The sequence below is a fragment of the Betta splendens genome, chromosome 24 (genome assembly GCF_900634795.4).
Source record: "Betta splendens chromosome 24, fBetSpl5.4, whole genome shotgun sequence".
In the NCBI taxonomy this organism is placed as follows: Eukaryota; Metazoa; Chordata; class Actinopteri; order Anabantiformes; family Osphronemidae; genus Betta; species Betta splendens.
The window spans coordinates 2,923,054-3,148,920 of record NC_040901.2 but is presented as its reverse complement, the minus strand read 5'-3'; the positions used below and the strand labels follow the sequence as shown (position 1 = coordinate 3,148,920).

The following is a 225,867-nucleotide window of genomic DNA, read 5'->3' as shown; positions in this document are numbered from 1 at the left end:
CGGGTCCTCTACCAGAGGCCAGGGAGCTTGAGGGTTCTGCGCAGTATCCTTGCTGTTCCTAGGACTGCACTTTTCTGGACTGAGATTTCGGATGTTTTTCCAGGGATCTGTCGTAGCCACTCCTCCAGTTTGGGGGTCACAGCCCCTAGTGCTCCGATCACCACAGGCACCACTGTGGCCTTCACCTTCCAAGCCTTCTCCAGTTCTTCTCTGAGCCCTTGGTATTTCTCTAGTTTCTCATGTTCCTTTTTCCTGATGTTGCCATCGCTTGGTATTGCCACATCCACCACTACGGCTTTCCTCTGCTCTTTATCCACCACCACGATGTCTGGTTGGTTCGCCATTACCATTCTGTCAGTCTGGATCTGGAAGTCCCACAGGATCTTGGCTCGCTCGTTCTCTACCACCTTGGGAGGTGTTTCCCACTTTGACCTTGGGGTTTCCAGTCCATACTCCGCGCAGATGTTCCTGTATACTATGCCAGCCACTTGGTTATGGCGTTCCATGTATGCTTTGCCTGCCAGCATCTTACACCCTGCAGTTATGTGCTGGACCGTCTCTGGGGCCTCTTTGCACAGTCTACACCTTGGGTCTTGTCTGGTGTGGTAGATCTGGGCCTCTATGGCTCTGGTGCTCAGGGCCTGCTCCTGTGCGGCCAGGATGAGTGCCTCTGTGCTGTCCTTCAGCCCAGCCCTTTCAAGCCATTGGTAGGATTTGTTGAGATCAGCCACTTCAGTTATGTTCCGGTGGTACATCTCGTGCAAGGGCTTGTCCTCCCATGATGGTCCCTCTTCCAGCATCTCATCCTCTGTTCTCCACTGCCTGAGACATTCACTCAGCACGTCATCTGTCGGGGCCTTATCCTTGATGTACTTATGGATCTTGGATGTTTCATCCTGGATAGTGGCTCTCACGCTCACTAGTCCTCGGCCTCCTTCCTTGCGGCTAGCGTACAGTCTCAGGGTGCTGGATTTGGGGTGGAACCCTCCATGCATGGTGAGGAGCTTTCGTGTCTTAACATCTGTGGTCTGTATCTCTTCCTTTGGCCACCTTATTATTCCTGCAGGGTATCTGATCAATATATATATATATATATACACACACACACACACACACACACACACACACACACTCTATTCTCACCCTCCGCGGGTGGTCTCATCCACTTTCCAAGCTCGGGTCCTCTACCAGAGGCCAGGAAGCTTGAGGGTTCTGCGCAGTATCCTTGCTGTTCCTAGGACTGCACTTTTCTGGACTGAGATATATAAAAATGATCTTCAAGGAAATAAATGAGACAGCTGGAGAAAGCTGGACGGAAGTAGAGCGTAAGGTGAAGGAAATAAAGGATCAAATTCAACATGATACTGAAATGGAGCGGGCTCATAGAGTCAGGAAATCTAATAATCGCAGACCGAGGGCGGTGGTGGTAAAGCTGATGAAGGAGAAAGATAAGGCACACATACTGCAACAAGCAAAGAAACCTAAAGGATCTAACGCCAACATAATGAAGATTACATGGATGCTGTGAGAAGAAGAGAAGGGGGCTAATGCCGAAGCTAAGGGAGGTTGGGGAGATTGGTGACCTGACATCGGAACCTGGACACACGACCCAAGGCCAGCACACCAAGGCAAGGAGAGGCTGGACGCTCTGTGGTATGAATAAGTACACAGATATACTATATATACTGTATATATATATATATACTATATATACTATATATATATATATATATATATATATATATATATATATATATATATATATATATATATATATATATATATATATATATGTATAGGAGGTTCTTACTTATGTTTGTGGTCACTAAAAGGCGGACCAAAGCTGTCCCATACGGACCAAGAGCCACCTTAGGCACCTTAATTTAAACCGGCGCGGCTTTTTACGGTAATTATTTTGTGGATGCAAGAATGCATTGGCCATTCATTGAGATATAACAGATATAAATTGAAATCACCACATATAAACATTAATTTATGACTTGTCGAGTAATTTTCTTCCATCCAGTTATTAAAGTTTTTAATGTTGGCTCCAGGTGCTCTATAAATGCAACTTATTAAAACATTTTTCTTCTTTTCCACAAGTATTTCTACTGTCACACATTCCAGCAGATTATCCGCCACCCTTGACATTTTCTCCACTCTTTTGTAATGCAGGTTTTTATCTACAGTACTGTATGTACAAGGCCATACCCCCTCCCATTTTTGTTTCTTTGTTTATACATTCCAAATCATAATAATCACAGTCAAAATCCATTCCCCTTACATTATTAATCCCAGTTTCAGAAGTAGCAATTATGTTAAAATAGTGTGTAAAACTACAAAGATAATGTTTAATACTCTGAATGATCATTTGTTTTCAGCCTTGACATTGCTATTAAACTGCTCATTCGCGTAATACTTACCGTTATTATCAGAATTGTTAAAAGTTTTTTTCAACAACTTTAGCCGCTTCATGATAGTGATCTTCAGTGTAGTGATATTCAGTATCTCCAAATGTGTTCAGTTCCATTTCCAGTCCATCATAATCTATGATCCTCTGTAGTAAATAACTTGTGTTATCCTGTGCGTGTGTCATGCTTGATTTTGTTTGTTCCGACACACATCTGACATCACAGATGGCAGTATATCTGTGTACTTATTCATACTACAGAGCGTCCAGCCTCTCCTTGCCTTGGTGTGCTGGCCTTGGGTCGTGTGTCCAGGTTCCGATGTCAGGTCACCAATCTCCCCAACCTCCCTTAGCTTCGGCATTAGCCCCCTTCTCTTCTTCTCACAGCATCCATGTAATCTTCATTATGTTGGCGTTAGATCCTTTAGGTTTCTTTGCTTGTTGCAGTATGTGTGCCTTATCTTTCTCCTTCATCAGCTTTACCACCACCGCCCTCGGTCTGCGATTATTAGATTTCCTGACTCTATGAGCCCGCTCCATTTCAGTATCATGTTGAATTTGATCCTTTATTTCCTTCAACTTACGCTCTACTTCCGTCCAGCTTTCTCCAGCTGTCTCATTTATTTCCTCGAAGATCATTTTTTTTGTGCTTGGACTGTGCTTTCTAATACTCTATTTTATCTGTTATGGTTAACAGACTCTTACAAATATTGTAAACATTAGCCCTCATTTCCTTACTTTGTTCTTTCTGCTCTCCTATGGCTGCTTTGATCCATTTCATCCACATCTCGCTGGGTAAACTGCAGACTAATTTTCAATTCCGACACTTCCCCGGTCAGGTCGTCCAGTCTTTTATTATTGGACTCCATGAGCAGTTGCACGAAGCCTTTGAAGTTTTCCTGTTGTTGGTTCAACAGCGCGGTGTACACCCGCTTCTGTTGTTCCAACATCAATCTCACTCGTTCCTCAGGAACATACTCCTCTCCCACCTCTTCCCCTTCAGCTATCTCTTCTGTTTTCTCGGGTGGAAGCACAGCGTGTACTCTTTTCCATCCTGGTGTCGTTTTAGTTGGCATTTTAGTTGGTGAAAAAGACAGATACAACGCAAGCAAAATACGCAAAATATCAGGCAGGAACAGAGACAAAACACGTCTGCAATCCTCAAAGTTGTCCTGACAGCCTGATAAATAACGCTGTCCCTGAGACTGCTTGTCCTGGCCTGAGAACTGTGGAGTCTCCTTCCTTATGGCAGCAGACTGAAGAAGCTGTATAACGGTTGGTTGGGCATAGGCAACTAGGCAGTCGCCTAAGGGTTAATCCTAATCGCAATCACAAGCCAGGGGGCAATGAGTAGAGGGCACAAAACTGTGATCTTGCCTAGGGCGGCGACTTGACCAGGGCATTAAGGGAGAGACGGGTACTGAAGATGCCCTTGGCAGTCAGACAGGCAACAGAGTAATCGGGTAGAGCTGCGGTACAGACAGCGATGATCCAAAAAGACTTTGGTAACAAAACCACAAGGCACCACAAGGGTGTGAGCACCAACAATCCTCTCAGCTGCTCTCACGATGCAGTGGAGAGTTTTTCAGCAGTCTGTTTTGTGATGTGCTAACCCAGAAACTTGGTGCTTCTCACTCTTTCCACCATCGCGTTGTTGATGGTCAGAGGAGCATGCTGAGTGTTTGCCCTCCTGGAATCAACAACAATCTCCTTCGTCTTCTCCACATTCAGGAGGAGACTGTTGCCTTTGCACCATCCGGCCAGGTGGCTCACCTCACTCCTGTAGTTAGTCTCATCCCTATTGTTAATAATACAAAAGTACAAAAAGCTAAAATATTTCATTTATTTCTATTACTAATATTAATAAGTAATTTAACACAAATCCTAGAATTTTGCATTGTTAGTATATTTGGCTCTAATGATGATGACATCTCTTTTCTTTCTCTCATTATTGTCTAAAATAGCACCTAGCTAAATAGCGCAGCATACGCAACAATAAATACATTTCCTTAAGTGTTTACAGCACAGATGGCGACAGATCAGCAAGGACTAAATAAGATGGGATATGTTAGGATGACCGTTGGTGTCAAGGTTTCTGAGATGGCGGACCCGCATGCACAGCACAGGAAACAATCAGGTAAGGGTTGAATCACAATCTCCAGGTCAGGATACAGGCGAGGTTCAGTACGTGGACTGATCAGTGGCGGCACAAAAGGAGCAGGCAGGAGAGTAGGCACGAAGCAGGCAGACAGGCAACAGAGTAATCAGGGAGGGCTACGGTACAGACAGGGATGATCCAGAAAGGCTTTGGTAACAAAACCACAAGGCAAGACTAGGAACGAGGTACTGGATACATGAGGAACACATACAACCATTTGGCAACTAGACATGGTGAGTACTGGAGAGTAAATACTATGACTGATTACTAATTGACATCGGCTGGAGGATCACGTGACAGGAAAGTGAAGCTAAACTAAACATGACAAGACAAGAACGGAAATGCATCAAAATGAAACCGGAAGTGGCAAACTAAAAGTCTAGGCTATGACAGTTAGTGGCTGGAAACACAGGAGGCTTGAGGCAGAGATGAAGCGGTGCTTAAATTTTGTGGTGCCACTCTCTGTCTAAACCTGCAGTAGCACGAGGTACAGTAAGTCAATTTGCTGCACTTAAGCCTGTAAAATAAAATTACTGAATTTGTGGCTGTGGGTTCTTTAATATTTTGGTATTTTAAACAATTAATGAGCTGGTGCACTGTTAAGGTTATAAGTAATGGAGACGACCTTCAGTAAAGGGTATTTAAGCAGAGCGGAAGGCACAGATGACTGGAATTCATTGGTGATTGCAGTGGGTGTGGTCATGCATGGGGGCGTAGCCAGTGAGTGAAAAAAGTGAGTGACAGGCTCTGATATCCACCTTAACCGTAGAAACCTTTCTAAAGAAATATTATTTGCCAGGGTTAAATTAGTCAGAGGTCCAGCTTGTACCAGTAATCAGATTAATTCTAAACTGTAAAACCACTTGGAAAAGGACAAAACAGACATAAATGCTGCTTTCTCTGCGCTCGAATTTACCAGTCTAAAAAACATCAAGTACATCCAGTCGCTGCATACAGACATTGTACACTCCTTTCAACATATATCAATTCAAAATACATATATCTGCATATCTGTAATATGTACTTCTTAGGAATCCCGTAACTGACACCACCAGAAGGGTTTTGCTGCATAGCACATGAACTGTTGCATACATACAGTAATGCACTCTATCTTCATAAATATATAGCAGGTAAATGTTTCTAATGTGCGCACGGTGTAATCCGGAGATACATGTTCAGGTGCATAATAAAAAAGCAAGTTGAGACCCCTTCCTCTGTAAGTTACTTAATATTTTCCCTGATGTCTAAATACAGTAGCATTCTATGGTCATAGTTACACTATTATTTTTTTGAACTAGAACTAGAGAAATATTAGTACATGAAACAAAGCTTTAAATAAAAGAATAGACCTGAGATGATGGTTTTAGGTTGCTATACAGGAAGAGAGGATGCTTATCTCAAAACCTATTAGACCTTGAATAAGTGATGCCATCCCTAGCTAGCTAGTTGAACTACAAACAACTTTTGTAATTTTATCACAACTATAATAAAAATACATCCCGTGTAAAAGAAAACATGGAACAAACAGGAATGAATAAAATGACAGAGTTGCAAGTTGTTTCATCAGCCGCAACACACACTAGAACAAGCAGTGTCTTGCAGTAAGGGGTGGTTGTGCTGCAAAACTGTTGGATATCTCTGCTCATGTACCACGTTTCTATATCCCTCCACAAAGTCATTTATCTCTGAAACATAGTTTACCGATCCTGTACTAAAGACTTCATCGTCTTCAGCATGCTGTGGTGTTATCTTAAACCACCATCTATATCTGTCACGTGGGTGTCTCCACACATGAAAGAGGACATTCTTGGACAAACCACCAGCACATGTACAGTAGGGTTTTAACATGACATATCCAGTGTTACTGGATTAACCAGCTGCATGCATGTGTGCATTGCATAATGTGTTGAACAGCTGCTCAGGGCTATTAGCTGTTTTATGCAAGGAGGCATAAGGAATAATTAATGACAAAGAGCACTACATCAGTTCGTAAGGTGTTGTACAATAAACAATACCATAAACTCCACATCACACAAAACTAGTGAGTTTCATCTTTGCTCACACAGCAGTTCCTAACATTAACAGTGCAGCATTAAAGCCACTGAATGCTGACAGCGGGTTGTGGAGACTGTGGGGAAGATTTATAAGAGGCAATAAACAAGACAATACAACAGGAAGCTGTAGATGTCCTCAATTCAATTTGTGGATCTCATTGGAGGTTATATGGGCACAAGCCGTGATATGATCTCACCATGGCCCTTGCAGGTGTACTGTGGACAGAGAGCTTGAAAATGCATTGTTTCAATGCATCAGTTCTACATTCGATTTTACTTTATTTACTAGATTTTTTTAAATTTACTAGAACTTTTTGATCTAGTTAAATTTTACACTGCACAAATTGTGTGTATCGCCAATAACCCAAATTGCCTCTTAAACTGCAAAGGCTATTTAGAAAAACTGATAGAGATTATAACCTGAGGGGATGTGGCAACTGTATAGTTTATAGTAGTATAGCTAAAAGGTTTGTGTCTGTCGATACTGTATGGGGTGTTTTGGAATGGTTTCGGGTTAAAAAACATGTAGTCATCAGAGAGTTACAATTTTAAGTTAACGTACTAACAAATACTTATGGCAAAGTACAAGGCTGAGGGGTAAAGGAAACTGTCTAGATGATGATGATGATGATGATAATAGGGTAAAAGATAAAATGGGCTATGATAAGAAAAAAGTCAATGCTTTATTGTTAATACATGTGCAACACATACTGTGTATTAAAATTACATTACTCGCAAACTCATAAATAGTAATAGTAATGTAAAACAATAGAAGATATAAAAGGCAATTTAACATGAAACATAGACAATGACTTCAAAGTGTCTTTACAGCTTATGAGCTGATGTAGAGTCTGTGGTGAGGCAGTGGTCGAGGGGGTGGTGGTGGTGGTGGACACAGGGGGAGATGGCAGTAAATTCAGCCTCCTCACAGCATGAAGGATAAAGCTATCCCTCAGAGCACTGGTCCTGGCTTTGAGGCTTTGTAGCTTCCTCCCCAACAGCAGAAGGCTGAAGAAGCTGTGTGAGGGATGGTAGGGGTCCTGTAAAATGTGGAGGGCTCTGCAAATCAGGCGTGAGTCATAGTTTGTGGAGAGAGGGGAGGGGAACACCTGTGATCTTCTCAGCTGCTCTTACTGTGCTTTGCAGTGTCTTCCAGCAGAAGGCGTGACAGGCTCTGTACCACACAGTGATGCTCCTGACGACACCTAGAGGGTGCACATGATGGAGGGGGGCCCTGGATCATCTGAACTTGCAGATGAGAGCAGAGCCCTGTGTTCATTGTCATGGTTTTGGATGCGTTTTTACCGACTCTGACGGACTGAGGTCTCGCAGTGAGGAAGTCCAGAAGCCAGTTGCACGTCAACATGACCAGATGGTCCAGTTTGGTAATGAGCTGCTAGCTAATGATGGTGTTGAATGCTGAGCTGAGGTCTATGAACAGCATTCGAACATATGTGTCTTTTTTTGTCAGGTGTGTAAAGCTCATCATCGGTGAAAAGTAGTGAATTTAAACTATTTGACTTTGTGTCATGTGGCAACATGTTATTATCTTATTAGTCATTTGTCCTTGTTGCTCTGGTCACACAGAGTCTCTGCTTTCTGAAATGGTGTAAATTAATATTTAATTTAGAAAATGTTCTCACAAAACTGGGGCTTTGAGGGGAAACTAGAAAGAAATTATAATGAGGCAGGGAGGATTTTGGTCCCACAGCTAACTATTAATTGTAACTCTATCTGTGTCAGCAGTTTTCTTTGACTAGTTTATAGCAACACATAATTGCTAAACAGAGGATGATGGCTATGTACAGCAGCAGAAAGCTGTAAGGTTGCTGTTGTTAAGTCATCCCTTTCACTGAACTGCAATGTCTACAAAATGATCAGCTGGCATTGATCACCTAAGAGTCATGTAATCATTAGGCTCATGCTGGCTACTGTAGGAATTGAGTTTTATATTATGTTTTTTGCTCACCTGCCTTCAGATAGATTTTCCTACTCTGCTTGGTTGGTCAGATTGTTCACAGAGAAACACAACTGTCAGCATTTTGGATAATGTTATCCTGGTAGGAATGAAGGTATGTAAGAAAATGCATAGATGGAAGACGAAGCTGGGTGTTTTTATAGTATTGTGTGAGAGCGATATGGTAAAAGATAGTGGGCCAGCAGCGCACAGAAATATCCAGACAGATGAAAGGATGGGTATAGAAGCAGGGAGACAGTGAAGGACTCAGAGCCAATAAAGCCAATAAACAGAGATAGAAAGTGGTGAAGTGTAGGTTTGCCGCTACCTCATGTAAAACCACCGGATCAAGGTGATTATGGGGTTGAAAACAAAACCCAGGTGATAACCACAAAGCCGTCAAATGCTTTCACAACATAACTTAAAAGCATAAAAGGAGCAGTTTACTTCCTGTCTCTTCTATTCTAAACATGTGTATCTCAAAGAATATTTACTGTATGTAGTAAGTAGTGTTTTTTTTTGTGCAAATTAAGTACAAAACTTTTAATGATGTTCAAAATGTCTTCAGTAAAATCATACAGACATTCACAGCGTAAAACACAATCTGTTTGTTTAATTTTAAAAACAATCAGATTATCAGATGAAGATTATTACACTTTTTATTTGTCGCTTTGACCTGTTTTGCATAACTAAGTTCCACTTCTTTCACCATCACAATTACAGCAGTGCATCAGACACATGCAGCAAATGGGTAAACCCTCATTGGATTCCAAATTCCATTGTTTTAGCTTTGGTGATCCAAGAGAAACCAACCGTTCCTAACTATTAGAAACCAGCAAGACCAGTATGAACTCACCATAGCACCTGTTTGACATTCTTTCTTCAATTTGGTATCAGTCTTTAAGCCTTAAAAATGGTGCCAGGTCTGTGTTGTTCTTTACAGCATGGATGAAGGAGGTCTAAAGCAGAGACTGGGAATCAGTAGTGGCTGTGTCTCAACAGCAACAGGCTCCAATAATGATCAATAATGCACTGATTCACACTGAGATCAATGCTTTGTATTTTGCTGACCACTGTGTTATTACTGATTGGACATGTTCATGTACTTGGTTGCAAGTTGTATTGGTCGAATGCAAAATCCGTTTTTGCTGCGTATTTCACATGTTTTGACACAGTTAGAGCCTTTTGCAAACAAAGTATGTCATTTTGGCTTTGGAGCCGCTGTTTAGACCTGTGTGTGAACTGGTAAGAGAATGTGTTGTTTCACTGGACAGCTGCACCTAAACTAGTACTAGTACTATTATAAACTATTATATTTTATTCACTAACTGTCATGATCCACTGTCCTGTTTTTGCTCCTAATCTTGATTTCAGCACCAGTTTCAGTCCACATGTTTCCTCTATGGCTTTAATATCATAAAAACAAATATATGGATTCATTACACACCAAATAAAATATTTTAACCATTTATTTATTCATTTTATTTTATTTAGATGAATATAGTTTATAGCATGGGCACCACGGTGGTGCTGTGGGTAGCACAGTCGCCTCACAGCGAGAAGATCCTGGGTTCGTGTGGGTTCTCTCCGGGTTCTCCAGATCATGCATTAGGTTGCTTTGTCACTCTAATTTGCCCGTAGGTGTGAGTGTGTGTGTGTGAATGGTTGTTTGTCTCTGTGTTGCCCTGCGATGGACTGGTGACCTGTCCAGGGTGTACAGTACCCTGCCTCTCGCCCATAGCCAGCTGGGATAGGCTCCAGGACCCCCGCTCCCCCAGTACGGGATTAAGCAGTAGAAGATAAATGGATGGATGGATGTATTTTCTGTAATATTTACAGTATTTCAGTTTTCAGCCACAGTTGCACTTCACGTTGAGTTCAGTGTTTTGTATTTTGTTGTCCTTTGTGTAATGAATGATTGAAAGTGCTCATGTACTTGTTTGCAAGTTGTGTTGTTTGAAAGCAAAATTATCTTTTGTTGCATATTTCAAGTGTTTTGGCCTGTTTGTTAGAGCCTTGTGGAAATAAAATGTGTCATTTTGACCCAAGTGCTGCATTTAGGCCTGTGTGTTACATGTTTTAAGTTTTAGTTGACGGCTGCATCAGCGCAATCAAGAAAAGCTGTAAAAGCAGCTGTGCTTCTCCATTGTTGCTTGCTCAAGTGGGATACTTTGAGTTTACTTTTTTTAACTTACTTTTTACATTGAATATTCAGACCATAGGCTGATATGTTATAATTTATGTTTCACAGTTTATCACCAATATAATTGTACAATGCCTCACCAACACGTCACTGCTTTATCTGAGTCACTTACCCTCATATGAGTCATGCTTGGAGCATATTCTAAGTGTCATTTAGGAGAGATAAGAAAGATTCTTGATTAAAATAAGGAGATTCTAACAAATTCATTGAAAATCTAATGAGAAATAGAAGCTAAAGTGACTGAAAAGGGTAAACAAATTGTGTTTGTTTCAGTCTTTATTCAGGATTTTATATAAATGCTTTGTGCCTTTCCTTGAGGACAGTTTCTGTCTGAGTAATTACCTTATGCTGACCCACAACTACTGCTGACACTGAGCCGATGTGGTGTTGCCTCTATTCAACGCTGCTTTCCTCCAGAAACATCAATGTCAGTAATCAGTGTGTATTTTACAGGTTATATTTAAAGTCTCATGCTCATTAAACTGCTGTGTGGTTAGTTTAATATTTGATTAATTGAATATATACTGAATATGTTACAGTACTCTTCAGAAGCGAGGCATGGTTTGCTACAGGAGAAATTGTGCCTGTGCAAGCTGGGGAACTTTGACATTACCCCTCAAAAGAACATTAGCTGAAATCTCATGTCTTACAGTTTTAGAATTAATATTACATGTGATGCTTGTATGTGATGGACTGGAAACCTGTCCGGGGTGAACTCGCCTGAATGACAGCTGGGATAGGCTCCAGCTTTGCCCCAAACACTTAGGAGAAAAGGTAGAAAGTGAGTGAGTGTTATGCTTGTGAGTATAGAGATGCAGCCGATTACTGTGGTGAATACCTAGCACTTGCAGGTTTCCCTTGGCACGGTCAAGGCACATGAGGCACTACTGGCTCACAAGACTAGACAACCCAAACAGAACTAAAATAGCACCGGATCAACAAGGAAACAAAGAATACCTGGGACACGAGAGGAGAACTTGATCCACAGGAGGAACATGGCCTGGCAACATTGCATCTAGCAGGGGACACGTGAGTGAGGTAGCAGAGTAATTAGGCAGAGCGGAGGGAAGGGCACAGGTGAGTGGAATGAGTCAATCAATCCAGGTTGCAGGCGGCAGAAGGGAAATTTGGGGAGGAGGTGTGGCCAGAGTCAAGGGCAGGAACACAGGGAAACAAAAGAGGGATGGGCTGAGGACTGTAACAGAACCCCCCCCCCCACAAGGGCCGGATACCAGACGGCCCAAAATGAAGCCCAACCAGGGCGAGCGGAGGGAGGTGTAACAGGCAACCTAAGAGCTCAATGAGGATACCAAGTCTAAACCCGAAATAGTCCATCAATATACTTGTTTATGGACGTTTTTACTGACTATGTAACTCAGCAAGCTTCAGCCTAGTAAGTTAGAATATGTACCTGTGAGAAATGAATAACAAATTTACAGATATTTTAATAAATGTGAACTGTTATAAACATTATAAAATGAATTACTTACTACTACTTACTAGAAACAAGGCAATGGAATGTAGCTTCAATGACATTAAACCATCGTAAACTACATGTAAAATATTTAAAATTTTAATACATTAGCATTCTGACAGGAGGATGCTATTTAACCCTAAGGGCTCTTATGAAGTAGGCTTTCTCTATACTAAGGCTCTGAAGCAGCATAATCAGCAGAGCAGTGTATGCTTTTATATTACATTATGACTGGATTATAATAATATCTGAGGACTTTCAGTGCAGTGTACCATTGACTAAAGAATAGTGCTGCAGGACAGGACGAAATTATCCTTTTTCATTTATTCTAAAAACAAGAACAACCACAGACTTGTAATCAGTATTTTCCCTGTTATACTAGAGGCATCAGATTCACTGGGCTCATTTACTTTGTTAATGATATCTCTGACTTCATGAAAAATAATTTGTTTATAAGTGACTTATGTGAAGGTGAGGAAACCCTTGTATGTTGTTTATGTGACGAGTTAATGAGATTGTTATAATTAAGCTATGTACAGTATTTAAGATAGACAGATAAAAAAAAAAAAAAAGATAAAAAAATTTTTTTTTCTGTAATAGTTTAATTGTCATTTTTAGATCACTTATCTATGCAGTTGCCATAATTTCTAGATCTGAGATTGACTTCTTTGGTCTCCTCCTACATACCTGGGGAAAATCATGCCACCTCTGTCATTATGACGAAGCTATTGATGAGAAAGCATTACAGTTGACATCGTCATGATTTCTCCCCACTTAGGGGCATAACATAGTGGCATTTCCTAACTTTTTGCTACATAAATACAGAAATGTCAGATTGTAAAAATCTAATTGCATGTATCCAATGGGGTATTTTTCTACACCTATTGGACTGTTGTTGACACTAAGAGGAGAAACTGGGAAACTTAATCATGTGAAAAATATTTATTTGCCACACCAGAAAAAGTGCAAAACATGTCTTCTATAATAATGGCTATAGCCCTGTTACAGGATGTTGCGAATGGAGTGCAAAGAGAGCATGTCTGCAGAGTTCGGCAGGACCTTCTGTTGTGACTCGGCTACCACGCCACCAGGGGCAGCCTGGTTTCACCCTTTTGGTTTTGTGTCCTTGTTTCCTGTCTTGTGTTTCCTGTATTAGTTTGATTGGGTTCACTTGTATTTAAGGGATGTTTTTTGTTTGACACATTGCTGGTCTGTACGCTTGGTGTAGCTGGATGCTACCCCATTGTTACGTTGAGGAGAGTTTGTGATGCAAGGAGTTTTGTTTTGCTTATGTCCTGTCTCATCACGTAAGTTTTGTGAGTGTCTTATGTTTCATGTTTAGGTCTTGTGTTTCAGGTTTAGGATTTTTTGCCCGTAGTGTACGGAGCGTTTTCGTTTAGATAGGTTGTTAATCGTTTTCCTGCATTGCAGTGATTTTTAGTTCTTCCTTTTGTGTTGAACTGAGTCCTGCGGTGCAGTGAGTTTTTGTTATATTTAAATAAACCGTTAATGTCAATTGTACCCTCTGTGTTGGGTCGTGCATTTGGGGTCTCCACCCTCTCTTGTGTTCCCTGCGACCTGGTCTGCCGGTTGCGGCCAGGTGTCTGTGTGAGGGATTACACAGAGGAGCTGTGTGCTGGAAGCACGTCGGCCGTGGCGCCTGAAGCCTCCGCTCAGTGTGAGCGCGTTCTCCTCCCGGCTCCGTGAGAGCCGTAGTTCTCCTCGCTCAAGGAGCGCGTTTTAGAATCTCGTTCAGTCTAGTTTGACCCTCGTTTTAACTATAGTAACCGTTCGGTCTAGTTTGCCCCTCGTTCGTAACACCTTCTTGTGAATGCTGACGAGTGGTCATCCGCCGTTCAGATTTCCATGAGGAATCCTTGAACTATGTGACGATGTGCGCTCGTTCTCGGAGTGTCACACAGTAAAACACCACACTGTGGCATTCCACATCCAGCTGCTGACCACACTAGGGTTCCAGCCACAGGAAGGGAGCTGCAGACCATTTAGTCAACCCTGAGTCGAGCCTTGTCAGCTGTGTGGGACGCAATCATCCGCGTGTATCCGTATGTCAGTACAATACATCAAGTTCCCATGCAACGGTTGAGCCGGTAAACAAACAAGTCACTCCTTATTATTCTCTTTACATAATACACTTGATCTTATTGTGTTGTGATTGGAATGTGAGGAGGTTATGACCCATATAATTGACATACAAATTAATATTTACCTTGCAAGACATCCCCCATGTGTGGTGCCACCACCCCTCAAAGCAGTGTCACCCACAATCCTGGCGACTCTTTTATCAAAGGGGGTGAGTTCACCTTCCCTTTGAACCCCGCATGTTCTGTAGTCTAGACAGTGGTCTAACAGGAAGACTCTGATCATTTTATTTGAAAACTCTGAATACAGGACAGTAATCTGGTATACAATAACACATGTGAATAGTATAAAATAACATCTAAGTTAGAAATTAAATATGGGTATGTGAAGTTTATAGCGAAGTTATTTGAATGCAGCTGAGCCAATTATTTGTTGGTGACAAGAACACAGTGGTCAGAGCACAGCAAATGCACAAATCTAATTGGGCCTTTTTTGTGGTGATTTCACTCATCCTGTCACAGGGGCAGTGTTTTAGGCTTCATGTTGCTCTTCTCTACCCACTGACTTCCTGGGTGGGCGTGCTTGATGTTCTACAATTATTGCATATGTATTTATACTCCTCTGTGTCAATGACTGGGTGCTGATATGTCTCCCTGGCTTTGCTGTTACTCTTCCCCAGAGTATTTTACCAACTGGTCACGATGTGATGCACAAAATGCTGCAAACCTTGAATACAAGTTATGGTCACAGGTGTAAGTGATGATGATGATTACCAGAACATTAAACAAACCAGAAGTGACATCACAAACAAAGAAGACTGGGCCGAATCATAACACAATGCTGAGTTTGCAGATGTTTGTGACCTAAGTTTGAATCAATTACAAAATGAGCATAATTATCATGCTAAAAAGAAATAAAGGCTTAGCTAAAGCATAAGAATACCTGCAGCTGGCTCAACTCAACACATTATTCCAGTGGTCCATTGGCAATCTGTGACATTCAGAGAATGAATGAAAGGTCAGTGTGACTTTTTTGAAGAGAAGATCAATGAACTGTGGGTGCACTGCTCCATAAAATATACATCATTCCAAAATATACATCATAGACCCCCCCTTCCCCCATCTTCTCCACATATGAGTTTTATTATCTATTCCAAAGAGTTTATTCAGACACTCAATTTACCCAACAACAGGTCCAACATACTCAGTAGTTTACTGAACTTGATTTTAATCCCTTCCTGTTGTTGCTCACTCACTCACTCACTCACTCACTCACTCACTCACTCAATCAGCTTTCACCCACACAATTTTAACAACTTTCTCAGACATTCTTTGCTCATTTTCACCCTATTCTCACCCTATGAAGCCTATTCTATTTATATTTGACCTGTGTATAAATAAATGTGGTGTGTATTTATGTATGCTGTATGTCCTAAATGTTCAGTATTTAAACAAACCTAAATCTATATTTACCACTCTCTGTTGACATGACTAGCGAGCTCCTCCTCTTAATAAACAGCTTGAGCAGTGATTTGGACCCTTATAAGGCCTTGACATATTGAAACACCCATTGACGTTGTTACGAACTCGCCCCGTCGGTTCCAAACCGGCGGGGTTTGACAGGGAACCTACTAACTCCTCCCGTCGGTTCCGAACCGACGGGGCTTTGACGGAACCCTGGGGCAACACAACCCCTCCTCAAACAAAAACAGGAGCCCATTTCAAAGTCCATCGTAGGGTAACTCCCAGCGGCAGAAAACAGTTCCTCCCCAGCGTCCTGCTGGGGCCAGTCGGCACCTCCGTGCTCTGAAAGTCCTTCAAATGTCAAAAGTCCACTGCCTTTCAAGGCGGGCGACGAACCTCCTCCAGCCACCGCTGCAGAGGAGTAGGCAGTTTGACTGTCCCCAGACTGACAGTGCGACCTCTGGGCGGCCGCCGACGAAACATGAGCCCTCCAGGGGCTTGACGCGGCCGAAACCGTCTGTCCATCAGACGTTGAGATCCCCGTGGCGGCCGACGGCGTAGGAGGCAGCGCCACCGTAGCAGCTGTCTACGCCGAAGGCGAGGCCACCAGTCCACGAGACAACTACGCAGCTCCAGACCACCGCCAGAGTGCAGGGAAACCAGCGGCGTCCTCCTTGGACCACCGCGACGAGAGACAGGAACCAGCGGCGTCCTCCCTGGACCACCGCGACGAGAGACCGGAACCAGCGGCGTCCTCCCTGGACCACCGCGACGAGAGACCGGAACCAGCGGCGTCCTCCCCGGACCACCGCGACGAGAGACAGGAACCGGCGGCGTCCTCCCCGGACCACCGCGACTAGAGACAGGAACCGGCGGCGTCCTCCCCGGACCACCGCGACTAGAGACAGGAACCGGCGGCGTCCTCCCCGGACCACCGCGACTAGAGACAGGAACCGGCGGCGTCCTCCCCGGACCACCGCGACTAGAGACAGGAACCGGCGGCGTCCTCCCCGGACCACCGCGACTAGAGACAGGAACCGTCGGCGTCCTCCCCGGACCACCGCGACTAGAGACAGGAACCGTCGGCGTCCTCCCTGGACCACCACCGGGAACGGACGTGGCCTCCTCCGGACCACCACCGGGAACGGACGTGGCCTCCTCCGGACCACCACCGGGAACAGACGTGGCCTCCTCCGGACCACCACCGGGAACAGACGTGGTCTTCTCCTCCGGACCACCATCGGGAACAGACGTGGTCTCCTCCAGACCACCATCGGGAACAGACGTGGTCTTCTCCTCCAGACCACCAGGAACAGACGTGGTCTTCTCCTCCAGACCACCAGGAACGGACGTGGTCTCCACCAGACCACCAGGAACGGACGTGGTCTCCACCAGACCACCAGGAACGGACGTGGTCGAACGTAGCTTGGCGACAGGAACATGACGCGGTGATGCCATTGGAACCCCACGAAGCAAACCCACCCTCACACTACCCTTGTAGGCCAGACGAGGTGCTGGCACAGGTGAGCCGACTCGTGATGCAGCAGGCCAACAGGAAGTTGCTGCAAAGTTCTCTGTCCTGTCAGCAGCCACAATAAAATCCACCTCCGATGAGATACGTTCCTTAGTCCGTTTAAAATCCACCGTTCCACACTGTCCCTTCAGCTCCCTCCATATACTCCGAGCCTCGGAGGGAGAGAGACAAACAGCTCCGGGCACGGTCTCCATTTGAGTGACGGGAGCCGTGGGCGGAGCTACGGCAGACACCACTGCCGGGTGAGAGTCTGTTGGCGCCCCTAAATTAAAATAGTCCACCGCTGTTCTGGCCGCTGCCAAAAATCCAGACCGCAGATCTGGAACCCGCTGTGATGGCGGGCGTCCGGCCAGCTGGGCCGCCAACTCCTCCCGTAATGCGGGGAACCACGTGGCTAATTCCGGAACTCCCGGAATTGCGTGGAACTGCGGCACGACACCAATTAGATCGTCCAATCGGTTAACACCGTACAGCCGGTCCCATGGAGCCGGCGAGGTGCACGCAGCCCCGATATGATCAAAAAACAGCCCCCAGAAGCGAGGGCTGATCTGCTCTGACGCAGCCGGAGCCATGGGGACACTCCGGTGCAAAACGAAACAAAACACAGAGCAGAAAAACAAAAGCACGAATACAAGACACAGACAAGCTAACACAGACTAACCCTTAGCTGGCTAGCTAACCTAAACAAACACGAACTAAACACAAACTATGGGTCGGCTAGGATCTGGTTTGGCTGGTGTGTTCTGTTACGAACTCGCCCCGTCGGTTCCAAACCGGCGGGGTTTGACAGGGAACCTACTAACTCCTCCCGTCGGTTCCGAACCGACGGGGCTTTGACGGAACCCTGGGGCAGGAGAGGGAAGACCCCAAATGCACGACCCAAACACAGTGTCTTACCAGTTAACATAAAGTGGTTTATTTAAACACAACAAAAACTCACTGCACCGCAGGACTCAGTTCAACACAAAGGAAGAACTAAAAATCACTGCATTGCAGGAAAACGATAAACAACCTAAACTCTATCTAAACTAAACGCTCCGTACACTGCGGGCAAAAATCCTAAACATGAACACAAGACATAACGCAAGACAACTAACACCTGAACAACAGCACTGTCAAACAGGCTAAACCAAACACGCTCCGTAACACGGTTTCACTAAACATAGAACATAAGACACTCACAAACCTTGCGTGGTGACAGGACATAAAAAGAAACCAGGGAACATCACTCCATGAACTCTCTTCTCTTGAAACGCAACTTGGTGTAACATCCAGCTACAACCTCGAGTACACACCAGCAATGTGTCGAACAAAAAACATCCCTTAAATACAAATCAAACAGGTGGGTCAACTAATCACCCAGGAAATTACATTATTTGACCAGTGCTCAGACACTGCTACACTTCCCACATATTGATGCTGTGTCGAGCAGGGGAGCTCAAGCTGGACATTACTAGTCTTTTAGTTGACCTGCGTTCTTACAAGATTAGGTTGACTTCTTTCTTGTTTTTGTAGCTACATGGGGATGAGGCAAAAGATGGTGGAACCATCTCCGTAAATCTACTGTAGCAACAGTTCTTTCCAACTGCTGTAAGATTTGTTAATGGTAAATAAATTAGTAAGAACAGAATTCTGGGAGGAAATTATTAAATGATCTCAGCCCCATTCGTCATATGTGTGATAAAAATGATCTTGTCATGTATAGGTCTGTCTTGGTCTGTGCATTTGGGTCCTACCTCATGGTTGTTTGTCTCCCTAGCCACTAAGTGCCTAGATAGTAAGCTTGGTTCATAGCAGTTTGCTGCAAAAGTAAAGTAGATCATGAGTTAGTGACTTTATAACAAGGTTCACAGTTGTGTTTTCTTTCTTTTTTCATCACTACTGCCTCTTTTTGTTTCGTAACATTATTGGTACAAAAACTGAGCTTTGTTTGTACATGGCTGCACTTTTATGTGTGCAATATAGTGATTATTTTAGATTAAGAGATGGTTTCACACAAAAATATGTAACAGAAAACTCTATAAAAATTTTACTCATTGATACTATATACTATAAATGAAAAATGCTGTATATCATTAGATATGTTTTAGGTGTTATGCCATCTCTGCCTCTCCCTATATTTTAACCAGTAGTAACAATTGAAATAAACATCATTAGAATTAGCATAGAATAAACAAGCTCCCTGTGACTGTCAGGCACTTGCAGCATCCGTTGACCCCCCCCCCATGCACTGTACTTCACAGGAAATGAGTGACAGAATGAGTGAACGACTGTGTGATACTGAAGGACAGTTAAAGGGCAATGACCTCCTACAGTGTTCTCCTGGTGTGAAATGTCTTCATTGTCAGAAAGTGTAAGCCTGAGCAACAAACTGAATCGAATGAGAAAAGGGAGGATTTGGAAATAAGAGGAAATGTGCCAATGTTTAGATTTAATTGAAAAACATATAGGCAGAAAGATACATAGATTCCAAGACTACACAAAAACAATCACCTACTTTATAGTGAAGTCAAATTACCCCACTACCTCTGTTTCAGCGATTCAGATAGATGAGGTCTCGCGAGGGGAAAAGATGGAGAGGACAAACAAAGACTGATATTGGGAAGGACAGCATGAGAGCAAGCAGCAGAACGAGACAGACACAGGAGCATGAGAGAGGGAAGCAGAGGAAGACTGAAAACAGCCAAGAGGCATGACAAGAGAGGAAGCGCTCAGCCAGAGCATATGCTGGGACCATCAGAATACACTCAGTACAATGCTGTGCATTACATTGTGACCCTAACCTTAATAAGAACAGGATGTTTCCAAAAACAAGAACACATTGTTCACTCACTGAATTACAAGTTCTGTATTTAAAGCAAGCAATGCAAGCAAGAGGTGGGAGGGATTACGGAAACATATGAACTTCCACAGCGAAGCTGCAGGATAATTAATTGATCCCAGCAGTTAGTCTAAGTCCTGCAGCAGTGTTTTCAGTTGGTGAACATTTTTTCCTCCCAAGCAGTGGTTTTAATTTACGTAGTATGTTCTACCTTTTTGCCTTGTTCATTAAATTATTTATAGTCTATGACCTGTGTGGGTCTTTGCATTTGGGTTCTTCGTTTGTGCAGTCCAGTCTGGCCATGTCTAAGATGAGTGGCCTAGTAATCAGTGTCCACTGAGTTTAGCCTTCCCCAGGGAGGCGTTAAGCCCAGTGAGGCCATTAGCTCTAAGTTGAACCAGGCCCAGTGTCTTCTGCGTTCAGTCCTCCCCAATGGGGGATTAGGAGTAGTTAGGCCGCTGGCTCTAAATTGAGCCGGGCCCGGAGTCTAGTGTTTTGAGGTTTCCCCAGTGAGGGATTTAGTTCTGCCCGGCCCGTTCTGACTTGGAGCAGGTCCGGTAAGGTTACATGGTCCTAGGGGCCTTGATGAGCTATACCACACAGTTGACGCCGGTGCCAGCACCTTTGCGCTCAGAGGCAGAAGCGCTGTCAGATGAGGGTCGGCAGCTCACCAACGCTGCACCCAAACCTCCGCCGCGACATCTGCTGTCGAAGATGTCGGGCGTGGAGGGGCAGCAGCTGTTCACTGCTGCGACGTCGCCCCATTTCGCTCACCGAGCTGCTGCGGAGCGCACCTACTCGGCCGGCACCATCCACCCTAACCCAACTGCCCTTTTGGATACAGCCACTTTCATTTTGTGGAGTTGTTTGAGAACTTATTGAATGTTACTTCTGGTTCTGTCTCTGGCTCCGGTTCTGGTGCCATTTCCTGTGTTTCGCGGTGGTCCAGGGAGAACCCCTTTTGTTCATGGTCGTTGTGATGGTTCATCGAAGACCATAAGGCTCATTGGGGCCATGCCACCAGACTTGTGGTTGCCTCCATGTCCTCCAGCTATTACGCTGGCTCTGCCCCTACCGGCGGCACCTGCCAGGGAGCTTGGCCCTTGTTCGTGGGTACATGAAGTATTGTTTGATTCCAAGTGGCTCCTGGGATGGACAAACTGGACATTGTTTGGACTACTTGTTTACCCTCTGCATTGGAGGCATTGTTTTTTGCCCACTGGCTGATGGATGGAACTTATTTACTGGCACCTACCATAAAGGTGGAGAGCTAAACCGTGGTGATTAACTTCATTGACACCCTTAGTTTGTTTGGTTTTTGTTTGGATTGTTTGTGTTCTAACTATGGAATGTATGGAAAAGAATAAAGACATATGCATCAGAGAGGTTGGGTGGTGGTCAGTCAGTGGTGCTCCTCGTGCACCCATGATTTTGGCGACCCCCCGAGATCGTGACTTTGTGCCCAGAATGTTGGCAGTCTGGAAGCCGGCCTTGAGGGGAGGGCTCTGTTATGACTCCGCTTCCATGCCAGCAGGGGGCAGCCTGGCTTCCCCTTTGGTTTTGTGTTCTTGGTCTGTCTTGTGATTTCCTGTAATTAATTTGATTTGGTTCACCTGTCTGTCTTGTATGTAAGCTCTCGGTTTTTGCACAGTCTTGATTGGTTTATTGTTTACTGTTACTTGGTTGTTACCCTGCCCATCGTGTTCTTGTGTCCAATGTTAAGGTTTGTCTCGTTCTGTTTGTGACTGTATGTTTCATTGGTAGCTTGTTTAGTGATCTGATTGTGGTTGATTTTTTTTCCTGCTCTGCAGTGTTTCTGGTTAACACGTTATCTATGTGTGTTAGTTCGGTGTTACTACCTTGCATGTTCAGCACCCTTAGTTTGTGTTTCCCTTTGTGTTCATTTAATCAATTATTAAACCGTTTTGTCAGTCCTGTCTGAAAATAACTGAAAGCAGCCTTTCAAAATAAAGGTATCCAGTGGAAGTAGAACTGCTGGCACTAAACTAGTTTACTGGTACGCAACTTCTGGTAAGTGTCTTGCTCATGGACACACCTGGTGCCAGAGGTGGGGGATGAAACCAGGGATGTTCTGCCTAGACTGTTATACCTGTTACCTGTTATAACAAAGCAATATATCTGGACTAATATGTATCACTGATGGTGTTGTAACAACTGGTAATTCAAATTATTCCACTGCCAGATGTGGCAAAGCACTTGAACAGGGAGAAACGAAGATTCCTTATAAGACTGGGGAACAGAATTGTCAACCATCACACTCTGTTGTATAATGAGAAGGCTGACATCTAGAAGCATAAGGAGAGTGAAAACTAGAGCGACAGAAACAGAGGGAGGAGGAGGATAAACTGGGTGAAAATGAAGAAATTATATGAAAAGTAAGATTTAAGAGAGGAGGGAATGAGTACAGGACAGCAGCTACAAAAACCAGGCAGTAGATCGACAGCTGTGCTGACTGGACTGATTGTTCTGTGAAATTAGCCAGTCTTCACAGAACCACTGTATGGAGGAGCACAGATAAGAAGAATGGTTGGTCTGGGATGGAAGAGAGGGCAGCATTGGGGGTGGTGTGAATTAGTGATTAGACTGAAACCATCAGTGTTACAAAAATGAATTAAAACAAAAAAGTAATCAAAAAAAAGACAGAGATGGAGAGAGGGGTGAAAAGAAAGTGGCCGCTAAATACAAAGAGACAGACTGACTCATTAACAAGACTTAGCCACTAGAGGCTGACAAACTGACCAGGCTCCTTTAAACATTATTCCAGCTCAACATGAAGACAGAGTCCGAGCAGACAGGACTAGGTGAGGACCCAAACGCACATCCCACAAGAATTACAAAATGAATGATTTAATAGAACAAGGAATCCAAACATGATGAGAGAGCCACGTCTGCCAGAACTTTCAATAAGCAAGGAGAGTATACTTTATTTTATACATCACCAAGAGGTGGATGGAGCCAATAAGAAGAAGCCATTCATTCATCATAACGCTTCCCTCACCCCTCTCTCAAGCCATTTGTCCTCTCAGTCCTGAATGTGAACTTCGTTATCAAACGAGTGGCCCTTTTCATTCAGGTGGAGGCACACCGCTGAAACTGGGCCTGATGTATTGTTCTGTTGGTGCTGAGCCATCCTTCTCTGTAGTGGCTGTTTGGTTTCTCCGATGTACAGCTCTGAGCACTCTTCACTGCATTGGACTGCAAAATCTATGTTGCTCTCCTTATGTTTTGGTGTCTCATACTTTGGGTGCACAAGTTTCTGTCTGAGTATATTATTGGGTTTCAAGTAAAGTTTCAGACAATCCTTTTCAGCTTTTCTGAAACACTGCTCATGTAAGGAATGACCAGGATCCTGGGTCTTAGGCGGTTCTGTCGCCCTTCTTCTGGACTATGTTGCTGATTTGTTGAAGGCCCATTCAGGGTAGCTGCAGGTCTTAAGGGCGATCTTTAGATGCCTGTCTTCTTTTTTCTTGGCCTCCAATGACATGTAGATGGTCAGGGTGAGGTAATTTCCTTTGGTTGATTGGTTGATTGACTTGATCTAATACTAAAATTACAAAATGCAAATACAGTTTTAACATAACATTCCAAGTTTACTTAAATAACAAATCCTACATATATTGTAGTACAACCATGTCACGATTATATATATGGCACAACAATGTTAGGATCGGCTGTCTATCTCTAAGATGCATCTGCAGACACAATATCAACAACTGCTACTGTATTCTTTATAAGAAGGTCAATATGTGCTAATGAGGACTATCACAAGATGGAGCTGTTCTCCATCAAATAAAAGGACTCCTGCAATATTAAAAAAGATTCAAGATTCAAAAAACTTTATTATACTCTCAGCTACAGCATGTAGGAGGTCCAGCTCCACCCCCAGAACAGAACCAGCCCTCCTGATCAGTTTGTTACTGTCCACTACATTCATGCTGCTGCCCCACAGACCACAGCCTAAAACACTGGACCCACAGACTCATAGAACATCCTCAGCATGGAGCTGCAGACATTGAAGGACCTGAGCCTCCGCAGGAAGTACATCCTGCTCTGAGCCTTCCTGTACATACGTATATACTGGGTATTACAAAAAAGGCATCAACGTCATAGTGTCAAAATACTTCTACTAGCTGTAGGATAAATTACTTTGCTTCAGTGAATATAAGTTTATTCAACTAATATTACCAAGAATAAGAATACTTTCATTAGTTCCACAGTGGGGAAACTGCATCTTACAACAAGGAGAGAGTTATTTTAGGTAGGTTAAGTATTGGGTACATTCATCTAATTAGGACATTACATTTGATGGGGAATTCTGTTGTGAGGTGGAGAGAGTGTGTTTGAAGCTGGAGGATCAGGGAGAGGTTTGAATGTACCGTATTATTACATGACACTGGTAAGGTAAGAGGTAATGGGGCGTAGAATACGATAGGTGGCGGTAGTGCACCACTAATGATGCAAACCACCGTGAAACTAAAGAAGAAGAAGAACCAACGAAGAAGGACGCCAACAAGCTAATGTGAAGGCGACGCTGACCATGGCTGAAGAGGAGTGAGTGTGAAAATAATTCTATCAAAGTACATCCGTTGATTATTTGTCCGTCTTTATTGTTGAACGCCTATTTTCAAAACTAGTGGTTTTATCAGTTCATTTAAGGCCACAATTTGTTTGCTTGAATGTACAGAAGTCGATTTATAGGAGGTTCTAATTTCACGAGGTTAATACTTCTGTTAACTGTGTTTTAGCCAAAGTCACAGTTAAACCGCGTCAGATGTAAACGGTAACGTGTGACTGTGGCATATTTGTAGCAGGCGGTTGTGTTTTACTGCATTCTGCTCAAACTATTTTCACGAAGTGACCATATGTTGCTGTTAGCTTAGCTCGAACAGTGTATGTTGCAGTTAAGTATATGACTTTATTAAGTAACTTAAACGAAGCCGGATTAAATTAAGATGACTAAAGTTACTGTGGCGATTAATTAACTGAGGCTAACATGGTCCAGAGCATGGTAATTTGAGATAAACATCGCTGCGCCCAAGGCATTTATAGACTTCATAATCAGATGCTAATTAAGTTGACAATTATGCAGCATGAGTCATATCCATTTTCATTCCACAGTTCTGTGATTTGTATGTGTGGTTTCTTAAAACCGTGGACTTGTGCATGTTGTCGTTATCAGATCTAAAAAGGTGATCAAACTAGTGCCAGAGTATCTGCTGAAGAAGAGGAAAGCCTACCAGGCAATCAAAGCTACACAAGCTAAACTAGCACTACTCGAGAAGAGAAAGGTAAGCGATGGTGATTATTAATCAATAAATGAATAATAAATACAACTCTAAATTTAATTGTATTTACAGTACCTATAAACAGATATCTCAGTGTAGAGAGAGTGAGAGAGCTTGGTTCCTGTGACTACCAATCATTGCCAGTGATCTGAACCATCCCAACTAGTAAGAACGTTTTTAGCCTGATTATTAAAAGTAGTGAGGGTGTCAGTTTCTCAAACCTGAACTGGAAGCTGGTTCCACAGGAGATGATCTTTGTAGCTTAAGGCTTTCTCTCCTATTCTGCATTTAAAGGGAATAGCTATATGTTAAAACCAAACGTTTCAATACAGGTGACACATGAAACATGATCAAATTGCACATTGATTTGTCACTGCTTGTGGTAAATTGAACCACTGATGCTATGATTGTAATTATGGAATAATCTAAAGGGACAAGTTAATGTCTAAAGCTAGGCTTAACCCCATGCTCTCACAATAATGCGTACTGTCTTGTGCATTTTTACATTTCAGGGATCCAAAGGACAACCGTTAAAGTTCAAACGTTTGGAAAGCTTCTTGAAACACAGCCACAGGAAGCATCGTGATGAAACTCGTATTAAGAGATCAGAGAAGAGACCTCCTCCACCTTTGCCCCCTGCTAAGAATAAGCTAGCCTTTGCTGTCCGCATCAGAGAGTAAGTGATGTTTTTAGATGGAGGCTGTAATGAATGATACTCTTTATCATTTCGATAAACATTCTAATCTTCTAATCTTAATTCTAATCTTTCCATGTTAGAATTAAAGGTGTCAGCCCCAAGGTGATGAAAATTATCCAGATGTTGAGGTTAAGGAAGATCTTTAGTGGGACTTTTGTGAAAATCAACAAGACCTCTGTGGCCATGATGAAAATAGTGGAACCTTACGTGGCCTGGGGGTGAGAAGCTTTGACTGTTATGCTTTAGTAATTTAACTTGTGTTGAGGTATTTAATAAAGTGCTTAATTTATCCAAAAGATTTCCGAACCTGAAGTCTGTTCGTGAGCTCATCCTGAAGCGAGGACAAACCAGAGTAGGCAGGAAAACGATTCCCCTCACAGACAATGCCTTCATTGAGGAGCACATGGGTGAGTATCTTCTGGTGTGCAGAAGCAAGATGTAGCAACAGCACAAGTGTCGGCCTTAATTTAGTTATGAAATTAGCTACTAATATATTAACAGGTATTTGGACCAACCACAGCCAAGGTGAGGAACAGAAGTATTTGCAAACACCTTGAAATTTTGCACAATCTCCCACTTAGAAAACATGGAGGGGTCTGGAATTCACATTGTAGGTGCATTCCCACTCTGAAAAACAGAATAAAAAAGTTTCAGGAAATCAAATTGTATGATTTTTAGTGCACTGCGGAACATAAGTATTTCAACACCTAAGAAACGGCAAGAATTCTGGCTCTCAAAGACCTATTACAGTGCCTTAAAGTCCACCGCTATTCCACTCATTAATCAAAATTATTAGCATCTGTCTGAGCTCTTTAAAGACTCCCGAGCACCCCACAGTCAGTCACCAACTACTACCATGGGCAAGACCAAAGAGCTGTCAAAAGACACCGCGACAAAATTGTGGACCTTCATAAACTGGAAAATCTCCATTGGACTGGGGCAAAATGTAAGATTTAACCTTGTGGGGTATCACTGATATTAAGAAAGGTGAAGAAACAGCCTAGAACCACAAGGGAGGAGCTGGTGAATGATATTAAGAGAGCTGGGACGCCAATTTCAAAGGTTACCGTCAGTAGAACACTACGCCCTCAGGGTTTCATAACATCCATGGCATGGAAGGTTCCCCTGCTCAAGTTATCATATGTCCAGGCCCATCTGAAGTTTGCCAAAGACCATCTAGATCAGGGATGTCAAATTGATACCGAAGAGGGCCACTGCCCTGCTGGTTTTCCAACTCTCCCTGTTGATTATCTAAATCAGGTGTGTCAGAGTTGAATACCAGCAGGACAGTAGCTCTCGAGGACCAGGTTTGGCCTAGCCAGTCTACAGACCACAATCCAATCGAACAACTCCGCGTTGCTCAGCAACAGCCCCGAAACCTGACTGATCCAAAGGATCAGGATCTGTTTGGAGGAGTGGGTCAAAATCCCTCTTTCAGTGTGGCCAAGAACAACAGGAAACATTTGACCTCTGTAATTGCAAACAAAGGTTTCTGTACCAAATATTAAAACTGATTTTCTCGGGTGTTTAAATGCTTGTGTTCAAAAAAGACAAAGAAATTCTTGAAAAATCATACAATCTGATTTCCTGAAATTTTCTTTTATCTTATCTCAGTGGGAATGCACCTACAAAGTGAATTTCAGACCCCTCCATAATTGTGAGAACTTGCAAAATCGCAGGGTGTTCGAATACTTCTGTTCCTCAATGTAGATGGCCGTTTGTGATCACCTCTTCTTATTGCCTGTTTTCTAAAATATGGTGTAATAAAACAATCTCTGACTTAGTTTGTGTCTCAAACACTTGAAGTTAAAGCAGTGACCAACATGTAGTGTATTCTGTAGTGACAGGTAATCAGAAAAGCTTTATTGCCAGGTTCTGTAGAGCGCACTTTACAGAGAGGAATTTGACTTGGTGTTGGCAGGTCGTGCATCTCAGCATAAGAAAAAGTACAAACAGTATAACATACAACATGACATGGTGACAGTACAGCATACAACGGGACATGGTGGTATTTGTGTCGACCTGCTTGCTTTTTTTCTCAAATTTATTGATTCAATCATTGTACATTATCTCCAGATACAATAAATTTTTTTGTTGTCAAGCTTTATACTTGGATTCCTGGAACATTTTCATAGGGAGGTGTATGAGATCATGTTCTATTTTTTTATTTTTTTTCTGTTCCTCAGGTAAACATGGTATCATCTGTTTAGAAGACTTGATCCACGAGGTCTACTCTGTTGGTAAAGCTTTCAGGGCTGCCAACAACTTCCTGTTGCCTTTCAAGCTGTCTGTGGCTCGTCATGCTGTCAGGGACAAGTTGGGGCTCCTGAAGGACCTAGGAAGCCCTGGATTTCGTGACACAGACATTAACTCTATCATCAGACAACTGAACTGAGGAGAACAGACATTTGGCAGCAAGTTCAGTGATTTACCCCTGGGAGCAAATAACAGCGACAAAGGAAAAATGCATTTTTTTTTCATAGACTCATGGTTCTATGCTTTTTTTTTATCCATAAATGTATTCATCAAAATGACACCTGCCTTTTACTATGGACTAATGTGATGCAGTCAGTTGTAAATAGGATTCCTGTTAGAGAAATGGCTCTGTACTTATTTGATGACAGTAGTTGTGGATGATATATATGCAGGAGTTAAAGTTGTGCTGTCTAACGATGGCTGTTAAACTTTTTTATTACTATAAAAAGATCTCATTACATTATAGTAACTGCAGTGTTGAGAGATTGTAGGAATGTAAGGACACCCAATGCTGGTTTTCAACAAAATTAAATGGTTCTTTGATCTTGTCAAGGACACTGTTGCACATCAATAAGGACAGTGGGTTAAATCGGTCTGCGCAGCCTCATCATCCCCCCTGTGGTTTGAGAATAGTGCCACCTTTAACATGAGTCACCAGATGGAGGAGGGGGGAGCGCAACTGTGTCGACCACTGGTGCTGGCTGTCACGAATCCGCAAGAGAATAGTGTCGGGAATGCTGGATGTTGTATATCACGTCCCTGAGCTCCACGGGGATGTGTTACTGGTCACATGAAGCGGAGAGATTGTCCCATTTGTAACGATGTTCTCGACGAACAAATTGGCAGGTAAGAAAAAGGGAGTCGTTGTACACGGCTAATAAAACATTAGCCGTAAAACATACGACGTAAAAATCATTTGGATACTATTGCCATGGTAACAGCTATGTCTGCGTCACGATAAACCCTTGAACCAGCAACAAAATATAGCGTACTGGCGATCCGGAGCTACACGACCCTCCAATTTAAATTGAATTTCTTGATTTAACGTTTTAATTTCTGCGTTCGATAAGCTATTCGCTAATTAAATAAATTTCGGAAAAATTTCAGAACTTTAAATAAAAAGGTCGTAATTCCGGTAAGACGAATGAATGAGGACCGGCAGAGCAACATTTGAAAGGCGTGTTCCAGCGTTTGTGTCTTATGCTTAGAGACATGTATTTATGGCGTAACTACTCACTTTCTCCAAGGTTGATATTCTATAATGAGATAAACAAACCCACGACTTAATCGTCGTACGATATGTCAACAGTGTGCTTTCAATCTGAACACTAATGCAAATCTGTAAAACTCAAATTGTTTAAGCGGTGACTGCACATTGTAGATTTCGTGGAGGACGTGAATGCAGCGTGACCACACGGCGTGTAGCCAAATTACCAAATCCGACTCTGTTATAACAGCATTGAAGTCGCGGGTTGAAATTTGGGCTTGTTACCCAGACGTGTCGTTGCTTGTTTGGGATTTCTGACGATCTGTTTCTTCATATAATTACACGAATTTTATCTGCTTTGCATCCAACCATACCTGACTTTCTCCTCATCGTTTGACATTTATATAACAAACCAATAAACCAATTGATGATCCAACGACAGTCGAGTTTCTTTAGCTGGATTTTTTTGGAACCTCTCTTTAGACCTTTAATTTTATAGGTGAGTTACTGAAACAAATATAACCAGTGAAAGGCTGGTTTGACCTCAAATAACTGGGCACGACATACATACTGCAGAATGGCGTGTAATACGAACATAGACCGAAAGACTCACTATACTAAACAATAAGATGATATTAGAGCTAATGTAGTTTGGAAATATACTGCAACATTTATGATATGGTCGAATTTACTGTGCATGTCTGGAAATATTCCCTGATGACATGTATTACAAGAACGCAAGAAAATGGTGTCTAATCCAAAACGTGGCTTTCAGTAAAACCGGTTCCTCAAATGAGTAGATCACCGTCCCATAGAATATTGCCCCAGTTAATATCATCTAATTTTTCTGTATAGTTTTGGAGTACTTTATTCTTAGTTAACACCACGTGCTGTTACTGTAAACATCGTATGAATTGCGCACATGTGATTTGACCAAGGAAAGGCGAACCGAAGCTCACTTGACCGCAGTAACAAGGTAAGCGCGTCTGAGTACACTCAAATGGTATTTTATGTAGTGGGCGAAGTTCTTTGTGTGTCTTTCATTGCGAAGTTCTATTGGGTTGATTGCCCAGTAACAACTACCACGTTAGTTTAATCTTGGTGACCACGCTTTGCAACATGTTTCGAATAGTGGACACATCTGCCTTCCATACTGGCACGTGCCCGTGTCTATAACAGAAATCTGTGATATGACAAAATTATTGCATCAAGCCATAACTTCAGCACTACTTGCTTGTAGTTTCACGCTATCGAGGTAGCGTCATTGGCCGCGGTCAAATGAGCCGCTGTTCGCTTTTCCGTGCTCAAATCAGCCGTCACTATTGTTGAAGTGCGTGATTAATGCGATATTTACGGCAACAGTGTTGCGAGAGAGAGACTCACTCTATCGAACAATGGAAATTATTATTAGGGCTAATAGCTTAGGAAACAAAATTTAAGAAATCGTGGAATTTACTGTGTATTTTTGGAAAACGTTCAGTGATTGAATGTGTAAAAACGTAATTCACCTAAATTCTAAAACTTGGCTTTAAATAAAATTAGTTCCTCAAATTAGTACTTCTCACCGTTCCTTCACAGTGCTACTTAGTACTTCATATACTACTGCCACAGCAAATATAAACTCGTTTTAATGTATAGGTTTAGAAGTTGAATTTACAAGTTGAATTGATATCAGTGACCGAACCTTTCTTAGTACCTTGTGGTGGGAATGTGTTCTGAAGAGTGAGATGATTTTGCAAAGCCGGTTTTCAATAACTGTATAACTGTCAGATCTCCTGAGGTAGCAGACCCACATGCATGGCTCAGACAGTCGTAAGGGATGGTAAAAAGGATTTATTAGACAAAAACAGGGTCAGGTTTAGGCGAGGTCATACACAGGTAAGCGCTGGGTCAAAGTACATGGGGTCAGGCAGTCTCAGGCCTGAGGACAGCCAGGGTTCGATAACATGCAAGCTCTGATCACAGTACAGTTCAGGATAAGGCGGTCTTGTGGTCAAGAAACAGGCAGAGTAATTACCAGACAGGTTCGTTCGACAAGGCAGGCAGAGATCAGGCAGGAATCGTAAAGGTAGTCAAAAACAAGGTCAGGATCATGAATCAGAACAAGAACGCTGGAAAGTGGTGAGTACACGCAACAATCTGGCAGTTGAGTGGTGTGAGAGCTGGTGCTTAAATACTGGGTTGATTACTGATAACTGTCAGGTGTGCATGATGGAACCCAGTGATTGCGGGGAAACAGCTGCGGTGTAAGTGAAAACAGGAAGTCCTTTCAAAGTAAAACCGGAACAAAAAACCCAAACTATGACAATAACCAAGGCATTCTGCAGTCTAGTATATTATTATATTATAGCCTACTGTAAAGGGTCATTCAGTAGTTTCTAGGAAAAGACTGAATAAGCTGGTAAGTCCACTGGAATGCACTGGACTCTGGAGGAGGTGGGCCAAGCTGACGTCCATCATGGACAACTCCTCTGACCCACTGCACTAAACTGTGGGAACTCTGAGCAGCTCCTTCAGTGGCAGACTGATCCACCCACAGTGTAGGAAGGAGCACTACCGCAGGTCCTTCATCCCCAGCGCTGTTAGACTGTACAATGCAGAGGTCTGAAAGGCTCAAACCTGCACTGTTGTTTGGTCGCTTTATCTTGGACACTATTTCTGAGTTGTTCATATGTACATATGTTGTTTTTTATTACTATTACTAGTATTTATTTTTATGCTCCTTTTTCTTGCAATCCTGCCCAGTTCTTTGCTGTCTTCTGTGGCTGTTCCAGTGATTGAATTTCCCCACTGTGGGATCAATAAAGTTCATCTATCTACTGTACAACACAGTAGCTGAGGAGAAGTTAGTACTAAGATTAGCATTCATGGTCTATGTAGTTTACTGGATAGATCGAATATGTTAGTACTCTTGGTAGCCATGTCGTCTAAAATCAGTATCAACAATAATATATTCTTGTGTGTAATTGTTTCCAACATATACAATGTTGGAAACAATTACACACAAGTAACAAAATGTTGTGCCAAGGATATGTTAATAGTAGAGACAATGACATCAACTGAGATTTGGTCAAATAAATGCAATAACTCAAAACATACTACAGTTAAACACAGGGGTTAAACACATTAAATAACTTTTTAGTTTAGTAATTTTAGTCCCAATGGTTAGATTTAACTCTCTTTAGTTGCAACTATTCAGTAAATATGATGCGTTCTCTGGACCACTGCTGATGGTCCTTTCCGGGGTGCTCATAGATTTAGCCACTATTCTAGAATAGAATAAGGTATAGTGGATCAAAATGTATTGGGTAACTGCAGTTATCTCTTAGATTTGGCCATAATAATAACCTGCTGCACTGTGGGTGAAAAGCTGCATAAACCACGCCAATTCAATTCTGTGATCAATACGTGTGGCCTTTTAAATGATACAGTTATCCCAAGTATGTACAAAAGGCTAGTTTATAGCAGGCTAGCTGTTCTGTCCTGGTAAACATGTAAGAGAATAAGCAAGGATGGTTTCAGTGGTATAGGTCAAGCCAGGATATTTCACTTTATATAATAATAATAATATTTTAATTGAGCTATAGTGCATCACCTCTCTGGTTTGACGAGGATACACATTGTAGTGTTGAATCACCTGTTCCTAGTTGGTCTGGCAATGAGAGAAGCAAGAGGACAACACAGCTTTTATAGTGTCCTTAACAAAGTAACAGAGATTCAACAAAGGTGTACATAAGTTGCGAACAGTGTTAAGAGTGTATTCATGTCAATTTGTCTGCACAACAATAAAACCATTGTTTTTCTATTTAATCTACAGGTCTGCAGAAACATGGAGGCGATCAGCCTGTGGCACTGCTGAGGTGTTATGAGAGCCCTTCAATAGTGGGCTTCGCTGCATTCTTGGATCTGGCGTCTGTCATCTTCCTTTTTACCCCATAGGTTCTATGGGGTTTCGGTCAGGTGAGTTTGCTGACCTATCAAGACATGATTACCCGAACCATCGCAGACTGTGGACTCTTTTAAAGTCTGTTTAAATTTTAATTATTCTTTAAACCAAAGTTTTCTGTCATTGTTGAATAGCCTAAATGTTAACAGTGTTGGCCACCATGACTGTTTGGAGATTTGCCTATAGTTAGCTCCTAATCCAGGGTTCCGTAAAGGTTTGACTACAGCAATATTAAAAGCCAATTGATTTATTTGATCATATTAGATTAATATCGCAGACCTAATCTCTGATTTTCTGTCTTTGGGTCATTACATATAAAATCAATGAAAGGTATCCAGGTCACCTTAGAAAAATCTAAAAAGAATGATGCTATTAGCAAAGTTATGTACAAATTATATATAAATATATCTGTTCCAATTTGAACAGGTAGATTATCCTGTTGATGTTACTGCTACCTTGCTGTTGGTCACTGTTGCCGACAGAGGTGGCCAGAGGTAGAATAATAATACTAATAAAGAGGAAGATAACCATAGAGAGCAAATCACGAGGACAAATAATTTACCAATAACTTTATATGATGCATTTTACTTTGTCAAGAGAATTGTACTGTATATTAAAAGCAGAAGGCATCTATGGGACATCATTAAACCATTTATTAAAGATGATTAGGGGGAGAGAGAGAGTTCCTACACAGTTCCCCCTCCCCACAGATAACCTTGAAGTGTGACCTCCAGGTTTTAGACTCTGAGGAAGTTATCTTCTGCAGGGTAATGATTACGCACACGCTTCTGACTAACACCATGCTTCTTCAGTGTTATCTTCACTTTATCTGTCACGTTACCAATTGTCATGTTGGTGCATTTCTGGTCTAACAATTGTCTCATTCAGAACTGATAACCGTGACAATCAGTAATGATGATGTCGCCTATCAGCAGGCCTTTATCTGTGGTACTGCGAAACAAAATGAGACATATCAAATTGTTCACACAGTGTGAACAGTGTGTCACAGTCTGTGTCGTTAGCTGTCATTTCACAGAACAGACCAGGGTTCAGCCGAAAGGTTTAATGATTACTCAAATTATTGGCCTTTGGGTCAATGAAGAAGAGCCAGAGTCAATGGATCTGCAATTTCCAAAGCTGATGACCACAACAGCAATGCCTGTGTGGAAGTATGCAGTGTAAATACAGTCTCTTGTGAACAGAGAAAACAAAACAGAAGTCAGCTGACCTTACCTGTAGAAAGGTGCTCCCACTCGACTCTTAATAGATTGGAGCTGCTCTGCCCAGGGGGATTCTTACTTAGAGGCATTAGAGCATGTCTAAGTGTACTGAACAGGATTAGTCTTACAGCAACACATCAGGAGCAGACTGACCTGTCTCTCAGTGGCTTCAATGTTGTAAGGACACAACATTTCTAGACTAATGGACCTCTTTAACATACTCAGCGTGGCCTGTCTGATCTGAGGTGGGATTTTTGTGTATGTGTATGTTTCGTTCTTTATATCTTTCTCTGAGCATTGGCAAGGTCTGACTTGGGCTGAGTGTGCTGAGCGCTAGGGAGATTGCTATGAAAACAGCTGTCCTGTAGGCTTTCAGACGGAGAAGTCTGGACTTCAAATTGTTTGTAAATCAATGTATAACAACAGTTCTTTTTTTCTAAGGCCATTCTTTTTTGCTTTGAGTTCACGCACATCAATATTGTCCAAACCAACAACCAACTAACACTGCTTCATAGAGGTCTGTACACCTCGTAAAGATGAATTAAATAGAGGCTGATATTTTTGTTGCCTACAGGCATTTGTTAATTCATACAAGCCCTGTATGAATTTTTGTGAGTAGTATGTTTTTTTTAATTAATTGTATATTTTTTTCTAAAATCTGACTGACTGACATTAGAAGAAGTTTAGATTTTGTCATGAGACAGTTTTTCGGTCTTAATTGATTGAAGGGTTGATTTTGTTTAGATTAGTTTCAGTAGTATATCTGTTTTAGACTATATGTCTTTACAGAGATATAACATGTTTTTTGTCCTTGGATTACTGTCTCATAGGGTGTTATTATAGTGTATTATGAAGTTTCCCAATTCTTGATTTTACAACTCAGTTTGGCATTTTTAGTAGCTATAGTTTTGTATATTTCTATGTAAAAAAACGAAGCGCAGCAACTCTCTAGTCTTTTCCAGCACTAGCATCTGATCTTCAAAAGGACCCAGATGCTTTTTGCTTTGTTCTCAACCAGTCATACTCGGGTCAGAGATTAACTGCAATAATACGAGTCAGATTTAGTATGGTCATGTGTCTGTGCCAGTGTTTGATCAACCCCGCAGCAAGTATCACACAGACAGCCTCTCAGAACAGAGCTCTGTTTTAATGCATAAATGTGTTCGAACAGAGTGGCAGTCCCACGCATGTTGTACATAAGTAGACTTGTTTTTTGGTCAGTCCAGAAAGAGTTACTAGGTCGTCAGCCTACATTCACTCTCTCAAATGGATTCACAATGACCAGACCAGAGCAGTAATGGGCCAAAGTACTCTGACATACCCTCAAGCATCCTTCTAGTGACATGAAAATATCCAAACATTTGTAAAAGATGAACAATGCACATTCACACATTCAATATTACAAAAATGTTTATCTCTATACACTGAAAGTACAAAACACAATACAGTATTTGCTTATAACTGCTATAATCAAATTCAAACGTATTCACAAGTGGCACTTTCTCCTAATATAATATAAAGCTGCTCTACCATAGAAACGACTTTGTACAGTATAGGTTTGTTTAAAAAGACCGTGTTTGCTGTGTTTTAAACTGGTACTGATTACCAGATCATTAGCAACGCTTTGTGTGAGTGTGAGAATAGCTGTCAGCATTGTGATTACAGGTCAAAGTCTTCAGCGTACCATACTATGTGAAAGCAGATTGTGAATGATGGCCATGTTGAAGAGTTGTTCTCACAGCATGGAGTGGAAAAAACGTTAAAAACCTGTGACTACAAAAATATATTCCCTGTGAAGCTGCTAAAAGAACTGTGTAGATTATATCTCCTGTGAAAACATAACACAGATTGGGTTTTGTTTGTTTTAAAGGATTTGTACCAAGAAGAGCGAACCATTGGCAGGTAGTTTAATCACTTGAATTTCTCTCTTGTCTGCGTGATTGTGGGCGTTTTAACCAAAATACTCCCCTCCAGTGAGAACTGTGACCGTGTGTCAGCTAGAAGCAGCAGCTTGATCTGAGTAGGGAAAGTAAGTCCATCTTCTTTGTTGCTTTTATCATTGTTTTTATCTTTGCAAACGCCGTTTTAAAATACCATGAATATTACATTATCATACAGTGTAATTATTACAATTTATCAACAAGAGTAGGTTACCTGTGCCACTGCTGTGTCTCTAACTTATTCACTACTGTGTGTCCTCTGTCTGATCAGGGTTGGTTCATATCACTGTCATTTCACTTACAATTTGTAATAATCATGTTTCACTGTAAAGCCCTGTGGTCGATGGAAGGTGAATTATTGATAGCAGATGAAATATATTTAAACCAGTTCATTGACACAATGGTTTGCAGCATTAACAAGGGTCTGGCTTTTTATAAAAAGACGATGGGAAAAATACCTGCTACTGTATGTCTTTATGTTTTTGGTGTTGAATAAATCTAATATTCCAACATGTCATGCCCAAGATATGTGGTACTACTAATCACTACTAAAACATGTAATAATTATTAATAACTAAATGAACTACACAGCTACTTTATTGACATTTGCTACTGTAACTTTGTGGAGAAGGGTTTTAGAATTCGTCCCCCCAACTCTACTGGCAGCAATGGAGAGGAACTTGTAGATCCTGTGAGGAACCTTTTGACCATTTTGTTGAACAATTTCTATTTTGATGTTTTATTAAGTTTTGGTACTTCTTATTTAGATAATTTTCCATGATTATCAAATACATAAAGGGGTCTAGTAGATATTGTGTCATTGTTTTTGTCTCCCTCTACTGTAGAAGAGGAACTTTCTTTGACATTGTGATCAGCCTTCAAGTGAAGTCCCCCCCCCCCCCCCCCATATCCAGCAACATTATGGGTGAAGTAGTTCAGATGCATTTCACCACAGTGGACTACGTCATCTTTGCCCTGCTGCTGGTGGCCTCGGCCGGCATCGGCCTCTTTTACGCCTTTTCCGGCGGACGCCAACGTACAACACAGGTGGTGCTAGGTGTTAAACACTGAACCAATGTCAAGCATCCATTGTTGTATATGTTTGTGACCTGAGCGTTGTTTTAACTCCAGGAGTTCCTGATGGCCGACCGCTCCATGAGCTGCCTACCCGTGTCACTGTCCCTGCTGGCCACCTTCCAGTCAGCCGTGGCCATCCTGGGTGCTCCGTCTGAGGTGTACACTTTTGGGACTCAGTACTGGTTCCTGGGCTGTTCCTACTTTTTGGGCCTACTCATCCCAGCTCATGTTTTCATACCGGTCTTCTATAGGCTGCGGCTGTCCAGTGCCTATGAGGTACACACACAATACCAAACAAGAGTGTTTGACATTACCGTCAGTCAGCACTGTCTAATAAGGCAATGGAAGGTATGGGGTGGTAGGTGTTGACGGCAATGGCAGTGAAACAAGGGCAAACATCAAGTTGGATGCTTTACATTTTTGTCTCTATTGTTTGAATGCAATAGAAACAAATGTCCTTGTCTTGGGACTGAATGTTTTTGAAGCTGGTTTCCATAGACTGACCTGGCTGACTTTTGTTTTCTGTAGGCTTGCTTGAGTGTAGATAATAAGAATTTACTTACTGGTCTCATCCCCTTAGATTAGATGTTCTCAGCATTAGTGTCATGACATACCGCATGTAATGTATAAACAGCCTTTTGAATTTGTTTGTTCCTTTTATTGTCTCAACAGTATCTGGAGCTCCGATTTAACAGGGTGGTTCGTATATGTGGGACTGTGACCTTCATCTTTCAGATGGTACTTCAATTTGCTCCATACCTATTTATGAATTAGTTTGTTGAATAATTTGTATTTTTTAGCAAAAGTTCCTATAGTACTATAATCACAGTTAATCTGTTTTTGTCAGTCTTTCTGATTTGCAACACGTTTTCCCTTCTGCAGGTCATTTATATGGGGGTTGTCCTGTATGCTCCAGCCTTAGCCCTAAATGCAGGTGAGAGTGCCATATTTTTATGATTATGTTTGATCACGCTTTAATAGCTGAACATCACATGTTACAAACACAGCATTTCACCTGATAATTGTGTAACCTGTGCAATGTGTGGCAGTAATGTTGTGCTCGTTCGCTTGCAGTGACAGGGTTTGACCTGTGGGGGGCTGTACTGGCCATGGGACTGGTGTGCACTCTATACACTGTTTTGGTGGGTTAGTAGTTTAACCAAACTGGAAGGTTTAGAACCGCATGAAATGTTGAACAGTGAACAAATACAAAGCAAAGTAAAATGTTTTTACATTTTTAGTAAATAATGAGTTACGTAATTGTACCTTTTAATAATTGGTATCACATGACTCTTCTATTCAATGCTGCATGTGCACAGAAAGTTTGTAACACTGATTGTTCTGCATCTTAACATGAAGCCACCACTGTGAAGATACACTGTGCACTTTACACTTTGTCTGCTTCTGACGTGCAGGGGGGCCTCAAGGCAGTGATCTGGACGGACGTCTTCCAGACAGTGGTGATGTTTGCTGGCCAACTGGCAGTCATTGTGGTGGGGACCAGTCAGACAGGAGGCATAGGAGAGGTCTGGAGGAAAGCTGTGAATGGGAGTCGCATTTCAGGGCTAGAGTGAGCAGTCAGCATTTTTCTGTTGAATAAGAAAAACCTGTTTCTCCCTGTTGTACCGAATGCTAAGAGACTAGTAGCAGTTTATTCAAAATATTACCAAAGACTCCTGCATTTACTATGTTTCTATAGGTATTAAACAACTGAATGTTCACATTGTGTTGTACTATATACATACATATTGTATATGTTGGTTATGTAGCCTCAACCCTGATCCTTTGGAGCGTCACACCTTCTGGACTCTGGGTGTGGGAGGAATCTTTCTGATGCTGGCTCTGTACGGGGTCAACCAGGCCCAGGTCCAGAGATACCTCAGTTCCCGCACAGAGAAGGAGGCTGTCATGTCAGTATCATCAGTTTATACTGTATATGCTGTTACAATACAACACAGTGTTTTATTAATTAAATCTATAAAGCAGTATTTTTGAAATTTCTTTGTGTTGGTGTGAGTCATTCAGTCATAGTTCATGTACCTCTTGCATTCTTTCAGGTCCTGCTACGTTGTTTTCCCATGCCAGCAGGTGGTTCTGTGTTTAGGTTGCCTAATGGGACTGGTGATGTTTGCTCGCTATGGAGAGGACAGCCCTCTGGACAGGGGCTATGTCAAAACTAATGACCAGGTGAGTGAACTGTGGTTAATGTAGGTTTGTTTGAGTCTGTCGAGAATAAGCTGAACCTGATCACAGGCTACCAGTCGGTCGCTGGGCTTTTTAGTATTACAGGTTTGTCCTATTTCTTTTTGCAGATGGTGCTTTACTTTGTGATGGATGTATTCAGGGACCTGCCTGGGCTTCCAGGGCTGTTCGTGGCCTGTCTCTTCAGTGGAGCCCTCAGGTAAATGTCTCAACAAAGCATACTTTGACTGGAAATAAAGAATCACATACTCATTGATGCTCTCTATCATCAGGTGATTGGCTACAACAGCAAGTTGAACTTCTGCCTGGTTTCCTCACCTTGTTGTTTAGTTTAATGTTTAAGCTTTTTGGCTTCAACTCAGCCCATGTCAGTAATAAATCCTGACAACAATAAACCCTGACAACAGTGCACATCACTGGTTTAACATAAAAGCATAATGAATGAAGTTCCTGTTTATGTAGTGTTCAGAGGTGCAGTACTTATGCTTGTGTTTAAAAACATTTTCCTCCAGCACCATCTCATCAGCCTTCAACTCTCTAGCAACAGTAACCATAGAAGACCTGATTAAACCTCATTTTCCAAACATGACAGAAGCTAAAGCCACACTTCTGTCCAAGGCATTTGGTAAGACTTGGTTTGTTAATATTCAAGATGGAAAAAAATCAAAAATCATAGATGGTTTTGTTCATGTAATCAGGAAATGTGGCTTTGATTGACTGATCTATTGATAATATGACAAGGTACAGTTTACATCTGGTATGTTTTTATAGAAACCAGTTAAGCCGTGACAGTTTGAGAATCTTGGATTTAATTTTCAGTTTAAGTAAACGGAGAAGTGACTTTTTGAGAGTAGTGTTTTTATTGAAGGTAGTAAAAGAATTTCAAAGAATTTCAAAGGCTAGTTCTGAACCGATGCTTCAAAAAAAAAAGCAAAAATGAGTTTGCTTTACTGGAGGATGAAAAGCCTCCAGCCACTGAGCCACACCATTACATCACCAGATATCAGAATACGACTGTGCTTACATAGCAAGGCTGATGCCAAGCACAACAAGCACTACAGCACTTTACATGTTGTGGTGTTGATTTGCAAGACAAACATAGTGGCCCAACACATATATTTTTAGGTGCATACAGTTATACAAAGGCAGCTGAGGGATTAAATCTGTTGCACTGACACACACAGACAAAAGTATTTGACCACTAAAGGCCAACAAAAGACCCCAAATCACTTTACTAGGGAATATTCACATTAAATAGGATTGCTCAACAGGAGCAAATCCTTTAATCAAAACTTAAGACAGGAGTGCAGACAAGCAGTGTGAACAATGGAAATATAGGGAAACACAAACTAGGCAACTGAAATTCACTGCACATATAAAACAAAATGCGGAATACAAGAACGCACACATACAAACTGGAATAACCCAATCTCAAAGCTGGGCAAATCTAACTCTCAAAGTAGACAATAGTCACTGAACTAGAGCAACAGACAAGCACGACGAACCGATAGAAACAGAACCAGTGTGCTAACGGCTGGAGGGCTGGGTTGTCACCAAATCCCCTTGATTTTTAACTCACTTTCTATTTCATTTGACATAATTACATTAATATTAACAGTAAAATAATACACAAACTAAAAAAATTAACTTCCTCTGTTATAAGGATATTAATTACCTTTATTAAGATGCTGCAGTTATTAAAATGCTGAGGTCACAATCAAGCTTGCTTCAGCTTTTAAGGAAACTAACTATGTTTCCCACGTGCTCCACAGCTTTGGCTTATGGACTGGTGTGTCTGGCTATGGCCTATCTCGCTTCCACAATGGGATCTGTGCTGCAGGTAACAGCTATACATATGGTGCCATAGTAACATGAATACATCACAAATATTTGTCGCTTTCATCCAAAACCATTCTTGACCTGGTTTCTTCTTCACCCTCAGGCAGCCTTCAGTATCTTTGGGATGGTGGGAGGTCCTCTGCTGGGCCTCTTCTGTCTAGGAATGTTTTTTCCCTGGGCAAACTCAATTGTAAGTCCTCTTTTAGCTTAGCAGTGCTTTTACTCCTCTTTTTTAGTCATCATCTAAATGAGGTATGAGATAATGATAAACCTACTCTCTTACTAACGGAAGTTGACACAGATGGACATCTGTCCTGAGACTGGTTCTGCCTGATGTTTTCCACTTCAGTTGGGTTTTTGTATATTTGTAATTGTTATGTTGCACCCTGTAGGCCTTAAAAGCTTAAAAGTGCCTTGAGATAATCTTGTATTTAAATTGTGAGTTTTATAAATGAACTGAGTATTCTCTTTCTCTTAATTCCTCTCCCAGGGTGCAGTGGTTGGATTAGTAGCGGGTCTTGCTATGGCTTTTTGGGTCGGCATTGGCAATTTCGTGATGCGCATGTCTGCTAATACCCCTGTGCCTCTGCTCAACACCACGTTTGACAACATGACCACCACTGTCATGACTACACTGGTCAGTGCCACCACGGCCAAGCCGAGGTAATCAATGCATTTCATCACCAACAAAATAATTATGTGCCGCTTACATCACAGTGACTTGACACTGCAAAGAAAGAAGTTTCACATTATAAACTGAAAATTAATATTTGAACAATATATTTCTCATTTGCTTTTTTTATTCAGAACAACTGGTGTGGAGGCACTTTACTCTTTGTCGTACATGTGGTACAGTGCTCACAACTCCACTACTGTGGTAGTGGTGGGACTGATAGTCAGCCTGCTGACAGGTACACTTTTGGACTTTTTGCCTCAAATGCTCAAATCATTGTGTTTCGTAATAGTTTCTGTTTCTCCAGTGTGACGTCAAGCATTAACATAGAACAGTTGTAGGATTCACTTTTGTTGCTTTTGGTTTGCCATTATGTTTGTTCTTTAACAAGACACATGCTAGCTTCCCTATGGGGGAATCAGTTGAATGCAGAGGGCACATTTCATTGTTCTTCCTAAAAGCTTTATTTAGAGCTTTAGTATTAGAGCTATGGTCTAGATCACATGTGTTGAGCTCCGGTCCTCGAGGTCTGTGTCCCTGCTGGTTTTCCAGCTCTCTCTGCTCAAGGTAATCAATAGGAGCTGGAGCAGAGAGAGATGGAAAACCAGCAGGGCAGCAGCCCTCGATGGCATCAGTTTGACACCCCTGGTCTAGGCAGATCTCAGATCAGGTTCTTCACACAAAACAGGAAAAAAGATGAACTTTTAAAAATTCTGCCGCACGTTCCCAACCATAGTTGTAGTCTGTACAGAGAATCTAAATGATGAGCTGTTTATAGTGTGGAATTATTTATTTATTTATTATTTATAATATTATGTGTTATGTTTTTAATTGAAACTAACATACATACATGCATTCTATAATACTTAGAAAATGTTTATTTCTGCTCTGAAATCTCCAAAATTGCTTTATGCCACCTTAGGACCTATGAAGGAGAAGGAGCTAACACCTGGGACAGTATTTCCAGTTCTGGGCACACTCCTCTTCTTTCTGCCTGAGCGGTACAGAGAGAAGCTATGTTGCGTCACACCACTGGCTCAGAAGGTAACCTCACATGTTCAGTCCTGTGTGGTCGTCCTGCTTTTCAACGGAACCTGACATTTCGCCTCTGTCGACCAGCCCAGAGACATCAGTCAGACGTCCGAGAAAGAAAGAATGGATGGAGCAACTTACAGCAAAGATGACACAGTGACGGAGGATAAAGAGGCAAAGAGCGACAGAGTGCACACAGAGGAGGAAGACCTGCAAACCAGGGTCATGCTCCCCTCTTGCCAGCTGACATCTCACACTGTTCAGGAGACTGCCTTGTGATTGCACACTTGCATAACACGAACACAAAGAAATACATACACGCACATACAATCAGCCTTTGTATTGTCCAGTTTCTTGGTCAAAAATGCAGCAGTCCTAGATCATTAATCTAAGGTACAGCACTAAGTATCTTTCCTGTCTGTGTTGTTCATGCTGGTTCTGTTTGACAGCAATTACAGGTCAGTTGTTGTGATTATTTGAATTGTGTATTTTGGGAGAAACTAGTTGATTTCTTGCTTGACTGTATTTTGAGTCAATGCAAAAAATGTGTAGCCCAGAGCAGGCGGCCAACATGAAGAACAGTTATGAAGACTTGGACCAACATTCTTTAATGACCTTTCTGAATATAATTGTCTCCGTTGCCTTACACTTCTCCTTTAAGAATGAGTTGCAAATATGTCTCACACAGTTTGAGAATGATTGTGGATTCTAGAGAGCACTAGTTCAATTAAGCATTAAGCCCTTTTACAACCACGTTGAGAAAAAGTTCTTTATGTTTGTGTCATCATCCTGAAGCTTCAATACCTCAATTCATTCAAAGCATATAGAATACAAAGTTCCATATTTTTTTAAACTGTGTTTTGTAGTATATTAAATCATATTGTATATTTTTGTAACCTCACCTAAAGCCTGTGAACATTTCAGGATCTGAAATGTGAAAATTCTATATGCAAGAACTCCAACTTTTGTTTTTTGATGAATGGCAGTTCGGATTCTGAGCAATCCATCGCTCTACGGGTGCAGTCACACAAACTCACCTAATCAAATTTAAATGTATTCACACTATCTGTTTAGGTGAGGACAGGATGCAGTGTGGGCAGGCTCATGTTTTTGCCATGCTGTTGTCCAGTAACCAGCTCTCTTTATGCTTGAAGCACAAATATGTATATAATAATGTAATATTTATAAATAATATTAGACAGAAGCGTGAGTTTCTAATAATAACAATCATAATAGTTCCACTGGAGTAGCCTGGTGGCTCAGTGGGTTGGTTTGGGATACAGGAGACCTGGGTTAAATGGGTTAGCATGAGATGTCAAAGAACAGCTGAATCTGCAAGACCGCGGCGAACAAGGGTTTGCATTGTGCAATAAACGAGTCAGTTTCACCAAACGGGTTTTATCGTGACTGCACCATTAGAGCTGAATCGTCTGAGCATTTTGTCATGATTGCCCTCACAGTTCAGTTGCAATCATGTTACTTTTCAGATTCCTGCTGCCAAGTCCACACCATTAAAAAGAACCATTTCATGTTTTTAATGAATTCAGATGCCATAACATGCAGTTATTTATGGTGTCCTCCTTCATACCTGAAATTACTTGAAGTGTGTGCCTTTAATGTTAAAGACACCCTCCTTATTGTAATGGAGCATGTGTCAAGTGCTGATGTAGATATAAATGTATAAGAAAGTCAACCTGGCTTTGGAGCACTGTGATATTAATAAAGCACAATGAGATCAATGCTCAATATGAGCAGTACCCAGCTGTGACAAAGGATCTGCCTGAAGCATCTGTTCAGATAGTGTTTGTGAGTTCAGAATGTTAATTTCAGATTCTATTTATTTTATTTATCTGTGGCCTTTTATAGTGACTCAGTGTGAGAGGCACCGCAATGAAACTAAAGCACAGCACTTGGTAATTTCCAGCAACAATAAATATTGTTTTGAACAATATTTATTATACTTGTTCCCCCATCCTCAAGAATTCCTTCTGTTGTGCATGCCAAAAAGCAGCCATAGAAGCTGAAATGTCAAGGCGACTTATCTGCTTTGGCTGTACCTTCATTCTGTGATGTTTTTAACTCCTCTGTGTCCTGACAGACTGAACCATCCACTGACACGCCCGCTGACATAAGAACCTTTTATTCTCTTCGTCCTTGTTCCAGATGTGCAGGGACAGTCCTGTTGAGACTGTGTGAAACAGGAGGCTGGATGCACCTTTGTTTCAGTGCAGTAGATGAAGACATGTTTTATATTTTATTTTACTTCAATTAGCGTTTATCACATGAAACCATGTAGACTGAAATCACGTAGGCTTGGGCTGAAATGTAAAACAGCAGAATCTGTTCATCCAGGAGAGACTAGAAATGGATCATTACAACTTACAGTAGTGAATTTCTACTGCATAGCATTTACTGATATACATTATATACAGTATATTGTGTATTATAAACTAAAAAAACCAATGCTGTCCCCTTTAAATTGTTGCAAAAGTTTTTTTTGGTTTGTTTTCTTTGACTCTAAAACAGGACTTCAAATATTGTACACTTGTAATAGTAGTAGAATTGATTTAATTAAACAAATGATTCCTCAGCCTTATGGTCTTCTTCCCATAACCTTTCTCTCACAAATCTTCCACTGTCTACGTACTCTGCTGTTATCCCCTCCTAACTCTTACTCTATCATTTTCCACTCATTCTCCTCCTCCTCACGTAAAATGATCTTCCTCTATTTGTATTCCAGCAGAAGCTCAGCCAAAGTGAAGGGAGTGTGGCCTCGAGGCTCCGTAAATCCAGCCTGTAATAAGTGTGTGATGGCCATAATGAGCAGGAGATAGTAAAACTATGTTCTCTGGTGAGATGTGGGAATGAGGGGGCAGACACGTGGGATACACACTTTCTTTAAGTTATTACAGTGGCAAAAATAGCTGGGAGACATGGACACATGAACAAAAATAAACAAATAAGAATACAAATGTCAAGGCAGCAAAAGAGCCTGCAGATTTAAAAGCTCCATCAGCTTTAACTGTGACTCTGTGTTACAACATGATGATTTCTCCCAGAGCAGCTTGGTTTTGTCCCACTTGCGTTTTTCCTTCTTCCCCGTCACTCCAACCATCTGAGGCCGCACAGCCTGGTTCTGCAATAAAAGTTTTTCCTCAAGTCAAAATAATTTTTCTTTAATATGTAATTGCGTTTTCCTGTTCTGTGTGGTCTTAAGAACCATACTGTGTGAAGTGCATTGAGATGACTTTGGTTATAAATAAACTGAATTGAATGAATACAGTAGAAAGTGTGATGATTAACTTACACTTACAATTGCATGTCTTTTTTTGTCTATATGTAGAGAAGTGTCCCTTTTGATTGGTCAATTGCTTAAACTTATCAGACATGTTAAACCACATGAAAGGAACCATTTTTATTTTGTGTCTCTAGTGTAAATCTATCATCCTTTGGTTTGTGACCTAACCAGGTATCTTTTAAAACAAATTGTTGACCCCTGGATTCTGCTGACCATATTGCTAATATAAATTTTTTTCTGTGGTTCCTCTGTCTTACCCTGAACCAAAAAGGTCCTGAGAGAGAACGTACAGTCTAGGTGCCTTTTCGTGTCCTCGTGTCTGCATAGCTTTTCATCCCACAGTACAAACCATGCAGGTGTAACTGATTTCTGTCCATGTATGTGGCCCTGTGATGGACAGGACTTGATTGACAGCTAGCTTGCCATCCCAACTGAGCAGTAGAAGAAGAGTGAATTACACACCCACGCGCCTGTTCTTTGATGCCGTGCTGGTGATTTATGTGCTAAAGGACAACCCAATGACATTTTAGGTCTAAGTTTGGCGCTTGAGAGTAGGAAAAGTGAAAATACTAAAAATCAGTTACTATTCAAATAAGTACTTAAAAGTGGGCAAAATGAATCAGAAAAAAACAAATGTCTCTGTATAAACTCAAAAGCTCAAACAAGTGTGAGCAGCTGGACCATGAGGGAGTGGACCTGAGTTCAGATGTCAGACTTTAAACCATTCTGAGGGAAACCAGCATCAAAGTATGACACTGTTCTGTTTGGATTGTACATAATATATGTTCATCAGGGAGGCATCTAATTGAGCCTAAATCTAATTTGTGGCATGACATGCACAAATGTCCAGCCAGAGTCATGAAGGACTGTACTTTACCCTAGAGAGTAAATCTCAACATTATCAAGTCAGTGTAACTGAGGCTGTGATTAAATGAAGACAACCTAAATCACGGCGCAGTCAAGATGCTTAGAACAACTCTCCTGCCGACTGTGGAAGCTGCTCAGTGGTCACAGCGAATAAGGAACTGATTTAAAGGTAGCTCTGTCACCAGTAAGTTTGTTTTAACTATTTACTGCATTTAAAAAATACACGTGCATTGTACTGTACTTTAATCAATAAATATTATTTCTGAAAAAGTTGAAAAATGATGATTTGAGGTAAATCAAAATCATCAAAAACTGATTTATTTACAATCATAATAGCAAAAATAAAATTAAAGGTCTTTAACTACAAACTACTGTGCTTTTACTGTGGTTCTGGATCTGCTTGACTTTCTATCCTGACTACAGCAGCAACAAATTTTTAATACCCAGTGTTCTCTCCCACCCACCACTGCTCCTCTGAACAGATTCATGGAGTTGGCCTTGGACGCTGGGCTGCTGTCAAGTTAGATCATTGATCATCACCTGAGCACTTGCCGGTTGTTTTGAGCTTTGACAGTTAAATGCTCTTTAAATGCTCCTCTTTAATTATTCCAGCTGCACTTTACGTTTTACCTGCTTCTAACAAAACATAACAAACTGTGTTTTGTGTGTCAGAATTTATGCATTTAGGGTTGAAAACATGAATATATTAATAAAAAACCATTTACATTAATGTACTGTATAAACGTGTTATGTGTAAAACACAAGCTGTTGTTGTAGACAGCGTTTTACTGAGTAAAGAACTACATTCTGCAGCAGTGTTGTAATGAGAACTAAGTGCACTTCACTAATGAAATATAAAGAAGTTGACGACTGGTTTACTGACAACAATCCCTCCCTCAGTGCTTATCTGTCTGTCCTTTCACTCAAATGCACACAAGTGACTCAACTCCTCCCTGCAGATGTAAGTAACATCTGAAGAAATACAACTACAATGTTTAAATCATGTTAATAGGTTACATCGTTGCGATTTGTCACACAATTAGTCATGTGGAGCAGCTTTATCATTTCCTTGCATTAAATCTGTTCCAGATAACTTGCTGTTTAATGATCAGATAATGATGAAATAGTTTTTACAAAGTGAATTAAAGTGTCTCTGTGCTGCTATCATGTGTCTTTCGCATTAATCTGGTACAAAGAAAAAAAAACACTTATTTAGTTCTTTGCCAACATTTAACATTTTAACAGAAGCTTTGTGGATAATTAAGATCAAAGAAATGAAAGTGGATGAAAGTTATGCCACATGTCCAATCACTCTTTGCTTTGATTTGCTTCTAAAGTGGAGGTCAGGGGGTATGAGGCTCCATCCCATCCCACTGCAGGCATCTGATTGGCTGAGACTCCTGATAGCAGCTCTCCTATACTGCCACAGTAGAGCAGGGAACGCATGGGCCACTTCTGTGGAGAGAAAAAACACTGGACTGTTAAACTAGTCCTAATGATCATGTTTTCAGTAGTAGTAGTAGTATTGTAGTATAATAACTAATAGCCGTACAGTACTTTCGGGGATATGTGTGAAGTAACTTGTAGTAATTAAATAATGCAGTTACTATGGTTATCAATGAATTAATAAAATAAAATAAATAATAAATATTAAAAATCCATCCATCCATTCATTTTCTACCACTTATTCCCATACGGGGTTGTGGGTGGGCCCATCCAACACCACCAACCTGTAATCTACTAGTGCATTCTTTTTTTAATTCAACCCTATTTCAGTGGAAGTTGGTTTCATACCTTGACAGGGTGCAGGTATCCATCTGGCATGGAGCTTATGGTGTGTTCAGCTGCTGTACCTCCCTGGTCCAAGATCTCTGTTAGATACGCTATGTAGTTGGTAGCCAGAACCAGAACATCCAGCTTAGATAACTTAGTGTCAGGTGGAACTGAGGGCAGAGCAGACTGAAGGAAGTGTCGGTGAGCGAAAAGTCAACTTTCTGCACAAAGATGCAACACAGTAACAGTTTTAAAATCAAATGGGCTTAACACAAATATGCTTATTTCCTGTGCAATCATAACTAGATTGGGTTGCTAAATTAAAACATGTCTGGTTGTAGAAAGTAAAAAAAATACTTGGATAGTTTTATTTATTTACTTCACTTTATTGAAGAACCTCAATTCAGCATCTACGCCGAAAACAGATGGAGAACCAAACGAATGGTTTCAAAGTGAACACATGAACAGCTTCTTAATGAAATCTAGTAATAATAGTAATTGTTGGAATCTGAATGTGTGCTTTACCTGCAGACTGTGGAAGGCTTGTCGCAGGTTGCGTACTCGGCTTCTCTCGCGCGCTGCATTTTCTGGTGAGTGTTGAGTCTTTAATGTTCTGGACTCACAAGCACAAGCTGAGTTCGGCCCGGACCCACACACATGCTGAACATAAATGAACATAAATGTTTAGAGATTGAGCATTTTAAATAGGAAACAACACCATCCAATGACTGCATCGTGTCACCAATATATTCAACAAACATAAAGTACTTTAATATTTCAATTGTTAAATTATTTGTGATTATTAGTGAACCTAAATTTTTTTTCAGTGGCGTAAAAAAATATTGTTGATTCTTTATGAGACTATGTTCAGTCTTTTCACATCACACATATTCATTAAGTCTTAAGGGACATGTGACTGACAGAAGCGTATTCAGTTTTGCCCATGAACATTAACAAATACATGCATTCTACACAATCTACATATTTTACACAAATAGTATGAATTTATGAGAAATAAGTTCATGTCTCCGTTGACACTATTGTATTGAAAACATGAGACACTGCATTTTACTCAGGCAGTTCTTTATCTTAGATTAACTGCAGCACGTCGTTGGTTGGGAACTGAACACAGACTCACCCACTTCCTCGACTCTTGGCTTCTGCGCGTGATCTGCATGCGTCCATGAACAGATTCTGACTCGCCAGCTGCACGCGGCAGCTGGCTCTTGAGTTCCGCTGTGGAGCTGGAGATCAACTGATGGCCCACTGCCACCGACGTGAGACCGTCTAGAGGATTGACAGCCATGGATGCGGCCTCTGGCACAGCAGACGCCCTTCAACACCTGAACAACACCTTTTGTTCAGTCTATTTTCATCGGCTGGTTGCTTTTTGAACTTAACTAAGTACTTCGGTGAATAGGCGAATCTAACGGATATAAAAGTAACCCTTCACTCTCTTTTTCTCGTATGGGCTGATCTATTCAAGCGCTCAAAGTTGTTCAGGTCTTGGTGGCACTCCAGTCACACCCAGAGCCCAAAACAACTGGTAAAAAGCCCACAGTTCCTGGCTGCTTCCCTGCACATTACTGTCGATCCAGAGAGCTTCTCCCCAGTCTGACCCTCTCTCTCTCTGCCTCTCTGTGTTCTCTGTTTATTTCCTTATCGAGTGAGGTAATGTGGGGAACTTCATGTGGTCCTTATCTCAGCTACCCGGTCGTCCTCATCCTCCCTTGGCTGTTCTATAGCCAAGAAGAACAGGCAGGCAGGCAGTCAAGGCTGGAGGAGTCCGACACCGAGAGAGGCACCGAGCCAGGGCACCGGGGGTCTTGGGAAACTTTAAGTTCTACTAACAGCTGGCCAGGGCTGGAGCTGCTTGGGGCAGTGCGACATTGACAACAAGAAGTAGAAGCGCATTTGGATTTGACTGAAACATTTCACACTGTTGGACTTGATCTGTTTTTCTCCATATAAAACTGCATGGTGTCGCTGACTTTACAGACTGAGAGGAAATATAGTCGCACACTGTTCTAGACCTCCACGCGAACTGTAGTGGAGGTGTAGTAAATTCACAGTAATCAGCTTCAAACCAGTAGGATCAAAATAAATACATTTTCTTCAAAGTTATGCCCCATTCATTTACTACTATAAGTCATCTTAAAATCATTCCTGTCAGTCTCAGCACAGTCACTGTCAATTTTAGCATCCATCCATCTCAGCTTTCAACACGTCTGTTATATAAACTTCACCAGATAATCATTTACATCATTTTAATTGCTACTGTTTTGGTGCTTGTTGCAGACAAACTACAAAAAAAATCAAATTATGATTGACAGAAAAAATACAGCTAAGCAAGACACCATTTGATGTTTAGTGGAATTCTATAGTAGCATGTAGTATTGTGTGGTATCAGGGATGATTTGAGTTAAGAGGCTTCATGTTATCAGTTAGAGGAATGCCTGGCACCTTGTCCATGCTTTCAACACTATAACAAGAAGTGGCCCCTGACATCTGCAGCTGCATGAAGAGTTCTGTGAACTACAAGGATCCTTTTGAGAAAACACTCGAAAGATCAGGAGGGATGATAAATGGAACATATGTAAGAACATTAAACAGGAAATTCCACTGAATTGCTTTTATGGATTTTAATTTAATTTCAGATCACTAAGTTTCTTTCTCTGATCTTTCTCTTTTATTTCCTCACCTACTGATTTTATAAGCTGAAAGGGGTTAGCTTTACTTTTTTATTTCAAATGTTTGTTACTAAATCTGCTATGTTTACAAGCATTACAACTTCAGTATGGTAAACATTAGTTGACTAGAGCCAGGGGAGGGACTAGGTGTAGGTAGTCCTGAATAGGTTAGGCCTGTATTTCATAAAACGGAGAAAACTAAAAGAAATAAATACAAAAATGTTGTGGTTAAATTCAATGCAGAACCAGAACATGAACATTGCCCACCCTTTCGGGTGCCATAGATTTAGATGCCTGCTTCATACAATAGTTAAGATTTACATAAATAAAAACAACTAAGAAAACTGTTGGATTAATTAACTGGGCCTAGCTCATATCAAACTTTTATCTTTCACACCAACCTGTTATACCCATTCATTTGCTGGTTGCTTAACAGAAGGAAACACACTTTACTGAAGAGAAACCAGCTGTGCTTCGGTACATAAATTTATTTTAAATGCAAGGCAAATATTAACCGTGCATTTTGAAGTGTGGGGGTGTCTTCACACTAGTGGCATTTAGTAAGATTCTGCTTCATTTAGGTAAAACAGGCCCACAAAAAAAATATACCAATACCTGTAATCAAATTGACATAAACAGAGACATCTAATGACTTTAATGCCCATCTTTAAGCCCTCTAAAATTAACAACAATGGCAAAGCCCTTAAAACACGCAGGGGTTTGCACATTTTTCCAATTTTGTATAAAATGTCCCACCAGTTCACTTTACTTTAGATTAATATGATGAGCAGATTTGAACAAAATGCTTAACCCTAAAAAACAGGATAAGATTATTTACCAAACGTATATGAAAAAAACTCACGTGTACAGATGTGTACATACACATGTGACATGATATGTATATGCATCACATCTCTGACTGTATTAAATCAGTACAGGTGGGCAGATTAACTCACTTCATCTTAACACATTGCCATTTTACCAACGCTCAACGACTCCATAAAGTACTTCAACAGCACTCCACTCAACAACCACTACTGAACAGTCCAAGTACTCCAGCATGCCAGTGGTTATAGAGCATCTTAGTCAGTCTCCATTGCACCACTGTGTGTCTCCTTGGACACCATGAGTCTCATCAGTTTTCCGTGGAGTTTCTCGATCTTCTTCACATCCTGAGCCTGGTCCGTCTTGTACTGTAAACACTGTGGGAAGAGACAAAACACTAAGTGGGAGCCAGACAAGCGTAGGCCTCAACCCAATAGAGATGCTGTGAATTGGACCTCAATTAAACGGTTTACACCAGATGCCATAGAAATAGCTATCTGATTAAGTTCTGAGAATGCTCAACCTCATGAAGGTCTAATCCGCATGTACGAGAAGCACTTGCTTTGACGAGTTATTAGAGAACTGTGACAATTACTTTTATTACAATTACTGTGTTGGATGTGTTCGCCGACAGCACTTACCACCGCATTGTCGGTCACTTTCATACAGAGATGACCGTCGCAGTGTCTGTACTTGAGAACCACTCTGACCTGCAAAGACGACAGCAATTGGTAAATCTGACAGTGTTACCACACACACACACACACAAACACACACATGTGTGCACGCTATTCGGCTAACACGCTAACGAACTTGTAAAATATCGTGTTTTCACCTTCATTGGATCTGTCAAATATAGCTTTTCTGCGGCACGAGCGAACTCCTCCCAAGTCTGATAATACGGCATATTTTCAGCAGCGCACCGTTCCTATGCGACAAGGGGGACGAATTATTCAGCTTATAAAGTTGTCCACCTTCGGAAGAACACATCAGCAGCAAAACCAGAATCAATCACAACTAAAATACAGGATCTAAAAAAACTACATCCGGGTTATCGTTTCAAGCAAATGAACACCGAAAACAAAACCTGTGCTATAAAGCAATGCTTATTAGCGTGAAAACACGCAAATCGGCTATTTTCTGAAATGTAATTAATGTAGTGATGTTCCATTTGATGGACCATGAAAACGTCTTTCCAACAGAAGATATAGGGTGCGTGTCCAAATTCCCTTATTTTGATGGAGCTTTGCCCCTCGAGTTCCTCTCGATCCGGAAGTCTTTGTGATCCTCCATCTTAAAAAGACAGACCCACTGCAACTCAATATGTGGAGCAGCAGCACCCTAAGGTTGACTGGGGTAGTAGCGGTGAGCTAACCGAGGAGTTTACAGGAAGTAGATAATAATAATAACAATAATAACAATAACAATAATAATAATAATAATAATGTGCTGTTACATTCAATTTCCCCATTGTGGAACTAATATATGTTTTCTTATTCAAAGCAAACTAAAGGTGGTGGACAGTGGTTCTGCCCTGCCAGAGGAGACCATCCAGCACCAGCAGCCTCAATACCACTAACTTAAAAAACTAAAATGAAGACGGAAAGAACAATTAAACATAGAAATCACTGTACAGACCAAGCTGCAGATAAAAAGCAATGCACTGTCATCCATGCAAAATAGAAATGCATTTTACATTAAATCTAATATGTTTCACTTAAATAAATTACAATAAATCAAAAAAGGGTTTAAAGTACACGACAAGTAAGCCACATTTAAGTGAGCTGTGTGGCAGCACATGTGGCCATAACACTGTAGGTAATTTTATTTAGCTTGATTTAAACAATACCATTTCAAGACTTCAATCACAGTATGCACAAAAAGGCCAGTTCAAATTTGTCCAAACTAAAGCAAATTGGGGTACAGTGTCACCCAGGCTGCTAAAATTGAGCTTTATCAATAGATAGGTAAAATAAGGGGGGAAATAAATAATTGTACTGTTGTACAATGTTATGTAAAATGTATCTATAGAGGTAAAGGGCTTCTAAAAACCAAAGACAATTGTTTTTAGAATAAAAAGTGACTATGGCAAGACCAACACTAGATACTGCATTTACACAAAAGGGAGAAAGCGCTCCAAAAGTACATTTAGGTCAGGAAACAACATATACTGCAACTAGTTTTCCCTGTAGTTATGACAAACATCCCTGTCTCAGTTCACCTTGGAGACATTTGACAGTCGCACATATACATATTTGATACATTTATCAAAAACAAATAATTTTACATTCGTTAAGTTACAAAAAAAACATAGAGAAGTACTATAAATCTTTATTTTATGCAGTGATATTTGTCCTATTTATCCTCAAAAGCAATCTGATCAATACATTTTAACTTTAATAAGTCACATATAAAAACGCATTCTACTCAGCTCAACTTCCACTTTGCCAGCTTTTTAGTGAAAAAAAACAAGCTCACCAAAACTCATGTCTTCCAGGGTAAATATCAAATAATTGTCTTTCTGATTTGGATGTGATCTGCCCAGAAAACTGGGCAAACTGCCTAGAAAGTACAGTAGGTCTCAGTGTAACCATAACTACAACCATTAAAATTAACATATAACTTAGAAAATACAAACATAAGCCAAAGAAAAAGCAATGTTAAATATCCCATTTATTGAAAACATTCTTTTCCCAAATAACATGATGGAATATTTATATTTACATGGTTACAGCACATCAGAAAAATGCTATTCAGACCACTTACTGTATTGCTACTTAGGTACTCATCTTCAGCTGCAAAGACATAAAAATACTTTTTGGGTTTGCAAATGCACAGGATAAAAACACAATCTACAGCTGATGTCACAGTCTTCATTAAAACTGGAATTGTTATTGGAGAGTTAAAGCTTATTTAGGCAACATCTAAATACATGATTATTTGTGGGAAATGAAGTTCATAATATGCCCAAGAGACAAAAATACATACTATTATTCAAGAGAAAGATGGGATTTCCATTCTAAAAGAGCAAATAATTGGTGATGGAGAGAAATGTTGCTTATTTCTTAACGGATGTGAACAATAAAAACAAGCAGTGACATGTCCCCCACAATTTGAAGAAGACAAATGCATGATCCTGAGGTAGCAAAGCCTAATCAAATACACTTCAAATTGATCTAACTGAAATTCTTTTATGCTAAACAACTAGCTTAAAAAAAACAAAAAACAAAACTTATATACAGAAAATTATACACAACAAAATGATTCAACAATACTTTAAATTGCTTCCAATTTAACCCTCTGACAAGATTCTGAGTCCTGAGAAAGATCAGTGCACGCAAACTGCATAATAGGCATACAAAAAAAGGCATACTTCAAAATTAATATATTGTAATAATGTGATACTGATAACGTTCTAAACGTTCTAAAATGAGAGCAAAGACATGAATGCAGGGCTGGTATGTTTGTTTTTTTAAGTATAAAAGCAAATCCATATATACAAAAATATACATCCTAACAAGACATTACTGGCAACAGTGCTTATTCACAACCTCCCCTTTATCTAAAGGTGGGGAAAAAGGCAAATATTCAAATTGTCCATTATACATAGGATTATGTACTACAGGTCCTTCAGTCCAGATTAAAAATTTCATTTGGGATTTTGCTAAATTGTACTTCCTCAGTACACATGGGGAATGATCCGGTAGCGGACAGTTCGGCAGTACTCATCCCAAGCCAAACCATACTTCCTCCTGCACTCAACCATGTCACGTGAATCTCTGTGCACGAGCAGGATGATGAAGTAGATCATGTAGTACCACGGCAAGAGGTGGCTGAACCCTGGACACAAATGGGATAAATATAAAATTTGCATTGCTTTGTTTGCAGTAACTTTACTCTGCTAAAAATGTTTTCTCACAGAACTCTAAAGGAAAAAAATCCAAATCAACTTTCCTTCATGTTCACTAGTCAGTGTAGTGTATGCTTCCGTGAACTTAAACTTATGTGAAGTGATCCTACAACATTAGGAACTAAAGTATTAATACAGTATATAACTGTGCTGAGTGATCACTGAACTTGCTATGTTCATGTGTGTCAACAAGTAGATAGAAAACAAACTTGGTGTAAGAACACCAATGCTTATAAAAGACCCTTGTAGATATTAGCTGAATGGTGATGTATTAATAAGCTGCATGCGTTAGGATAAGTTTGGCATAAATTTAGCGGGAACTTATTTTTCTACTGTCCTCACTAGAGGCTTTGCCTTATCAAGCACTGAGAAGGTTTAAACAAGCTGGGACAGAACAAAAAACTCAAATGGCGTGTATGTCCTCAGAGAAAGCACATTGCAGATAAACACAATATTAATCCTGCATCTCAATTATTTGCCACACATGTTTGGTTATATCTGATACAACTGAACTAAATTAGCTTACCACAGGGTAGGGACCAGGCCAGAGCCATGAGGAGGTCTCCAAGGTAATTAGGGTGGCGGACCATGCCCCACCAGCCGGACACTAGAAGACTCTTCCCTGTAGCTGTGGGGATTGTCTTCAAGTCTGAAGACAAGGGGTTAGCAAAGTAGCTTTTCTTAGCTCGTAGTTCTATTTATTGGCAAATAGTTCACTTGAAGTTGTTTAGCATTTAGAAGAAATGTTTAATAATGAGACTATGTCATTGTTTCATGTAATGTCTGCTACAACTTTCAGCAACACTTACAAGACAGTTTGGGGTCTGATGGATTTCTCCTGAAGGCATTTTTCTCAGAGTTGGATTTTCTGAAGATGTAGAAGCCAACAACTAAAAAAAGAATCAGGACTATATGTCAGCCTCACAAGGACATAAGCAGAATGGTTCTGTAAATGTCCAATTTGAAACAAGGTCAATACAAAGCACAAAAATTCATTTTGGTGCTCTGCTCCACTCACGTTTAAGGATGACGATAGCTGTAAGAGCAGGGACGCTCAATGGGCTAGGGTGACTGACCAGGTAATACGCCTGCATGGTGTAAGTAAATGGAACCCACACAAGATCACCAAAAGCCAACATGAAGCCAAAGCCATCGTGCATCAAGTCCATGGTGGTCAGGATAGCCTCCTGGGGGGTAGGACAGTAGCTTAAAGTATGGTATTTATTTTGCAAGACCTTTAATGTAATGTTTTGCTATTTTATTTTTTTTTATTTTATTTGTCTCGTCCTGCAGTGTTACCTCATTCCAGAGACCATCCACCACATAGAGCAACTGGAAGAGGTTAACAAGGATCATGGAATTGGATGGAGCATCCAGACCCTGCTTCTTCATCTCAGCCAAGGCCATCGCAAAGTTGATCAAACACTAGATAAATCAAGAAAGAGAGAAGCCAGTATGAATGTTTCCTAAAAGCCAGGAGACGAACAAACATTTTGACATTTCTATGACAACGGCATTGTTTGACATATTCTTTGACGTTACATTAAGAAATTATGATATATAATGTAAAGCAAATTTAATTGCAAAACATAGTAAGATCATTCCACCATCCAGTTATTTGCACATCAGAGACAAAGATATCCTAAACATTATTATTATTATTATGTATTCTTGCAAAACTGGATATTTAACACCATGCTCTATGTTGAATTTATGTAGAATTATTATTATCATAAAATATTGATATCATACCAAAAACAAAAGGTCACAACCTGTATTGGATAACCTGAAGAACTTAGATTTGATCATGGCCCAGTTAGATTGGTAAAATCACTGATTGTGTTCTCTTAGCTTTAACAGTCTACATCCTATACTCTACCTGTCTGATCATAATGCTGCATTCAACGCTATAGATCACAGCATCTTATTACAGAGAATGGAACATGGCAACAGGATCAAATAGGAGGGTTCATTGTTCATGCTAACAATAGATCTTACATGCCAACAAAAACTTACTTTAGAGTTTGACAGGGTTCTGTCTATAGTGCAGTACTTTTCACTCTATACATGTCTCTCTAGATAATATTATTAGGAAAAGCACTACGTTATACTAAGTTATGGAAGCAGATATTTGCTCTGGCTGACTTAATGCTGGCTTCAGGTTGTGAAAACAAGTGTTTCTACTGCACTATCCTTGTGGTACCCTAATGTGAATCGTGCCGTTTTATTTCTACCACCAGGCAAAGACAAGATTCTTTTTTTTTTTTATGACAATATAATACAAATTCAACATTTTGTAGCGCTGCCTATAATACAGGGACAACAGATCTATTTCAACAGTGAACACCAGTAACTGATCAACCTGTCTGGTAGGTAGATGTAACAGAATAAGCTGCTATTCTTGAGAACAGCGATTAGAATCTGTCCTATTTAAATTCATAATTCCCAGTGCCAGTCGCTGCCCTGTGAAATTAAATTATTTAGGTAGTCAATCACTATAGATTTAATTCTTGTAAATTTTGTAGTGAAAGGTTTGCCCGAAAACTCACCCAACCAATCAGTCCAGGGCGCATCTCGCAGAAGAATTTCAGATCAAAGTTTTTGATACGAGGATTGAGCTCATGTCCTTTAAAAAAGTCATAAACCACATTCCCTGCAAAAACAGCAGCACAAACTAGTTTTAATAATGTGTGTTAGTTTATTTTGAATGTAGTTCAAGTAAACAAGTAACAAGTCAGAATTAGATCACTCTCCTTACCAGAGTTACCTCCCAGTGCTAGTTGCTCTGGAGCAGCATATCGAGAGTAGACATACAGGAAGATGCTGAGCACAAAGGAGATGAGGAAGGAGCCCGTGGCCAGTTGTAGGAAATGGCTGTAGATATATGTGAGGTCAACACCGTAATGAACTGCTGCTGCAACTGCTACAGCACTCACCACAATGGCAAAAAAACCTGGAAAGACACATTGAGAAAACATGTATAAGTACTTGTCAGCAAGTATCTATGCAGAGAAAAGAATTTTAACCGTACTATGAACAGGTGGATTGTCTTGTTGATAATAATGTAGCCTCACAGTGTATGATGTTAGATGCAATTGCCTATCTGAAGAAGAAGAGTGCATCAGAAGAGGTGACCTCAATGGCACAAGAAGAGGAGAAGAAGAAGTCTAAAGCTTAAAGCAGATGACCCAAAAGCTAGAATGTAAGGGGTAGAACATTCTTGACTAGCCCTGCTAGAGTTTAAAACTAGATACTAAAAAGCATTTTGGTTTACAGGAACCACGATACTTATAATAAATAGAAGAATATTGCTGAAAAGAAACCTAGTGGTGTTTTTATTGTCCTCTTCGCTTATTTTGTGTTTGCTTATGTGGGATTTGTTGGATTTACTATATAGCTGAATTTGTGAATTTTTTAGGACCATGACCTTACTTTACATGACTAGTTTATCAGTGGGAATGGACATGTGCTTTACATGGACTCACCATTGGTTCTGTACTTCAGCCTCTCCCCAGACCTCAGTGGCATTCCCTCACTCAACTAGAGGGAGAAAAAAAATAAATTAATAAAAGGATTTAGAACTAATCAATAAGAACAAGAGGCAACTATATGCACTCTGCCAAAATCCTGATTCCCCTCTCTACAGCAGCCAACTGCAAACAGCAAAAATATCACATTTGAAAAAAATAAATTGCAATAAAATATTCATTACACAATTCTAATGAATCCTAAAATGTACACTAAAAGTGCATCATCCTTGATAAGGTGAGAGCTTTACTGTGCATGTACAATATTTCTTCTGCAATCCATAATTGGAACAGATCAGACTTTTATAGAAAGTAGTGAGCTTCACTGTGCAGAATACTGGCAGTATTGTTCTGTGCAGAAAGTACCACTGTACATCATTTACAAAATGCAAAAAAAAAATAATAAAATAAAATAAAAATAAAAAAATCATAATTGAAAAATCTCTATTTTTTCCCCTCACCTTTCCAACAGGTGTAACATAGAGCAGAGCCTGGAATAGGATCCACAGGATGATGAAGCTTAGGGCCTGGGCATCCCAGAAAACATCAAGTGGGGGCAGAGGAGGGGGGAAAGTGGCCAGGCTGGGGTCCTCCTGGTTGACGTGGAGAACTAGGAAGAGGACCCAGGCCGGCAGAAAAAGCAGCCAGAAGTAGGCTCCTGAAAAGGCAAATAAATAAATAAAATACACAAGCATTTTTGTATCATGTTTATGGATTCTCGTGTTATGTTTTGCATATTTTCAGGGCAGAACAGCTTTTGGGATGAAATTGCTGTCTACTCATTCTCTAGGCGGGAAGCTGTTCCACACACCTGTTTATAATTATACTATTTCAGCATTTTACGTCCACACTGCAACCTACCTATCTTCCCGCCAAAGTCAAGAGGGGTGGCGAAGGTGGCACCTGCAGCTTTCTTTGCTTCCTTCTCTTCGGGATGCTCTACTTTGGCTTCATCTGATTTAGCATCTCCATCATCCTTCCTACGTCGCAGATTGTAACGACCTTGGATCTTCTCAGGTTCAGCCTCTACCTTTTTCTCACTCTTTAGAAGAAATAATAAGGCTTGTTTAAAGTCTTTATTAAAGATTTTGTAAAATGTGCATAAAGATAATAATCATAACATAACACACATTTTTGCACACTTTCAAACCTTAATTACTAGGGTTACCTGACAAATTTACTTCAACTACAAAGAAATCAAAAGGATTTCACACGGTTCATCACTAGTGCTCACTTGGACGGTAATTCAATGTCTTAGATAAATGTGGCATAGAAAACATATTCAGTGTTGACATTTAACAATTTCTATCACGTGTACCATACTGGCGCAGTACATTTATAGTGTGGCTGGATTAAAGATGGGTGAACAAAGTTACTGCAGTGAATTAATTGCTAAAGGCTCACGCACTGCTTTTGTTCTCAGGCAATTTTACGTAGTACATAATTACCTCTAATTAACAGATTGCAATAGGACACGTTATGGTGTAACAATGTATACCCTGCTCTATGAACCACCACCTGATCGTGGTAGAGGAGTTTGTGTGTTCAAATGACCCTAGAAGCTATGTTATTAAGCTATATGTCGAGGATCCACTGGAGCCAGGCCTGGGGTTGAACTCCTCCACTTGGGGCCAGAGGACAAGTATCTTGGGGTCTTATACTCAAGTGAGGGGAAAAAAGGAGTGCGAGATTCAGATCAGTGCGGCGGCTGCAATAATGCTGTTGCGAAGAGGGAGCTGAGCTGAAAGGCGAAGTTCTCAATTTACCACTCAATCTACGTTCCTACCCTCACGTATAGCCATGAGCTTTGGATCATGACCGAAAAGATCTCAGATACAAGGGGCCGAAATAAGTTCCCTCTGCAGGGTATCTGGATGCACTCTTAGAGACAGGATGAGGAGCTCTGTCACCCGGAGAAGAACTCTGGGTAAAGTCGCTGCTCCTTCATGGCAAGAGGAGCCAGCTGAGGTGGATCGGGCATCTGTTTCAGATGCCTCTTGAACACCTCCCTGGGGAGGTGTTCCAGGCATGTCCCACCAGTAGGATGCCCCGAGGAAGACCCAGGACACGCTGAAGGGACTATGTCTCTCAGCTTGCCTGGGAATGCCTTGAGGTCCCGCCGGATAAGCTGGAGGAAGTGCCAGGGGGAGGGAAGCCTGGAGCTCCCTGCTTGGACTGCTGGCCCTGGATGAGCCAATGGAGGGATGAATGAATTGATTTATACTGGTATTATCACGGGTGGTAAGATATCGCACACCCCTAAGGACCAAAGTATTTTATTATGGAAAAGTTTATAATAAATTGTTAAACCCACATCAGTTTTATAAGCATTGCAACCCTGCTTAGCTCCCTTAAAATGGCACATACCTCTGCAATCCTTTTAAAAGGCTTTGAAGGCAGACAGAGTAAAGAGGCACATGCTGATCTGCCATGTGACTGGCCAAATAAAGCATAATCTTGTGAGGGGAGCCCCTCTCTCTCTCACAACATGCATACATCATGACATTCCATTAGCTCAAATGTACCTAAAAGCCTTTTCACAATTAGAAAGGAACTACTGCCTGGAACAACAATGGCTTCCAACAGTCCAACTTGCATTTTCATCCAAAACATTGAACACATCTGTACTAACAATGTTTCAATCACCAATTCTTGATAAGTCATATTTTTTGATAGAGTATTGTTTTTCAACTTGTGAAAACTACAATGCTCTAAGAAGTCCCTCCTTGCCACAAGCCACAATTTTATTTTAAATTACAAAGCAAAATTTACCTCATTTATTTTGTTAGCCGTGTTATTTTCCACTTTTAGTTTGTCCTCATTCTTCTCGTGCCTGTTGTTGCCGTTGTTCTCAGGGGTCTTTGTCGGCTGCTGCCATACAAATAGAGCCATAGAGAAAGAAAGAATGAATGAATGAATAAATCAATGGATGGATTAAAGAATAAATAAATAAATAAATGAATACACACACACACACACACACACACACACACACACACACACACACACACACACACACACACACACACACACACACACACACACACACACAATGAAAGCATTAAACAAAAAAAAAAAAAATTAGCAGCATCACATATTGTCACTTATGTGTTTCACCAAAAACAGGCAAGAATAGTTTTGCCATTATGCTGTGTCTTACAAATGTTTTTGTTAATATATTATATGGTCATTAAATTATATAGACCAAGTGAATATGAGAGAGTAGCTTAACATCAACATACAAATATATATACACGCTTCTCCATCATCGCCAGAACTACAAGAGAAAACAAAAAGCTTACCAGGGGGCTGAGAGTGACCTCAACATCTCTCAGCCTTGTTTCTCTGCGAGAAGATGCTGCATTGTCTGTTATTGCTGCAGCAGCAACAGCTGCTGCAGTGCGAGAAGATGAGCGCCTTGTCGTCCTCCCTGGGGAGCGTGAACGGCTACGGCGACGACCAGGTGATCGAGAACGAGAGCGGGAACGGGCTTGGAAACCAGAAGTACTCTGAAAGAACGAAGAAAGCATTAGTATAAAAGAGCCGAGTTACTGTTTGATATGATGGCTTGTTACATGTACAAGTAGACAAAAAAATGCAGAATACCACTAACTGACGAGAAACAATAGTCTACTCTCAATTGAGTGGGTGGAGATTTCACATACAGAGCTGCCACAAATTAAACTGAAAAAATGAGTTACCTTGAGGTCTTGCTCCCTGAGCTCCAACTCCGTACCATCTTTGTAGATTACAGTGTAGAGCTGACTTTTTAAATCAAATCCTAGCACTTTGACCTCGTAATACAGGCTGCTGCCAGGCCAGCGGCCCATCACTGTTTCCCCTTTCTGGTACTTTAAAGAAGGCATCATCACTGTCCTGAGAAAGGTTAAGGACAAAAGAATGTGTAGTTATAAAAGAGAAAAAAAATTTAAAGTAAAAACATGACAAAAATTGTTTTTAATTGTAAACAACATAAATTACTGACATTCATTTGCCACAAATACGGAAAATTAAGCATTGTTGCACTAAGCAGCTCCTCTAATTATTCTATCGAAACATAGCGTGAGATCAAACTTTAGTTTCTTTAAATGAGAAAAATGTCAGAATCTCAAGAAGCTTATCACCCACACTGCTTTGACATACAGATTTTTCTGTCCACTAAACTGAAGAAAAAAATCTGAATAAAGTTAAATTTGTTTAAAAAAAAAGGAAATCTAATCAAGACTTTTGGTTATAAATTTTAAACCATCCACACATCTTGGAAGAAGGACTGTTTAACATTTTAGAATAGTAAGATTCTATAGCAGTGTGCAGCTCTGGACACAATGAGATGGGCTGAGCAAGGTCAGCATTATAGTAAATTACTGGCTAGGACAGTTGAGCGGGTGGAACACTAGCATTTTTGGTACACACACGGTTTTGTTTAAACCTAGCATGAATCTAACATCCAACTCAAAGCCAAGCAGACGGAAAAATTTAAATTTTTTGGCAAACAACAGCAAAAATCAACAAATCTAACATTTGACGCACCACAAGTAAGTCCCCGCCCTACGCTTCTGGCTCATCTGCCGAGTTTTATGTGGGACGCTAAAACGCCATCTCCGCTACATCTGAGGCAAAGCTGATGAAAGGATGCGAACGTAACGTGGGCGGAGACTCGACAATAACTAACTCAAAAACACCCCTCAAAGCTCAAACATGCGGTAAAGCTCCGCGTGCCTTTAAAATGTGACGTATACATAAATGTGACGTGTGTAATATATAGAAAATACTGTATATACACACCAAATAGCATACGTCAGCGTCTAATTACTTAGCAAGCATAGTGGTAGAACAATAGGCAGGTCGATGCAATACAACTCAAACAAACTCAACTACACTTTGAAAGTTAGAAAAGTTATCCTAAAGTCGCAATATAAAACTTTCTCCCACTTAAAGTACTTAACGACACCGGCAGACAGTCCCACGGGCATCTGCTGGTTGGTACGAATTGTAGTTTTAGCGCCACTGTCCACCAGGGGCGACAAACAGCAGATTCAAATTTATTTTTAAAAGCGGAGGCGATACAATGACTAAAATATGATTAGGCATCAATTAACAGCGTCACAAGAAAAACATTAGTAAAGTAGTTAGGTTTTGCAAATCGTCTAACCAAGTTCCATACACCTATTTGTGAAAACCAATATTTAAACGTAAGGCTATACAGCACGCTATACTGAAACTTTCCAATAAAATTAAGCATTTTAATCCTCAATAGATGAAACTAATGTGTCTTCAAGGACAAATATTTTCACGCTAGAACTCGACTACATATGTAGGGATTTACTAAAATGCGCTGTAAACTTGAGATGCAGCGTAACGTTAGCCGTAAAGCATCTACAACCGAAAAGGGAGGGAGGGAAAACGTCACGTATTCAAATTTCCAAGTGTAGTAGAAAAAACCCAGATCATCCACCTAACAACGATCACAAACATGAACCAAAGTATAACAAAAGAAATCCCTTAACATTTCGAAACATATAATGAGCAGACAATTGAGAAGATGATTGGGATCTAAAAAAAGACAGTATGTAACTAAGCGCGGTACTGTCTAATTTCCGAACATAGAAGGGCTAAGTATTAATATTATACATATTAGAGAATACCACGCCCTAAGTAATTTAATTAACGTCGCAGTGGTACATACAAACACACTATATAAGTTATTTTTAATCTAAACCGATGAAACAATTTTAAGACTCCAAGAAGTAGTCGGAGCCGACATAGCGGTAGCTTGTGTTAGCCGCAGCTAACATTAAGCTCATATTTCCAAACAAAGAGAAACGATAAGCGATTTGCTATTTTACACCATAAGTGCATACACTGTGCAGTTGTCCTTACCTTATTATTATGTGGATAACGTCAGGGTGAACAAACGATGAGGCAATCCTTCACAAGATAAAGAATTATTACTTTTATCCTAATATATTAAAAACTGACTTCACTAACGTTTGACGTAGAGCTCCTCCCTCCCTCTCTCTGAGCAAAACCTACCAGTAACCAGGAAGGCGCGAAGCCAGCTGATTGGCTAATTCAGCTTCAATTTCAAACTGTTCTCTCGTCTAATTGGCTATTGTTGGCTTTTAACCGAATTTTCATTGGCTCCGACAGACTCACTACTTTTCGTTTACGCCTACCCAAATGCAGCCAATATGGAAGGGCACGAACTTTGGCGTTATAATTGAAAAAACATTTTGTTCAATAATTCTTTTTATATAAAAACTGTAACAGTTTGGAAGGTGTTAAAATCACTGTTCAAACTATATAGTAGGATTAGGTTTACATTTTATGCCTATGGTTGGCATGGAATAATGTAAAAAGTATTTTAATTGTTTAAATTCTACAGTAGGTTATTTCATGTATTCACTCACTTTCTACCAATAACTGCATGAGTTAGTTATTTTGTAAATAAATATGTAGACCAAACTCCCCATCAAAGAAAAGTAAAAGTCTAGTATTTGATGAATTACTGTAGTTAATTACACCTCCAGTGATTGCATTCAAGTAACTTCCGTATTTATTATTCTCAGCTGTTTAACAGAGTTCATAAACATAATGAGTGAAAGAAAATCGATTTAGAAAATTTCACTAATCTCTGTCTTTTAGCAGCTTCCTGTCTTTCTCTATGCAGCTCAGGGTGCTTTCCTGTCAGAGTGCAGCACAGCTGTAAAGCCTCTACTCAGGCTGCAAACCAAACAAAACCTCATCTGAACTGCAAATGCATTGCAAGTCCTCTGTGCTCGCTTTCAACATGTACCTTCAGTGTGATCTAAAGTCAGGCCAAACACAAACCTTCCTCTGAATAAAGTGCAGGAAGTTTTCAAGAACTGTAATAAAAATTGAATTGTCTCTATTTACCATAAATCTACATATTCAAATCAGAACAATGTTGATAAAGCATTCTACATTCTGTTTCTCCACAGTCTGCTAATTCTCTGTTTGCATTAATGCAAACTAAAAAAGGAAAGCTGTTTGTTATACATAACAGATTAAATGACAAAAACGAAACATACCTTTTAAAAATCCTGTGCAGTGGTGAGAAAACTAATTTGCACAATTAAAAAGGGATCTGAAATGAATGTGTTTAATTATAAAGAGCCATAATTGAATCTTCTTAAAATATCAGATTACAACTGGAAGTACAAACCACATGTTGCTGCAGTATATACTGTATAAGGATGAGTTGTCACATTGACCTCTGTTTGTTCTTTCCCTCTTCAGTATGGGACCAGCAATCCGGCTTGGCTCTTTGGCAGAAGAAAGGCGTGCACATTATGACATGCTGAAAAAAGTTGAATACTCAGAGTACTCAGTTAACCTTTCTCGTCATGTTTCCCTTCTGCCAAGTGTAAAAGAAGCACACTGTTGTTGGCGCAGTTGAGAAGCTGTGAAAAAAGTTAGATAATGAACTGTTCTTTATGTTGCGGTCAGGAAAGCACTTCCACTTCTTAAGGCCAACACAGAGGGACTGTGGAAAAGCTTGTTCCCATAGGCTATAGGGACTCTCAATCACCACACCACACTTGGCACACAGTTTTGCTCATGACTGGTCATTTCCTTCTATTTCAATTCTCTTTTATCACAATTTTATTAATATATTATTTTAATTTGATGTTTTCCTCAATATTATCTCTTTATATATCTTTGATTTTGAATTATTCTTTTTAGTATTATGTTCATTTATGTTCCAAATATAATCAGAATAAGTCTGAATTTAACAATGGTATAGGCTTGCTGAAAGTGTGATTTTAGAAGTTAAACTAACACAAAAAAGCTGAATAAAGTAGTAAAGTTAGTGTTTAGCCCCTTCGAGGGGTTGGCTCTTACAACCCTATGTGGTCTGGTATGACCAGCAGCTAACTGTAACTATAGTTATAGTAGCAAGTAGCCCAGTAATGTAATGTAACATTAAATTAGTCAATTTTATAGCATTGGATAATCATAGAGCCTCATTTGCAAATATTCAGACAGACAATAGCTAATACACTATTTTACCTGTACAAGTCCACTGCTGAAAATCACAACTAAATTAGAAGTACAATACCAAAAGCAACAAAGTGGAAGCACTTTATTACAAGTAAAAGTCCTACAATCAAAATCCTGTTAATTTCATACAAGCATTACAAAATATATTAAATAAGAAGCTTCAAAACTAGTTCATAAAGCAGAAAGTCTCTAATTGTATCTTTTTGCTTAAGTTCTCTTCATCAAGTTTAATGTTTTGTGTAAAAATCTGATAAAATCTATGGTAATTTATACAAGCATCAGTGTAAAGTAAATCTAAGGGGCTGTAAAGAGATTAAAAATACTTTTTCCTAAGCATTTCACAAAATATGGAATACATGTACATTGTACATGGTATTTAAATAATATTTATATTCTGGTTAAACTGCTAACAAACCAAAAACATCTAAAACCTGTAACAAGTATCTTCAGTTATCCAGCATTGTAAATATTTGAATAATATCTTTAAGGCAACTGAAATAAACAGGTTCAAAATCATTGTTTACATCAGAAACAGCTTTTCGTACATTGCATGTTTATTTAATGTGCTCAAATAAAACAATATGTTAGCATGTAAGGAAACCTAATAATTATGAGAACAGTATGGTACAAACGAGACAACACTTTGTCCAGAAACCCACTGAGAAATATGCTTCAGTTGAATTCACCTCTGCAATTCTCTCTATAATTTCACATGTTCACAATTCTTTCTGTTTCCTCAGCAGAGATTTGGACACTAAGAACACAGATAAATGTCCGCAACACAGGGCAGACATCAAAGCAGAAGATGTTACATCTTAGCCTTTTGGGCCCCACCATTTGGGGTGTAGTTGTATCCTATTCAATTCTAATGTGTAGTCAATTGTGTCGAGCCATTCACACCTGAACGACCAGTGCCAAGGTTGGTACTCCAGAGCCCGAAAGGTTTTAAAGACTATCCCACGTGAAGAAAGCATTGCTGCAGTTTCCTTTAAAATGTCACATTTAAAATGACGTGAGGCGAGACAGAACAGACCGATGTCTGAACTTCGTAATAGGGCTGAAATTTCATCTCAAAAATCATTTTAATTCTTGCTGGCCTCATACTTTTGATTGCACTGCTAAGATATAAGAAAAGTGACCTCTTAGCTATACATATGGAAAGAAACCCCATTTGCTGAGAAAACAACAAGACATCTTCCACTTGAGAAACAGTACTAAGGTCCGGAACCTCTTCCATCAAATCAACATGACTGTAATGTAAAAGATTTAGAGGCCCCTAGATAATATGACTACTCATCTTTAGATCTTTGAAATGTTAAATGCAACTTCAGAACAAGGCACAAACCACATAGCTTTACAAAAAACCTTTCTTGATTAGACCATTACACCTCGTCTCATTCAGGAGAGCATACAGAAACAGGCATCCTTCTGTTTTTAGATATTGACAAAATTATACAAAAATATAAGATTATGTTTAGCACAAAACTGCCAGGTTGAATCCTTTGGTGAGAGGTTTTTAGCAAGTGAAGGTATGTTGATTTGCTCTGTGAGAGGTTTTTTTGTGTTAAAGTGCAATTATTTCTGTGTAAACACGAGACTCCAGGCTTTAAAAGGGTGAATGAAATAGTGAGATTAGGAATCTAAAATCTGAGACAGATGGCAACAACATCCTCCAAACTTAATGGTTATGGCATCTGTTTTTAAAAAAGGGTCTTTAAGCACTTTAATTAAGCCATTTAAACAGATTTGACCCCAGCCAAAGAAAGAAAAACAGAGCTTGTTCTAGAACACCCAACAGGATCTAATTAAACTAAAAGTTTACAGACATTTTAATTTGTTTAACTAATTGCCTTAATAAAAATTTAAAGGGCCACTTAAGATAACATGTATTCTGTGTATATAATATTCTACTGCAGGTTTTTCCAACTTTATGCAAGTGTGATATTAAATTCACTGGACTTGTCTTTTAATTTATAAATAACATTGTGCAATGGCACATCAAGGCAATGGTCAGCTGTTAAAGTTGAGCCTTCAGTACAACTCTATTATTATTAGTATAGTCTTTGCACTGTATTCAGCCCAGCTATTAATGAAGTATATGTTCAAATACTGTCAAGTGGTGCTTCTGTACAATTCATATTGTATGTCTTCAACTCAAGTCTACTTAACTTGTTTCCATCAGGCAATTTTGTGGATAGCACCTGGTACTTTTTGGTATCATCACCAAAGGGGATCAAAAATCCTTGGATGATACCAAAATGTGACACGAAAACACTGCAAACAACCGATTGGTCAGAGAGAAGCATTAGTACTACACCCACAGTCATTCCGACACAGGATTTCCCATACTCTCTTCTGTCTTTTTGCTGTGGCAAACATATATAGAAAACACACAAACGCAGTATTCCTTCAATACCCAACAATATTATTTGCAGCAGTTTCACGGGAGTTCACAGCAGTTTCATTCCAGCATCACTATGCCGACCAGCTACAATGCAGTGGAAGACAAAGTACCTGCAGCCAGAGGGGAGCAGAGTAGAGCTGAGTTCAACTGGTACCATGCCATGTAAAACACTTTCTGATGACAGCTTGGTGTGGCACAGCCCTTACAAAGATGACAGCATGGTGACACAAAGGTATTGCCTTGTAGGTTTTTACTTGGGTTCCACAGAACTGATGCTGTATTGCTGTGGGTCTTTGTATTTGTGTTTCATCTTATTCACCTTCCTCTCACCTGGAAGGTCAAAAGATTGTCCTAAACAGTCTGATGTACAGTGACAGTTGTAGTGTTGGTTTGTATTAGTTATAGTGTCCAGTCCAGTTTTAGGTACAAAGTACAGAATTGTAACATGGACCTTTATCCGTTACCTTAACACACTTGTACAGTACTCTGCATGTACAGTTTTTGAGATTTAAAGTCTCAGCTCCCAAAACATTCCTGTCAGATTGATTCTGCTCATACTCAACAATGTACTGATAGCAGAGTTCAAACTAATTTGTTTAAAGAATAAAATTGTCTTAAACTTTCTCAAGGAAAATTACAGTCCTTCATTTTAACAATGTTACGGCAGCAGGAAAGAATTAAAAGATTAAACTAATAAGGAAAAGGTGATAAAAAGGTATTATCAGCAAGCACTGGTCAAAGAGTAAATGGCACATTCTTGTTCTCATTTGACACCATCCCATCTCGTCCATTTTTCAAAAGTAATAAAAGTAAAACAACCAGAAGATCTGATCTGCTCCAATGTTACTGAAGTTACAGTATCCATTGACTTTATAGGGAATAAATGCAAAGTCACCTCCTCTCTCAAAGAAATTCAGTGTGGTTTTTAAGAAGCCAAATAATGTGTGACAGCAAACCAGAAGGGTCGAAACTAAACAAAAAAAAAACGTGGCAATATGTTTGGTGGAATCTAGGCAGGTGAGCTATAGAATAAATGCTACACTTATTGCTTGTAAGAAACCTTGTGACAATTAATGCTGTTTTGTGGCAGACCTGTGAAAGAAAACAACCATATATGCATCAATCAGACAAATACCTGAAAGAAAGGAGAAAAAGAAAGAGAAGGACAGAGCAAGAGTGAGAGTGAGAGAGAGAGAGAGAGAGAGAGAGAGAGAGAGAGAGAGAGAGAGACAGAGACAGAGAGACAAAGTCCCCAAATGGAACCATTCAAGGAACAAAGTATTTAAACATCTGGTAAAAACTAACATTACAGGTATTTTTTAATCAGCACTTTTTGTTTATAGATTAAAGTTTGGTAGAGAGCTACAAATGGCTGCTGCCTGACAGGCAGGTACCCTGTGTGTCTCCTCCAAGTGCCCCACAACAGGGCGAACAAAGAAAGGACAGTGAAACTTCTCCACAGGTTCCAACCTCTGGCAAGAAATGAAACTGAATATGAATGCATCCTGTGATTGGATTATTGAGCTACGTGATATGGCCATAGAGCTACAATGAAACAGACATGGTTTGATAGATACATGTGTTTTTTCTCCTCATTTGTACATATTCTGGTTAAAATATTTTTTTTCAGGAAGACAAGCTTTACAGTGTCCTGCAGTTGTGCACTTCATCAGACACTGCTGAAGAAGCAAGCAGTGCACGCACACTCACGCGCACACACACAAAGTTTCTGTCGTCACGCTCCCTGAATAAAACACACCCTTTTGATAGTAAATCACAAGATCACCGTATCACTGCTGCTGTTCACTATTTACACACCAATGTTTAATAGTGTTGTGAGTGTTAAATTATGTTACTATACGTGAAAGAGAGAAGTCATCTTTGCATAAAGACTTTTGTTTCTCTTTCAAGCTGTGCACTGTTCTGCAGGATGCAATGCCCTCAGCTGGGAATGGGCGGGTGGGCACATGAGACCGTGCAGATCGATTCCATCAGCCATTGCTACTGTGAAGCTCCAACCACCACCATCCTGTCTGCTCTCGTTACGTCAACAAACAAATGTCTTTTCCTTGTAGTAATATGGTTAACATCATAATTTCCATCCTGTTGTTGTAGTTTTGATGACTTAGAGTAACACAATGTTGGGTCACGTCAATTGAGTTCTGAGCAGGCAGTCTGGATCCTTTATGCCGTGCTAGACTTTCCCAGCTCTGCTCGGATTGCTGAAGACGCAGAGAAAAAGAGAAACGTGCACGTTAGACTTCCACAATGTTGTTGTTGCATGTAGAAGTAAGGTAGAGCGTATTTTATTTTTATTTTAAGTTACTGTGTTAAAAACAGGTTAAAATATGACAATCAAAATCAGTCCACACAAATCCATATTCATAAGTGTGTATATTCAGTCTTTGCAGTGTTGACAATGATGGAGTTTAGTAATGCAGTTAATGTAATATTATATTTAGGCTTTAACTGTAGGAACACTGTATTTTCAAATAATGTTTGGTCATCTTACTCTTCTTCATCTCATCATATATAGGACTACTGACCTTATTGACCTTTTTGTGATTCTGGTATATGTGATTACTGTATATGGCTGAACTAAGTCAAACTGTACAGTTTCAATTTTAAGGTAAGGTAAATCAAATGAATTCCAACTGATAGTAAAGTCAGTGGTAATTAGTAATTGTTTTTCCTTACACAATATTTTTGGACATGAAATGTCACGGTTAATTTTTAAAAAAGTTTTAATTTTGAGCACAACTGTAGTTGGAGACATGACAGAAAATTGTACCTCAATTCTGTGGTTAAAATACCATGTTACATGCGAGAAAAACACTATAAAACTTCAGAAAATAAATATTATTACCATCAATGAGCTCTTCTTTCAGCTTGGACAACTCCTTCCTCATCTCATCCATAATGTCCTAAGGACAAAACAATATGTTATATTTTCATAGCAAAAAAAATTTGCTTTAGAATTAGGCGTGTGGAGGTTGTTTCTCTATTAAAGGAATCGTCTTCATGAGATTAAGCCCAAAGACTTAATAATAAAAAGATGTAAACAAAGAGAATATAGTTGAATTAACCACACAGGAAACTTGATATTTAGGTTTAATACAAAAAGTACGGGGAAATGATAACTGTCTTTGTAACAGTGTGTCATTAGCACTTACAGTCCTCTTGCTGTGACCAATTGTAATGCTAGATAGGCGGAACTCTAGCAGACTGTGTACTTATCTAACAGGCTCACTCACAGAAGTTAACAGGGAGGAGCTGCCATATAACAGGACAGCTCACTGCACACACCCACATGCTTTTACAAGTAATATGGCAGCAAAATCAGTAAAAAAAATAAGTTATTGATTAGAATTAGAATGGATTAGAAATGTAATTTTGCCACGGCCTTTTCTGTGCCTGGCCTGGTGCTACAGTATCTAATTGCTTTAATTAGTGTCTTGGGATCTATCTAGAACTTAGAGTCCACTTTTTAGCCTGAACTGACTAGACATGGTTCAGAAATTCACAGACCTGCAAGTCTGAAATAAGTGCAGGCGAGAGGAACATTTACACAGTATTGAAGTATGGGAATGAATACTTGATTGATAAATTTAGTTTTTCAAAACTTTGCAAACTATTTGTCAACATAGATTTTAAGGTGTGGAGGTTTACAGATATCCTGTCATTTAACATGTACATACAACAAAACGGGAAGCAGAGCCTTTATTATAGCTACAAAGCTGCTCCCCTTCTGTGGAATCATCTTCCAGTTTAAGTTCTAGAAGCAGTCATCCTCTCAACTTTAAGACCAGGCTTAAAACCTTCCTTTTGATAACGCTTAGAGTTAGAGAGTAGGCTCATCAAAATAAAAAAAATGTAATTACATACATATATTTGAATATTTAACTTATATATACACCTGAATAGTGGTGCTATATAAATATAACTTCAATTAACACACCTCATAAAGCCATCGCTATAACACCACAGCTCAAGAATGCATATAGAACCACACATTACATAACCTACATAAGCATATACTGTAGAGTTTTTTACTATTAAGTGAGGCAAAAAAGCCAAAAACAATCAATAATCTTTAAATGTGTGATGGTCCCAAGTGTTTTAATACCTGTCTCAATCTGTCGTAGTCAACACTTTCTGTTGGCACACCATTGGCACTTAAGGACGCAGTAGGTGTAGGTGTTGATTTAGGTCTGCAAAAAATACATATACAATTAAAGTAATATTGACACAGAGCCAGGAACAAGCGGAATAAAACAGGGGAAACGGAGAACAACATCAGTTCTTCTATGGGGTCGGCATGTTAAACACACCAATGCTCAGCTATCTGTCTATTTCAATGTCTTTCCAGTTTAGCCACTGTTCTGTTTACACATCTTCAACAAACCCAGTGATTGCGGGTCCTTTATGTAAAGGGAATGCATAAAAGCAGTTAGAAAGCAAAATCAGTTTAAAGCATGCGCACACTCCCCTAGACATGCATGTAAATAAACACAGTAGAAAACACACACACACGGTTTACAGAAGTCCAAAAAAAGGAGTTAAAAACCAGTCAGTTCATTGGTTGATCTTTTGGTTATTCTACACATTCTTCTATTGTATCATGTCACTAAATTATGTGTGAAATAATCCAAATATTTATCAAGCAACTGTGTAATTCTATTCCAACAAACTAAATATTTTGAATCTACTATCAGAACTCTGAACTTAAACCATCAGGAAAACCATCATTCAGTGTGAAAGTAGCTGTAGTAGCTGTGACCTTTGGTGGTTTTAGGGTTTCTGATTTAAAGATTCAGATAGATGCATAATTTACACATTTTGTACAACTAATAACTTTTAGAATCTTCAAAGTAATGCATTGCTGCAAAACCATTTAGCAGATGTTTGGTGTATTTGCATGCTAAAACACTGGCAACAATGTTTTGAATAAAAAACCTAAACACTTCAGTTAGACCTAATACTCTAACGGAGTCATAAATTTAAGTAATTTCAAAAACCTGGAATCGGAAGCGTTCTAGTCTCTAGTCTTGTGCATGTGTGCGTACATTAGTGGAGCCTTATCTGCGAGAGGCTGCTGGACCTGGTTTGGCTGTGCAATGATAATACTGTCCCAAACGCACTCTGCACAGGGTGGACACATTTTTGTTTGACCATATGTGCGCGGGACTTTCCAGTATATGCTGAACACATACGGAATTCCCTGAGTGCATGTATGCAGTATGTGGAAAATAGCGGACTGACAGTTTTCCCCAAATGGGACAGTTGACCTATTCCCTGGTAAATTTGGAAAAGAACACAAAGACAACATAGGTTTCATTCCAAGCACAAATGAATTCCTTTCCAATATGTAAAAAATGTATAGAAATGAGAAAAGGGAAAAAAAAAGTAATCACAGCAAACTTCAATTAAAAAGTAGCCTGTTTTTAAGAACTGATGTCTCATACTCTCCTGCCTTTTCTCTCTACCTGTTGGAAGAATCTGCTCCCATTGGAATTCTCCACGGAGTCTCTCGTCTGTGTGAGCAGCAGAGAAACTGACTTAACAAATTACAGCTTAGTATGAGTGCACCTCTCTACCGGATCAGCTTTAGATGTGGTTGATGAATCCAATACACTCCAAAACGTCCACCAAGTTGGATGTAAAAGAATCTAACTGAACTATAAATACAGTTCAGTTTTAGTTCAGTTTATTTACTCTAGAAATGCAGAAACAAACCATCTTTTAAAATAAGGCAATCAAGTGGCACACTGTGATCTCAATAACAAATAGGATTATGGTGTTTTCTTTACCTTAAAAACAGAAACTATAACTTCTAAATTAATTAACATTTCCTAAAACATAATATTATTTAGCTGAATTTCTATATTGGTTTGATTTAGCCCATAGAGCTGTATCTAATCAAGTGGCCAGTGGAATATGAGGAGTCATAAGTAATCATACACTTCATGCTTGATCAACTATATATTTTACTGGCTCATTTAGGTCCAAAAACGCAAATAGCACCTGTTTGTTAATATCAAAACTTTCACACTTTCAAATAGAATGTGATTCTTTTATCCAACTAACAAAGTAGTGGATAATTCTCCACCCCAGATAAAATATGTAGGGAGGTGTAACACTCCCTGCTCTTCTCATGACCTGCTCATTCACACACACACAGCAGCAGTACACTAGATGTTTCATGTGCATCCAACAAGCATAAGAGGCCTCTAAAGCTTTAGTGGTGTTAGCCAGCACTGTACGCGCAGCAGTGCACCATGCTAAGTGTCTAACTAAGAAAATTACAACTTTTTTGTAACATAGATTTTTCCATGAGCTAAACTCAAGGACCTTTTCTATCTACAGAAAAGGTCTATTCCTCTCCAATATTGATCACAAATCTGTCTAAATCTGTGTTAATGAGCACTTCTGTCAAAATAATTCATCCATCACACAGGTGCCATATTAAGATGCTGTTTCAACAGAATGATTATTGCACAGGTGTGCCTTCATATGAGGCCACTCTAAAATGTGCAGTTCTACTGTATTGTATTTATTTGTCACATACATGACTGTGCAACTACAACAGTAGTGAAATGCAATTAGGCTAATACTCCAGACAGGGCAAAATTGAAAAAAGAACTATAATAAAAATAAAAATTATTATGTAAAACAAGATATTTTAATGCTTAATTCCTCATATAACTCGATGAAAAAGCTACTGTTCAGTTCTCTTCATTTCTTTCAGTTTGTGACCTGAGTTACCAGATTCTCTTGCCTGATGCCAAACTCTGAAACTAAATTAAAGTGGCAAATGTCTTTCATAATAAAAGACATTTTAGAAAATGCTCTCCTGAGCTGGAGTACTTACATCAAGTTATATGTCTGACCAGAGAGGGGAACACACTGGATCACTGCTAAACCACAATAAGGGTTTATCAGACCAGTCATGATCTATCTGATTCCTGCATACAGACAGAGGCTGAAGCTCTCCAAACCTGTGGTGAGGACATTAAAAGGTGAAGCAGCCACTATGTGGACCAATATACAGATACTGCATATTTGTCATACAGTATATCTAGTTCTGTGAGGACAGCATTATACCAACACAAACCAAGGGTGAGTAATAACAATAAACCTTGTTGTCAGGAAAGGAAAGGAATTTTATTATTAGTCCCAGAGTGGGGACATTTTTTCATTTCTCTTGTAAATTACTAACTATAAACCATAAACTATAAACCAACCCCTCCACGGACAACCTGCGACTAACCAACAACCTGAATGAGTCCCACTGTTGTTTCGACAAAATATTAGGCAGCTCTGACACCCACCACTCACACAGATCCCCTGCACTTCCACAGAGCCGATAGGTCTGTGGATGATGCAGTCAATCTGGCTCTCCACTTCATCCTGCTGCACCTGGACTCCCATTGGTGCTGTTGATCTCGATAAGTGCCTGCCCATATGATAACCCAACCGTCACCACACAACACTCCTTTTACAACGTTGACATCAGCACACCGCTCATCCACACGGAGTCATACACACGGTCTGCCATCTGTCCTGAGCAGTGAAAACCTGGGATTTAACTGTGAAAAGAACACACCCCCAAAGTGCCATCTAATGGGAATTTGCCCTCTCAATCCAGTCACAACGACAAACAGCAATCGGGTCTAGACTCCAATCAGGTCGAGAAACATGAAGGTGAGCTTTCCTGAGTTTGGTTATTCAAACTGATTATTACCAGCTGTCCGGCAAGGAACTGCTTCCTAATTTAACAATATCTGAGAGAAATAGGCCGGTTGCGTACATACTGTAGAAAAAGTCTTTTTGAGTTCAGCTCATGAAAAATGGGGAGAAAAAAAAGTGTTGCGATTATCTTTTGCTGGGTCTAATTAAACTTGAACTATTAGAGACATATATAATATATCAGAGAAGAAAATGTTGTACCTTCCAATAACTGGAGATTTGCTACCGTTCATGGTATTTGTTCTTTCCCATGGCTTCCGGGGCATGTCTAGTGGAAGGACAACACAGAAGACACATAAATAAACAAAGCAAAACTGTTTCTAACGTGATTCAGCAGAACACATCGTTGTTCTCCAAGTCTTACATATAGAAAAAAGGGTAACATTACCTTTGTGATTTGGGAGATACATATTACGTTTTTTCTCAACTGTTTAAACACGTTTCTTTGAACTTTGCCTCGTATTCTCACAAAATAAACCCAAATCCATAAAAGCTCACAATTATCCAAACAGCGAATTTTCAGGTCAAAATGAAACTTTGGAAGGGATTCCACCCCAGAATGCTGTCTTTGGTCTGGGTCAGGCCAGAGACTCTCGTCCACATCACAGACTGTATTAGCCCTAGCCAGGCAGCAGTGGCCTCATCCAGTCCTGGCATGCATCTACAGATATGTCTAGGCAGTTTCTTCCATGGCTTAAAGTAGGTGAGCAAGATGTTAGAAAACCTAAGGTTATTTGTAAACCAGTCACAATGGAAGAAATGCAGGAATTTATGTGTGGAGTTTTGCAGAAATAATTCACTAGATTTGAGTCAAAGCAGGAAATAGTGCTGTGCTGCTTTGAAAATGGTGTGATAAATTTGAAATCTTACTTTAAAAGCCTAGATATAGTGTTTTTGCAATCAAGAAAAACTGTATCTTTGGGACTGATTGATTTTTAGCTATCAAACTTACTGCCAGTTACTGCTGCAACTTACCTGGTGTGCTACAGCCTGACATTTTAGGAGTTGTGTTTATCTCACCATCTTCCTATTCGATACAAACATACAAAAAAAAGGTAACACGTGAGGCACAGTAGCATATTATCCACCATTTTGATTTATTAGCAAAACCAAAGCAAACATAAAGGCTAATATAATACCTGTAGGCAAGTGGTTCTGTGTTGTTTGAATGTTAAATTATTTATATGCCTTTGAGCCGTTAAACCCACCTTAGTATAAGATTGCACTATATTAAGCCATGGTTTCTTGGCAGTTTAGCATCAGATCAGAAAATAAATAAGATGAAAAATTGTTTAAAAAAATCCTAGATGAGACTCTCATGTAAGATTCATGTCTAATTTTTGCCGACAGCATGTGTTAAGTAATATTGTAATAATGACTTAATAATGTCCAAAAATGTAGTTGGAAGTCAGCTTACACTCGTTGCACTCGGTCCATTCTCATATTGTTCTACTATGACATACTAAAAGTCATGTCAGGATTAAGGGCACAGTAAACTGATTATTAGTGTGTTAGGATTTGGGATAAATGTTACAAATTTCAATCATATCTTAATTAAACGATCCAAACATGTCTCATAAAAACACATTCACACAAAGTGCAGCACATATCTGTTATCATAACATCTATTTATACTACAAACATCTCTGTTGGTATTGGCTGTGATGAGAAACCTGCAATCCGAAATTTAGACTGTATATGAAACACATCTGATTGTTGGATATGATCATGTAACTTAGTTTGTGAATAAATAAAGCTCCAGAGAAGCTCCAAAGCTCTAGAGAAGAAAAAAACACTATTAGAGAATGCGTCTTTATGAACCCGTCTCCATAAAGAATACTAACTTGTTGATATTTAGATACCTAGTGTGTGACAGAGGAGCTTAAAAAGTTAAAAGTAAAATACTATTTTACAGACTAACTTCATAATGTATTTTATTAACAAATGGTCCATGTTTGGCTGAACTAAATGCACAAATGTTAAGAGAGAAAAGAATGAAACTTTGTACTGAGCAGCGCTGCTTATAGAAACTGTGGCTTCTGTGTAATTTTCACATAACACCCCACATAGAAGACTACGGCATACTTAAGTTGATATGAGGGTTAGAGATCATTATCACCTTGGCCAGTGGACCGAAGGGTGGGGACTGTTGAAAACCAAACCATCACCGGACGCCTCACTTATTCACATTTTTAAACTGCAGCAGCTACTTTATTAATTATTCAAGATCATTCTTGTACATATATTGGTCTCTGTAATGATAAAGTCGTTGTGTCGATAAAACATTAATAATACAATTTGATAATGTAACTGTGAATGCAAGTAATAAGGATAATTAGAGTGAATGAATGATGTCTTTTCTGCACGCTGAATGGAAGCAGTTGAACGGGGCTGAAGCGAGCATTTAATTCAAGCATCTGATTTAGCACTGATGGAAACCTGGTTAGGGCCGTGCTGCTGAGTTACATGTCTGCTGTATATACAGTAAGAAAGCGATCTCATTGAAACGTTTATGTTACCGTCAGCATAAGCAATTATTTTGTTTGGCTCATTATTTGGTTTTACAGACATATCTGTATAGGCACAAGGAGACAATCTGATTAAATGACCTAGTAGAAGACATGGCCAACACGTTTTCTGCACTCTTGAAGATTGAAAGTCTGGTGGGCAATTTGTTAGTTTATTTTTCTTTGCTCATTCTTGGCCAATGGAATTGGTGTTTATACAGTGGAGTGTCAATAGTTATATTATGTGTAGATATGTACAGTAGCTGTAGGTGTAATGGTACTTACTGATCTCTGGTCAGGTTCAGGTGATGAGCCCTTTTCTGCAATTCTTCTTCTGTAAGATTCAGAGCCAGAGTTAAAAAAAAAAAACAAAAACAAAAAAACTATAAAACCTTGTTTTTTTTTAAGGTAAATGGCACAAATACCTAAACAGGATTTACAAAACATATTAGGTTTCAGATACAGACGCGATACAGTTCGCATAACATTTATAACATCTTCTTATAACATTTTATTTAGACAAGGCCTGTCCCAAAGCCGAATAAATAGAGGTTGCGTCAGGAAGGGTATTCGCCATAAAACTTGCCAAAAAAAAATATCACAAGCACACATTAATACAAATTCCCAGGGTCGAGCCCCGGGTTAACAACAACCACCACTAATGCTGTTGATCTAAGGAGTGCCGGTGGAAATTGGACTAACTAAGAATAGGCAGAGTAGTGGTGAGGAAAACATAGTTGATGAGGAGCTTATGGGCAGGTTTGGTGTCAAGGAAAGGAACCTAGAAGAACCCAGATTGTGGTGAACTTTGCTAAGAGGATGGAAATAGCTGTAGGCAACACTTTTTTCCAAAAGAGGGGGCAACATACAGTGACATACAAGAGTGGATGTAGGAGCACGCAGGTGGACTACATCCTATGTAGACAAGGTCATTTGAGACGTAGAGTGTAGCCAGACAGTACCGCATGGTTGTGTGTAAGATGAGTCTGATGGTCAGGAGGAAGAAAGGTAAGAAGACCAAGTGGTAGAAGCTGAAAAATGAAGAACGTTGTAAAGAATTTAGGCAGAAGCTCTGGGTGGTCAGGAAGAGCGTCCAGGTGACTGGGAAACTACAGCATACGTGCTCAGGGAAAAAGGTAAAAGTAAAAGGAAACCTGCATAGAATGAGGAAGTACAGGACTGCATGTAGAGGAAGAGAGTGGCTGAATGGAAGTGGGAGGTAGAAAGGACTGAGGAAAGTAGACAGGAGAACAAGGAAGCGCAGCGCAGAGTGAAGGTGGCAAAGGCCAAACAGAAAGCTTATAAAAGATGCCAGGTTAGACATGAGCAGTGTTGCCAAAACTATTATACGAACTAATAACTATTTTAAAAACTACAACGCATTTAAAAACAAAACTATTCTATGTGCACATAACATAAGGAATGTAATGGAAAAATTCTTTCTTCCTTATTCTATGCAGTTATTATATAATTATGACATATGTTCTGCAATGAATATGTTATGTTTTGTCCTACATCTGTTTTATGTATTTGACATTTCACCTAGACTGCTCAATGGTTGTCTCTGCCTGATAGACTCTGGACTCTAGCTCCCAAACCCAAGGCGGACACTTTACATTCGGTGTTTTTCTCTTTGACGTGCGTTTTTAACACTAATACACACACACACACACACACACACACACACACACACACACACACACACACACACACACACACACACACACACACACACATCCTTGAAGTGATATAAAAGTAGGGCATTTCCAGCGTTGAGGTGTTTCTTTAATCTTAACCTAATAATTTCTTGAAAACCAACTAATAAACATCTAATTTTTTCTTGCTCTTGGGTCTAACTAACTTGAAACTAGGAGGGCATGAAAGTGTAAGCAGCAAGAAAATACAAACATTAAGATAATACTCATGTTGATAACGTGTTCTTTTGTTCTTCCCCCAACCATTGCGTTTAAAAAATGATGATGCAGTGGACTTATCAAAATTCAGTAATCCATAATAGTACGTAATAACAGTAACATGTGATATGATGCCACTGTACCTCCTTGCCAACAGCGCACTCATTTCTTCCATGAGCCCTCCTCCTCCAGGCAGAGGGGCATTGCCTCTGGTGTCAGTTTTGGCTCCTGCAGCTGCTACAGCTCCCGAAAGGGCTGCTGCTAGAGCTGCCCCTGTATCATCACTCTAAAAAAAACATATAATATAATGTTTTACAAGAATTAGAAAAATGTAATCTCTTACTGGGCTTTAAATCATAAGCAATATAAAAATTGTTTGTGTATGCAGATGACCTCCGTAATTATGCTGGTTTTCTTACAGTACTATGCAGGTTATCTACAGTCATACAGCATGTGAGTGCAATCTCACTCACTCTTGGCACTTTGCGCAGTTTGGCTCCAGCAAGGGCGGCAGCCAGGCCTGAGAGAGGACGGTCCTCTGCAGGAGAGAAAAGTCCAGGAGGGAGAGGGGGAGCCGGAGGAGGGGGCGGGGCTCCAGGTGGAGGAGGAGGACCTGGTGGAGGAGGGGGGGTTCCACCTGGAGTCAGCACAGGGGGGAGTGGAGGAGGTGGGGGTGGAGGAGGATGACCAGCTGGGGGAGCGGCCGTAGTGGGCACTAAAGTCACAGTAGAGCCGGGTGGCAGGGGTGGAGGTAGGGGAGGCGTGGAGGTGGATAACCCTGGGGTCTGCATCACATCTGTTAGAGGAAAGGGATGTAGGGTGGAGATGGGTGAAGACAAAGGAGAGGCCATTTTTAGTGTGAACACAGTCTCGGGTGTTGTGTCAAAAAGAAGTAAGGAAGTACATATGTGACCGGATTAGGACTGAATTTAGCCCCAGTTTGTGCTCCTTCAGTGTTATTTTATTTTATATTATTTTATTTTATTTTTGAGCCACAAGACTCAACACTGCCCATTCAAGGCCGCTTTACCATGCCAATGAGCCACCATGATGTGATGTATAAAGATACCAAACCAGTGAGGACTTCATATTGACCATCTTTCAGTACCTATGGGAGGTCGTGTTAGAGCCTTGGCCTGATAGAATTTAAAATTCTCCTACTCACATACAAAGTACTCAATGATAAAGCTCCTTCTTATCTTAAAGACCTTATAGTTCCTTATGCTCCCAGCAGAACACTTCGTTCTCAGAGCGCTGGGCTACTTGCGGTTCCTAGAGTGTTTAAATGTAGAACAGGGGGCAGAGCTTTTAGCTACCAAGCTCCTCTCCTCTGGAACCAGCTCCCTCTTCAGGTTCGAGAAGCTGACACACTCTCCACCTTTAAGATTAGGCTTAAAACCTTCCTTTTTGATAAAGCTTATAGTTAGAGATGATCCAGGTCACTGGCAATTATTGTTAGTCACAGGAACCATCTCTTAGTTAAGCTGCAATAGACATAGACTGCTGGAGACTTAATTTATACACTGAGCTCCTCTGTTTCCTTCTACCTCCTCTGTCCCATAACCTCCCATCATTGTCCCATGTTTAACTAACCTTGTCTCTTTCTGTCCAGTAGTTGTGCTTCTCTCCTCTCTCCCCCCCACCCCCACTCTTTCTCCCTCTCTGTCCTCACCCACAGGTATCATTGGACTCAAAGTTTGGTGTCTGTGATGGGCAGCTGCGGATCCAACCATCCTGCCTGCATCCAGTCCCTGGTCCTACCAACCTGCCTGTGCTCTGTTGTTGCTTGTTGTTGCTTGTTGCTGTTGCTGTGCTTTTCTATCTCTCTATCCTCTCACCCCAACCGGTCGAGGCAGATGGCCGCCCACATCCAGTCTGGTTCTGCTGGAGGTTTCTTCCTCGTTAGAGAGGGAGTTTTTCCTCTCCACTGTTGCTGTCAAATTAAATGCTTGCTGTATGTGGGATTTGTTGGGTTTAGTTGTGTGAGGTTTTAAACCTTACTTTGTAAAGTGCCTTGAAATAACTTTGTTGTGATTTGGCGCTATATAAATAAAATTGAATTGAATTGAATTGATGTGCCTTTCGTTATTGGGAAGAAGGATTTGAAATTTTGAAGATTTCTTATATGAGACAATTGTGACCAACTGTGAAAAGTGTGACTAGGCGGTAATCACTCAAATTTCCTGCTCTTGCATTATAACTTCATAAAAAAACAGTTTCTTCTCCAGCTTTTCATTACTTACACCTGCAGTCCTGACTGAAATGTGAAAAACTACCAAAAGGTTTAGCTGATTTCATGCTATACTTTAAACTGTGTGATACTATGTAATGTCTGACATCAGATTAAAAACGATGGCAATAGTACTGGGGTGCCAGCATCCGTGTAAAACTAACAAGAGTGGCTGTGCAAAAAAGCAAAAGGTGGGGAACCACATCTTAATATCAACAGGTGTCTTTCCATCTACAGATAAGTTATGATGGATGTATTTTCATATGATGCATTACACATACTGGGTATGACACCATGCCACATCACAGCATGCAGCATTAATGAGGAGTAGTGACTGGTTTTCTGGTTAGACGTACAGTAATCAGAGTAACATGGGGATATGAATGTTATTATTGGTAAGACATGGGATGATTAAATCAACAAACCATTTGTTTAATATCACACATAAACACACACTCAATGATACAGTCACAATAAAATGTACCAAAAGGCTGGAACATAGGAACACACAGGAACTTAGGACAAAGTTGTGTTTAGTTAAATGTCATTTGTTGTACAGTGAAAAGACTGCTTCAAATATCCAACAATCAATTTGAAAGTAGTTTTCTCAAGAAATGTCTAATAGTTCATGATGGATTCTGACAATGTTCAGCATTGGAACATTTTCCTAAACCAGGAAAAGCATTATTTTTGAAAGAAAATGCACTGTGGATGCTGTAATGCTGCATTTATTTCCCACAAATTGCTGACAGAGCTGAGAGCTGAATGTATGCAGAAGAAGCTAAAGTAGTTCACAACCTGTAAAAGTTACTGCAGTTATTATTAACGGTATGACAGGTATATAGTTTAACAGATTTGATTAAAGTTTGAAATGTGTGTGTATCCTAAACTATGCTGAAGTAGTTAAAGCTCAAAGAGGAAAAAGTAGAAAAGGATTTGAAAAGGTCTCTGGAAATTATTAAATGGAAGGACACTTATCTTGAAAAAGTTAAATATTTTAAAATTGGAATGGTGACTGTAGCTGAAAGTGTTTTTATTAGCCTGAAAAATGCTGAATACTATGAAAAAAATAAAAAATTTAAAAAGTAAAGCAGCCAAACAATGTACAGAAGAACTACAATAATAACTAACAATACAAATTAGAATTTCAATGTTGTGACTACTGTCAACAATACTGTGAATGCTGAACAGATTTGAGTGGAAGCCACTCATCACTCACAAGTCATCTTCCAGCTGTGTCTAAGCACAAAAAAAGCTTGGGGACAAATGTCAATGTATATTTCTATATGAATAGAAAGTATAGTTTTACTTGGTTTTACTAAAGACAGTCACAAATAAGCTTGTTTTTTTTTTAATCAAAATATTATTGTAATGGAGCAAATAAGTGATATTATGGATATTTCAAGTCAAATATTTGTTATTTCTTCAGCATCTTGCTGTTAGCAGATACAGATGAAATAACATACGGTGACTAGAGGATGCATATTGATTAGTCAGTGAATAAAATAATAAAATGAGCAACAAAAATGAAAAATAACCCTTGGATGAAAAATGGGTTGCAGCGTTCCTATTTAAACAATTGTCTGAACTTTAGAACATCTGAAGATGAGACAGACATGCCATGCTGAATAACCAGAGGTGTTTCATATTCACTGAACAGTCAGCTAGTCAGATCTTTAAACAGCACGCACATACATACATACATATATATAGCTTATAAGAACAGACAAATAAGTTAGACCAGACCAGATAAACAGTGGATAAACCATCCCCAAATTTGATGCTTGAGCGATATGTTTAATGTAAAGAAATCACATAAGAAAGTTCACAATCTGTTGAGTCTGGCATCACTTTACATAAGCCAGAACAAAAGAATGGGAACACTGTACTAAAATCAGCCAGTGTTTCCCTTTGTGATGTGGATAGTTCAGTAGCAAGTTCAAAGGTTCAAGAGAGTTCAGTGGTCTCCTGGTTAGTGTGTGAGTCTGAGCAACTGAAAGACAGAGGGGAAAGAGACAGAAAGAAGTATACAGAGCAGAATCCTGACTGGAGGCCTTACCCTGGGGCTGACAGGAGGAGCCGCCCCCTTGAGGCAGGTGGGGCACTGGGCCAGTGGCTGTGTCCGGCTCCCCTGGCCCTGACAGGCCCAGGCCCACGGGGAGCCTGAGGTGCTCATGAGAAGCAGCAGCAGTGTCTGCAGTAGCAAGGGACGCTGTTGAAGGAGAGGGCACAACAGGACCTTGGGATGAGGAAGGGGGAGACGAGGTGGAGGAATGTTGAGTGGAGGCTATGGGGGACGGTAGAGGGGGTGGGGTAGGTGGTGGTGGTGGCGTTGGGCAAGTGATGCCCAGGCTATGATTTTGTGGGATGGTGAGAGGGGAGGGTGCAGGGAACATGGGGGGCCCGTTTGGGGATGGTGAGGAAGGCTTCTGAGTGACAGGGGAAGGTGCTGCAATGGGGATGAGTGGCCACGGACCTGTGGCCTTCCTAGGCGGACTGCTTGTCATGACAGGGGGTGATGGCGGAAGGGGGGTAAAGTTGCAAGCTGACCACACCACGGACTTGGCTGGAGGAGGGGGGGCGGGGGCGGGCGGCGGGGCTTGTGAAAAGCCCTGCCTCCTCGGAACGGTGGCGTAATGAGGCAGTACTGGGTGGAAGGCAGAACCAAGGGAAGTGGCAAAACGGGAGGCGGAGTGCCTGAGCGGGGGGGTGGGGGGCGTGGCAGAGGAGGGCGACCGCGTCCCAGGAGCTGGGGTGGCGGGCGCGGATGGAGATACGGGTGTGGAGGGAGTTCTGCCGTACTCCTGAGGCCTGGGGGTGTACAGAGTGCTTTCAAAAGCTGGATGCAACGGACCAGGGACGGCCACAAGACAGTAGAGAGAGGAAGGGGGCAACAGAAGGAAGGAAAGAAGGCAGGAAAGGAAGCAGCCATCGTCCACACAGGAGGGAAAGACATGAGGTCAGGAGAGACAAAAGGAAGGAGGGAAGGAAAAAAAGAGAAGGGTGCAGATGAAGCAGGAAAACCAGCACAAACCTATAGTATATTAAGTTGAACTCTAAGTGGGCTTTATTGGAGATGGTTAGTGGACAGAACTGAGCCAAAGGCAAAATGCTACTAATGTCTTGTTGAGAGATAAATACATAATACAAACTAAAGAGCGAAGGTTTATCATATAGAAAGAACATGTGAGAACCCTTCAAGAACTCAAAACGTCAGATGAACTTTTTGCTATTTGCTGTTCAATGGTTTAATTCATTAGTATTTTGCAGATCTACAGTAATGGAGTGAGTGGTTACTTTGTCATACAGTAAGCACCACATCTGGTTAAATACTTAGAGCAGCCCTCTACTGCTAATTACCTTAACTCTAACACTTGGTGCAGCTCTGTTGTATGGACCTGATCTGTGTTCTGTGTGAGAGTAATTAAAAGTTGTTATTCCACAGATCACCTTCTTTTCCACTTTTTACTAATGATGTAATTTATGGATGTAAATTTTTGTGTTGTGCTAGGTATGTTTTATGAGCTGCTTCAGGTCAGAATAATTCATCTTTCTTTATTTAAATTGTACTTGAAACCAAAGACCCGGAGCCGTTATCCTAAATCTGAACAGTGTTTCAGATTTACCTTGACAGGCGTTTTTTTTTTACTCACCCTGCAAAGTAAATCTGTACACAAATTACATACTTACATAATAGGTTCAGACGTGAAGCACGCACGCACGCACACACGCACACAATCAGAAGGGCATGGCAAATCATCTAATCTTAGCATTAATAAATTATCAATGTTAGCGCAGACACAGAAATCATCCATCCAGCAAAATTTCAATTCAGGTCATTCCAGATCATTCATGTGTCATAAATTCATAGCAAATGTCATCTCAGAGTTCAGTATACTATATAATTATAGTATATATAATTCAATTTTAGGAAAACCCAAAACTACAGTACTTTAACGCTTTATATTATTCACTGGCTTCCTAATAAGGAGCATGTTTGAGCAAATGAGATTTGAATGTTCAAGTGGAAACTGTTCACCCTGGTCCACCCCAGGTGCCTGCTGGCAATATTCAGTATTCAGCTTGAAACTGGACACAGGCCTAGGTGTGACTTAAGTGAGGGGCCTTTTACACTAAGGTTTTGTGGTCCTTTGTTTGGGATAGACTTTTAGGGTTGTGTGTTGGCTACAGTGAATATTCTTGTTCCACACATCCAATGAGATTCCACACACTGATTATATGATAATGGACGATCTTTGTCCTAAACTCAACACTGACCATGAGATGTAAATTCTCATCACATACTGTATGGTCTACATTCTGAGGAAATAGGAGCCCAACAGTGCCTTGAGATGCTGCTATGTAAATAAACTAAATTGAACAGATGATACCTGGTCCTTACTTGCCCTACACTGGCTGTGAGGTAGAAGTGGCATAAACAAGACTTTCTGTAGCACTGAACTGTTCTCCTTGGTTAGATGGTGAAGAAGATGGTGATAGTAAATGTGGCATTTTCTAAATAAATAGATGTGAAAACAAAGAACAATGTAATGAGACAACAACAATCTAGACAGAATGTGTAACCTCTGTGTTTCTCTAAAAAAATGGTTTCAGATGCTCAACAGCCATCTGTAGGATACAACAGAAATTTAACAGAACTAAGTATATAAAGCTGTTTCCAATGTTGAGAATACACATAAGGCTTTTCAGGATATAGTACATGACACAACTAGTTGGATTTTCATGAAACTTGGGTCACAGATCATTTCTGCTTTCACAGCTTGCCCAAAAGGCTGCTTGGATGATGATAGATACAGTAGATACTTTAATTTTAAACTATCATCTTTGCTGGTTTGAGTGTCTTTTCTGACATAGTCTTAGACTGTGTCTCACTTTTACATAATGAACAGTGGTAGAGAGCCCCACGTCACAATACAATAGATATAGAATAAATATAGTACATACGTTCCTTGTAATGACCTTTTCCATTGTGGTGTATGTGGCCATTCATAAAAAAATAGCCCTTCTAAAGTATGGTCAGGTGAGCGTTTGGAAATTACAGTAGGCAGCCAAGCAGATGTAGCAGAGATGCTCACAGTGGCCCTTGTGAGGAGTTGTACATTTTTGACATACATAAACTATGACCCTGAATGCTGTGTGAAACACTGTTCCTGAGATAGAGTTATATTTTAGTGTTTTCCTTCTGTCAAATTAGTGCAAACTGGGGCCATGCAAAAAGCAAACATGTCTATAAAATGAGCTCAATTTAAATAAAACAGTGTCTTCTCTGCCTCAACAGTCATAGCATAAGCCCAAAAAAGGATCACGTGCAGAAGCCAAAGTGCACTGCTTACCAGCATTAGAAATGCGTCTCCCTCTCTCCCACTCCTGCTGCTCTCTGTCCAACTGCTCCTGCTGCTCCCTCTCCGCCTTCTCTCTTTCCATCAGCTCATGCTCGGCTTGCTCCTGCTCCACTCGCTCCTTCTCCATCTGCATCTCCATCTCCTGGCGCTCCCTCTCCTGACGTTCCCGCTCTCGCTCCTGCTCCAGCTTCTCTCGTTCTAGCTGCTCTCGCTCCAGTCGCTCCCGCTCTTGACACTCTCGCTGCTGACGCTCCTGCTCCTGATGTTCTCGCTCCATCTCTTTCTGCCTCTGGAGCTCCTGAAGCTCCCTGGAGGAGGAGAGGAGAGAAAATAGGGAGATGTAAAAGGAGTAACAATATTGCAGATAAATCTTTTTAAATTTCATTTATTAATTATTTTTAATTGCATTTTGACAGCAATACTTGTGTATCACCAGCCTAATAGACTTAAAATTAGTGTGGTTAATTATAGGGGAAATAAGTAAATTATAATGACAGAACCAGTTAAAATGAGCAAATTTGGAGCCTGACCCCTACAGGCAACTCCTTCTGTCATTATATAAGATAGGTCATTATATAATAAGGGCTATGGGGCACAATAGCAATGTGCTTATGTAATCGCATCCAGCTTTACTAACATTTGGTGACAACTGCCTGTGGAGGTATTCAAATCTGGACACATTCTCAAAAGATGTAGTCAACAGTGGAGATACAAGGGAGCTACAGTATGAGAGGGTTGTGCATGTTTAGCTGAATTTATGTCTGTATGTCAAGTCTGGTCACTAGGTGTCAGCAAAGGCAGATGCAGTAATGAACAGGTGAGAAGAGAGAAATGCAGTCATTTCTCTATTTTCGATATGTCAATGAAAGATAATATTATCGGGTCACGCACTTTATTGTTTATTGTCAAATTTGATATGACTTGCTGTGTGCATGTGTGAAAAATGCTACAGTATGTCACGACATCTGGCCCCAATCCTGTATCTGTGGAAGGCTGACTCATGGCAACAGTAAAAGTCAATCATGACTAAACACTCAAAGCTCTCCTCAACTGACACACACATATTTCATAACATGTTTTATGGCGGCAGCTGAATAGGGGTGTGGCCGCTTCTTTTTCAGGTCGCCCAGGTGCTTCTCTGTGTGGGGCTTGAACAGGCTCCTCATGTCTCCATGGCTTTTCTCTGGTTTCCTCCGACAGTCTAAAGACATGCAGACGAGTCTGACTGGAGATTCTGAGTTGCCAACAGGTGTGCGTGAGCGAGTAGTCTATACTGTGTATGTGGACTTGTGATGGAATGTCAGCCTGTCCAAGGTGAACTCTCTTTTGTTACTGAACCTAAATTATTGACTGTTGTAATATACTGTAGGGCTGCTGCAATTAGGTTTTATCTGTATTTTAACAGCAGTCTGGTAAACTTACTATGAGTCTGCGTGTAACTAGTACTAGTGCCAATAGGGGGCGACTGTAGACACACACAGCCATGGTTTCCAAGGTATTTCAGTCCACTAAAGGAATTAAAATTAATTAAATAATCACAGATTCATGGCTGAACTCTAGGTGTGGCAGGGATATGCCTCGGAGGATTTTACAACCTGTTTTTTGATTTAAATGAAATGCCAACAAACAGGAGCTAAAGGCTGGCAGGCTTTAAGTGGTCCGAGTGGAACAAGGAGCCATTTAACATAATGTACTGTACACGGTGTGTGAAATCGTAGGAGACACAGGAGAACATTCTGCAAACCACCTCATTTTCATCTGCCCGCTACTATTGGCTGCCAGATAAAACAAAGTTCTTTGTTTATATTACCAATAAAAAAAGGTAACTGGAACCATCAGACAGATGATGATCAGCCAGATACGCCGCTTAGCATTCTGCCCAAACAATTCAAAGTGTTACTTCTCAGAGCCCTTTTCTAAAATTTGCAGATCTAAAATGCCAATGCAAACTTTAAGAAGAAAAAAGATGGTTGCATACGTTTGTAAAACTAGTTAAAGGTTCCTGCACATGCAAAATTCTGGTACATTTCTATGACTCTCCGGTTCATGTTTGCTTAGATCGATGGTAAACAGACCACTCACAGAACCTCCTCTGGTCATTTCCAGACAAACACCAAAACAGTATTTCCAACACACACAATTGGTGGAGTGGAGTGTATCACAGAGAGCCACAGTAAGCAGCTACTGCCGTGTGGCAGGGTTCTGTGTGGGCTCAGGTCCTTTACAGTTTAGACTCTACAGATAAAACCACAAGGTCCATTCACCGCTGCCAGCCTGGTGTTGTTTTGGTCATTAACAGGCAGTTAGCCACTAGCTTTAGCCAGAGAACAGCAAGCTGGATGCTGTGACCTGTGACCCCTATGACATCTGCAAAGAGATGAGGTGATTAACTTGTGCGAAACACAACGTTTTCCACCAAAGGACTGGAAGTAAACACCTTTCAGAAGCAGTGTGGACGATCTACTGGGGTTTATGGCATGAATACTTACAGACTCCTTATTGAGACATTGAAGTCCAATATTGTTTAGCATTAAAAGCAATAGAAGCAGTCTGCTTTAAAGGGCATAATAAGTAATACATTATTTTGAATATAAAAGTTCTGTTTTGTTTGCTAATTTTTTTCATTGAGATGGGGTCTGTAAATTCATACAAAGTGGGCCTCTGTCATACAAAGGTACACTCACAAGAATTCTATCATTGTTTTTATCAGAAGAACACATTTTACTATACACTGCAAAAGGTCTTGGTGACTGTTGTAACTTGTGCTTTCTAGCACAATCTTTTATAACAAGAGCAGCCTCTTTTATCACCAAGATTTCAGAAGCATCACCCACTTTTGGGAGGAAAGCTCAAAATCCTACGTTTCAATCCCTTGTTGGTGTGTGATTGTTTTAAATTCAAAACTGCAACACCCCCATCGGCAATAGTGACAACCTGTGATATAAATTACTCCCCTGACCTTTCCAAGGAAAGTCTGGAAACCTAAAAAATAAACAGTTACACAATATTGATTTTAACTCTGATATTGCTAATATATGCAACCACCCCACAAATGTGCGTTGACCAAAAAGAATTTCCTAGTTCTCAGGTTCTCTATCCTTACTTAAAAACATGAATGTCACTATACAGAGACTTTACAGAACAACACTGATCTTGCTGTTGTGGCAATGGTTGATTTGGCAAGTTATTATGCCGGATGCCCTTTCTGACACAATTTTTCAGGAAGGGCAATTTTGATTATACCCACAACCTGGGCAACAGGAACGCCACGCACTAACCACTGCACCAAACAGCCTGGGGCCGTGAAATCAAGCATTGTTTCCCCCACTAGGTGTTACATAGTTGCTTCTACATGTCTAATTTACTGCAGCCAAGAGTAGCAGCCTTTTAAAGGAATACTTCACTAATTTTCCATGGGGGCTGACCAAAAACATGTCATGAGTAGTATTTAACAATGAAGAGACACTCAATTTCTTTGCATAAAAAATATGGAGATGTCAGGATGTCCTGGAAATTAGGACATAAATGCACAACGGGAACTTGAGTAAAACAGAGGATTAATGGCTTGTAGTCAGACAGGCAATGGTCATTCACAGCACAGCAACAGGTCACAGGTACAGGTGATCAACATAATTACATCAGACACAGACAGGGCAAAGACAGGAGGCGACAAGACCAATGAAGAAGACGGTAGTGAACACAGAAAAGGAGCCAAACAGCAAAAAACTCATTCTATACACACATATACAGGCTTCTGTACATAAAAATTAAAACCTGCAGTCTACAAATTCATGGTTCAATGTCAATGTAATTTGTGCCTTATCTGAACAAACCTCATCTGTTTACCATCCATCCCTATCTGTGCTGCACTCAGATCGGATCTCGCTGAACAAAATAACCGAACGGGAATTTTTCACATATAATAAGAATAGGAATTCCTTTATTTGTCCCAAAGTGGGGAAATTGCACCTTACAACAGCAAGAGGACAGAAAACAGAGAGAGACCATGCAAACACATCCCTAAAAAGAGCAAAGTTGACAGTTCTGATTTTAGAGTCTGATGATATTTATATCCAAGTGACATGATACTGTGTCTGCTCAGCCTTTCTCTCTCTGCTGCAATAATTGAAATGAACTATAATGCTGCATAAGTTAGTTGATTCATGTAAACTGATCTTTTTGTTCTGTTTTCTTTTGAACCGTTTCAGTGCCATCCAGCTCCAACACTGATTTTCTTTTAATCTCAGATGGAGATGTATACTTATGCTCAAAACATGGAGTAAGTACAAATCTATGCCAACATTCAAATGTATCAACAACTACGTAAACTAGAAATTAGCGCAAGTCTATGGTAGCTCCCTGGTTTGCGTAGGTACTTCTACAGCTGCTCTACGGTCGTTGGCGACACTTAGAGGTGAAGCAAGGAAACGGTTAATCATGTGAAAGCGATCTTTAGTCACACCAGAGAAAAGCGGTAAACAATAAATACAGACACGCGTCTGCGATTAAATGAGGGGATAAAACAATAAGAGTGCAAACATACAGTATATTCTACTGTATAGCCTTGTTAGATGATCTTTTAGAGGACCCATTAGAGGCAACTGTTGTTGGAGCGCATCACAGCGAGTTCCACGCAGCCTTTTCTGATTCTGATTTGTTGATTGACTGAGCACTCCTGATTTATGTAATCTGTAGTAACTCTGGCAGGCAGAGTTAGGGACCAGGAAGGACCAGGATTGAACACCGGTGCCCTAACATACGTTTAAATAGTAAAGTAAATATGAATCTTAACTGTGATCCTAAGTCCCTTCACACTAATTACATGCATCATTTCACAGCGTACTAAATTTTGTGTCATATGTGTCATAGCAGGGTTATAGACTGTGAATTGACAAAATGCCACCTACGGTTCATTAATTAGCAGCACATACTATGTGTGCGCCAAAAAAATAATGAGCATCAGTAGCACTAGTGGCTGATAAATGTGGCTGAAGTGGACACTAATAAGAGCTATTATTTTCATGTATGAAATATAAAAACCTCAGTCAAATGTTTCTTTCCAGCCATGACAAACAGTGCATTTGCAGCTTTTGAATAGCTGTCTACTGCCTGGACAATAAAACAGGTAAAAATTTTGTTGCAGGGTTACAGAAGGGTTATCTTTTTAAAGTCACCTTCTGCATCACAAAAATTCAAAGCTGCAAAAGTCCTGGACTGTTATATTAGCATTTCACATCCCTCCTGACAGAGTTGCCAGGGTAACTGTTGCTAAGGGAGTGTGGGCAGCATGCACATATATGCATTCACTCACACGCTCCTCTTTGCAACAACACATGACTTGAGTTCAGCCGCATTATGACTCAAGAGTTGGGGATATGAAATGAACAGTTACTTTTGAATAAAACATAAACTTAAAGCACTGCAAAGGATTTGTAGTCATGTGGCACGATTAAGGATTTTCAGAGGGAATCAATGCTGGTTCATTCTTTTAGAAGAATAATTAGCAGGTGCAGATTCTGGTGTGGGGAAAGCATGAACCTTAGGAACCGCATATATGTCTAACACCAAAAAAAGAAATTACACAAGACAGAATATACAGTAGCAGTATTAGTGTATTATACATCCTTATGTTACAGCCCTGACAGATGCCTTTGCAGGAGATACCCAACCATAGACAGGGAGTCATGTCCATACTGAAGGTCTTAGGGAAAGCAGTTTTCCTGTTGTGTAACTTCCCCTTTAATTAGCCTATCACAAATACAATTTGACGATGGTATTAGATGACAACTCTACTCTGACAACCATATTTCATTATAAAACAGTGTAAAACACACACACACACACACACAACATGTGTGTGTGTGTGTGTGTGTGTGTGTGTGTGTGTGTGTGTGTGTGTGTGTGTGTGTGTGTGTGTGTGTGTGTGTGTGTGTATGACTGTATATATTTGATGTTGACATTAATTATTGCAAAAGAACAGAGACAGGCTGACCAGACAAAGCCTCACATCACTTTTAATGTGGCCTGGTAGCTCAGTTGATAGAGAGTTGGCCTCGGAAGGCAAAAGGTCTGCGGTTTGATATATGAGCTACCAGGCCGGTGAATATATACAGTCATACCCAAATTTATTCATACCTGTAGCAAATTTTGAAAAAAAAAAAAAAAAATTCACCTGACCATACATCACCTTATTATCTTTTGGGAGAGGCCTGTGTCATTACCAATCAAGAAAGACTTGCTGGTTTAAGTAAAAGTCAGAATTTGCCAGAGGTATGAATAATTTCGGGCTTGACTGTACAGTATGTGTTGGTATAGACATTTCAGCTGTTATTTTTTTTGTTCTGTTTCATTTTACTGTTATTACCCTGTGACACAATGCTTCATTGCAACACACTTCTCAGGAGAAGCACCTGTCATGCAGGGAGTAGAGTGGGAGCATGTTTAAACGACACTGAAAGCATGCAAGGTTTAATAAGTCGTAATACAAAACATACAAAACACAAAAAATACACAACTTGCTTACAGTATACAGTAAATTGCCACCTGTTCTGTAGATTTCTAAACAACAAACTGTAGATCTCTGACCTCTGGAGTACAGGTACAAGTAACGTATCGTAAGTATCGTATGGACAAAGTACAATAAAAGACCCAGCAGTCTTTTAGAAGTCCTGTAAGTTGTGACAGCAAGTCAGTAGTTGTTTTTATTCTGTGCATTTCAAAACACATAATTAACAAATCCACATACACTCCCACCTACTACCTACTACCGCTTGATTTAAGACCAAGCAACACATTTCTTTTTCTCTCCCTGACACACAATCTCTTGCTCCCACGCACCACACAGTTATTTATACCACATTATTTCTGAATCAAAACACAAATGCAGTGACTATTTCCATCACTTTGTTAATCATACCTGAAACTGCATAACTGGAGTGAGTGCTTGCAGTAGGTGTTTGTTTCTAGCTTAGTCCTACTGCAACACACGTGCACAGAGAAACTGACATACCAAGAATTTCTTACGACAACAAACTGCACACAGCAATCCTCCAGGACAGTTTAGGAATGACGTGTTTTACATCATCTTAAGCTTCCCTTCATTCATTCTTAAATATTACTCAACATGTTTTTGGTCAACCCTTAGAATTTATTGTAAAGATTTCCTCAACAATCACCACATTTGACCACAGCAAGTCTGCCTTGAGGCAGCGGGCATTAACTGGGGGTGCACACTGGTTGACTCTCATGATCTCAACCCTATTGAGTTTGTATGGCAATTGATGAAACACTTTATTCTCAGAGGAGCCAAACCCAGAACCAACCCTTTTTTAACTATTAGCAGCCATAAAGTTTTACTGGTGGCATAGACTCCCACTGATGTGCAATAAACTTATTTCTGGCTTAGCAAAGGTCCTACCATCTCCAACATCCTTCTACCAATATATTCACTACCCCTCCTCTGCACATGACCAAACCATCTCAGTCTGGCCTCTCTGACTTTGTTGCTCACACAGCCAACGTGAGCTGTCCCTCTGATGTGCTCCTTCCTAATCCTGTCCAACCTCATCACTCCTATACAGAACCTCAGTATCTTCTCTGCCTCTCACTGCTACCTCTAACCCATAGAGCAGAGCTGCTCTCTCCAACTTCCTTTGAGTCTTGCTAACACTGTGAAAAGTCCTACCAATAATTGTTCATAGAGGGTGTGCATAGAGAAAAATACCATTACCTGACTCTTCTATTTGCATCTTTCATTGGCTGTAGACCCTTGCAATAAAAGGTATTTTGTAAAACTGCCAAAAGAAATAAAAATTCCTCTACATAAATTTATTCTTTTAATGACCCTTTTTTCCAATATTTCTACAAACAGCATTAGGACTGATAAAGACACCATATCCTGCAGTGGACCCCAAACAATAGCATGCATCCCTTGTCTAATGTGACGAATGCCACTTTTCAGTTTCTCTTTTGCATGCATTTGCACACATACATTTTTGTGTATTGGTCACTGGACGCATTGCATGTACTGCAGCTCATGTACTGCTCACAATGTGGGAAATACACGCACAGTGAATCATGACTGCTGCCTTAACTTATTTCTACTCCAAACACCTCTCTTGTTGCAGGTTGCGATTTAATCAAAATTTATCCTACTGTTTTCTGAAATTTGATTATAAGTAAACAGAAATTAGACATTGAGTTTTTACCCGTAACTAACACTACCTCATGTCTACGGTGACTTCAGCTCCCACAACTATGTAGAGTGGATCTCTTGAAAGCACACTGCAAACACAGCATTACCTCATGTTGGTTTTCAGATGCGAAGGCAAAGTTCACATCTTTTTTTGACTTTGATACAGGCGCATACACATGTTAATGCTCAGCCATGTGAGGCGAAAGATAAGCATAACAAATAAATACCTCTGGGAAGTGTCAGGTTCTGGCTCTGTGCCCAGTTTTATTTTGAAGAGGACTTTGTTCATTGACCTTATGATCCTGTTTTATTTTGGTAGTCTCCTGGTTTCTGTTCCTGTTTTAGCTTCACTCCCGGTTTACGTCTTGTCACAGCTGTCCTGGTCATTATCCACACCTGCACGTTATCAGTAATCTAGTCATTTTGTATTTAGCCACCACCTGTTCTGATAGTCCTTTGCCAGATCGTTGTTTCGTATGTCATCGTTGTTTCCCCAGTTCATTGTTCCTGTCCGGCTGTGTTTTCATGTATCCTGGTGTTAATGATCGACCTTGTTTGCCTGCCTGACCACGCTTCTCCGCCTGACGACTCGGTACTGTTATTTCTGGCTTTCGTGTACGAACCTTGCCTGTCCCTGACGCTGTCTCTGCCTACCCGGAATAAACCACCCTTTGATCACCGTCAACCTGTGTTCTGCTGTGCATTTGGGTCCTCATCCAAGCGCTCCCTGACAGGAAGTGACCAAACCTTTCACTTCACTGCACTCACTTGCAACGTTGATGCGTTGTTTATTCTGGAGAAGGCTTCACACAGAAAAGAGTTCCTGCCTTAGTTTACAGTACCTTGATCTTGTTCTCTCTAATATTCTGGTTCCACTGTCAAACGAACTGGATGTTTATTAAGTTAATTATAACCAATTGAGCCCAATGAATTTGAAATGAGACAGACATAAGCTTCTGATAAAACGATTATCTGATAGAAATATAATCACAAGCCATCTGACTGTAAATCACTAACCATTTCATACAGTATACATTGACCCCCTCACATGTGCAGTATCAAGCGTACATGACATGTGGAAAAAACAGGGACAAAGTCATCAGCAATAATGACTCAGATCTGCTGAGTCATGGCTTCCTGAAATGCCATGAAATTACCAGTAATTAACAGGTACAATCGACAACTGCTGTAAAGTGATTTACTGTACAATGATTATTACAGTTTACATAAAATCTAGAAAACATGGCATCACTACAGTACGACCATTGCAAAACCTAGCGGATAGTATTTACAAATTATGACAGTTTAAAACTGAAGTAAACAGCTGTAGTCACAGATAGAGTGAGCTGTACATCTTTGGGAGGCCATGCGCTCTCAAATATTAATTAAATTGTGACCCATAACAACAGAAATATGTGAAGATAAGGTGATGCAGTGTGTGTACATTTTGTTAGGAATTGCCTAGTGTTGAAAGATACATAAAATAGCTGAGGAGAATGAAAACAACACATTTATGCTGTGGTGTGGATCTGTCTAAGACTAGACACAGTGATTATAACTTTGCAGTGGCCAAAAAATAATTGTTAGATATAAACAATCTTTTTTAGATAGAAATTTAAAGTTGCATCCAAAGATCAAAGAGATTGAATCGCCCTTATGCTGCTAAGACTACAGCCACGTAGCTAAACCACTGAACTCTATGAGGAAAAAGAAGATTTTGTTCCTTAGATCTTAGACAACTAATAATTCAGGAGGGGGCTTCAGACACAATATGTCCCCCATTTATCACACTGCCTTTTCATGTATTCCCAAGAAGATCAAAGATATGTCTCAAGTCCAGCATGCTTCAGGGTTGTGTAATTCTTACCTTCTCTGTAGAACCATGTCCTCTTGTGTGGGGCCATTCTGAACCTGGGGACCCTGTCTGAGCAATGTGGGGCCTGTAGATATCAACAACAAAAAAAGGTATATATATATCTATATATATCAAAAACTCCATTGTATCTTATCACTTAGTCTGGAAATGTGATTTATATATGTGGTATATAATTCTTTAAACATAATTTTACTCGGATAGGTACGGTAAAAGTATGAGCTGAGGATGTTTGTGTTACAGACTCACTGCTCACAGACTAGGACCCAAGTGCATGATACCACAACAGATATTTCACTGTGTTAAGAAGATAGGTTCACTAGTTAAACAACAGCAAAGACTCACAGCAAAGCTGGCAAACAAAACATTAAATTTGGTAATGAATGGTCACTACAAACAAACTAAAGTTCACTGCTGAAGGAGAGAAGGTCTCTAAAATTATCAGTTGAAAACAGAAAACACTTGATTGGCAGCACTAACAGACACTAACACTAGGGCTAACACTAGATTGACTAACCAAACTTACTGTCAAACAATGACCAAGGACCAGAGGTTGGGGAATGGGAGAGCAGAAAAAGGAAACATGGGGACCATGGATGACACATTAGCAAAGTAAAACACAGAGAGTATAAATGCACTGCGTACTGATATGAATAATATATGTACAGTATCCAGCAGGTTGGGGTGAGAAGATAGAGAACACCGACAACTAGCAGCAACAGAACACAGGGTTGGACCAGTAGGTCTCAGTGGGAAGCCCTGTGGCAGCACCCGGGGAGGTAGTGTAGAGAGTTGGCTCAAGGACACACCTGATGCCAGAGGTGGGGATTAAACCGCGATGTAGATGTTCTGCTTCCCAGGCCAATGCTCTACTTATTGAGCTACCAGGCCAGACACACATGCAGCTAAAAACACTCAAGAATGAATAAAAGCAAAGCATTTAATTATTCTGACGTAGCCTTCGATGAGCTGTGACCTAAATCCTATTAAACATTGGTGGAAGAAGGTGAAACATGCCATCTGCCGTATTATTATTATATTTTTGTTCAACTAAACAGCCTGTTTTCTATGGTGTGAATTCCTGGTCAGTCAACCTCACCTACACAGTTGCAAATACAAATGCCATTATCACTAAAGGAGACGAAAGAAGAGCTACACATAAGGCACCTTGAGCAAGGCTGTGATTGGAAGTTGGCCTGCTAATGCTAAGAATGAGGAGACGGAACTGTGCAAACAAGAGAAGCAAAGCTTCAATAAAATGAAGCAACGCAACACTTTCAACAAGTCAAACCAACATGAGACCGCAGTAATTCACAAGACCAGTGAGCAGACAACTTCTGTCTTACTAGCAGGACAATGAGGAATGGTTTCACATGTGCAGACTAGAAAACAGGATAGGATCCTCCTCACAGCAACTTCTTTGCCAGTGAGAGAAGACCAGTGGGTTTCTGTGTCCAGCATCCAACTCTGTTACTTTCTGTTGTCTGGTGAAGGCCAGAGAGGGATGAGCACAGAGATGTAACAAGTTGCTAAAATGAAGTCACTACATCAACCAGAAACCCACCAAATTTGCATCAGCCTCTAAACCAAGAGAGAAAACAATGCCTCCAGGACATAAAAGTGTTTTTAAAGTGTTTTTAAAACATGCTACTTGGCAAAAGACATGCATGTACACTGTTGGCAAAGAGAGTTCTGAAAATAATGCACACTCTACACAAAAGGCAATAGATTTGAAAAAAATATTACTAATTAATTTCCTTTAATAGCCAGACAAGTGCACCCATGAGTCCACTTTATCACAATTGTAAAATAATTGAAATGTTGACAATAATCGTTGCAATATTACTTATTTACATATATTATTATAGATACTCCAAGATAACGGAGCGGATACATGCAGCGGCTTCTCTCTCTCCCGAATGCTTTGCTGTTTGAGTTTTTGTAAGTCTCCGTCAACGCGTTTTTGTCTGTCCTCGTCAAGCTCAACACGCACATACAATTGCAGCCAACTTTTACAGTTAAATGGCAGTGTCGGAGTAGAACTAGACCCCGTACTTGGTGAAGAGCTCCAAGTCTGGGGGCCACTCAGACGCCCCCTCTGCACCGTCTCTCCCACCAGTAAGCATGGAGGAATACAGACCAAACTGGCAGCTTTATGTAATATAATTATATGTAAGTTTTCCATGTAATTTTATTAACAGGCAATGAGGGATTTCATATTCACATACGGTTTATGACAATAAAGTGCCACGCAGACCCAAATACTGTGTTTTAAAAACTCTTGAAGCGCATTGACTTTTAAAACCTGTGAAAACACCTCAGCACCGTGCTAATGCCAGCATACAGGCCGCTGCTAAGAGCAAACAAACCAGTTCCAAAGGAAGTCTGAGTATAACCAGAGTGAGCTCCAGAAAACTGCAAAACTGTCTCAGCACAACAGATTGGAATATGTTCAAACAGGCTTCAACAACCTCCAGGAGTACACAGACTGTAATGGCCCATATCACCAAATGCATAGGTGATGTAACTGAAACAAAAGCCATCTGTGTTCGTGCCAGCCAGAAACTATGGTTGACAGGCAAAGTCTACAGGCTATTGAGGGACAGGAACGCTGCCTTTAGAACAGGCTACATAGACACTAAGGCCTGCTAGAGCTAAACTGTCTAGTGGAATTAAAAAGGCAAGGACACAGTACTCCAGGAGGATCGCTCAACACTTCAGGGAGCCTGTGGCATGGAATACAGTCCATCAGCGACTACAAACCCCCATCGCAGACTTGTGACAGTAACACCTCCCTGCTAAAACAGTTAAACAAATTCTTTGGCCACTCTGAAGCAGCTAACAACAGCCCCGCACAGAAAAGCACACCGTCCCCCACTGACCAGGCCCTGACTCTGTCCCGAGCCAGTGTAAAGTGATCTCTCAGCCGGATCAATGGCCGTGTGCTGAAAGACTGTGCTGAGGAACTTGCTGAGGTGTTCACAGACATTTTTAACATTTCACTGGACCAGAGCATCGCCCCCACCTACTGTACAACAATCCCACCCGAGCCGAAGAAGTCATTCCCTTGCTGCTTCAATGACTGCCGTTCTGTGGAACTTACTCCTGTCATCATAAAGCACATCAAATCCCCCCCTCTGGACCCATACCAGTTTGCTTAATGGACTAACTGGTAAACTGATGCTGCTGTCTCCCCTGCGCTTCACTTAACCCTCACTTAACTGGAAAACAAGGACACATATATTCAAATGCTGTACATAGACTTCAGCACAGCATTCAACACCATCATTCCATACCAGCTTATCATCAAAGTGGAACATCTGGGGGTGAACACATTAATTTTCCACTTCGCCATTGATGAGGCTGCTGGACTGGACTGACCCCAGTCAGTCTGGGTCAGCAAGAACACATGCAAAACCATCTCAATGAACACAGGATCCCCCAAGGATGTGTACTGAGCCCCCTGCTCCTCACTCTGCTGTCTCATGACTGCACACCAAATTACTGTACACCAGCAACATCTGCGTGGTCGGTCTCATCTCTAATGGAGATGAAAACAAAGAAACTATAGGAGCGAGGTGAACTTCTTGTCAACCAAGCACACCCCCCTGACGATCAACAGGGCTGCTGTTTAGCAGGTGACAGCACCAAGTTACTGTTTGTTCCTGGAGCCACAACACTTCATTGGCCAAGGCGGCAAAACAGCATCTCTACCTTCCCCGTAAACTTAGAGGAACCAGAGACCCCCCCCCATCATGTGCACAGGGATAGCTTTATCCTTCAGGCTCTGCCCCATCCCCCCATCCTTAAACACAAAGACCCTACGATACAGCTAAGAGTTATGCATTTATACTATCTGTGTTATGCATCACCTATGCATCTCTTAAGGCAGGACTACACTCGACCCATAATTCCTAGGGTCTCAGGGTGGTCGTACCAACCTTTTGCCGCTGCAATATGTAAATGTGTTGACTTATGGTTTATAGAGATTCATGCACTGTAGCCTTACAGCGTCACTGGTAGTAAACACATCAATTTATTCTATTGGTGGAGGATTTGTTTCATTATTGTTGTCTTTATTGTTTTTTTCGGTTGTTTTTGCCGGGTTTTAGCTCAGGTTTTGAAGCAGTTTCTACCAATTCCCTGTGCGTTAAGAATCTCAGATATCCTCATAACCTTAATTTTAAAAATATGAAAAAATTGAATATCCTTATTGTACACCTTTAAAGATGAGGAAATGTGAGTGTGGTTGCTCTTTGTTCCAATTTTCCAGTAGTGCATAACAGATTAGTGTTGCCAGATATACAATAATTCAAGTATTTATACAATGGTTTTGGGATCTACCATAGTTTTGACACTGCCATTCATAATTTTTTAAATTAAAGTGTACATCACCAGAAATAGTTTTCACTCATGTCTGGTTGGCTCCTTCTTTCAATCACATTAGCAGCGCTGCTGATTGATTCAATGATCTGCTCATCTTTGTTTGCTTAGGTTTATTCAACCTGTTACTGTTAATAAATAAATTAACCTCTTTTATTTCCTGTGCTGCTGAAACAAAAAGGGAGGAGAGAGGTAGAGAGTAGAATGTAGATATCAACATAAGAGGGAACAAGAATGCTGCAAATTAATGAATAAAAATTAAATAGATATAAAGATAGGCAATATAAAAAGATAATAACTAAGGAAATGCACAGAAAACACAATTGTAGTAAGAGGTGCAGATCTTTGTGCAGCATGTGGAAAGGATTGACACTCAAGGTCAGGGAGCCTGGTTACCACATTTCAGAAAAACAGATTACACATGCTTAATAAAGTCCCATAAGTACCTCATGAGGTCATCTTCTAACATTTGACCTAGAGGTATTTATTTTCAGAAAATATCTGAAAGCTGTTGAGTACATAATTAACATCAAATAATCTACTGAAACTCCCTGGTTTGGTTAATACTACATTTTAAGTTTTTAAAAAGGTTCATACTGACTCGGATATAGACATATCTTTAAAAGATTAATTTACTGTGGGTCCGTATAACTTGAACTAACTCCATCTGTTCTTGCAAATATCTATTTTTTCCACTGTCCTACTTGTTTATTTTGGATCTCATGGGAGTCAGGTTGTCTGGAAGGGCAGAGCGACTGACATCCATACCTCTGTGTCCTTGCCCAGCTACACATGACCATCACCCCCTATATATGACTCCTGAACATTCCTGTGTGCTGTCAAAGATGCAGGGATGATCTTAAAACCAGTGTGAGACAAGGGGGATCCTATGTCAGTAGTGGTACAACAGCAAATATGTACTTATTATAGTTTCAGATCTGCCCTGCAACTGACTGCGATCAAACAGTGTGTGTTTGATTGTATAATTACAATTGAAATGGAATGTTTACATATATACTTTTTTCCTATAACAGATCGAATCAATAAACCAATATTCTTAATGATATTTTTGTCAATAAATAAATAAAAATGAATAAATAAATAAAAACAAAACAAATAAATACATTTTACTTCATATAAAATATTTTATAATACTATCCCAGTATCAACTTGTAATGACAAGAATGTATCTTATTAGTTAGTTTATGATTGGCGCAAAATCATTTGCATTTGATGACTCCCAGTACGCAAAGTACTGGAAGTGTTCATCCTACAATATAGTGGGAAGTAAAACTTGCCACTGGGAAGCATACAAAACTAAATGCTGAAAAATAAACAAGGCAAACAAAAAGGCCCTTCAACCAGTGTCGCCAGATATATACAGTAGTGGTTTTTGGTTTGTATGATAGCTTGAGTCAAAATATGATCATTTTAAAATGACAGTATGATACGCCTTGATTTCCCCCCTGGCAACAATGACTGTTGTGTCAGGTTGACCAATCACTTCTTAGAATGATTTCAGCACAGCTGACCTTCTGCTAATCCTGAGTGAATCTGTGAACTCAGCAGAAGTCACGTCTAAGTAGGTCTGTAGTAGGACCTCAGGTCTTCACCAGGGCCACTATATACCATCATATATTTTCTCCTTTTTTCTTTTCAAACTGATACTGTGCATGGCTGAAGAATGTGTTATGCATATATTTACTCTGCACAAAACCGTAATAGAGGAGAATAATAGGAGAACACTGGCTGTTTCTATGGGATGGGGAGGAAAATAATTCTGTGTATGTCTCTCCAATGAGTGGTACGGCAGATCCTTCATACCCACTACTGTCAGATCAGACAATTTAAGAGTCTAACAGACTCTTAGAAGTTTCAGATACTTTATCATGGACACTTAAAGTACAGTATTATAGGTATACTTGTCTCCTATACTGTAGCTAACATCTTGCTGGTTAGTGTCTGCTCTGGCAACTGAACTTCCACTGTAGGATCAATAATGCTTCATCATCTAAGCATTCTATAAATTTTCATTGTTATGCAGATGATACTCAGCTATATCTTTCTTTGGATCATGTTTGATCATAACATTCTATTACAGAGACTAGAACATAGCATCAGAATTAAAAGGAACAGCACTGGGATGGTTTAAATCCTATTTGTTAAACAGTTTCCAGTTTGTTCATGTTAACAACAAGTGCTCCACGTGCACAAGGATTAGCTTTAGAGTAGCACAGGGTTCTGTGCTTGGTCCAATTCTGTTCAGCCTTTACATGTCTCCTCTGTGTAAAATCATTAGAAAGCATTTTATAAATTTTCATTGTTATGCAGATGATACTCAGCTATATCTGTCTTTTGAACCAAATGAAACAGATTAACTAGTCAAAATTCAGGGTTGTTTAAAAGACATCAAATCCTGGATGTCCCAAAACTTCCTTCAACTAAATTCAGATAAAACCAGAATTCTTATTGTTGTAACGATAATCCCTATATAAATAAAATTGAAAATTGAACTGAAGCATGTGTCATATCACACAAAAAATTGACTCAATTAAAAAGTGCTGCACCTTCATTGAAATAAATGCAAATGAAAATAAAGGAGTGGAGAAATTTGCATCATCAAACATGATAGCTGAAGATTAGTGTGAATGCTGGGAGCATAAAATGAAACCTACTGTAAAAACTTACAAAAACCAATAAGCACATATCATATGCTTGGTGCAATACCTGTATAGTATGTTAGAAACATACATACAATTAATAATAAAGTCTCACCTGTGTCCTGGGAGTTAAGCACTTCTAGGGCATGCATCATGGCACTGGCAAATACATTGGCATCCTCTTTGCTGCCAAAGTTTAGCCCATATACTTGTCTGGCATCACGCCACTGGTGGAAAGTCTGCGTTGCCTGGTTGTATTTCAGACCCTTTGGAATGGCACAATTTATCACCACCTGGTGAAGGCAGTGACAGGGTGTTAAGACAGACATGTAAAACACATGCTTATTGATGTAACATGTTCCTAGGATAGTTTATAGAAAGCTAAATTGATCATAATCTCTATACTGTTTTAATTCCCATTTAATCTCTGAAGTCTCATGTATCAAAATCAGAAAATTTTATGCAATGAAAGTGAGTCGAACACAAAATGAAAAGATATGTAATGCACTGTGTCCCTCAATAAGGAGAAGCCAAGAGATAAACGTGTATTGAAAACAAGCCTTAAAAACATTTACAGTGAAAGGCTAAATATTTGATACATTTGCTTTAGCACATCTCCAAAAGAACCTGCAATCAGTCTATCCAGGTCTAGCGTAAAACTACAGGCCAGAAATGATCAAGTATGAATTTAGATGCTTATTATTAGGTCTGGCAGGCTAGATGGGACTCACATGAGGGTTTGTTTACTGTTGATGAACTAGGTAAGAAAAACAGCATACGTAAACATGAAAAAGAACTAAGTTTAAAAGTTTAAAATTAGATCAGCTTTTTGTAGATAGTGCTTGAGTGGGAAATCCTAGCACAGATACAGCCAGATGACCCAGTGACTCCTACTATTTATTTTCAAAGTCATACTTGTTCCAAACAATGTCAGTTTTGTCAGAATGTGCATTCAAATGTAAGATACACTATGTCTTGTTTATCATTGTCACAAAAAGATGATCCTCATGCTGTCCCCAGTATACACACAGAAAAATGGTTGGTTTTGTACTGTTCATTGACTAACCTGATGATCTTGGATCTTGCGTCCCACTACACGGAACGCATTGTTCCCCGTGTGGTGGTAGATGTGCACTCTGCTGAAGCCAGTGGAACCACCGGCTGGAACCCACTTCTTATTAGCATCATCATACACCATGACAGCAGCACGCGCCTGGCAGATACTCTGTTCACTACATGAATGCAAGACACAAAGGGAAACATCATTTAGCTACACACTGTTCATGCACATTCATTTTAGTTAAAGTGATTATTGACAAAAATACATTGCATACTGTGGTTTTCTGATGCTTACTCATCTTGGAACAGGGATCTCATGAGATCAAATTAAACATACGCGTAAAATTAAAGCAGGATAAAGAATCATCTAACCCACAATAAAGGTGTGCAAAATATGGGAGGGCAACATGTTCTATCAGATCAATAACCAAAAGCATATGTCTTTCCTCAGTGCATTTTAAAGTTCAAAACAGAACATCCAGTAAATAATAAAAAAACATTTTTTCCATCATCCAACCATTGTAAAGTTCTCACCAGGTTTGGCTTTGACTTTTTAAGCAAGCTTTTTATTGTACAAATATCTACATTTTTGTGGCTGTTTTCGTGGAAATATATAATCCTGTGTCTGCATGATTTAAAAAAAAAAAACAGAGTTTGTACTTTAGAAGCTACAGTACAGGATCTGAATCCTAGATGTGCCCCATCATGGGACACAATTTGTGGCATTGCCGTGCGCATCAGTTTATGCACATGCATTAATTATACAGTGGTAGCGCCGAACAGTATAAGGCTTTAACATGTTTTTTTTTGTCATTTCCGCAGTGTTTCCTTGTTATTTTTGCCAAACTACAGCATGTGTTAAACCTTAATGAACTATAGGTAGTGTTCATCTTACACTCAGCACACCATGTGCAGCCATACTTTGATGCATGTGCCTGATGAACCACGGAGGTCACATGGGTTGTGTGGAATATGGGGTAGACTTTGATAATAATTAAATAAATTTGAAAATAAAATTTGATTTCAAATTCAATTGCGAGCAACACCCGTGGTGGCGCCACAAACGTACGGCAGTTAAAATGGTGGTCATTTGTAATTGCTACAACTGTAGGGTATTTTACACTGAGGGAGACATAAGTAAGTTTAAGCTGAGTTTGAAGTTTTTTGGTAGGATATTTGGGGGCATGTTTAGGGTTTAACTAAGAAAAATAGTCATTTATAGCCATTTTTTCCCATTCAAATGTCAGTTTTCTTTCGGGGGTTTACTGTATATTCATTAATAAAGTGAAATATTCGTTTCTCACTCAGCCTCTCTTACATCTCTTGTGGCACAATAATTTTTTGTTAGTTCAGCAGTGCTAAATTCATGCATTCATGAGGTTTTATATCTTATAAACATTTATGTAGCTATGAATTTCTACTTCTCTCTTCTCTCAACTCTCTGTACACAGCAGCAATTGAGCGTCTAAATACAGTGTTACATCTGATTCTACAATATTTGAATCAAAGCAATAATAACATTCTAAAATCAACCTATTATCAGCCCTATACCCTATACTTCATTGTACTTTTAACAACTAGACATGCTGCAACACACCCTTCGCAATCTCACAGAGGCCATTTTTTAAAAGCAGAGAACATTGTCTGATTGAATTGACTGACATCAAACTCGATAACAAATACATTTTGAACGACATAATATCATCTGACTCAAAGTGAAACTATTTTATTTGTTTCACACATACCCACACATTTGTATGGGTATGTGGTAAGTGGTCCTACACTAGCGCTTTTCTACCTAGTGGTACTCAATGTGCTTTAACACTGCTTCACATTCACCCATTCACTCACACCGGTGACAGCTGACACCAGCTCTGTCGGTTGTTAACTCGGGGAAGCCAGGAATCGAACTACTACTACTACTACTACTCCTACTACTACTACTACTACTATTACTAATATGATTGGTGGCCAACAGCTGTACCTCTTGAGTCACAGATTTCTGGTATAGATTATTTTGTATTGCACTTGTTAGATTTTAGATTCTGTCCCATGTAATTACTGAGGAAAACTGAAACTGAAACCTACTACATGCCTATATACAAGTTACACTTGATATGCTGCTGAAGTAATAGTACTAAAAATTCACTCTTATTTTGTAGCAAAAATGTCATCAAACAATATACATCCTGAAGGAGTTCAAATACCTTTTGCAAATATTTGGCAAAATCATCACTTCACACTCAGTGTGTTTGAGTAAATACATGCAGTAACTGAATTTATGTTACCAGTGCACAGACACATAACCCACAAGTTCAACATACACAAAATGAGAGTGTTGCTGATGTTTTCATGGTTCAGAGTAGTGGCTGTGCGTAAACAGGAGCCTGACACATTTTACAAGAGTCCAATCAGATCCCCTTTCATACAGAAGACAGGGAACGAATTGAGAGCAGAGCAGGTCTGGCCTAGACTGAGCTCCTACTCCGTATACTGTATAACTACAGAAACAAACACTCAAGGCCTTCAGATGGGACATGCTTCTTTATACATGGTTGCACTCCAGTCACAGTCATTGAACAATCATACTTGGTACAACCGTACAACAAAATACCTTGGTGCAGAAAGAAGAAAAAGACCAAACAAAACATAAATAAACTAAATAAAAGTAATTTTTCCATTTACTTCTTAAAGTAAAGATAAATCAGAAATATACATTATAGAATTTTTTTGTCTTGCACTGCGAAACATAAATATTTCAACACCTGAGAAAATGAGTGTTAATATTTGGTACAGAAACCTTTGTTTACACTTTTTCATTTTCTAACAATTGCTCCAACAGTTGATCTGTTTTCACCAAGCAGCTTGGCATTTGCCCCGTAGCCTATTCCAGCCTTGGTCCACAATTTTGGTCCTTTGGCATCTTCTGACAGCTGTTTGGTCTTGCCTATGATAGTAGTTGGTGTGTGAGTGACTGTGGGGTGACAGGTGTCTTTAAAGAGTTCAGACAGGTGCTACTAACTTAGGTTAATGAGTGGAGTAGACGTGGACTTTTTCAAAGCACTGTAACAAGTCTTTGAGAGCCAGAATTCTTGCAGTTTCTCGAACGGAATTGAAATGTGAATTTTAATTCCCTCCATGATTTCTAAGTAGGAGAACATGAAAAAACGCAGCATGTTCAAACACTTCTGTTCCTCACTGTATACACACACACACACACACACACACACATGGTGCAGCTTAAAAACCACACAGAGGTGCAGTGTATGTTAACTCACTCTCAATGAAGCAGTGGTTTAAGGTAACCAGCAGCTGTCTCCTCAGGTTGACCTTCAGGAAGTGAAGACACCTTTTTAATAACTTCCACGGTGTTTGCGCTCCATTCGTCTATGTACAGGTACTTGAAGCTTAAACCCCCATACACACTTTCCATTAATGTAAATGAACTGCAAATTGGACTTTTACCTCCTGAAGTCCATGACCAGTTCTCTAGGTCCAGGTTTTTGTCCTCACACTACCCCACTAGCTTCTGGATCTCTGTACGCTGTCCCATCACCACTAGAGATGAGTCCCACCACATTAGTGTCGTCAACAAATTTAATGAGGTGTGTACTGACGCAATAATACGTGTATAATCTCAGAGCTGTGGAGAGATGGGGACCCGCTCTGACTCTCTTTACTCTGTCAGAGAGAAAGTCTCTAATCCAATAGCAGGTGGTTGGAGGAAGTCCAATGTAGATCAACTTTACTGACAGTCTGTCTGGGAGTATGGTCTTAAACGCAGAGCTAAAGTCGACAAAAAGCAGCCTAGCATAGTGCCCTTGTGTTTCTGTGGTGATCCTGTCCTATGTAGATGTATTTGTATACAAACTGCAGTGTGTTGAGCGTGGATGGGACGAAGGACATGATGTGCCATCGAACCAGTTTCTCAAAGCACTTCAATATAGTGGGTGTTAGAGCTACTGGTCTGCAATCATTTAGGCTGCTGATGATGGTCTCTTTTGGCAGTGGAACAATTGTAGCCGACTTCAGGCATGGTGGGATGTAGGACTGAGACAGTGATAAGTTGAAAAGGTTGGTAAAGACCCTAGCCAGCTGGTTTGCACACTCCCTGAAGACCTTCCCGGTCACTTCATCAAAGTTCACTGCCCTCAGCATCTCAACTTCTGCTGCTGCACTGTGAGGCTGGAGCTGCTGCGATCCAATGTTGGAGCTTCACCTGGGTCCTTCCACCTCAAAGAATGCAAAAAAGTGGTTTAACGCCTTTGTGACCATGGCATCAGTGTCACCCACAGCCATCATGGTGTTGCAGGACTTGTGGGGTGTTAGGTGCTGGACTCCCTGTCATACCTGCCGTGTGTTGTTGTCCTTAAAGTGGTCCTCAATCCTCCTCTTGTGAGATGCCTTGGCCTCTCTGATACCTCTTTTGAGGTTAGATGTGGCTGTGCTGTATCGTGCCTTGTTAACGTTGCTTCGGCAACACCTTGACCTCTTTAGTCATCCAGGGTTTTCGATTGTACGCCCAGAGATGCTTGTCTACAGTCAACGCTGTCACCACAGAAGTTAGTGTAGGAGAGCACGGATGTAGTATGCTCCTCTAGATCTTGTGTTTCAAACACACTTTAATATTTGTCCTCAAAGTCGTCATGCAGCTGATGTGACACATCCTCAGGCCATGTCTGTCACTGGGGGGGCTTCAGCTTCTGACAAGGGTGTATGCTGGAATCAACAACATGCACATGTGGTCTGACAGACCCAGATGTGGTAGAGGGATTACTCTATAGCTTTTTAGGATATTGCTATAGGCGTTGTCCAGTGTGTTTGTTCTCCTTGTTGCACATTTAAGATGTCAAATTTGGGAAGTCTCCTAGTTCGATAGCCGAGTCCAGTAAGGAAGGCTGCAGCCAAGTCTCTGTGATTAACAAGACGCAACAGTCACAGAAAGACTAGTTAGTCGCATTCATCAGCCTCAGTTTGTTGATTTTGTTTACCATGGATCTGGTGTTGGAGAGGCCAAGGCTGGGAAGCTGCACGTTTAAATTGTTGCCTCTTCAGCCACAATACTAAACAGCAATTTGGTATTGAGCCTGTTATTCTTTTTGGTTTTTACTTAGTATTTGCACAGTTTCAGGACACACACAGAAAGGACTAAGTGTAGGATAATCATCCATTCCAAAAATTCACTCAGTCAGTCACTCAGACATAATTTACATGGAACAAGGATATTTCTTCAACACGGAATCTTTATGTATGAATTCAGGGCTCACCATGTGTGGCTACTGTATATGGAACCAAGAACCTGAATGCATAAATGTTCACCTACATACAGTAAATTTCTACTTACCCATTTTACATATTATAGCATTTATGGCAAATCTGCCCCAAATTCCAGTATTAAATAATATTTACAATTCCTGAAATGTGCCCACCGAGGGACCCCACAGACGCAGGGCAACCAAATCCGCTATTAGCAGAGAGAACCGCCTCTACCCCCTGGGACAAGTCATACGCCAATCCCCAAGTCCTACTCCCCAGCTGGTCAGTGCAACCATCACTGGCCCTCCAAATGCACAGGGCAGTGAGAAGCAGATGTGCTCTTCAGAGCAACACAGACGCACATGGCATTTTACAAGTGCAACTGGCCACTTTATTAAGTACACTTGTACAGTCCAACTCAGCCAAATACACATGTTCTGCTGTGAATTCAAATATTACTTCATCTAACTTCTCAGTTTTTAAGTTGATGCTGTCAGAATACACTTCATGTGTATCTATATTATGCAGTAACAAGACTACTGTACAACAATATCTAACCATATTCCTGATGTACAAGACAAAATAAAAAAAAAATGTCTAAAGCGAGCTGTATGTACAGTTGAATTATGTGGGCCTATAATGCAAGTAATACTGTAGATTCTACCCTTTGGTTGTAACCTAGGACTGCATTGTTGGTGCTGATAGCTTCATTGGAATGTTTACGCTGCCTTACAGGCACATCAGAAGGGGGCGGCTGAAATTTGGCTGAAAACAGCTAAAAGTAGGCAAATGCCAGCAATTCCAAGCTGCTCCATCTGTACTATACACAGGTATTAGCAATATTGACATTTTAGCGAGATTCTGACTATGATTCAGTTCAGACTTTCTTCAAGATTTCACAATTGTACAATTTAATAACAACTGCAATGTGTAAAGTATGGATTATTTAACTTTTTATGCATATTAAAACATTACAAGCTCAATGAAATTACGTTAAATGGAGTGCAGTTTTTACGTTGATGACAAGTAAAATGGTAATTCATGAAGAAAATTTCAAGTCTATATCACTCGCTGCTGCAAACTAAACAGCAATAGAGAGAAAAGAGTATAGATCCTATAAAATTAGCACAAAAATGTCTTATAGACTGATGAAATTCACATAAGAACCCACTAGAACCACTGTGTGACACCATGTACTTACCGGTGGATTTCCATTATGGAAGCCAGCACACATTACCAACTCGGGATGAAGCTGGAGGCTGTGGGCCGTGGACCAGAATACTTGATCTGCTTGGCTTTGCACAGCCTGCTAGCTGCCATCTCCCTACTCCCTGCCAGCCCCACTCGTTACTTCACCCCCACCTTAGCTCTTCTGTGTAAGGGTCTGTTCTCCCTTAGATTCCGCTTTCACTTTGTAGCCAGTCTTTCCCAATCCCGTTCCTACCGAGCAGCTTTTAGCACGTTGCCAGGCATCGTTTGCTTCCACCTCTCTTCGCGTTCGAAGCTCCCAGATCAGCGGGGTATTTATTCGAATGTGCACTGTGAGCGAGTCAAGAAGCAAGACAGTGAGCGCACGAGCTATCCAGACAAACAGTTGTGCTTTTCCAATGGCAGCAGCACCAGCCAGCAAATGCACACGGTTCAGTCCTGGCTTTTTGCCGCCGCAGCAACAGCAGGAGTATCCAGGCAACAGGCTCTTGCTCCAACACAACCCACTCTTCTGTTCTCTGGGCTCAGCAGCGAAGGATGTTGTGATGGAAATCACCGCAATGGTGTCGCACAGTTTTGTATGTCTCAGCTCAGGATAGTTCAAATGGGGATGTGTGTCGGATCAGAAAGAGATTTCCTTTTATTCATCTGCTCTTTTTTTCTTGCCTGGCTCCCTCAGCTAGCTCCATCTCGTACCTTTTGTCTCTCACTTGATCTCACCCTCTTTCATCTGCCTGTGGCTTCCTCCTCTTCCTCCGCTTTTAGCTGTGGCTGCCCATGCAAACACGCACTAGCTCTATTTCCAACTCAGCACTCACCCACCCTACTGATCTGTCACTTAGTAGGGAGGAGGGAATTTTTAAACAATCCCTTCCCCAGCATATGAAAACTGCCCGAACGAAGTCCTAGATTCTGCTTTTCACGTCACAGACAGATGGCAAATATGCCATATATAAGCGTATGGGACTGTTTTTTTATGAGTCATGTTAACAGTTAAGCACATATGTATGATATCTATACAAGTACAAGAAAATATGAATAAAATAACAAAAAGCAAACCCATAGATGATGAAGTGAAATGTACAAATTACTCTAATGCATCAATGATGTAATGAAAACAGAGATCTCAAAAACATCAACACTGACAAAAGTCCTTTTTTTCATTTTTAGTAAAGCCAAAAATTAGGAAACCCAAACTGATAAAAGGTTTAAGAAAGAAAAAAAGTTCTATATAATAAATAAAATAAATACAATTAGTAATAGTATCCGTTCAGCATATTGTCACTAGCCACTAATGGTTATTCAGTGGCCATCCAGTATATTTAAACTCAGACCCTTTCATCTGCTGACAACAGTGCTAATCACTACACCACCCTCTCTAAAAACGAATATATATATAAAACTTGCACTGCATTTCAGATTTCATCTCCCGCCATGTAACATGAACAGCACAACACTGACCACTGGGGTAATGTAAAAAAAATCTCACGGGGGACAACAATTCACATACACTTCTTTACTACTAACTTTTTTTAAAAACAGCATTTCAACAACTGGTTGAAATAAACTAATTGACAGAAGTGTGTGGATAGTCGTGCATGGATGTCAAAAATGTACACAAGTGGTGTAAAGAGTTTACAGCCTGTCGTACTAAAATTCACGACGAACAAAGAGGCAGGGGACCGTAAATATCTGACGTGACAGTCACAAAGTTGAGGAAAACATGCCGGATGATAGGCAGCTCCCTCTGGATATTTTCTGCATTTTAGCGGCAAGCTGTTATAACATGGGCACTCTAAAACTGCCACAGCGTCTACAAAACCCATCGACCAGACCCATCGACCAAATGCCGGTTATGTAGAAAAATTTATAATCATTAAACCTTTAAAATTATGTAAATATAAATTAACGGTTGTTTGTATTTCTAAAAGACATAGGAGACTTTACTTTTAGGATTGCCTTCATATATAATATTAATAGGGTCAACAGAAAAATACAACTTACAGCTTACAATTTATGTTTTTTAAGCTCAGTTTTTTTGGTTCTATTTGTGTTATTTCACAAAACATCACTCTAAAGGGCAAAATGAGTGAATCTGAATTCACTATGATAGCACTGAAATAAAAAGAAACTGATTATCATGCAAGTGAATGAGAGATCAATCAATTAAGTTTTCTTGTTAAAAACCAATAACCACAACCAAAGCCCCATCACCCTATTATTTCCTTTACAGGAAAGTGCAGCCATGGCACAATGAATGTATGCATGTTTGCAGTGAATAATACAATATAATAAAAAACTAAGATATACATATTATACATACATGAAAACCGAGTAAACAGACCGCAGGACTCGAAACAACAATGAAATCCAGGCATAACTATGGTTTACTGTCATTTGATCTTCAGTTTCCAGTCTGGACAATGATGTCAATGTTGCTGGGTAAAGTACCAGAAAGTCCTGGACTCCAATATAAAGATGCAGATGACTCAATAAACTACTTATGTGCACAATTGTACATAAGCTCTGGTGTGTTAAACCAGTTTGGAAATATACATTTAAAGCATTCTATAGCAAATAAAAATAGAAAAGCAGTTCTGTGAGATGTTCTTCTCTATGATGTTCACACAAATACAACTCAACAGCTGTTGAAAAGTTAAGCAGTAAGAGTATCACTACTACAAAATACGTCCAATCAGGACCACAAGTAAACACTGACATATATAATAATATAGCCATAATAATGGCTATAAACAGCAAGTCTGCAAAGAGATTTTTACACTGTTAGGAAAGACTACACTAGCGCTATTGTAGATGTGTCCCATCCCAGACAGATATGTCCTATCCTTAACTACAGCAAAAATCCTTTCTGCTCGGACTTTCACAGCCACCGTGGTTCTAAAAATATGAAAGCTTATCATGTGATGGAAGAGGCCTTTTTAGACTATGGCTCCCTATTGAATTAACAAGTGGATGGGTGCTAAAAGCAAAACCTAGTTCTTCGACTTCCTTTATAGGTGATCATTTTGATGTTTATACAACTGACCTTAAGTCCTATGAAAACTCCCATAACTCCCAACCACTTGCTAAAACTTACGAGTCACGAGTCATCTTGGCCTCAGCAATGAGAATCCGGCACCTCCACCTAATGTGTTGTTAAAAACCTTTGGTCAAAAACTTCAAGTGTCGACGTTCTGCACAGGCTGACTATCCGAACAGCTGCTTGACCACTAGGCTGACTGTCTTCCCTCCAGTTGGGTCAAATAAACTAGTGCCTAGACGGACAGCAACAGTGGAGAGACATCCAGGGAGGTTAAAAATGGAGTGTTGGGTGCCGGTGGGTGGGACAGATGACAGGGGTTGCAATGCAGTTTTAGGGGGGTGGGGTGGTCACTGAAGAGGACACCCCACCCCCTCTAAAGATGTCTCTCTGCCCTGTACAAAAATAGCTTTTCTGACCTGGGTACGTCATCATCTGACTGAATTTCTGTAGGCCTTCAAGGCCCAACCAGTAAAAGGTTTACTCATTCTTTTAGTAACGTTAACATCTGTTACCAAAAAAGGAAATGCATCATGATTGATGCCATTAAGAGAAAATAAAAATGCTTCAGGTTGGAGCCAAACCGATGTAATGTGTTAGCAGCAGTTTGAAATTCTAACCTACATTTAAAAACATTCCTGTCAGGCTCATCTGACTCATTTCTCATTCAAGCCAAAGCATAGTTGAGAAGCGGCCCAGTTCCACATATGTCAGCAATTGAGAGCTGCTTTACTTCCTGGATTCTGTTAAGGAGAATGAGGCTGCATGTCACCCTCATTGTCATAGCTGGATATACTTACACTAAAATTGAATAAATCCAGCAATAACGTTACATAGGGCACAGAGTAAATATGTCTTGCTGAGTGCAGGCCATATATTAGCGCATTCAATCCATGTTTTTAATCAACAATCTTTACTCTACTTTCTGCATCCAGTAAAGCCTTTCCTTTAATTAGAACAGTAGTAAAACAGTCAGCACTGGCAATTATTACAACACTGTGCAATGGTTTACCTTTAGTTTAAGCTTCAGTTTTATGTATGCTTTCAAGGCTTATGCATTATTATTATTGTTGTTGTTATAATTATTAAATACATGTGAAATAATAATATAATAATCATATTATTGTTGGTAGTTCAATAGGTAATGATCTCTCACAAGTAAATAAAAATAGATGGCCTAAGTGACTACAGTGCCTACAGATGAAGCAGCTTACATTGGTTGAGTGAATGGCAGCAGAGTTCAAACAGTTGAATGATGTGTTCCATTTTGAACCTGGGCTGAATTGCGAACCCTCGCTACAATGACGTAATAAAAACATAGCCTCGTTAACGCCTCCAATCACCCTCCTGAGAAGTTTCTTGGCATGCCATATTGATTTGCCAGGTGGTTAGTGTCACATGTCTGGTACTTTACCAGAAAAAGGAATTATGACTATTCTAGTTTTGTCTCTACTTCCTTTAAACCTCATGCACTCGTGGCATGCGCCTAACTAGGCTACTTGGAAGCCTTGTTACACACTGTAGATGAGTACAGTAATCTAATTTCAAATCTACAACAGGCAGATTTTTAAATCCAAAAGAAGCACTTCAAAATTGGATTAAATTACAACACTGGTAAATGTACTTAAGGATTGAAGCACAACACTTGAAGCAGTTGGTGTAATTGTAGGACACCCAAACAGTCCTGATTGTAAAAATATCTTTATTAGAATATCCAGATATCCTTTCCAGCTAATAATGAAAAATAGTAGCTATCGCAACAACGTGTGACCACAAGGCATGAGCTGCAAAAAGCAATAAACCTACATGCAAACCTAGAAGCCTGAAAGTGGTTGAACAACAGGTCACAAACCTTGGTAAAGTCTAAGGCAGGGGTGTAAAACTTGGGCCACTCTTTTTGGTTTTTCAACTCTCCCTGTTCTAACTCCATCTTTAGATCAAGTGTGTTCCATCAATCAATAGCTAGAAGCCAACTGACGTACCGGTTCAAGGTAATCAGCATAGAGAGTTGGAAAACCAAGAGGAACACCGCACCACCAGTTTGACATGTGGCCTAAGGGAAACCACACATAAATTTAGTCCTATTAAAAAAATATCTAACTAATTTTTACCACTATCAAGTAAAGCCAGTTACTGGATGGCTGCTGAAAAGAAGCAGCTTCCCCAGCGACCCTAGCTGCTAAAGCAAGGCTTTAGCCTTTTGCCACTGCTGCAGTGTTAAACTGATGTCCGACATTACCATTACCTGAAGAATCACCCCAACACACACAAAATATATGTATTCACACACTGACCCTTCTGTTATCAACAATGTGTTGTGAGTTGTAGTTCTGTGATTAACGCATGGTGATCCATCAAACAGCCAGACTAGCAGAAGTCTGGACTTTGTTAGACGTGCTAACAATAAACCAAATAAGTTAAGCATTTGCGCATTGATCTATTTTCAAACAGAACAAAGCCTGAGAAGTTTCAATGTGCATCTGATGTTATTGGAAATGTCTCAGAAAAACGACCTGTCTCTTCGAGAGTCTCTGGAATTCAGCCAGTAGCTGTTAGTCTCCCTAGCCACAGAGATCAAGAAGCCACAGTACCACTGGTAAAACTGTAAAACAGCTATACCAAGAATTCACCGGATCACAGTCTTTGCATTATTTAATTATGCATTAAAAACAAGGCAGCGGATGACTTGACAAATTGTCCACACATCAGTACTTCAGTCAATCCTCAATAATCTGTGCTCTCATTATTTGACTAAAACAACTGATCTGAATGTGTCTTGTCAATTACAGATGAGCACTTAATGCCTTAACTAACAAATTTGAAGTAAACTGCATTAACATTACTGGTAATGGACAGTTCCCCAGAGAGAACCCATGCAGACATGGGAAAACATGTCACCGAAGCCACGCGCTTCTTGCTTTGAGGCGGCAGTGCCACCCAATGCACCACCGTGCCACCCTTTTTTTTTTTTTACCCTCTTAAGATAGTATGTACTGCATAGTGTTAAGTAATAGGCTATCGTCAACCGTTGTTTTTGTAAGTACTTCAAATTTGACCTGGAGGTTCGACAGGCTACTCTAAAAGGCAAGATCTGGACTTGGAAACAAGGAAAGATTCAAACCTGGGAACTTTGGGCATTAGCTGAACAATTGTACTACGGAGGCCTGGGACTGTCTATGATGTTGGTGTTAAAAACAAAAGCGACGAATGACTGTGATCCCTGAGGTAATGGCTCAATGTCAGAAACGTTAAAATGTTTGTGCTTTTTCCAAACAAATGTCATCGGTTTACCACCCCCTATCTGTGCTGGGCTCAAAATAGACATGCTGTCGCTATTTGACCAGAATAGCCGACCAGGAATCTGTCACATTGTCATATTTATATTCGTAAGTAAAACTAGGCCGTGTTTATTGGCTTCACTCTTCTGCAGCAATAAGTAATTATTTTATTTAGTGGAGTCATGTCATGATATAAGATGACATGACATGAGTCATGATATTTTTTCTGTTGAGTTTCATTTGTGTTGTTTTACTGATGGATCAATACGCGCCACTGCAACAGATTACCCAGGAGACGCTTAGGGGGAATTAATAAGGCAGCTATGCATTTACTACATCAGAGTGGAGGGTCCACGCTTCATACAGGTCATACTAGTGAGACTGTGCGTGTTTAAATCATGCATCAGTCATGAAGGAGTTCTAGGCTGCTCCATCTGTAAAAGCATGAACATACAGTAACTCATGATCCCTATGAAATAAGTACATTTTTTGTGATAGGTCTGAATAATCTCTCACAGCATCTCATACAATATAGAAATTTACAAAAATGTATTATTTTTCAATTTGGCATAATAAACCAATTAATATATAAATAATGAATTCTGAAATATATTTTTTCAAGTGACAAATTTACCCTATCTGAAGAACTAGTGATAGTAATAGTGAAGTGTCCACACTCCCCAAGTGATATACTGTATCATTATTTCCTGCACCACCATCTACGGGATAAGGAATGGTACAAAAGTGTAGCACTATCGGTACCAGACCCACGTACTCTAGTAAATTAATTAAGGCTGTAAAATAAATATTTTTCAGGTCTGCAACAGGTTTACTTTCTATACCAGTGAATCCAGACAGTCATACAATAAAACATTTCATTCAACATTCCCCCTCTAGCGTCAACATGAAACTGTTGACTCAAGAAGGGGTTTCCAAGTCTCTTGTTGCTCTTGCTAGAGCAACATACTTGTTCAAGCTGTAGTGGAACCTAAATGGCAATAAAAGCCTAAGGTACCCCACAAAGTGGTTGGTACAGTGCTGTACCAACCACTGTAGAACTACAGGTTTCTTACCTGTCTAAATCCTGACATGTTTCATGCATGAGTGTTTTATTATCTCAACCACATTAGACCACCAAGAGAACATGGCACTTCTCGCAATTATTTGTAACAGCCGTTGAGTATTAGTACATACTGTACATGGTGTATGTCAGCTCTAGTAGTATGAAATGCTTTGCATTGCAGGGAAAAGCAGTGGCCAGGGCTGAACCTGGTAGCACAATCAGTGCTAAACCTTAAACATTTGGCAAAATCAGTAAGGTGCTGACTACTTACCTGCCAATTAAACATTTTAAACTCTGCTAACCTTTATAAAAACTGGTCAAAATTGTTGGTTGCCAGGAGATGGAAATATTTCAAATGAAAAGACAACAGTTAAGAAAATCTGCCAGGAGAAAATAAGAGACAAAATTACAATAGAAACAAATTTAAAGAAATCAGCAAAGAGGAAAGAAAAGAAAAGAAAAATTGGAATGGGAGGAAAGGAAAAAAAGGTAAAAGAATAAGAAGGTGGAAGGAGATTTCAAAAGTGCACCAAAAAGTCCACATTGAACACTGCATGCAATACATTAAGACAAAATTTATAAAAGTATACTGTATTTACTAATAGTAGGCTAGTACCTAGTATTCTATCCTACATACTAAGCATCAGCAGAGCAATTGAATTTAAATGACTGGCTACTTAATGCTGTGGTGACGAAAAATAGGACCAAGATATTTTCTTATTACTTCTTCAAACCGCACTGTTTTACGGTATGTTAAATTAAAAATATTAAATTGATAAAACATGGGTAACCCTGATATAACGGACCTCCCTGACTGCTATATCGGATGTTTCTCTCACAGTGTCTTTGTCACGTCACAAAGAGATGTTTCAGGTAACAATGCAGCCTTTCAGGCTTCAGTCTGACAGCTGCTGAGAAGGATATTACACTTGGACTCTCAGGTTTCGTACACAACTTTGTCACGGAATCATTACTTATTGTTAATGTCATTTTTTTCAGACAAAACTTTCTATGTTTGCTTAAACTCAAACAGCAGGCAGGAAAAGGCCACACTTGTGTCCTATTACTCCTCGACAGTTCAACAGGAAGAGGACAGCAACATATTGCTCATATGCAGAGCTTTGCAACAAATTAAATATGTTTCTGGTTTGGCCCTGACTTGCTTTTTGATCATGCTAAAAATAGGAGAGGCTGTTTACAAAGACAAAATATCATGGTGAGCCTGTGGAGTTCAACACACACATACACACACAGGACTCTGGCTTTGAGCCTATTGGGGTTTCATTAAAAACTTTTAAAACCATGTTTTCTGGGTTTGCAAGCAGGTGTTGCTGTCTGTGCTCTGTTGTACAAGTACACATCCATGTGAAAAGCTCCCCTAAAGGATTTGTTTATGGTCACTGAAAGCACAGAAACATAGAGTCACATCTCTTGTGTTAGCTATATCTGTCTGCCTTCAAATATTTTTAACCCACCAACTAGAATAAATTCACATATTTAATTGAACCATATTACTGCCTCTGTTTGAATTCTTCTTGGCAAATTATTTCCGTCCAACAATGACACATGTCTGACTGTAGGAAGAAACCGGAGTACCCAGAGAAAACCCACGCAGACACATTGAGAATGAGTTAGCGCCAAATGTGTTTTATGAGATACTATGGACTGACTGGCTCATACAGACCTGAACTTTATGAACTTTGACGTGAGTGGCGACAACACAGAAGGTCAGTCAGGCTGTTACTGTATTTAAAGTGATACCTCCCCGCTGAAAAGCCAGTTGTGTTATAAATATTTTACATTTTATCTGTGCAACAACATTGATAGTCTATGTCCAGAGAAACCAGGGAAAATGGAAGTAATATGTGTTGTGAAAATGGTCATGTCCTATATTGCGTGATTTAACAGCTGACTATTGCCAAACAACATGGGCCCTCAGCAAGTATAATATGAAGCAGTAGCAGTCTGGACTGGATCAGACTACACCCCCCCCCCCATCAAAAACACACAAACATTCACACACGGGCTGGCAGGTTAAAAGGGGCCAAGGCTTTACAAGCTGCCACATAAGCCACCTCCAGTTAGACACATCTGCTGTTTAAACTTAGTGTGGACACAGCAATGGTAACAAAGCACTGTATACTGTATGCACTGTATATACCAATTGTAAGAGGGAGACCCCAAAGCCCTAGGTCAGGGGTTTGTCCCTTTCATCCCCTTTCATCCTTAAAAAAAGTAAGTAAAACATGCTATTTAACTTGAACTTATTTAGCAATAGTGAATAACTTTAGAAATCTTAAAATGACAAGCGTCACACAAAGCTTCGCTTCCCCTCTTTAAGAACATTGTGTAATTTTTACACACAGATACATAGATACGTTACAATTAAAGTATTTGCAGTGTACAATTATTAGATTACAAAATATGTTACACACAGACACAAAACACACACAGGTTCTCTTACAGAATGTAGGATTTTTACTGTAAAGAACGTATTTATAAATTCCTGCATAAAAAAAGTATTTGGTCACCTACAAACAAGATTTCTGGCTCTCACAAACCTTTAACTACTTTAAGAAGCTCTTCTGTATGGAGTCAAAATAGATTATTACAATCAGATTTGTACATGCGTAAACCGGTCTGTGCGTGCGTAAACCGGTCTGTGTGTGCGTAACCAGATTTGTACTTGTAGACTTAGTGGAGCTATGCCATGCTTACACTTATAATTTGGGGCATTAAAATTACGCCCAAATCATGGCTGGCAGGGAAGGCGGCTGGAGTGACATGGCAGGCCCAAACGTATGGTGAGGGTTTGTTGGGAACGTCTGGGCGATCTTTCTGTCAGAAGGATCTCAAATCCCCCCCTCCTGGAGAACTTTGACCAGATTCTGAGGAAGGCTGAAGACATTGAGTGTGAGTGACCATGTTCTCCACCTCCATTGTCAACGCGGCCGTTCGAAGCTGTGGACACAAGGTCTCCGATGCCTGTCGTGGTGGCAATCCTTGAACCCGGTGGTGGACGCCAGAGGTAAGGGATGCCATCAAGCTGAAGAAGGAGGCCTTTCAGGCCTGGATGACCTGTGGGACCCCTGAAGCAGCTGATGTGCTGATAGGAGGCAAAAACTCAAGCCTGAGGGGAGTTTGGGGAGGCCATGGAGGAGGACTATCGTTCAGCCTTAAAGAGTTTCTGGTAAAACAGTCGACGCCTCAGGAGGGGTTGCAGTTATCCACCAACTCTGTATTCACTTCTCAGCCTCCCCAGGAAAGTCTATGCCAGGGTACTGAAGAGGAGAATTCAGCCCATAGTCAAACCTCAGATACAAGAGGTACAATGTGATTTTCAACCTGGTCCTGAAACGCTGGACCAGCTCTACACCCTCACCAAGGTGCTCGAGGGTTTGTGGGAGTTTGCCCGACCAGTCTACATATGTTATGTGGACTTGGAGAAGGCATTCAACCATGACCCTCGTAGCATTCTGTGGGGGGTGCTCTGGGAGTAAAGAGTCCGAGGCTCTTTGTTAAGGGCTGTCTGGTCTCTGTACAACCGGAGCAGGAGCTTGGTTCGCATTGCTGGCAGTAAGACATACCTATTTCAATGCATGTTGTACTTCAGCAGGGCTGCCCTTTGTCACCGGTTCTGTTCATTATTTTTATGGACAGAAGTTCTAGGTGCAGCCAGGGGCTGGAGGGGGGCTGGTTTGGGGACCACAGGATTGCGCCTCTGCTTTTTACAGATGATGTTGTCCTGTTGGCTTCATCGGGTCAGGACCTCCAGCGTGTGTTGGGGCGGTTTGCAGCTGAATGTGAAGTGGCTGGGATGAGAATCAGTTCCTTCAAGTCTGAAGCCATGGTTCTCAACCGGATAAAAGTAATTTGCTCTCTCCAGGTTGGAGGAGAGTTACTGCCCCAAGTGGAGGAGTTCAAGTATTTTGGGGTCACGAGTGAGGGAAGGAAGGAGCGTGAGATTGACAGACGGATCGGTGCGGTGGTTGCAGTAATGCAGTCAGTGTGCCGGTCTGTTGTGGTAAAGAGAGGGCTGCGGAGCCAAAAGGTAAAGAGGGAGCTGAGCTGAAAGGCAAAGCTCTTAATTTACTGGTCAAACTTCGTTCCTACCCTCATCTATGGTCATTAGCTTTGGGTCATGACCGAAAGGACAAGATCACAGATACAAGTGGCCGAAATGAGCTTCCTCCCTGTAGGGTGGCTGGGCGCTCCCTTAGAGATAAGGTGAGGAGCTCTGTCACAAAGACAATGTTAATCTGCAAGTCATACAAAATTCCGCTCCTGCTTTGTAAATACTACAGCAACACAGAACATAAGAATGAAACACTGGTGTCAGGGATGTAGCAGCGGTAACAAACGTTTATCCATCACGTGAAAAAAATCATTAAGTGCTGCTGAGTTAAAAGTTACTTTGTTACTTAATCTGTTCCATCGCGAGTGTCAGCTGGCTGCGTATCATCTTGTTCGCAACATAGCGATGAACGGCGCCACCACAGAACAGCGCATCGTAAACGCTGCAGACACTAAATGTAACAGCAGCGTTAAAAAATGACGACATGGTTTTTAGTGGTTGTGAGCCAGAAGGAGCCCAGTGTGGAGTTTACATGTTCTCCTGTGTCTTCGTGGGTTTTTTATTATTTTAGTTTTATTTCGTATTCAGTTTTATTATTCAAAGACTGTATTTTGTTTTTTGTTTGAGATTTAAAGAGTCAAAATCAAAATTTAGTTTAAAAGAACATTGTCATGACCTGGCTGTTTCGGTGGAGTTCTGTGTTGCCGGGTTCATTTCCTGTTTTATTTTCTTGCACTTCCGGTTCTGTCTTGTCGTGCTTAGTTCACCTTTGCTTTTCAGTCATGAGATCACCAGCTGTTTCCTATCAGTAATTACCGGCATTTAAGCTTCAGCACTCACCTCTTCCGTTTGCCAGATTGTTTATTCAAGCACCCTGTTTGTCACCTTCCAGCAACTTCAGTAAGTCTATGGTTTTGACTCGTGCCTGTATGTTGACCGTGCCTTTGTCTTTTCCCTGCCTGTACCTCTGCTAATCATGGATTACTGGTCTTAACTATGTTTTTCCTGCCGTTTGGTTTATAGTACCGAACCCTGTTTGCCTTAACTCCTGTCTCCCGAGCTGTACATTTGGGTCCTTCACTCCTGCTCGCTCACGCTGAGCCGTGACAAACATAAGGCATTTCTAATAAGCCAAACATCAAATATATATATATATATATGTATATATATATATATATGTGTATATATATATATATGTGTATATATATATATATATGTATATATATATATATATATATATATATATATATATATATATATATATATGTGTATATATATATATGTGTATATATATATATATATATATATATAATTTTTTTTTTTTTTTTTATCAGATTAATCGTAAAAAAGAATTGGCAGATTAAGCAATTATCAAAATAATCATTAATTGCAGCTGCACCTTCCTTTATAAAAGGAAGAATGAATTAAGAATTAATGTAAAGTAGTAATTTACCGATTTTCAATGGGGTTTGACCAAAAACATGTAGAGTAATGTTTGAGAATGAAGGGACACTGAGCTTATCCATAATTGCTGTGCAGATAAATTAAGATCTATTCCTCTGCATAAAGTCGTCAGGGCAGTTGAAGATGACATAAAACACCTCATTCTCAACTGCTCTGACTTCTCGTGGGCTCGCAGACTATAACTAGTGCTTCCTGGTTTTCTCTGTACCCGCCCCAACAACAAGCAGGCTGAGAGGGGGGCGGAGCCAGCCTGCTGGAGTGAAACTGCTTTGTCTGCTATTGTTTTTCCTCTCAGACATACAACACTGATATTCAATGGCTGGAGGACCTGCTCTGAATTATTTATGATACAGCGAGTTCTATTGTGTATTAGTAGTCTGATATTCATGGTTGCAGCACAGACGCCATATGGAGGAGGACGAGGCTGCCACAACAAGTTCTATAAGAAGCTTTTCAAGGTCCTGGAGTGGACTCATCAATCTCCACACCTCAACCTTGTAGAAAATCTATGGAGGAAGGTCTGTGTTGCCCAGTGACAATCCTAAAACATTACTGCTCTGGAGGTGATCTGCATGGAAGAAAAAGGCCAAAAAAGAACAGCTACAGTGTGTGTGAAAAACTGGTGAACAGGTACAGGAAACGTCTGACTCCTGTCATTGTCAACAAAGGTTTTATTACAAAAGTAGTGCGTTGAACTTTTGTTATTGACCAAATACTTATCTTTAGGAATTTATAAATAAATTCAAATAAAAAAAACAAAACAATGTGATTTCCTGGATTTTTTTTTATCATGTCCTGTCTCTCAGTTGAAGTGTACTTATGATGAAAGTTATTGAAACTCAGAATAACGTGCACAATCGCCTGACTAAATAGTTCCACCCCCACCCCCCCATTGTGTGTGTGTATATCTCTCCCCATCACTCCTCTGAGCATTGATCCAACGCTGTTGAACATGGCGTCATTTTTTGCTGTAGGTCAGACTGATCTTCAGCTCGAACATTGCTGACAAAGTTGTGTGGGTGTCTAAATTCAGAAGCCTGACAGCTGATCTTGAAGATATTGCCTGTCAGAGGGCCATTTACTCAGAAGCACAAATGGAGTGACATTGAAAACTTCCTCAAACCTGGACAAAGCTTGCGAGCCTGCAAGAAAAGCTAATTTCTTACAGCTCATATAGATATACTGTGCAGTAAAACATGAGTATGAGTCATGAACCAGGTTAAACAAATATTTAGACATGAACCTAAATTTCCATATCGGACCAACTGATGTATTTGCGTTTCGCGTTCAGATTGACAGCTGATGTTTTCTATTTGACTGATTACATTAAAGCTATACAGTACAGTCCCCATATATAAAGACTAAACTATATATAGCACTATATTTAATTTCATCCACTCCTGACCCCTGGGCCAGCCACACGTTAAGCCTTAAGGCCTAGTCCTCGGCACCAAAGTGCTGGTCAATGAAGCCACCACCGCAATCTGAAATCCACAACCCCCCCATTTCTCAACCCTCAGGTATCATAGCCACATGCACAGCACAGCAGCCTACACCCACACCCACATATGGACATGAACTCAATCAACCCATTTTGGTTGTCCTTAGTAATGTTTTCTGTATTCTTAGTTGTGTTTGCAGTTATTTGGGAGGAATTTAAACATAGAAATAGGGGGAGTACACTGCCATTTGTTTTGGATAGTTAAATATAAATAGTACATGAGTATTCGTTTTTTGCTTTAAGTACCAGCTTGCAAAGCTTGACACTAGTTCACACTAGCTCTTCAAATCAGTTTCAATGTGTGGCTGCTCGCTGCTACTCCTTTGATGTGTATGGGTCAAATGCAGAGAAAACAATTTGTCTAAGGGGATCGATAAAGTATGACTTATGTTCAAGTATGTGTGTGCATGCATGCATCCATTTGATCTGTCAGCTCCTGAGCGTAATCACTAAAACACGGCTGTATTGTCATCAGCTGCTCTATTGAAAACAATTTATATTGAATCATTTTTTTGAGATAATATTATTGTAATATTTTTCTTAACTTAATATTGCACCTTTTCTTTAAATTTATTTGCAAATATAATAAAGAAAAAAACACCCCAGTGAAACTTTGTTGTGACTTCTGGATAAATTGTCTTGTTCCAGCAAACAGTAATCATCAAAAAAGTGTATTATATAATAGTAAGCACTTTAAAGAGAGAACTGTGTAGAGTTCACGTCTGAGGACGGAAAGACTCAGACCAGAAAATTTAAAATAGATATCACTTTGACTCGCTTTTTTCTACCCCAAAGTCAAAGAGAAAATAACATTACATTCAATCAGGGAAATTCAAGAACTCTCTCCACTTTGAGGCTGTCAGTGACAAGTATCTACATCTCGTTGGCTTTGGCAGGCATACCCAATATATGACCAAGTGGAAAACATTTGTCTGTTCATTTGAATGGGGAAAATGAAATATGTAACATATACATTATTTACATTATTTACCATCTAACACCTACCACTAATTAAACCCTAGTAGGTGGACATTTAAAATAAAACTAAATCATTACACAGCACTACATACAGTGATGAACACACTTTCTATAATTTATCACCATATCAGCATAAAATTATGTGAAACGTTTTAAAAGCGTCATCACAAAGCCTAATCTGTAAACAATTACATATAGTGCAAAGATTAGGAAAATTAGGAGCAGCAATTAAATATTCAAGTAGACCTACACATGCAGATCGATGTGTGCATGCTACGATTAAGAACCTTGATCATGCATTGTTTTAAGACATTAGGATTACATTTTCTGTAATCATCAGAACCCATGGGGGCACATGGAAAAATCCAGAATCATGATATGGGTTTTGATTCCTTTCTAGTGACAGAAGTGAGGTTTAGAACTCTAGAACTGGCCTGCCTCTAACCCACCCCAGCCTAGCACAGGTGCGTACTGGGGGTTGATGATTCTCTGATTCACTGCACAGCCATTATCCACAAAAACAAAGATGGAGAGCTATGTCAAGGAGGCAAAAAAAGCAGGAAAACTTGATGGGTCGATTCCTGGCAAGGCAAGGAACCCCAAGTTGACCCCAGTGTGCACATAGGTTAATAAGAAGCAACGTAAGAGCAGCACCTCGATAACCAGTAAGATCTATACGAGTTAGGGTTGCAACTAATTATTATTTTGGTAATGTATTGTTTGGACATTTTTTCAAGTAATCGGACAAAGCTACACATTTTTATTAGATGTTTTGCTTCTCCTCTGCAATTAAAATGTGGTCTGTGTTGATCCTGTTCCAACTGGTCCCATTGTTTTTACATTTCAGATAATCCAATACTATCCTGTTGGGCATTAAAGAGTGACATTATATCTGAGCTGTAGTTAGGCTGAACCTTAACGTTACTCGAACACAAAAATGTTACATAATCTTAAAAGAAATACTTTTCAATAGGCGTTGACCAAAAGATTTGAGTTATATTTAGGAATGAAGGGACACCCAGCTTCCTCAATAATTTCTATGCAGAGAAATTATGATTTGTTCCTCTGCATAAAGTAGCGAGGGGAGTTGAAGATGACATAAAACACTTAATTCTCAAATGCCCTGGCAACTTTCTGTGGGCTCACAGACTACAACTAGTGCTTCCTGGTTTTATCTGTACCTGCCCCCGCAATGGTCAAGCTAAAAAGGGGTGGAGCCAGGCTGGGGGGCAGGCTGAGAGGGGGGTGGAGCCAGGCTGCTAGAGGAAACAGCTCTGTCCGCCAATGGTTATCCTCACATACCCATGCAACACTAATCTTCAGTGGCAGGAGGACCCGTGTATTTGTCTTTTCAGCAGTGAACTACCCTTTTAATTCTGAGCTTCACAACTCAACCACATTATATGTATCTAGCATTTTAAAAAAATGTTGTATGTATAATGCACAGTGTAAAACAGACTTTAAATCCACAAATAGCTGATCCCATTTGACAGAATAACAAACTCCATATAGACTGATATTGTTCTTCAGAACAGCAGTTTTCCCAGCACTGCAGAGGGGGTAAATGAGACAATAATTCATAGTGAATGAAGTGCAGCTTCAGCTCCTACCTAACACTAATCTGTAGTGTGATCCCCAAGGCCTGGGTTTCTAGAGGCCTTTCAGCAAATGTTAAGGGTTGTTACCATGACAGTTTGAGGACAGTCAATGCTGCTCAACAAACACCCAAATATTGGCTAATTAGCTGAACAGTGTTGCATGCAGACCAACAAAACACAGGGACAGCATTGTTTCCAGTATTATTGATGTTGTGCATTAGGGCGTCTTGTGATGGACAAGAGTTGAACACAAGTTGCTCAAGCCAGGTCTCTCTTTCAAAACCAATACCTTTTTAAATAACTAATTTAATACATTATTAATATTACAGGTACTATTGTTGTTGTTGTTTCCAAACACTAAGTGGCTCAAGCAGTGGCTTAGTGGTTGGGCCCTTTTTTAAGGCAACTTTAAGCAGCTGGGGTTACCACTCCTTCATAGACACACCTGTCACACCACAACCCCCACCCCAAAGACATTAGTCCACTCTCTCTGGTAACAAGCTTCACCCTTTGAAACATTACAAGGAAAGCAATACCAGCAATCTGCTGATCGTGAAGGCTTTCCCTTTTGCTACGATCAGCAGTTTAGAAAGTTTTAATTTCAACAGAGCTCAAGTCCAGAGACAGATATACTCCAAAACACCATGAAGTACATTATAAAGTTATAAAGAGGTAACAGTATTAGGACAAATAATAAGAAAGACTTCAATTTTGTGGTTTTTGGTATTAGGTTAGGGCACATACAGTTCTATGAAACAACAAAAAGGCTATTGTTAACTATAGTTTGGCCTACAGTAAGATTCCAACAGCTGGATTCATTTAGGGTTTTTTTTAAAAGGAGGCTGGGTCAAGCAACACTGCACGTCTCACTTAAATAAAAAACACATCTAAGACACAACAGAAACTGGATTAGACAGAAAACTAGCTCACACATTGACAAAGCTTTTTACCTCTGACCTTTGTCTGCACGATGCACAAAATTGCTAGAGGAAATGCAGCGTTATCCTTGTCAAACAGAATTAAGTAAAAGCCAAGCCTTTTTTCTGCCCCATCAGCTATTTGAGTAACAAATACAAGTTTGAATTGAGTTAATGTAAACCCTCCTAAATGAAAAATCTGGCATCATAGTGTTTTGCAAAGTCGGACACTGTCAAAGATTTAAAAAAGGAAAAGTTAAAAAAGAGAAGAAAGCAGCATTAGACTGCATCTTAATGTGATGGTCTGTGTGTAGTGATGAGAATGATGTCTGACTGTTTAAGGCAGAAACATTATCCAAGCCAGTTCCCAACTACTAAAAGTGCACAAGCTGCTGCAAAACAAGTGTGCATGGGCGTGTGGCATCAAACGGGCCAAATGCCACCCCATCGCCATTGCTGCGTGATAATCCCTCTCTAACAGTGGACGAGCACCGTTAGCAGCGCAGACGAGCAGGAGCGCCATTCCTGAACCTCGCACGCGTTCGCAAACGCAGCACAATCATCCGAACGGGGACGTTTTCGGTGTCAAAGCCGACAACAGTCACCCCGCAGGCAAACCGGCTGTTCAGTGCGGGCGTTTAACGTAACATCTGAAGCCTAGCTAACGTCTCAGTCCTCGCCCCCCGGTCGTGCGGTGCCTCAACTACAGACTATCATCTTTCCTCAGCTCCCCGACTCTTCTCTTTTTATTGCACTGACAACAATGAGGAGCGTCTTACCTCATGGCCAAAGAGTTGTGACGTCAGATATCTTACAGGCGTCGTCGGATGTCAACAATGGCTCACTCGTGTAGTTTTGATAAAAGTTCAAAGCTTCAGGCGAGCAGATGAATGGGACTGCGATGGTGTCACAGTTCGCAGGCTCACAGGGTAAACGTGCGCTGGAAAAACAAGTAGGACATTTGAAAAGAAACAGTCGAATCCTACATGATCGGAAACATCACGGCTCCGCCGGAGACGATGGGTCGTTGGAAACTAAGGGGGGAGTCGTGGAAATCGGGTCTTTCTGGCGAACTTGGGTCGGTGATGCGGCGATGTGCCACACAGACACCGGTCTGCGCTCGCTGCCTGCTGGGTGCAAAATGTGGTGCGTTCAATGCCTCGGCGAAGGCTCATATTTCAGAGCTCCTCAGTCGAATGCGGCTCGCGCGTGTTCGTGTTTTAGGGCTGACTAATGGCGTCGGCCTCGGTGGCGTTTGCGAGAGTTGATGATTTTCCACTAACTGAAAAGCTTGTGTAATGTAGCTCCTACAGGTTGCCTTGGATCGCTTGTGTTTCTGAGAAGTGATGATCTAGACCCGGAAAATATTTGAAAAAATCCATAGCATATTGACGAGAAAAACATATTGATTATGTATATAAATATATTGATTATGTAAATTTGTTAATGGATTTTGGATAATTACGAATAAAAAGATGCAAAACAAACTCAGAAGAAAGCTCATTTAGACGAAGAATTATATGACTCACCGACAGCAACTAATCCATTACAGTATGTATATAAAGAAGTAAAGGTAGACTACAGGTTATGGGTTAATAACACTGTTTATATCCAGAAAAACACTGTCTTTATTTAGCTCAGGGGTACGATTCTCCATTCACAAAGAGAATAAATAATGCCATGAATGAACCTTTAAGCTGTGGTGTACCGGTTGTTATGTTTAGGATCTGTTCTGCTGTTCTGATCTACTTTTAGGTTCAAGGATGTCTGGCTTCCCCTGCAGCCCGTATGATGCTATCAAAGATGATTATTACTATAAAAGGATTGTTATAATGAAATGGCAGAGGCAAAGGTCGAGTATGATTTCTACTCCATATAGTGCTGCTGCACTTGGATTGGTCTTTCTGTGGAATGGGCAAACTGATTTTACTAGATTGAAAACAAAAAAAGCAGGTCTTAGCTCAATGGTGCAAATGTTTTGGCTTGAGAGTAAAATTTATCTAACAGTTTAATATAATCTTTAATCATGACACTGTATATTAAATCACATGTAACAATTTTTTATTTAATATTTGTTACACAGTCTCACATGTCAAATTTATGAATAGGATTGTATTTTATTGCACAGTTTAAGGACTTAAAAAACATGGGTGGGACTATTTACAAATGAGCAAATTTGGGGGGCAAACCTACAAATCCCCTGCCAAGAAATGTGTTTTTCTGGCTTTTTTGTGGATATAAATTATCTGTGTCATTTGTTTGTGAACGAATTTCCTTTTAAAATCCAAGCTGCTGATGACTCTTTGATTATTAATTAAATACAGTATCAGCAGACTGGTCACTCCTTACCAGCTTTGTTATTGTGGACACATTGTACATGTCATTAGGTATGAGGGGAATGAAATGTATTTGCCTGACACAAATTCTGTAAAGTGTTCATCAACCAATTGTCTGTTCAAATCTCCTGATCTAAGCTTACCATTAACTTTATAGATAGGGAGGTGGGCAGAAAAAACTCCTGAACAATGTCTGTCACCTAGTGGACAGACCATAATATAACAGACATATCCTTAGTTGTATGTTGGTCGGTGCCAAAATATTACTATATGAACTACAGTATATTATTATAATTTCTTTAAAGCACTCTTTTAAAATCAAATATACATGCACCTTTGAGTGCAAAGTAAATATTTAAATAAGATTATTACAGAATTATTAATTTGGTCAATAAATCTAAATTTATTTATAAAAATGTATGCAGGTTCATTTATGTCGATTTTCCAAAAAACAAATAAAAGACATAATGGAGCAAAAAGCCTTCATACTTGGGTAATGAACTGGGGTCCACAGTCTAACATGATATCCAGGGAGATATGAAGTAAACAAAGCAATGAGTTGTCAAGAGTCTTGCTGTCTCCAGGGGTAGGTTGGGAAGAGAAACATAGTGGACTGCCTAAACTATCAATGTAAAAATAATAACATGCTCTTCACTGAGTCCATGGTTTTATTTAATAGTCAAACAAACATACAAACACGTGGGAATGTTTTAATAGGCTGATAGAGAGATATTTACATTGCCCATGCCATGCCTATCTTTAGTAAATTAACACATGTGACACAAACACAGATGTAGGATTTTAAATGCATCATTTCAACCTTCTCAAGTCACCCAGCTTTTTCTGCACAGACCAACTTTTTCCTCCAGTGCTCATCATGAAACTTATCAAAATGGAAACTTACATGAACCACCTGATCCACCTTCACTTAACCCTCAAAAACAAAACTTCAATGCAAACTTTAAAATCAGCATACAAGACAGCTTAAGACAGAGAATGCATGAGACACTTTGACGCGTTGAAACATCGGTATTAAAATACAGACAAAACAGTTTGACAATAGGACAATGGATACATATTTTTACTTGTCTCTTTACAGTGACTTCAACAGAACATCCATCTAACATCCTCCAGAAAAATCAAATCCTACCATCAACCAAGATTTTTTTGAAGCATGTACAAACAGGACAATAAACTAAAAAATCTAGACAAATCAAAAGTAGTATTATATATTATATATATATTATATTATAGCCATTCTGTGGTAGTGCTAAAATACAGAGTAGATTAAATAAAAGACATAGCGCTATTATGTTAAAACCATGTTCAAATACATTGCCAAGACTAGCAGTCACAATATGGAATACTACCAGGTGATAAGTCACATACTGTAGGAAGAAAGCTATAGTAGGGTCTACAGTGGCTTCAGAACAAAACTAAAAAAAGAGATGAAATTGCTTATATTAATATTATTGTATTTTCTGATACAGACATGTTCTGATTCAACAGGAAGTTAATGAGAAAGGAGTCCCTCAGATCCAAGCAGAGGTGTTTCCAACAACAAAGCGAAGATTAGGATTCCAAAGACGTTAGTTGCCACTGCTGGGTCAGACTATATCAGACAGTGTTAGTGTCCTTGTAGATGTTCCATCTTCAACATTCTGATGAATTCCTTTTAAATCTCCACCAGGCCCTACTTTGAATACTTCCAGGACAGCTGCAAAAGACAAAAACGTAATAAAAACTAATACAAAAACACAAATTGTCCTATCATATTTACACATTTTACACAAAAATAATTGATGAGTGATAAATAATTAGTTACGTAAACGATTTACACCACCTTGTGAGCAGTGTCTGCAATATGCTGAGCTTTGTGCAGCAGCTCTGCAGTCTTGTCCTCTGCACGAGTCAGTTTGTTTCCACGTTCTCCCAGAGCCACATTTAACCTGTGGACTACATTTTCCTTGGTGCTCCCTGTGACACGCTGCCATGGCTGACCAGTTCCTACACAAAAATAACAAGATTGGTCATGTCATGCAAGGCAGCCATCACATGGCATGACCAAGACAATAAATATCATAACAGCATGGTTAAAAATTCTGCCAAACATTTCTGTAATTTTGGAGTGCTACTCTTCTCTGGAATATATTTCCTGCCTGTCAGACAAAATTGCATGTTGTGTTGACAAGCAGAAACAAAACATTTTGGAACTTGCTATGCGTAAATTAGAAGCATTCTAATTCAAGCATTCTAGAGTAGAATTAGTGCCAAAAAGGTGGAAAGTTGCTACATAAAAGAGCAAAATCTGATGTGACAAGTCAAAAGGTGAGATATCAAGAAGGAGGAAATGCAGCAGGAGGCTAAATCTCAGTAGGAGCAATAAGGGAGGGGTTAAAGTGGGCAGCGGAGGTTCTATGGGTGTTTTAGGGCCACATAGTCTGCTGAAAGACTGGCACCAACCAATATGGCTGATCACTGCCTGCTTATGGGTCCTCCTTATTAATCCTTATTAATCACCTCATATTACATGTTGGTGTTTACAGCTTGGTGTTTTCTTGGTGTCTGGCATGTGTCCCATATATTACACTGCCCCTGTCAATGAGTTCAATGGTGCACTGCGCTCCCTCTCAGACTCGGGGCTTCCTGAAGTCCAGCTATTGTATCAAACTCTTTTAAATAAACAAAGACTCCTCTCATCTGATTTGACAGAGACATCTTTCTGTTGCAGCAGAGATTTGTGGCAGAGTGAAGACAATAGACACAAACAGAGAAAGTAAAATGATCTAAAAACACAGGCCCAGAATAGAATGGTCAATTTATACGTTTTTAAACGCAAAGGCATAAAGGAAATTAATTTGAAGGACGAGAGTGTTTAGTCCTGTTCAAAACACTGTAACAATGGCAAAAAACAATATCAGAGTGGTAAATGAATCTGCAAATAAATTCAGTCAAGACAAAGGTACTGTAATTTGTTTTTTGGTGAATGCTACTATTTAAACAGATAGTTGCTTCATGACTTGCTGTTGGCCTCAGGTTGTACTATAAAGAATCTATGTGCCACTATAACTCTATACTAATAGGATGTTTCAATATCTCATTAATAGCTTCTTAGCAGAACTGAAGTTCACTGAGTTCATCCTCACCTTGACCGGGCGATCGATGTTGGTTTGTAACCATCACATTTTTCATTCGATTCAAGAATGCTTTGCAGCGGTAGATGACAAGATTCATGGCGCGGGCATCTGAAAGGTAAAGGCTTTAAAACTGGGGCTACTAACATCAATATTGCATTGTTTAGATATGTTCATATATATTTGAATCTTTACTGACACTACCTCCTGTGAGTTTGGACTGGCAGTTGATGAAATCGGCCTGTTTTGGAGGAATGTAGCTTTTTCTTCTGGCCTGCAAGGTTCTGCGTGGGGAAACAGCTGAGGAGACACTGGGACCAGGTCCGCCCTCCATGTGGGCAGCCCCACTCACTTGTCGCTTCTCACCCAGCTTGCTCAGTTTCCCCAATATCCCAGCTTTCCCCAGACTCCCTGCTTTACCCTTCCAATATGTCTGGCATGCGTGGTAAAGGACTTGGATAAAAATGCACTTCTCTGCTGATGAGGCGGCCACCCACTGATCCACACCACTGTCAAAGACCAGGTCAAACTCTGGGCTGTCCTGGAAGAACAGAGAGTCTTGCTGAAAACAACTGCAGACTGTTTTTAAAGGGGGGATTTTTTTGTTTCCTCCACATATTGTTGCATTTTCAAATCAGGCATGAATACAAATAACAACATAGGCACCCCAGTAACAGCCAGACTAACTGCATCCCTTAATGGGAAATCTAAGGACACAACATACAGGCCACTCAACTTTGACATTGCCTGACAGATTTCACAAGGAGAGGACCCAATTGCACAGACAACATGAATAGACAGATATATGGGCAAACATGTTTAATATAGGAAACAAAACTTGACAAAGTAACGACTTTAAAAGAGGTAAAGACCCACAAAAGTAACAAAGTAATCAGAAACAAAACATTGTGCAAAGCAGGACAAAGTTCTAAACACAAGGGGTCTGAACTAAAGGTCACCACATAAAGGAGCAAAACTCACTAACAGGATATCTGCTCAAAAGACAAAGTTAAACAGAGGGAGAACAAACGGACCAACAGACCAACACTATGAGACAAGTGGACTATGTTGTGTATAACCAATCAACAACCAACATGGAGAGTCCTTAAATACTGAAACATGAAACAGGTGTATGTGATGAACGTGGCTGACCAGGAAGCAGGCGAGACCAGAAATGGCCAACAAAGAAGACAAGACTGATCATAACAAAAGGCCGGCGGTCTGAACTGTGACTATGACTGTCAATATGTAACATTACATATCATCAAATCAGTATGTACAGTACAGCAGGGAAATATGCCAAAATTTAACACAATCCTGATTTTTAACTACACAAAACCACAATTCACTTACTTAAATTGACTGACCCTGGGCACTTCCCTATGGGCTGTGCTGTTTCATTTTAGGGGAATACGCAGCAATGACAGTAGCAGTATGTGTCACCAAGTTAGACTGTTTCCAGTATTCTTTTGGAGAGATCTTAGGCCAGGGGACACACAGGTCATGTATAAATGGAGAATGCTCCATGCTGTGCCACATTTGCACTCCAGAAGCACATCCTGGACCATGATAGCGAGCATACTTTTGCTTTTCATTCAATCAATCAATGTTCTGTGTTGTCACTAATCAGGTTATTTCAGTACGATAACTCTTACAAAAAGTTCTATACACAAGCTGTTAATGCCCCTTACTGCACATTAAAAACAAAATCACAGTAGACCTGTTCACAAAAGGACAACGAGAAATTTACTTTCCTCCAACATTGCTGCTCCAGCTGGGGATCAACACACTTCCCAGGAGACACTTAGGGGCGTTAACTACGCACTAACTATACGCACTAACTACGCAAGAACAGTGGCTCGCTCCTCATGCAGGTGAGACTGTGCTTAAACCAGACTGAAACCATGTACCAGTCACTCAGCTGTCAGGATTTTCCATGTATTTTGACTACTACAGCAAGGCATGGCACCATGGCACATCTCATGGAGTTGGTGGCCTAACCACACGCACTTAAATAAAAAGCTAATTTTTGTAATTATTTTGTAAAAAGGTCTTTTAAATTTTCAAAATATATATACACAAAACAAGCACAGAGTTCAGTGCATTTGTGAAGATAGGCAGCAAGCTAAACTCAATCAGATTGTATGTCTTTGGAGTGTGGGAGGAAACTGAAGAAACCCCACATAGACACAAAGAGAACATGAAGTCCACACAGAAAGACCTTCAGGCTGCAACCACTGAAAACTGTAATATTTTAATGCTGTTTTTAGATTCAGTGTGTGACTGTGCACCGTTGTTCTACGGTGGCGTGTTCATGTATCACTGCAGTCAGTCTTCATTGTTGATTAATATAAAATGCTGTTGCTCCCCAGCAAGCACACAACCGACCTTCAACATTAAAATATGGTTGAAATAATGTTAGTTATTGTTGTGACATTGATGTAATGTTGAAACAATGTTCAATGCTAATGGTTGTAAAAAGATTAACAAAATGCTATGTAATGTTGACAGCAAGACGTCAGCGCCTCATTAACCTTTCAAAATAAAAACATAGTCTAATGGGTCATTCAATTATAATCATGACGTTGATTCAATTATGATTCAAAGTAGAAATGCCTGCTGGGTCAGCTCTCCCACTAGTCATAAGCAACAAGTAAAACCATGGTCAATTCTACATAATATGTAATAATAATGAAAACATATTTTACACTGCAACAAAAACTACAAAAGCCTATAAATATTCAGCCATGACAGTAATTACTAAACGGAACGCCTGGCTTCTGCTGACCTTGTTGGAATTGATGCCGTTGACTTGCCGGAGTTGCTCCACAATCCACTGCGATCTTCTGGTAAAGGCGGAGGACCCACCAAATTTCTTCACCTTTGTAATGAGGAGCTGATATGGTGCTGTGTTGGTCACTAAGTAAACAAATTGTAAATTAAACATTTTCTCTACCAGCAATTTAAATCAATAAGCAGAGGTAAGGAGTAGAGCATCAGAGTCACCATCAGCATCAGAAAACTTTAATAGCGTTCCACATGACAAGATGCTTTAATGCCTTAGGTAGCTGAAGCTGGAAGAGGAAGGTGAGGAAGAACTATGATGGTAGGACAAACCTCTACACAGCATCCTACCAAATCCTACCTAGAATGACAATCACAGCACTAACAGAAGAAGCTCTAATCAGTCAAGAGAGGCCAGGTTGTTCTACACTAGGCAGGATCCCATGTGTAAGCTATGCATGAAAGAGGCCCTGTTCAGCATGCAACAGCAGCGTGTTCACAGCACGCTGTAACCAGGTACTGTAGCTGGCATAGTGTACAGGATCAGAAGAGCGCAGCCCCGCAGGGAAGATCACCAGGGTTCTGGTAGAGGACCTATTGGACAGCCCTGATTCGCTAGATCTACAACTGAGATTGATTTATATACTGAAGTGCACCTAAACTGTTTTGGTAGTAATTTAAAAAATGATGCATTCACTTATTTAGGTACGGTGCATCTGACTTTCCTACTGTACTTTTGTACATTTTTATCATTTATATACTTACATTGCAAACACAGAATACATAGTGATATGTTGAATGCATGTTAAATATTCGGTTTTATTTATCACTTTGACCTGTTTTGCATTACTAAGTTCCACTTATTTTCATCATCACTATTTCAGCAATGCATCCGGCACATGTAGCAAATGTGTAAAGCCGTTTTCATTTGGACTGACACATTTTCTCCTCTCTTTATATTTTAGTTTACATGTATTTTCGGTAATAGTTACAATATTTCATTTTCTGCCACAGTTTGAAAAATGAATGTCATGGATTCAGTGAATCAAAACATTTCTTTATCTGGAGCCAATTCTTTGCATAAAAGGTAAATTTGACATGAACTAAAAGGTCAACAAAAGCAACAGGCTCCAATGACAATCAATGAACCACTGATTTACACTGAGATCAGTGTTTTGTATTTTGCTGTCCACTGTGTTATGACTGATTGGACGTGTTCATGTACTTGGTTGCAAGTTGTATTGTTAGAAGGCAAAATTGTTTTTGCTGCATATTTCCAGTGTTTTGACACAGTTGGAGCCTTTAGCAAACAAAGAGTGTCATTATGACATTAGAGCCGCTGTTTAGACCTGTGTGTGTTGTTTCATTGAGCGGCTCGAGCTTATGTTTTCTAATTTACGTAGATAAAATATTAAATTGGTCACAGTATAGTTATAAACAAACCGGGACTAAATGTGTATTTTCAGAAGATCATTATTCTCCATGCCCACTGCTCATTACTGTTAACACTGACCTAAACAATAGCTAGTATGGTGCAGTGCTTAACAATTCCTCTGTTCTCTGCCACAATAACCTGGTTTAATCTAACAAAACGAGCAAGTGGCAAGGTTTGGAGTCTGAATGCGTCTTCCACAGATGCAAGTCCAAGTCAAATGTAAGTGATCTCCAGTGGTAAGAGTGGAGGCTCTTTGTTGCATGCTATGCTGGTCTATTGCTTTGTTTGTGCTATAAAGCTCTACTGTCACTATGAGAAACTAAACACAGTATGACATAACTATTAATTTATACTACCTTTATATGTCTTGTAATATTGCAAAATATTATATTTTTCATTATAATGTTATTATGGCCATGGTCAGCAGCATATTCTATAAAATACCTTTTTATGTTTAAATAATATTTAGTTTTAATTGTGTTTTAATGTAACTGATCAAAGTGAAAGCATTGGGACACATGCAGAGATTACAGGCGCAAACATACAGTAAACATTGCATATTTGACTTACTAAAAAAACCTGAGGCGTGAGGTTATGTTTTACCTGACACACAGATAAATGTGTTGTAATCTTTGGTTGGAGTTGGCAGGAAGGACATTCTCTTCCTTTTCCTCCTCTGTACCTCCACTGCCACCAGCAGCCTCTCATCACGTGGAATGAAGACCTCTTTGTTGATGGCAGACTGAATGTTCATTGTACTCCTTAGACCTGCACATTGATACATTAACAGTAACAGTCTGTTATGTCAGTTAAAACCAAAACTTGGTTGGATGTGTTGTTATTCAACACATAATATTACATGTATATTATAACATAATATTACAAGGCAACATATTTTGGCCACCAATATTTTACCTGCTTTATGAAACATTTTTCATAATCTCTAACCAAGTGAGTTTTTGTGTAAACCTAACTCCACACCAAACCATGCTTTCATGGAAAGAGACAGAGACAAAAATATCTCAACTTCAAAGCATTCAAAAGCTTTGAAGTTGCAAAGCATTAATTATGTAACAAAACTACAGTATACTGAAATTCATTTTTTATTCTAGATAGCACCATAAAAAAACACACTACTAATATTGGATCTAGTAAAATTGTTAGTTGTTATATTTTATTTTCGTACCAAATTAAATACTTTGTTTATACTCTTTCATGAATGTTACATTTACAGTTTATGAGTTGACTTCTGTAGGTAAAAAAAAAAAATTTACCCTACCTGTCCTTGTCCAAAACTGGGTATCTTGACGCAGTAGTCTTTGTTCCAGTGGCAATAGTTTGGTCTATTTTGTTAGTTCAAAGGTAAAAATATCCTGTTAAAGTTCACAATTCCAACCTGTATTTACACCCTGGCACACAGAAAGGTTTGCCTTAGAGTGAAGGCACAATAAAAAAGTAAAAAAGTCCATCCCTTTTCAAGAGGTTGACATGCACGTGGTTAAAGGCTTGAAGTCAGAGAACAGTCGCCAGTTGTGTCGTGCGCAGAGCAGGAGCTGACTAGCACCGATGCAGCCGTGGGTGGTAGATATGTGCTGCCCTGCTATAAAGACCCAACTGATTTACTATTATAAATCATTCATTATATAACAGTTACCAAATATTTTTGGTAGAATTGGCTCCAGATGAAGAAATCTCAGTGTGAATCTGTGCTTCATTGATTGTCATTGGAGACTGTTGCTTTTGTTGACTTTTTAGTTCATGTCAAATTTACCTTTTATGCAAAGAATTGGCTCCAGATGAAGAAATGTTTTGATTTACTGAGTCCATGACATAAATGTTTTACACTGTGGCAGAAGAGATGTTAGAAAACCCCAGGTTGTTTGTAAACCAGTCATTATGGTCTATCTGTTGAAGAATCAGATTAATGTGTGTTGAATTTTGACCCGCAGTGTTTTCAGCTTGGTAATTTTCAGCTCAAATTGTGGTGACTTTTTGAATACCAGTGTTTTCTAACTGAGAGCTGCGAAATGCAGGGATTTGTGTATAGAATTTCGAGGAAAGAGCTCACCAGATCTTACTCATGAATCAAAGCAGGGAATAGTGTTCATAATTCAGAAAAATGGATGTGCTGCTTTGAAAATGAACTTGTGGTTTTGATAATTACGTTTAAAGGCCTGGTTGTAGTGTTTTAGCAAATCCCTGCTTCTACATATGAATAAAATCTGGTAAACACTTTCTGCAAAACTCCACACACGACTCCTTGCATTTCTTCAAAACTACACGTGAAAATTGAACACACATCAATCAGATTCTTCAACAGATAGATAAAAGAGCCAGAATCGTTTTTTTGGTTTCAGTTTTCCCAGCTTACAGAGGTGCCAGTGATCAAGTTTCATAGGTTTATCACTTAGAAGTCTCAAAGGCTGCGCGAGAGTTAAAAAGCATGTTTAAGTCTGTAGCATCTTGCTTGCGACTTAAAATTCTAATAGGAAATCCCCCAGAGAACCTGACTGAGCGCTAGAAACATATAATATGACATAACAGCAGGAACTTAAATATACTCAAACAAAAACATGGCCATAACATGACAGGAATATGACAACATGTCCATGTCATCAGCCAGGTACTCAATGCTACCTAAGCTAGCTTTAGCATGCTGGCTATCTATGGAAACCATACAACAAAAGACCACAGTGGAAAATGTTGCTAGAAACTCATTTAAAAACTTGGTTCTTGATTTAAAAATATTAATATAAATATAAATAAACTTAATATTATATTAAGTTTGACATGCTTCTTTAGGACAGGTGACAAATTTAAGAAGCAATTTCCACCAAACTATTATTAACCAATGACTTTGCACTAATAATCGGTGCTAGCATCATTAGCACTACCACTAGCTGTCAATTTCCTAAACACACAACTCAAGAAATGGAAAAAGTCACTTTTACTCATAGAGACTGTCTTGAGTGAAGACAATGCAATGGTTGAACAAATGAGCAAATAAATATTCACTCTCAGGAGCAAAATGTCCTACCTGTGTGCCAGCCTTGGAAAGTGGTCCCGTTGCTAGGCAACAGAGCGTGGCATTTCTAGGGCCAGGGTTCCACAGAGCTAAACAGGAGCACAGATGGACTGTGTCAGACACTGGATTAAAGCCAGGTCTCGTGAGCATGAGCTGCTGTTCCACCAGTGAGAAGCTCCATCAGCTGCATTAGAGGCAAACAGTGGGAAACTCGGAGCCTTTAATCCGTCACTGAACGCTTCATCATCTTTAATCAAACCTGCACCAGCTGATGAGGAGTGCCGCTGCTGCTCACATATACGCAACGTTCATTAAACAACATAAACACTGCAGCTGGGGCCGTCTTCCTGCCAGATTCAGATCAGTTTATTGAGGGACTGACGTGTATAAATAATAATTACAGATCCCATCAGAACATTTAGGTTTTGAAATGTGTCCACACAGAAAGATTTCAGGTCAACGTAAAAGTTCATTTATAATATATGCCCATTGTTGGTAAGATGCACACAATTGATTTTCACTAATTTGTTATTATCAAGGTGCATGTCTTAGCGTCCTCTGAATCTGACATCTCAGTAGCAGTAGTCAAGGTAGTTAAGCCAAGAGATCAGTCTAAATAAATACATAAGAACAAATGTGACGGTGGCCAAGTCCTTTAATGAAAAATCCAGATTAAAGCACCACAGCGCCCAAGGAGGAACAGTACAGCAAGCCTAAGAGAGGGTGAGCAAGGCATCAGAACCACAGTGGGCTGGAGAAAAGATCCATCCAACTACGATACACCTGTTCTGACCTCCCTACACTAAGGCTCTAGCATGGACTAGTAGTCCACAGTAGTAGTTGTAGACATATGGCACAAACCTATGTGGCCCATGGGAAAGGAATAGGTAAACAGTTATTACCATAGTGACATGTAAACATGAACAAACACAGCCTGTGGATAAGGTGTTTGGCATTAGGGTGACACTGGAGAGGAGGCTAAAGGAAGAGCTGCAAGGCCGCCACCTGCTGATGCAAACCAAGTACAAAAAGTTCAACCAAATCCAAATTGCTTCAATACACATACAGTACATACATGTACTAGCTAGTGGGAAATACAACAAATTGCACTATGAAAACAAGGATCAATGAAAACAAGGTTCAAATAACAGGGATCGGTTCGTAAAATACTTCAGGGAAATTGGAATTTAGCTCCTTCAAAATGATTACACTGGAACATAATTGAATATAAATATGAGCTTTTTTGGTTTTGCACTTCTGTTGCGTTAAAGCTGAGTATTACAATGGGGTCTAGACAAAACAAGAGATAAATAGAGAAGGACATGAATTAGCCTCACCCACTACAAATTCAAACGATTTTGTAGTGGGTGAGGCTCCTCCATCCAGAGCCTGAAGCTCCCACGGTCTGATGTCTATTAATGCAGTACTTTACACCCACATTAAACATAAAGAGCAAACATAAAAACATGAATGTAAACATTTATCACCACAAAACAAGGTAAAAAGATGAACTTTCAGCACATTCTAAATGTTGCTCTGCTCATGTAAAATCAATAAAACTAATATGTATGTTATTCAATTTACACATGCCTTTACATGCTTTGTCTGTGTGGCTGCATGTCCATATAAATATAACATTCTTGGCAACTTTGTCAGATGTACGGACTGTCATACCAGGGAGAAAGGCTTAATCAGACATAAACAACATATTGTACATGCTGTGACTGTAACCTGCAGGTTCATTCATTTAAATGGCACTAAACATGTCTGTCTCACTATTTAAACAGCTTTCTGCTTCCAGATGAAACTTTCCTTCAGGTTCCATGATCTGGAGATATTGTGCTCAAATCACACAATTATATTATTTCAAATGTTTGAAGCAAACGGACATCACCTCGCCAAGACATTTAAGAGCCATAGGAAGCAAGTTGACATCAATCACGGTTTATCTCTTACTTCACTACGATGCCCATTTACTCTGTATGTCTGCTGCATGAAGATGACTTTAAGGTGCCTATAACACAAGGATTCGCTGCCAATTCATACTATAATTCAGGCTCCATGATTTTACAGTGTCATGGAACAGAAACATTTTTATTTTTATGAATTATTGTCTACAAATACATTCAAATTTCACTAAATCAAATGTCTTGCTTTTGATTGTAAACTACAGTAACTGGGCACATACATGTGGGGCAAACAAATTTAACCCTGCAGTAAAAATGGCAAATGACTGTTGCCTTAACTCAGTTGTTGGATGAATATCCTGTAAGGTGCATGGTGTAAGAAATAAATCATCTCAGCTGTTTCTACAGCTACTATCAGAGCCACCTGCAGCTGCTCATGGGAGGCTTGAGGTTATGAGGGGGCACAAGCTTACACAGCAAACAAACACTGGGGCTTCGTCTATGGCTAGAGTCCAGGCAGCACAGACAGTTCCACCCAGGATTTAGGAGCTGCTGAGAGTCTGGGAGGACTTCAGATGCCATGTGTGCAACAAGTAATTGAAATCTGTTTGTTGGGTCAATTCATTTTCAATTCACTTGATCATTTCCATAAAAAATGAATGCTTGTTATTGCCAAAACAGAAATGAATAATAATTTTGTCCTTCTCTGCAGCACTCCTCTGTTGGTGCAGTTTAACAGAGGAGCTTTGGATTTAGTTTTCCAACCTTTCAGTAACATAACATTAGTACACTGACTGAATGAGGCTGTTTCTAAACAGATTTTGTTTCTTTTTAATATTGTAAACTGCAGCATTAAAAACAGATATTCATCAACAGCATCCTTCATTGAACAAAATGTAAACATTAAGAGTAAGTCTTCTATTATCATTTATTACACTATATATTATTAGGTTTTTCACACTTAAAAGTTGTGTGAGGTGAAGAATTATCTTTTAGAATGAAGTCTCTTTTTATGACTTCGTCAAGATGGTTTTGGCTCGAATAGAAATTGAATTGACCCCATGTGTCGTGTTATGAGGTGTCTGGGTTGTCTTCTACGGCTTGAGGAGGCTCCTGTGGTCTGTACATGAAGGTGAGGAGGAACAGAGCCACATCGTACGAGCACCAGTAGGCCGTGTGCGAGGTCACTGCTGACCAGTAGCGGCTCTCCACCAAGCCCTCCCGCAGCTCATAGTCGATGCGTCGGTCCAGTTCCACTGCAACACACAAAGTGGCGGATTAGCGGCTAACTCAAACTAATTAGTCTTTCCTACATGAATACTTCCCATCCATTCTGGCCTAACGTCTCGTGATACATTGGGGGTGGGGATGTTTTCCTTAACGACTTACACGTTGTGTTGTCCATTACAGCTGAGCTGGACTGGGACATGGCAGCCTCCACCTCTCTCCTCTCCTCCTCTAAATGTGTGTCCTTCTCTTCACTCTCCACTCCTTCATCCCCCAAAGCCACATTTTCCAGCTCCGAGGTCATGCATTCACCGTCTGACGGCTCCTCCTCCACTCCACCCACTTGGCCACTAGAACGGGAAAACCGGGAGAAAAGGATTCCTCCTATTCCCTTTCCCAGACTTGCAGCACCTGAGGGGCAGTGAGATTTGTGCATAAAATAATTGTATGTGTATTGATTCTCTTGGACCTGAGATGATTACAACATGACTACATGTGTATTACGCAATACATGCTGGAGTTTGATATCATCTTTGATAAGTGCATGAGTCTTAGTCCTAAATTGTAGGAACACAAACATTACAGAAAATGTTTCTTTGTTTGCAGACTTTACACATCTCGATCTCCTGAGCAGAATCATATATCTGAACCCAGCATTGGAAAGGAGCTTGCTGCTCTTGGTTCTGTCTGCCTCAGCATTGGCTCTTTACTCTCTTGTCTCTGCCTTCCAGAGGTATAATAAAGGCCAAACTGAACTAAGGACACAGTATCATCCTATACAGTTACTGACCCTGAGACATGGACCTGAAAACCCTTGCTGCAAAGACGATGGTGATGGCAGCGTTCCGGCGGAGGCATGCATGGCTGCACATGGAACAAGCTTGTGGTGTATAGATCTATATACTAAATTAATAACGATGGTTACATCACGACAGGTGCCTTTCTGTGTGGATTTGGCACGTTCTCCCCCGTGTGCATGGGTTAGGGTTATTTATTTATGTTTATTCCAGTTTACTTCAACAGTCTAAAAACATGCAATTAGGTTGAGTGAAAGTTAAATTGTCCAGAGGTGTGAGTACGCTGGGATGAACTCCAGCATGTCAGCATCCTGACAAGGCTGAGGCGGCTGAAGATGTGCCAGACGAGTGTTGTGAATGCTGAAAATGCATTGGATTTTTGACGAAACTTTGAGCCCAAGACCAATCTGCTCCTGATTTCAACTAAGCCCAGCCGCAACGACAATGTTTTAGATGCAGAAATCTTGACCTAATAATTAGTTGTAAACCATCTGCATCTGAGAACAAGACTCAAAATCAATGGGCAATAGGTTCCTGTAAACATTAGATGCAAATGGGACTAAATTATCCAATATAATGTATAAAAGCTGTCCCAGAAAATAATAAGTAGCAGTGTATCTGCCAAAGTCAAGGATGATGCTTTTGGAGGTGCTTGATTAAGTTTTGTTGTGTAGCTCTTCAGGAGAAAGGAATCTTACACCAGTAGATTGACGCTAATTGCTTCTATTGATTAGTTCAGCTCATGCGCCGCGCCCACTGCTTGCCTTGCTACAATATGAGCAGTGTAAGCAGCTAGCGTTTGTCTCAGCAGTGCATCGAGTTGGATTCCACAAGTATTGGCTTTTTTTTTACATTTCAGTAGATCTGACCTATGAGAAGGGGGACGTGTGTGGCGACCAAGCAGCCCATCCTGCGTCCCCTCATGCTCACCCATGATGCTGGCCTTGCCCAGGCTGGTGATAGACTCTCCGTAGTGGCGTCGGGTCTGCGGTGGAGAGGTGCAGGGGCTGGGGAGGCTCTCTAAGTCGGAGACAGACGTGGTCTCCTTTGACGGGTTTAGAAGTGTGTGACGGATCTGATCGTATGGTGTTGGACTGGTGGTGTTGTACCTGCACATCACATTCATGTCAACCTCCCAGTATGTACTAATTAGAAAACCTTTTGTGCTTAGAGATGACTTACCAGTGGATTTGAACGGGTGCAATGTTGCTGTAGTGTTTTAAGATGAGAGGCTCCAATCTGTACGCCTGAAATAGAACAAACGCAGAAACGGTTTAATCGCCGGTGTAAGTGTCTTATTTCACATATTAACAGTTAGACAAATGTGACATTTGTTATACTGGTCACAGCTGTGGTCAGTGTAGCTCACCACTGGGTCTGTGGGATGGAATATGTTGAAGAGCCGTTTGCAGATAGATGTGGAGAGGATGTGGTCCTGAACCCCACTGTTTCCAGGGCGAGTGCCTCTCAACGCCAGGAACACAGCGAGAGGAGAACCCATGCAGAAAAAATTCTCTACCTAGACGACAAGAGGCGAGAGGCCGTTACGCCGAAGAGCCTTGGCTGAACGGCGATTTGCTCACTTTCACCTTTACTTTGCATGATTGTGCAAAGATGCATAGAAAGGGCGCAACTTTAGTAACAACTGGTGGCAAATTCAATCCAGTTAGAAACTTGCCAAGTTTACCTTGAATTTCAGTGCTGGCACCGCGACACAGGACGAGGCCTGCAGACTCTGGAACTGATCCTGCAAGTCTCTCAATCTGAAGGGACATCAGACGTGAATGTCTGTGCACTCTGACGCTGTCGTGTTACACTAAACTGTATTTGTGATTGGAATTTAGTGTTTAGCCAATCGATTTTATGGCATAACAATTCAAATCCAACACTTCCGCTGAACAGAAGAGTGCAGTACCTGAGGCGCGCGAGTCTCAGCTGCTCCCGAAGACGCCGCTCCTCATCGCTCGGCCAGCGGGCCTTGGTCTCCTCTGGGTCAGGCGCCTCTTGGTGATGGAACCGCACGGGGTCCCAGCCTGTCATGATGTCATAGGTGATGACGCAGCCCAGCGAGTGCGACACTATAGACACCTTCCCGTTTTTCTCAAAGTCTGGATTCCGTGAGCAAAACAGTGAGTACAGGCGATTCAGCTCCAGAGTCAAACCCCTGGTAATCTACACAAACACACAAACATGCTTTTACACATCTCTACAGTGTTTGTCTCTAGTGATGCTCACGTCAATAGTCAAACATCTGGTAAATACTGTATGTCAAGGTCATGAGAACATTCCCCACTGACCAGACTAGGGTTTCACATGTAAATGGTTCATTACAGCATCACACACAAACACAATACGACAAGTCTGTGTGACCCATATGACTAATGCAAGGCGTCACTTGGTGCTGAGGTGCGGTGCGGCTCACCTCATCCCTGTACAGAGGGCTGGTGTAGTACATGATGTCCATAGCGCTGCTGTTCAACATGTCTCTGAGACCACGCACTTTGTCTGGGGTGATGGAGTCCACCGTGTCTGTGATGAAACACATCAGATCATCCGTCAGTCGACTTTCCTGGTGATGCTCACACAAGACAAGAAAAGTTGGTCGTAGCAAACAAGAACAGGCAGCACTGAAAAAAAACAGGCAGACATACGAACGACATGCTTCCTGACTGTGAAAGGACTCACAATTGGGGACAAATAATCCAGGTCTTACCAACTGTATGTCCTTGTTACACAATAATAATTGTGCCACTGCGTAAAACAATGGGAAAAGATAACGTTGGACAACTGGAGGCCGTTTGGAAGCAAATAGTGGTAAATCCAGAGTCCACAGGCACTTGTCTAATGAACTAGAGTTCACTTTAGTTAGTTTTTGTGAAATGTCGAACACAGACCACATTACAGTCAATTAATACTGAACAGAACTCTCTTGTGGCCAGTGTGTGATCATTGCTCCTTGTTCATGTTTACACTGTGTGAAAACATTTGCCATTCATCCCAGGGTTGTTCCTGCTGTTTCCAAAGGCGCGCAGCGGGTGGTCAGCGCACCTGTAAGACGCCACCGTGCACACGCAGCGTACCTCCATCCAGCGATAGCTTGGACCTCCACTCCACAGGGAGGAACTCTACGTGCTCCGTGGTGCGATCAGAGAAGTGCTTCTCCTCCATCTTTCTGGCTGCATCTCTCATCCTGCCACCGGCCGACACAAAGCAATAAAAATCAGACACAGAGCCCCTTTTGCACTGGGGAGTTATCCTGATTCCTTTCAATTCCTTGTGCTTCCTCTGAGAATCTGCCCCACATCTCACATGCTGGTGTTCCTGATGATACGGCCCTGGTCCATCTTCTGACCAATGCCATGCACCACAAAGACAATGTGTGTTGTTTCAGGTGGGGTGTCCTCAGGTGCAGCCTCCTCCACGTACCCTCGATGTAGACGGGTCCCACTACTGGAGGCTGGGGACACCAGTCGCAGCATTACTGCACAGTATAACTACAAACCAGGCCTTTGACCTACAGATCGAGACAGACTGTAATGCTCAAACAAATAAGCTGAAACACGCACCTTTGGAGAAGCCCAGTTTCTGAGTGACGGTGCGTGCGATCTTGGAGGTGGTAGCGTCGCTATAGAGGTACACCTCATCCACGCTGTGCCAGTCCACATGACTCCGGCTCAGCTTCACACTGTGAATGGCTGGGAGACACTTACAGTTTAGCAAGAATAAATATTTTTCCTATTCCCGCGAGGGAAAATAGTCGACTGTCGATGCTTTTCTCGGGTGAGTGTCCTACTAGTTTGGCAGCAGTCAGGTAAAATAACGCCTAACTCCCCCCTACACACCTGCAGCTGCAGCGTCTATACACACGCCTCTATAGTCTTGTCTTTCTCTGTGTCCTCCTTCGTCCACACGCTGTCTTACCGTCCTTGCTGTCCACTGTGGTGGTCACTGCCTCCATCTCATACGTGTCTCTCATCTGTTGGCCCCGGAAGCGGGTGAGATGCTCCAGCTCAATGTGGTCACTCTCATCCTCCTCTAGGGGAAGCCACGTCCCGTCAATGAACCACTGGCCCCTCATCACAGGAATGCGGTCTTGCTCTGATGAAACATAAATGCAAGTGAGGCTTGTGAATAGCAACATATGTTAAAAACAGGACATTGTGACATTTTATTGCTCTCCATATATGAAAATATTAATAGCATGATCAGCAGCAGACTTTCTATTAATGTTTAACTAAGTGACTGATTAATAATAAGAGCTAGTGGAATGTTTACATCTACATAACTGCTGTATTGAAGGTAAAGTAGCAGCAGAGTTGCTTGTAAGATGCAGCAGCATCACGTTGACATGATCTGCAGCGTTTAGTGTTATTGACATGCTCACGGTTCCAGTAAACGGGGTAGCATTCCTTTTCCCTGATGTCCACTTCATACAGCCCCCCTCGGACGCAGACCGCCTCCACGCTGCTGCTCACATCGTCCACGTCCTGCTCCGCTCGGACGCTCCCCACGTCCACAGCCCCGGTCTCCGCCTGCGCGTGAGCGGGCGCCGCTGCCTCCTTCCCGTCGACTCCGCTTGGATCGAAGGCGCGTTTGACCTTGTCCGAGTTCTGCTCGCAAAATCGTCGATGGAGCAACTCGATTTTTAGAGAGTCGTGTCCGACGAAGGGCTTCCACGTCCGCTTGTCCTCTTTGTAAAACCACCGGACCTCCTCCGGACCCAGCTCCGCGACGACCTCGCCGCGGTGCCTGGAGCTGTTGGAGCGGATGCGCTTCTTGGCTGTCACATTCCCGTCACTTTCCGTGAAGTCTGGCTCGATGTCCAGATAGGACGGGGACGAGTACTCCTCCGCAGCCAGGCCCAGCATCATCCCATCCTCAGACAACCGGTGCGAGTCCGCGCGCAGCAGCGGCAGGTGTCGGTCCAAGCCGGGCTGCGCCGGGTCTCTGGTCCCCAGAGCGAGGCTGTCTCCCAGGGGGTTGTCGTCGTAGCCGGACACAAACACATCGTTTGCCATGTCCCACTCGCTGCTGCTGACGGAGTTGTTCTCCGAGCTCTGCTGTCGGACGGTCGTCTTCTCACTCATGCTACTCGTGGTGGAGGAAAGCGGTTAGACTCATCACATGAAAGCAGCCACATAAAGAAGAACGACGAGAATCAGAGCAGATTAACCCCAGCCGCTAACATCTGCATGTCGTTGCGCCGAATATCCCTTACGACATTTTAGCATGGATTTGTTGTGAAGGAAACGCTCCGATGAGACATAAACCTGCCATTTCACGTCCAGACTTTCCCGTTTTTCGCGAGAACTGCTGGAATAATCAATGAACGCTACTCGCTACGGCGGCAACCTCAGCACGTCGACGACTGCAGCTGCCACTTCCGCTTCAAGTACGCAAAATAAAATTTCACATGTAGACCAACATCTCGGTAGAGAATAAAATCCAGGGGAAATAAAAACAGAATGAAATGTGAACATGCCCTTTCTTTATTTAGTCTTAATCTTACATTTTTGTGAGCATTTTTCGAGACGGTTATTTTCACACTTTTCTTTTGAAGGTGCGTTTAACACACATTGATTTTTTCTGACACACTGATTGTTTCTGACTTGCTTGATATACCAATTGCTTGATAATTTCTCCGAATGGACTTTTCGTCTGAAATTCACAAGCACAATAGTTAAGTTTAAAGCATGTCCGTGAATTAACTACACAAAGATATCGGTGGTAGGATGACATTTTTACAACACAATACTACTTGTAGTGACTTATTAAACCTTTCGGCCACCGTAGTTTTAGCCGAAGACTTCCTGTCATGGCTGTCATTGCTAATGTTTACAGGAGGGCTTTTTATTAATTTAGCTTTTTATGCGACATAGCTGGTTAGAAATGGCAGCTGTTTTCCTAGTGACCTTGTACGAGTACTCCCCGTTGTTCTACATCAGTGTGGTTTCTTTGTGTTTTGTTGTTACCGCTGCCATGGTGCTTGGCTGGTAAGTGACATCCACCAAGTTAGCTTAACATCAGTCTGATGCAATATTTTCACATTATATTTACACAAAAGTACACCTGTAGCTCTTTGGAGGTATCCTTTTGGAAATGTTTATAATCTAACATAATTATTAAAGAACTACTCGTCCTCTGTTTCATACAGTTGCAAAACACAAGGTAAGAAAAGATACATTTGAAATGTCTTTTTAGCTCATGTAAAACGGAAACAAACCAGTGTATTGGCTATATATAAACAAAGGCACTAGTAGTAATTATCATGTAATGCATACGCACAATGGATCGTGACACGCGCGCGCACACAACAAAAACAACAACAAAAACAAAAAATAACAACAACAACAACAGAGCTGCTTGTACGATATAATACAGACAAGAGTTGCGATGGCCAAGAAGGCAGAGCGGTTCCTTCTCTTTCTTTGCATTGTTTGAAGTGTCAGAAAGGAGTCGTCAGGACATGAATCCACAAACATCCCGACCATAATGCTCTATATATTCTAGTATACTCGTCAGCAGAAGGACGAAAGGAAGGAAACAAATTTTGTACTGTTTCACACTTCCTAAACTCCTGCCTCCTGTGCTGCAGGTTTGGTTTTGATGTCCCTGTTATCCTTCGCAGCCATGATGAGAGAGAGTCTATTCTACCAAAACCAGAGAAGCAAATGGTTCAAGTGACAAATCCCTTTGCCCTTGAGTTGGGATCTGGGCCAGCATCAGTCACTGGTGAGAACCAGCTATGAGTATGACAGTAACTGAGGTGGAAGTCAGTTCAGTGTTGATTTGAAGTGTTGATATTTTTTGGAACACAACACAAGCATTTGAGAGAAGTAAAAGTATATGCAGTACATGGTTGTGTGTGCATCCCCTCTGCCATAATGACCGTTCCAACCACTCTCTGCAGATGGCATATCGCTGAGGCTTTGCTGTTTGGAGCCCTGTGTCCTGAGCTGTTTCTGGGGCTGTGAGGTCAGTGCACTGTGGGAGGCGCTGCAGGCTCACCAGCAAGGACTAAAGCTAAGCACCCCTCAGCATTTCCAGGAGGCTCTACACCTTCGTTACCACCACCACCAGAGCTTTCAGTATCCTTTACATGATAGCAAAGCACTGTTAATTTACTTTACTGATAAGTAAATGTTTCATGTAGTTATTTCTATTTACTTACTATTCATATAACGTCTTGACTCTTAATGTTGGCCTCTTTGACCCCAGACTGTCAGTATTGGTAGTGAAGACAGAGAGGAACTCCACTCACAGCTTCCTGTTGACCAGGGGATCAAAGACTTTGGGTCGTTACCCAGGAAACACTATCCTCTTGTGGCTGTGTTGATGCTTGCAGAGCCAGATGCCAGAGACAAATACAACATTGTGAGTAGAACTCATGTTGACACAATGAAGTTTGCTGTTTATTGTAATTTTATAAAAATTAAATTTCTCTTGTGGGACTAATAAAGTTATTCCTATTCTTTTCATCAGCCTTTTGATGGCTAGTATGGAAACAAATTGGATTCAATATTATACTCCTATTATGATTCTTTATTAGAAGCAATTTAAGCATTTGCAGGAATTCATGATGTTCTTCCTTCAGGTGGCCAGTGTGACAGTTATTCATGTTCCAGATGACAAGCACTGTCTTTCTGCAAGGGTTCTCTTTCAGCACCTTCTAACCTCACAAGGCAGCATGTACGAGCTAAAGGTATGCCAGAGTTTGGTTCAAACTGTTCTGTTGGTTTATGTCTATTTGTGGTTAGATATGTGGTCACCACATTCTGGATTCACAAGCAGCAAGGTTGTTGCCCTACAGGTTATGGAACATGTTATGGACACATTCAAATTTTACGAGGTGGTGATAATTTCTACATATTCATTATTATTATCTTCTCGTGGATTGGTCACTCTGTCAAATGGGTTTTGGCCAGTTTGAGTAGGTCAATTAAGCAAAAAAGTGTAGATATACTTTGAGCTGGTAACTCAGGGGTCATTTGTTGTTATCTAAATTCATACTACTGCATTCCACTGCAGCCCCTCTTCATGTCAGCTGACAGCGGGAGCTTCGGACCTCCTGACTCACAGCAGAATCCTTCTCTCAGTGAGCACACTGAGGCAGCCAGTGAAGCAGGACTGAGACCAGTGTCACCAGAGAGGGAAGTGGAAGCTGAGGACTGGTCAGAGGGGACAAGCAGAGACTGTGTGGTGTGTCAGAATGCAGCAGTGAACAGGGTGCTGCTGCCCTGTCGGCATGCCTGCGTGTGCGACAGCTGCGTGTCACACTTCCAGCACTGTCCCATCTGCAGGGCCTTTGTCATAGAGTCGTTTGCTCTCACATGGGAGCCAGCTGTGGAACAGGGACTCTAAACTGCCTGCAGCAAAAACAGTACAGTTTAGGATATACACCGTGGTATCTCGTGGTGTTTTTTTTTTTCAATTCTGTTTGCTGCTGACAATTTTAGATGAGTCACAAATATGCCTTGTTGCAGCATAGGTTTTACCATCAGCACAGACACTTGCATACATGTGGTTATGTCTATACTTAAAAGTACCACTGTGAATGTATAGATGAGCCTTGTGACTTTTAGTTGATTTTTAACTTGTAAAGTATGTAGTTGGATGTTTTCATGTACAGAATATTTGTTCTCCACCTTGTGTATTATGATTTGACTTTTTACAGGACCAGCTCAGTATTTATTAACTACAGCCAACTGGTTCCCAATCTGTAATTTGTGTACACGATGGATCTAGGCAGCTGTGATGTGTAAGAAAGATTCTTTTGACAAAAGTTTGACTTCTCTCTTTGACTGTGGTACACTACATGAACATGCACACAAGTTAACTGTGGATTTGTCCACACAGGATTGGATTTTAATCCTGTCCAGATCATACACTATGTGGGGTTTTCTGCTAAATTTAAATCCTGTGGATTTTAAAAACAAATGCACCATTTTTGTCAAAATTATTTAATAGTAATTCTTGTTTTATTGGTAAATGTTTGACAGATGGAAACAGTCAGATCAAAAGAAGAGCAGACGTTAAGGCTCTTTATAGGGACAGATACAGGAAGTCTACACTCAGCAAGTTGTATCAGGGTACTTTCTATTTGTTTCTGATAGCAGTTTCTGTCTACATGACCAACACGTAGGCTGATTCTTCTAAACCGCCAATCAAACTGTCATCTGTTGATAAGGACCACATTAGCTGAAAAGCCTGAAAAAAAGCTTGGAGCATAACAAGTGTAAAATTATTTTCAACCAGGGTAATAATGGAACAAACAAAGACTGTGTCCTTATAATGGTATATTTCAGTACAAGTGATGTTGTAAAAGGTCTGGTGACGTAGGACTGATCAGTCTCTCACTGAGGTGGATCAGGCCAACAAGTGGAAACAAAGGTTACTGTTGGAAGTCACTTGTTTGTGACTAAAAACTTTATTCTTCCTTGTTGTTTCCCATAAACATCAACTCACAGGTTTCTGGCCAAGAAGCACAGAACACAGCAAACCCAAAACAATGCTATAAACAAAAACATCAGGTAGAGAGGAGAATTTATACAGGCTTGTAATCCAGCTTGGACTCCAGTTTCTTTGAATCAGCCACCTTCCGTACAGCTTTCATGAAGTCTTCTTGAGTGACATACTCACGGTCAGCGCGGATGGCAAACAAACCTACAAAACAAGTCAGCGTAAACAAAGACTTGCATGCAGAATATGGAGCAAATGAATAGTAATGACGTGTCCTACCTGCTTCTGTGCACACGTTTCTCAGATCAGCTCCATTGAAGCCGTCTGACAGCTTCACGATGGCTTCAAAATCTAAAAACAACCACAGGTAGTTGACTTGTCAGTGCAGGCATCAAAGACCCTGATCTTATATTTAAATGCCCACTGTGCACATCCTAAAGCTTGTCCTATTGCTGTGGAAGGAATGTTGATAGAGGCATCTGTACTCAACTGCACCATTGCAGTCACTGAACTGACTAGGTTACAGCTGGATTACTTAAAAAAAAAAAAAAAAACTGTTTTCCGTAATCGGGGTAGGGAGTTAGAGGAGCTAACCACCACAAATATGGGAGGGCAGAGTGACTGAATGAAATCTATGGAAATCCCTTCCCCTAGCAACAGATGCCTAACTTTTAACAGTTATTATTTTGATCTTTTAGTGTAATTGCTTCTGTTTTTTGTTGTGTTTTTATCTACCATGTGACATTTGTTGTACTTCTTAAAGTGATTTAAATTGTACAGTGATCTTGAGTGTCATGAAAGGCGCCTACAAAGAAATATATATATATATATATATATATATATATTTTATATACTTGATTATCTAGTAAAATCTACAATGGAGGTTCTTTGCCAGCCTGGTCAGAACAAAAAAACATTCCAGACAGATTAACCCCGGTGACCTTAATTTAGCTGCTTTAAATATGTTGCCTCATTTTGATTATTATTAATTATTTGTTGTCGCCAGGGTGTATTTTGTTATAAAACAATATGTGCATTTATTGTGATTAATGGCTGATGAGAAAGTTCACTGTGCAGTGTAGTATATAACAGGTTATTTCAGTAGTTTCTCTCAACAGTGATCCACTGTACGTAGACAATGAAGGCATGTAAGCAGTCAGACGAGCATTTGGGCATCAAAGTGTTTTCATCCACAGTATTTATAGGCTACACCTCTTTCTCTGAAGCACTGCTAATTATTCCTAGAATACTTAAACATTCAATCAACCACTGACAAGCTTTTACTCTTACTCAGATAATAGCATCCATGAGTGTTTTTGCTAATTGTACGCTTCACCTCTCCATTCATCTCCATGATAAGCTGCTGCTGCTTGGGTAAAAAGAATGTAACCCCTGTTTAATTCTGTGATGTGGTTGGTCTTAAACAATAATATGAAACTATCTGCACATAGCTAAGCTTAGCTAAGCTTGGCAAACGTGTGATGAAATAGGCCTGGATTAGTTCTGTTGAAAAGCCCAGGCAGGCATGTTTAACCTATCCTGTATATTTTAATTCTACTTCTGAGTAGCTTGATTACATGAATGCATGTAAATGCACCGACTGTCAGCCTACTTTCATCTTCAGGAGTTTACACTTGAGGCTGTATACATGAGCACTAACCTATTTCCCCGTGCTTGGTGATGGGACTGGAGTGGATCTTGAGGATGTCTAGACGAGCCTGTTCATTTGGCAGTTCAATGTCTAAAAATAAATAAATAAAAACAGAGCAACATTTTGTTAGTTGATTCCCTTTGAGCACATGCAGCAAAACAGATGATCAGCAGGAATAGCACATCTTACGGATTTTACGATCCAGTCTGCCAGGCCGCAGTAGCGCAGGGTCCAGAGTATCAGGTCTGTTGGTGGCCATTATCATCTTGACTCTGTGCAGTGTGTCAAAGCCATCCATCTGGTTCAGCAGCTGACAGGACACAGATGCACGCGATATGTTAGGCCATTATTAATTAATGTCTATGTAAAGTGTTTCAGCACTGTGTTTTGTCAATGACTCAAACATGCTGCTTTCTGCAACACTTAACGAGCAGCGCTTTCCCACTGAAGCTGTACTGGGTTCAGGACCTGCAACCTATGTGGCTGTTAATGTAAGCTATTGTACAACCAGAATGTGCTTGTGCTCTTGTCTGTCCCTTTGTCATATTTTATTTTTATTCAATCTCATCAAGCAGCACATTAGCTAGGTGGTCAGAGGGGGATAGCATTTTCTCCTGCGGTCTGTGTGGGTGACCTGCCGTTCGTTGGTCCTATGATAAAGTTGCAACCTGTCCAAAACAAACCCTATGTATAAAAGCCCTTGAGGATAAATAAATGATATTACTAAAGCTGACAGTGTAACAGTGAAAGTCAGAGATTATGGAGACAAGACTAAAAAATATATATTTCTTATCTAACGAGCCTACTTACCTCCATGAGAGTCCTCTGGATCTCTCTATCTGCAGAGGTTCCCTCAGAAAACCGGCGGCCACCTACAGGGAGCAACATGCACACACGTTAGCTCTAAACTACAGATGAAGAGTTTAAAGATCAGCAGGACAACAACTAACAGTCTCCATTTATTTATGAATGTCTAGCACCAACAATAGTGATAGACATAGTTGTTTGAGACCTTCAGACACACCATGAGACTGGACCCCATTATGAAATTGATGAGCTATAGGAAATAACCTCTGCACCAATGAAAACAAAACTCTAAATAAAGAAAATTATGTAATGCAAACTTTATGTAATATGATAAGTTTTACTAAGTTAAATCTAAATTACAGCTATATTCTCAGCATCACTCACCAATGGCGTCAATCTCATCCATAAAGATGATGCATGGCTGGTGGTCCCTGGCATAATTGAACATTTCTCTGATCAACCTGGCACTTTCACCAATGTATTTGTCCACAATGGAGCTGGACACCACCTGCAGCATAAACAGACCGTCACCACTATCTGACTGGCTGCACTGCAGTACGGAGCTATGACCTGCAAGAGGACCAGACACTCACTTTGAGGAAATTACAGTCCAGCTGACTGGCTACTGCTCTCGCAAGAAGAGTCTTCCCAGTGCCTGTTACAGAAAAAAAACACTGATTATTACCCAAATAAAAATAGGATGTCAAGAAATACCATCTTCATTTAGGCATCTTCAGCCAAAGAAATTCCAAGAAGAACTAAGTTCCCACAATTTTACAAATAAACAAAAGCAAGCATAGAGTTTTGTTCAGTTGTGAAGATCTGGAGCAGCTCCAGTCAACCTGACTGTGGGAGAAACGCCAAGTAGACACAGGAAAACATGTAAACTCCACATGTACTTAAATGATAAAATGTTGGAGTGTTATACATTCTAATAAAAACCTACCTGGAGGACCATACAGTAGGCAGCCTTTGGGAGGGATTATCCCCACTCTCTGGAATAACTCAGGGTTGGTAAGAGGCAACTCAATTACCTGCAAAAAAAATAAGAGCAAACACATTTCAGATTAAATGGAGATAAAACATATACAGGATTTCACAACCTGTCTGATAATCATCTCAAGTAAAATTCCTTAAATCAACGTCAAAAATCACAAAGCCCTGTGTAAATGTAACTGTAACTTAATGGTTTAATGTACCTCTCTCAGCTCACGGATCTGTTCAGACAAGCCTCCAATCTCAGAGTAGGAGACACTGCCAGGGTCCTCGTGGGACATGTTGTACACCAGAGGATCTACTTCTCTGGGTAGGTACCTTTGTAAGAGCAGAAAAAAAACACAATAAGAAGCCCAGTTTCTTTTCACAGCTTTTCTACTGATTTTGCTAGTTGCTTAACAAAAAGCTGGCTCTTATCTTATGTGACCAATATATCTAGCCTACCTCATTATAGTGAGTGTAGTCATGTCCAAAGCCACTCTGGTGCCTGGCTTGAGCTGGGACTTGTCCAACTACAACAACAGAAAGTAGTAGAGATTATCATTCAAATTCTAAATACAGAGATGATCTTAGAGAGAGACCTTTGGAAATATAGAAATTTCCGCACTAATTAAGTATCATACTTTTTACAGTGTTTCTCCTGTAAAAGACAATCATCAAATTATCTCGACAAAATAAATAACAAAATAACGTATTGAGTTAATTTTACAGCTTCTTGGAATTGTTCACAGCTGATGTTAATGTGATATGGTGTAACAAAGGTTTGGTCACTAGACAAATACATATTGGCTTACAACACAAAAAGTAAAATATACAATTAGTACTGGATTTTTGTCTGTTTTGCACTCACCTGTCTGCGGCATCCAACCACATATCGTGGCCCATTGGTCGCCTTGACAATGACTGGAGAAAAAATAAACACAACATAAGCATTTTAAAATTACATATCTAAAGTGAACAAAGTTGTGTCATGATGTCAATGAGTTGCCAAGCTACAAGTGGTGGCAAATTCGGAGTGGAGAACTGGCAGATTGTACTTCACTCGATGCATTGCTGCAGTTTCAGTATTAGTGGTGCCTCCATACATGTCACTCTTTTTACTTAGAACAACTCATTAGTATGTACAGCTCATACTGACCATTACTGAAGTACTGCTGATTATGATACATCAATGTGTACCAAGGTTTAGAGATGAAAAAAACAAGGAAAAAAAAACAGAACAACGTGCAAAAGATACACATGTTCCTTATATGTTAATTAACTTACATTTCTCCTCAGTTAGCTGTTTCAGCACTTCTCCAACAATCTGCAAAGAAAAAAGGAATTAAGATGGTTATTAAAAACAAAAATATATACACATATACACTGTCCACTTAGCCAGGTACATCAGTGCAGACTAATTCAATCCAATATAGCATATGAGTGTATTTATAGAAACATACATACTCATTCAAGCTCAGGTCCTCTTGAACGTGAGAGTCATGCACAGTGTCTTAGATGTTTCTAGAACTACAGCCTCTGATCTTGTTCCTCCAACATAATGCAGTCACTCTCCTACCTTAGGGTTTGTGTGGGGGACCAAGTGCCTTCACCTTACAATCTACTCTAGTTCTTCTCTCAGCACTTGCTATTTCTCAGGCCTCTTGTGTTGTTTCTTCCTGATGTTACCGTCACTTTGCAATATCTACTACTATGGCCCACTTTCTCTAGTAGTCTATCACTACGATATCTGGTTAGCATTACCTCAGAGTGAGTAATCTTATGTAGACTTATTTGTATCATTACCTGACCAACACTTTGTAGAGCCTTCAGGTCATTCTCTGACTTCTCGTACTGTTTAGTTTGTTCCCTCAGCTGTTCTCTCACTGGAAAACAAACAAAACTTATTTGAGCAGCGCACATACTATCATATACAGTCCGAGTCCTGGAACAGACAATGCAGAAAATCAGACATTCTTACACATCTAGGTTATGATTAACTATTTATTTATTTAGTTAGTTACTAAGGCCATAAATTCGTTGTCTCCAGTTGTCTTAACATTTTCATTACCTAAATACATATTGCAGTGTGTGTGTGTGTGTGTGTGTGTGTGTGTGTGTGTGTGTGTGTGTCTCATATGTATATCGTTATACAAATCAAGCCTACATTTGTAATATATGTACTTTTTCTAAGCTAACGCTGCCAACTAGCTTTCATCAGTTGCTTCCATTCATTTCTACGAAAATGCTAATGGCATGACAAAGCAATACCTAGCCGGCTAGCTAACCGATGATGGCTGCCCTTATTACCTAAAATAAGCAAAAACGAAGTGCATATATATCTGCAACACCTTAAACGTTGGAGTGAAAATGTGCCTTACATTCTTTTAATCGGCCGTCAACTTCTTTATGTTCAAGTAATTTTTTCCTGTAATCTTGAAGCGCTTTTTCTCTGGTATCCGCCATGATAACTTTTGCCCCACTGAATGCTGGGAAAGCGCAGCGTCACTACACTGTTTGCTGCCTACGGCCGCGCGCCCATTGCTTCCCTCGTGTGCACGTGTGGCGCACAAACACCAGACCTGTAAAGTGAACTGATGCTGATTGCTGAAGGGTGTTTGTCACGCGCACTCCTATAATTCTGATTCCTAACCCACGTGGGCTGGATCTACCAGAACTACAGCCTCTCTGAAGCTGCTCTAGATCTAGATCTCTTCTGTGTGTTTTATAATCATTTCAGACGACTGAAGTAATTCTCACTTTTTAAAGTGAGAGCTGTGAAGTCACATTAGCAAACTTATAGGCAAATACGTGAACTGATTCTTGATTCTTATCAAGATCTTATCATAAGTATTGTTGTAATTTTGTGAACAGCCCAACTGGTTGGGGAATGTACAACAGCTGATGGTTTGCACCAGTAGCTGTTTCACACGGGAGCAGTCAAGTTATAGAGTTTGATGGGATTGGCATTTTCCACAAGCTGTCATTTGCAGTAAATCTTTGATAAGGTGAAAGCATTACTCTAAAAATCTTATGACCAAATCATTTATAACAATATTGCTCTGAGCTGTATCTGTTGTGTCCTCAGTCCTCAGCATCCATGCAGCGGCCTGATGGGGAGCAGTTGACATGCAAAGCTGAAACTTGGTTTGCTGAAACCTTAGGTGAGAGTATTAATTGAGAGATTCAACTTTTGAGCTCCCCAGTGCTTCTTGTTTGAATGTCTGAAGCCGACCACCAGCATTAAATCAAAGTGGCATGTAAACAGTGGTCAAAGGTCTGGGTAGATGTGATGTTCTCACACCCTGTTCTCCTCACATCCTGTTACTGAGCCTGGGAAAAATCTCCATTATCATAATATTTCAGGCACGAGGCTGAGGCTAAACATTTAAGGACCAAGCTGTGGCATTTAAGGAAAAAAGTGAAAAATAAAGTGAATGAGGTTTTACAGCATGTTTATTATTGGACAAACTCTATAGTAATAATGTGCGTCATGATTTCAAAAGAGATTAGAACTGAATAGAGTTTGGAACACAGAATCCTAAAAAACTAGTCTTCCCCAAAAACCAGCAGTGATGTAGGTTAGTAGTATGTGCAGGGATGCGTATACAGATCGCATGTAGGAGACTAAACAGCAGCCATCTGCTCTTTTGCACAGAGAGCAGCGTTAACATCCTGGGCAAGAATAACAAGAGGTTCAGCTGAGGGGTGAAACAGATGTTTATGTCAATGTGCTGACCTTTCAACCTGCTTCCCCAGTGAGTCAGCCACAAGCTGCTGGATGGAAGCAAAGAATCACCAAGACCAAAAGGCAAGTCCAGCTGCCACTGAACAGCATGTTTACAGTGGAGAAATTAACCACTCAGTCCAGCTCCTAAATTCTGGTGAGTAAAACATATAAATATAACTTATGTCTTTAATACAGTGATTTATAGTCATTGCCCTCGAGGATCTAATCACAAAGAAAACGTGAATGGCCACCTCTGAAAACTCATCCCGCTTTAACATGCCTTTAAATTCAACCAATAAATATTTTTTTTATTTTGTAGTTTGAATTCAAATTTACAGCATTTACAGCAGTGTGCAGGAAAAAAAAGAAGAACCGGTTGGGGTACAGGAATGAGGAAGGGGGAAGAGAACGAGATCACCAACTGAACACAGAATGATTGAACCATTAACAGAACACAGACAGGACGGTTGGACCACTAACTTAAACTTGAAACTAAACATGACATAACACTCTAATACGGACCAGACCTGTGCAATACTTACATTTATACGATGACTATGTGACAGTGTGAGACATCTGTGTCTATTTTTGGATAGAGTATTTATATCTATATTCTAATGTACTGCACTGTCTGATTGCACCAAGAGCCAATTTAGTTGTGTACAGTACAATAAAGGTTATTCTATTCTATTCTATTCTATTCTATTCTATTCTATTCTATTCTATTCTATTCTATTCACACAAACCTGGGGCTCATGTTTTGCTAAGAGCCATTGTTTCAGTGAAGATTCTCATTCATTCAGGTAACATTGTCTGAAGGTTGAGTTCTTCTTTCCAATCTGTCAGGATGTAAACGGGGTCTGAAGCTGCACATAGAACCAATGAAAGAATAACTAGCACTCGGTTGTAGCTTGAATAGCGTGCCAGAGCATGAGGGCTGCTTTAGCACTCAGCTGGAACTCAAACACCGTGTTTGATCTTCTGCTGTCTCCTGGTCTCACCGTCTGAGCGCGTCATGTGACCTCACAGTGGCCGCCTGCGCTCAGCTCTCTGACCGTTGGCGCTGACCGTGACCCTTGTGACTGATCAAGCGGTGCCTCTGGAGATGCCCACTGCGGCCTGTTTCCTGTCTCCTTGCTCATTCCCCCGCTCGATGGCGGACGCTTGCTCTTCTGTTTGTGCAGCTTCCTCCAGATGATGCGCAGGACGGAGGGACGAAGGATGATGAAGACCCAGGGGTTGATGATGGAGTGGGTTGACAGTAAGCGCAGAGCACCCAGGTCAGCGGAGTGTTGCTCCTCGCGACGGCCCGTCATGTTTAAGTAAACTTGGATCTGTAAAGCCAGAAAGGTACGTTAGAATCTCTCGCATCTCTCCGTATTATTGAGGAGCTGGATTTTAACTGCTGCTAAGTTTGTCATGAACTTGATATTATTATTATTATTCACCATGAGGCTGGGTTTAACTCTGTCTGTGGGGGGTCATCGGACCCACACTCACCTGATTAAGGGTAATTCTGTACCTGACTGTAACAAATTGGTCCCATGTCTCAGCAAAAGGTCATTCTGTGTCACAAGTAATTAACTTTGTGGGTCTTACAAATGTCTCTCTATAAAACAAAATATCTCCTGCATTACTTGATGAAGCTTCCTGGTCTTGTGCTTCATGCTGCAGTGGCTCAGGAGGTAGAGCTGTCACTCACCAAGTAAAGAAGTGCTGTACAAGTTCAGACCACAACCATCAGCCTTCATTCAGCAGTAACAGAATGAGTTGTGTACCTGGGTTCTGTCTGTGCTCACATTGGTTATTCTGTCGGTGACTGATGTGATTGTCTAAGTTCATCTCAGACGGACCTTCATCTTTGTTTTTTTTTGTGTTCCCTGGGATGAACAAGCTGCAGAATTGAATTATTGAACTATCACCACTGAAAGGTCAAAATTGACGTGGCCTCTGCTTCTGGTTTTGATGTGGGTGTGAGATCTCTTAACAAAAAAGTAAAAAGTCCTATCTCTGTGCTGCATGTACTAAAAGGAAATAGGTCAATGTTGCAAGTTATTACTGCTTTAAATTGGGCAACTCTCAAATTAATATACACATTTCTACAAGTGTAACTGTTAACACTGTATTATGACGTTTAGCCTCAGTTTATAAACGCCCTTTATTTATATCAAATACATGTAAAATATTTCTCTGTGAAATTCACAAAACTACAAAATACAAATATCTCTATTTCTAAACCTTGGTCATTTGATTCAAAGGCCACTAGAGCAGAACCTGGGAGAGACTGCGTTGGAGCCAACGACCTGTTAATGAATTATTGACTAAAACCCTCCACTCAACAAACTGAAAGAAGTGAGCTTTCACGGTATCTGACCGCGCAGCCACACTGTGACATGACTGAGCTCTCACCGCTAAGGGACAAGTACAGCAGATGAAGACCACAGTGATGATCGCCAGCGGCAGCAGATGCTCCATTTCCTCCGTCATGGACACACACCTGCGGCGCACAGACGGCGCGCGCCTGAGAAACCTTCCCCGTTTGTGCATCACCACCAACAGGTAAATGACACGTATGTTGCACGCGACCGTGGTCAGGATCATGACGAGGATCAGGGACGCGTAGAAGCCGATGTAAAGTCTGTCCTGTCCACGCGTGTAGCTCATCTCCAGGAAGCACCAGGTCCCGGGGCAGTACTGCACGTAATCGGCCAAACCCACGAAGGGGCCGAGGCTGAACACCAGGCTGCCGGTGAAAACGACGCCAACGGTGACGTAGCCGCGGCGTTCGCTCAGGTGCCGCTCGTAAAAGTAAGGGTGGCCCACGGAGAGGTAGCGCTCCAGCGCCATTACGCACAGGATGGCCAGCGTGGAGAGGCTGAGCAGAGTCAGGCTGAAGCCGAAGTACGAGCACAGCTCCCTGCCTTCACCCATGCCCACCAGAGTCCTCCTCCGGGCGTACGCCACTAAGGCGACCGGACTCACAGCGACGGAGCCCAGCAGGTCCGTCAGCACCAGGCTAAAGGCGAGGACGCGGTACAGAGACGAGCCGGTCCCCCTGCGCCGAACCTCCAGCAGAACCAGCGCCGAGACGTTACCCAGCACGGAGGCGGAGAACATCAGCGCGGATGCGAGGGGCTGTCCGGAGTCCACGCGGACCATCCCACGGCATCTGGAGTGCTCCGACGTGCTGTTCGCCGTAGACATTAAAAGACGAGGAGCCGTCGTCGGAACGCGCTGGTGAAATGCAGAACACCTCCCCTCACCAGACGCGATCTGCTCGCTTTAACGGAAATGTAATGACTCAGCCGATTCAACTCCGTATTTATTTAACGGCAGTGATGTTACAGAACAAAAACAAGTCCAGTTATAGTGACGCTGCGTACATTTATACTTAACAACAACAACAACAAGGATTCAAAGAACTGAAAACCGAAACACAAACACAAAGCCTCGCTTAGCAGACAGAAACAGAGGCAGTATGAATAACAACTGGAACACAACAACATGATGGAAAACAGAACGTGGGTGAGGAGAGTGACAACATGCTACAGGTGAGTAGTCTGAAACACACAGCAGATGTGAGAAGAGGAATGCCCGTGGAACCTGACTCCTACAGTTCTATCGCGTGATTACAGCACCACACACTCCACTCGTGATACCGGGCCATAGGAACCAGTGTTGGTTTGAACATCTTAAGCGACTTGAATATTGAACATGAATTTGAATTGAAGAATTAGAATGCTCAATAATGTGAGCTAAGGTTCCACCAGAACACGAGAACAGATCCCAACGGGTACAGTTGTCTGATACACTGCTCATACATAGAGTCCAGGCTCCAGTGGTGAGTGACTGTTAACCACAGTATCATGATGGATTAATGCTGCAAAGACAACTAGTCTGAAAACACGCGTCTCATTGGTCTAATTGTTTTATTGTTGTGTACTTGTATTTTAGAAAAGGCTTTAACTCAAATTGGTAAGTTAGTTCAGCACCAGGTCTGACTGGGCTGTGGCATTTCTGTGGTCCAGTAGATGGCGCCAGGAACCTGTTCAGACTTCTTTTTGTCATAATTCAGCTTCTACAAACACCAAACTGTACGAGGTCCGGTACTGAATGCAAAAACGCTCCGACAGAGTTAAAAGCTAAAGCACCACTGCATCAGGCGTGACCATGTCCCCAAAGGACGATGACTCCTCTCCAGCAGGTTCTGCACAGCCAGTAGAACGCTAAACTTGTGTGTCATGTGGGGGATCTCCGAAATCCCAGCCTAAATATTTACTGTTATACCAGTAAAAACCAAGGATTCAGACACTTCCAAAAACACTTTAAATAATATGTCACCTATTGCAACATTCAGTTACTGAAGCGTGAAAAGACGAGGAGAGGAGCTGCATCACTGACCACCTCACATCTGGAACCTCTGGACATTCAGCAGAACTGCACCGTTCTCTTCGCTTGCTTTTCTCTTCGTGCCTCCAGAAGCAGCAGCTGTTTCATTTCCACCCTTTATCTGCTGTTAACACACAGACGATGATGACTGGTCCAACTGGAACCCTCAGACATGGGTTAATGTCAGTGACCAACACGTTCTATGTCTAGATTAATCCTGAAGTGTTAATGCTTTACTTCCTGGGAATGTCTGACATTGATTAACATATTTTATCCATCTAAATGAAGACATGAACTTCAACATAAACTATGAGCTTCTCCTGACCCTCCTTCAATGCTGACCATGTTGTTCCCTCACAATAATTACACATGGTTATGCAATTATGCTGTTATGCTGAGTAGGGGAGCAAAGGACCCACAGTCCAGTGAATGGAGTTGGCCTGAAGTCCCTGGTATTTACGGGCTTCATTCCACACGCTTGAAGCCGCCTGCTCGTCTGTGTATCGATGAGAAAGCAGCTCGTTTGAAGAAACAGCAGGAAGTTACAGCTTGTTTCACTCGTAGACCCACTGCACTGATTTGGACAGTTGGCTCAGTGAGGGGACGTGTCCCCTGTGGGTGAGCGCCAGCTAATACTCACAGACTCAGACAGACTTAGAGGACATAAACAGATTCAAACAGCATGTTTGCTGTCAGAGCTGGATGTCTGGCATCAGAGTGGGTTACGTTTGTGGCTCAGACGACTCCTCCTGGGGTTTGGTTCATCTTCATCACAGATATGCTACCACACATCCTCACACTGAGCCGCCTGTAGATGGAGCTTCAGGCCTTTAGTGTCCTGTTACACTGCAGCTCTGTTTGCTGAGGCGTGAATCTGCGCTGCTGCATTTGTATCTTGTGTTTTATCTGTCGCTGAAATAAATGGAGATAAAACATCATTTATCAGCAGGGCAGTAGAGCTGTCGTCCACCAATCATAGGGTCGATGGTTCAATTCCTGGCTCTCGACGGGTGCTGGAGTGTCCATGGGTGAGACACAGAATCCCAGGTTTTCCTGGATTCAGCATAAGCTGCGTAGCGTGTGAATTAATGAGTGTTTGCATGTGGGTGAATGAGATGTAGTGTTGAAGCTCTTTGAGTACCAGCACGTAGAAAAGATCTGTACGAGTGCAGGACCATTTACCATTTACCGTCTGGTAAATATTCCATAGAGACCTACGTCAAAGCTTTATTTGACACATGTGGACAGAACAGCGACACCTGCTGGCTGCCAGGGAGAACTGCATCAAAGCAGACCTTCGTCACGCGGTGGTTTTGTCCATGTCCAAGTTTGTCTTATTCCTAAATAAAGATTATTCTCATTTTGCCCTGAAGTGGCTACATGATCTGATAGTAATAGTGGTAGATTTAATAGTAAAATTGTATTGGCCCTAGATTGTTTCTGGCGCTCCTTCCTACATGTTTGTCATTTTGTCAATTCAAATTCTTTTTTACTTGAAAACAATTTTTCCTAATTTTATTACTTGGCCTAACCTCCTCCTCTGGCTCACGTCTCACTGGCATCTGCCCGCCCCCCCCGCTCTCTGATCTCCCTGTCTATTATTAAACCTATTCTGTCTCTAGGTTTGTGTGTTGCATGTGCTGAATGTTCACTGTTTAAACTGAGGATTTGATTCATTTCTGTTTTCATGCGCAGGACTGAATTAAATAAAAATTAAAGTTCCTTGATCCCACATTGGGGAAATTACCCTCTGCATTTTAATCCATCCCCTGGGAAGCAGTGGGCAGCCACAGTCAGTGCCCTGGGAGCTAGTGTGTGTAGTGTCTTGCTATTAGACACTGGACCTTCTGCTTCCCAGGCCGATGCTCCACCTACTGATCTACCAGCTCCTGACCTCACAACGAGGGTCAAACATTGCCTCTTATGGCGCTGACCAACTAGCCACATTAACACACATTCACCATGAACCATCATAAACAATACAGAACCCATTTCTGTACAACTACACACTGAATAATGCTCCCTACCATCCATGTTTGTTAAGCCTGACAAATCATCATGAGGGCTGAGGTGAGCTCGCTGTGGTCGGTGGGACGGAAATGGGAAGGCGCCACCATCTCACTATGGCCAGAGGTGACCTGATGATGGACCTATGGTGAGTCCTTTATCAAACTGCACAGATGATAATAGCTTTGAGGTCGGCTGGTCCAGCGGTCCACATGTCTTCATTCCTGTAAATGGGTGGGTTTGAGTCCTACAACATACTCGTTGGTTTGCTTTAGTGTCTTGGCAGCACATGCACACAGAGAGGTCTGACCGTGTCCACAAGAATCAGGCCTCTGACCTCCCTGCCACCACCCAGCGATGGGCCTGAGACGGGTCCACTCTGACCAGGTCACAGGGTTCAGCCACCAGCCAGCATAACACAGGCATGGTCATGGAAGCTGGTCACATTCAAGTACACGGTGCTGATCGCAATCAGCTCACACTCAGTAACGCTGGACAGCAGCTGATTTAGGGTCGAGTGCTGAGCTGTGGCTTGGAGGAAGCAGTTCTCATAGTTGAGAATTAGAGGCTGACCCCAGTCCTCGCATTCTCCACTGTTCATTACCGGACCAGGCAATAGGTTAATTTAGTCCAGTTGTCTGTGGAGGGTGAAGGAAATGTAGTCAACGCTGATTTTTAATGTTTGTGAACATACTAACACGTCTAGGATGCTGCACGTAGATGAAGGCGGAGCTGGAGCTAAGGCTCAGGGAGAACGCCTGTGCTCTGCACTAAGGCCACAGATGGTTTTGAAGTTTCTAAAGAATAACTGGACCAAAAAAATCAAGCATTTGAAAAGTTATCTTGTAACCTTGAGTGAATTATTCTTTTCTTTCATGCTAACGAGGAGCATGTCTGCTTTGCTCTTTTCAGGGTTCAAGGATCCATTTTTCTGGGAACACAAGTCATTTTCTGGTTCCTTCATACATCTTTTTAAGAAAGTTGCAATGATAAGAAAAAACATAATAATGGCTCAGTGTTTGTACAAAATTGTACAATTTGAATGTGAAATTGTAGTAACTGTACAGAATAGTGTGAGTTCTGCCACTCAGTGTGAATGGACCCTACCTGCACTGCAGAGAAGAACACAGCAGCACACAGATAATTCCTGAATCACTCCAGGTATAACTGGTGCTATGCTGGTTCTAGAAACCAAATCAGACCATCCTATCTGAATACAAAAGGCACCGCAAAGCAGGAAATCTACAATTTGGAACTCTGGAAAAAGTCCAAACAAACAAGTCCATGTGGGCCCCCCTCTGGTTGGAGGACCAAACTGCAACAAACTGTCAAGAGTTCTTCCTTTGACTTTTGCCAGCAGGTCCACGTCTGCAGTGACACACAGCATATGTGCGTGCACACGTCTTAGCGCTTCAGGCATGTTATCACAAGAAGACAAGAGTGGTATGACATCATCATGACATCACAGGGACTCAGTCACCCTCCATCGTTTTCTGGGCAGTTCACTAAGGGACCTGTAACTAACAGCAAACACACTCCCACGCTCCTCTTGCCTTTACTGAAGAATTCCATGCGATGGAAGCAGAACGGATTCCTGGAAGTCATGTTCCACTGCTTTATGGTGAACAAACAACACTGTAAAGCGGCTGCTGACTGTTGTGGGACATCTGTCTGTTGCCGTGCCCTCACCACCCACTTCAGACTGAACAACGGTACCATACAAGTCACACATTTTCTCTGTTTGCATACATTTAGAAGAATTGGAAAATAGGACATGTGTTGCAGTAAGTTAATACTTTTGGTTTATTTAGGCTGTTTCTATTCACGGGAACGTCACTATGAAGAGGTTGCAGCCAGCAGTAAGAGATAAACATGAGATTGTCTGCAAAGAGGCCATGACCTCTGCAGAGAAAACTTCTGCAAAGGAAGATTCTGTCTGTGGTTATATTGATTGTCATGTATTTATAGTCAATAATTCCCAAAGTCCTTGGCTTTTAGTCCAGCCTACGCACTAATGAACTAATGCTATGTTGATTCTATGCTAAGCCAAGATTGATACAATACTCTCTCCAACACAGTGTACAACAGGTTATTATTTCAAAATTGTTAGCAGTGGCTCAGTTGAATTGGCCTGTTAGTACATGGAAATAGAAAAGAGGTTTTGGCAATAATGCAGTTCTGCCAACATATCTATATTTAGCTTTACAGTTTATATCATTTAATATAAACTGTCAGGGAATGGAAAAGAGTGCAATGCATTGTGTGCTCTGCAGAGAAGGTGATTGGCTGTAACCTTCCATCTATGCAAGACCTGCACATGTCAAGGACTCTGCCACGTGCAGGTCGGATCCCGGATGATTCTTCCCATCCTGGACATGGACTCTTTGGGCCACTTCCCTCAGACAGGATGTAACAGTGTGTTCGGACTAGAACTTCATGTCACAAAAACAGCTTCTTCCCTTCTGCCGGTGGACTCCTAAATAAGAAATAACATTATCTTGCTCTGCCATGTTCTGTATCACACTCCTGCCTTGTATTAAATTGCATTAAATGTTTGAATCTGCTGCACTTACTTCACTGGTTTATGTTTATGTCCTATGAACTTTATGTTCTATGTGAGCACCAATCCACCAAAGCAAATTCCAATATGGTGTAATATTCACCGTACATGGCAATAAACAAAAATTTGAAAATTTGACTCTGATTTTAATTATTAATCTTTTTCTTTTGCTCTTAAGAACCAGGGATACACTGGCACTGCAGAACTTGAAAAAGCCCAAATGTCCTGTTTCCATTACCTCAGAGATGAAACTCCTACTGTTACACCATAATCACATCATTTGTGACATTAATCCTAAAATAGTGTAATGGATTATAGTGCAATAGTTTGTTATGCTAAAGGCTAAATCTAGCAGAACTCAAACTGTGCCCACAAGACACAGATGTTTTTAACTTCAACAAAAAGAGGGGAAAAATGAACATCTTGCTGAGTTTGGTTTTCACATTTAAGCAGTGATATTAAAACTGAGCCACGTGGGACAATTCACAAAAAAATTTAGATTCTCATGTGCTGCCATCAAGACAAATGGCTTAGGGGGTGTTTATTTCATACTAATGTATGGATATTACAATATGATAGTATTTTAACCTAAATCATCTCTACACACCACCAGAAAGGAAGTAGTGGCTCTAAATGTATAGGACTAACAATTATATATATCCATTATCATGTCTCTGCTGACGAAACGCGCGCGTGTGCGCGTGCACCACCCGCGCCCGTGGCTCTCTCGCTCGCATCCGCCACACTTCTCCAGCTCCGCCGGGTCCGCCCACCGCCTGCTGAAAAGGAGCTGCGCAGTGCCGCGGCTCGGCAGAGGGGACCGGAACCTGGACTAAGCAGCGCACAATTAGCACCAAGTCCGACCGACTAGCGGCAAACATGACGGCGAGCGCCATTTCCCCTGCTCTGGACTACAGGGAAGCGTCTCCCAAGGTAAACGCCGTCCGTCTGGAGCGGCATGCTAACGCTAGCTTAGCATCTCCGCTTACTTGGAGCTTCCTGTAAACTTTTGACGCCAGTTCCAGTCTACGTTTTTCAGGCTCGTCGATGTAAAAGATAACGTCTGTAAAGTAAAGTGGCGCAAAGTGCGACGGGTGGACGCTGCTTAATTGTAGGAAGGTGAAGTGACCGACGCCAACACGGCGAAAAGCCCGGGTTTGGTTACTGAAACCCGGCGAGCGAGGGAAGTAAAGGGGCGGTGCAGAAGCAGAGGCTTCGCTTTAGCTCTGGTCGCTGTCTCTGCAGTAATTTTGAATTAAATGCAGCGTAATGATAGTGACGCACTGACATTGAACGCGACGCCTCATTTTCTAGCGCGTTTTCACCCGTGCTTGGCTTCAAGTCCTCCACAGTTAGATGAGCGTCGGCGTAATGGATGAGCGGGTCACAGCAGGATGGAACCTGCACAAGCCGCATACAGTAATGTTTACCATGTGTTGGATTCATATCCTCTAATGCAAAGCATGATTTTTGCTGGTTGCTGTCACTTTAAGTCACTTGTGAAAGTTGCCCGAGTTTGGAAGGGTAATTTTAACGCGTTAGTAAACCGGAAGCCGGGTCCACTCGGCATTAAAGTACCTCGTGACACCTGGGACTGTTACAATGGACCAGTGAGGGCTATAAAGTGAGCTGACACATGCTTGGGGAAGACGTGCGGCGCTTATTGAACGGTCACATGACTCTCTTTACAGAGCAGTAAGATGAACTACAGCAGCGACAGCCCTCAGCTGACGTCCGTCCCATGCTCCAGTGCCAGCCTCTCCTCAGGCACCAGCGCAGGCCCCCTGCTGGACAGGACGGTGGCGGGGGCGCCCTCCCCTGGAGCCCCGTTTCAACGCCGCTACTCCGCCAGCCTGCCCAGCGGGACCTTTACCGGCTTTAAAACGCATCCCTCCGCTTTGATGGACAGCAACAAGGAGAACCGCTTCCGCCAGCGCTCCTACTCGGAGCTGGGGGACAGGCTGCGTCCTGCCCCCCAGGTGTGTCTAGGCGGCAGCAGCCAGGTGAACCCGAGCCGTTACAAGACGGAGCTGTGTCGGCCTTTTGAGGAGAGCGGCACCTGTAAATACGGCGATAAATGCCAGTTTGCCCACGGGATGCATGAGCTGCGGAGCCTGAGCCGTCACCCCAAATACAAGACTGAGCTGTGCCGAACCTTCCACACCGCCGGCTTCTGTCCGTATGGCCCTCGCTGCCACTTCATCCACAACGCTGAGGAGCGCTGCGGGCCTCCTCCCCTCTCTGCTTTCAACAAGATGGCGCGCCCTCGGCTGCAGCACAGCTTCAGCTTCGCCGGCTTCCCCAGCTGCAGCGGCTCCATGGACAGCCCCGCCTCGGTCTCGCCTCCGCCCATGTTCGCTGGCGTAGAACCGACGGAGTGGCTGAACAGTCCCATAAGCTACTCCAGCCGGAAGCTCACCAGTCTGTACGTCCCAAGCTTGGTCCCAACCAACCCCTGCCCTTTCCAGCCAGCGCCAGAGAGCCCCCCCAGCCACCCCGACTCTCTGCCTGATCAGGAGGGCTACCAAAGCAGCCTGGGCAGTCAGAGTGACCCCGAGTCTCCCCTCCTGGATGCCTCCCGTCGCCTCCCCATCTTCAGCAGACTGTCTGTCTCTGATGATTAACACGTCTGCGTTTCGGGGTTTTGAGATGGTCGTGGTGAACGAGGGTGGTGGAAAAAGATTGGAAGGTGAAATCCCCTGTTCTTTCTGGCTCCCGCCTCCTTAGCCCTGTTTACATTAGAAGTAGACTGCTCTGGGAAAAGTTGCAGCCAGTTAATCACATCACAGTAACAGATCCCTTCACTGTTTGAGGATTGTCTCTTATCCCATGCCCCAAATCCAGATCAAGTGTCTTCAGTATGATAAAGCAGTTGCTAAAGGACCAGTGTCGTGGTAGGACGAATGTGAAAAGTAGCTCAGAATATGAAATAGTTTATGATCTCTAGGACGGGCAGCACGTGTATGTTTAAGTATCCTACTGGCCCAAAATGTTGAAGTGCCTTGTAAAGCCTGGACTTTGTTCCTGACTTGTGATCATGTCCTCTTGTTGGCAAACGAAAAGCTTACTTGGAGGCTACCTCTATAGGTTTGAATTGCACACAATCTCAAAACAATTTCTATAGGTGGGATTAAAGGGTCATTTCACATTAATTTTCAGAAAGTCACATTTGATAGTGACAGAACTGAAGCGTTGGTTTACTTCTACGTCTATACGTCTATTTTTTTTTTCAACGTGGATGAAATTATGTAAAACTGCAGGCAGAGACCATTAATTTCCTGCCTTTTACTGCTAGGCGTCAAACTGCTGATTGTTCTGATTACAAAGAAGCAGCCGTTTTTTGACCGCTTTCCCAGGTGTGTCTCAGTCCAGGGCCTGCAATCATAAGGGTAAATGCTTCTGTTGATTCCCCGGTGTTGAACTATTATTGATATTATTATTGTCTAGTTTATTTCCTGAAGCCGTCAGAGTAAGGCATTTATCTATCACTGCTTATTTATCAATGTATTTATTGCTGATCTTAAGCATTTTTATTTCGTATTTATCTCGTTAATGATACCATAGAATATGTTTTCTTTTTATGTTAAATTATGATCTTCCGTATTAATCACAAGATTATGAAGGCTTGTTTGTTCTTTCACAGGTAATATATTATATTGCAATGACATTTTAACACTTGATTTATTTGCAAAGTGAACGGAATTGAAAAGTTTAGCATTTATTACCCTAGTATTCTAAGTTGTATTTATTGTTGGCTCGTTCCACGTGTTGGACTTCAGGCTGAGGTTCTGTGATTTTTTTTTTTTTTTTTTTTTTTCTCCTCCATTGAACACTACAGGCAGGGTGATCTGCAGCTGCCATGATCAAGGTCAAATGACGTAAGCCAATACAGTACATTAATTGCAAACTAAGCTATCGCCTACAGGGGACCCTGCTCTCAAACCTGTAGCATTGTGACGCCGCTGCAGGTCAAGAGATGAGATTATTTATTCTATTGTCTGACTTTGTCCTGAACCCGACAAATATTTTACGTTCAAACCTGACCCAGTGCCACTGACTTGCTTAGCAAGCCACCATATAACTTTGATTAGATAGCACTTTACATCGGCCCAATGAGGAGCATTGATTCATAAAGCTGGTTGTTATTATGTTCATGAAGCCAGGAAAGTAAAGATTGACCTAAGTGACTGATTTTGTTAGAATCCAGGCACTGATGCATCCTGGGACATTCTCCTTGGAAATGTAGCCTAAAATCAGTTGCTTTTCTAGTGGACAACGGCTTACTGGCTCCACGTCTGCATTCATTAGGGTGGCCCCCACCAAAAGCATTTACTCACTATAAATGCATTTAATTAAGCTCTAGACCCTGCAGGTCATCTGGATGTAGGAACCCTGCGCACCCAGTAAATGTCAGTGTACTGGTCTGGGAGAGACCTGTCCCTACATTGACGTCTGGCTGGGATGAAACAGGCACTCGTTCAGCTGTCATCTCAATGCCTGTATCACCTTTTAGCACTTTTGAGTCATTCTGTATGATGGTTCTATTTCCTCATGAAGTGCCTATAAACACATTCCAGGTTCCCTCAAAAGATGTGCCTTCATATTTGTTCCTGTTTTTTTTCTGTGCAAACCTAAAATGTATTCTTGTAGTTTGAAACATGAGAAGTTGAACTGTTGAATGTATTGTCCAGCAGCTGTTGCTGTGACTGCAGTAATCACTTTGTTCATGGTTTGTTTTGTAATGACCGATGCAGTTCCAATAATAAAATGTGTATTTATATTGACCGTGATGTTCAGTTTATTGAGTAGAAGCCAATACATTACTGAACACACGCTATTGTCGTTCCCACCATCTTAGATTTTTTTTTATCTTTATGGATTTGGGAAATATTTACAGTATAAATCTGATCGAAAACATTTTTAATAATGCAGTCATGTTAACAACCTGCACTGAGAAGCACAAGAACAGCTGACTGGTGACTGCTTAGCTGACTGAGTATCTGACTGATAGACACTAAGCGTGACTAATACATCTAAACAGTGAGTTCAGCATGAATCATGTCAGACTTATTTCTCCATTAAAAAAAAATACCCAAGTTTCTAAGAGAGCTGAAACTCCCTCATAGTCACTGAGGTCTCTGAATGTGAAACCCTCTAGTGAAGTCTGTCTGGGTGTCCAGCGTCCTGTACCTCATTACACTGCATAGGGTAAAAAGATGGACATTTTCCCTATATGACTCTGAGACGTAACACTCTGGGATACTGGAGCCTATCCCACCTGTCGTTGGGCTAAATTCTGAACTGCTATTAAAAAAAAAACTTTCTATGCAAGATTTTTTCCACAGATGACTCTATACAGAAGCAGCTAGAGATGTTAATGAATCAAAACATTTGTGGACTTCACAGACACAAATCAGTGCTGCATTTCCTCTGTTGGCAGAATCTGTCACATTTTGAGAACTGCAGGAAACACGTTCAGAAACAGTCAGACAGCATTTTCCTACTGAGAGCGGTCTTTATCAGGAGCCATCATCCTGCTACAAAGCCCATCACACACTGGTACAAACCAGGTTTCTCCAAGTTCCTCCAGGACTTTGACTTGTACAGTGTCTGTATCTAATCCCCCCTTTACCCCCGGTCCATAACTTACCCACTGCATGATTATTCAGAAAAGTTTCTTCTGTGCAATATTTACATAATATGCAATAATCTTCCTCATGACTCCATACATTACTCACTTCGCTCATCTTTATAACATTGTACTGTGCCAACTCAAGTTAACTTTCTTCTGATGCTTCATTTTCAACTGTGTATTGTCATCTGTTGTGAAGCCCTGTTTCCCCACTGTGGGACAATTAAAGATATTCTTGTTTTTCTTATCCTTACAAGGATGAGGATTCCTCAGGGTTGCCGTGTCTCAGATAGCAACAATCCAAGGGGATAACAGCAAAATGTGGCTCCCTCATCCAGGCTTTAAGTCCAGTCCTCCCATCAGTGACGACTGACGTGTTGCACCCACAGCAACCATAAGAGCCAACGCTGCGCTACAACACTCTGTTTGCACAACAGGATGGTCCACTGCACACTGGCACAGGTGAGTCTGACAGGGTGTGTGTTTCTCCAGATCCTCGCTTCAGGCTAATCTCTCCTGCAGGAGCCTGCTGCTCACTGTACATGCTAACATTGTCCTAAACTCATCACCACTACAAAGTAAACACTACTTTTGACCATAGCTACTCAAACAGGACTCCACTGATTGACAGACATTAAAGTAAAGACAAATCAGACATTCAGTTAGGTAGATCAGAAAATATTCTAGCAAACATCAGAGACATTTTACATAGGAACTCATTTATTGATTTTTGCCAGAAATCCCAGTGGATGAGTGATGTGAAGGGTGAGAACCCAAATCTAAGTCACCAGGACTAAGTAGTTGTAGGCTGTTTAGGCAGTAGATAAATAAATAAATACACATAGAAACGAAGCTTCCAGCTGTAGTTGACCACGATCAGATAGGATCAGCCAGTGTTAGAGGTGCAGCTCAGCAGATACAGGTCAGGGTTGGCACCAGGCTGATCCATCCTCAGGTCCAATGTCTGTAAAACAATCACTTATCAGGGTCAAACATCAGATTTGTTCATACACATGTAGCAAAATAACAATTGTTTCAGGATGTTGTAATGAAAAGCTTCAGCACCTTCATCAGAGTTTTTCCCAGCGGTGAAGTCTATGGTGACATCTGGAATTGAAAGTGCATCAACATGGAATGATTACGAAGAATCTACTACTTCCTGTAAAAGTCATGTGTACAGAATCCATTATGTGACACAACAACATTGTTGAATGTGATGGATTTTCCAGCAGATGGACTTTATGAAGCTGAGTGACAGTATTTCATACTTAGATGTACAGTTCAGCCCCAGTTCATGAAATATAAAAATTCATCTAATACATGTAGACCCTGTGAGAGCAATCTCTATGTGATGTTAGTTTATAAATAAGGCACTGCTGTTCTTTGCACTAATGTTAATAAAGAGCAAAGTAAGGGTCATTGAGGCTCCAGGGCTGAATCTAGAGGTTAAACCTTGTGGTGTGTACCAATAAGCTACTACTACAGCACTCAGTAATTGTGTGACACACAGCACGCACCAGTGGTAGCAGTGTTGGGTCTGTCCAGGTTGTAGCTGAATTCAGTCCGGACTGCGATTGGCTGAAGGCCTGGGTCTGTGCCCCCATATGCTGCTTCCTGACCGTCGTTTCCTAGAAAGCACAACAACAGCACAAACAGAGCCAGTCAAACACTTATCAAGGTTCCCTCAGGACGAACCACACATTCTGTACATCATCTTTTTTCAGCTATAAGCAGAATTTCTGCTTTTCCATGGAAACGTTTTTCCACCACCAAGTGGCTTCTTCTGTCTGAAGGAAGTTGGCTCAAGGCCACACATTTATCCTTCAGTAAGGTTTCCCCTCCCACCTGTAACAATGGGCTCGTTATGAGAACGAAGGGCTGAGAGTAGTGAGCAGGTGAGTACTCCTAAGCTCCTCCCTCATCGTTAAAGACTCGTCGGGTTTGTCCTCTCCGTTGGACTTGTGAAGTGGTCCTGATCTTCTTTGGAATAGATGAAAGGGCAGCATGATAAATGGGACACAGACTGTGTCTCCACCTGTTGAGGGCCCACCACTCTCTCAAACCACTTGTCCTCTCAGTCCATCAGCATCATCTCCTCAGCCCAGTAAAGACTGGGACTGTGGAAAAGTGAAGAGAGAGAATGGTTCGCAACAAACAAACACCGGCCTGGTGCAGCCTGCAGAGACTAGCAACCCCTCTAGTGCAGATCTGCTTGCTCAAGGGAAGACTGTGGGACTACTCCTTCCCTCCACTGGAAGGAGTCTTGCTGATGGACTGCTCAGCCTGGAGAGATTACACGGGTCTGGCCTCCTCTGAACACATGCATGTAGGCCACTAACTCTCCCAGTCTGTGGCCTGTGCCCCCAACGATTGCCAAAAGCCAGCTGAAGCTCAGACTCCACAAATCAGATGCTAGCGATGCCATGATTCAACTTCTAGACGACCTCATGTGGATGATGTAGTAGTAGTAATAATAATATTTATTATTATTTATTATTATTAATTATTATTATTATTATTATTATTATTATTAATTATTATTATTATTATTATTATTATAGTAGTAATATTATTATTATTAATAATAATAATTAATTAATAATAATTAATAATAAAATGTGATGACAGTGAAACAGGAACCCCCAGTTGGTTGAAGCGCAGTGGTTTAAGTTTAAGTAAATATTTGGAATGTTTTTAAATGTTAAATTTAATTGGTGAGACTGACCAGGGTCAATACGTGGTCTCATCCTGTACTGTGATGGAAGGCCGTCTGTCATTCCACAGTAGCTCCCTTCTCGCTTTTTGAAAAGCCTCCAGCTCATTCTAAATGCTTTCAAAAGACATTTGTTGTGAATTGGTGTTAAAGAAATGAAAAGCAGCTGATCTGAAAAGAAACTAAAGTAATCTAAATAAACTACACAAAAAAAGATGAGAGTTGGAGAGAGTCTGGACTGGGAAGACACAGACCAGTGAGTCTTGCCTTGAGTTTATGCATGAAGACAAGGCATAGGGGATAAAGTGGGGCACATCGTAGCCTTTACGCTTACAACTTGGCTTTGGTTAAACGTTCTGCTCCACTAGGTTAGGTTAATGACCAGGTCTGTGGCAGGTCCATGCGACTGGACTATTTTGTCTTTAATTATGGTGTATTTTTATAAGTCATTCAAGCCGTTCCTGTTTGTGTCCCTATTAATGAAATTTATGTGAGAAAAAAATAAGTCAGTATTTGGATATTATATATTATTAATAGCACAAGGCAGATCATATGACATTAACTACACAGACTAATGTGGTTATGTGTTAAATTTGATGGATTATATTTGAGTGCCTGTAATCAACCAAACGTTTGGTGGCTTAGTTCACCCCTTGCAAACAGAGTGTGCTGTTATTAAAGGCTCAAAAGGAATGAGTACCTGGTGCAGCATCAATCAGTCAACGAAACTGCAGCAGCTGATGCAAGATGGACAACACGTCAACTACCAAACTTCCAGTAAAAACCTAAACCATACACATATTGTATGAATTAATAAAACAAACAGCTCAGGTGTGTATGGTCAACTAAATCATCTCAGCGTGGCAGAGGAAAGCAGACCACCATGCTTCAATCACTACCATATCAATAACACTCCACACGTCAAATGATGTTTAGAATTCATTCAAAATACACAGAACCCATGATGAGAAAAATCCTGAATCCTGAATTGGAACTAGGTTTGATGCAACATTAGCCCTTTATTTTACTCAATTGAACCATTTACTTGGGAATAATCCTAATTATACAGGATGTTGGAGGACAAGAAGGTAAGGAAAGATAGAAGCCTGGACCCAGAAGAGAGAAGGTGGCACAGAATGACACAACTGGGTCCCAGGAAGCGGCCAAAGCAGTGAGCTTAAACTCAGACCGTCCCGGAGCCCTGCCTCCACACAAACAGCTCTTTGTTCTCCTGTCCTCCCAGACACTTTCTCCTTTCGTCACTCTGCCTTTCAAATCCTTGGTTCTTGTCTCACTCATGTTGCAGAAGGACATTAGGAGAAGCTCAGGATCCTAAGTGAGAGGCCATGAGGAGCTCTCCGGCGATCCGAGGACACAGAGCCTGAGCTAACGAACCTACAGATGTGCATGTCAAGCAGTTTTCTGCCCTTCTGATAAGAAGGACAAACTCCCTCCACTGGAGCTGACACAGTCTGGTCTCTGCACACACACCGTTTGAGACAAACACTCATCACCAAATTGTCAAACAAAAGCATGTTGGTGATGTCTTCAGTGTCTCAGTTACATAAAGAGAGTTACACAACACACACTTTAATTCTCTCCATATTTAGGCAGTTTGTAGGAAGGAATCTTTCTAGTGTGTTTCAATCAGATGGAGCTCCTTTAAAGATCAAATGGATACACTTACACATCTGCAATGTTTGACTGTGATGTCAGTCTTTGCAGCAAAAAAGTCAACCAAGTGTGGGAGAACGATGTTCTGTTTGTGTGCAGCTGCTCATTAGCTACAGTCCAAATAAAGAGGCGGCTGCTCACCGGAGCGAGTCGCTTGTATAGCCACAAGCCTTCTCAGCGTGCAGAGCGCAGACCAGGTGGAGTTGGATACCAGGGAACTGGACCCACAACAATACTGTGACCTGGATTCAGGCTTAGAGGCAAATCAAAGAACCAACAAACGTGAATCATCAGCCCAGAGCTAAAAGTTCTGCCTTTGAAGAAACAGAGAAAGCTTAAATAAACTAAACCAGTTGTAACACAGCTTTTGTTAGGTAACACAGATTGCTGCATGCTTTTAGATTCTACACACAATCACAACTTCATTAACAAAAGAAAGCGACACATTGGTTTAATAATATTCTGTCCTACATAGTCACTCAGGTCAAAGTAATGAAACCCTGATCATGAAACCTCACTACAAACACTTACTTCTTAGTGGTCGGGCTGTTGGTCGGTACGGTGGTTTTAGAGGTGTCTGTTTAGTTTACAGCCTGGTTTATTGAATCATTACGATCGTCTTCCTGTAATGTCTAATGGCACCAGGGGAAATCAGAACACTGCACAATGGCTTCTTGTTCCAGGCAACGTCCAGTTCCAAGAAGTGATTCCTAACATGGTGAATGTGTTTGTTTTAAGTGGTTCAATAGACTTGGCGCATGGTGCGATCGCTGTCTGTATCAATCTACATGAAGACTTGGCGTGAGGATGGGGGAGTGACCATGCACTGTAAATGAACTTTTACCACCATTGCACAACGTTGGTTTAGTTCATTTGAATCGATGATGACGCAACACTGCGTTATAGGAAACTGACTTAGTCCTAAACACTGTCTGGGGTGAACAAGTAGCGATAACAGAGTTCAAGTAACGGTTACATCGTTTCCTCTGCTCTTCATAATGGTGTTTGGTTGTAATCATTTCAAAGCAAGCTAAACAGATTTAATAAAGTAAAGGATTTAGGTTTTAGCAGCAGTCAGTGGCAGTGAGACCTATGGTTAGTCAGACACTAAGGAAAAGGTCGACAACAAACCATGTGACACATGAGACTGTTTAACCCCGTTGACCTTCAGGTGAAGAGAAGTTCAACCACAAAGAGTCAAAAGGTTTAAATGCAGGTCAACTTAATGAAAGTTCATGTGGCTCAGGGACAGAAACGAGCGAAGAGCTGCTTAATGTCTACAGCTGGGTGGTCAGGAATGAACGGTGCTGAAGGTGGGATTCGGGGCAGATGGTGTATTTTTATTCATTTCATTATTATAGGATGATTGAACTACAATCAAAAATTCTCTTACTAACTAAATAAATAGAATCTAACAAGTTTATAGAGCATAAATGAAGCTTCAGAGAAACACAAACTAGAAAAAGCTCTAGAACTGAACTGTTCTCTCCATAAATAATAATACAACACTGCCGTAAAGACAGTGTGTGAAAGCAGCTACAATTCATCGTGCCGCTTCCCCCTTTAAGTTCATGTTGATGTTTATGTCTCACCTGCTGCAGCAAAGAGCTGAAAACTCCCACCACAACACAAATAAGGCCTTCACATTCAAGCCTTCTTACTGGTAGAGTGTTGCCATTATCAACCAATGGTTACAGAAGGTTGACAGGACATGCCATCCTCTGTCTTAGATAAAATTAAATTGGGTCAAAACTAAGTGATTTCCCTTATTCGCCCCACAGTGGGGAAATGTATCTTTTCATTTGCCACATCTATCCTGAGGGAGCAGGGGAGCAAACAAGTGATTTGCTCAAGGACACACAAGGTGCCAGAGACGGGGATTGAACTGGGGACCTTCTTCCCAGGACAATGGCCTACCCACTGAGCTTCCAGGTCACCTACCAACAACACATTCTGCCCTTTCAGCGCAGTGGAGATGCAGCTGATCCGTCGGGTCACATGACAGCGTTACGGTTCTAACCCAGCACAAGAGGGAGCGGCACCGACTGAAGCACTATTCACTGCACACTGGATTTTAACACACTCACCCTCTATACAGAATCCCTGCTTCTGAATAGTGTAGTTCAGCACAGCATATGGAGCCACAGGTGACTTGGCAATAAGTATCTGAAAAATAGTAAAAAAAAGAAACAAAACAGATAGTTGAATGTGTCATGTGTTTTGTCATGGAGCCTCAGCAAGTCATCTGTAAGTCATACAGGATGAGCATCAACCTAACCCACGCTTACAAACCACTATTTATCCAACCCAACCCTCCTTTGTCCATTTGTCCAGTGCAAGTAAGCACACCATCCGAAGCTGGAGCCGTCTCTGTGGCTCAAAAACAAAGCAGTCAATAAAAGCAAGACACATGAAAGTTGCAATAAATCTGGAAGCAATGCTTAAGGTTTTACAGTGCTTAGAGTCTAAAGCTCTAAACCGCCAGACCCACCTTGTGTGTTAACTTAGGATCAAGCAAAGACACCACACATCTCAAACTAGATGCATGTAATGTGTAGAATAAGAAGAGAGCTCCAGTCTCTGAGCAATCTAACAGCACGAATGACGTTTCGCTGAAAGCCACAATTACTCACATGTATGTGCCGAGGCATAGCTTAGCCAGTATTTTCATATTCAGCTCTGTCTATAGTTCTATTCATGACCCAGTCAAGTTAGTGTGCAGAATTGCCGGTTTGCTAGCGGTCTTGACTTTGATGACCAGATCATGTGTGAAAATTAGTTCTGCTGTGTCGTGAACCATTCCTTCAGCATTTGAGACAGACAAATCCCGGCATTGTGAATATGTCTGTGTCATCAGGAAAGGAAACAGCACACAGATGGAAAAAAAACATAAGGTAAAGGTTGTTTAAGTTGAAACCTGCCTTATGTGGACATACAGAAAATTAATAGAATGTTTATAGATGGTCGTCTCGTACAGGGTGGGGGGTGAGTTCTGGACAAATCCCAACAGAATGCCATGAGGAACAGGGTCTCAAACGAGGCTGGATGCCCAAAGCTTCAGGTCAAAGGTCAGCAGTCTCCACCTTAAACTGCACCTTTAGAGACCACAGACTCTACGAGTGTAGTGTTTGTACGGTTCAACCAGGACAAAATCTACACTGTTAAACCTCATAGTTCACATGGATTAATCAGCTGTCTGTGTATTAGATGATCCTTTTTGGAGAAACCCTGGTTGTGGTGAAGGGAGTCAGGTGCACGTCTCACCTGCCTCTGCTGTGGGGTTACATACTGCAGAACAAGTCGTGTGTTGATGCTGTGACTCCACGTGTTCCCCAGAGCCGCTGTCACAAACCCAGCAGATCCTGAAACCCAGCAGGACAAAGGTTCTGATGAGAGACTAAAGTTAGCAGATGAAATGGCACCTTAGGTTTATAATGTATTAAGCAGATAACCCGACATGGCCTCTTAAATGTAACATAAATACTGTAATATGAGGCGAGTGAGTGTAGATCCAATTGGTATTTGATCACTTTAATCACTGAAACACATCATTAACCATTACTGAGAAAGAATCCATATTTTGTCATTGTCAGTTTGCAGGATACAGTTTGACTTTTACTCTCCCAGGCTTGTGGGTGTGGAGCTTTCATAGCAAACACGCCTCACTGGCCCCTTGATGATTTTTCCACATGCTAAGCAGGAATCCTTCCTCACTATTGTCATATCAGAAAGGTCCCTTCCTCAAAACATTTCCTTAGGAAATGTGTATGTGAATAGCAACATCACATGTCAGCCGTGAACTGTGGAACAAGTCAATTAGGTCAAACCAGGAAAACCAGGAACAGACGAACCCTAGAATAATGGTTGGATATGAAAACATATCACTGATAGCAGGTAGCATCATCTTCATCCTCTCACACTTGGTCTAGCTTTAGTCCACCTCCAGCGCCTGCTTCTCTTACTCCATCTGGCCATTTGCTAACATTAAGCTACCAATGGTAAAAGTCTGGTATAAGTCTGTGTAAACCTGACGACCCCCGGCACTCCCCCACACAGGTTTATATATGTGATCCCTGGGGAGGAGGGAATGATGTTCCATCATGAGGATTCATGTGGCGCCACCCACAGGTAAAACTGTTCTACACATGCAGAAACAATTGCTAGTTTTAATTTTTTATTCGACAGACTGGCACCAGATGCAGCACCAACCTGTCATGGCTGTAAAACAAACCTAATCAAATAAACACTGATGTACTGACCTAAAAATATAAAAAATATGTGTTCATGTCAACTACACCTTGTTATATTCCTTGAACTTTGTTGGTGTGATGTATCTTAAAATTGTAAAATTAAATAAACTGAACACAAGAAGCTTTTCATTATCACGTCACCAGGTATTTACAATTAATCAGGTGGGTTGTGCCTGAAACAGCCAGGGGAGGACGTCTACATGTAGGGCTGTGTGGCAGGCTGTCCTCTAGCTGGACGGATTCTAGGAGTAGCTATCCAGCACGGCTGTGAGCCTCACAGGGACTAGGCAGTAGAAAGTGACTTGACATCATCACTCACAATGGTGTACAGTAACTGTGTTACTGCGTGCCATCACTGAAGCTGTAGTCGTGTTTATACCAGAGAGAACCCCCTGGGGTTAATAAATAAGCGTGACTAGGGACAGACTGTCATTGCTAGATATCACTTAGACAAATACAGGGCCAGTGTTGTAGACCTCCTGTAGCTGGGTCAGCTGGCTGTTTGGTGTCTAGTTAGTGAAGCTGCAGCGTGCACACACACAGGCACGCACGCACGCACACCTCACCTCCATCCCCTGAATGAGTTGTGATCTGGTTGGTCAGGACCACCTAGAGGAATATGTCTGAATTATTATAATATATGGAAGATTTAAAACAGCTAAGACAGATCAGTTAATATAAATGAAAAATAATATAATATAACACAATCAGACAGAAAAGGGCTGTGCAGTAGTGGGAAAATAAAAAAAAACGATCCAGTTTGTTTTTTCAGTATTTTAGATTAACAAATCTTCTGTTCTAGTCAAATGGATCCATGCTGTAGGTTGAAGGTATAGGCAGCCACCACTGCTTCATCCACACAGCAGCCCTCACCCCTTACGATCACATACACTGACATTTTACCTTCCATCAGCTTAAGCAGCTGGATCAGTGTAGGATTGCTGCACACGGCTGACATTGTCCTGTATGTTAACTCTTAAATGACGACTGTCATACTTACAGGTATGTTGAACTGGTGAGCTAGATATTTGAGGACAGAGGCCTCGTGGCTCAGCAGACTGCTGCGCTGCATTAGGATCCCAGGAAGTTTGGTGTCAAACTCCTTTCTCACCACTGAAGCTACAGAGTCCAAGATAATGAGGCCGGCTCTGGTGGAGATAATGTTTTCTTCTAGGCTCTCCAGTCTGACAGACATTCAAAAGACAGCGGCCAACTTTAAGGACTGGGACTAATACAGCACAGAGTTATAGTTACAGCCATTGGTCTTATCAAATGCAAACAATAACTAATCCATTACCTCTGGAGAACATCATCACAAGTGAGCTCCCTGAAGACAAACACCCGGCCAGCCATATGCAGGACTCTCTCCTTGCAGTTGAAGTACTTTGGGAATCGACTCTGGGCAATCTCCAGCAACCTAAAATCACAGTCACTGCACTGTCAACATCTGGACTCTAGTTGCAGACTTTCTGAGCTCAGGCGTAATGAAGGTTACCATTTAGTCCCATCTCCACTTTCTGCTTCATATTAAGCTGCAGCCCTGTCACTGGTGTTTGAATGAGTAAATGAAATGCAGTGTCAAAGAGCTTTGAATACCTGAGGAAGAAAACTGCTAGATACAAATGTCTTCCTCACAAGTATATTAACTGAATTGTTAGCAAGAGACTGTGTCTTTCTCCATGCCCACATATCACATCTACAGTATGTGTCTAATGGATTCCTTGCTTGCAACAGCTACATTTGTCCCCAGATGGGCCAGCACTATAGTCTATCAGTTTGTCATCATTTCAACATCACCAGCGGGAGCAAGCCCCACCTCTCAGCAGAGAAAGCTGCTTCTGTGTCTATGTAGATCACGCTGCTGTCCAAGCCGCCCTCACTCTTTGGCATTGTGGCGAAAACACTGAGCATCAAGCACATCTGAGTCTTCCCACATCCAGACGGCCCCGTCACCTGAGAGGAGAGTCGGAGAATGGTGGAGTGTGCTTGACTGGAGCAGATAAATACAGTATTAACACACAATAAGAAAACCAAAGGTGCTCAACATGCCAGAACAGGTGGGAATTAACCTGAAATTTCATATATATCCTTGTTGCATTTATACTACAGGACCAATTAAACCCAGTCTAGCAGACTGTGCGTGTCTCCAGAGTCTGGAGTGATCATTCGTTTCTGTACCTCTGTTATTGTCCCACAGGGCAAGCCTCCTCTCAGTAGTTTATCCAGGGCAGGCAAAGATGTAGAAAAACAGGACTGTGAGTGTTGATTCCAGATCTCAAGAGCCTACGAACAGAGGAAAGAAAAGAAAACCACATGAAACACTAACAGTGTCTGACAAACATCACAGCTGAGGCTGGGAAGTGAAATGCAGAACAAAGTAGAAGGCCTCCTTTACAGATCATACAGATTGCTGTGCATGCATGTGCATATTTTTCTTTATTTTAGTTTTTTGGAAGTTAAACAAGGAATCAATAAGAATAAAAAATGATCAGGTGATGGATGGACACTCAGCTATACTCAAAACTCATAATAGTCCTATGTCCTAGTTGCATTATTTCTACTCGTCTCAGTTTAGGAGCCAAGGACCAACCGATTTTTACTGAAATCCAACACATCCCATGGCGCAGCACCAGGAGACGGTGAGTCGGGGACCTGCAGAACCAGGCTCATTGTGTGAGGATGTTTGCTTCAACTGGTTGAGGTAACTTTGGAAGATGGCAGTTTTCATACACGTGCACAAATGCATGCATCACATTGTTTTAACGGCTTATCTGTGGTGCAGTCTGTACATACATACATACGCCTTGTGTTTGGCTATTAATACTGTTGTCATTTGTTATTGTTACTACTGGCTATTTATATAAGGTTATGGTGACTGATTACAAGTTTTTGTCTTTCCATTGTTCAACAAAACAAGGCCTTTAGCTTATTAGATCGTGCATACTAAGATGCCAGACAAAAGTAAAGAAGTGCTCAAACCGTGGTGACTGGTGGTGCGACTGCTTTGCTCACTGACTGCAGCAGCACTGTGGCCTTCTGGTAACTTAACCCTGCAGCATGCATCACTTCGATGGGTGTCAGGGACAACAAATCCTACAGAGAAAAACTAAGTCAGAGCAAGGGTGGACAACCACGTGTGGAAAGTCATATGACCCATAAATAACATGGTGCATAGGATTCCCTATTACATCCCAGAATAGCAGTGGCAGAAGAAGTACATGAATACAAGTAAAGGTACAAAACTTAGATAAACTTAGGAGTAAATCACTTGGAAGTAGAAGTGCTCCACACATTCTATTATACACAATAGCAGTTTGATTTTTCAAAGAGAAATTAATTTACATTTATCTAGTATTAATAACTTCTTCTTGTTCTTCCTGTTAAAAAATTAAATATAAATGACCCAAAGCCTGTGATAGAGACTGTATCAGTACTACTATATTAAGTTGAGGTCATTGTCAGAACTGTTTTAAGAAACGTTTGCATGAAAATTTATTATTATTATTTATTTGTTATTTGTTTCCGGAGCTGTCTATTACACAGCAGCCACCAACCAGCGGTTGGCTACAGTCTTACCTTACAACTTTCTATGTGTTGTCTTTTGAGTCTGTCGCATATTTCGTCTGAAAGGCCAGTGCGTCTCAGGTTTCTAGTCGCCATGTGGCCTTTCCTTTCACGGCGGCCTTGGGTTGCAACGGCAAACAAGCTGCGCAACTTGTACCTATTACAGTCTACAGACACAGTATTCCGCCTTTATTTGACTGCTTCTTCGTCTTTATTGTTTTCAAGACAAAAACAAGCAACGGCTCGTTACCGCCACCAACTGGACAGCCTTGTAACAACCCAGATAGGTTTGTTCTTCATATACCTTTACAGCGCGTATTGTAAATAAATACATTTTTCATTTTCCCTTAAAATATAATAATAATAATAATAATAATAATAATAATAATAATAATAATAATAATAATAATAATAATAATAATATTGTTGTTATTATTATTGCGTTGAAAAAAATGTATATATATATATTAATCCATCCGTTTATCACAAGCAGGGGCAAATAATATAGTTTTCAATTAATTTATTATTAGTAGGTTTTTTTGTTGGCTCTAACTTAGAAAGTGGCGGTAATGAACCAAAACCGCGAGAGAAGAACGAAGAAGAGCAAAGGGAAAAAGAAGAAGAAGAAGGTCGTGAATGTCCCCGTCTCGTCCAATCAACGAGCAACGTGTATCACGCAGACGGTTCACAGGTCAGGGGTGACGCAGGAAAGAGGAAGATGGCGGCGGTTACGCTGCAGTGTTTGCAGGGCTGAATCAGATTTAGCAGGTGCATATTAGTGCACTGCCGACTCGACCGTTGCCCTTCGGGCCTTGACGACAGAATAAGGACACTAATGGCTCTGGTTTACGGCATGTTATGGCGGCTTTTGCTTGTTCTGGTCCACGTCAACAGAGCGCTCGTCTCCTGGCTCCGTGCGCGGCTTCGGAGCTGGAAGGGCCGGCTGTGGGAGCGGGCTGTGGCCGCTCTTCTCCTGCCGGTAGCTCTGGCCGGGTTCTCGGACCGCCAGAAGAAGTCCCACCGTAACCCTGACGCTAACCCGCTGGCTGGGAACCGCACTGCCAGTCGCCGTAGTCGGTGGTTGTCCGACGGCAGATCTTTGGAGAAACTGCCGGTCCACATCGGCCTCCTGGTGGCGGAAGAAGAGCTTAGCTACACGGACATAGCGAACCTAGTGGTGTGGTGCATGGCGGTGGGCATATCTTATGTCAGCGTCTACGACCATCAGGGTGAGCATCGTCCCGGCACCGATCTGCTTCCAGCTGCTCTTCGTTACCTTTTAACGTTCAGCCGTTCTAAGCTAGTTGCCGCAGCCTCCTGCTGTTTCAAAACAGTCATGTGATTGAGCTGGTTCCACATTACGCGTCCTAGTTATGGAGAAATCGCGTTCATTTTTCCAGTTACTAGGCAAACCAAAATGCCCAAGTACATGAGTGTATTATTAGGCCTAGCTATGAAAATCTGATACTGTTTGTGTCCAAGTTAACTTCCTGCCTAAATATGGGACCTGGTGGCTCATGTTCATCACACTAGTTTACAACACAAGCTGACGTTAGGGATCATTGGTGTCTTCCCTCAGGTATTTTTCGGAAGAATAACTCTCGTCTTGTGGAAGAAATAGTGACACTGCAGCAGGACTTGTTGGGTGCAGAGGGCTCTAAACACAACGTGGAGTTCATTAGTAACGGCAGTGACAAACAGCACCAAGGTAAGTGTCATACACATGCAACGTCTACTCTGAATGTAGTGGAACAGTTTGGTTTCGTATGGGTTTCTGATTTTCTGCTAAAGGAATCATGAAATGTGATCTGATCTTCATGACTTTATCAAGTTGGAAAAAGTAAAGGCTACACTTTGCTTGTGATGTAAATAATTGTTCTCTGGTGTCAGAGGAGAATGGAGCTGTGGTCTACAACTACCCTGATTTATTAAAACACTGTTGACTTGAATAAGATTACTTCCTCTTGATTGCTTTAAAAACCCAAACTTTAGCCTCCAGCTAAAGACGTTGGTGCCACTCCGCAGCTAGTTTCCCTGGCTCAGAGCAGGTTTTTAAGCTGCTCCAAAGTGAAGAAATAATATGACTAAAGGCTCTGGTATCGAAGCAGCCAGTGTCTGCTTTGGTAGTAGAAGGGTATTGCTCAAATACATAAACAACCAAAACCTGTTTCTGTGTCAAGGCGTACATGGAAAACTGCAAATCTGTTCTTTAAATTTTTCATTGCATTTATTATTTTTATTTATTCCATGTTTCTTTGTTGTAAATAATCAATGTAGCAAGGGATGCATCTCTGAGGACATTGTTTAATCACTTTTAGTATCATCAGAACAAATGTAAATGTCTTTTCTTGCTGTAAAATGCACAATCACATTTTTAATGCTGCTTTAATATAATAGTTGTGGAATTATTCATGTGTTTTAGTCAAAATGAGAGAAGAAAGCAATCTTTCTATTTAAAATAAAGGGTTGATTATCTATCACTATCTGTCCATGCATGCAGAATAAGTCTATGTTAAATTAAATTAAGCATACACATCTTTCACCAGACCTAAATGCCATGAAAACTCTGCAGGTGTTAGTGTCATATTTGTCCCAGTGGTTAATAACATGATGTTCCACTGATTGTGTATGTGTGTATCCAGTGTTGTCCTGTAGGCCTGTAGTAAAGGTGCTGTCTCCAGAGGACGGGAAGCAGAGCATCGTCCAGGTAGCTCAGCAGCTCTGTCGCTCTGTAGAAAACAAGGAGAGGAGCTCCAAAGACATCAGCGTCTCCATGCTGGACGTACTGCTCAGAGGTATCGTGTGTGTGGGTGTGTTTGCCTGTGTTAAAGTTCACGAGTTTCATGCCAGGAGGGGGAACTGCTATCTGTTTGTTTTGCTCTGTGTGGTGAGCATTCAGGGAAAGTCCTGAATATTTGACTGCTGCAGTCCCACTTGCAGCATGTTACACACACAAAACCGGAAGCTAGGCTGCCACGTTGCTACATCCACTGATACAGTATGTCTGTGTCAGAGTAGCTAAGTAATGAAACATTAAATTAGATCAGAGGTCATTTAGTTTTAGTGTCACTGCTTGATTACGTCGCCTGTACAGCAAAACAGCAGTCTGTGACCTTTACACTGCAAGATGATCTAAGTTACTTAAGACAAAGGATTTTTGAAGTATGTGTCTAATAGAGCATTTGAGACTCTGTGGGTACCTAAATATTATTGTTGGGATCTACTTATAACATCCGGTGTTGGCTGTAACCAGACAGATCCAGGCTAACCAGCCTCTAATCTTACTCATAAATCTTTCCATACTAAGAAACTGCAGTTAAAATATTTATTGTAGCAAATCTTTTGATATTTAATAGTAATTATTCACAAAACGTAACGCTTTACGATTCTCTTGACTCAGCCCAGTTCTTCTGCATCTGTTGACAATGTGCTGCATATGTTTTGTTATTGTTTCAGAGTCTAAGAATATTCCCGATCCTGAGCTGGTGGTGAAGTTCGGCCCAGTGGACAGCACGCTGGGCTTCCTTCCCTGGCACATCAGACTCACTGAATTCATGTATGTCCCTGCCTTTGGATGACGATGCAGGTTTAATTGTTTAAGAGCTTGAATGTAGCACGATTGAGAGATGAACAAACCCTCCAGCAGATGTCAATGTTGATCGTTCAGCCTGTTTTGTGCTCCGTGTCCTGTCTTTGATGTGTGTGTTCTGTTTTGTTGTGTCTCCCCAGCTTTCTGCCTTCCCACAAAAGTGTGTCCTATGAGGACTTCATGGCGGCACTGCAACGCTACAGTGCCTGTCAGCAGCGGCTTGGCCAGTGATGTATGGGAGTTGACAAAGGAGAGTGTGGACAAGTAGAGGCCCCTCTGTCCCCCACTGCTTCCATACCCATCTGCGTGCATCTCCTGGATGTCTAACAGACTGCTGATGAGGGCCAGCCAACAGATCTCGTGCTATAATAAGTCACATTCCTAGGACTCACGGAAGCCAAGGGAAAACACAGACATGAGAAGACTGTCCACACAGACTCTGTCCTCTGAGCCTCTGGCCCACGGTTTGTCATTCAATCTTCAGCTGCTCCTTCCCACTGAAGACTGAGAAAATGACTCGCCTTGACTCAAATGACAACACAGAAGAAACAAGGCTTTGTGTCCATCTACGCAAGGCATCCCGAGTAACAGAGCTTAACTTTAGGGGAGAAGCTTGACTGCTGCAAGAGCTGAACAATGAAAGTTGAGTTTAGGGTCAGAGCAGTTGATGTGTGAATACAAGAATTCTCTGTTTTTGCCCCTGTGGCCTCCAGCTTGCAGTCCCGTGTTTGTGTGTTGTGCTGCTACAGAGACATCCAGAGCTCTGGTTAATAAAAATCGCTATCAGACATAAAAGCTCTGATAGGAAAAAGCACAGATCAGACATCAGACACATTTCTAGACCCTCTTTCCCACTGGTCCCACTTGTATTGTAGGAAAGTGGCCCAGATTATAGATGTCTTAATAAGACACTGTGAGCTTTGCCCCTCCTGATTCTGATTCTGTCAGTGGGTCTCAATCTAACTGCCACATCCTGAAGGGTCATCAGCACCTCCATTAATGGTTTTAACAAAGACATCGGTGTTGTTAGTTTGTCTGAACTATTGTAAACAATAAAATGTGACTCGTCTGACAACAGTTTATCTTTACAAAAGCAGTGGCACCTAAAAGTTTGTGAACTCTTTGTTTCAACGTGAGTGTTTCTGCTGAAGTCGTGAGAACAGATAAAATAACTCAGTTTTAGGAATGACATGTACACACATATTCATTGTGGAAGATGGTTTAATGTTTGAATAACCTAAGCAGCATTTTTATAGGACAAAGTCTGAGTCATCATCAACTTTGTGTTTGGTCGTGCTGCTCCTAAGTAGATCCAAATCCTAAAGCTGATATTCTTCCAATGGACGTCTGGCTCACTGTTTGTCTTCTGCACATTAATTAGCCACTGCGACAGAGGCTTAAGTTTCCAAGTAATGATTGACTAGCTTTGAGTAAGATGTAGCTTCGCAGACTAAATTCTCCTTCAAATGGATTTACGATTTTAGAGGTTCACACCCATTTGCTCAGATACATTTTAAGTGTGCATGATGTCTTTCATTATGGCTCTAAGCAGGTATTGTTTGAGTTTTCTGCATATCTCTAATGTATTAGAGAAAAGAAGGGGTTCACAAAGTTTCATGTGTCTCTGTTACTGGTTTTATTTAAACTGCTCACGTGGTAGATAGAAAGGTTATGTACCACTGGTCTCCAGTGGAAGCATGGATGGGTGAGAGTTGATTGCTCATCCCTGGAGAGCATAACACAGAGCCTGATATGTGAAGGTGATGCAGTAACTAGTTGTCAGGGTGCAGCTGGGTCTTCACTGGTTATAGGTCACAATTGTTGAAAATTTATCTGAACTGTCGCCTGCGGAGCAGTGGGCAGCCACAGTGCAAGGGGAGCTAATGGGAAGTGTCTTGCTTAAGGTGCCAGAGGCAGGGATCGAACCAGAGACCTTCTGTTTCTCAGGCCGATGCTCAGCTCATCCATCTACCAGGCCAGTGACCGTTGAGCACCACGGGGCACGTCACCATCATCTGGTGATGTCACTGGACGGACATGTCTAGAAAGCTGAATGTCTCACTGCAACGTACAAAAGCCTGCAACAACAAACGGTTCCATTCCACCGGATCTTCACATGTGTCAGCGAGTGCACACTCGCTGCTCATGGACCTGATTGGTGTCATTAAATGTTACCGACAGAATTCCTTTACAGTGCTCGAGTCTTGCTGTGATTCCAGTGTTTTAATTGATGCTTTTAACATTTGACGCCTGATGCAGTGGCCGTTTTTTAAATCACATATGCTGAGATGGTTTAACTGTTGCACCACAGCACATACACGAACCACAAACCGTCTCGGTTCCGTTGGCGCATGAGCGTCTTCAGCCTGGGAAACGGCGCCGCCTTGTGGCGAATTGGCGTCGCTGCTTTAGATACAGCCGTTCGCTCAGTATCCTGTAGTCAGTGGTCGGGGAAGGGCATCTGAGCAGCAGCCACTTGCTCCGTAACCAGCGACGCCTGCGGCGCGGACTCCTTCTCCTCCTCCTCCTCCTCCTCCTCCTCCTCTTCCTCCTCCTCGGCGCAGAATGCGGTGATCTGCGCTCCCGTCTGTGGAAGGATGATTTCTGTGGTCTCCACTGTGGAGAGCGCTCCCAGAGGTCCGGGCACCCAGGCGCCGAGCCTTTACCAGCGGATCAGGAAGGTCCTAAGCAGGTAGGCTGCTCCACGACGACGCTCCGTCCGGGTCGAGTCCCCGCTCGTCGCTGCGTACACAACCTGTAACATCACGCCCGTCGGTCCCGCGCTGCTGCATCAGGCTCCTCGTGCAACAGATGTCAACGTGATCACATAGCGTCGTCCCTTCGCCGAGCGCGTGCGCGCGCGCGCGCGTCGGGGCACCCCTTCAGCCCGTGGCTGGCGGCTGGAGTGGAGCCTGGACACCGTGTGCCGGTCCGGTGCCTGCTGGCAGAGGAGGAGGCTGCCGTGGTGCGTTCACGAGCCTGCGCTGGGGCTGTGCTGCACAATGGCTGCTGACTTGTCCTTGTTTGCAGCGCCTCGTGCGTCTGTTCACCTGCTCGTGCCCTCAGACATTAGCGCTCAGAATCACAACACGCACTCCGTCCTCAGCCCTGTGCTGCCATCTGCTCTTCTCGTTTGTCCCTGTCTGACTGCAGGCAGACTCCCAGACCCGCGTGGCTTCACCGTCATGTATTAATGCAGCCACTAACAGGGAGACGGCTTTATTAACAGTAACAGCATGCGTTTGAATTCCTTTATTAGCGTCTGGCTGTTCATTTGAACGTGTGTCTGAGCCGGGTCTGTGTCCCCTGTGGATGTGATCTGTACTGGCAGCGAGCCGCATCTGAGCCACAGATGAATGGCCTCTTGAAAACATTCCGTTTCCTCAATGTGGACTGTGAAGTGGTGGCTGCACGCGTCGCACAGGCGCTGACGCTTCCCCCTGTTCTCTGCAGGGACCTGCTGGTGACGCTGGCCTTGGGTCAAGTCCTGTCCTTGTTAGTCTGTGGGATCGGTCTGACCAGCAAGTACCTGGCCGACGACTTCCGCGCCAACACTCCAGTGTTCCAGAGCTTCCTCAATTACATCCTGCTGTTTCTCGTCTACACGACCACTCTTGCAGTGAGACAAGGTACAGAGAGAAGCAGATGCATGTGACTGTGGACCAGTAATACTAACTGGTTCCCGCTCATGCTGAACGTAGCTGTCACAAAGACAAAGTGGGTGTGTGTGTGTGTGTGTGTGTGTATTCATGATGTTCCCTGTGTGTCTGTGTTACCAGGGGACGGGAACCTGTTGGCCATTCTGAGGCAGCGCTGGTGGAAATACATGATTCTGGGTGTGGTGGACATTGAAGCCAACTACTTGGTCCTCAGAGCCTATCAGTACACCACCCTCTCCAGTGTACAGGTGACTGTGTTTATTGGGTTCAGATGCAGACACAGACGAGAAGAAGCTCATAGAACCGGTGCTCATAGAGCAGATATGTCCAACGTAAGCCACCTCCAGTGAACGCACCAAAGTCCTGATGGCGACACACACACACACACACACACACACACACACACACACACACACACACACACACACACACACACACACACTGCTATGGAGGTACATTCCCTCAGCGGTGCTTTCTGTCGTCACCGTGCTGAGGTCCACTTCGCTGCCTCTCTGGGTCGCACCGAGCATCACCAGCAGGTGCTTCTGGCCCACTTGCATCAAAAGTGGTCCACTTGCCGCAGCTCTCACTCATCATCACACAGGGAGAACGTGCAAACGCCACACAGACTGGAGTCGGTCCCAGGGGGTTTTGCTGCGAGGCCAGAGCCTCCAAATGAGTGTCTGTTCTGTGTCTGTGCCCTCCCTCAGCTCCTCGACTGCTTTGTCATCCCGGTGGTCCTGCTGCTGTCCTGGTTCTTCCTCTTGGTGAGGTACAAGGCCGTCCACTTTGTCGGCGCAGGGCTCTGCCTGCTGGGCATCGGCTGCATGGTGGGAGCCGACGTCCTGCTGGGCCGGCAGCAGGGCCTGGGTGAGTGCGCGCTCAGGAGGCGGCGACGGAGCGGTTCTGTTCTGTAACCCTTCATGTGTGCAGGGGGACAACAGCTGTTCGGGGACCTGCTGGTTCTGGGAGGAGCAACCCTGTACGGCGTGTCCAACGTCTGCCAGGAGTTCATCGTGAAGAACCGGAGCCGCGTGGAGTTCCTGGGCATGATGGGCCTCTTCGGGTCCTTCTTCAGCGGCATCCAGCTGTAAGTTTGTCGGTGCAGACTTGGACCTTCTGAGCGTTTATGCCACTCTGTGACTCTGCCTGTGCTTGGCGCAGGGCCATCATGGAGCACAAGGAGCTGCTGAAGGTGCCGTGGGACTGGCAGATAGGTGAGAGTCACGGACACATGCACTCATCCAATGCACTGATCCCCCGTTAGAGGTAATCGACCGGTTTCTCCCTCTGTGTGGCTGCAGGTCTGCTCTATGTCAGTTTCAGTGCCTTCATGTTCTGCCTGTACAGCTTCATGCCAGTGGTGATGAGGAGGACCAGTGCCACCTCAGTCAATCTCTCTCTGCTCACGGCTGATCTTTACAGCCTCTTCTGTGGCCTCCTCCTCTTCCACTACAAGGTACAGTCACGGCAGCAGGCGTGGCCGTTGGTGATGTCCAGCTGTTTATGCAGCCTCTGTGTGTGTGTGTGTGTGCGTGTTCCAGTTCTCAGGCCTATACCTGCTCTCCTTCTTCATCATCGTCCTGGGCTTGGTTCTCTACTCGTCCTCATCTACCTATGTGGCCCAGGACCCGCGGGTCTACAAGCAGTTCAGGAACACAGGCAGCCAAGCGGCTTCCGACCCCCCACTGAGTCCAGCACGCGTGGAGCCCTCCGTCACTTACACCAGCCTGGGCCCCGACGCCGGGGACGAGCTGCCTGTACGCGTGGCCTAAGGGTCAGAGCAGTCAGACGTTCAGAGCAATGCTGCTGCTGAGCGTCAGGTGGGTCCAGGTTGATGGGCCTGCGTGGGAAGACGTGGTCTCCACTTAGCGATCGAGTTCAGACAAATCCATGTATCGAAACCAGTATGTACCAGCTGAATGAGGAGCAAAGCAGCTTTCACTGCGACGGGACTGAGTAGCCAGTGTGTGTGTGTGTGTGTGTGTGTGTGTGTGTGTGTGTGTGTGTGTGTGTGTGTGTGTGTGTGTGAGCTTTGATGTAAATAGATATTGTCATTTTATCTACTCTCCTGTTTACTTTTATATTTGTCAACAATATTTGTGTTAATACATGTGTATACGCTAAAACACATACATTTCATTCGGGTGTTTTATTACGGGAAGAGACGACCTCTGACCTTAAGAGTGATCACTGGTGAGTGCTCCATCCAGTGGGTCCGTGACCATCGTGTCCACATCTTAGGGCTCAGGAAAGGAAGCACCCACATGCTCCAGACTCTACAGTGTCTCTGCTTCCTGCCTGGACGTTTTCATGGTACTTTTCCTCCAGGGTCCCAGAGACAGAAGCTCTGTGTTCAGAGAGGATGACCTTTAACCTTGCTGGGGCAGAATGTGTGAGTCATGGCGCATGGACTCCTCCCAAACTCAATCTGGGGCAGAGACACAAAGTGGCTGTTGAATGAGAAGAACGGCCTGAAGCCTCCAGCAGCGAAGCAGCGTTTTGTAGGCTCCACATCCTGTTTGTCTGCTTCTGCTAGTTGAGTCCTGTAACGTATACGTCACAGTGGAAGTGATACATCCTTTCTTGCACTTTACACGAGGACGTCACAGGGTCACCGACTGAACACCAGTGGGTCGTCTTACTTCCTGCCTGGACTCTCTGTAGAGCACATTGGTTGTTCTCATATTTGCACTGGCTTTTGTATCCTGTTACCCATCGTGCATTGAGTTGCTGTTAACAATGTGCTTACACTTACAGTAAAATAAAGCATTTGTCAGCTTCTGTGATTTGAAGTGGGAGTTCAAAGGCACTGAAAAGCTGCATAGCGTCAAAGCTCCCATCTGTTGTAGTTCACACAGAATGCACCACCTCACTCAGACTTCATTATTACCTTCGTCTTTATCTGGGGAACTTGATATAATTCCTCTTTTTGTAAAGCGGATAGTTTGTGACTACAAAACGCTGCCACAACCTCATTGAGTCCTTTTGCTCCTGCTGTGACGTTGAGCGTGTTCAGGTTATCAGAAGCTGGACTGTGTCAATAAAGACTTATGACTGAGCACATCATCCAAACAACAATGGGTGGAGAGGCCACTGCAGTAAATACTGACAGGTTCCTTTGATGATATGCAGTCACTAGTTTTCTTTAAGGAGCAGGAGAGACTGAAACAAGGAGCCACTCGTCCTTTTTAATTAGTTTTATTAAACGACTTTAATTTACTTTTACATGTCAAAAGGGAGAAAATGTGAAGGAATCACACAAAAGGTACAGCCACAACAAATCAGAAGACAATCAAATAACTTATCTACAGTACAGGGTTCACAACTCAATGTAGCAATTTTCTTTTACATCCAAGCAGCAAAAAGAGGAAAGCCTTGTTGTCCGTGAGTCGAGAGCAGCTGATGATGGAACACGGAGCTGAACTCTCGCTTTCCACTTCAGTCTGACAGCGCCAGGCTTCCGTCATTTTACTGTCTGTAACACTGACGCTGCCCACACGGGGGCGCACGGTTCAAAGCATCATCACAATCCTGGCAAAAGCTTCACATACAGCTAATGTTAATACACATCAAGCGTTCAAGGGAAAGCATGCAGGTCACACAGGACGTATTTACAGTGCAGGGGAACTCGATGGCGCCACTGGGCTGCAGTCAGAGCTGGGACAGGACCCAGAGACAGTCTGAGTGCAGGCTCCAGCGCTAGCTGATGTGAATGTAGGAGTCTACTGTTAATGACCTTGTCAAACTAAAAACAGTGAAGTGGAGCTTAACTGAGCACGGGCCACGTGGAGGTTTCAGTCAAAGTCTCTGTTGACCAGGACTAGCGGAGCCACCAGAGTCCAGACATAGAGGGCGATGCAGATCCAGCTGGACGAGATCTTCACCCACACAGAGGGCCACTTGCTCGTCATGGCCTCATAGTTGGAGTCAGGGCTGAAGAAGGAACACGGCTTTAATTACAAACTACACTGGTGGCCATTCGTCGTATGTGTGGTCCTCAGCACCGCCCTACCTGTACCAGTTGGTGAGCGTCATCATGATGTAGAGCGAAGCCAGGAACAGCATGAAGTGGAAGAAAGAGTACGAGTAGGTGACGCCGTCCTTCTCATTGTCCACGGCCCTGTTGAGGCCACTGCCCTCCTCGAAGCTGTCAGGCTGAGGTCCATCCTCGATCAGCGCAGACTCGTCACTGGTCAGAGTCAGTTTGTTCACCTGCGCGTTGGATGAGTTACGAATGCTGTGGAGGCAGGGAGGGAGGGAGGGAGGTGGTGAGTGAGTGACACAACTCTGTGATCTCTAGTCAAACTCAGGCTTCTAGGTACTCACCTGGAGTAGAGGACACACATAAGGAAAAGGATCAATCCCACAATCCCCTGCGCATCCCACCACTGAACCACGTGGTCCTGTCCTGCAGGAGTGGTGGTGTTCAGTCCGATGATGCCCAGCAGGCTCGGGTTACACTTCCTGTCTGTGAGAAAAGAGTCAGAACCCGTGTCCCATCACTGCACCCGTGGAACCTGGGTTAGTGCTGCGCTCCCACTCTGTACCTGCTGGTGTCTGTTAACTTACCAGGCTCATTGGTCATGGCAGACCAGGTCAGGTACATGGTGTACAGGGTAACCAGGGAGGACTGCAGCAGACCAGACCTGGGCTGGGACTCCTTTACAAAAACAGGAAAAGCAAAGTCAAATCAAAGTCCAAAGGTTTTAACGCCGTTCCCTGAATATCGATCAGTGTGTGGCCTGAACCTGGATCTGAGGCAGGATGGACATAACAGATGCAGCGATACACAGCAGCATGTTGATGCTGATGAAGACTTTGTTCTCAGTGCAGCCATCAGAGTGGGTGTAGTAGATGTAGAACATGACCAGAGACACCAGAGACAGCAGGTAGTTCAGTGCTGTGACTGAGAGCAGCGCTGTGAACACACGGCACAACTTCATCACGTATCATTATTATGGGATGTTCATTAATAGGCGGCAGGACTGATCGCGCACACGACCGTACCTGCATACCAACAGCGCGAGTTGCCCTCCTCCATCTTCTCCACCCAAGACTCGTTCCACGAATGGGCAAAGTCGATCAGCAACACCAGCTGGATGAGGATGAAGCAGAAGGCTCCGGACATGCCAATGTAGAACCACACTGAGAACCCAAAGCAACAGTCAGGAACCACAGGCCTAAACGTGGGGACACGGACGAACACCTGACCAAGAGCAGACGTGTTTACCCGTAGTAAAGGGGCCTTCTGCGATGAAAAACGATCCCACAGTGATGGCGACAGCTGCAGCAAACTTGAAGAACCAGAAGCTGAAAGTGACAACACGGAATTAGTTCGAGGGCGTCCAGACGGCAGTTTAACTGACGGAGGCTGATTCCTCCTAAAGCGCTGTTTTCCTGCAAACTGAACATTGTTGGGTTTCGGATCTAATTCAAGGCTAAACCTGGACTGTTCATTGTTGGCGCGTCAGCTCGTTTAGAACCGAGACAAAACAGAACGTCAAATTGCAACTGAACCAATTTGCAGTTCATACCTATTCTTTCTCTAATCTTAATTACTGTACTGAAACCACATTAGTTTTGATGCTCAGTGGGTTCTGGTGTGGATTGGTTCCTATTATGCATGTAGCTAATGCATCCTCCCAGGCGTGGGCGGGCTCACCCGTTGTGCAGAGCAGCCCGGGGGTCCTGGCTGCTCTTCACTTTGATCATCAGCAGAGAGAAGAGGAGGAAGAACATGGCCATCCCGAAGCAAACGCGGTACACGGCCTTGTAGCCGACCAGGACGTCGCAGTTCACGTGGCCCTCCACGCCGGGGATGGACGAGCCCATCCCTCCCTCACAGAACCCTGGGATCTACAACAGCACACGGAGCGGGCAGAGAGAGCTGCTGTTCAAAGCCTCATTTAGGATGGAACGACCCGGCATCAACAGCTGAGAGGTCGATGAAAGTTAACTAGCAGAATGATGATAGAGACGAATAACACAGTAACTGATCCGTCGCTACTTCCTGTCCTGGTGCCGTGTCCCTACCTTCTTGAGCTGGCCCTCCATGCCGGGCATCAGCATGACGCAGGCGACGCCCACCCCCAGCAGCAGGAAGAAGGCGTAGATGAGGCGGGTGACGGTGGAGTTGTTGCCGCTGGGGCAGCACCGGCACAGCAGACAGGGGGCGCTGCCGCACAGGCAGGGGACCTGCGGTGAAGCGAGAGGCCCGGGGCTGTTTACACGGCGGTTAACGGACACCGGCACACAACGACAAGCACTCATCGCCTAAGACGCGTGTCGTTCGCTCGATTTGACGGGCTTCGGCGAGCGTTAATGCGAGTTTGATTTTCGACGCGCGTCTGCGCCACAGCCGCATCCCGACCTGACGCTCTGTTATTGCGCAGTCACGGCCGCCTTGTAAACACATCAACATCAACACGCGGACAGACTTCATCGTCGACGTGGACTCCTGTGTGTCTTACCCAGCTCGCCATGGAGCACAGTCCCAGGACGGCTCCCATGATGGTTGGTTCTCTTCCACAATAACAAACAACGTTTGATCAGACGCTCGCTGAACTGCTTCGCCACAAGATGGATGACGCGCTGCTTCTTCTTCTGACGCCTGCTCAGTACGAGGCTCTACCGCCCCCTGCAGGCCAGCCGCAGTCTGCGCCCCTCGCCCACGGTGCTGCACGTCATTCCTCCATTCAGTGAAGCAGCAAAAACAAAGAGCGAAGGCAGTGGAGGGATCTGAGAGGCCCACTCACCGTCTGAGACACTCTCACATCCGCATCTACAGCCTGAATGTCTGCATGTCTTTGGAATGAGGCCACGCAGAAAGAAGCCCACATGTGGGCTCTTTGTTGTTGAAGTTACAAAGCTGTTGCAGTTTTTATAAAATAAATGATGAATCATTTGTTCTTTTAAAAATGTTTGACCACACACAATAAATTCGTTTTGGGGCCCCTGGTAATCACACGCTAATATGACTGGGAAAATTACATGAAATTCACCCATCAGCCTACAATGGAAAAGAGGCTGAATCTTGTGAAATACTTTAAAAATGTCAAATTTCACTACCTTTCTTCCAGATGAAATGCTGACATCACAGAATGCATGGTTTTATAGTGTGATGGCAGTGAGATTAAAAAACATAGTGTACATTGAAGTCTATGGGGCATTTTTGGCCACAAAGGTCTGCAGAGGGAGTATCTGGCACTACATAAAAATACTAATGCAATTAAACCAGTTTTGTTTTTAATCTTTGGCATATCCAAAACTCTAATCACAACCAAAACCCCATCATCCTACTATTTAGTTTAGTTTTTTTAGTTTTTGGTAGTTTTTGGGTTTTCTGATCAAAAATAAGCAGTACTTCACATAGAAAAACTGGCATTTGAAGGGTTAAAATCGTAATAAAAAATAAGCTTGGTAGTTTTACCAGGTCTAAAGTTGTTTAACTGATTTACAAAAAAGCAAAAAAACAATATTGATGTATGATGATCTTTTATAGCCGTCTTTATGAACGTGGCAAAAAAGGCCATGAAGGTCAGTCTCTTCACTAGAATTTGATGTATTCAAAATGTGTAACTTCTATATAAATGACAAAAAGAAACGAAAAGAAAATGGATTGGAAAAATTCAAAGACAAAGTAACACTTCTGACAAAAATCATGTCAGTAGCTGTAACACAGCCAAAATGATCAGCAATTGGAAAAAAAATGCCAAAATGTACAAAAATGCCCAAAGACGGCATTAGGGTAAAGTTGTTTAACAGATATTTCATTATTTTCTATCTGGCAACACTGTCTGAGACTGAGGCGTGAGGAGCATAGGAAAAATAAGAAAATGACCAGCTTCAACACCGTTTATCAGCAGTAGCCTGTAGTGTCCAGTGGGAGGCGCCAAACAGAAAACTGAAAATAGAAAGTGAAAGTGAACTCGTCCTGATAAGGTTTGTTTGATACTGGACTGCGCTGGTGTTTTAATGGAGGATGAAGATTTTTGTATTGTGCCTTTTTCTCCATTTCGGTAAGACCATCTCCTCAGACCCGATGATGACCGGAATCAACCTGTTTTACTGGACCCTGGTTCTGTTCTGCATCAACGACATGTCTCCAGGCGCATCAGCTGATGGTACCGTTAGTTTGCGTTTTCTTTTACGTCCCCTGGCTGCTCCCTGGCAGAGGAGCAGTAAACATGTCAGGCTGCCTGCGGTGCAGAAAAGGGAAAGAAATTGATTGCCGTGCGGGAGCGCGCACTACCTCGTCATGGCGTCTATGGGGTGCCAAATGTAAAAGTAGCACCTATAACTAGTTTTCTCACATTTAACTAAATGACACAACATGTTTTCTCACATTTAGTTAAATGTGCAAAAGTCTAAATGTAAATGTTAAATATAAATGTAAATGTTTAATATTAAATGTAAATGTTAAATGTAAATGTTAAATGTTAAATGTTAAATATAAATGTTAAATGTAAATGTAAATGTAAATGTTAAATGTTAAATATAAATGTTAAATGTTAAATGTTAAATGTCCCTGTCCCTGTCCTGTTCCTGTCCCTGTTCATGTCCTGTTCCTGTTCCTTTCCTTTCCCTGTTCCTGTTCCTGTTCCCTGTCCCTGTTACTGTTCTGTCCCTGTTCCCTGTTGGCCGAGTGTAAAACTGAATATTCATGAATGGGCAAGTAGACTCCTTCCCTACCCTCAAACAGCGCTGGTCTCAGATCAGAGACGCCAACTCAAACACGTCAAACAGTACGCATAGCTCCTGTCTTTTTAACTAGTCACAATGAACTAGTTGAAAGCAGAAATATTGCTATTTTTGCTAAAGATCTGAATTGATGCTTTTACTCTGTAAGGATTTGGAGGAGGAGTGTGTGTTTTATAGCTAAACCAAAGTAGTCTCATTAACTAGTCATAATACCTCAGTAAAAAGCTAAAATAGTGCTATTAAAGCCAAAGATTTGGAATGGTGCTTCTATTTTGACAGGTTATGGGGGAGGAAGCCTGTGCAGGTAATTGCTATATATTAGTCTGGATTGGGGATTTTTTTGAGATCTGGATTGGGGCTTATATGCGTGTGCTTAATAGCTAAACTGTCAACTGGTCTCATTAACTAGTCATAATTACCTAATTGTCAAAAACAATAATAGTGCTATTAAAGCTAAAAATTTTGACTTTGAAAAGCTTGAGAGGAAACGTCTGATTAATTACTAAACAATCAAACAGTGTAATAAACTAATCCTAATCAGTAATATGCATAGAGTTGCTACACTGGGCGTCAGGAGTTTGACCTGTCAGTCAAAGCTGCAGCTGTACTGTTGTTGTCAGACTCGAAGCAGGCGGCGGACCCACATGCACAGCACGAAGGCACGATTATGATAAAGCACAGGTTTATTAGATAAGGCAGGGTCAGGCAGTCCAGGTCATACACGGAAGTGTTCAGTAAGCGGTAAACAAGGGAGCAGGCAATCTCTGATTAAATGTCCAGGCAGGGTTCGGTACACAAGCAGGCTCGGTAAAGGTACAGGCAGGGATAAGAGTGTCACGGTCAGAGTGTTAGTCCAGGGTCAGGCAGGATACACGGTGCAAAGCAAAACAGGAACAAAACACGAGGAACACGAAACGCGGGAAACTTCTAGACGCTCAGGAAACTCACGACACTCAGGAGACACAAGATACTAGGAACTCTCAAGAAACACGGGACACTAATGAAACTCGGAACTCTGAAGAAACACGACAATCTGGCCGGGAACTAAGGACACAGGAGCTGACTAAATACACAGGTGAGTGATTAACTAATTACAGACAGGTGTGGGTAATGAGCTAGGGAAAACAGAACTGATAACAGGAAGTAAAGCAGGAACAGAAACAGAAACCGGGAGTGCTACCAAAATAAAACCAGAAATGGAACCTGGAACCAAAATAAGACAAGGAAACAACAAGAAACAAAACCCAGATCGTGACAGTACCCCCCCCCCTATGGCGCCTTCCACGGCGCCCACGGAAGTCCCCCCCCCCAAACCAGGGCGGGCGGAGGGTGGTCCCAGGCGGAGGGACCGAATCCCTGCCCCTCAAGGCACACGAGCAGGGTGGGTGGAGGGAGGACCAGAGGAGGGCCAAAACAAGAGTCCACATAAGTCCACGAACGGGGAAGACACGAAGATCAGGGATTCCTTCACGGAGGGTGAAGGCGTGGCGAGATCCTGCTCGGCAGCCGCTGAGCCAGGGTGGCACTCTTAGTGCCCTTGAACTGGGCCGATGTCCCCGAGGACCACCCCGAATGGCAACGTCCTCCAGGCGGACGCTGATCCGAGGGGCTGAGGAGTCGAGGTGGACGTCGCCGCAGGAGGCAGCGCCATCCACGCAGCAGGAGGCGCCGAGGGCGAGGCCACCAGTCCGGCAGCCGAGACAAGGACGAGGCAGGAACCAGAGACGCCCTCCTTGGACCTCCGCGACGAGACACAGGAACCAGCGGCGTCCTCCTTGGACCACCGCGACGAGAAACTGGACCCAGCGGCGTCCTCCTTGGACCACCGCGACGAGAAACTGGACCCAGCGGCGTCCTCCTTGGACCACCGCGACGAGAGACAGGAACCAGCGGCGTCCTCCTTGGACCACCGCGACGAGAGACAGGAACCAGCGGCGTCCTCCTTGGACCACCGCGACGAAAGACAGGTGCAGATGCGGCCCGGGCCGGGCCGCCAGGAACCGATGCAGGTGCGCCGGGAGCTGCGGCTGGCGCGACCCCCTCCTGGAGGTCCGCCGGGACTGCGGCAGGCGCTGCGGCTCCGAGGGTGACAGGGACTGGAACGACCGCTACAGGGCCGACAGGAACGCCCTCAACTGGGCCGACAGGAACGACCTCAACTGGGTCGACAGGAACGACCTCAACTGGGTCGACAGGAACGACCTCAACTTGGTCGACAGGAACGACCTCAACTTGGTCGACAGGGACAGGAACGGCCTCAACTTGGTCGACAGGGACAGGAACGGCCTCAACTTGGTCGACAGGGACAGGAACGGCCTCAACTTGGTCGACAGGGACAGGAACGTCCTCAACTTGGTCGACAGGGACAGGAACGGCCTCAACTTGGTCGACAGGGACAGGAACGGCCGCAACATGGCCGACAGGGACAGGAACGGCCGCAACATGGCCGACAGGAACGGCCGCAACATGGCCGACAGGAACGGCCGCAACATGGCCGACAGGAACGGCCGCAACATGGCCGACAGGAACGGCCGCAACATGGCCGACAGGAACGGCCGCAACATGGCCGACAGAAACGGCCGCAACATGGCCGACAGGAACGGCCGCAACATGGCCGACAGAAACATCCGCAACATGGCCGACAGAAACGGCCGCAACATGGCCGACAGAAACGGCCGCAACATGGCCGACAGAAACGGCCGCAACATGGCCGACAGAAACGGCCGCAACATGGCCGACAGAAACAGAAACGGCCGCAACATGGCCGACAGAAACAGAAACGGCCGCAACATGGCCGACAGAAACGGCCGCAACATGGCCGACAGAAACGGCCGCAACATGGCCGACAGAAACGGCCGCAACATGGCCGACAGAAACAGGAACGGCCGCAACATGGCCGACAGAAACAGGAACGGCCGCAACATGGCCGACAGAAACAGGAACGGCCGCAACATGGCCGACAGAAACAGGAACGGCCGCAACATGGCCGACAGGAACGGCCGCAACATGGCCGACAGGAACGGCCGCAACATGGCCGACAGGAACGGCCGCAACATGGCCGACAGGAACGGCCGCAACATGGCCGACAGGAACGGCCGCAACATGGCCGACAGAAACGGCCGCAACATGGCCGACAGAAACGGCCGCAACATGGCCGACAGGAACGGCCGCAACATGGCCGACAGGAACGGCCGCAACATGGCCGACAGGAACGGCCGCAACATGGCCGACAGGAACGGCCGCAACATGGCCGACAGGAACGGCCGCAACATGGCCGACAGGAACGGCCGCAACATGGCCGACAGGAACGGCCGCAACATGGCCGACAAGGAACGGCCGCAACATGGCCGACAGAAACAGGAAACGGCCGCAACATGGCCACAGAAACAGGAACGGCCGCAACATGGCCGACAGGAACGGCCGCAACATGGGCCGACAGGAACGGCCGCACACAGGGCCGACAGGAACGGCCGCAACATGGCCGACAGAAACGGCCGCAACATTGCCGACAGGAACGGCCGCAAAATGGCCGACAGGAACGGCCGCAACATGGCCGACAGGAACGGCCGCAAAATGGCCGACAGGAACGGCCGCAACATGGCCGACAGGAACGGCCGCAACATGGCCGACAGGAACGGCCGCAACATGGCCGACAGGAACGGCCGCAACATGGCCGACAGGAACGGCCGCAACATGGCCGACAGAAACAGGAACGGCCGCAACATGGCCGACAGAAACAGGAACGGCCGCAACATGGCCGACAGAAACAGGAACGGCCGCAACATGGCCGACAGAAACAGGAACGGCCGCAACATGGCCGACAGAAACAGGAACGGCCGCAACATGGCCGACAGAAACAGGAACGGCCGCAACATGGCCGACAGAACAGGAACGGCCGCAACATGGCCGACAGAAACAGGAACGGCCGCAACATGGCCGACAGGAACAGGAACGGCCGCAACATGGCCGACAGGAACTGGGACGGCCGCAACATGGCCGACAGGAACTGGGACGACGTCCCCTCCGAGCCGGCATGACTGCTTACAGCTGCCGAGCTCGACGGAGGAGACGTCGGGCCTGATTGGGTGGAACTAACAGTTGTCAGACGGACGGTGCCCTCTGACTGGGACAAGGACTGAGCGTGACTGGACCAGACTGGGGCGTGACTCGACTGAACGGGGCCCTGGACGTGACTCGACTGGACTGGGCTCGACTGGACTGGGCTCGACTGGACTGGGCTCGACTGGACTGAAACCTGGACTGGGCTCGATTGGACTGGGCTCGACTGGAGCGGGGCTAGAGCCCGGACTGGGCTCGACTGGACTGGAGACTGAACTGGGCTCGACTGGACTGGGCTCGACTGGACTGGGCTCGACTGGACTGGGCTCGACTGGACTGGGGACTGGACTGGGCTCGACTGGACTGGGCTCGACTGGACTGAAACCTGGACTGGGCTCGACTGGGCTGAAACCTGGGCTGGGCTCGACTGGGCTGAAACCTGGGCTGGGCTCGACTGGACTGGGGCTGGATCCTGAGCGAGACAGGGCTGCACTAGAGCATGAGCGTGGCGAGGCTGAACGGCGACTGGAGCCTGAGCGGAGCATGGCTGAGCTGGGGACTGGGCAACACACGGCTGAGCTGGGGACTGGGCAACACACGGCTGAGCTGGGGACTGGGCAACACACGGCTGAGCTGGGGACTGGGCAACACACGGCTGAGCTGGGGACTGGGCAACACACGGCTGAGCTGGGGACTGGGCAACACACGGCTGGGCTGGGGACTGGGCAACACACGCTGGGCTGGGGACTGGGCAACACACGGCTGAGCTGGGGACTGGGCAACACACGGCTGAGCTGGGGACTGGGCAACACACGGCTGAGCTGGGGACTGGGCAACACACGGCTGAGCTGGGGACTGGGCAAAACGCGGTTGGACTGGGGACTGAACAGCTCGCGACTGGGCTGGAGACGGGGGACCGCATGAGTGCAGGAAATCCTCCCAGCGGAACAAACATGGAGCTGGGCAGGTTGGTGCAGACAGGGATAAGACAAACTCACGGTCAGAGTGTTAGTCCAGGGTCAGGCAGGATACACGGTGCAAAGCAAAACAGGAACAAAACACGAGGAACACGAAACGCGGGAAACTTCTAGACGCTCAGGAAACTCACGACACTCAGGAGACACAAGATACTAGGAACTCTCAAGAAACACGGGACACTAATGAAACTCGGAACTCTGAAGAAACACGACAATCTGGCCGGGAACTAAGGACACAGGAGCTGACTAAATACACAGGTGAGTGATTAACTAATTACAGACAGGTGTGGGTAATGAGCTAGGGAGAACAGAACTGATAACAGGAAGTAAAGCAGGAACAGAAACAGAAACCGGGAGTGCTACCAAAATAAAACCAGAAATGGAACCTGGAACCAAAATAAGACAAGGAAACAACAAGAAACAAAACCCAGATCGTGACAGTTGTCATGGTGACAAAAGGCGGGAAAATCAGCTACAGACAGTTATAGGTATAGGTATAGGTCTGAGGGCTTGACCAGACACATCATTAGAAAGAAGATAAGTGTGACTAAGAATGTGTGAAAAAAATATGTCCATAGAGTGAAAACTGTTCGTAGTGACAAGTTAAGTTTTGTCTTCAAAAATGTGTCCTCTCACCCGAGCTGTGACATCACGCATTTCTAGCTCATGCAATACACACTGATGGAAAAGCTCCAAATTCCTCAAATAACACACAATATTTAAATGGTATAGATCAGAAAGTATTAAAGATATTAAAAAGCATTTGAAAATGGTTTTCAGTGGGGAGATTTTGATGAAAAAATCTTAACTTGAAAAGTATGAATGATATTAAAAAGTTAAATGGAAGCCACCTTGTTCTTAAAAAGCTGAATTTGGTATTTGGATGGTTTCTGTAGCTGAAAGTATGCGTGACTAGTTAGATGCAGAAAAAGAATTAATTAGCTAAGTTTACTAGCTAGCCTTTGTTTGTAAGTTACTTGCAAGCTATAAACTTCCAGGTCAAATGTGGGTGCACATTGTTTGAGTCCGCGTCATGAATTACATATTATTGAGCATTACAAGTGCTTTTTGAGGGTAGGGGTGAAGTCTACTTGCACATGTCATGAATATTCAGTTTTACACTCAGCACACTTTTAACATTAACATTTAACATTTAGATTATTTTTTATTAACATTTAGATTTGACATTTACATTTAGATATAATGTTTACATTTACATTTATATTTAACATTTATTTTTGCATTTAATATAAAAAATAGCTGTAGTCTTTAACGAAGCAGTGGGTGCTTTCTGCACTTTCTGGCAGACGGTCAACTTTTGACATGACACCTGTCCTTCTCTGAGCTCTGCATTTAATGCTCCGTTCATTACGACATGTAAAGCTGCTGTGTGAGTATGCACTGTAGAGCTCAGCTCATGCGAAACCTCTAATGTTTTCACTTCTGGTCACCTCAAATTATTACAGGAAAAACGGTCTTTGTTGTGAATTTGAAACTTTTGTTAGAGTTTGTCAGATCCACCGTTTCTTCCAGTAGCTCAGTGCCACTGAAGCAGTCAGTCAAGTCCTATGTTCTTCAGTTTGTTATGTTGGAGGTCTGTGTTTACAGAATTAAACAGGAACTGTAGCCTATATGCAGGTCTACGTCACCAGGGATAGATGTCCAGGCCTGATCACAAGTACTGTAATAACACGAGGTGAGGCTGGTGACACAGACTTTGTCTGTCCTCTAGTTTCCCATCATGCATCAGCTGATGATATTTACGAGGGCGACACCTTCCTGCTGCCCTGTGAGTTTCACACCTTTGATGTCGACCCGACTCCTTCGGTTTTGTGGAGCCGCTACGACCTCAGACCTTCAACTGTCCATCGGCATCAGAAAGAAGGCGACGCATTTGAGGACCAGAACCAGCTTTACAGCGGCCGGACCTCGATGATGACGGACGCTCTGGAAACTGGAGACCTGAGTTTGACCCTGACACAGCTGAAGGTGTCTGACAGTGGAACCTACACCTGCTCCATCACTAGTGTAAGAGGAGAACATCGTGTTACAGACGTACAGCTGCAAGTCAAAGGTCAGTGGAATCAGGAAGAGCAGCAGTAACACACACCTGGTTGGGGTCAGAGGTCATCTTGTGCTTGTTCTTTTTCTCAGAGTGGTTTCCTTCCTGGGTCACAGCTCTCCTGGTCGTCATCAGTGTTGTTCTAATAGTTGTTGTGCCTGTTGTTATACATTTCTATCAGTACATCATATCAGGTACGTCGCTACAAGCACATTACCCATGAAAATGATACAAATAACCCTCTGAACCAATCAGGAGGAATCTCTGTTCTTAGCTCTCATCACTTCTTATATGGTTTGTTTTCTTCAGTTTACCATGTGGATGTTGAATCAGGGGTTCAGTCTGTCCAGCTACCCTGCAAAACCATGCGTTACCTGACCAGATTCAACAAGGTGGAGTGGTACCAATACACCAACATCGTCCACACGTACGAGGTTGACTCTGAGCCAACTGGACATCATCACATACAAACAGAGATGAAGGTGACTCCAATGAGATGGGGAAACTTCAGTCTGACCCTGAAAAACCCAACTGAAGACAACAGCGGATCCTGGACCTGCAGTGTTTACAGGGACGGAGAAATGCTGGAGAAAAAAGTGCATCTCCAGGTCAAAGGTCAGTGACGTGTCACAGGAGGTCACACATTTTTTGAAGTAGTCATTTTATATGATCTGGTGGTAAAATGTAGGTTGAAGTTTGAAAAGAGCAGGTCTGAGGTTAACCAGCGGTGTCACCAGCAGGGGTCAGTATTGATACAGCAGGGGTCAGATGTCAGGGGTTATAGTTCATGTGTGAGTTTATGTGAAGATGGAAAGCAAACAAAATGGAAAAACCTTCTCGTCTCCACCCTGGATAAGGTTGGATTAAAGATAAAACACGTGAGGTCAAACATCTATACTGTGTTTACTGTTTATTAGACCAAGTTCAGAAGCAAACACTGACATTGTGTCAGTGACTAAGCTTCAGTACGGTCATGACGTTGTCACCAAACCTCCGAAATGAGTACCCAAATGCACAGCATGGACTTGGGTAAAAGTAGATGTTTAATGGATCGTAGTCAGACAAGCAATGGTTATTCACAACAAAGGCAAAACAGATTCAGACAAGGTTCAGGCAAAAACTTGGTCAGGGACAGGTGAAGGTCAAAATACATGGCAAGGTCCTTTCAGAGGCGATGAAAACAGGAAGTGGCAACAACATACAACTGTAAATTGTCAGAAACAATAACTAAATGACTGAGTCCATGACAGATGTGACAGTGACTGATTCAGACTAGAACCAGTTAAACCAATTTTCATCTACTTCTGTCTGTGTCAGCTGATGTTGTGGTTTGTTTGCTTTTCAGTGCCTAAAGTGAAAGTAGCTCCAGGACAGGAGTCTGTCCTTCTGCTGTTCAGGACCACAGTCCCCTCAGCTGTAGTGGTGTGGTCCAGAAAAAACGGGGACAAGTCTGACAAGGTCCATGTGTTTCACAACGGTTCTGACCAACCTGAAGATCAACCTGAAGATCAGTTCTGGTTGTACCGTAGTCGAACAGAGATGACACAAAATGACTTCAGTCTGACCCTGAAACACCCCACCGACTTCGACAGTGAGACCTTCATGTGCACCGTCTACGGCGAGGACGGAAACATCCTGAGGAAGAAAGAAGTACGGCTTAATGTCGAAGGTCAGTTCAGTCAGGTAGAAATGTCACTTATTACAGCACAGAGGCAGGTCAGACTCTGTGAACACATCCAGTCACCAGAGCATCCTGGCAACAATCAAGGAATGAGGGCAGGGGCGCCGCTGGCATCCATGCGACATAACCATGTATCATAACGTGAAAATCTAAGTGAACATGTTGTGCATGACAATGCCTTTTTTTTTTACAATTTTTTTTACAAAAAAATAAGCTTTTCCAATATTTTGAAATTGAGTCTGCTACGCTTTTTTGATACAACTTCTCCAGCTGTAGAACAGACCCGTTCAAATGGCACAGATGAGGCTGGAGTGCAGAGAAATTGTAAGGACAGCTAGAAGAGGTTTGGATAGATGGTCATCTAAAAAACAACAAATTGGCATTTTAGTAAAAGATTTCCAAAAAACAAAAAACAAATAATGGTAAAGTGGGTGCAAACAGCTGCTGTAAAAACGGTTCCGGCTGGGGATAATTTGTGCGCTACACCTTAAAAGAGTTTCTGATGATGTGCACGTCGTTAAAAACAAAATCAAAACATGACAAACAGCAGTGTCAAAACTGTTGTATACGATATCGTAGATCGTACAAATCCCAAGACTATCGCATAAATACGATAATTATCGGATGTCTGGCAACACTGTGTGTTTCAGTCTGTAAAGTGAAGTTTGCGGAGGGAGAAGAGTCTGTCCTGCTGCCATTCAGAACCACAGAGAACCTGCCTGACGATGTTGTGGTGGAGTGGAGACGTGAAGATCTCAACCACCCGGTCCACATATATCTTGATGGTTCTGAGCAACTCGATCAACAGGACCCAGGTTACGAAGGCCGCACAGAGATGAAGGCCGACCTGCTGACAAGTGGAGACTTCAGTCTGACCCTGAAGGAGCCAAAGGTTCAAGACGAGGGAACATATGTCTGTGAGGTCTTTAACACTAACATCCGACGGAGGAAAACTGTGAAACTGCAGGTCAAAGGTCAGCTGTGTCCACTTTTCTGGCGTCTGTTGCTGGTCGTCTGTCTGATTCTCTGTCTACTCTGCAGGAGGAAGAGGACTACACAGGAGGACCAGGAGAGACTCAGCTGATCCTACTCCTCTGCTCAACCTGGTCTGAGCAGAGAAGTAGGTTTGCATTCAGTGACGATCTTCCTCCTTCTGTTGGATGTAGATCTGTGAACTGCTTTTTTTAGCGCCTCAGACACCTATGTCACTTTGTGGGGTGATTTTGTGGGTGTGTTTGTTTACATTAATTCTAAAGACCACACCCCACCTAGTGTGTGTTAGAAAAAATACAAAGAGACCAAACTGATCTCCGTCTCCTCCTTGCTTCTCCACCGCTCCAACTGTATCACTAATATCTTCCTGGCCTTGAAGTTGTGTTCTGGCCGACACCCAGGATAGTGGCAGTGAGATTAACAGGCCTGCGCCTATGCAACCTTACTGCACAACTGTATGTCATACAGAAATGCTCACGGACAAGAAAACAAATAGTGATCCCGCGTTGCTTATATGTAGAACTAGACCAAACGTATGAATGAGAAGCTGCTGGTTGCTTCGCACAACGTCGAAGTGACCATGACTGTTTGTCACATTTACGATACAAAAGACGAGAAAAATGTGTGATCTGACAACACAGTAAACACGGACAGAAGAGGACAGCTGCTGGCACCAATATAGTAAATGAAGACACTTTATAAAACAACTAGATTTATCGTAACATCAAGTCAAAGTGGTTCCAAGTTAACTTGGGTGCTGCTATTCCATGAGACAACTACATGCATGTTAGATACATTTAATGCCTAACAAAGAAGAGACATCATCTATGGTTTAGTGGTTCTGTATGTGGAATCATGTTCTACTTTTGTTGAAGTGGTTGCGGGATCGAATCCCATTAAAGTTAGTTTATTTCACAAAGTGTTTGTGTGTTTTTTTTTAATTCTAGTTAATGAATATTAAACTCAGTCAAGGCTCTGAAGACAAAATGCAGAGGTTTGACATTTGATCCTTTACTGAAAGCAGAGCATAGCAATTCAGGAGCAGACTCAGTCACTCCTCACTTTCTTTTAGCCACTTACGTGTAACATGAGTAACGTACTAACTACGTCAGGTTGTTTCTTGTAAAACTTAAATTGTGTACAGATGACGACAACGTGGTCAATACAGAACACCGGCAATGAGTTGACAGTGAGGCAGCAGACAGCGGGGAGATCTGACTGCAGGCAGCTGCTGGTCTGCACCACGCGCCGATGTGAACAACTGAACATCCCTGTGCTGAATTTCACTGCTGCCGATTTTGCTTGGATGAAGTTGCAGATTTTCTGCTGAAGAATCAGTTTTGGGCCACATGTGGATAGAGGAGCTGGAAACCAACTTCAGGATACCAAGAAAAAAATGGAAAAACAGCGGAACCGAGCCTGCCTGACCCATTGTATTGTAAACCGTTGCTTACCTGTGAATGACCTTGCCTGACTCTGACCCTGCCTTTCTGGAATAAATCCCTTTTTATCATCATCCAAGCTTGTTTGTGCTGTGCATGTGGGTCCGTCATCTACGACGATCTGACACTTATACATGCAACGTGAGCTGCCCCTCTCATGAGCTCGTTTCTGATTCTGTCCAATCTTGTCACTTCTAAAGAGAACTTCAGCATTTTCATTTCCGCTACCTCCATCTCTGCCTTATGTCTCTTTTCACTGCTATCGTCTCTAACCCACAGAGCAGAGCTGGTCTCACCACTGTCTTGTAAAGATTTCTCTTTAGTCTTGCTGACACTCTGTAATGGAAAAATTTTGCCTTGTGCTATTTCTTATCTAACACAGTCGTCATGTGCTGGTTAGGTGCAATACTGAACATTCTTACACAAACAAATAATCTCTTGCGCCCTGTCGTACATCAAGTCTAAACATCTGATGTTCCATTTGACTGACTAATAATTTATGATATATGTGTGTATGTTTGTCTTTTACACCCGGACTCTGGCTCCATCCTATCTGACTCCCCACCAGACCCAAGGCTGTTAAAGCCAATGCATCTTGTCTTGGAAGCTCGGTGTTCCTTCCTTTGGATAACAAGACATGATGATGCAGAAGTGAGAAAACAAACATTCTCACTCACAGCGAGATAAAGTGGCGCAAACAATTCCATTGCTGCAGAGAGACATTCCACCAGAGCCAGAGAAAGGGGTTAAAAGGCAGAAGCAACTTGCGGATCGTGGGCTCTTTGCATCGCACCTTCGTGGTGTGTGCACTGATCTCCCCAGCTGGTTTTTGGTTTGTTGATGTGCACGATCAACATCCATGCTTTTTATTTGCTTTCCCCATTATTTTTATTTTCTTTATTATTTCAATGAATCGCACAAAAGGACAACTCTCTCATCTGCTTCTTTATGGAAAATTTACACCACAGAAATTGGCGTCCACAAACAGGATCCGCTGCAGGTCGTCTGGACGGTGTGACCAGGGACGATAGTCCTGAGGACTAGGGTCGCTCAGCCTCCAAACCTCTACAGACATTCAGAACAGGGAGGACTGCTCACCCGTCTGGATCGCCTCTGACGAGATCCAACAAACACAAAATCCAACCTCTACTCAGCTCGCTGAGAGAGATTCCGTTTTGTTTCGACTTGTTGAAGAAAAAAAAGGTATAGGTGTTCAGGTATTCGGGTTTACTTGGCTCTGATCATTTGATTTAGGGAAAGTAAGGCAAATAACAATTAAGTCTAAAGCATCCCCTACCATACTAAAACATAAAAGAAAACATAATTAGGACTAGAGATAATAATACTTCTAAAATGACTATTTGGCTGAAAACATCCAAAATATAATATTAGGAACATACAAACAAACAATTTAATTTTAAAATTGAATATTTGGGTAAAATTAATTAGGTCAAAGTCTGCCCTGGTGGCTGAGACGGTGGTTGCTAAGGGTTGGCTCGTGGAACCGAGCTTTCGTCTGTACTGAGGATACAGACCAGTGTGCAGATCTGAGCGCAGTCCAAAGGGTGTGGACAAGAAATAAAAGACGGCTTCTGACAGACGGAGCGCGTTTGCAGGGGGAAGTGGTTTTGAGATACGAGGGACCCGGGTCTTAGAGGGGCCTGACGGTGAGGGACCACTTCCGAGAACCCTGTCGCTGATCTGAGCAGTTCCCTTTCTACGGAGACGTCCGTGGAAGAGAAATTTCAAAAAGGTTCCGGCCGGAACACAAAAATCTGAGGCAGGATACCGCCGGGACTCTGAAAGATGGGTTCAGATCTAAGTCTCCACCACCAGACTGCAGCATTACAAAAGTAAAAAGTAAATATGGTTATTAGTGCGTTTCATGTTTCCATGAGTGGGAAACTGGTTATGGGTTCAAAAGGAGAATCACTTAGTGTAAAAGACATATGCACCTTAAAAGAAAAATTAGATACAAAAGATGAGATTTGAAAAAGCAAAACTATAAAAACTAAACCCCTAAAAGAAACAAAAGAGGAATGAGAGTAACAGAAAAAAAAGGAGATAACAACTCTGGGGAAGAATTGTTTCACTCTGACACACACACACACACACACACACACACACACACACACACACACACACACACACACACACACACACACACACACACACACACACACATATCATCATGCTCTCTATTCTAATGCAGAACTGAGCGTGATGAGGGTAAATCCGGATCTGGACTCCTTTCCCACCATCAGCAGAAGAACCGAAGGAGAAGAAGCGCCAACCAACAACCAGAACAGGGTGGAAGCTCTGATACCACAGCAGCTGGAGGACACAGACCACAGCATGGACGCCTCACTGACCCCACAACGTCTGCAGCCATCACGTTCTGGGCTCATCAGACTCACCAGCTACTACAAGCGTGTGTGTCTGACACAGACACCTGCTTATGACAATCATCAAAGGAAAACAAGGACAGAGCAACAGCAGAGAAGACGTGCTCTGACACAGACACTGGTTGAAACAACAGGAGAGGCTTCAGACGTGATTGGCCCAAAAGAGCTGCATGCGAGGATCCAGGAAAAGGTCTGTCATCGAGAAACAACTGTCCCATCGAAAGGCTTCACCCACTGGCGCTCACATCAGACTGATGGTTGGGGAAGGAGGAAGGTGACGGTTCCTTTTCACATGATGTAGAAGACGGTACCGCAAACACACACACACACATTCATACACGCAATGAAGAAACACGCTTACAGCTGATACACGCTCAAATTCATGTTCATGCTTATCTGCTTGCAATGAGGAATCGCTTTTTGCTCAAAAAATCCCACAGTGATTTTAAAATGATGAACAAACAGCTAAATGAGTGAGCTCAGGAAGATCAAGGCCAGGAAAGCAGCTGGACCAGACGGCATCAGCTCCAGACTCCTAAAGTCCTGCGCAGGCGAACTGTGTGGAGTTTTGGAGCATGTCCTCAACCTGAGCCTCAAGCTGAGGGTGGTACCACAGCTTTTCTGGGTCATTGTAATTACAGCTGATGGCAAATCCATCTCACCCAACAGAGTTGAAGCAATTTGAAACCTGCCTAAACCATGCACGTATAAACAGCTGATGTCTTTTCTAGGTCTTTGTTCTTATTGTAGGACTTTCGTTCCTAACTTTACTGTCTTTGAGGCCCCACTCGGGGTTCTGATGCAGACGTCTTCATCGTCCACTTCTTGTCTCACATGGACGTCTGGGGCTGAACAACGTTCACTGACTTCAAGCTTGCTTTTCAGTTGGCTCCTACTTTGGGTCTCCCTGATCTGACCCTACGCGACCTTTCACTCAAACAGTGGATGAGAGATCAGGTTGTACGACTTCTGTTCTTTTGTCCTCATACTGTGTCTTTGATTCTTTTGGAATAGATCACATCTTTCTACAGCCCGATGGCTTAGATACAACACAACCTTACTCAACATGCTAAACATTACTATCAAGAGGCCGTCTTGAAGTCTGGCTCTTTGCTAAGACACTACTCTGCTCTGGCTGCAGAGTTGATCGCATTGACTGAAGCTGGTAAACTAGCAGAAGGAGTGTCTGTTACCATCTACATGGACTCCACAGATGCTTGTCACACTTTGATACTCTGTGGAAGCTTTTGAAGTCTGATTGTAAACTTATCTTACATCATGATACGATTCTGCTTTGCTGGACGCTGTCCTGCTGCCTACAGCTAATGCTGTTTGTAACCGTCCGACTCACACCATCAGTGACAACTTTGTGCCGACATGCAACTGCAGACGCTGCTGCGAAGGTCGCTGCCCAACAACCCCCTCCCTCTCCTCATCCTCATTTCCTCTCTCCAACTCTCTCTACCCTCTCCTCCTCTCTCTCCCTGTGCTTTAAACATTTTCTACCTCACAGGAACACAGACTCTGGCAGACGAATGGTTCCACCTGTAGCCATGGAGTCAGGTTTGGGCCTGATGACAAGCTGTGCTGCCCAAACACCTTTTCCCCACAATTCAGATTTCCCAACAGGTGAAAACCGGCGACAGAACCACTGCACCATCTAACCAGGGGACTGGGCGATCGTTAAGGAGTTCAGGAGGAAACACTGGGACTCCAAATGGTGGCGAGGCCCCTTCTAGGTCCTTCTGACGACCCACAAGGCTGTGAAGGTGGCAGAGGGAGCGACTTGGATCCACTCCATCCAGGAAGGTCCTGGATCCAACAGACGACCCTAACTGTGAAGGATGCCCTCGCTGTGCTCACACACACACGCACTGAGGCGAGGCTGCGTTGACCGTTCAGCTAAAGGTATGAGCCAAGCGAAGCTGCGCCGGTGAATCACACTATCAGACCAACATCTACACACACGCTCCTGAGAAAACACACACACGAGCAGCCTTGAGTTGCCGACGCTGGACGACGTGTAGACTCTTCACATCACGGGAGTGACAGTGACTCAGACGACATTGGGAGGAAACCTGGCAGTGATAAGAAATCCCAAGTGTCTCTGTGATCAGCTGATTACAACCCGAAGAACTCCAACAAACTGTCAATGCGTCAACACACAGGTTGGAAACAATCTAACGCTGCTGTTCAACAGGACGAAGCAGATTGTTACGAGGCATCGATTGTAACCTTGTTGTGTTAGACTTAATTTTATGTTACATGAATTATTGCCTTTATCATATGATGTTTTTATGTAACTGTACACACTATTTTTTTTTTGTTGTTTTCACAACAACACTGAGTTTAAATATCCTGAAGTTGATTTGGTTTTTAATTTGCTCACAATCACTCTATTCACTGCTACAATTAGTTTTTATCCTTCATTGACAGATGATAGAGGTCATAAGACAGCACAAGCGGCAATATGGATCATCATTCTGGTTTAATCCCTGATTCTCCTAATTATTCTAGATCCAAATCTACAATTAAAGATCCGAAAGTTATCCCACTGGTTAGAGGTCTCATTATCTGTGCGACCTCTTGTATTAAATGACACAATGCACTATGTTCAAAAACCCAGACTCTAATTCACGTAATGACTTTGACGATGGTCTCAGGCTATCCAATCACATAATATAATCTGATACAAATATGATAATTTACTTATTTTCTTCACATGCTCATACAGTGGTTGTTCTTGTATAACTAACTATGTGGTGAGTTATTATTATATATTATTATTAAGAAAATAAAAATAATGGGGAAAGCAAATAAAAAGCATGGATGTTGATCGTGCACATCAACAAACCAAAAACCAGCTGGGGAGCTCAGTGCACACACCAAGAAGGTGTGTTGCAAAGAACCCACGATCCTCAAGTTGTCTCTGTCTTTTAACCCCTTTCTCTGGCTCTGGTGGAATATCTCTTTGCAGCAATGGAATTGTTTGCGCCACCTTAACTCGCTGTGAGTGAGAATGTTTGCTTTCTCACTTCTGCAT

At 42.0% G+C, this 225,867-nt stretch overlaps 17 protein-coding genes and 4 long non-coding RNA genes across 40 annotated transcripts; 11 read left to right on the top strand and 10 right to left on the bottom strand.

Moving 5' to 3' along the window:
• The first annotated feature begins 24,588 nt into the window (after positions 1–24,588).
• rpl7l1 (ribosomal protein L7-like 1) lies at positions 24,589–28,981 on the top strand. 3 transcript variants are annotated; one of them, XM_029140957.3, is made up of 6 exons: positions 24,589–24,746; positions 25,375–25,483; positions 25,993–26,156; positions 26,258–26,395; positions 26,475–26,584; positions 28,364–28,981. In XM_029140957.3, the coding sequence occupies exons 1-6, from the start codon at positions 24,733–24,735 to the stop codon at positions 28,570–28,572; spliced, it is 744 nt and encodes a 247-aa protein (XP_028996790.1). In that variant the 5' UTR covers positions 24,589–24,732; the 3' UTR covers positions 28,573–28,981. The 3 variants fall into 3 exon arrangements, with proteins under 3 accessions (XP_028996790.1, XP_028996789.1, XP_028996791.1); XM_029140956.1 differs by lacking the exon at positions 24,589–24,746 and adding an exon at positions 24,857–24,912; XM_029140958.2 differs by lacking the exon at positions 24,589–24,746 and adding an exon at positions 25,073–25,095.
• Positions 28,982–29,110: 129 nt separating this feature from the next.
• slc5a6a (solute carrier family 5 member 6a) lies at positions 29,111–46,847 on the top strand. Of its 6 annotated transcripts, XM_055506312.1 has the most exons (20): positions 29,111–29,279; positions 33,458–33,600; positions 36,677–36,708; positions 36,781–36,835; positions 37,592–37,793; positions 37,878–38,099; positions 38,496–38,561; positions 38,706–38,757; positions 38,898–38,965; positions 39,239–39,393; positions 39,593–39,733; positions 39,881–40,010; positions 40,136–40,224; positions 40,538–40,650; positions 41,798–41,865; positions 41,968–42,054; positions 42,355–42,527; positions 42,672–42,775; positions 43,460–43,581; positions 43,657–46,847. In XM_055506312.1, exons 5-20 carry the CDS (start codon positions 37,668–37,670, stop codon positions 43,846–43,848), a joined length of 1,908 nt encoding a protein of 635 aa, XP_055362287.1. In that variant the 5' UTR covers positions 29,111–29,279; positions 33,458–33,600; positions 36,677–36,708; positions 36,781–36,835; positions 37,592–37,667; the 3' UTR covers positions 43,849–46,847. The 6 variants fall into 6 exon arrangements, with proteins under 6 accessions (XP_055362287.1, XP_055362288.1, XP_028996786.1 ...); XM_055506313.1 differs by lacking the exon at positions 36,677–36,708; XM_029140953.3 differs by lacking the exons at positions 36,677–36,708; positions 36,781–36,835 and having other exon boundaries at positions 29,112–29,279.
• A 2,035-nt stretch (positions 46,848–48,882) lies between these two features.
• LOC114849473 (transcription factor 24-like) lies at positions 48,883–51,628 on the bottom strand. Its single transcript, XM_029140959.3, has 4 exons — positions 50,646–51,628; positions 50,033–50,167; positions 49,529–49,693; positions 48,883–49,189 (listed from the first exon to the last, which is right to left on the bottom strand). Exons 1-4 carry the CDS (start codon positions 50,811–50,813, stop codon positions 49,043–49,045), a joined length of 615 nt encoding a protein of 204 aa, XP_028996792.1. The 5' UTR covers positions 50,814–51,628; the 3' UTR covers positions 48,883–49,042.
• A 1,037-nt stretch (positions 51,629–52,665) lies between these two features.
• Positions 52,666–54,070, bottom strand: srp9 (signal recognition particle 9). The gene is made up of 3 exons (XM_029141211.3): positions 53,858–54,070; positions 53,664–53,732; positions 52,666–53,399 (listed from the first exon to the last, which is right to left on the bottom strand). Exons 1-3 carry the CDS (start codon positions 53,927–53,929, stop codon positions 53,280–53,282), a joined length of 261 nt encoding a protein of 86 aa, XP_028997044.1. The 5' UTR covers positions 53,930–54,070; the 3' UTR covers positions 52,666–53,279.
• Positions 54,071–54,237: 167 nt separating this feature from the next.
• Positions 54,238–56,466, top strand: LOC114849610 (uncharacterized). The gene is made up of 2 exons (XR_003784658.3): positions 54,238–54,387; positions 54,526–56,466. It is a non-coding gene; the product is annotated as an uncharacterized LOC114849610 (long non-coding RNA).
• lbr (lamin B receptor) lies at positions 55,678–66,493 on the bottom strand. 3 transcript variants are annotated; one of them, XM_029141210.3, is made up of 14 exons: positions 66,340–66,493; positions 64,161–64,335; positions 63,762–63,968; positions 63,232–63,330; positions 61,321–61,501; positions 60,921–61,117; positions 60,418–60,472; positions 59,691–59,885; positions 59,482–59,585; positions 58,232–58,357; positions 57,951–58,119; positions 57,742–57,822; positions 57,459–57,581; positions 55,678–56,862 (listed from the first exon to the last, which is right to left on the bottom strand). In XM_029141210.3, exons 2-14 carry the CDS (start codon positions 64,326–64,328, stop codon positions 56,702–56,704), a joined length of 1,866 nt encoding a protein of 621 aa, XP_028997043.1. In that variant the 5' UTR covers positions 64,329–64,335; positions 66,340–66,493; the 3' UTR covers positions 55,678–56,701. The 3 variants fall into 3 exon arrangements, with proteins under 3 accessions (XP_028997043.1, XP_028997042.1, XP_028997041.1); XM_029141209.3 differs by lacking the exon at positions 66,340–66,493 and adding an exon at positions 64,990–65,133 and having other exon boundaries at positions 63,232–63,327; XM_029141208.3 differs by lacking the exon at positions 66,340–66,493 and adding an exon at positions 64,990–65,132.
• Positions 66,494–68,549: 2,056 nt separating this feature from the next.
• On the bottom strand, positions 68,550–134,312 carry enah (ENAH actin regulator). Of its 8 annotated transcripts, none has more exons than XM_029140787.3 (15): positions 133,978–134,312; positions 108,827–108,992; positions 107,876–108,053; positions 100,712–100,784; positions 90,642–90,958; positions 87,347–88,126; positions 83,531–83,853; positions 83,201–83,343; positions 81,430–81,478; positions 79,613–79,664; positions 78,839–78,905; positions 76,375–76,422; positions 75,015–75,099; positions 73,755–73,812; positions 68,550–73,110 (listed from the first exon to the last, which is right to left on the bottom strand). In XM_029140787.3, exons 1-15 carry the CDS (start codon positions 133,980–133,982, stop codon positions 73,073–73,075), a joined length of 2,382 nt encoding a protein of 793 aa, XP_028996620.1. In that variant the 5' UTR covers positions 133,983–134,312; the 3' UTR covers positions 68,550–73,072. The 8 variants fall into 8 exon arrangements, with proteins under 8 accessions (XP_028996620.1, XP_028996619.1, XP_055362050.1 ...); XM_029140786.3 differs by lacking the exon at positions 133,978–134,312 and adding an exon at positions 118,382–118,588; XM_055506075.1 differs by lacking the exon at positions 133,978–134,312 and adding an exon at positions 118,382–118,586 and having other exon boundaries at positions 87,347–87,499.
• On the top strand, positions 127,174–128,968 carry LOC129603659 (uncharacterized). Its single transcript, XR_008693777.1, has 2 exons — positions 127,174–127,640; positions 128,601–128,968. It is a non-coding gene; the product is annotated as an uncharacterized LOC129603659 (long non-coding RNA).
• Positions 134,313–136,805: 2,493 nt separating the features above from the next.
• stxbp6l (syntaxin binding protein 6 (amisyn), like) lies at positions 136,806–144,459 on the bottom strand. Its single transcript, XM_029141583.2, has 7 exons — positions 144,167–144,459; positions 143,491–143,655; positions 141,457–141,587; positions 138,873–139,209; positions 138,681–138,779; positions 137,378–137,541; positions 136,806–137,251 (listed from the first exon to the last, which is right to left on the bottom strand). The coding sequence occupies exons 2-7, from the start codon at positions 143,639–143,641 to the stop codon at positions 137,228–137,230; spliced, it is 906 nt and encodes a 301-aa protein (XP_028997416.1). The 5' UTR covers positions 143,642–143,655; positions 144,167–144,459; the 3' UTR covers positions 136,806–137,227.
• Positions 144,460–146,549: 2,090 nt separating this feature from the next.
• Positions 146,550–155,223, bottom strand: ddhd1b (DDHD domain containing 1b). Of its 2 annotated transcripts, XM_029141548.3 has the most exons (13): positions 154,228–155,222; positions 153,765–153,941; positions 153,410–153,538; positions 153,153–153,300; positions 152,924–153,033; positions 152,266–152,372; positions 151,759–152,015; positions 151,531–151,606; positions 151,213–151,362; positions 151,026–151,090; positions 150,774–150,952; positions 149,209–149,457; positions 146,550–149,075 (listed from the first exon to the last, which is right to left on the bottom strand). In XM_029141548.3, exons 1-13 carry the CDS (start codon positions 154,928–154,930, stop codon positions 148,891–148,893), a joined length of 2,535 nt encoding a protein of 844 aa, XP_028997381.1. In that variant the 5' UTR covers positions 154,931–155,222; the 3' UTR covers positions 146,550–148,890. The 2 variants fall into 2 exon arrangements, with proteins under 2 accessions (XP_028997381.1, XP_055362049.1); XM_055506074.1 differs by lacking the exon at positions 149,209–149,457 and having other exon boundaries at positions 154,228–155,223.
• A 397-nt stretch (positions 155,224–155,620) lies between these two features.
• On the top strand, positions 155,621–158,625 carry cgrrf1 (cell growth regulator with ring finger domain 1). Its single transcript, XM_029141512.3, has 6 exons — positions 155,621–155,836; positions 156,439–156,575; positions 156,754–156,931; positions 157,070–157,217; positions 157,438–157,545; positions 157,872–158,625. Exons 1-6 carry the CDS (start codon positions 155,712–155,714, stop codon positions 158,202–158,204), a joined length of 1,029 nt encoding a protein of 342 aa, XP_028997345.1. The 5' UTR covers positions 155,621–155,711; the 3' UTR covers positions 158,205–158,625.
• A 174-nt stretch (positions 158,626–158,799) lies between these two features.
• psmc6 (proteasome 26S subunit, ATPase 6) lies at positions 158,800–165,277 on the bottom strand. Its single transcript, XM_029141511.3, has 14 exons — positions 165,117–165,277; positions 164,542–164,621; positions 164,023–164,062; positions 163,607–163,659; positions 163,201–163,268; positions 162,960–163,074; positions 162,707–162,794; positions 162,354–162,415; positions 162,145–162,268; positions 161,764–161,825; positions 161,143–161,263; positions 160,963–161,043; positions 159,582–159,653; positions 158,800–159,506 (listed from the first exon to the last, which is right to left on the bottom strand). The coding sequence occupies exons 1-14, from the start codon at positions 165,199–165,201 to the stop codon at positions 159,388–159,390; spliced, it is 1,170 nt and encodes a 389-aa protein (XP_028997344.1). The 5' UTR covers positions 165,202–165,277; the 3' UTR covers positions 158,800–159,387.
• Positions 165,278–166,180: 903 nt separating this feature from the next.
• LOC114850065 (prostaglandin E2 receptor EP2 subtype-like) lies at positions 166,181–169,669 on the bottom strand. Its single transcript, XM_029142023.3, has 2 exons — positions 168,875–169,669; positions 166,181–167,799 (listed from the first exon to the last, which is right to left on the bottom strand). Exons 1-2 carry the CDS (start codon positions 169,667–169,669, stop codon positions 167,479–167,481), a joined length of 1,116 nt encoding a protein of 371 aa, XP_028997856.1. The 3' UTR covers positions 166,181–167,478.
• Positions 166,493–168,621, top strand: LOC129603725 (uncharacterized). Its single transcript, XR_008693919.1, has 3 exons — positions 166,493–166,619; positions 167,650–167,815; positions 168,140–168,621. It is a non-coding gene; the product is annotated as an uncharacterized LOC129603725 (long non-coding RNA).
• Positions 169,670–169,888: 219 nt separating the features above from the next.
• LOC129603724 (uncharacterized) lies at positions 169,889–175,540 on the top strand. Its single transcript, XR_008693918.1, has 3 exons — positions 169,889–170,016; positions 172,899–173,009; positions 173,774–175,540. It is a non-coding gene; the product is annotated as an uncharacterized LOC129603724 (long non-coding RNA).
• Positions 175,541–176,165: 625 nt separating this feature from the next.
• LOC114849436 (mRNA decay activator protein ZFP36L1-like) lies at positions 176,166–180,206 on the top strand. The gene is made up of 2 exons (XM_029140894.3): positions 176,166–176,354; positions 177,113–180,206. Exons 1-2 carry the CDS (start codon positions 176,301–176,303, stop codon positions 178,043–178,045), a joined length of 987 nt encoding a protein of 328 aa, XP_028996727.1. The 5' UTR covers positions 176,166–176,300; the 3' UTR covers positions 178,046–180,206.
• A 1,545-nt stretch (positions 180,207–181,751) lies between these two features.
• rad51b (RAD51 paralog B) lies at positions 181,752–193,583 on the bottom strand. Its single transcript, XM_029140891.3, has 12 exons — positions 193,267–193,583; positions 192,670–192,783; positions 191,869–191,973; positions 191,507–191,643; positions 190,988–191,107; positions 190,691–190,874; positions 190,257–190,299; positions 188,705–188,802; positions 187,528–187,606; positions 182,571–182,681; positions 182,119–182,160; positions 181,752–182,017 (listed from the first exon to the last, which is right to left on the bottom strand). Exons 1-12 carry the CDS (start codon positions 193,348–193,350, stop codon positions 181,977–181,979), a joined length of 1,158 nt encoding a protein of 385 aa, XP_028996724.1. The 5' UTR covers positions 193,351–193,583; the 3' UTR covers positions 181,752–181,976.
• A 243-nt stretch (positions 193,584–193,826) lies between these two features.
• On the top strand, positions 193,827–199,026 carry nus1 (NUS1 dehydrodolichyl diphosphate synthase subunit). The gene is made up of 5 exons (XM_029140895.3): positions 193,827–194,483; positions 194,834–194,962; positions 195,897–196,049; positions 196,711–196,810; positions 196,984–199,026. The coding sequence occupies exons 1-5, from the start codon at positions 194,090–194,092 to the stop codon at positions 197,072–197,074; spliced, it is 867 nt and encodes a 288-aa protein (XP_028996728.1). The 5' UTR covers positions 193,827–194,089; the 3' UTR covers positions 197,075–199,026.
• A 166-nt stretch (positions 199,027–199,192) lies between these two features.
• On the top strand, positions 199,193–203,286 carry slc35f1 (solute carrier family 35 member F1). Its single transcript, XM_029140893.3, has 8 exons — positions 199,193–199,535; positions 200,297–200,472; positions 200,623–200,750; positions 201,213–201,372; positions 201,436–201,592; positions 201,667–201,719; positions 201,807–201,961; positions 202,047–203,286. Exons 1-8 carry the CDS (start codon positions 199,441–199,443, stop codon positions 202,275–202,277), a joined length of 1,155 nt encoding a protein of 384 aa, XP_028996726.1. The 5' UTR covers positions 199,193–199,440; the 3' UTR covers positions 202,278–203,286.
• A 401-nt stretch (positions 203,287–203,687) lies between these two features.
• Positions 203,688–207,133, bottom strand: serinc1 (serine incorporator 1). The gene is made up of 10 exons (XM_029141590.3): positions 206,976–207,133; positions 206,539–206,700; positions 206,168–206,361; positions 205,736–205,815; positions 205,513–205,650; positions 205,254–205,423; positions 205,075–205,165; positions 204,832–204,973; positions 204,518–204,742; positions 203,688–204,438 (listed from the first exon to the last, which is right to left on the bottom strand). Exons 1-10 carry the CDS (start codon positions 207,012–207,014, stop codon positions 204,300–204,302), a joined length of 1,380 nt encoding a protein of 459 aa, XP_028997423.1. The 5' UTR covers positions 207,015–207,133; the 3' UTR covers positions 203,688–204,299.
• An 863-nt stretch (positions 207,134–207,996) lies between these two features.
• On the top strand, positions 207,997–219,868 carry LOC129602908 (butyrophilin-like protein 2). 3 transcript variants are annotated; one of them, XM_029142001.3, is made up of 7 exons: positions 207,997–208,523; positions 215,974–216,315; positions 216,396–216,497; positions 216,613–216,918; positions 217,649–217,972; positions 218,635–218,958; positions 219,026–219,868. In XM_029142001.3, the coding sequence occupies exons 1-7, from the start codon at positions 208,487–208,489 to the stop codon at positions 219,094–219,096; spliced, it is 1,506 nt and encodes a 501-aa protein (XP_028997834.1). In that variant the 5' UTR covers positions 207,997–208,486; the 3' UTR covers positions 219,097–219,868. The 3 variants fall into 3 exon arrangements, with proteins under 3 accessions (XP_028997834.1, XP_028997831.1, XP_055362233.1); XM_029141998.3 differs by having other exon boundaries at positions 207,998–208,628; XM_055506258.1 differs by lacking the exon at positions 207,997–208,523 and adding an exon at positions 214,026–214,499.
• Positions 219,869–225,867: the final 5,999 nt, after the last annotated feature.

Bases quoted from the DNA above. Each gene is read 5' to 3' on its own strand.
- rpl7l1 (XM_029140956.1), top strand. From the start codon at position 24,872: ATGTACAGAAGTCGATTTATAGGAGGTTCTAATTTCACGAG. The intron at 25,484-25,992 runs GTAAGCGATGGT...TTTACATTTCAG, and splicing joins CACTACTCGAGAAGAGAAAG to GGATCCAAAGGACAACCGTT. The intron at 26,157-26,257 runs GTAAGTGATGTT...TTTCCATGTTAG, and splicing joins TTTGCTGTCCGCATCAGAGA to AATTAAAGGTGTCAGCCCCA.
- slc5a6a (XM_055506313.1), top strand. From the start codon at position 37,668: ATGGGTGAAGTAGTTCAGATGCATTTCACCACAGTGGACTACGTCATC. The intron at 42,776-43,459 runs GTACACTTTTGG...ATGCCACCTTAG, and splicing joins GATAGTCAGCCTGCTGACAG to GACCTATGAAGGAGAAGGAG. The intron at 43,582-43,656 runs GTAACCTCACAT...TCTGTCGACCAG, and splicing joins TCACACCACTGGCTCAGAAG to CCCAGAGACATCAGTCAGAC.
- LOC114849473 (XM_029140959.3), bottom strand. From the start codon at position 50,813: ATGGCTGTCAATCCTCTAGACGGTCTCACGTCGGTGGCAGTGGGCCAT. The intron at 50,168-50,645 runs GTGAGTCTGTGT...ATTTATGTTCAG, and splicing joins GCCAAGAGTCGAGGAAGTGG to CATGTGTGTGGGTCCGGGCC. The intron at 49,190-49,528 runs GTATGAAACCAA...TTCTCTCCACAG, and splicing joins GATACCTGCACCCTGTCAAG to AAGTGGCCCATGCGTTCCCT.
- srp9 (XM_029141211.3), bottom strand. From the start codon at position 53,929: ATGCCGTATTATCAGACTTGGGAGGAGTTCGCTCGTGCCGCAGAAAAG. The intron at 53,733-53,857 runs GTGAAAACACGA...TCGTCTTTGCAG, and splicing joins ATTTGACAGATCCAATGAAG to GTCAGAGTGGTTCTCAAGTA. The intron at 53,400-53,663 runs GTAAGTGCTGTC...CTCTTCCCACAG, and splicing joins AAGTGACCGACAATGCGGTG to TGTTTACAGTACAAGACGGA.
- lbr (XM_029141208.3), bottom strand. From the start codon at position 65,024: ATGAGCCAGAAGCGTAGGGCGGGGACTTACTTGTG. The intron at 58,358-59,481 runs GTGAGTTTTCGG...TGATTTATCTAG, and splicing joins GCCCTGGACTGATTGGTTGG to TGTTTGATCAACTTTGCGAT. The intron at 58,120-58,231 runs GTAACACTGCAG...CCTACCCCCCAG, and splicing joins TGGATGGTCTCTGGAATGAG to GAGGCTATCCTGACCACCAT.
- enah (XM_029140786.3), bottom strand. The intron at 90,959-100,711 runs GTAAGAATTACA...CTCCTCCTCCAG, and splicing joins GACATGGTTCTACAGAGAAG to GGAGCTTCAGGAGCTCCAGA. The intron at 73,813-75,014 runs GTATTAAAACAC...TTTTGTCCTTAG, and splicing joins ACTACGACAGATTGAGACAG to GACATTATGGATGAGATGAG.
- stxbp6l (XM_029141583.2), bottom strand. From the start codon at position 143,641: ATGAACATTCAGTCTGCCATCAACAAAGAGGTCTTCATTCCACGTGAT. The intron at 139,210-141,456 runs GTCAGCAGAAGC...CTGTTCTTCCAG, and splicing joins ACGGCATCAATTCCAACAAG to GACAGCCCAGAGTTTGACCT. The intron at 138,780-138,872 runs GTAGTGTCAGTA...TTTACCTTTCAG, and splicing joins CCAGTCCAAACTCACAGGAG to ATGCCCGCGCCATGAATCTT.
- ddhd1b (XM_029141548.3), bottom strand. From the start codon at position 154,930: ATGAGTGAGAAGACGACCGTCCGACAGCAGAGCTCGGAGAACAACTCC. The intron at 153,034-153,152 runs GTGAGATGTGGG...GGCCGGTGGCAG, and splicing joins ATCATCAGGAACACCAGCAT to GATGAGAGATGCAGCCAGAA. The intron at 152,373-152,923 runs GTACGCTGCGTG...GTTTCATCACAG, and splicing joins CAAGCTATCGCTGGATGGAG to ACACGGTGGACTCCATCACC.
- cgrrf1 (XM_029141512.3), top strand. From the start codon at position 155,712: ATGCGACATAGCTGGTTAGAAATGGCAGCTGTTTTCCTAGTGACCTTG. The intron at 156,932-157,069 runs GTATCCTTTACA...CCAGACTGTCAG, and splicing joins CACCACCACCAGAGCTTTCA to TATTGGTAGTGAAGACAGAG. The intron at 157,546-157,871 runs GTATGCCAGAGT...ATTCCACTGCAG, and splicing joins GCAGCATGTACGAGCTAAAG to CCCCTCTTCATGTCAGCTGA.
- psmc6 (XM_029141511.3), bottom strand. From the start codon at position 165,201: ATGGCGGATACCAGAGAAAAAGCGCTTCAAGATTACAGGAAAAAATTA. The intron at 162,416-162,706 runs GTAGGTTTTTAT...TTTCTGTAACAG, and splicing joins CCTACTGTATGGTCCTCCAG to GCACTGGGAAGACTCTTCTT. The intron at 161,826-162,144 runs GTGAGTGATGCT...TGCTCCCTGTAG, and splicing joins GGATGAGATTGACGCCATTG to GTGGCCGCCGGTTTTCTGAG.
- LOC114850065 (XM_029142023.3), bottom strand. From the start codon at position 169,669: ATGTCTACGGCGAACAGCACGTCGGAGCACTCCAGATGCCGTGGGATG. The intron at 167,800-168,874 runs GTGAGAGCTCAG...CTGGCTTTACAG, and splicing joins GCTGTACTTGTCCCTTAGCG to ATCCAAGTTTACTTAAACAT.
- LOC114849436 (XM_029140894.3), top strand. From the start codon at position 176,301: ATGACGGCGAGCGCCATTTCCCCTGCTCTGGACTACAGGGAAGCGTCT. The intron at 176,355-177,112 runs GTAAACGCCGTC...CTCTCTTTACAG, and splicing joins ACAGGGAAGCGTCTCCCAAG to AGCAGTAAGATGAACTACAG.
- rad51b (XM_029140891.3), bottom strand. From the start codon at position 193,350: ATGGCGACTAGAAACCTGAGACGCACTGGCCTTTCAGACGAAATATGC. The intron at 187,607-188,704 runs GTGAGACGTGCA...ACTATTTTTCAG, and splicing joins TAACCCCACAGCAGAGGCAG to ATACTTATTGCCAAGTCACC. The intron at 182,161-182,570 runs GTGCGTGCTGTG...TTTCAATTCCAG, and splicing joins ACCCAACACTGCTACCACTG to ATGTCACCATAGACTTCACC.
- nus1 (XM_029140895.3), top strand. From the start codon at position 194,090: ATGGCTCTGGTTTACGGCATGTTATGGCGGCTTTTGCTTGTTCTGGTC. The intron at 194,484-194,833 runs GTGAGCATCGTC...GTCTTCCCTCAG, and splicing joins CAGCGTCTACGACCATCAGG to GTATTTTTCGGAAGAATAAC. The intron at 196,811-196,983 runs GTATGTCCCTGC...GTGTCTCCCCAG, and splicing joins ATCAGACTCACTGAATTCAT to CTTTCTGCCTTCCCACAAAA.
- slc35f1 (XM_029140893.3), top strand. From the start codon at position 199,441: ATGATTTCTGTGGTCTCCACTGTGGAGAGCGCTCCCAGAGGTCCGGGC. The intron at 199,536-200,296 runs GTAGGCTGCTCC...TGTTCTCTGCAG, and splicing joins ATCAGGAAGGTCCTAAGCAG to GGACCTGCTGGTGACGCTGG. The intron at 201,593-201,666 runs GTAAGTTTGTCG...TGCTTGGCGCAG, and splicing joins TTCTTCAGCGGCATCCAGCT to GGCCATCATGGAGCACAAGG.
- serinc1 (XM_029141590.3), bottom strand. From the start codon at position 207,014: ATGGGAGCCGTCCTGGGACTGTGCTCCATGGCGAGCTGG. The intron at 204,974-205,074 runs GTAAGTTAACAG...CTTTTCTCACAG, and splicing joins TGCCATGACCAATGAGCCTG to ACAGGAAGTGTAACCCGAGC. The intron at 204,439-204,517 runs GTAGGGCGGTGC...TTCCTTCTTCAG, and splicing joins ACGCTCACCAACTGGTACAG to CCCTGACTCCAACTATGAGG.
- LOC129602908 (XM_029141998.3), top strand. From the start codon at position 208,487: ATGAAGATTTTTGTATTGTGCCTTTTTCTCCATTTCGGTAAGACCATC. The intron at 216,919-217,648 runs GTCAGTGACGTG...TTTGCTTTTCAG, and splicing joins AGTGCATCTCCAGGTCAAAG to TGCCTAAAGTGAAAGTAGCT. The intron at 217,973-218,634 runs GTCAGTTCAGTC...TGTGTGTTTCAG, and splicing joins AGTACGGCTTAATGTCGAAG to TCTGTAAAGTGAAGTTTGCG.